The sequence below is a fragment of the Cetorhinus maximus genome, chromosome 9 (genome assembly GCF_964194155.1).
Source record: "Cetorhinus maximus chromosome 9, sCetMax3.hap1.1, whole genome shotgun sequence".
In the NCBI taxonomy this organism is placed as follows: Eukaryota; Metazoa; Chordata; class Chondrichthyes; order Lamniformes; family Cetorhinidae; genus Cetorhinus; species Cetorhinus maximus.
This window is the reverse complement of record NC_135887.1, coordinates 76,661,745-76,950,102: the sequence shown is the minus strand read 5'-3', so window position 1 is coordinate 76,950,102 and position 288,358 is coordinate 76,661,745. Positions and strand designations below refer to the sequence as shown.

At 44.1% G+C, this 288,358-nt stretch overlaps 1 protein-coding gene across 3 annotated transcripts; it reads left to right on the top strand.

Moving 5' to 3' along the window:
• Positions 1-70,038: 70,038 nt before the first annotated feature.
• Positions 70,039-282,531, top strand: LOC144684736 (dual specificity protein phosphatase 8-like). 3 transcript variants are annotated; one of them, XM_078548904.1, is made up of 9 exons: positions 70,039-70,276; positions 83,766-83,810; positions 103,131-103,516; positions 170,448-170,586; positions 270,277-270,443; positions 272,859-273,018; positions 273,504-273,627; positions 275,808-280,238; positions 280,330-282,531. In XM_078548904.1, exons 3-8 carry the CDS (start codon positions 103,286-103,288, stop codon positions 276,994-276,996), a joined length of 2,010 nt encoding a protein of 669 aa, XP_078405030.1. In that variant the 5' UTR covers positions 70,039-70,276; positions 83,766-83,810; positions 103,131-103,285; the 3' UTR covers positions 276,997-280,238; positions 280,330-282,531. The 3 variants fall into 3 exon arrangements, with proteins under 3 accessions (XP_078405030.1, XP_078405029.1, XP_078405031.1); XM_078548903.1 differs by lacking the exon at positions 83,766-83,810; XM_078548905.1 differs by lacking the exons at positions 70,039-70,276; positions 83,766-83,810; positions 103,131-103,516; positions 170,448-170,586 and adding an exon at positions 257,902-258,160.
• Positions 282,532-288,358: the final 5,827 nt, after the last annotated feature.

Sequence of the window (288,358 nt, the reverse complement as noted above, 5' to 3'; positions counted from 1 at the left end):
GGCTGTCGAATAGGAACCAAGAGCAAGAATTAATACATTAATACATGATAAGACACATGGCACAGAAACAGGCCATTCAGTCCAATCAGTCCATGCTGCTGTTATACTCCACTCAAGTGTGCTACCATCTTTTATCACCCAAACCTACCATCATAACCATCTAGTCCCTTCCTCCTCAAATGCTTGTCTAGCTTCCCCTTAAATTCATCTATACTATTCATCTGTGGTTAAAATTCGGTTCACGTGGGAATTCGGTGTGTGGGGAAGGAAGTGCTTTAAGTAAGGTTCATTGCAACTAGTAAACTATATTAAGTTAGTAAGATTTATCAGTACTAGTAAGGTTTATCAATAGTTGTAAGGTTTATTGAGTTAAGGCCGAGTAAAATTAATATAAGTAGACCAAAGTAAAATAAAATTAACATAAGTGAAGTAAAGTTAGGACATGGCAGGGAAGCTTGGTCACGTGGAATGTGTGTCCTGTAGTATGTGGGAAATCATGGACGTTATGAGTGACCTAGATGCCCACGTGCAGGAAGTGTTACCAGCTGCAGAAACTTGAGCTCCAGGTTGTGGAGCTCGAGCAGTGGCTGGAGTCATTGTGGCACAATCACGAAGCTGAGAACTGCTTGGATAGCATGATCAGAGAGGTGGTCACACTGCAGGCTAGGAAGCATGGAGACAGAAGGGGAACGGGTGACCACCAGGCAATCCAAGAGAATCAGGCAGGTACTGCAGGAGTCCCCAGAGGTCCCGCTCACTAAATGGTTTTCCATTTTTGATGCTGGCGAGGGCATTGGTTTCTCGAAGGAGTGGAGTCAGAACCAAGTTCGGAGCACCACAGATGGCTCAGCTGTACGGGAGGGGAGGAAGAAACAGGAAAGAGCTGTAGTGATAGGAGATTTGTTAGTTAGAGGAACAGATAGGCGCTTCTGTGGTCACAGATGTGATTCCAGGATGGTATGTTGCCCCCCTGGTGCCAGGGTCATGGATATCACCGAACAGTTACGGAGCATTCTGGAGGGTGAGGATGCATAGCCAGAGGTCGTGGTCCATATTGATACCAACAATATAGGTAGAAAAAGGGATGAGGTCCTGCAGGCTGAGTTTAGGGAATTAGGAAAGATTAGCGAGCAGGACCTCAAAGGTAGTAATCTCCAGCTTACTCCCAACACCACATGCTAGTGAGTATAGAAATAGGAGAATACACCAGATGAATGCATGGCTGGAGAAATAGTACAGGAGGGAGGGCTTCAGATTTCTTGGGCATTGGGACCGGTTCTGGGTAAGGAGGGACCTGTAAAAGGCAGGGTCTACACCTGAATCGGATCTGGACAAATGTCCTTGCAGGGAGATTTGCTAATGTTGTTGGGGAGGGTTTAAACTAGATTGGCAGGTGGATGGGAACCTAAGGGCAGATTCGGATAGGACAAATTCAGAGGAGGGAGCAGGAAACAGAAAAATAGTGAGTGACTCTGAAAGACAGAAGAAGCAAAGGCTAAAAAGTCCACAGCACAGGAATTTGGCAGAGTTAAAAGGCATATATTTAGTTGCAAGGAGTATAGCAAACAAAGCCAATGAGCTGAGGACACAGATAGACACATAGCAACATGATGTCATTGCTGTAATGGAACCTTGGCTTGAAGAGGGGCAAAACTGGCAGCTCAACATTCCTGAATAAAGGGTGTTCAGGCAGGATAGAGAGGGGGCTGAAAAAGGTGGCGGTGTAGCCACGCGTTCGTCTGGTGTATTCTCCATTATTGGGTAAAGGGTCAATTACAGCTGTGAGGAGAGAAATGAATCATCGAATGAGGATATATGAGTTGAGCTCAGAAATAAAAAAGGGGCAGCGACACTGCTAGGAGTGTACTATAGACAGCCAAATAGTGAGAGGGACAAAGAAGATATATGTAGGCAAATTTCTGAGTGCAAAAACAATAGGGTAGTAATAGTTGGGATCTTCAACTACCCCAATATCAACTGGGATACAAACAGTGTGAAGGGCACAGAGAGCACATAATTCCTAAACTGCATTCAAGGGAACTTTTTTAGCCAGCACATAACAAGCCCAATGAGAGGGGGTGCAATTCTAGATTTAGGCTTAGGAAATGAAGCTGGGCAAGTGGATAAAGTAGCAGTGGGTGACCATTTTGGAGATAGTGACCATAATACAGTTAGATTATGGAAAAGGATAAAGATAGGAGTATAAGTTCTAAATTAGGGAAAGGCAAATTTTACAAAGTTGAGAGGTGATCTGGCGAAAATGGACTGGTTGCAACTACTTGAAGGGAAATCAGTGCCAGACCAGTGGGAGGCATTCAAAAGTGAGATTCTATGGGCACAGTGTAGGCATATCCACACTAATAAAAAGGGCGATACTGCTAAATCTAGAGCCCCTTGGTTATCTAGAAGCATACAGGGTTAGATAAAGCAGAAAAAGAAAGCTTATGACAGTCACAAAAAAATTAATACATTAGAAAACCTGGAAGAATATAGAAAATATAGGGGTGAAGTAAAAAATGAAATCAGAAAAGCTAAGGGAGGATATGAAAGAATGTTGGCAGGCAAAATCAAGAAAAGCCCAATGATGTTTTATCAGTACATTAAGAGCAGGAGAATAACTAAGGAAAGGGTAGGGCCTGTCAGGGATGTACAAGGTAACATGCACATTGATGCAGAAGATGTAGGCAGGGTTCTCAATGAGTACTTTGTCTCTGCCTTCACTAATGAGAGGGATGATGCAGACATTCTAGTTAATGAGGAGGAGTGTGAAATATTAGGTATAATAAGCATCGTGAGAGAGGAATTACTGGAGGGATTGATATCCTTGAAGGTGAATAAATCACCAGGGCTGGATAGATTGTATCCCAGGTTGTTAAAGGAAGCGAGGGAGGAAATAGCAGATGCCTTAAGAATCATTTTTCAATCCTCACTAGATACAGGCGAGGTACCAGACGTTTGGAGGTCTGTGAACATTGTACCATTGTTTAAAAAGGGTTCAAGGGATCAGCCAGAAAATTATAGGCCGGTCAGTCTGACTTCATAGGTGGACAAATTATTAGAATCAATTCTGAGGACCAGGATAAACTGTCACTTAGAAAGGAACAGAATAATCAGGGATAGTCAGCATGGTTTTGTTAAGGTAAAGTCTTGCTTTACTAACTTAGTTGAACTTTTTGAACAAATAACAAGGAGGATTGATGAGGGTAGTTCAGTGGATGTGGTCCACGTGGATTTTAGTAAAGCGTTTGACAAGGTCCCACATGGCAGACTGGTCAGAAAAGTAAAAGTCCATGGGTACATGGAACATTGTGGGTTGGATCCACAATTGGCTCAGTGACAGGAAACAAAGGATAATGATTGATGTTTTTACAAATAGAAAGCGGTTTCCAGTGGTGTTCCGCAGGGCTCAGTGTTTGGTCCTCTGTTGTTTGTGGTCCATATGAATGATTTGGACTTAAATGTGGGAGGCGTGATTTAGAAATTTGCAGATGACACAAAAATTGGCAATGTAATTTATAGTGAAGAGGATAGCTGTTGTCTCCAGAATTATATCAATAGTTTGGTTGAGTGGGCAAAAAAGTGGCAAACGAAATTCAATCCAGAGAAGTGTGAGGTTATGCATTTTGGGAGGGCAAACAAAGGAAGGGAATACTCAATAAACAGGAGGATATTGAGAGGGGCAGACAAAGTGAGAGACATTGGAGTGCATGTCCACAGGTCCTTGAAAGAGGCAGGGACAGGTAAATAAGGTGGTAAGACATGGAATGCGTTCCTTTATTGCACGAGATATAGAATACAAAAGCAGGGATGCAATGCTGGACCTGATCAGGCCACAGCTGAAGTTTTCCTACAGTTCTGGTCACCATATTACAGGAAGGACATAATTGCTCTGGAGAGAGTACAGAAGAGATTTACAAGGATGTTGCCAGGGCTGGAAAATTACAGCTATGAGGAAAGATTAGGTAGGCTGGGGTTATTTCCCTTAGAACAGAGGAGGCTGAGGGGTGATTTGATTGAAGTGTACAAGATTATGAGAGGCTTAGATAGAGAGGGAAGACCTATTTACCCTAGCAGAGATGTCAATTACCAGGGGGCACAGATTTAAGGTGATTGGTAGAAGGGTTAAAGGGGATATTAGGAAAAACTTTTTCACCCAGAGTAGGGTAGGTGTCTGGAATTCACTGCCCAGGTTGGTGGTGGAGGCAGAAACCCTCAACTCATTTAAAAGGTACCTGGATCTACACCTAATGTGCTGTAACCTGCAAGGCTACAGACCAAGTGCTGAAAGGTGGGATTAGAATGGGTGGCTAAGTTTTTCAGCTAGCATAGACATGATGGGCTGAATAGCCTCTTTCTGTGCCGTAACTTTTCTATGGTTCTATCTCCACATTCTCACCACTCTTTGTTTGAAGAAGTTTCTCCTGAATTCCCCATTGGATTTCTTGGTGACTATCTTATGTTGATGGCCTCCAGTTATGCTCTTCCCCACAAGAAGAAACATTCTCTCTGTATCCACTCCATCAAAACCTTCCATAATCTTAAAGACCCCTATTAGGTCACCCCTCAGGAAACAGAATAATACTCCAATAGTTTCATGGTTACCATTACTGATGTTAGATTTTTATTCCAGGTTTAATTCAATTGAAATTTCCATCAGTTACCATGGTGGGATTTGAGCACACACCCCAAAGCATTAGTGCAGGCCACTCATCTAGTAACATCACCATTGTGCTACAACTCCCAGCCTCCCGAGCCTGCAAACTGAACCACTGAGAAGGGCAGTAGATGAATGGGAACACCACCACCTGCAAATTCCCTTCCAAGCCACACACCATCCTGACTTGGAAATATATTGCCGTAACTTCACTGTCGCTGCGTCAAAATCCTGGAGCTCCCTCCCTATCAGCACTGTGGGTGTACCTACACCACATGGACTGCAGCGGTTCAAGAAGGCAGCTCACCACCACCTTCTCAAGGGCAATTAGGGATTGGCAATAAATGCTGACCTAGCCAATGATGCTCACATCCTGTGAAAGTATTAAAAACAAATGTAGTGGTTAGGTAAGGAGCAACCAGAGGGGAATCTCAATAGGTGAAGGAGGGAGATAAACTGATGCCAATGAGGCAGACAGTAGCCCTCACTCTGCTATCCCACGCCACCCACTAAATCTCCTGCAGTTTCTGCTGTTATTCCACCTGATTCCAGGCTGGATACCAAAGGAACATTCAGCCCTTACTGAGAGGCTGGGAGACAATAACTCATTTCTCACACTCCTAAATCGACACCTACACTCCTATCTCCTATCCATTCTTAATTTTTTTTTCCCTGTGACAACATTATTTGTTTGTGAGAAGAATTATACTTCTTTATATTCAACCATGTTACTGATAAGCATTATTACTGGGTAAATGCACTAAATGAGTGAAATATTAAGAACTGCTTATCAGGAGCTCTAAAGTACAATTAACAGTTTCTGTTGCCCTGAGCTTTAAGTGATGGGTGGGGATGGGTTGTACGCTACTACAACCATCATGGATGCTTCATGTTAGGGTTGAGGGGGTGGGGGGAGGGGTGTGCGTAGGGAGGGCGGGGTTCAGCTGTTATGTTCCTGATTACAATTCAGATAAGTTGTGATTTCCTCCACAGTCAAATAACCAACTGGCACTCACTGTCTGGGTTTGCAAGCAAGGAATGGGCACTCGGATGCAAGACAAAAGGGTTGCAGGTGTCTGTGGAACTGGACCCCAAAAGAGAATGACTGGCTTCAGGGCAGTTGGGGAGGAGATTGGAAAAATTATATCTGCCCTGTCAGAGTCTGTTCAAATTCTAATCACCCCCTCTGGGAGTCTGCATGGTTTGCAGCTGCTGGCCTCATTTAAATGTCATTAGCATGCAATTATAATATTCCCACACCCCAATCACCAGAGGCACTCATGTAGTCTGATTTACAAAAGCCCACACCCTATATTGAACTGAGTCAATTAAACATCAGCACCACCTGAGCACCATTTACTTGAAGCTGCTTGGGGGCTCAGTGGTTTCTTTAAAGCATTTGAAGTGTCAAAATTTGAAGTGAAGATTTTCTCTCCTGCTCAGTCTTTTCAAATACTTTCTGTTTTGTTTCTTTGCCAATGTCTTCCACTCCGTCTCTTTTCTTATCTTCTCTCCTGCCCTTATCACTCTTCTTCTCCTCTCTTCTCTATCCCATTCTCTCCTCTTTTCTCATCTCATCTCCCCTCCCCTCTTCTCTTCTTTCTGCTAATCGTGGGTAAAATGGGTGGCAGGGGGTGTTGAACAAAAGGCTGCAGTAAGAGGCATAGAGGATTTGGAGGGAATTATAGGGCTGAGGAACCTTACAGAGAAAGGAAGGGGTGAGACCAGGGAAGGATTTAAAGACAAGAACAGAAAGTGAAAACTTTTGATGTTAGGGAACAGGGAATCATTGTTGGTTAATGGGAACTGAGGTGATGGATGAAGAAGACCTATTGCATGATAGCATGCAGGCATCGGTGTTGGATGAGCTGAAGTTTAAAGAGGGAGGAGGTTAGGATGCCATTTGAGATAATATTGGAGCAGTTGTGTCTGTGGTGACTAAAGCATAGGTAATGGGTTGAATGGCAGTCAGGCTGAGACATGGACAGTGGCAGGCGAAAATGCAGAGTCCGGTCTTTCTAATGATGTGAGGTTGGAAATCCAGTTTGTCATAAAATAGAACACCAAGGTTGGAACACAACACAACACTTTGTCACATTGACTTGATTTCAACAATGAGTGCAATATAAATGGTCAATTCAACATGCTCACCTTGCCAGTACTGATTCATAGTATTTCTGTCTGCCAGAACCTTCACATGTACAGCAGGAGCCCAGGGTCAATGAAATTGAAGGAGCTGATTCTCCTGAGGGTGCACCGTCACACAACTATTGCTTATCATACATCAGGGCAGATACTCATACTTCAGTGGAACCGGTTAGACCGATAGTTGGGTTTTCACTGGCTGTTGCAAACTTCACAAGTTGACAAGAGCAATGGCAGTGGCAGGGACAGCAATGTAGAGTCTGTATTGGAGGGCGCTGGCCTCTCTTAAGCTCAGCTGAACACAGATGCTGTAACCTGGGGGCCATTGATTAAAGAATAATCATTGAGTGTCCGCCTCAAGCATGAGCTTTGCAGGACATGGCAACTATGTCCTCTTGCATGAATAGAGTTGCCAACTATGTGGAACATCAAATGCAGCGATGAAATGAGTTCATGCAGGCTTTGACCACAGCCGTCCAGTCTCTCTGGATGCAAACATATCTGCTGCCTTAAATAGGATAACAGGTATCTGAGTGTTGGCCTTACAGGGCTCCACTGCCCTGCACCAAAGTGCTCTCCATCAGAGTGGCAGCAGTGAAGTGCAGCTGGTCCATGAGAGGGATGATGGTGAAAAGGGACATGGAAACGAGTGATCGGTTCAAAGCACTTCCACTTCTCACCAGCTGAACCCACCCTCCACACCACCCTCTAACCTACCCCAACCTGCCCCCCACCCCTAGTCAGTAGCCGACATGCTACTTTGTGTCCCAAGTCTGTCCCACCTGCATAGGTGCAGGTGGAGCAGTCTTTGGCATGGCCCTCCAGGCTTTCAAAGCAGAGGTCATTGGCCATGAATATGTCAGCAGTCAGAGCAGAGATCTGAGCAGCCTCTACCTCTGTTGACACCACATAGGTCGCTCCTGGTAGGGGTGATAGGGAAAGGAAGAATAAAGCTCTGTGGATACAGATGGTTGTGCATGAAGGACTATGAGAAAATGTTTGTTGTGAAGTTTCCATTCTTTAGTGGAATTACATAAATGTTATTAATTTGCACCTCTTTGTGTCTTGCTCATCCCTGGTTACTGGGTAGAAAGTTACCTTTTAACTTACTTAATAATGAATGGGAAAATATGATTTTTACAGGAAACATAGGACAGCAGGAAGAGTGGCTGTAGCATGTGGTTCTAGCATTGCTCCAATGGTGTTACCTAAGTGAACTTGATATTCATAGAGGCATCCTTGGCAGCAATGTGAACAGCTGGTGCTGCAATACACTCATCACCTTCCTCCTCCTCTTGCAGGTCTAAACCTCCTTGCTGCACAATGTTGCGCAGAGAACAGCATATCATGACCATTGTGGACACCCTAGCTGATACATACTGAACAATGACTCCAGATCTGCCTCAGCGCTTGGAGTGCTTGTTGATGGCTTGTTTAATGACACATATTTAGTGATCATATGGCATTCAATCCAACGCTTCACTGGTTGGATTGCTGATGGGTGTCATCAGCCCAGTTTGAAGTGGATACTTCTCTTGTCTTCAAGCAGCCATTCCTTAAGTCTGCATTTAAGTCTAAGGATATAGAAACATAGAAAAATAGAAATATAGAGGCCCAGATCATCCAGTCTCCGGATTGTCAGAGACTGGACGCACTCGGAAGATGCTGTCCGGCCCTCAGAAGTCCCAATACACTGACTCCATGGGAATTGCCCAGGAAGTTTGAACTTCCCGAATGGCAATTCCTTTGCTCCCCAGGAACATCTGAAAAAGCCTAAAACTCTGGCTAGAATTTTCTGTCCCTGTTGATGTCGGGCATCTTGGCAGGCGTGAGCGGACAATATGGAGGGAAGGCCAAAAATCAGTTTCACGACATCGTGAAAAAAGTTTGCAATCATCGCTCTGCCAGTCAATGGCTGTCGCACATCAGGATTGTCAGTTTAAAATATTTGCACATATTTATATGCCCTGCTCACCAGGATTATCTCCCCATGCTGGATAATTGGGCACGTCAGCAGAAAGCACGCTGGGCCAGACCATGTCTTGACAAGTGCAGAAGTCGGGGCTTACTGTCAGGGCCTTGCTGACATCCGGACACCCAAGAAGCAAAAGATACTGGAGCCCTACCACTACCAACCCTGGAGGGACACTTGCACCACACGCTGGGTGGATTCTCATGGACACGGCTCCACCGCGAAACAGTTCAAGGATAGTGGAAGGTCTCTGTTGATGTCTCGGGTCTGCTTCGGGACATCAGGGTCTTGGCCATGAGCTGCTATAGATGACCATCGAGGGGTTGGAGATGAAGGTCTAGGATTGACTGGGAGAGGAATGTGTACCAGGCGGGTGAGTTTGGGGGGGCGGGTGGTGGAATGATTATGTCGGGGGAGTGAGGTTGGGAGGGGGAGGAGGGAATAGGGAGGGGAGGATGTAACAAGGAGAATGTGGCAACTGAGGAGATGGGTGTAAGGAAGGGACTTTGGAGGGGGGAAGAGTTCAGATGGAGGGGCAGGACTTCGGGGAAGGAAGGAGTCCAGGGGGAGAAAGGAGACCGGGGGGTGGCGGGAGTTCGGAGGGGGGGAAGGAATCCGGGGGAGGAAGGAGTTTGAGGAGAGGAAGGATTAAGGATGGAGGAAAGAGTAAACAGGGGGGATTGTCTAGGTGAATATGCAAGGGAGGTGTCTGTGGAATCAATGACTGCCTCCTGGGGAGAGAACTGAAGGTGGGTGTGGTGGGAGGGAATGGTGAGTATAACAGAGAGCAGAGCGAGCCGGTAGGTTGGGAGCGTGAGGATGCGACGGTAGAGGTAGAAGGGACGGTGAGGGTAGTTGGTGCGGACTCGATGACAGACACGGACCCTGGGGTGCAAAGGAGGAGCTTAGGGAGATCAATATGGATGGGGGTAGGATTCTCTGGAATATAGGGAACTTGCACATTCACCTGGACATCCTGGAAAGAAAAGGGTTCTGGCTAGTAGGTGACGGTGGGGACATGGAAGGCGATGCTGGTGGGGGGTAGTGGGGGTGCGTCAACAGTGAAGGGGGAAAGGACATGGATGACTCGGGGAGAGGAAAGGACGGGGGAGCTGAAAACATTCTTTACAACCACCATGCTTCTGAAACCAAAAGTGAGCGGTGCCTCATGTTGGATGGGCACAGGTGCTGCATGGGAGTGTGGTCAGTGGGTGAGCGGAGATGCAGATCAGCTCAGGTGGACAACTGAAAGAGAACCCCAGCAGGCAGCATTGAAAATGCTCAGGACAGTAAGGTGAGTGTGATGGAGGAAGGCTCTGTATGCGTGGGAGAGTGCTAACACGAGGCTCCAAAAGGCCCTGCCCCACGCACACTTCTCCCTCCAGAATCTCTCCGGGTCCAGCTGTGTGCAGCTGAACTGATAGTGGTGGGGATGCAGGGGGAGGATACATGAAGCCTGTAAATGAAGCTTAAAGACACCATTACACATTAATCAGTGAAAGTGAACACATTTTCAGATTATAGAGTGACAAAATATGTTCACCTGTGCAACTACTTGTGATCAGAAATTCTTAACTTTTCTAGGTCTACCAGTTCTTCTAGGTGCTGCCCTGACATCCGCAGCAGGGGTGCAGACAGTCTGCGCAATGGTTGCCCTGTTACCTCTGATGACTTCGGCATGGACCCTATGGAGAGCCAAGGCCTTGAGGGCCCCAGCTTGCTTTGGCTGTCCTCCAGTGGGCCAGCTGCTCCCTCTGCAATGACAGATGAGGTTGAGGGGATCACAGGCAAAGGGGACTCGGAGGGAGAGGACAGCCTCTGAGATTCCTGTGTGGATGACCCAGGGGTGTCCAGCTGCTGCTCCTCTTCTCCTTGGGTGCCCGAGGGCCCTAGCCTGACTCCTTGAGGAATAGGAGCACCTGGAGGGAAGTCGAGGTGCCCCATTTCCCTCTAGTGTTGCCACTGCAGGAACTCACCCATGGCTGATGCGATGGAATGCAGGTCTACGCGTATCTCTGCGTTCTGCTGGACCAGGGTCTCCATGGCATCTGTCATCCTCCCCATGGAGACCTCCATATGCACACATGTGGGCATCATTTCATCAGAGAGCAGGCGGACACACTCCTCCGACTCTCGTGCCACTCTGTTGTGGGCTTCCAACAGCTCTGCGTGAAGTTCCCCCATCTTCTGCTGACTCTCCATGGTGAGTTGGAAGGCCGAAACCAGAGTCTCGACATCTGACTCAGACCTCAGAGATGCCTCTTCCTCAGCAGTCCTCTGAGTGCCGGAGAGCTCAGCTGAACCTGCCTCCTCCTGCCGTGGACACATGTCCGTGCGGTGACCACCAGATTGTGAACCCAAGTCTGCTCTAGATCTAGGTCCCACTGAGGTGTGTGTCTCTGGCTGGTGGAGGGTGTGGGTGAGCGCTGTGACAGGTCTTCCAGGCTGCTTATTTCCAGCTCTTCAATGAAAGAGGTGTCGTTTTGGCTGGAAGTGGCACCTGGATGGAACTGAGGGACTGGCTGGCTGAAGGTGTGGGTCGCTTGGCAGAACTCCCTGTGAACCAAAGTAGAGATAATTAGTGCATGGCAGCAGAGTCAAAAGCAGGAGAGCGAGAACTCACTGATACTCATTGAGAGAAGGTTGATGTGGTGCAGGATCCTCACGTGGGTGTTTGCCGCCGACCTCACTGTCACCGCAGGCACGGTCCACGTCCTCACCAGTCAGTGCGATGGCACACTCCTCAAAGTGAGTGAGGGGTCTAATGTGGGCCACTCCACCCCGGTCTGGGACCTCTCCCTGCTGTTGTGAGCCAGCTTCTCTTGCATGAAAACACAAGGAGAGAGTGTCAGTAGGACGCATGGCACTGCATGGAATATTTGTGTGGTGAGTGGAGTCATAGGAACATAGGAACAGGAGAAGGCCATTCAGCCTGTCGAGCCTGCTCTGCCATTCAATACGATCATGGCTGATTGAACACTTCAATGCCTTATACCTACACTATCCCCATAACCCTTTACGTTATTGTTAATCAGAAATCTATCAATCTCTACCTTAAACATACTCAATGACTGAGCTTCCACGGCCCTATGGGGTAGAGAATTCTAAAGATTCACCATCCTCTGAGTAAAGAAATTTCTCCTCATCTCGGTACTAAGTGGCTTCCCTCTTATTTTGAAATTGTGTCCCCTGGTTCTAGACTCCCCAACCAGGGGAAACATCTTACCTGCATCTACCCTGTCAATTCCTTTAAGTATTTTGTAGGTTTCAGTGAGGTCACCCTTCATTTTTCGAAACTCTAGAGAATACAGGCCCAGTTTGCCCAATCTCCCTTCATAGGACAGTCCCTCCATCCCCGGAACAAGTCTGGTGAACCTTTGTTGCTCTCCCTTTATGGCAATAATATCCTTTCTGAGGCGAGGGGACCAAAACTGCACACAGTACTCCAGGTGCAGTCTAACCAAGCTTCTATACAATTGAAGCAAGACTTCACTACTCATGTACTCAAATCCTCTTGCGATAAAGACTAACATCCCATTAGCCTTCCTAATAGCTTGCAGTACCTGCATGTTATCTTTTAGTGACTTAAGGACAAGGACACCCAGGTCCCTTTGTACCTCTACACTTTCTAATCTCTTACCATTTAGGAAATACTCTGCACATCTTTTCCTTCTACCAAAGTGGATAAGCTCTCATTTTTCCACATTATATTCCATCTGCCATGTTCTTGCCCATTCACCAAGTCTGTCCAAATCCTCCTGTAGCCGCTTTACCTCTTCCTCACAACACACATTCCTGCCTAGCTTTGTATCATCCGCAAACTTGAAAATATTACATTTAGCCCCCACATCCAACAGCTGGGGCCCAAGTTCTGATCCTTGTGGTACCCCACCAGTCACAGCCTACCAGTGCAAAAATGACCCATTTATTCCTACTCTGTTTTCTGTTTGTTAGTCAATCCTTAATCTGTGCCAGTATATTGCCTCCTATCCCATGTGCTTTTATTTTGCTAATCAACCTCCTGTGGGGGACTTTATCAAAAGCCTTCTGAAAATCCAAGTATACCACGTCCATCGACTCCCCTTTATCAATTGTTAGCAACATCCTCAAAAAACTCCAAGTTCGTCAAACATGAATTCCCATTTGCAAATCCATGCTGACTATGCCCAATCAGGTCATGGTTATCCAAATATCCATTTATCACATCCTTTATAACAGATTCTAGTATTTTCCCTACTACTGATGTAGGCTAAGAGGTCTGTAGTTCCCTGTTTTTTTCTCTCCCTCCATTAAATAGTAGTGGTGCTACCTTCCAATCTTCAGCAACAATTCCATAATGTATAGAATTCTGGAAAATGATCACCAATGCATCCACTATCTCTATTGCAACCTCTTTCAACACTCTGGGATGCAGAATATCAGGTCCCGGGGACTTGTCAACTTTCAGTCCCATTAATTTCTCCAAAACAACCTTCATACTTATACTAATTTCCTTCAACTCCTCATTCTCCCTAATCCCTTGGATCTCTAAATCTGGGAGATTTCCTGCATCTTCCTCAGTGAAAACAGACACAGAGTAATCATTTCGCTTCTCTACCATTTCTCTATTCTCCATTATGAATTCTCCTGACTCTGCCTGTAATTGACCCACATTTGTCTTAGCCAAACGCTTCCTTTTTACATACCTATAGAAGCTTTTGCAGTCCGTTTTTATGTTTTTTGCATGATTGCATTCATATTCTATTTTCCCTTTCTTCACCAGTTTCTTGGTCCTCTTTTGCTGTATTCTAAAAACCTCCCAATCCTCAGGTTTACTACTATTTCTGGCAACTTTATGTGCCTTTTCTTTTAATCTTATACAACCCTTAACGTCCTTTGTCAGCCACGGTTGACTGACTTTTTTGGGTTTGAGCACCTGGAAGGAATGTATAGGTGCTGTAAGCTATATAATAGTTCTGTGAAGACTATCTATTGCCTATGTACAGTCATATCTTTTAATGTATTTTCCCAATCCACCTCAGCCAATTATCCCTCATGCCTTCATAATTTTCTTTATTCAACCTTAACACTCTTGCTTCATAGTGAACTACCTCACTTTCAAACATAATGTAAAATTCTATCATATTGTGGTCACTCATCCCTAAAGGTTCTTTTACAACAAGATTATTAATTAGCCCTTTGTCATTACCTAATACTAGATCTAAAATAGCCTGTCCTCTAGTCAGCTCCTCAACATACTGCTCTAGAAAACCATCCTTAACAGGCTTCAGAAACTCATCTTCCATAGCATGAGTGCTCAATTAGTTTACGCAGTCTATATGCAGATTTAAGTCACCCATGATTACTGTATTGCCCATGCTACATGCTTCTCCCATCTCCTGATTAATACCATGCCCCACATTACCATTACTTTTCGGTAGCCTATAAACAACTCCAACCAATGTCTGCTGCCCTTTGATGTTCCTTAGCTCCACCCAGCAGATTCCACACACTGTTCTTCCAATCTGAGATCCTCCCTTACTAGTGCACTGATCCCATCCTTTGTTATCAGCACAACTCCACCTCCTTTCCCTTCTTGTCTGTCCATCCTAAACGTTGAGTATCCTTGAATATTCAGTTCCCAGTCTTGGTCACCATGCAGCCATGTTTCCGTAATGACAATTATATCATACCCATTTACCTCTATTTGTGCCTTTAGATCATCTATCTTATTGTGAATGCTGCACGCATTAAGATAGAGTGCCCTTAACTTTGTCTTTTTGACATCATTCCGCATTCAAAGCATTCTCGATGCTCTGCTTTGTTTCTCCTGCCTTCTAGTCTCACTACTACTTCCTGTTACCAACTTTACTTCCTTCCAAGTTCGCCACCCCTCAGGTTCCCACCCCCATGAAAAGCCATGGATGGTATGAGGACGTGGGCTACAGAGGTTAGGATCCTGATGGAAATGTGAGGGTATGTGTGAGAGTTAGTGGTGTTTTCCCTTGAGGTGTGAGATCCCTGTGGATGTGTGATGAGTTTGTGAGTTGAGAGTGATGCGAAGAGTGACTTACCCCAATTGAATGGATGAGATCCCTAAAGGCTCTTTTACAATGAGATTATTAGTTTGCCCTTTCTTATTGCAGATCGAAAATAGCCCATTCTCTAGTTGGTTCCTCAACATACTGCTCTAGAAAACTATCTTGTCTACATTCCAGGAATTTGTCCTCCTCAGCATTAGCGCTAATTAGGTTTAGCCTGTCTCTATGTAAATTGAAGTATTCCATGATTACTGTATTACCCTTATTATATGCACCTCCAATATCCTAATTTATACCATGCCCTACATTACCACCACTGGTTGGTGGCCTTTAAACAACTCCCATCAATGTTTGCTGCTCCTTGCCATTTCTTAGCACCACCCAAACTGATTCGACATCTTGATCTTCCAACCTAAGATCCTCTCTCACTAATGGACTGATCTCATCTTTATTAACAGAGCGACACCTCCTTCTTTTCTTTTTTGCCTATCCTTCCTAAATGTCGAATACCCTTGAATATTCAGTTCTCATCCTTGATCACCCTGCAGCCAAGTCTCTGTAATGGCAATTAGATCTTACCTGTTTACTTCTATTTGTGCCACCAATTCATCTACCTCAGTGCAAATGCTGTGTTCATTCAGATAGAGTGCCTTTAATTTTGCCTTTTTTAAACAATTTTTCTGTATTTTGACCCTATTTGATGCTGGACTTTCTTTCTGCCGCCTTCCAATTTCACTTACTACTTTTCTTCCTTCTATTACCCGTTTTGTTTCTCTCCTACCCGAATTCCTTCTCTGGTTCCCACTCCCCCTGCCAAGTTAGTTTAAACTCTCTCTAAAATCACTAGCAAATCTACCTGCAAGCATATTGGTCCTGGCCCTGCTAATGTGTAACCTATCTTTCCTGTACAGTTCCCATCTGCCCTATAACTGGTCCCAGTGCCTCAGAATCTAAAACACTCTCTCCTGCAAAATTTCTCTAGTCATGTGTTCATTTGGTCTATCCTTTATTTCTGTACTCACTAGCACATGGAAATTACTGCCTTAGAAGTCTTACCCTTTAAGAGTTAAGTCTTTCTTAACTCTCTAAAATCTGCTTTCAGGGTCTCATCCCTCTTTCTACCTGTGTTGTTGGTGCTGATGTGGGACCATGATCTCTGGCTGTTCACCCTCCCCTGTAAGATTGTCCTGCAGCTGCTCAGTGACATTCTTGACCCTGGCACCAGGGACGAAACATACTGTACTAAACACTCCTCCCGGTCTTTTCACAATGATGCTGACCTGCTTCACACTCCTCCTGGTCTTTTCACAATGATGCTGACCTGCTTCACACTCCTCCTGGTCTCTTCACAATGACGCTGACCTGCTTCATACTCCTCCAGGTCTGCTTCACAATGATGCTGACCTGCTTCACACTCCTCCCGGTGTATTCACAATGATGCTGACCTGCTTCACACTCCTCCAGATCTGCTTCACAGTGATTCTGACCTACTTCACACTACTCCTGATGAACTGTTCAACTCTATGTGTCTTGATTTTCAGAAAGCCATTGAAAGGTGCCACACAAAAGGTTACTAAATCCCTGTGGAATTAGAGGATAGGTCTTAAATTGAATAAAGTTACATCCTCATTGACAGAAGATAGTTATTAATGGTACAATTTCTCTATCATGGACTGGTGGAGTCCTGCAGGGATTGGTGTTAGAGTCAATGCTCTTCACCATCTTTATCAATGATCTGAAAGAAAATGTTAAGGGAATTTTCAGCAAGTTGGCAGGTGATATATAGATGTGCACAACTGCAAGAAGTTTAGATGAAAAAAACAGAAGCAGGCAGAACAAGAAATGATGGGTGAATGGACATGTATGACAGATATCTTTCAATACAGATAATTATAGCATAATACACCTGGGCAAGCAGGGTTTCATGCAAAAGACTGCCAATTGGGAAAAGGACCTGAGTTTTATACTGCATGAGTTTATGAAGGTCCATGATCAGCGGCACAAGGCTATTGCAAATGGCCTGCATTGCCAGGAATATTAAATATAAAACTCTATACTGTCTCTGCACAAGGCTTTGGCCAGGCCTCATTTTGAAAACTGCCCAGTTTTGACCCTTTCACCTATGAGTGATATATAGGCCCTGGAAAAGGTTCAGTGGAGGCCCACTAGATTGATACCAATTTAAGGGCCCTCAGTCACCACAATAGGCTTAGAGGATTGGGGTTTTTTTTACTTTGGAAAATTGCAGACTTCAAAGGGATTTCATTGAGGTCCTTGAAAGATTGCAAGGGTTAGACTCAGTCTACATGGACAGGCTGTTCTCACTAGAAGGGTTAGGGAGGAACAGACAGAATAAGTTACATAAACATAGAACTAAGTGAATTGGTTATTATTGGCTCTTCCTCACTAGTAAGGATGCTTGCCTTCCATGAGTTCATAGCTGGCTGATGAGGCTGATTCTGGATCTGCAGACTTTATGGTAGGGCATTTGTTGTCATGTGGGATGTCTGGCCGTGTATTATCAGTTCAGGTCATGTCGCATTCTTTTTGCTTGTCCTCCTCATTTTGGGTTGTTGGATGATAAAATCCTGTGATCCTTCCCACAGTCTGTGCCACCATCTGGTTCAGTCCAAGGAGATGGTCTCCCATGAGCTGATGTCAATATTACATTTCTTCATGTTGGTTTTCAGCACATCCTTGAATTGCTTCTTCTATCCTCCTTTGGTGCATCTGCCCTGACTGAGCTGGGAGAATAAGACCTGTTTTGGGAGCCTGGTATCTGACATCCAAACTAAATGACCAGCCCAATGAAGCTGATGACAGATGATCATAGCTTCAATGCTTGCGAGAGGACACAGAAGTTGGTACATCTGTTCTCCCACTTAATATGTAAGGTCTTCCGCAGGCAGCGTTGATGGTATAACTCTAGAGCTTTGAGGTGCCTCCTATATGTTGTCCATGCTTCAGCCTCATATAGTGAGGAAGGGATCATGACCGCATGGTAGACCATGAGCTTGGTTTCAGTTTTGATGTTGTGATCTTCAAACACTCATTTCCTCAAGTGGCCAAAGGCTACACCAGCAGATTTCAAGTGATGCTGGATTTCTTCATCAATGTCAGCCTCCTGTGAAAGACAACTTCCAACGTACTGGAAGTGTTCCACATTTTCCAGATACTCATCATGAATCCTAATCAATGGGGCTGGGGTGTGTGCATTTGGGGCTTGCTGATGGACGAATTTGGTCTTCTGAATGTTGCGTGTAAGTCCCATCTTCTCATATGCCTCAGTAAATACATTGATGATTCTCTGAAGATCTATTTCGGACACAGCACTTACTGCAGCATCACCAGCATATTGGGGCTCAGTGACTAAGGCCGGGGTGGTCTTATTTTTTGAGTTGAGTCACCTGAGATTAAATAGGTTACAATCCATTCAATACATAAGCTGCACTCCAGCAGGGAGTTTGTCTCTAGTCAGACGGGGCATGGCAGCAAGGAAGAACAAAAAAAGAGTTGGAGTGCTGATACGGCCTTGTTTTAATCCTATTTTAACCTCGAAAGGGTCTGTAATGGATCTGTTGTTAAGGATAACCACTCGTATATCATCATGAAGCAGACAAAAGAGGTTAACCAATTTTGGAAAACATCCAAACTTCAGCAGAATTGCCCAGCGTGCCTCATGACTTACAGAGTCGAAGGCCTTTGTCAACTCAAAGAACACCATGCAGAGAGGTTGATATTGTTCACAACATTCTTTTTCTCGTTCGTGAGCTGTAAAAATCATGTTGACCATGCATCTTGATGGTCTAAACCTACAATAATACTCAGGGAGTAGCTCTTCAGCTAATGTAATAAATCAATTCAGAAGCGTTCTTTTTTTTCTTCTTTCATGGGATGTGGACGTCACTGCATTTGTTGCCCATTCCTAATTACCCTTGAACTGAATTGCTTGCTCAGCCATTTCAGAGGGCAGTTAAGAGTCAACCACATTGCCTGGGTCTGGAGTCACATGTAGCTATATAGAATAGAGGATGGAAGATTTCCTTCCCTAAAGGACATTAGTGAACTAGATGTGTTTTTACCATTACTGATGTAATATTTTCAATTCCAGATTTTTAAAAATTTATTGAATTTAAATTCCATCATGGGATTTGAAGCAATGCCCCCAGAGCATTAGCTGTGGCCTCTAGTGTGCTAGCTCAGTGATATTACCACTACACTACACCATCATCAGTCTCTCCCTTGTAATGATCTTTCTTGCAATGGAAAGCAGGGAGATGCCTCTGTAATTTCCACAGTTGCATTTGCCCCTTTCTTGAAGATTGTCACAATCATGGTGTCCTTGAAATCATTCCGGACTTCTTCTTCATTCCAGGCCTGTAGGGTATGGGCATGGAGATGTAATGTTAGTTCCTCGCCTAGATTTCAGTGGGATTCCATCACCTCCTGTTGCTTTGTTTCTCTTCATTTGTGCCATGCTGGCTTTCATCACCTTGATAGGCGTTGGCCAATCACCAACTTATTTGTTCAGTTATGTCCATCAAACTGGCTCCCAAACGATGGGTGCAACAGAAGAGATGCCCACGAAAGGTCAACGTCAAAGCTCTGAAAAATCCAATCAAAAGAGATAATTCCAACAAAGCCTCACGAGAAAACTTTCAAACTTCAATCAAGAACAGAAGAAGTGTCCACAGTGCTTGGCACGTCCTTAAGACCACTACCATCAATGCCTGCAAAGAGATACTTGGGTTTTCTACCAGAAAACATCCGGATAGGTTCGATGAAAATGACCAGAATATCAATGAATTGATTGATCACAAGTGCAAGACTTTCTGTTTCTGGCAGAATGACCTGAACACAAAGCAAAAGAAACTGGCTTACCAACAAATAAAGACAACAAATTAATGGTGCACCCACAACATGAAGAACATGAGGCAAGTGTAAAAGTGTATTGATAGGACTTGCTTCTTTTGCAGGAAGTCATCAGCCACTGAAGCAAGAAGGATAAAAGGTGTTTTTTGGAGGAAGGGTGATGCGGGAATTTTGAAAGGATGGAGAGCGGGTCTGAGGAACAGGAGCTATTTACAATATCAGCTAGCATGGGGTCCAAGAAAGAAAGTTGGTTGGTCAGGAGTTTAGTGAGAATACGATCAAGGAAGCGGGTGGTAGGTCTCATGGGCAAGATGTGCTTGGAGTCATCAGGGTAGGGTTGTCAAATGTGATTAAATGTATTCCTGGAAGTTTAATCACATGACTTGTCCCACATTCCAGCCATTAATTGGCCAACACATCCATCCTTGTGACATACTGCCTTCCTACGCCAATTGGAAAGCAAAAGGGGTCATTACCCAATTGGATGATGCTTGATAATCAGCTGTTTTTCTTTCATTTCCAATATTTTTATATCTGGTAAAGGGAAATGTTCAACGAAAATGACAAAAAATATATATTTTTTAATATCCTGGTGACTTTTCCAGTATCCAGGAGATTGATCTTCAATTCCTGGAGACTCCAGGCCAATCCGGTATGTTTGGCAACCCTACATGAGGGGGAGAAACAAGAAGGAGAGACAAGGTTTAAAGCTAAAGTGTGAATGAGACTGGTGAAAGGCTTGGGTTAGTGGACATTTGGAAGGCAAATAGCAGCAGAGGCAACTCAGTGGGTGGTATTTATGTTAGTCACCAAGAAATCCGTGAACTATCGATCCTTGCTGGAGGTGAAGGAGGAGGTGGAGGGAATGGAGGATTTAAGAGGGCATTTTGGAGGAGCAAAAAGAAGACGGGAGTTACCTTTGCCTTCTCGGATGATCCTGAAGTAGCGGACAGTTTTGGCAACGGCGAGTAAGGCCTAATTGAACTTGATCTGGTCAAGTAAGATCTGATGATTAACACACACATAGCACCTCCATGAAATGTGTGCATTAAGTGCTGAACCAGCATTACAGCTTCAGTCTCAGCATTGTGTGGCATCAGACTGGAGCAGGGAGTGTGTCCAGCACCTTTCAAACCCATGACCTCCATCATCTAGGAGGACAAGGGTAACCAATGCATGGGGACACCGTCACTTCAAGTCACACACCAACCGGATGTGAACATATATTGCTGTTCCTTCATCATCACAGAGCCAAAATCTACTGAACCGCACTGTGGGAATATTTTCACCACACATACTCGGGCACTCAAGAAAACGGCTCACCTTCACCCTCTTAAGGGCAAGTAGGGGTGGGCAATAAATGTTTGCCTTACCAGTAACTTTCATATCACAAGAATGAATCTTAAAAATACCACAATCACTCTGAGTGTCAGTACAAACTCAGTATTAGTGAGTGTTATGGCTGATACTGATCGATGTTCCTTTATATTTTTAAAGCTAAATTGTTAACGTTTCTTTATTTCTTACCTCACAAAGATGTAGACGGAGAGAAAGAAATGAGTTTTCAGGGCCACCTGGTTTGTAACTTATTGTGTTACGCCTTGTTTTCACTTCCAGATCCTGTCTACTTTGTATATTACAGTATCAGGGTGCTGATCAAAGAGCTGAGGCCCCTGGAGCGGGGAGAGGAGGCACCAACATTACATCACCTCTTACATGACTTCATACCAATCTCAGTAATAGAACTAGAATCAGGAGCAGAGACGCCAAGGGGAGGCCCATGGTAGCAAAGTGAGTTATAATTACACAAAGGACAGACAGATTGCAAACCCATTTAAAACATTTCCGGAGTACTTTGTTAATTTTCAAGTGAGATGTATTGAAATAGGTCATTTTGTTTAAACATTTTTTATAACTGATGTATATGTAATTCTTAATGCAAGTGAGTCTGTCTTGACAGGTTTCCAACAGGGAAATGGGGGTCACCATGAGGTTAAGTAATCTCAGGTGGACATTCAGTCTAGTCTCCAGAGAAGGGCCTCTGTTAGAACCATTTGGTTCAATTATCAATGGGGAAAGTAAGCTTACTTCAATGTGTGCTGTCACCAGAAGCCTAAGCAAGTAAACTCCCTTAGGTTCAAGGTTCAACTCTTCATTAAAAAAAGAACAGATGTGTTATAGTATCAAAAGGAATTTTACAAAATGATTTGATTCTCTACCAGTGAGATACTGAGGAGAATATTAATAGCAAAGAGCACATAGGTTTAGGTTCAGTAGGATTGTGAAAATCAGCAAAAATGTAACCCCCCACTGTCCAGAGAGGCAGTACTTAAATGGGGTAATTTGAACAAGATTTTTATTGGGATTTAAATTTGCCATGACATGCATGGATTTTCCAGGCTTCCTGAAACAAAGGCGAGAAGACTAAATGGCAATTCATAAGGTTCATTAAAAGCCAGGCATTGGCACCAATAAATACTTAGTGCTCACAGCTTCTTCCTTAACTCTCACTGGGAAAGGGTTTGTTGAGAGTTCTAAATTGTACCCTATGGAGGTATTGAAACTTAGAATCAGGATGAGTGGCACCATGGATGCCTTCGATTGGACCTCAGATGAGGAGAAAGATGGTCATCAGCCTGCAGTGGAGTGACCCATAGGGGGTCAGCAGAGAGGCAAGGGTCAGAGGGGTCAAGTTTGCAAGAGACAGTGATGACAGTTTAAAGAGCGAGATTGAGACGGAGCAGTGAGACAGTGACGAGAGTTTAAAAAGTGTGCCTGGGAGGGAGCAGTGAGGCAGCAACAAGATTTGAAAAGCGGGCCTGTGAGGGAACAGTGAGACAGGGTGAGAGTTTAAAGAGCTAGCAGGTGAGTCTGCGGGTTCAGAGGAACTATCTACACTCTAAAGAAAATCAAAATCTGACGCAACAGGAAAGAAGGTAAGTAATTGGTGAGTATTTTCTTCTTTTGTCTCTCTCTAAACTACGGTATTCGTTCAAATTAGGAGCTGAGAAATTTTAAATACTTGAAACTTAATTAGTTAAATAAGACATAATAAGTATGGCAGAGCAGATGACGTGCTGCAGCTGTAGCATGTGGGTGCTTGTGGACACCTGTGTGATCCACAGCAATCACAGCTGCAGTGAGTGTCTGTAGCTCGCCGAACTTTGACCCAGAGTTGATGAGCTGGAGTCTGAACTTGGGACACTGCGATGCATCAAATAGGGGGAAAGTTACCTGGATGTTTTGTTTCAGGAGGCAGTCACACCCCTTAGGCTAGGATCTTCAGATTTGGTCCATGGTCACAGACAGGTTGGTGTGACTGCAAGTGAGATAGGTATGGGAATCGAGAAGGTTGAAGTGGAGGAGCCTCAGCCCTTGCAACCATCAAGCAGGTTCAAGGTCCTTGCAGTTTGTGTGGATGACAGCAGAGGTTTCAGGGTGGATGAGCGAACTGACTATGGCACCATGGGGGGAGTGAAATTGAATGTAGTCGTAGTGGAGGACAGCATAGGTGGGGGATAGACATTCTTCTCTGCAGCCAAGAGCGTGAGTCCCGAATGTCGTGTTGTCCCGCCCAGTGCCAGAGTTTGGGAACATTTGCTCAGTGCTGGAGATGAACTTGAAGTAGGAGGGGAAGGATCCAGTTGTTGTAGTCCACCTGAATACCTACGAGATAGATAGGACTGGGGAAGAGGTTTTGCTTATGGATTATAAGCAAATAGGGACTAAATTAAAGAGCAGAACCACAAAGGTAATAATCTCTGGATCACTAGCTAAACCATGAGCAAATTGGCATAGCGTAAATAAGACCAGAGAGTTGATTGACTGGCTCAAAGATTGGTGTGGGAGAAATGGGTTTCGATTCATGGGGCACTGGCAACTGTACTTGGAAAGAGAGAACTGAACCATTAGAATGGTCTTCACCTGAACTGCATTGGGACACTGAATTGCACTGTCCTGGTGAATCATATAACTAAGGCTGTTGGAAGAGCTTTAAACTGAATAGTTGGGGGTTGGGGATCATATGAGGGGAGATTTGGACAGGGCAATAGATAGAATAGGTAGCAGTACAGGCAATGATAATCAGAATGTGACAGTAAAGGACAGTGCATACAGACTTAAGAGTGGACCAGCAAATAAGGTAAGAGTGTGGAAGAAAAGTAAAAAGGCAGAATTAAGGCCCTATATCTGGATGCACGCAGCATTCATAAAAAAATGGATGAATTGATAGCACAAATAGAAATAAGTATCATTTGGTAGCCATTACAGAGATCAAGGGTATTTGACATTTCATAAGGACAGAAGAAAGGGAAAAGATGATGGTGTAGCTCTGTTATTAAGGGATGAGATTAGTACAGTAGTGAGCGATGACCTTGATTCAGAAGAGCAAGATGTAGAATCATTTTGGGTGGAGATAAGAAACAGCAAAGGAAAGAGGTCACTTGTATGAATTGTTTATAGACTCCCCAAATAGTAGCTACACTGCAGGACAGGGTATACATGAAGAAATAATGCGGGCTTGTAAGAAAGGTACAGCAATAATAATGGGCAATTTTAATCTTCATATGGATTGGATGAATCAAATTGGCAAAGGTAACCTGGAGGATGAGTTTATAGAGGTGTATTCAGGATAATTTCTTAGAGAAATACATTTTACAGCCAACCAGGAAAGAGGCTATTTTAGACCTGGTAATGTGCAATAAGACAGGATTAATTAATGACCTCATAGTAAAGGAGCCTCTGGGCAACAGTGATCATAACATGACAGAATTTCACATTCAGTTTGAAAGTGAGAAACATGGGTCTAAGACTAATGTCTTAAGCATAAATACAGGCAATTACAAGGGTGTGAATTCAATTCATAAAATCTGGAATTGAAAGCTGGTCTCAATAATGGTGCCATGAAACTATTGTTGATTGTCATAAAAACCCATCTGGCTCATTAATATCCTTAAGGGAAGAGAATCTGCCATCCTTACCTGGTCTGGCCTACATGTGACTCCAACACACAACAACATGGTTGATTCTGAAACGGTCTATAGCAAGCCATTCAGTTCAAGGGCAATTAGGGATGGGCAACAAACGCTGGCCTTGCCATTGATGCCCACATTCCATCAAATAGTAATTTAAAAAGTGAAGGCAGAGTTGGCTAAAGTGGACAGGGAAAATGGGTTGAAAGGTAGAACAGTAGAGAAGCAGTTGCAGACATTTAAGGAGATATTTCATAACTTTCAAATATTTCACTGCGAAAGAAAGACTGTATGAGATGGATGTATCATCTGTGGCTAACTAAAGAAGTTAAAGAAGGCATCAAATTGAACAAAAATTGCACTGTCCTGGTGAATCATATAACTAAGGCTGTTGGAAGGGCTTTAAACTGAATAGTTGTGAAGATTAGTGGTAGGAAGTAACAAGCAGGATGGAAAGAGGGAGCCAGTAGCTGCGGTATGATTTCCAAAAGGCAATAGAGGGTAAGTAACTGAGAAGGAGCTTCAACATGGATGTGCCCTCTCACCAGCTTTTTAAAAAGTTTAGCAGCCAGGCCACCACTGTGGAGGGTGGGAGAACCTGTTTATAGGTGGACCTTTAGCTGATCAAGCACACAGGCAGGTAGGGAGAGCCTCTGGGCTTACTGCTGGGTACCTGCCAAGCAGCTAAACTGCTCCCATTGCATCCGGAAATTGGAAATGCCCAGTCTGCCTCCTGTGTCCTTAACAAGGCTCTTAATGAGCCTAATTGGCTGCCCATCTCGTGGTGGTCTCGAATCCACCTCAGCAAAAATGACCAGTGCTGGGAACAGGATCAGGATACCGGCATGCAGGCTGGCGGCAGTTACATTTGTCTCCATTCCCAACATTTGTCGCCATTCCCAACATCAGAGGGGCTTGAAAATCCTGCCCCAAGCATATTGAAGAAAATAGTGAAGCGTATGGCTCGATGTTTGACACTGTGTGCTGTTCATTCACCTGTTTTATTTAAATAAACTTTCTTGTTAATTTAAAGCCTGAGTCTCAGTCTGATAGAGAATATATTCAACCTGCTTTTCAAGGAGAATCTCGTAGCAGCACGGGATACATTACACTAGCTGATTTATGGAGTAAGGATACTCTGCTTCGATTCCTGGGTCTCATTTTCCTTTACCTAGATATTGACAATCATGAGGTGCTGTGGGCTAGTGGTAAGTGATGCTGAACTCAAGAACGTAGCTAGTTTAGAAAAACAAATACATGACAGTGACCAATGTATAGAATGGGCCCCAAATAGGGTAGTGTAGGCTAAACCCTGGAATCATTTAACAAGCAATGGGATGATGTAATAGGAAGACTGGAGGGTCTTTCTGGTTGACTGATTTACCATGGGTCAGATGGCCTTCCTCATCTGTATTTACTTTGTGCAGTCATTTCACATTCCAGTTTTTATTTATGGCCTCACTAAATTACCCAATTTTTGGTCAAAATTTTTGGTGAACCCACATTCACTGTGAACTTGGGTGAGGTTGCGCAAACTCCTGTTACCTTAACACAGCAGAAAGTAGAAATGGTCATTCAATCAGTCTAGGCTAAGTTTACAACCAAGACCTGTGCGACAACCCACTGTACAACAAGACTGTTGTAACTCACTGTTGGCTTCATCACTCCTTTGTTATGAACATTCAGCAATGTTTATGAAAATAAAAATCATAGTTTTTGATTCACCAGCTTTTATAATATTGTTGCTGGAGTTAATTAATTCAACCTCATGCTCACTGAGCCCACACTGGACATGATCTGTAGCGTTGCTGCAATCTTACAGCTGCACACAACAGCAAATGCTTCATCATTCACCCAGTAATTCACAGGCAGGTACACATCTGGTGACAGAATTGGTAAAGAATGCAACATAAGTTACACAAGCATAACTAAGGACGTTCACTCCTTAAAGTAAAATACCAGCAGAATATTTTGGAAAGTTTGGAAGATTTGTAACAGGACATGAGAAGCTGATTCAAAGCAAAATGTTGCAAAGAAAATTATTAAGAGTGATTTCAAATGTGTGCATGTGACTGCACATTAATAAATATATTTAGAATATACATGTGTATAGGGGGCCAGTTAGCTTTGTTGGCTAGATGGCTGCGATCCAATTGATTGAAATAAATTGAAGTGATCCAAAGACATGCTGCACAATTCTGCACAAATCAGTATGGAAATTACACAAGTGTCACATCCCTGATCGAAGATTTAGAATGGGAATTACTACAGTAAAGGAGGGAGAAAAATAGACTGACCATTTTCTATAGAATATAGAATGGACTGGTGGGAATTGATAAAAACAAGTACCTGTTGCCCTCCAACAATGGCAAAACACGAGTGTAATGGTTTGACAGAGTGGGCCGCTTTCAACAAGACACAGATACATTTTATTACAGAGAGCTTTTCAGGTGCTACATGTTCAGTCAGGACCCTCGCCAGGAAGCCCCATCCTCCAGATAGTCCACACATAGCGCTTATTGTTTGGAGCTTCATGTGACCCCTGATCGACAGCAGGAGAGGCTATACCCAAAGTTACTACATTTCCTCCCCCTTTAGTTTTTTTTTACAATTTCTATTTACAGGGAAACACTGAATATCCAACAACATATAGATATATACAACTTCAGGTGATTAAAGATCAAGTTTCTGATGTGCTCTCCTTATATGGCTAGAGCAGCATAGCTCTACCACTTGAGGTTCCTCAACAGGATCTGGAACTGCAGCATGAGTCACATCATTAGAACGTGGCAGTTCTGGGTTTGGTAACTCTACAGAGACATCGGGCATGTCTATTCTAGGTCGATCTGTCACCTCAGGAATTAACGTTTCGACGTAAATCAAAGGTGGAATAGCTGGTTGTTGGAATGTCTCTCTAACACAAACATGACCTACGTGTTTACAAACAATTCAATCTTCCACTTGTACTTAAAGATAATGGACCAGTCTCTGAGACAATGGTTCCAGGAACCCAATAAGATCCAATTCCAAAGTTTTACATGAATACTGTATCACCTACACTGAAATGTGTGAGTTTTGAATGTACAGTGTTGAACCCGTAGTTGAATGTGGTGTTGTATGATAACTGAGAAGGAAGCGGGAAAGTCGAGATTCTGAGTACCTTCTGATAACCAGACTTGAAAGTTTGAACAGCTCTCTCGGTTAAACCATTCGATGAGGGAAGTTAAGGGGCTGTTTTAATATGTCTAATTCCATTCAGATTCATGAATTTCTGAAACTCTGCTGGTAAAGGCTGTACTGCTATCAGAAACAACGATTTTAGGTAGGTCATGTATGCTAAAACAGTGACACAGCTTCTCGATAGTTGCACTCGATGTCGGCGATTTGACTTCGTACACATCCATCCATTTAGAGTGTGCATCTACAATCAACAAAAACATGGTACCTAAGAATAGTCCTACGTAATTGACATGTAGTCTAACCCAGGGTCGATCAGGCCACTCTCACAGACGCGGAGGAGCTAAAACAGGCAACTTCTGTTGTTGCTGACAATGGAGACAGTGCTTGACCATTCTTTTAATGTCATTGTCAATGCCTGGCCATCAGACATGGCTTCGCGCAAGCATTTTCAGCTTTGATATGCCTGGATGCGCACTGTGAAGTTCTGTCAAGAGTGGGTTCTCTACTTTGTGATGGGACGACAACTCTTGATCCCCATAACAAAATTCCAGCTTGACAGCTTAACTCTGTGTTTCTGGCACAGAATGGTCTCAAATCTTCAGATACAGGCGAATTTGACCATCCTTGCAAAACAAATTCTCTGACTTTTGACAATATTGGATCTCTGTTCGTCCAATTTCTAATTTATTTCGCACACATAGGTGAAGAATTCTGGAAATTCAGTAATAACAGAACTTCTTGTGGAACAGGAGCATGTACAATGCTATCTGGTAATAGGAGATGACTGAGTGTGTCCGCATTTACAATGTGTAAGCCAGGGTGGGACATAAAAGTATACTCATATGCAGATAATATCAGAGCCAAATGTTGTATTCTTGCTGAGGCTATTGGCAGAATGGCCTTCTCCTCACTGAATAAACCCATTAATGGTTTACATCCGACACTATCGTGAAATGTTGTCCATGCAGGTACAGGTGGAATTTCTTCACTCCGAATATCACCGATAAACCTTCCTTTTCTAGCTGGGAATAACCCTTCTTGGCTGTGGAGAGGGTTCTCGAGACATAGCCAATGGACCGTTCTGACCCATCTTCCATCCTATGTGATAACACAGCTCCCACGCTATAAGGAGAGGCATCACATGTTAATACCAACTCTTTCGATGGGTCGTAGTGTATCAATAAACACGACGAATGCAACAATTTCTTTACTTTCGCAAAGGCTTCTTCCTGTTGTGAATTCCACGACCAATGGTGATTCTTTTTTAACAACAAGTATAATGATGCCAACACAGTTGGTAAGTTAGGCAAGAAACGACTATAGTAGTTGATCATACCAAGGAAAGACTTAAGTTCGGTTACATTGGATGGTGAGGACGCATCTTTTATTCCACAAACTTTCTCTTCTACCAGATGCAAACCCATGGCATCCACCCTGTGACCCAGGTAAATATTTCTGGTGCTTGAAATGTGTATTTTTCCTTCTTTAACTGTACACTGGCTTCCATGAACCTTCTTAGCACCTCCTCCAGGTTGGCCAAGTGTTTGGTCTTGATCGACTCTGTGATCAGAACATCATCTAGGTACATCGCCACTCAGGGAAGTCCTTGCAAAAGACTTTCCATTGTTCTCTGGAAGATAGCGCATGTGGACAAAACTCCAAAGGGTAGACAAGTGTACAGATAAAGACCCTTGTGTGTGTTAATAGTCATGTATTCTCTCGACGTGCTATCCGGTTCTAATTATTGGTAGGTGTGGCTCATTTCCAATTTTGTATTGGACTTGCCTCCAGCCAGCTTTGCATATAAGTTATCTATCCTTGGAGTGTGGTACTTATCCAGTTTTGCTGCCTTATTCATGATCAGTTTATAGTCCTCACGAATGTGTATGGTTTGGTCAGGCTTAACCACTGGAACTATGGGTGCTGCCTATTTCAAGAATTGGACAGATTGGATGATGCCTAGCTTTTCTAACTGGCACAGTTCTGCATCCACCTTCTCCTTCAATGCATAAGGCACAGTTCTGGCCTTAAACAAACATGGTGTTGCCTGAGGATCCACATATATCTTGGCCTGCAGGCCTTTTAACTTCCCTAATTTGTCCTGAAATATCATGTCATATTTCCTTAGCAGTTCAGGAAATCCTCCTTTTTTCAGATGAAATGTCTCAGACAAGTTAAGCTTGATTCTCTGTAACCAGTCTCGGCCTAAAAGACTCAGTCCTTCTCCTTTCACTATTATCACAGGCAGCTGGGCTGTCTGTTGCCTGTAGGACACTGGTACTGTGGCAATGCCCTTTACCTGAATAGATTCTCCAGTGATGTCTTTGATTTAGTGGCTGTCCGCTGCAGGCTTACTGGCTTTCTACCTTCGTTAAGGTATTTGAAAGTGTGCTCTCCCATCACTGTAGCTGAGGCTCCCGCATCCATCTCCATTATTAGTGGCTTCTCATTAACTTGGATTGTGACAGTGATAGGTATGGTTTTTCAGCGGTTACATTATACAGGGAATAAATGTCGGTGTCGGCCACTTCAGGCCCCGCTGTATTTTTTAATTCAATCATGTTGGTTTGCTGCTTTACAGGCTGTTTCGATTTTGCCCTGCATTGCCTTACTACCTGACCTTTCTTATAGCAGTAATGGCAATCTACCTCCTTAAATTTACAGGTGTCTGGTTTGTGGTCACCTCCACATCTATAACAGCTTACTCTTGGAGTCACTGCTGAAATGTTTCTACTTGGCCTTCTCATGTGTCTACCAGCAGGCATTGCATCTCTCTTCGATGCTGTGGGTCTGGTTTTTGCACCACGCCCGGCGGTAGGTTCCTGCCCAACATGAAGAATGGCGCCATGTTCTATGTGTTGCAAAGCCTGTGAGTCTCTCACAGCACTTTCCGTGGTGATGGAGATTCCTAGGGCATGTTTAAAATCGATGTCGACCTCGGCAAGTAAACAACAGTTTTTGGCATCGTCCTGAACTCCACAAACTAATCGATCCTGCAGCAAATCATTTAATATGTCCTTGAAGTTGCTGTGTTCTGTCAACTGCTTTAGGTTCGTTACATAGGTTGTGATAGACTCTCCCGGGTCCCTAACTCTGGAATTAAATTTAAAACACTTCATTATTACGGATGGCTTCGGCTGGTAATGCGTTGTCATGAGGTCCACCAATTCATTCTAGGGCTTATAATTGGGCACACTCGGTGCCCTCAGTGGGATTGTATGTTTTACTGCCACATACATACACTCAAAAGGATGGATTTCTGCTTTTCCTTCATGGTAATTTTGTTCGCTACAAAATAAAACTTGAGGTGCTCTACATACTGGCTCAAGTCTTCCATAGTTGCATCATAAGGATCAATTCTGCCAAAGAGTGGCATGACTGGTGAGTGGTCTTTTCTTTTTCTTAAGATTTGATGTACTCGCAGTAACCAGGTGAGGTGCAGTGTTGGAGATTTCCCATCCTCATCGCCAAAGGTAATGACTTGATGGAGCGGACAAGTTTCAACAAGAAACAGATAAACTTTATTACAGAGAGCTCAATCAGGACTCTCGTCAGGAAGCCCCACCCTCCGGATCGCCTGCACTCATTATCAGGACTACCATTTCAACAGGTCATACCTGACTTAGCTAGCGCTACACATATAAATGTTGGTGGGATACAGTTATTAGTCTGTGACACTGACACAACCAAAGCAAAATCTGAAGAAGCAGAAGAGGCAAGCACCCAGTTCAGAATAACGCCAACAGCGTGGGTTCAACTCCCATTCTGGCCGAGGTAGACCTGGCTCCTTGCCCTGCCCCTGACAGTGGAAGGCAATGGCATGGCACCACTGACAAAAACTAAGTATAAAACGCACACATTCTCACTAACACACACTCACATGCACTCATACTCCTTCATTCTGTTCCTTGTGGATGTGGATGTCTTGATTCAGGAGAGATACGAGAGGGAAGAACAACACATATGTGTCAAGATTTAACATAAACAGCAAGCCGATTTCATGGGGGAGTTTTCATCTGCCAATATACTGGGAGCGTGGTATGCAGTAAACCCAGAGATCTGGGTGTTGCTGCATGCTGTGCAGTTCTAACAGCATATGTATTTTGGTCCTGACAGGCTCCCACAGGACCAGATGGGTCCAATCCCAAACCCAGAAGTGGGAGTTAGGGTGGGGGGTCCAATCATCCAATCCCCTGAGGCGGTGGGGTGGGATCTGTCTCCCAGCCTTGGACGGTGGGGTGATCTAATCCCAGTTCCTGAACCTGTGGAAGTCTGACACTGAGGGTAGTCTGATCACTGACCTGACTCTGAGGCCATTAGGTTGCAGGTTCTTTGTGGGGGGCCAGGGAGGAAGCGCTCCTACTCATCCCACAAGCAGTGCTGCAAAGGCACTTGCCTTATCCCCGAGGCTGTCCTCACCTCTGTTTGATTTTCCTAGGCCGAGATTACCCAGCCGGCCATAGTTAAACCTGCAAAGCTCATTATACCTGAGACTTCCAGCCTCATTTACGTATTTAAAATACCAACACCTAGTCCTGGATTGACTGATCACCCCTAATCCTGTTCAATAAACCTGGAAGTCAGCAGGTTGGAGCTGGCTTCCAAATGCACTCAGGATCTTTGCCCATTTAACAACTCCACCACCCCTCCCCCCACCCTCCACCATCAGCTACACCCAATCCCACCTGTTCACATGTTAAAATTCTCCTCTTTACCTCACAAACCACATCAAGAATGTTTCATCTGGAATATTTTCTACTCAGCTGAATATATAGTTGACACTACAATTCCACTACTACTCCTTAAATAGTGCCACGGGTATTTTGCATCCACTTGAAAAGGCAGACAGTTTAACATCTCATGCAAACGACAGCAATGCCAACAGTGCAGCACCCACTCAGTATCACACTGGAGTGTCAGCCTAGAATTATGTGCTCAAGTCTCTGGAACAGGACATGAACCCACAATTTTCTGACTCGAGAGACACTGAGCCACAACTGACACTATAAAATGTAAATTTTAATTGAAAAGCCTACAGGGGAAACAAACTTTATGGAGCAATTTTATGAAAACTCACTCATGTGTAACTAGCAGCCAGCGACATACATTACATTGCCAATACTTTGCTATTGCCCTATAATTACACCACACACAGTAATAGTTACAATGACACATTAACAATTGATGTTGTGTATCTGTCTGGAGTCACTCAAGTTCTAGTCCTGTTGGAAATATCATCTGTGGAATGCAGTCAATCCATGTTGAATAATGTCAATTGTGATATTGCATTTGGAAGAAGAAAATTTGGATGGATGTATAACCTTAGGATGTAGACTGAGGAAGGTCTGAAGAAAGCCAGAGAAGAAGCAAAGTGATGCCAACATCCCCATTAAGGCCATGGTATAAAAGAATGAAGAAACAAACAAATGTTACATTCAAATCCTAGAGCCTTTGGTCATCTAACTTCAGGATCAGCGAAAATTTTCCTAGGGCTTTCTATTGCGTGTTTCCAGAGATTTTCTCATTTCCATCATAAGTGGGGATGAATCGATGACAATTCCCAGGTATATGGTCTGTTGACGGGAATGGGCTCAATTATTGAAATTACCTTTTCCCATTCCTTTTAGGTTCCTTAATCTTCTTACCAATCTCACTCTAGGTACCATCGTACAAATCATAGCCTTGGGCTGGTATAACAGCAGTGTGAATTTATATAGCATCTTTAACATCCCAAGATGCTTCACAGGAACGCAATCCAATAATAATTGGCATAGAGCTAAAAAAGAAGACATTAGTACATTTGACCAAAATGTTGGTCAAGGAGATAAGTTTTAAGGGCCATCTAAAAGGTTAAGAAAATTGAGTAGCACGGAGTGATTGCAGATCTGAATGCATCATTAACAGAGGGCTACAGTGGGGAAATTGGTGTAAGTGGGAATTTTAGTGCAGCGGGTAAGGAGGTGCTGTTTTTTATTTATTTTTCAACCTCCATTAGCTGTTTTTCATTTCAAATTTTAACTTTTTTAAAGTTAGTTAATAGCCTAATCAATAGAGGCATAGCTGGGCACCTCAGTCACCTGGAATACACATCCTGTTCCATGTGGGAAATCCAGGGCACTTTCTATATCCTGGACAACCACATGTGTAGGATGTGTCATCAGCTGGAGGATCTCGAGCTCTGGATTTCAGAGCTTGAGTAGTAGCTGATGTCATTGTGGTGCATCCACAAAGTTGAGAGCTATGTGGATAGCACATTTCTAAAGGTGTTCACCCCTCAGCTTCAGTGTGCAGGCCGAGAGGGAATGGGTGACCACCAGGCAATCAAGGAGGACCAAACAGGAGTCCTGTGCATGCATCCCCTTCACTAGCTGGTATTCAGTTCTGAATACTGATGGTTCCTTGGAGGGTGGAGGGGGGGCTGGTGGGGTTGGGGGGGTACTAGTGCAGCCAGAGCCAATTCCGCAGCACCATGATTGGCTCAGCTGCACAGGGGAGGGTGGGGTGTGGCAGGAGGAAAAAGGTCAGAAATGCAATAATGATAGGGGATTCAATAGTAAGGGAACTGAAAGGCTTTACTGTGGCCATAGACATTGCTCCAGGATGGCATGTTACCTCCCTGGACCCAGGGTCCAGGACATCACCTAGCAAATGCAGAACATTGCGAGCAGGGGAAAAGTGAACAGCCAGAGGTTATGGTCAATAATAGTACCAACAACACAGGTAGAAAAAAGAATGAGCTCCAGCAGACAGATTTTAGGGAGCTAGAAAAATATTAATAAACAGAACCCCAAAGGTAGTAATCTCTGGATTATTTCCAGTGTCCACATACCAGTGAGTGTAGAAATCGGAGTACTAAGCAGATGAATGCCTGTCTGAAGAGATGGTACAGGAGGAAAGGCTATAGATTTCTAGGACATTTGGACCAGTTCTGGGGGAGGTGGGACCTGCACAGGCAGCCCTTGGATGTCTTCTCTTGTGCTCATTATACAGACTAAATTTGAGGCTTGAGAGTGAATGCTAGTAGTTATTTGGTAGCAGGGAGCCCTGACACTACCCTCATCCAAATTCTCCACATGTCCACTCCAAACTAGGGCTATTGGATAGTGATAAAAAGTGTGGCTATCTGCTCTCCAACCCAGAGCACTGAAGTCATTTGAAGCAAACATGCACCAAACCAGCTATTAGCTATTTTTCTGCCCTCCTTTAAAAAAAAGTTGCCTGAATAGTTCCTGCAAGTTGTTTCCCAGGGGCTTTGCTGGAGACATGACCTTAGTCACATAACCTTCGTTTAGTGAGTGAGGTGTTCAAGCCTGGTGCCATGCTGTCTGGTTACCTCATTTTAAGCAGTATCTGAATGACTGAATCAAGTGTTTGGAATATCATGATGCACAGTAACTGCAGCCCAGTATGGTACCTCCAGCTACATTAATTAACAATATATCAGGACCATTTTACATCTTTATTACGGGCTAGTGGAAATTGCCATTGCGGCAAACAGTAAGCTACACTAAGTGATTGATTAAGATGCCTTTAGGGAGCTCTAGGAAGAAAAGCGAATTAAGGAACAAGTTAGTAAATTCGCAAACTAATTTTCCAATACTTAAAAATGAATCGCCAAGCTTTTCTTCATCTTTCCTGAAGCAGTAAATGATAACTGGCACAGAACTCCAAGAGGGCCAGTATTGCTCCTAACTGTGGTTTAGACAATGAGCATCAGTCCACCATTCAGCTATGTACAACATTACAGCCAAGCCAGAGCCTGTCTTTACCTGCTAACCACTCAGGCTAACATTGCAGCAGCAGTTCAGCGGTGTTGGGTGAATTCTTCCTCCTTAGCCGAGGGATACTGAAGCTAGTTGCAGCCATCAACCAGCTGAGATCAGTTACCTTATCACAAGAACTCAGTCCAGCTAGAAGTTAAAAGGGAAAATTAAAAACAGGCTCTTAGACTAGAGTGACTATTGAGGCATTGACGATAACCTAATTTAAAAAAGAGAACTGGATAAACATTTAGAAAGGAAGAATACACAAGGGTATGTAGAAAGGACAAAGAAATTTGATTAGTCGTAAAGATCATGCTGGGGAGTGGAGGGTGATTCTTTTCCCTATTTATCAACCATGCGCATTAACTAACTATTTTGGAAAATGCAAGCTCGAAATGAAACTAACTGGTTCAAAAAATAAATGTTGTTAAATACCTCCAAAACAATAACCAAAGCTTTGTGAATTTGGATAGCTTCCTCTTCGATTGAAAATCTCTCACTCAGACTGATTTCTGAACAGAATATTTACAGTGTGTTTATACTTGCATTGGTTTCTCCCATAAACTGCTCAGTGACCAACTGAACAATAATGCTAACAATGCATTGACTGAAGCTGGGACACGATTCCTGTGAGTCAAGCTGGCTTTTCACCTCTAACCAGAGCTGCTGCATCCAGCTGTGAATGGTGATGGACAAATAAATGAGTAAATGACAGAGCAGGCTCCACAATCAGCTCCATAAGGCCAGAAGCTCACTGATGATTGCAGTGTTTGTTTTCATTTTTAACTCTTACGATAATGACTAGTCCCGGTCCTCATACAGCAAGACCTGGACGAAATTTAGGCTTGTTCTGATAAGTGGCAAGTAACATTTGCACCACACAAGTGTCAGGTAATGACCCTGTGTAACAAGAGACCATTTAACCATCTCCCATTGGCATTCATTGGCATATCATTACCAAATCTCCCACCTTCAACAACCTGGGGGTCACCATTGACCAGAAGCTTAACTGGGCCAGCCACATAAATGCTGTGGCTGTAAGAGAAGGTTAGAGGTTGGATATTATCCAATGCAAACTTTCCACCACCTACAAGACACAAGTCAGGGGTATGATCAAATAATCCTCACTTTTCTGGATGAGTGTAGCTCCAACAATAATCAAGAAGTTTGATTCATCCAGAACAACACATACGCTCCTTAAACATTAATTCCCTCCAACACCACACTGTACCATCTACAACTACAAGATGCACTGCAGCAACTTGCCAAGGATCCTTTGACAGCAGCTTCCAAATCTGTAACCTCTACTGTCTGGAAGAATTGGGCAGCAGGTGCATAGAAGCACCACAACCTGCAAGCTCCCCTCCAAGTCACACACCATGGCAATATATTTCTGTTCTTTTGTCATTGCTAAATCAAACTCCTGGAACTCCCCACCTAATAGCACTGTGGATGTGCATTCACCACCCATGTTAATTGTATATCTTTGGCAGTCTCTTCCTGGCCTCCACTTATCACTGGCCCCCTATCGAGCTCTCCTGTTCCACCCCCTTCTACTAGCTTATATTTCATCTCATTTCTATACGTCTTAGTTCTGATGAAGGGTCATACGGACTCGAAACGTCAACTGTATCCCTCTTCGCAGATGCTGTCAGACTTGCTGAGTTTTTCCAGGTATTTTTGTTTTTGTTCTAGATTTCCAGCATCCACAGTATTTTGCTTTTATCTTAATTGTATATCAATTGGGTTTAATTGTAGGAAATTGTAGGGGCATTAACTGAGGATTCACCTGTGCTCCTATAAATAGATATTGACAAAAACTGTAGTAATTACATTAGGAGGTGCTTGTCTGTAATCTCTAACTGTGTAAATAATTGCTTATGAAACTGTGTAACGATTGGCTCCTGTTATACCCTTCATCAACTGGATTTCTGGAATATAACATGCTGATGGAGGATGAATACCTATAAATGAAGTTTGGAAGCTACCAGAATAAGTTTCAGACAGAAAGCTACTATTCTAGTTGATACTATGGAAAATGGAAGAAAGCAAGTGCAAATTGTCAGGGCCTGATAACCCTCCAGTGTTCTTGAAGTTGAATTATATTACAAGTGAAGAATGAAATGGATATGTGGACACAGGTTATGCCCCCACCTGAGAGGAACCAAGTTTTGGCCTTGGTGTTATCGCTTCCTACAGGAAGTTATATCAGAAGTGAAGTATTTTGTGATCTGGGTGCCTGTCATTAGGATATGATGTAGGTTTGGACCTTCTATTAGAGTTCTTAGTTGAAATTCACAAGAAAGATGATCTATTAAATGCTTATGAGGCCTGGCCAGTCTTTGGTAGATTTTGGAAAACAGATGGTCATTCCAAGGAAGAATATATCATGGACTTTAGCAGATTGTATAAAAGATTGACAAAATTCAATTTGGGGATTCTTGGATTGGTCCTGGTGTTTCAATTACTGGATTGTGCTCAGGTGGCTCACGTGGACGGGCTACTGGCTCTAACTGGTTTTTCATTCTTGGAGACATTTCTTCCGACAGGGTCTCCTTCTCTGAGAAAATTTCTGAGGAAACAATTATTTCCTGCAGCTGTTATGGAACAAATGGGACATTCTGTAGTGACACAGAGAATAGAAGACTCAATGAATTCCAGATTTCAAAATGATCCAGATACTGGACACAGGCATCAGTACGATGGAAAGAGTAAAGATAGGGAGAATGAGGATTTTAAAGTGCCTTTACCACATCTTCTATTACAGAACAAGACAGAATTAGAACATCAGTAATATGTGAATGAACCCAGGAATGCCCAAGGATCAGGTGCGACTTGAACTATCATTATGCAATAAACTGCCTAAAACTGAGAGGCAGGGTCTCAAAATGACACATGATGAAGAGAATTCTGAAGAAGAGGATAAAAGTAATGATGAATTGGAATGAATTATACTAGTGAGAAAGAGCTTTAGTCCTGTAATGAATGAGTTAATCATGGACTCTCCTAATCCTGCAATGCTGGATAGTACTGGACCTGATTGGTTAAAATGTTATCTTGATTCACTAAGTAGTGAGGATTGGCACAAGGTTACGTAATATTAAAGTTGGAGGATATAGCCCCTATCAATTAATCTGTGGGTGAAATTCCAAATTGTTTTCTGTACTTTGTGATACTCCTCCTGCTCTAGAAGGTACTACAGTTAGTGTCATTTTTTTCTGCACATTTGAATGTTTTTGCATGCAGAGGGGCCTGGTGAGTGGAGGAATGCAACAATCATGGGACATGCAGGAAAATCTCCTGGCAAGTTTAAATATTGATTGAGTGTTGGCCAAGAAATGAGGTCTATGGACTGGTAGAATGGGGTGAAAGTATGGAGAATCAGAAAGTGCAGTGCAAGTACTAATAGTGGGTCCAGAAGTGACTCCTGTGTCAGAAAACAATCATGTACTGGAGAATGAGCCTTCAACAGTGCAAGGGAGAGATCTCACAGTCGCAGTCCTAATAAACATATGAATGTAAGTAAAGGCCATAGCCTAATTAAATTAGACAATGAAATAAAGCCTAGAGAACCATCCCAGAACTGTAATGAAAGCAGAATTCCCCATGCTTATGAAGTTTTGGTGCCAATAAACGTGAGGGTAAACTAATAAGAGAGGCAAAACAAAAGGGAATTAGATTATTGGAGAGAGTTTGGAATTTATTCTGAGATGCCAGATAAGGGGCAACCAGATTTAACATCTTTTTTTATTCTTTCATGGGGTGTGGGCATCACTGGCTAGGCCAGCATTTATTGCCCATCCCCAACTGCCCTTGAGAAGGTGATGGTGAGCTGCCTTCTTTAACCACTACACTGAACATCAGTGAACAGGTTATTGCTGAGTAAGTGCCGCTTTATAGTGCTGTGGACAATAACTTCCATAGCTTTGCTGATCATCGAGAGTAGACTGATGGGGCAGTAATTGGCCGGGTTGGATTTGTTCTGCTTCTTGTGTAGAGGACATACCTGGGCAATTTTCCACACTGCCGGATAGATGTCAGTATTGTAACTGCACTGGAACAGCTTGGCTAGGGGCCAAGTCTTCAGTACTATTGCCAGGATGTTGTCAGGGCCCATAGCCTTTGCAGTATCCAGTGCCTTCAGCCATTTCTTGATATTATGTGGAGTAAATCAAATTGACTGAAGATTGGCATTGATTGCACATGCTTCAGCCTTGTCTTTTGCACTGATGTGCTGGGTTTACATGTGGAATCTCCCCCTCCTGTTAGAATGTGGCAGGGCTACAGAGCTTTGAATTGATCGATTGGTAGTGTGGGATTGCTTAGCTCTGTCTATGACATGCTGTTTCCATTGTTTGGCATGCAAATAGATCTTGTGTTGTAGCTTCACTAGGTTGACACCTCATTTTTAGATATGCCTGGTGTTGCTCCTGGAATATCCTCCTGCATTCTTCATTGAACCAGTGCCCATCCCTAACCCTTGGCTTGACAGTTATGGTTGAGTGAGGGGCATGCTGGGCCATCAGGTTACTGATTGTATTGATTCCTACTCTCTGCTTCCTGTCAGCTAACCAAGCCTCTATATGATAAAATGTTTACCCCTACACCATGAGCTCTTATTTTGTGTAGTAATGTTTGATGTGGCACCTTACAGAATACCTTTTGGAAATCCAAGTACACCACATCTACAGGTTCCCCTTTATCCACATTGCTTGTTACTTCCTCAAACAACTCTAATAAATTAGTCAAACACAGTTTCCCTACCACAAAACCATGTTGAATCTGCATGGAGGTGAGGAATTCACCTCCTGACTCCCCAAAGCCTGTCCACCATTTGCAAGGCATATGTCAGAAGTGTGATGGAATACTCTCCACTTGCCCAGATGTTTGCAGCTCCAACAACACTCAAGAACACTTCAGGACAAAGCAACCTGCTTGATTGGCACCCCATCCACAAACATTCACTCCCTCCACCACTGACGCACAGTGTAGCAGTGTGCACCATCTGCAAGATGCACTGCAGAAACTCACCAAACCTCCTTAGACAGCACCTTCCAAACCCACAACCGCTACCATCTAGAAGGTCAAGGGCAGCAGAACATGGGAACACTTCCGCCTGGAAGTTCCCCTCCAAGTCACTCACCAGCCTCACTTGGAAATATATCGCCATTCCTTCACTGTCACTGGGTCAAAATCCTGGAACTCCCTCCTTAACAGCACTGTAGGTGTACCTACATCACATGGACTGCAGTGGTTCAAGGAGGCAGCTCACCACCACCTTATGGGCAATTAGGGATGGGCACTAAATGCTGGACCAGCCAGCGATGCCCACATCCCATGAATGAATTTTTTAAAATCCCGATTAAAGGTTTGCTTAGTGTAAAGAGGGGACTTTGTCTTCACAAGGACTGTGTGATGTTCACTTCTAACTATACTGTCATGGACAGATGCATTTGTGACCAATAACTTGTTGGTTTCCTCACCACCTGCCGCAGGCCCAGTCTGGCAGCTATGTCCTTCAGGACTCAACCAGCTTGGTCAGTGATGGTGTTACTGAGCCACTCTTGCTGAAGGATATTGAAGTGCCCCATCCAGGATATTTTTTCTGTCCCTAACTCTCTCAGTGCTTCCTCCAAGTTGTGCTCAACACCACTGATACTGATTCATTAGCTGAGAGAGGGCAGTAGGTGGTAATCAGTGGGAGGTTTCCTTGCTGACGTTTGACCTGATGCCATGAAACTTTATGGAGTCAATGTAAAGGGGTCTTTGCGACAATCATCAAAAGTTTAATGGCAACAATACTGAGATTATCTTTCAATTCCAGGTTTTTAAAAATTAATCATTTAAATTAATATTGCACCAGCTGTTGTGGTGGGATTTGAACCCATGTCCCTAGGGTATTAGCCTGGACCTCTAAAATCACTAATCCTGTGACATTACCATTACGTTGGTGGATTTGTACAGAAAAAGTTACTGCAGATGCAGTTTATAAGGCTAAAGTGATGTTAGTTGGTAGGGGTTTTGAAGCATGACTGTATGATACAGATGTTGCAGTGGGCTCGCCCACAACTGGAAAGGTAATCTCGAAAATCTTTTTAGCGCTTTTGGCCATATATTCAAGGGAGAGTAAATCAATCGGCATAGAAGCTGTATTTCTATGGGGTGATACTTTTCAGAGAGAAGTGTTTCTGAAAGTGCCCAAAGAGGCAGCAGATGCAGGACGGAAACCATGGAAACTAAATAAATGCATCTATGGCCTGAATGACATCACTAGGCTTTTCCGTGAGGTTTGTTTGGCTGCAAATAGATGGCGTTCAAATAAAGCAAATCCTGTACTATTTCACTGGTACCATAAAGGAAAACTCTCCGGCATCTTCATGATGCACATTGATTTCTTACAGTACTGCAACATTTGAGAAATGTGTTGTTAATCCGATTATAGTCGAAATTAACTTTGAGAGTCAAGTTTACAGGGCTTTTAAATAGATCAGTTTCACAATTAGATTAGGGCTGGAATGATTTTAAATCAACTATCCCATTTAGAGAGTATTACTCCCATCCTGATTAATCCTACTAGGTCATCACAGAAAGATGATGTTATATCAAAAGAAGAGACAGAGTAATTGCAAAGCTTGATTAGCCAGTTGAATTGGTTGGGTAAATCTTTGCCTAGCTCTCCATGATCTTGTCCCACCTTGTCATCTTTATTTATTTCTTTATCATTTCATGGGATGTGGAGCACCCTGGCAGCACACTGGCAAGGCCAGCATTTGTTGCCTATCCCTAAATTGCCCTTAAACTGAGTAGCTTGCTAGGTCATTTCAGAGGGCAGCTAGGAATGAACCACATTGCTGTGGGTCTGGAGTCACATGCGGGTCAGACCAAGTAAGGATGGCAGATTTCCTTCCCTCAAGGGGCATTAGTGAACCAGATGGGTTTTTACAACAATCGACAATGGTTTCATGGTCACCATTACTGAGAGTAGCTTTTCAATTCCAGATTTATTAATTGAATTCAAATTCCACCCACTGCTGTGATAGAATTTGAACCCTTGCCCCCAGAACTTTAACCTGGGCCTCTGGATTACGAGCCTCTGGATTACTAGCCCAGTGACATTACCACTATGCCTCTGTCGTATTCCACCTTGTCACATCCTACTTATACAACTTACATCAACTTTCATCCTCATCTAATTCTGGCCTCAACCTTCCCAGTACTCCACTATCAGTGGCATCATCATCAGACATCTCAATCCTTTCACTCTATTTTGTACAATATGAGTATATAATGTAGGCATACAATATAGTTTTGGGTGTTAGAATATATGTACACGAAATGAGTGTATAATACTGAGTACTTACATTTTTTTACCAGACCCGGAATGATATTTCACCATAATGAATACAAAGATGAAAATAGCAAACTGCCATGTTTGAATAAGGCCAGAGTTCTTCAGTGTCTGTATTACATATCAACCAAATAGCTCACTATACCCCGGCAACGATATATGGTTTGTTTCAGTAATTCTCCTAAGGTGGGGGGGGGGGGGGCGGGTGGGAACTGTTAATCACAGACCTCTCACTCTCGCTGAATAATCTGTGTATTTCTGCTGTCACTATGAGTTATTTTCTATTTCCCAATATCCTAGGGTAAACACACTGTTAAGTAAATGGAATGTGAATGGGAGTTTAATGCAGACCAAAGACAGGCCAGGTTGAGTCCCTGGAGAGTTTTCAGGATCATTTCTCTCCCTGGCATTTGTTCAAAGTGCACACTTCATGGAGGATGATATATTATCCAATGAAAGGCAGTACTAAACTGTGCAACAAATGTGGAGTGCCTTAGTGAATTCCCAAAGTCTGGGATCAGATCTTCCGCCCCCTGCTCACCTCCCTTTTCCTTGTTGACGAAATGCCATTCTCCTGAGAACACAGAAATCAGCGTATCCCTGTGCAGCGCTGCTGCCTTAGTCTCTTGGTTTAACTTACTTTTCCATTTTACTTTCTTTGGAGATCGAATGCAGTTCAATGCTGTTTCTAACTCAAAAATATACTGAAAGGAGGAATTAACTATCCCTGTACTACACATCAGTGGAGACTCAGCATCTCAGGGTAGGCAAAAGCTTTGTCATGTTCTTGGCTATCTGTCCAAAGCTACAAAACAAAGTAATTCTCAAATTTTGTTGCTGAGTTTCAGATAGCCCCAAGGACCATCCTGAAGAATTCTGTTAACTCAACAGACATGTCCATTAATGGTACCTGATACGTTGCATCAGGACTTCAAGATAATTGGAAAGATGAGTACCTCTTAGGAACAATAATAATGGATTGAACCAATGAGCACATTTTCATAAATTCTACATTTTCATTGTTCAAAGGACAGCAAATTAGTTTTTTTACAAACGTTGGCCCCCATAATGGGATGAGTATCACCACAATGCATTCTGTGATGACCTTTGATCTGAAAGTATTACAGTAATAATACAGTAAGGAAAATCTGTAATTTCTTTAAAAAAGGTCTGTGGAATCTATAATTTGTTTTTAAGAATGTTTTAAAAAAGCTTTTAAGAATCTGCAAGAGTTGTGAAAGAATCAATTTTCTTGGATGGTAAGAAATACTTGTCTATGTGACCTGATGACTCTTGACCTGGAAGCAGTGCCAACAGGAAAGAAGTTAAGAAAGAAATCAAGCGACTGGCAGACACACAGGAGAGCTGCAAACACAAAGGAGAGCTACAAGCAGAGGAGCTGGAAACTGAAAGCGATCAGTACACAGATGCAGACACAAGGAGAAAGCAGACAGAGACAGAAAGAAGAACACAGATAATTCTTGCGAGGAGAAGAAGCAAATCACTCTCAGGAAGAGGTCAATTTTTCTGTTTGGCTTGTATAAGTCACTAATTCGGCCTCAGCTGGAATATTGTGTCCAGTTCTGGGCATCACATTTTCAGTGGGATGTGAAGGCATTGAAGAAAAGATTCATAGGAATAGTTCCTGAGATGAGAAATCTCAGTTATGAAGATGGTTTGGAGAAGTTAGAACTGTTTTCCTTAGAGAAAAAAAGGCTAAGATGAGATTTGATAGAGGTATTTAAAATCATGATGGGTCTGGGCAGAGCAGATAGAGAGAAACTGTTTCCAATTGTGAAAGGATTGAGAACAAGAGGGCACAGATTTAAAGTAATTAGTAAAAGAAGCAATGGTGATATGAAGGAAAACTTTTTCATGCATCGAGTGGTTAGGGTCTGGAATGCACCGCCTGAGAGTATGGTGGAGGCAGGTTCAACGGGAGCATTCAAAAGGGAATTAGTCTGTTACTTGAAAAGAAAGGATGTGCAGATTTACAGGGAGAGGGCAGGAAGATGGAACTAGGTGAGTTGCTCATTCAAAGAGCTGGCGCAGACACTATGAGCCAAGTAGCCTCCTTCTGCACCATAACAATTCGGTGATTCTGTGAAAAGGAGACAGAGCTCTTGGAAGCACTGTATAAGCTGGTTAAAATGGTCTAAAACCTGGAAAGCTGTGTGAATAGCTCTGAGGTGCTAAAGAACTGGGTGGTTTCCAAGAAGTAGCCGGGGTACTATTGGTTGGTCATCTGGAAAGGAACTCTAGAAAACTACACCATCAAGACAAACATGACCCAAGGGAGAGAGGGCTTGCAGAGATGTGCCTTGCTGATGGTAACTGTACTCATGAAACCAGAAGGTGAAACCGATTGTCATATAGGACTCCTGACCTACCCTGCATATATAGAACAGCATATTGTGGAACTGTGTAGTTACATAGTGTCACGTTTGTGTGGGGAATTATGCGGGAGATTCTTGTTCCGTAAGACGTATCTTTGTTGAATCGAGTATTTAAAGTGCAATTTACCCTTTTAGTTGAAATACCATTTGCCCGTTAATTCATGTATAATTTGCTTTTTGGTAATGATTCATGCTAAAGTAAAAGCTACAAAGTTTGGAATCTTGTTGGTAATTTCTTCTCTGAGGGGTCATTTGGCAAATTTGGTTTTTTTGGTTTACGGTTCCGCCACAAGGGTTGTAACAATTGGAATATCACAGCATGGCAACATGGAGGCACAGGTTCAAACCCCGACCAGCTCACTGAGATGGAAGCCACGGGGACATTGAGTTGTGACCAGGAAAAATATCAGAGGAAGAGTCATTCCTGTGTATTCTTCTGTGTCCTCATACTCTTTCCGGTAGTCATTTTAAAAAACCTGATTTCTTTCATTATTCCTTTACTTTGCATTCAGACAGCTGCTATCCGACCATTCGCACCTCCTCTAAACACAACTTTTGTTTCTTTACTTTACCCATTACCAATCCCGTTGACTTTGTACCATGAAACTTTTTGTCATTTAATCTCTCCTGCCCTCCACCCAATTACAGACCTTTTGTCCTTCCTCCCCCCACTTTCACTTGCACAAAACTTATTACATTTTGATCTTTCCTCAGTCCTGATGAAGAATTGTGGACCCAAAACGTTAACTTTGTTTCTGTCCACAGATGTTGCCTTCCCTGCTGATTGAGTATTTCCAGTGTTTTCTGTTTGTATTTCAGATTGCCAGCATCTGCAGTATTTTGCTGTTGCTAAATAAAGAAAGCACTTGCGTTTATTTTCATGACCTCAGGATGTTCCAAAGCACTTTACAATCAGTATAGTTACTGTTGTAATGCAGGGATCACAACAGTCAATTTTCACACAACAAGCTCCAACACAATAGCAAACAAATTACCTGTTTTAGTCAATGTTTGTTGAGGGATAAAATGTTGACCAGGACTCAGAAACTCACCTGCTCTTTTTCAGATTAACGTTTTTACATCCATCTGAGAAGACATTTGCGGGAGTTACAGGCAAAGCAGTTGTCTTTTCATCCCTGTCGTTTCCCCAGGCTACTGCCTTCAAATGAGAAAAAAACATGCTGTGGGTGATATGAGTGGTTTGGGAGTTTTAGAAAACATGCACACAAATTGAACTGACAGTTGCTTACAAGTGGGCTGTAATATATATAATAGAAGAGAGGGATTCAAGGAAAGGGGGTCATAAACCATGGGAACAAAGTATTCTATATATGTTACAGGAATTTTGGAATCATAAGTATCTCCATTTGAATGTAGTGATAGTACAATGATTATCACCCTGCCTAGTGGCCACAAAAGCATTGGATTGATTCCAAATCACACACTGGCTGTAATGTGTTTTAGAAAATATTTTGGGATACAGTATCTGAGTAAATTGAGATAGAGCAGTACTATATAAATGCAAATCTTTCTTTAAACGTCAGAACTCTATGGCCTAGATTTTCATAAAGTTGAGGAGATTCCAAAATGATGCTGGGAACCCAGATCTGGAAGTCCTACCCCCATTTCCGATAGATCCTATTTTCACCAATAGGGGAATGGGGGCGAGGTGTGACTCCCAGATGTGGAAATCCCGAACTCAGTGAATTCAGTGCTGAGTTCAAACAGACCCCATTTTCACTAGAGCATAGGCCTTAGCCAGCAGAGTGAGTTATGAATTTTCAGAGTGGGCGTAAAAACTCACAAAGGATGGATAAGAAACATAGAAACATAGAAACAGAGAAAATAGGAGCAGAAGTAGGCCATTTGGCCCATTGAGCCTGTTCCGCCATTCATTATGATCACGGCTGATCATCCAACTCAATAGCCTGCTCCCACTTTCTCCCCATACCCTTTGATCCCTTTTGCCCCAAGAGATATATCTAACTCCTTCTTGAAAACATACAGGGCTGAATTTTATGGCTGATGTGCGGGTGGCGGAGCCCGCACGTCAGCGCTTAAAATGTCACGCGCTGACATCGGGTGAGCATCCCGACGTCAGCGCGCACCATCGTGATATTTAGGTGGGCGGGTGCACTATGAAGCGCGACGCGCACCCGCCATTAATTAAAGGCCTTGTTAAGGCCCTTAACTCGGCAATTGAAGCTGATTTTGAGGAGTCCGTGCAATCGTCGCCTCGGCGCAGGGGCCCAACAGGCAGGCGGGTAACTGATTTTTTAACAAACCTCATCCACGGGCGGGATATGTGGGCTCAGAGGGGTTGTTCATGTTTTGTCTGAAGTATTTATTGCAGAAAGTGTTTTAAACTTGCCAGTGTGATTGTTAGCAGCTCAAATCGATTTCCAACAGCTTTCTCTGTACTTTGAAGCTTCAGCTCAGCAGTCTGCAGACAGTAATCTTTATCGGGCCTGCAGCTTTCCGGAGGCCTCCATTTAGCCTGGGTATGGGTTCTGACATCTCCACTGGAGGCAGCTCCTCTGAGGAGGAAGGGAGGGATAGAATAAGGAGGAAGCCAGGAGTGAACAATCAGCCTCCAGGGGAGCCACCTTTGGGAGGCCAGGTGCAGGCACAAGGGGCGCAGGGCCAAGAGGTTGTCCAAAGTGCAAGGGGCCGCAGAAGACGCCACTATCCTGCTGCCAGGGTATACAGGCGGCGAAGCAGCTACCTCAATATGTCTGAGGTGCAGTGCCGAAGGAGGCTCTGACTGTCAAGGGGGACAGTGAACTACATCTGTCAGATGATTGGCCCTGAGATCTCCCCTAACTGTGTGGGCGGACACCCCATGCCAGCAGCTCTGAAGGTCACAGTTGCCCTCCACTTCTATGCATCTGGCTCCTTCCCGGGCTTGGTGGGTGATCTTTGCAGTGTCTCCCAGTCAGCTGTACACACTTGTGTCAAGCAGGTTACAGACGTACATTGACCTTCATCTATTTCCGCTGTGACCAGGCAAGTCAGGCGCAGCGAGCCAGAGGCTTCACGGCCATTGCTGGCTTCCCCCGCGTCCAGGGTGCAATAGATTGTACACATGTGGCCATCAAGGCGCCAGCAGGTGAGCCCAGTGCCTTCGAATACAGGAAGGGCTTCCACTCCATGAACGTGCAGATAGTGTGTGACCACAGGATGCTGATTCTGCAAGTCTGTGTAAGGTACCCGGGCAGCTCCCATGACACCTATATCCTCAGACACTCCAAGGTGCCGGGGATCTTCAGTGCTCCAGCTCGGCTGGATGGTTAGCTGCTGGGTGACAAGGGCTATCCCCTCAGAAGGTGGTTCATGACACCTCTCCGCCATCCAAGATCAGAAGCTGAGCAGCTCCACAAGGTGGAGAGAGCCATCGGTCTTCTCAAGATGCACTTCCGTTGCCTGGACCGCTCAGGGGGCGCACTCCAGCACCCCCCAGATCGCGTCTCTGTGATAGCGGTAGCATGCTGCACTCTGCACAATCTTGCGCTGGAAATGGGGGATGCAGTTGACGATGAAGACCTTGACACACTGGATGAGGCTGCACAGGATGAACCCAACAGTTGCTCAGAGGATGAGGAAGCACAGGGCAATGATGAGGGGCAGCACGTCGACCCGCTACTACACCAAAGAGGCAGGGACATCCGGGACACTTTAATCCAACGAGCCTTCAGCTGTCTCCACACACATGGATCAGCAGGACCAGCATCGCCTGGAACTTCCACACGTGGCACTTAGGTGCTACATCTTCCACCTCATCAGCTGCAACTAAGGGCTTAGTACAGAAACATCAATGTCCACTCAAACACTCATGATATGTCTGTGAAAGATACAAATGCAGCACAAAGGAAACACCCTCAGCCATGGTCAGAAATGTAGACTTTATTGCCACCAAAATAAACCACAAACGTCACTGTGATAATGAAACATTCCCTAATCTAGGGCCAGCGCAAAATCACCAGTGACAAACCTGTGGAGTGCCTAACGTGCCTTATGCTTATGTTTGCAGGTGCTACGTCTTGACACTGCCCATTCACTCGGAGTGACTTGTGAGACAGCCTGCTGACTCTGCTGTCCTGTTGACCTCGATGACCTTGGCGGCCGTCCTCTGGCCCGTGGAGCCTGTGATGGCCCCGCCTGGGAGGGAGTGGCCAGTTCCAGAACTGGCACCTCCCCAGTTGTCGCAGCCTCAACTGATGCAACGGTCACTGGCAGAGGGGCAGAGGAGCTGTTGCCCTCATCTGGAGCGCCCTGAGAGGAGCTCGCAGTGGCAACAGGCAGCTGCTGCGCTGACGTGAGGTCCCATTGGACCTCCCTGCTCACCGCAAATGGATGGGCACTGAGCGCTGACACTTGGTGCCCAGAACATCTCCCACATTGCGAATGGCCACCTGTGGCCATTAGCGCTGTGAGGGCTTGCAGGTCAGAGCGTAACCCAATCAGATGATTCTCAATCTGTTGGAAGCCCCTCTCCATGAGAGTCACCAATCTCTCAATGGAGGAAGCCTGAAGCTCTGTCCTGAGGTTCATGCCATCACTGACACTCTGCCTGGATTCCTCCACCACAGAGACCAAGTGAAGCACACCCTCATGCAACCCTGCCAGATGCTCCCGTGCACCTGGCCGCTTGTCCTGCAGCTGCTGCTTGGCTGACATCTCCAGAGGCACATCATCACTGCCAGACTCAGCATGTGCCTGGTCCCCTGCAGCCCTCCGGCTGCTGGCGCCATCGGCACTCTCTGTCCGTGCCATCTCCTACAGCGATTGTGAAGTGCCCTCTCCACTATGCCCCAGGACACTAGCCGATGTCATAATCCCCGCCGATGTGGTAGTCGCTGCGCTGGTGCCTGGCTCACTGAAATGATGTGACGCAAATTGCAAGTGATGCCCCTCAGGTGTGGAGGGGGGGTTTTGGACTTGTTTCTGGCGGCCTTGAGGTGGTGATGCTGAAATTAACAACAAGGACAGTGCATCAGTTAGCGTTCAGTCAGTAACACCATTCATCCCTTTCCCCCCCCCCACCGCCCCCAGGCTCATAAGGCGCTCAACCTTCAAGAACCTCAAGAACCTAAGGAGACGAACATTGGTGGGGTGGTAAATAGTCAAGAAGAGGCCCAAACATTACACGTGCATACAGACAGGCTGGTCAGATGGCCTAAGGAATGCCACATGGAACGTTATGTGGATAAGTGTGAGGTTAAGCACTTGGGCAAGACAAACAAGGTACGGGAATACATGAGTAATGGTAGGACCGTGGAAAGTCACGACGATTACAGGGACCTTGCTGGGCAGACCTGTTAAGGTAGCAGAACAGGAACATGAGGCGTTTAACAAGGTCAAATCCAGACTTACCTTTATTAGCCGAGGAATAGAATGTAGGAAAAGGGAGGTCATGTTGCAAGTGCAGAAAATGCTGTCGAGGCCACATCTACACTTCTGCGTTCAGTTGTGACCTACGCTTCATGGGAGGGATGGCATTGAAGTGGGGAGAGTGCAGAGGTTCCTGACCTGGATGCATGCTGGCCTGGAGAGTTGGAGTGATGAGGAAACATTGCAAACACTTGCGACATTTGCCGTGGATCACAGGAGATTGACAGGTCACATCATTGACCTTCATACCATTATGAGGGGCATAGAACTGTGGACAGAAGGCAACATTTCCCCTTGGCGCAGCGATGACTAACGTGGTGGCATTTATTTAAGTTGAGTGCCATGAGGTTGACAGGTGAGGTGCTGAGGACCTTTTGGACACAGTAATGTGGGATGCAGTGGCTGAAAGGGTGGTGGAGATATAAACCCTCCTAAGATGCAATAAGTATTTGGATGTGCAGCAGCGATGCCATGTCATGTTAGGCCATGGGGATAGTGGTCAGAAATGGGATAAGGCGACTTTGGAAGGTGCTAGAGACGCGCATCCTCAAGGGGCCAAGTGACCTTTATGTACGTCCCACATGTCTGACTGTATCAGTCTGTGAATGAGCAGTGTTGCTGCATTAACGATTGCAGCACCCACCAGTGCTTTGGATGGTGGGCAGACAGAATGGATGGGACTGTGGCCCTCAAATACCTGGCCGCTGCACCCCAGCCTCACTGACACCTGCTGACCTGGCCGCCTGCCTCCTCCCCAGCTCCATGGCCTGCTCCTCATATATGGTTAGGTGCTACAGCATGGCGTGCCCACCACCAGTCCGCAAACGCTCCCGGCTATTGTGCCCTGTTTTTGCCTGCAGAACAAAGAAGTGCATTTATTGGGGCTGATCGCTCCTGTGCTCTGCACGCACACGCCACACCCCAACCACAGTGACCCATCTGAGGCCTCCAGTGGCTCCTGTCCACACTACTGGTGATCAGTCACCAGAAGATAGTACAGCTGCTCCCAACCCCCTCCCCCAATGGCCACCTTGGACACATTTGGCATCCATCACTTTGAATAACACACGGGTCTTAGCGCCCATGGCACAACTAGGTGCGGCACTGAGGCCAGTAGATGGCTATTGGCCACGACACCTTGAGGTTCCCCTTCCACCATCTCATCACCATCAATAAGACATGTTTTGGAGTTCTGAGTATGTGTCTAGCTGCCTCCCCTGCAGGTTGCCCCCCAGACTACTCAAATGTGACAAACACCAACATATGCTGCAGGGAGAACCCATCTTCTCCTCAACCACTAAGGCTGGTGTAAGCGTGGTCACTATCTGTTTGCCCATCCAGCGTGCGCCAAATGCCAAATGCAGTAACGACACTAAGACGTTGGGGGGAGGAGGCCTCAAAGGCTAAGGCTACCTGCTGGGTAAAATGGCCAAGGCTGACATGGTACTCAACCTTCCAGAGCACAACAAATCATTGAAGCGCTTGCGGCACTGGGTCCCTGTGCATCGCACAGCATCTTCAGAGCTAACAGCCTCTGCCACCTCCTGCCACGCCTGCCTGGTCACCTGGGGGGCCCCTCCTCTTCCCATCCTCGGGAAAAAACACCTCCCGACGATGTGACACCTCTTCGAGGAGGGCAGCAAGGCAGGTATCGGAGAACCGAGGGGCACATTGACCCCCCGCTGACCTACCCTGCAGCCTGCCCCCCTCCTCCTCCTCTGCCCTGACTTCCTCTGGAGCTCGGTCGCTGGCCCTGGTGAACAGCCTAAAGGAGGCTGCCTGGCCTTTCTTTATACAGACTGCTGGTTCCCCATTGGAACCAGTGGTCTGTACATGCCTGCTGCACATTTGAATTTCCCGCTGTACACGGGAGTCTGAAACGCGCTGGGCAAGCCTTAATTGGCCCACCTGCGCAAAATGGCGGCGCAGCCTGTTTCGCCAGCGACGATCGGCTATGCGCCTGCCGCCAATTGGGTCGGGCCTGCCCAACAAACGTAAAATTCTGCCCACAATGTTTTGGCCTCAACTACTTTCTGTGGTAGTGAATTACACAGGCTCACCACTCTCTGGGTGAAGAAATTTCTCCTCACCTCAGTCCTAAATGGTCTACCACTTATCCTCAGACTGTAACCCCTGGTTCTGGACTCCCCCAGCATCAGGAACATCCTTCTTGCATCTACCCTGTCTAGTCCTGTTAGAATTTTATAGGTTTCTATGAGATCCCCCCTCATTATTCTGAACTCCAGCGAACATAATCCTAACCGACTCAATCTCTCCTCATATGTCAGTCCCGCCATCCCAGGAATCAGTCTGGTAAACCTTCACTGCACTCCCTCTATAGCAAGAACATCCTTCCTCAGATAAGGAGACCAAAACTGCACACAATATTACACATGTGGTCTCACCAAGGCCCTGTATAATTGCAGCAAGACATCCCTGCTCCTGTACTTGAATCCTCTCACTATGAGGGCCAACATACCATTTGCCTTCTTTACCACCTGCTGCACCTGCATGCTTACATTCAGCGACTGGTATGCGAGGACACCCAGGTCTCATTGCACATTCCCCTCTCTCAATTTATAGCCATTCAGATAATAATCTGCCTTCCTGTTTTTGCTACCAAAGTGGATAACCTCACATTTATCCACATTATACTGCATCTGCCATGCATTTCCCCACTCACTCATCTTGCCCAAATCACACTGAAGCATCTCTGCATCCTCCTCACAGTTCACCCTCCCACCCAGCTTTGTGTCATCTGCAAATTTGGAGACATTACATTTAGTGCCCTCATCTAAATCATTAATATATATTGTGAATAGCTGGGGTTCCAGCACCGATCCCTGCGGTACCCCATTAGTCACTGCCTGCCATTCGGAAAAAGACCCGTTTATTCCTATTTTTTGTTTCCTGTCTGCCAATCAGTTTTCTATTTATCTCAATACACTAACCCCAATCCCATGTGTTTTAATTTTACACGCTAATCTCTTATGTGGGACTTTTGTCGAAAGCCTTCTGAATGTCCAAATAAACCACAGCCACTGGCTCTCCCTCATCAACTCTACTAGTTACATTTTCAAAGAATTCCAGTAGATTTGTCAAGCATGATTTCTCTTTTGTAAATCCATGCTGACTTGGTCCGATTCTGCCACTGTTTTCCAAGTGCTCAGCTATTAAATCTTTTAAAATGGACTCTAGAATTTTCCCCACTACTGACGTCAGGCTGACTGGTCTATAATTCCCTGTTTTCTCTCTCCCTCCCTTTTTAAATAGTGGGGTTACATTAGCTACCCTCCAATCTTTAGGAATTGTTCCAGAGTCTATAGAATCTCAGAAGATGACCACCAATGCATCCATTATTTCTAGGGCCACTTCCTTAAGTGCTCTGAGATGTACATTATCAGGCCCTGGGGATTTATCGGCCTTCAATCCCAACAATTTCTCCAACACCATTTCCCTACTAATACTGATTTCTTTCAGTTCCTCCCTCTTACTAAACCCTGTGTTCCCCAACATTTCTGGTATGTTATTTGTGTCCTCCTTTGTCAAGACAGAACCAAAGTATGTATTTAGTTGGTCAGCCATTTCTTTGTTCCCCATTATAAATTCCCCTGTTTCTGACTGTAAGGGACCTACATTTGTCTTCACCAATCTTTTTCTCTTCACATACCTATAGAAACTTTTACAGTCAGTTTTTATGTTCCCTGCAAGCTTACTCTCATACTCTATTTTCTCCTTCTTAATCAATCCTTTGGTCCTCCTTTGCTGTCTTCTAAAGTGCTCCTAATCCTCAGGTCTGTTGTTTTTTCTGGCCAATTTGTCTGCCTCTTCCTTGGATCTAATACTATCTCTAATTCCCCTTGTAAGCCTTGGTTTGACCACTTTTCCTATTTTACTTTTGCGCCAGACAGGAATAAACAATTGTTGCAGTTCCCCCATGCACTCTTTGAACGTTTGCCATTGCCTATCCACCATCATCCCTTTAAGTAACATTTCCCAATCCATCATAGCCAACTCGCACCTCATGCCATCTTAGTTTCCTTTATTAAGATTCAGGACCCTAGCCTCAGAATCAATTACGTCACCCTCCATCTTGATGAAGAATTCTATCATATTATGGTCGCTCATCCCCAAGGGGCCTCGCACAACTAGGTTGCCAATTATTTCTTCTCATTACACAATACCCAGTCTAGGATGGCCTGTTCTCTAGTTAGTTCCTCAACGTTATTGGTTCAGAAAACCATCCCGTATGCACTCCAGGAATTCCTCCTCTACAGTATTGTTACTAATTTGATTTTCTCAATCTATATGCAGATTAAAGTCACCCATAATTACAGATATTCCTTTATTGCATGCGTCTCTAAATTCCTGTTTAATGCCATTCCCAACATCACCACTACAGTTTGGGGGTCTATATACAACCCCCACTTATGCTTTTTGCCCGGTAGCGTTTCTCAGCTCTACCCATACAGATTCCACATCGTCGGAGCTAATATCTTTCCTCACTATTGCGGTGATTTCCTCTTTAGCCAGCAATGCAAATCCACTGCCTTTTCCTTTTTGTCTGTCCTTCCTAAATACTGAATACCCCTGGATGTTCAGTTCGCATCTCTGGTCACCCTGCAGCCATGTCTCCGTAATCCCGACTATATCATACCTGTTAACATCTATTTGCGTGGTTAATTCATCCACTTTATTGTGAATGCTCCTCGCATTAAGGCACAGAGCCTTAAGGCTTGTCTTTTTAATATTACTTGTCTCATTCCCACTATTTTTCACTGAGGCCCTGTTTGATTCTTGCCCTTGATTTCTCTGCCTATCACTTTTCTTATTCCCCTTTCTGTCTTTTGTTCTTATCCTTGATTCCCCCTCCTCTGACTCCTTGCATAGGTTCCCATCCCCCTGCCATTTTAGTTTAAACCCTCCCTAGTCTGTGGAGCTGCCATGCTGTCTATTATTTAAATAGCCTATCCTATAAAATTTGAAAAAAAACCTGCATGTGTCTGAGTTGAAATAAAAACTACAGTTTCCATAGTTATTTGTTGACAAAGCCCTAAGTGCTATCATTATAGCATTATTACTGCTTGACTGCTTTCTACAACCTATCATTATCACAGTCTGGAGCTGTACGTTCACAATTTGACAATTCCAAGAAGCTATTAAAGGATTAGCTGTCTTTGATGTGGAGTTATGAATCTAAATGTTTGTTTTTTAAGGGATTTAGTGCTTGGGGGATTGAAATGTTTTGAATGGGCTTTCATGAATGAGTTTTTTAATATAGTGAAGTCTGTAATAGATGTTGAGAACTTTATTCATCTCAGCATGGCTCCTGAGTTCTAGCCATGGTCTGACATGGTGGATCCTGGGTGATTTGGCATGAGGAGGGTAAGGGCAAAGGGTGGGGTGTGGGGGGCAAGGGTTGGTATGAGTTAGCACTAAGTTGGAATAGGTGCTATAAAGGGCCATGGGGATGGGTGGGGGCATATGTTGGCATGAGTTGACATGTATGGGCATGAAGAGTGGGCAGAAGGCTGAGGGGGGTAAGGGGTGAAGTCTAGAGAACCTAATATTTAACAAAACAACTGGGACAAAGTCCCAGAGGACTGAGGCAGGCCTTTTAATCAGCCCACCTCACCACTCGGCAGACCCTGTGATCACCTCTGATCTGCATCTGGGGTCGGCATGGGGGGAGGGCAGTGAGCATGTAAGCACCCACCTGACTCCTCCCCCACAACCAACCACCTGGAATGAGTATCCCACCATTTGGGGCACTTTATCCTGAGGCAGATGCAGTGAGCCGGGAGAATTTGTGACTCTGAGCACCTGCCTTGGGAGAGAAAATCCAGGCCTATGTGTTTGGTTCTACTACCCTATTGAAAAATGAGACAAATGGGTGACTTACTGAAACACACATGCTTAGAATATAGTTTTAGCGGTAGTGTGAGCATATGGCTAATATCTGTGTTAAACCACCAGACCGAGGAATGCCATACAAACGCATTATGCATCGTCTGCTGTTACAGGCAACAGCCATTTCTAAATTATAAAGCTATAGCACTTTTCAATGAGTGAAACATGGGTTTGATTTCTCATTTGGAAAAAGACTTAAGAGATCTGCAAAAGCTAAGGTTTGGTAACGGGTTAACAGGCTCAAGAGGGAACCTGCCTGTGGGGCATTTCTATGCAGCCTCACTCTGCTGCGGGAGTGGAACTAAACTCCCGCAAACATATGCTACAACAGGTTACAGGTTAGCATCTGGAATTCACTATACAGTCAATTAGAGGCACTCAGCAGGTTGCCATGAAGGCCGGTGAGATTGGAGGGAAAGCCGTGCCTCTGCTGTGGCTCTTTGTAGTGAGCTTAAGAGCAGAATTAGCAACGGCCTACAATTAGGTCGACTGCTTGTGGTGTTGTCTGAGTTAATGATGGATAGGCCAGAGAGGAGCAATGGGGAGGCTATATTAAATAACTCACAGATATTTGAACAGATGGTTGATTCCTGGGATGAGAGGGTTGTACTATGAGAAGAGGAATGGGACTTTATTCTCTGAAGTTTAGAAGAATGAAAGATAACTTAATTGAAACATATAAAATTCTTACAGGGCTTTATATGGTAGATGATGAGAGGTCGTTTCCCCTACCTGGAAAGTCTAGAGCTCAGAGTCATAGAGCAGGATTTTTCTGGATGGGGTTTCCTGTGCCCCCCTCTCCCCCCTTCACCCAAAAAGGCAGCGGGGAACACATCCTGGCCGATATCATTTGACCCAAAACCATTTATGCTCCACTGAGTCTTGATTGGCTGGAGACTGGACTTCAGCGCCTCTCTTTGCCAGCTTTGAGAGGCCATAGGAGGAGGATTAGAGGGGGTATGACCTTGTGTGAGAAGTGCCTCAGTGGGCACTGGGCACCCCTAAAAGAAGTTCCCACCCCAGCTTGCCTGTTACCAGATGGGCCAGTAAAAGCTACTGGGCTGCCCACCTGGCATGAGTCTCCCCCTGCCATGGGTAAAATAGCAGTGGAAGCTGGATGAGGCACTTCATTGGCCACTAATTGACCCAAGGGTGGGCAGGCTGCCCAACACCTCCACCGCACCCCCCCCTCCTCCATCCCTGTAAAATGGGAGACAGGTCAGGGCTGGCAGGGAGGCGGCAGCAGGCCATAAAATGCATTTTACAAGCCCTCCAGCCAGTGGGGGAACTATAAAATTCCATCCATACTCTCAGGGCAAGGGACTAGTCATTCGGAGGGTTGAGGTATGAACCTTTGGAATTCTGTACCCTAGAGGACTTTGGCATCCAAATGATGAAGTATATTCAATTGAGATTGACGGGTTTTAGGAAACTAAGGGAATCAAAGGATATGAGCACAGGGCGGAAGAATAGAATTGATATATCAAAAGGACCATTCGGGGTGTGCAAACCAGACTCACCAGATCCATTCAGCAAACGGAGGACACAATGTGCACTATAGGCACAGTTTAAAGGGTTTTTCTCAAGAGATATTGTACAGTTAAAGAGAGCAGGTGCATGAACTTGTGGGCTCCACAAGTTTTGTCAAACTGTATTACAAGACAAAACATCGGCCTCTCCCATCTTGCATTAAATCAGACTGGTGGCAGGGTCAGGCGCTGATGGAACTGAGATCGGCTATGATTGTATTGAACAGTGGAGAAGGCCGGAGGGGCCGAATGGCCCGTTTCTTATATTCTTATGTTTTTTCATGTAATACAATTGTGACAAAACTTGTTGAGCCCACAGTTTCATAGTCCTGCTGTCTTTAACTGCACAATATCTCATGAGAAAAGTTCTTTAAACTGTGCTGATAGTGCACATTGAGTCCTCTGTTTGCTGAGTGGGTCTGGTGGGTCTGGTTGGCATATTCCCCCAATGGTTCTTTTGACATATGTGCAAATATGAGGGCCATCCAGTTTAGAAAGATTCCAGTACCTCACTTGTACTAAACTAGTTGACCACACCCAGGGCAGTAAATTAGTGATGCTATCACTGGCATAAATAGTCCTTGGCTATTAAGTATGGGATGTCTGAGATGGGGCTGTTTGGTGATGGGAAATTCAGCCAGGATTCTGGCCCTGATCATTATCCAGTGACACCTGCTGAAACTCTGTGGAATTCTTACCCATAGATCTTTACATCATAGAAGATGATTACTTTCCCCAAAGTGCTTTCACCAAGTGGCTCATCCAACTTTAATTTTTTGGGTTATGACCCTTTAATTAGTATGGGGTAGGACTTCCATCCGTCTCCAGGAGGTAGTCCTGCCTCATACAGCTGCTGGCCAATGGGAGGCTGGCAGCACTGCACATTAGCAGCGCCTGTGAGAGTAGTGGCCACAGCTGGTACTGCAGGTAGCCAAATAAGGTGGCATTCAGCAATGGATCCGGACATTCAAGTATGTCCGGACCTCACCAGGGCCAGGCTGACAGGCCCTGGTGAGGAGGGGTTGGGGTATGTGGGACAGGACAGGGGTGGATGGTGAACATGAAGAGGGAAATCTGGGGAGGTGCCTCCAATTGGCACTAGGGCCTGGCAAACGACGCCGTTCCACCCCCTTCTTTAACTGGTCAGCAGCCTGTGGGGTTAAACCTGCCAAGCTCCACACTGAGCACTGTCCTCTTCTGCCACACATTAAATAGAGCAGGGTCAGGGTCAGGCACTAACTGGGCATTAATTGCTCACTTAAGAACCTCAACCGGACCATAGGTGTGCAGCCTACCCAACGACTTCCCGCCACTCATAAAATCACAGTGGGCTGGCAGCAGGCATACCACCAATGATACAGCGCCTTAATTTATGAATCCACCCACCTGCTTTCCCACCCGAGGGTGGCTGTAAAATTCAACCCACGGTGTCATGAAGTGCTTTTAAGCTAGCAAATTACTTTTGAAGTTTAGTCATTGTTGAAATGCAGGAAACACTGCCATTAATTTGCCCAGAGCAAATTGCTCCCCAAATAACAATGAGGCAACAACCAGATTCTGTGTTTTACTGGTGTCATTTAAGGGACAAATACTGGCCAGGACGTATACTTCTTCGAGTAGTGCCATAGGATCTTTTATGTTCATCGGAGAAGGAAGAAGGGGTTGGGGTTTGACATCCCATCTGAAAGGCAGCGCCTCTGGTAGTGCAGCATCCCCTCAGTACAGGAGTGGGATTTCAACCAACAACCTTGTGATTCAGAGGCAAGAGTACTACCTCGAAGTCACAACCAACAGCTAAAGTTGGATGCTTTGACTAAGAGTGTTTATGTATTGGAGCAATTGCCTTCAATGGCCTAAATGTTTTTTTTCTCGTTCTTGACTTCTCTCCTGATCTTGTAGACATCTATTCTTCCTCATGCATCAAGGTGTGTTCTTGAATATACCCAGAACAGTTTTAACCTGTGGATATGCAATAGAAAGCATACTGTACATCATAAAATGCTTGTGTGCCTATTGTATTTTGTCAAAAGTAAAATGTTGAATAAGGAATCCAAAATGAAAAAAAACATGAAATAATGCAAATGCTGGAAATCTGAACCAAGAAAGAAAATGTTCATTACATCGAGCAAGTCAGGCAGCATCTGTAAAGACAGGAAAAACATTAACGTTTCAGATATAACCTTTTGTTAGAACTGGCAAAGGAGTACGCCTGAAACGTTAACTGTTCTCCTTCCTATGCAGTTGCTACCTGACCTGCTGAGTATTTCCAGTGTTTTCTGTTTTTGCTTCAGATTGCAATGGAAGTGGGTGCAGTGCATTCTTCTTCCTCCTAGTGGTGCTGCTAGGTATATTTTTATAATTGCTCAGCAATGCCACCTATACAGATCCAGTGGGGACTGTAACTTGGGAAGATAGGAACAGGAAGAAGCCATTTAGCCCCTTGAGCCCGATCCGTCATTCAACGTGATCATAGCTGATCTGTGGCTTAACTCCATATACTTACCTTTGTCCCATATCCCTTAATACATTTGGCTAATAGAAATCTATCAATCTCAGATTTAAAGTCAACAATTGACCCAACATCAACTACTGTTTGTGGAAGAGAGTTCCAAACTTCTATCACCCTTTGCATGTAGGAGAATTTCTTAACATCACCTGAAAAGCCTAGCTCTAAATTTTAGGCAATGTCCCCCAGTCCAAGATTTGCCAACCAGTGGAAATATTTTCTCTCTATCTACCATAGCTGTTACCCTTAATATCTTGAAAACTTCAATCAAACCATCCTTTAACCTTTATATTCCTTTTACACCTCTTATTACTTTCTTTGCATCAATTTGTCATTTTTTATTGCTCCCCCAGTCCACTGGCTTTCTACCTTTCCTTGTATTTGTGTAAATCTGTGTATTAGTCTGATGCTGCCTATTACTTCATTTGTTGATGCTGGTTGCTTAACTACATAAGTGGAACCTTTTGATATATGAAGACAAGAAGTTTGACTCAAAGGTCAGCAGCACATGAGACTGCCATAACTCAAGCTACAGATATAGCCTTATGACGTTAATCATTTCTATTGTAGTTTACAGCCAACAACAATAGCAGTAGACTTAATTACAGGCCATTGCTAATTCTGCCCTTAAGATCACTACAAGGAGTCACGCGAGAGTCCTAACTTTCCCTCCAACTTCATCGATCTGCACTGTGAAGTAACAACATCTGAGTGCCTCTAATTAACTGTCCAGAGAATCTCAGATGCTGACCTGTTGCCTATTGTGGCATGCATTTGCGGGAGTTCAGTCTCACTGCCCCAGTACAGTGAGGCTACAATAATATAGTCCACAGGCAGGTTTCCTCACAAGCATGTTAACCCCTTAGCCAAACTTTAGTTCCTGCATCTGTAATTCTATAAATTAGTGTTCTAAACCAGAGGTCAAACACGTCTAACCGTGTTTTACTCATTGAAAAATGCTATAGCTATTTGGAAATTACTGAAGGGAGAATGTGACTGGTGAATCATGAGATGTATTTTCTGGAGAAGAGTCTGAGGGCATCACCAACCACAACTGTGTGCATGCTGGTAATGATTTAGTGCACATTCTGGCAGTTTTGCATCCACCATTATTCTCAGCTTAAATCTCCAAGCAATTCCATTTCATGTCCAAATTTTGGCAATTCTGCAAGAGCAGGCTCACACATGAGCCAGATGGTATGCTGCACCAATGCAGATGAAGCCTTGTATCAGAAAGCATCATCAGATAGAAAGGCAAGAAAAGTGAGATGGCGTGTCTTGAAGTGAGAGCACATAGGTTTATGACCAAGATTCCCTACTCAGTTGAGACCAGATCTCAGCTATCAATAGAGACAATGCTAATCAGTGGGCAGGTACTTTTGCAATGTGAAGCAGTGATAAAATTAGAGGGATGGTTGCTTTCAGCTGCCCTCATACACCTCCTCCTGCTGAAAGAGACCTAGAGAAAGGTGTATGTATGGAACAGTGCATGCATACCTGCCAGATGAAAAGAGGGAGGGCACAAAAGTAATTAATAACTAGAAAAAAAATCTTTGCTCTTCAGAAGATTAATGTTAAAATTATGCCCTAGCAGAATTGCATATCTGCGAGTATAAATCTTATTAGGGTAACCAACTCTACTCTCCAGCTTTTCATGTGATGGTTTAAACAAAAATCCAGCCATCTCACAATGAAGTTATAATTTGAAATTCCATGAGGGGATATTAGCAGCCCTCTACTTTGGGAGTGATGCTCCTTTTTTCAAATTAGCTTCCCTTAATGTCCCAAAATCCTGGCAAAGGCAGAATTGCACTTGTAAAAAATGTTCTATGTATATCAACAGTTCACTTGAATGGGCTTTTCTGTGAACTGGAAATTTCTGTCGATGGAAATAACCAATTTGTGAATCTCTGTGCAGCCAGCATTGAATCCTCCATTAATCAAAACAAAAACAGCAAACATGAGAAATGGAGAAGTGTTAAACAAGGGGAGAAGTGTTGCTGTATGTAGAGAAATTATAAATCCATTTACAACAAATACATTTATCATGCCATAAATGTAGAAATCAGAGAAATGATTTCCATTTTTTCCACAAAAGTGATTTATTTTTTGGAATTTATCATGGTCTTCAAGTTAAATTGATGCTGGGCTAACTCTTCTTAGTATGCAACAAGCTAGGATTAGGTTATTGGGAAAGATTTTGAATTCTGGTCTGAAATTCTCTCCAATGGAATGAATGAGAAAGGTTTATTTCATCAAAATTCGTTACAATGAAAGTGAATTTGAAATGATTTGATTCAATAGAATTTTATGCATTGGCATTGAGTGAAATGCAGTTTCATCAATTGGAATTCAACAAATTTGTAGTGAATGATTTGGGATTTGATCCATTGGAATTCGACACAAAGATAGGGAATGGAGTGGGATTGATCCATTGTAATTTTGCTCAATGATGTGAATGTGAATGGTTTAGTCCACTAAAGATTTAGACAGTGAGAATGAATGGGGACACACAGTCCACTCTAATTCCTTCTTTTGACTGGAGAACATTGTGTGCTGTGAGAGGGTTCTAAGGATTGTTAGGATAATAACCCTTCACAAATAATATTGAAGCAAGAACAAGACAGTGACAGATTTTGCAATCACTGAGAAACTCAGATTACTTCTAGTCCTCTCCACCTCACTGCTAAGTCCATATCCCATTAGAGCCTATTCAATAAGTGTTCTTCTTGGGCATCTGCAGTTCTGCAGCTTCTGATTTCCCATCTGCTAACATTAATTCAGGGAAAATCACAGGCTTCCCACCTACAATTTCCCACAATGCACTCCCAACAAGTGGTGGCCTTCCTTCCTCTACCCTACATAAATTTATGTTCATCCTAAATGCTGCACCAACTCCTGTGCATCATCTCCTTTTGCTCATGGGACTACATTGGTTCTGACTTCAGCAACATCCCGATTTTAAATTTTTTTCATCCCTGTGTTCAAAACCGTCCATGGCCACAGCGCTCCCATCTCTGTTACTGCCTCCAGCCCTACAACATTCCGAGATCTCTGTGTTCCTCCAACTCTGGTCTTCTGTGCAACCCCCACTTTCTTCAACCCACCAGTGGAGACCATATCTTCCTGACCCTAAACTCTTTAGTTCCTTCCCTAAAACTCCTTCCCTCTCCACTTCTCATCTTCTTTAAGAAGATCCTTAAAACATACCTCTTTGCCCAAGTGCATGTTCACTGAGCTCCTTAAGGTTCAGTGTCAATTTTTGTTTAATTATGCCTCTGTAAATTGTCTCAACCATTGTATAATTTCAATTACAGCTCCACTCTCAGAATACCAGATTGTAGAAACACACCTTCATGATATCCACTGTTTTATCTTCATTCACCAACTCAGTTACATCTTAGTCATGACCTTTCTTTCATAATCTGACGATGGCTTAGATGCTGTTACAAAAGTTACTTCTTTTTATAATAGGCTCAAATATTTTTTTCCTTTAAGGTTGCCAAGTTAACCAATTAAATGTCAGCTCCAATGAGTTTGGTAGCACTTCAATCCTTGGTGTGTGCTTACATTCCAGGGGAGCCCTGGGGAAGTGCTGCATCATCCTTCAGTTAATACATTAAACCGAGGAGCTATATTTTTGTTCAAGCAGGTTAAAGATCATATGGCATTAAATGAACATTTATTTCTGTGCTTTCTATCAAATAGTTCCCAATCTTCCTATTTCCTGTTACATTTTAATAACATAAGATTTTTGCTATCGATGTGAAGTCATTGGAGAGTGTGCAGTTAAGATTCACAGGAATAGTTCCAAGGATTGAGGCGTCAGTTATATGGGTAAATTGATGAAGCTGGGGCTGTCCTCCTTAGAGAAGAGAAGGCTGAGAGGAGATTTAATAGAAGTATTCAAAATCATGTAGGGTCTGGACAGAGTTGACGGAGAGAAACTATTCCCATTGGCGGAAGAGTAAAGAACCAGAGGACACTGATTTAAGGTGAATGGTTAAAAAAATCAAAGGTAATAGTAGCAGTGAGTAGTTAGGATCTGGAGTGCACTGCCTGAGAGTGTGGTGGAGGCAGATTCAATCATCACTTTCAAAAGGGAATTGGATAATTACCTAGAGCGAAAATGCATTGCAAGCCTATGGGGAAAAGGTAGGGGAGTGCATCTAGCTGAGTAGCTTTACAGAGAGCTGGTTTGGGCATGACATGCCGAATGGCCTCCTTCTGTGCTGTAACCATTCAATGATTCTATGATTTTAATGTGCTTTATAAATGCCATTTAAAGGAAAAATAAAGATATCTTTATCCTTCTTGCTCAAAACATGAGTGTCTAGGTTTTCATAGTCTCCTCCCGCATCTATATCATTCCTAATTAATGCTTCAATATTCTCCATTTTGCTGGTATTGTTTTCCCCTCTCCCCCTCCCCCGCCTCATTATCTCCCTGCGCCTTTCCCGGTATTTTAAGTTGCCCACTCATGAAATCTGCTAATTCATTTTATTTCCCTTTGCTCTGGCTTGTTTCATGAGGGTCAGGTTTAATGACATTTTGATGACTGGTGCACAAAAGGTTTCCAACGTCCACCATCACAAGCTCACTGCTATTAGCTCAAAGGTTTTCTGGTCCCTTTACAACAGAGGCAGTCGTCCACTAAACCCCGAATTGTTCCTTTCGAAAAATCGTCACTGTCATTTTCGTTTAATTCCTAGGTAATTAAAATCGCCCATAATTAGTGCGTTCGTTTCCTCCTCGGCTTAATTAATTCCACATCAGTTTCTTCCTTTGTGCCTAGTGGGAGTGCCACAATTTCCAGTCATTAACATTGCACCCGTGTTGTCACAAATTTCCACCCAGATAGACTATAGCTTTCCCCTCATCTGAGATTTAATTGTCTCTTTTGACTATCAAATCCTCCCTCAGTAGCAACACTATCCTAACCTAATCGACTTTTCCATAGACGCACAAAAGCATTTAAAATCCTGTGATACAAAATCACAGGTGAATAGCCCAAACCAGATGCTATTCGCACCTGACAATTGCATATGCGAGGGTCAGGCAAAGGCACCCTGTTTGACCTTTCCCCTCTCTAAAACAAAACAACTTGCATTTATATAGCACCTTTAACATAGTGCTTCTCCAGAACTAGAGAATTGACACCAAACCAAAGGAGGCGATTTGAGAACAGGAAACCAAAATTGTGGTCAAAGATGAGGATAAAGAAGTAGAGTTGAGGAGAGAGTTAGGAAGGGAATTCTGGAGCTAAAGGCCTAAATGACCAAAAGAAGGGGTTCCACATTAGGGCAAAGGAAGAGGGAGATTAATAGGAAGCCAAGAATGGAGGGTGCAGAGTTCTTTAAGGAGCGTCAAAAAATCCTCATCAACCAGAGGAAGATGTCCATCACAAATGAAGAAATTCTTATCAGCAATGGGGAAAATATCCATCAAAAATAGGGAACTGTCCATTGCACAAGGGAAATTCTCCATCAACAATGGGGACAGTGTCCATCAATAATGGGACAGTGATCGTTGAACATGGAAAAATGCCTCTCACAGGAGGAGGGCAGGAGTGCATGGAAGAGGAGTTAAAACTCAGTTCAGATTGCAAACAGTCTAGTTCAGCCTGAGAGACTGGGCCTGAAGGGGGAAGGAGTCATTGACAAAGGAGCTGAGTCCACGATGGGGTAAACAATGATGGCTTCAGAGTTCCCATAACTGAGCTAGAGAAAATTGTAAAATCACTTAGGACTTGACATCTGATAAGCAGTGTGACAGCATAGAGGCAACCAGTAGGTTCAAGACAAATGATGGAGAGCTGTGGGTGGGTATCATCACATGAAAGTTAACCCATGCTTGCAGAAAATATCACTGAAGGATAGTATTTAGATAAGGTTGAGGGGAGGGCCTTGGTTGATGACAGTGTAGGGGAGGGAGATAATTCCATTACTAGAGAAATACTGGTTGTATTCAGAAAGTTGGGAATAAGACCCTACTTGGGCAGTCCCATGGAACTGTACAATGGAGAGGAATGTGTGGTTAACTGCATCAAATTATGCAGAAAGATCAAGGAAGGCTGAGAGGGATAGTATATAGTTATAGTTATCACAGTTATAAAGGATACCATATGTGATACCTTTGGCTATAAACCATAATTAGAGTTGGAATCTAAATGACAACTGCAACTGGAATTAAAGCTAATTATTGCATAGCAATAATATAAGTAATTGGTGGTTATGGCACAACATTTAAACATTTAGTAAATACGAAATGGAAATGGAATGTGTATTGCGTAAGCAGAATAGGAACTAACAATATAAAAATAATAATCGGATTGAAAGGAATGTAGCAGTTTTACAACCTAGATCTGGCATGATAAAATTATGTGTTTTCTAAAAGAGGACTAGTCCAGAACAACCACTGTAAGACTCAATCTGCTGCAGGTTCCAGTGCACGCAAATTCCACCCCTACCACATTCAGCTGAGAACTCCGTGCACCTCGAGTACTCCCAAACCACCAGTGACTGCTTCCAGACCACCCCAAGTCCTCAAACTCCAGCCCAAGCACTTCCTCAAGTAGTGCCAGACCCATCTCCCCGACAGTGTTCCCAGCTCCCAACCCATCCTAATGCTTCCAAGTTCCACTGCTCAGAACTGTAGACACTACCTCACCTAACTATCCCATGTCCCAGCCTCTGTCAGTTCCTGCCCCTCCCAATTTTAAATTCCTTCTACCAGCCCCACTCATACTTTCCCAGGCCTTAGGCCCACTGCTATCTGGCTCCTTCATACCAGCGCCAGGCTCCACTTCCCTCCAGCCCCAGTCCCTCGGCCTCTCCCCTCTGAACCTGCAGGCACTGCCCTCCAGTTTCTCTCTCGCCTGTGGGGGTATTCCAGCTGTACCCAGATAGCTCCTTCCCATTTGATCCTGATACCCTTAGACCACGCTGGATACCATCTTACCTTGTGACCGAGTTCTTCAGAAAAAGTAGAAGATAGGAAATTGAGTAAATCTCTAAAGGAACAAGAGTAACAGTGTGAATAAGAGACATAGGAAGAGGAAACAGAGAGAAGGAGACATTTGCACCAAGAGTGGGAGATAAAAGAGATATAAGGGAGAGATAGAATGGAAAAAATGAGAACCACACAGAGAGAGAAAGATGAGTGGGAAACAAACGGGTGGACACTGAAAGAATTGGTGTGGGAAAGAACAATAAACAGCTGCAGGAAGAGAGATTACTTTCCTCCATGAGAAATACCTTTGGAGATCAACTATTTACGAGGTTTAAAAATGTAAACACTTCTTGCCTACAAAACGTTACTTCCTGCTGTCACATTTTTGTGTCAAAATTCACCATCATAAATTCCTATGTTCATATTTGTAATGGGAACCAATGGGAACTGTCTCGGTAAACCTGTTAGCCTGTAATTACGCCCTCCTGCCAGTGGAGGTGCTACCTCCTCAACCTTAGATCTCAACTCGGCTGTACGAAAAAACACATCTGCTTGAACCAATTCTTTTGCCTGCGAAATTGCAGCAAGTTTTGCCATTTGCGACAACGCAACAGTAACCTCACTTTAAAAATGTGTAATTAATTGTGAAACACTTTGGGATGCCCTAAGGATGTGAAAGGCATTATATAATTCTGATTTTTTTTCTTTCCTTATTTCCTAACTACAAATAATAATGTAAAATCAAACTACAGAATAAAGAGACAATGTATGATCTTAAAATGGATACAGAATATGTATTTTATATTATACAACTTATTAAGACCTTATGGTCTGCGCCCTGGCCCAAATATGTTACACCATCCAACTCTATTTCACCTCAATATTAGACTTGGTCTTGACTCCTCAAATGCAACACCTTGGCAAATCATTAGTGCCCTATAATTGTGCATTAAAAGCAGTGACATAAAACCATTGACTACAATTCAAAAGGTCATTCATTAGATGGGAAGCATTTGAGTCTTCCTGAGAAGTGTGATAATGTGGTGCACAAATACAAGTTCTTCCGTCTTCATATACCGTTTAAAGTTTCTATCACTGAAAAGCAGCATATCCTTTAGCATACTATGAATGAGGACACAGGAAGTGCATTTGTATTAATAGCGACTAGAAAACCACCAAAGTTGCTCTATGTTGGCTTTATATCTTAACAGGCTCCTCTCTAGAGACCTAAAGATGATGCATTCTGGCGACATCAACCAAGGGGATCCCCCATAAGGCATTTATGTTCCACAGGCTGATTGGGGCAGGGTTGCTGTTCAGTCAGTGAATGTGACACAGAACTGATGCTAAAATCACCTGCTCTTTTTCTCTAACATGGGACATAGGAACGTAGGACCGAGGAGCAGGATGCAACATGCTGTATCGTTTGGCAGGAATCAGAACAGATCCAGCAATCAGGCAAGATCTTGGTCATGAAGTGAAGGAAATGTATCTGTATTTTGCAACAAGAATGAACAAGCAAGATTAACCCTGAGGAATAACCCAAAAGTAAAACATTTTTTCTCAGAGCAAGCATGTAGTAAAATGAGGAAATAACATTTCAAAATGTGGAACAATAAAATGTTTACTGTACTTTCCCCTTAAAAACTATATAGCGTTGGCACTTTTAAAATCCCCTGCAAGTGCCCGTTTATAAATACCTAGATAAATGCTGTCCTTATTAAAATACAAAAATAGCCTATACATTTAACAAACATAATGTTCCTATAAAGAATTGGATTTTCACAGAATTATAGGAAATATGATAACAACACAATTAAGTTTATTTTGCCTTTTTAATCAAAATGATTTGAGTAGATTAAACTTACTTGCTCGACATAAAGCACAAAAATTGTGACAGCCTTGCCAATTCCTTCCTAGAGCATGGCAGTGTATTGCTAACTCAGCCATCACAAGGTGGTGTGCCTTATATTTACATATCAACAAAAAAAACTTAAGGCTTTGATGACTTAGTTATGATGCCCTCCATAGTCAAATAGCCTCCTGAGACTTGCACATACTTATGTGGGCACGATGGTAAGATTTGCTCATGCCCTCGAAACCATGCCCCCAAAGAAGTGGCAGGAGCAAAGGCGGAGAAATGTTGGTTGAAGGTCTAATCAAATACTCAAGCTGGATGTTAACAATCTGTATTTTTGTAGGCATTTTGTGATTTATGCCGGCTCGGGTAACCAGCCTTGAGAATCAGTGTACAAAAGGGACCCTGTTGCTTTAAGAGTGTGGCAGTGCAGTGGAGACAGGCTCCCTTTAATCTGCACCCAGGGCTGGGGAGAAGAGCCTGACGTCACTCCAGCCACCAGAGGCTCCTCCTGATTGGTTGCCAATGACGCCATCCTGTATTTTTTTTAAAAAGAATGACTTCATCCCCAGTTCATTCCTGGTTATGTTGCACCTTCTGTTTTGCTATTCCTAATGGCCAACTCGCAGCCAGCCAATCCGACAGAATAGCAGTTTGCGGCAGGCTGGAATGTAATAACATTCATTTTGTATTTCTTTCATGATTAATTTCTTTGCAAAATCTAGGACCATCTCCCATTGATCGCACGGGTGAAATTGCAAGAAGGCTTGTCCATGGAAAATAAGAAGGGGAGTTCCCGGAAGTAAAGGAGGTGAGTCTTTTTTTAAATGAAAGGGCTCGCCCCAGAAATGTGTCTTTCACCCTCTCGGTCATTCAGCTGTGGCCGGTTGAGCCCGCAGCTTATCTGGGCTTTGCATCCCAAGTGTCCTGCTTCCGTTTGGAGGCTGGGCGATGTAATGCAATATTGCAGGATGGTGGTGCATCCTACAGCAATGCCAGTCTGCTCATCCTGGGAGGTGGGAAGGGCTGACCACCTCTCTCTCTCTCAATGACTGCAGGACGAGAGGCAGCAGAGATCGCGCAAGGGCTGGACGATCGCCATCCGTGCCTGGCGTTGCTGACAAAGTGAATGTCAGTGTAATGCAGTAAAGCTATTATTGTGCAATCGAGGACGATGTGTGTGTTTTAAAAATCTGCTTAATCGGTTGCTGCACACACGGCTGTCAAGTGACGCCCAGAATTGACCTGGTTGTGGGATACGGATGTTAAATTGGTGCAGAGGGGGTGAGGGTCCACCTTTGGGTACACAGAGACATTGAATCCCATCGCCTCTCTGTTTACATGCATGTGTTAATACCTGGTTTGCGAAGGGATAGCTTCAATGTAATGACTATTGCGCATTTGAATTAAGGGAGGTTGGGAAATGAAGAGCTGATCCTGTAACTTGACGTCTGCATTTTGCAGAATGCATCATTTAAAGCTTTGTCTAATTTTCTTTTTGAAGGCTTTCATTTATCTAATCCTTTAATCGCCTTGAATATGTCGCTTGTTGTTTCAAAGGGGATTCGGTTGGATAGGTAACCACCTCTCAATGCTCTCAAATTTAAAAAAAACTCCCTGTGTTTATTAAAAGGCTAGCGGCTTCAGAGGAAAACAAGTGTTCGGCAAAAGCATGTTAAAGCCACGTGCAATTAAATTGCATAGAGGTCAGCTTGCCAAACAGGTCTCCCAATTTCGGGACTTTGGGTTGCAGTGACGGAATAAGTGAAAATAATTTTCTTTACATGGGAGTCTCTCTTACTCCACCAATGTTTTTCTGTCAAAAAGGAAAACCAGGTTGGTTGGATGACAATAAATGAGAGGCTGCTTGTTTCTTAGGTTGGAAGAGGGAACTGGTTCTCATTAACTGATAAATACCATTTTTATTACACTGCCATCCTGTGATTCCATCAGTTTTTTCTGTTGAAAGCCAGTGGCCTTGGTTATTTTGCTTTTACTGCAGCCCCTGAATAGCACAACAGATAACAACAACCAAGGCAATCCAGCTGTTCCTCTCATTGCTGTCATCACACAGTCTGTTATTTCTGATTTCCACCTCTTTGCCATCATACTGGGAACTTAGAAAGCCTAGTGAGCACAAAACAAGCTGACATAACACTATGAAATATACCTGGGCTGGCAGTTGACAGCAATTTTTTATATATCTCTACACATACATGAAGAATAGTTTTAGAATTAAAATGTACACCACAAAGAGAACAGTTGCAAAATAAAGGCTGCTTGAGTTCTAAGGCAACCATTTAGCTGCAAATGCAGTTAACATCACCCCGACAGATCATGCTCCTCAGCAGAGCCCTGAGGTTGGATTAAATTCAGACATCCACCCTGGATGTAAGTAAACTTCTGAGCAGAGCTGCAAAAAGAATTCTTGGGGCACTGAGTGCCAAAAACATCCTTCTTCCCAACCTGCCCGCTCCCCCCAACCACCCCCTCACTCCTCCACGCAGCCCTCCCCTTGATCGGTTCAGCACCAGTGTCCACACTTGACAAACTGGCACCTTGAGGAGCAGTGTGATTTGTTGCCAAGCCTACCTTTATACTCTTGTCATTAGCCGTCATGTTCAAGGTTAAAGCATGAATTGTGAGCTATGACTGAGACACATGGTTGCCTGCCCTGACCCAAGGCTGTGACCGCAACATTCCCATAACTGGGAGCATGTGCTGGCCCATATATGGCTACAGGCCCAATCAGGTTCCTTATTACCAGGGCCTGGGAGGAATTTGAAGTTCTCATCTTTGTGTTTGGATCTCTCCATATTCTGCCCATTCCTATATCTGTCACCTCCTCCAGCCCAATACCTAAAAAAAATCATAGAAAGTTTATGGCACAGAAAGAGGCCATTTGGCCCATCATGTCTGTGCCGGCTGAAAAATGAGCCACCCAGCCGAATCCCACTTTCCAGCATTTGGTCCGTAGTCCTGCAGGTTATGGTACTTCAGGTGCATATCCAGACACCTATCTCTCTGAGAGATCTCTCTGAGATCTCTGCACTCCTACATCTTTGGCCTTCTATATCTCCCACTTCCTTTGTTCCACCATTGACAGTCATGCCTACAGTTGTCCAGGCCCTAAGCTCTAAAATATACTCGCTGAAATCCACCTTTCCATCTCCCCACCTCTCTCTCCCACTCCTTAAAACTGAGTTTATGGCAATCTGTCCGGATGAGGTATTAGAGAATGAGTGACACCCACAGAATCTGTCTCAGCAATGAGTAATAATATCTCCTTAAGTGGCCCAGTGTTAATTGTTTTCTGGTAATGTTTCTGTGAATCAGATTTGAATGTTTTACAACCTTAAAAAGGTGTTGAACAAATACAGGTTGTTGTTAATGAAGAGCTTTGAAGGCAGCCAATTGCTTCAGGTCGGCAAGACAATGATACTTGTTAAAAGTGCACAGTGATAAAGCATTCAGTAATTATTTCTCAACAACAAGCTGTATTTTTTCAAAAAAGGAATGCAGTTCTATAGTACCTGTCATGACCTCGGGATGTCCTGAAGCACATTACAACCAGTTAAGTACTTTTGAAGTGTAATCAAATGTAAAAGCAATGTGATAATGACCACTTAATCTATTTTAGGTGTTAGTTGAGGGGCAAATGTTGGCCAGGACAGAGGAGATAATACACCTCCCTTTCCTCAAATTGTGCCATGGGATCTTTTATGGCCGCCTGATACAGCAGATGGGGCCACGGTTTCTTGCCCCAAAGACGATTTAAGGGTGCGTGTGGACTACATTGCTGTGAAGTGATTCCACTTTGCACAGATACAGCCATTGCAATGTAAATGTATGGTAATCCACCCTGGAAGAAACAAGACCAAACAATGCTGTGAAAATCACCATGACCTTCAACGGCTCCCTCGTGACATCTACGGAATACTGAACTTCCCAGCCATCCATGAATTATAGTGCAGTAACCGGTCAGCAAATTTCTGCATGGGGAATATTCTCTTGCCGAAAGCAATTACCTTGCTTTAACATTTACATATTTTTTTGAAACAGTGTTAAAATCAGTGGAGATTTACAGGGGCAGCTCACCCAATGGCCTAGCTGGCAAAGCAATTGCTGCCCAGGTAGAAGAAAATGGCTCAAGAGTACAAAGAGAATGGGAGTGCTACCATTGTATAAACCTCTAGTTAGATCTCAGCTGGAGCACTGCGTTCAGTTCTGAGCATCACACCCCAGGAAGGAATAATTGGCCTTGGAGTGGGTACAGCAAATAGACCTGAATTATACCTGGGTCCATAGCGTTAAATTATAGGTTTGTATTGTCTTGAGCATAGATGATTAAGGGGCGATATAATTGAGGTGTTTAAGATGGCTAAAGGAGTTAATAGGGTAGATAGAGAGAAATTATTTCTTCTGGTGGGCAAGGCCAGAAAGTAATCTTAAAATTAGAGCTGGGTTGTTCAGGGTGATGTTAGGAAGCATTTATTCACCTGGGTGGTTGTGGAAATCTGGAATCATGTCCCCAAAAAGCTGTTGAGATTATGTCAATTGAAAATTTCAAAACTGTGATTAATAGATTTTTGTTCAGTAAAGATATTAAGGGTCATGGAGCCAGGGTGGTTAACTGGAGTTAAGGTACAGATCTGTGATTTAATTGAATGGCAGAACAGGCTGCAGAAGCTGAACAGCCTACTGCTGACTTAGGGACAGTAACAGTAGGCACTTGAGAGGGAGGGAGAAAATTGGGGTTGGAGGGAGATAGAAGACAATGGGTGGGGGAGGGGGGGGGGTGACATTGTGAGAGGAGGAGGCCAGGACCTAGGTTTAACCCCAAATCAGTGCTTAGTTAGCTGGTCCCACCTGGGGCAGCGGAGAATATAATACAGTTCACCTCAGCGTCCCCGGATTTACAAGGGGAAATTGGATAAGATTGCTGCTTCTGAATGTTTTTCTGTCAGCCCTGCTCCAAGTGCATGTGTCTGGATGTTTGTGAGGACTCTTTTATGATGGATAGTGATGTTTTCCATGATTTAATAGCCTGGCAAGACCTGTCTATGTCCTTGCACAATAATGGTTACTTGGATGAGGTATTAGAGTGACATCCCACGAATCTGTCTCAGCAAGGAGTCAGCAACTTTGAAACTGGGGAGAAGGGGAGGAGAGAGGAGAACATGGTGGAAGAAAAGGGAAAGCCTTGCCTCTGGTTTTATAGCGCTGCCCCAAAGCTTCAGTCAACCCCAACCCTAGTGTACAGCGCACTGGACAATGTTCAGGGAAGCCTGGGAAATATTCCTCAAGTGTAACAGAGTGCCCAAAATTGTAGTTATGTGGGAGGCCCTGGTGAACATTGGAATCTGACTAAACACCTACATTGAGTGCTTGGCATCCAACTCTTATCATAGGCACCGTGCAGCACCTCTCTCAACGTTTTATCCCCTCTTGATTTTTTTTTTGTCTTCTCTTTTCTCTTTCCCCTTCTTCCCTGAAAGTGTTAACTCCTTTCGAAGGTGTGCGTGCCTTCCAGCATCTTATACACGTGTGGTTCTTGATGGTGAGTGGTTGCAAGATATTTATCCTCAGATGGGTGTGTGGGTGGGGAGAGGGAATGCAACATCGCAGCCAAACCAGTCCTGTTCCTGTCCAGCATCCACCCTTGCACAGGCCCAAAACAGATCACTGGATAACAAACAGGAGTGAGTAGCCTGTTCATGCTCTTCCCTACATGACGACAGTGACTACACTTCAAAAGTACTTAATTATCTTTAAAGCACTTTAGAATATCCTGAGGTTGTGGAAAGACACTATATACATGCAAACTCTTCCTTTTCTTCTTTTGCCTTATTAACTTAAACGCTACTATCTGCACTGATGGAAATCCTATCTGTTGGTCTATGTGGCTTAGCTGTCCAAGTATTATCATTTATTATTAGTATTTAATCCAAACCTGTTGTCAGGAAATACCTGGTCAAAATGATTACAGGATTCAGTAAGGTGATATGGAGGAACTATGTCCTCGAGTGGGGAAAACCAAGATCGAGGAGGTATAATCTTAAAACTATTTGCTCAGGCTTTTCAGGAGCAAAATCCAGAAGCATTTTTTCTTGCAGAGGATGGTAGATCCTATAACTCTATACATCAAAAGGTGTGGCTGTGAGGACAATTGGAGCATTCAAAACTGAAATAGATTTTTATATGAGGCTCCTCAAGGAGAGGCTGTGTGGTGCAACCATAGCATCCCTGCCTTTGAGCTGGAAGCTCTGGGTTCAAATCCCTCTTTAGGACTTCATGGTCAAAGAAGGTGTATTTGTAATGTGGCCAAACAGATTGATTATCAACCTGTAAATCCTTCATTCAATAAGAATGGGCAAGTCTCTGAGTTAGCCATGCTTGATGCAAAGAGGTACCCTCACTTGGGTGGAAGTTCCACCTCAGAGAGCTGCCAGCCAATCAGATTGACCAGCAGCTCTGTAGTCCCAGTGGCAGCAGTGGCCAAGACTGGGACTACAAGCAGTCCCAGATTTTAATCCCGGAGTCCAGAACCTGGTAAGTAAGGTAGGTGGGTGGGGGTGGTGGGCCGCAAGATGGGGAGGTCCAGTGGGGTGAGGAGTGTGAATGTTGATGGAGATCCCATGGGTTGAAGGGAGCACCTGTAGGGGCAGAGGGGCCCTTGAGGGAGGTGCCCCCACCTTCCTGCCTGAGGCCTGAGCAGAGTGACCTTATCTCCCCCCAGCACCCCATCCCCTGCCCCTGAACTCTTCCTGCCAACCTCAAAATTGAGGCTGGGTAGGAAGCAGTCCTAAAGGCCTTAATTGGGGCAAGAGGTCCTAGGCCACGCCACCTCACATAAAATTGCATACAAGGCTGAGGTTGGGCTACAGGACAGCCACCTGGGCCTTACCTCCCCCTCCTGCCCCACAACCTGCCTGCAAACCTGCCACAGGAGACTGTAAAATTTATTATTTGAAGAGATCCATCTATTCTATCCTGTGTATCTTTGAGGTTTGTTATATATTTGTAAAATATTGTACATATAAAATTGCTATGCATACATATTAAACTGGTGATGTAATGTACCAGACAGAAAGTACAGTACATCAGCTTCTGTCTGCAGACATTATTTATACTTGCATAAATAATAATTATGCTCCATTTTATTATTTATAAAATATGAAAGAAGTACTAGAGCATTTTTAGTGGAATTATAGTAAATCTCCTTACAATAGCAGAACTACTTTCTAAAAGATTAATTGAATATTAATGCTATTTTTATTTCTGCCAATTCAGTATTTGAAAGGAGCCCAGAATAAAGACCACTGTGTTTCTAAAGGAATATACACTCCTTCCCTTCTTTTCTGGTGAATTTATGTGCCCATTTAGAGATATTATGTTTGTCCATGTTTGTCACCCTGTACCAAATATAGGCAGACCTGATGTAACATAAAATCCAGCACTATATCTAAACCCCCAACCTCAAGAAAACATGGTATTGTACAAATGTTTCCATTTAACACACCGGACATTTTTGTGGTCTATCTGAGTGAGATTGCTAATTTAGTGCCAGATTCTAGTTAGCTCTATGGTGTGGGCCAATAGTCTTAAGAGCTGTATTTGCTCCAATTCTGAGCCACAAGTACTGTCCAGCACCCCTCCACCCATCCCTAATAGTGAGTTTGCAGCCGTGTTTGTTCCTGGTGTTAAGCAGTAATTATATAGTGCCCTTAATGCAGAATAATAACACTGAGCTAAAGAAGGAGTGGGGTTTTAAGGAGGGTCTTAAAGGAGGAGAGGGAAGAGGAAGGGTTTTGGGAGAGCATTCCAGAGTGTTGGTCCATGGTTATGCTTGGCCGGGTACTGCAGTGGTTTGCCATTGCCTTCTGCAGGTTGCACTGCTCAATTAACAACAGCTTGAATCCGCTGCTGTTACAACAGTTAACTAGGTTTCTGCCAGTCAAGAAGATCTATCACCCTGCTTCCACAATGACTTCACCATAACCCTGGCATGGGACCCTTCCAGGGACTATCAGTGGGCAAAGAACAATCTTTCTAAAGAATCTTGTAAGCTGGATGAATGTACCACCAATGAAGATGATCCATGCCTCCAGAGCAAGATTAACATGGAGGTCCATAGTCACCAATGCCCTCTTAGGGCATGGCACCTGAAAAGAAAGAGAGATTCCAGAGTATGGAACCTGAAGGCATGGCCACCAATGGTAGGGTAAAGAGAAAGGTAGATGGCCAATAAAACATTAGTCAATGTAGATCAGCAAGGAGAATGATAATGAGTCAGCAGGACTTGGTAGCATTCAGACAGAAGGGTTTGGATGAGCTGAAGCTCATTGAGGTTGAAGGATGAGAGGCCAGCCAGTGGGATGCTCGAATAGTTGAATCTGAAGATGACAATGGCCAAGAAGAGGATGTTTGCATCAGATGGACTGAGGTAGAGGGTGAAATGGCTTTAGAGGAGGAGTCTGTGGAGTGACTGAGAAAGTGGAGCTGGCTGTTATCAGCATACACATGATAGTTGATCCTATGCCTGCTGATGGTGTCATCAAGGGGCAGCATAAGGAAGAGGAGATGGCCAACGATAGATCTTTGGTTGGGGTGGGGGAGTGGTCTTGAGGTAATGGTGCAGAAAAAAAAAGTGAAACCATTGCTGGAAATGCCCTGGTTCTGACTGAATGGTAAGAGAAGCCTCAGTCAGAGGGCAATCCTACACATTGGAGGAGGATGATGTGAACAGCTGTAGGCTGCAGCAGTTCATGTAGAGACAGTATTACAAGGTGGCTCATCCTGGACTGCTCACAACCATTGAAAAAGATCATGCAACTGGCCTGACCAGTCAACAAAACATAGCATGTGGAAACCTAAACAAAGGGAAGGAATAAAATCGTCAATTTTGTATGACTGTCGGAATCTGTGCTAAGAATGGTTAGCTGCTGGGACCAAGCTCGCCCACAGTACACTGAGCTAACGGCTGAATTTTGCAAGGTCAGCTCTTTTACATAATGAGCATAAACTCCAAGCACAACCTTGGCTTTGCATCAGCATCTAACCTAATGGGAATGTGCAAAATCTGCCCAATAATTCAAATTTAAAGAAGTGTTTTCACTTAAAAGTAAATGACTGCATGTTGGGGCAAGGATTGTTTCTGCCTTTTTAAGCTTCAAAATTAATTTTAAATATTTCAGCTTTTGCCAAGGGAGGGAGGGATGGCTGAAGCTATGCGCCAAGCAAAAATTAAGTGAAAGGTCATTCTCACGTTGCTATTAGTGGGAGCTTGCTGTGTGCAAATTGGCTGCTGCATTTCCCACATTACAACAATGACTACACTTCAAAAGTACTTCATTAGCTGTTAAGCATTTTGGGATGTCCTGTGGCAGCATTGCATTTTTTCTATTCCATGTTGGCACGATTCCACAGTACAAAACCATCTATAATTCCGAATAGATTCTGAGAGTCTTACTCTGAGAGGCCCCAGGTGTGGCAGGTGTATGAATTGGTACTGCTACAAGAGGTACAGCAGCAGGCACTGATCTGAGGTTGTCATGTAAGGGGCACAATATATGGAGCTTTATCTTGATTTTATTCATTATTCCAGGCTTGTTTGGTGCTGACTGTGTGCCAAGAGTGAAACAAGGGATTCATTCCCCAACATTGACGCCCTCGCCTCTATAAGTGCAAATATTGACTTATGTGACAAGGTTACCTGCATTGACAACAGGGAACAAGTTGTTAATGTTAGGACAGTGGGGTCTGACTCTATTGGCTGTGTGAGATAGCTAATAGTGCTAGGTCATTTTCAGCAAGTAGTAATCTTTGTCTGCAGCTTTCCTGTATTTACCTAATGAAAAAAAAATGACTGAATTGCTTGGAGCTCTGTCAGCTCTAGACGCTTGGTTGCTAGGTTGTGTCTCTTGAAACTATTACATTATTATGTCATCCACAATTTGGGTTGTAGCTTTGTCATGGGGAAGTGAGTTGAGGGCTCCTGTCAAAGACTTCAATGTCAAAGCTTCTGTTGGAGCTTGTGTTAGAACGAGGGGGAAAAATACAGCTAACCCACTCCATGCTGGACAGTGGTTCTAATTGCCAGTTAGGCATGGAGTTTAGCACTATTCTTTTAATGAATACGCTTGCCATGTCTTTGCAGGTTTCATTTCATGTCACAAGATGTGATGCCAAGTGTAATCCTTCATTTGCAAACTATTTCCTGGCTTCCTCCAGGGTATTTACACCAATACATTACCCCTATTATGAAATTTATTGCACTGTGGCTGCATTGTAATATATATATATTATATATATATATATATGATTTGAGTGAGATATCATACTGCAAGCTTCAACGTAATCTATTGGACATGCTCTGATCGAGGTGGGCAAGTTAATTAAGTACTTAAAGTTTGATATGCCGTTGTCTTGCAAACATGGTACAAATGCATTTGCCTGCTTGAGTACCACATTCAGCAGTTAATAAACCTGTCCCTGTGTGGTCCAGAGTAAGGCAGGCTCTGCATTTGCCAGATTGAATCTGGATCCACAGCTCTGATTTTTAGCAAACCACCACCTCCCCTGACAGGCAGGCTAATTGATCAGTATCGGGCAACCTGGCTCCATCCCCTCCCCTTTAACTTTTAAAGTGCAGAAATCAGAGCACAAACAAAGCTCCTGCAGAGAGGGATGAATGAACGTACCAAAGTCGCAGCCCGATAATATCAAGAACGTCACAACTTAAATTTAACAGTAAGAGCAAGGGAGGCCCAATAGCTGCTGGCCTCCCTGCCCCCAGCTGCCCATTGATATTGAAGCTGGGGTGTGTGTGTGTCTGATTTACACAGCTCGACCTGCAGTTCTCATCAGCTTGCTGCATCAGCTGCTACTGTGATTGCATCCTAAGGGGCTTAAACCACTGTCACACGATAATGACTTTGAAAAAGCTTCTACTTTGTGCCGTCAGTCTCGGGCATATTTCAGTTGCAGTGTTATAAAAAAATGTAAAACAGCTTTGCATATCATTTAAAATATATATATTTTTCTTTTAATATTTTATTTAGCAACTTTCCTATACAGTATAACTGCGGGTGATGACTGCACTAATCTCACTTCCCACAAGTAATTACATTTCAGTATTTTATAATGGGGCTTTTGAGAAAGTTGTCATTTCTCCTTCAAAACATTTAGCCAATATGTCAAGGAAGAGGATATCCTGTGTGGTCTGGGTTTCCTAAGTACCGCAGCCCTTTAACGCTGCCTTTCACGAATGCTGAATGACATTCATTCAAAGGGCTCCTGTGCTGGCTCATATCCCTTGGTAATAACATTGGACTGCAGCTGTCAACCCTTTTTTAGCTCCTTCTCCCCCTGCTCTTCCCCCTCACCACACACAAACAGCAAGCTATTATACAGTGATAGGTGTACACTCTAGGGGCCAGTCAGTCACACAGTGATGGATCTATACTAACATGAGCATATATATCCTTCATAGAATCAGATATCAAATTATATAGTCACTTACCTAACTGCTGTTTGTGGGACCTTGCTGTGCGCAAATTGGCTGCCAGGTTTTCCAATATTACTACGGTGACTACAGCTCAGTTGAAGTACTTAATTGGCTCATCATGCTGACTCTTCCGACATTTTTTCCTTTGCTCTTTCATGGGATGTGGGCGTCACTAGCAAAGCCAGCATTTGTTGCCCATCCCTAATTGCCCTTGAATGGACAGTTAAGAGTCAACCACTTGCTTTGGGTCTGGAGTCACGTGTAGGCCAGACTTGGGGAGATTTGAAAACCATGTACCCAGAGCATTAGCCTGGGCCTCCGGGTTACTAGTCCAGTGACATTACCACTTGCTCCCATCTGCCCATTGACCAGACAGGAGCCAGGGATTGCGGAAGGTGAATTCTGCCCTGGGTGCTGGAGGGGGTGAGCACTCTCCAGAGGGTGAGGGGGAAGAGTGAGCTAGGAGGGGGAGTGAACATTCCAGGGGTGGGAGTAAGCATTGATGCCGGGGAGGGGCGTGAGGGTTGGTGGTGAGGGAGGGGTCAGGGTGTGCTGAGCAGTGCCCTGGTGGGGGTGAACATTGTTGTGGTCACCGTTGTGCTTTGGCACCCCAGCTTGATTACACTGCTTCGCAGGCTTTATACCTGCTATGAAAAGCTCTAGGTAAACCCATGTAAATACCAGCGTAAATATGGGGCACACAACCCAAGCCTGCGAGGTTCTGACTACCCGATCCCACTGTCATAGGGAATCATGCAGCAATCCGGGAAGGGGAAATCCGGCAATCCGAAATTTGAACTTCACATGTAAATGCTGCCCATGTGCGCATGTTGGGACTTCCTCAGACCTAAGTTGGGATACTTGCCGCTTCCCAATATCAGAAGATTCAGGCCAATACTTTTTTCTCAGTCACTCATTGGCTTCCTGATTTTAATATTCTTATGGAGACGGATAGCACGACTCCCGCTTATACAGAATAGTCTTACTGATTCGCTGCACTGTATATTTTTCTAAAGGCTGTGAATAGAGGCTCTCCCCTTTTACTGCAGATTCACACCATCGGTTTCATGTCAAGTCACATGTGTTCAGAATTAACAGCCAACCTGCGTATTGATATAAAAACAAAAAACTGCGGATGCTGGAAATCCAAAACAAAAACAGAAAACCTGCGTATTGAACCTGATTAAGACATAAATCAAAGGGGTAGGCTGATAGTTGAACTGGTGTTTAATATTGCCTGATGTGAAAGTGAACAGGGGCCAGCAGCTCCTATGTTGATTGCCCCTGTCTGACATTTGCGCACCCACCCCCCACTGCCCTGCCCCCCCCCTTGCTCCCAAGTTTCTTCTGAATTAGTTGCTCACAGCCAGAGTAGAGATTGGTAGCTGTTCTTGGCCTCAGTCCCCTGAGAAAGGAAGGGCGGGGGGAACTCGGCCTCTGGTCATTTTGGATGGGTGGGGATGGGGTTGGGCTTGGCTGCGACGCCTTCCCATGTGAACAGCCTGACGACACTCATGACCCTGGCTCGGTGTGTGTTGGCTGGAGTGATGGTACTGGAGGGCACCCTTGGTACTGTGGCCCAGTAAGAGGTGGCATCATCAGGATAGGAAGATAAACCGGAGGAAGCCCACTCATAAACAGATCACTGGAGTAAAATACAAACCTTTGAGAATAGCACTAGCAAGCATTACAATGATACTGTTTATTTCAACAAGTACTTGGAGCTTGAAACTGCTATTTGGTCTGGTTTTTTAACACTGATATCAGCCAGATTTCCACTGTGTGACTGGAGAATTTTTTCCATTCTTGTCTGTTCTCTGGGAACTGTTGCCTGCATTGTGTAGGTGTAATTGCAGAATGCGACCTGGATCTTTGCAATGTACTGGACAACAATTCATAATGAACTGTGCTGTCTCAATCTGGCTGTTTAGCAAGTGTGCGCTGTTACCGGATTCTACTTCATAACTTCAATCCTACTTCAAATGTTGTTTTAATCCATGTGTTCAAACACTAATTCCCTATCATCCTCTGCTGAGGATTAAAAAGAAAGAAACGCAGGAAATTTGAAATACAGAAAATGCTTGAAATACACAGCAGGTCATAAAACTATAGCAGTTTAAAGCACAGAAGGGGGCCGTTGAATCCATGCCAACTCTTTCCTGGAGTAATCCTAAACTAATCCCACTTGCCTTGCTCTCTTCCCCCGAATTCTTCTCTGCTTTAAATATTTGGCATCACTTAAAGCTAGCTTCCACATTTTAGCTGCATTGTGGCTAGAGCAGGAAGTCACTCTGATTTGAGAAATTGAAGAATGGCACAATCTGGGAGAAAGTGGGCTCCAAGGTTTTCTGGCACTACCCTGGAGACCTGGGCGGAGGAGGTGGAAAGGAGGAGAGATATCCTGTATCCAATGGGGCCTGTAATTCTCAAAGCACATGCTCAAAAGGCAGTGGGAGCAGGTAGTCTTGGAGGTCAATGCCAGTACCCAGAGGACCTGGATGCAGTGTCGCAAGAAGTTGAATGATCTCGCACCAGTGGTCAAGGTCAGTGAATGTATCCTGCCAACTGAATCAGTGGCCTCGCACAGTGCCCTATTCCCCATCTAACATTAATCTCTATCAATCAGGACACATACCTGGCATTCATATGCTCCAGCGCACCTTTCCCACTTAGTACTGCTGCAAGCCTCACACCTGCATCTCGAACACACTGCCAGCAATTCAATCATGACAGCCACATCAGCCAAACAGATTGCGGGACCCTCACTGACACATTTCCCACACTCTTGCAGGATAAGGTGGCATACAACGGAAAGCAGCAGCAGCTAAACTGACAGGTATGTCTGAATCTCCTAAGCCCCAAGAAGGAGGCAGTGCTGGCCATTATTGGAATGGCCATTACTGAAGCTATGGCCAGCAATGGGGCTGAAACTATCACAGATGACAGTATCCTCATTCCGAATCCTCCTCCTTTATTCCCACTTCCCCTCATCATCTTCTGATTTACAAGCTACAGATGGCTTAAGCATGCAGCTCTAATTTTCCCCCTGCCCCACCCCAAAACCTTACCTTTGTGCCTTTCCCTTGTCTGCTATAAGGAAGAGACACAGTCACTTGATTTCACATGTACAGCTCAGATACTGACAGTGCATGTATCTTACAGGTTAACATCGAGGCAGGATCTGCACATGGTGAGACACTGGGCATGAGTGATCTGCAGGGGACAAGAGTAGCACAGTGCCAGTTTGCCAGAAGGCGAGGTCACACACGTGTTCAGCTATAGAGGACTCAACAAGCATTTTGATGGGGCTTGGAGCCCATCCTTTCCAGCATAGAAATAAATGGTGACCAACTCTATTCGCAGAATTGTGGACCCTGTAGATCAAAGGGTTAACTTTAATAATAGCTACTGAGCATGTGCATAAGGAGCTATGTCACAGTGATGTCACTCACTGAGAGAAGATGACTGAGAAGCATGTTAGAGAGTAGCTCCAGTTATGTCTTAGTCTTACTTGACCTTTGTAAATAGTTAGTATGTAAATAAATGAGCTTTCAACAAAAGACCATTGCCTCCAGCAAGTTCTCTTCTAGAGTAAGAAGCTTAACGAATCCTGAGATAAAACCACGATAACAGAGGCTCAACAATGATGTAGTGTTTGATGGCCAGTTTCCCAGCTCCCATTCAGCACAAGCACCACCGCCCACCATCTGAGTGCTGCAGTAGAAGCTTTGCCTGTTGTCATACAAGCTGAGACTGCTATCATTTTTATTGAGGATTACAGTATTCAAAGGGGCTTGCAAGGTGTCATAGCAGTCCAGCAATCTGCCCTCCAATAGGCGCCTAGGATTGCTGATGTACTGTCAGGAGGAAGCGGCAGTGGCTCCATAGAGCACCACCTCACTCAGGATGACAGCGTTCATCTTCCCACCGCTGCCACACTGCCAGTTTCCATGCTGTTGGCAGCTGGCCAGCCAGTCCAGACTGCTGCCGCTCATATTGAAATGGTGCAGGCCATAGCCGGGACTTCTAGGCCCAGAGCTGCTCACAGTCACCTTCCAAGACCATCTGCAATCTGCTTCACTGAAAGCCAGTGGCCTTCTACCTGCTATGCTGTACTGTGTAGGAAGCCCTAGGACAGGGAAAGGAATGTGGAAAAGAAGCACTAAGGGAGGGCACAAGGTTGATTAGTTGACCTTAGTATACAATATGGAATGATTTCAGTTAGAAATTTGGTTTGGAATGTGTATTTTGTTGTAGCTTTTATTTTTGCATTTTGATTGAATGGGCACTGGGATGCTCAGTGACAGAGGGAAGATAAGGTGTGGGACTGTTGGTGAATGGGGAATTGGGATTGCAGTTATGGGTATTGTATTTGGATAAGTTCTTCAAGGACAGCACAAGCAGAAAGGGGCTTTCTAGCTTACCTCCTCTCTTTCTCTTCCTCTTTCCCTCTTCCTCCTGTTCGTCTTCTTCAGCTTTTTTTTCTTTATTCTTTCATGGGATGTGGGCATCACTGGCCATGCCCATTTTATTGCCCATCTCCAATTGCTTTTGAGAAGCTGGTGGTGAGCTGCTTTCTTGAACTGCTGCAGTCAATGTGGTGTAGGTACATGCACGGTGCTGTTTGGGAGGGGCCCAGCTACAATGAAGGAATGGCAATATTGCTCCAAGTCAGGATGGAGTGTGGTTTAAAGGGGAACTTGCAGGTGGTGGTGTTTCCATGCATCTGTTGCCCTTGCCAGTCTAGGTGGTAGAGGTCATGGGTTTAGAAAGTGCTATCAAAGGAGACCTGGTGAGTTGCTGCCGTGCATCTGGGTAGATGGTACATCCCGCTGCTTCTGTGCGTCGGTGGTGGAGGAAGTGAATATTGAAGGTTGGGATGGGGTGCCAATCAAGCAGGCTGATTGTTGATGTTGAGCTGGGTGGTGTTGAGCTTCTTGAGTGTTGTTGGAGCTGCACTCATCCAAGCAAGAGGGGAGTATTCCATCACTCTCCTGACTTGTGCCTTGGAGATGGTGGGCGGGCTTTGGAGAGTCAGGAGGTGAGATAGTTGCCACAGAATTCATCGTATAGCTGGTGGCAAGTGTTGATCCTTCATGATTGAAGAGAGAGCCTCATGACTTGCCTTTGACAACAAACTGCAAGATGTTGCAAATACTTCGAGCTCCAGTCTGGAAGAAAGCCGATCTATAAAAGTTCATTGCCACAGTCACCTTCACAGCCACTGGTGATATTGCCCTTGCCCTACTTTGAGGTTGTAGTCCTGGCTGCAACAGGTGGAAGATGTCAGTGAGGATGCCATTACTGAAGTACAGATATCGCACACTGCTCCTCACTGAGGTTGAAGTAGGAGAATTGCTTTCTGAACATCTTCGGCCTCCTGTTGAGAGCCTTTCTCCCCGCCTTCTTCCTCCTCTCTCTTCCAGCAGCTTTTCCTACTCTACCCGACCTCTGTGCATTCTCATGCTGTATTCCAAAGGAATGCCTAATATTGCACCCATGCCTAAGAGCATGTCAGAAGCCTTAAATGCTGAACCAGGTCCTTCAACACCTGTCACTCCCTGTAGATTTTTGTAACTTCAAATAACCATAGAAAACACCAAACGTTTGTAGAATCAATGCAACAGCTGGAAAAAAAAACCAACCAACAACTATTTTGAAACTAGTTGGTCCCTATAAATACACTAGTGAAGGCCCTTCCTGCTGCTTAACACATGTTCAGCTGTGTGAGGTTAGCTGAAGTGTTGAGCTCCAATATGCCTGCGCTGGCCTCAAATCAGCATTCCATGATGCTTGATGTCATGATTTGCCTACTGTGCATGCCTACACCAACCATTTACTGCATGTGTGCTGACACCCTTAACAAATGCCGTTAGCACAGTATGTCCCAGAATTGTGCATGTGTGCTGTGGGTACCACTTGGATCTCTAAAGACACCCATAGCACCCATAATATGGGTGCAAATTCTCCCAATTTCTCACCTGCAATCTTCTCTGTCCCAACCACTTCCTGTGATGAAATGTTCCATATTCCAATAGCCGCCCTGCTGTAAATAAATTTCTTCTGACTGCCAGTGTCTCTTCCCTATAGCCCTTGTTTGCTTCCATGCATACCTTTCCGATCAAAACTTGAACACTTCCAGCAATGGCTTCACTTCCAGCACGTATTGGTATCTTCAGTGTCCTCAAGAATCTTTCTTTGCTCCCTGTACCATTTCCTCATCTACAAACTGTTCCTTGGAGATATCATCCACAGACATTTAAACTTAAACCTTGGCACAATTTTCTGGGGGTGTTTTTGTCCTTCGAGCATGGCCTCTCCTCTTTCTGCTACTTAAGGGGGTGACCGACTGCACTCAAGCCACCACATTGCCTTGCCTGGCAATAGCCAGCTTCCTCCATTCTAAACATTACGGCAATGGGACCAGGCCCCCTCCTGACCAACCCCTGATGGCCCACACTCTGTGGCAGGGAATCCAGCACAGCCAATCTTATCCTAGGTTATTTCATTTAGAAGCTCCCAGCTGAGGCCAGTCTGTCCAGTCTTCCTATTCAGTACCAACTATAGATTTCACACCAACATTTCTTCAAGTGAAAGCACTTTTGTTTTGCTTCCACCGTTGATTCAGTGAAAGACTATTTATTTTTTGGGCAGTAAAATGAAACCACCAAGCCATGTTTGAAGGAGCAGTGCTGCTTAATACATAAAAGAAGAACAAATTTGCATTCGTATATATATATAGCACTATTCATGACTTTAGAGTGTCTCAAAGTGCTTTATAGCCAGTAAAGTACTTTTTGAGGTGTAGCCGCTGTGGGAAATGCAGCATCCCATTTGCGCATAGCAAGATCCCACAAACAACAGTGAGGTAATGGCCAGATAATGTGTTTTAGCGATATTTGTTGAGGGATAAGTATTGGCTAGGATGCTGGGAGAAACACCCCTGCTTTTGTTCAAAATAGTGCCATGGGATCTACTGCAGAGAGGACAGAAGAGGCCACAATTTAACATCTCATCCAAAAGACAGCACCTCCAACCATGCAGCACTCCCTCAGTACTGCACTGGTGTCAGTGTCGGGAGGGTAATCACAGTCAATCATGAACTGTCCCATGAGTTTCTCAAAACAACTTCCTGAAATTTTATATTCCAGGTAGAAGTGAATTTTTTGATAAGTTAACAGAAAGGGTTGATGAGGATAATGCGGTTGATATGGTGCTGTACCTGGATTTCCAAAAGGTGTTTGATAAAGTGCAACATAACAGGTTTATCAGCAAAGTTGATGCCAATGGAATAAAAGGGACACTAGTAGCATGGATACGAAGTTGGCTGAGTGACAGGAAACAGAGAATAGTGCTGAATAGTTGTTTTTCTGGCTGGAGGAGGGTTTGCATGGGAATTCCTAGGATCAGTACTAAGACCACTGTTACTTGATATACATTAACGACCTAAACTTGGGTGAGCAGATACAATTTCAAAATTTGAAGATGATACAAAACTTGGAAGGATTGTAAATTTTGAGGAGGATAGTGGTAGACTTCTAGAGGGTGTAGATAAACTCGTGGATCGAGCGAACATGCGACGGATGAAATTTATGCTGGGAAATGTGAAGTGATACATTTTGGGTTGAATCACAGAATCAGAATCACAGAATCACACAGTGCAGAAGAGGCCCTTTGGCCCATCAAATCTGCACCAACACGTGAGAAACACCTGACCTACCTACCTAATCCCATTTACCAGCACTTGGCCCATAGCCTTGAATGTTATGACGTACCAAGTGCTCATCCAGGTATTTTTTAAAGGATGTGAGGCAACCCGCCTCCACCACCCTCCCAGGCAGTGCATTCCAGACCGTCACCACCCTCTGGGTAAAAATGTTTTTCCTCACATCCCCCCTAAACCTCCTGCCCCTCACCTTGAACTTATGTTCCCTTGTGACTGACCTTTCAGCTAAGGGGAAAAGATGCTCCCTATCCGCCCCTCATGATCTTGTACACCTCGATCAGGTCGCCCCTCAGTCTTCTCTACTCCAACGAAAACAACCCAAGTCTATCCAACCTCTCTTCATAACTTAAATGTTTCATCCCAGGCAACATCCTAGTAAATCTCCTCTGCACCCCCTCCAGTGCAATCACATCCTTCCTATAATATGGCGACCAGAGCTGCACATAATACTCCAGCTGTGGCCTCACCAAGGTTCTATACAACTCCAACATGACCTCCCTACTTTTGTAATCTATGCCTCGATTGATAAAGGCAAGTGTCCCATATGCCTTTTTCACCACCCCACTAACATGCCCCTCCGCCTTCATAGATCTATGGACACACACGCCAAGGTCCCCTTGTTCCTCAGAACTTCTTAGTGTCATGCCATTCATTGGATACTTCCTTCTCAAATTACTCCTTCCAAAGTGTATCACCTCACACTTTTCAGGGTTAAATTCCATCTGCCACTTATCTGCCCATTTGACCATCCCGTCTATATCTTCCTGTTGCCCAAATCTGAAGAATGAGAAAAGGCAATATAAAACAAAGGATACAATTCTAAAGAGGATGCAGGAACAGAGAGACCTGAGGGTGTATGTGCACTCATTGTTGAAGGTGGCAGGGCAGGTTTAGGAAGTGGTTAATAAAGCATTTGGGGTCTTGAGCTTTATAAATCAAGGCATAAAGTACAAACGCAAGGAAGTTCTGATGAACCTTTATAAAACACAGGTTTGGCCTCACCTGGAGCATTGTGTCCAATTTTGGACACCACCCTTTTAGGAAGGTGCTGAAGGCTTCAACTATGGTGCAGAAAAACATTCACAAGAATGGTTCCAGGGATGAGGGACTTCCCTGTGGATAGATTGGAGAAGCTGAGGTTGTTCTTAGAGCAGAGAAGGCTGAGAGGAGGTTTGATAGAGGTGTTCAAAACCATGAGGTGTCTGGGCAGAGTAGATGGAGAGAAACTGTTCCCATTGGCGGAAGAGTCAAGAACCAGAGGACACTGATTTAAGATGATTGGCAAAAGAACCAAAGATGATATGAGGAAACTTTTTTTTTGTATAGCGAACAGTCAGGGTCTGGAATACACTGCCTGAGAGGATGGTGGAAACAGATTCAATCATGGCTTTCAAAGGGAATTGGATAAGATATTAAAAAATTTGCTATCTGGAAAGTGCAAGGGAGTGAGATTAGCTGAAATGCTCTTGCAGAGAGCTGGTGCGGACATGTTGCGCCAAATGGCTGCCTTCTGTGCTGTAACCATTTTATGATTCAATGAAGTGAATGATTGGGGACAAATGACTCGTTCCAGCCCTATATCCTGCATGTTTCTCAAGAACCTTGTTGGAAATGAGAAGACATGCATAGATTTATAACAGAAAGTGAATTGTTTGCTCCAACCAATCATAAGAGAAAGTTACTGCTCACAGCAGGTCCATCCGGACAGGGCTGTGGCACAGCAAACAGTTACAGCCTGTGGCAGATGTTCTCAACATTCCTCCAAGTTCTCTTCCTAAATCTGTGCGGTAAACAGGGGAATGCTGTCCTTTAATAATACCTGAACAAGGCGGAAGGGAAATTAGAGTCAGTTAGAAGGGATCCAGGGGCAAGGAGGGAAGTATTCAGAGACGTTACCTGGTGCCAGATTGCATTCTTCAGTCAGCCTTTTGCATGGGGTCAGATGCCATTGGCTAACCGTTGGGTATTTCCTTTGATTCATCATTGGTGGTTGTGCCTTCAGCTGCCTAGGCCATAAGCTTTGGAACTCGCAGCCAAAACCTGTCTGCATCTCTCCCTCTTCCTCTTTTTAAGTCACTTGTTTAAACCTACCTGGCTGACCAAGCTTTTGGTCATTTTTCTGATTATCTCTTTATGTGACTGGGTGTCAGTTTTTATCTGACAACTCTCCTGTGAAGCGTCTTGAGACAATTGGGATGAAATTTTACGGCCCCTCCACAGGATATTCTTCCTGCCGAAGTCAATGGACTTAGGAATGGCTCACCGCGTTTTACAGCCCTGGCCCCGCTGCGATGGGGCAATAAAATTCCACCCTTGAGTATGTTTAAGGCTTTGTATAAATACAAGTTACTTAGCCTGAGCCAGCAAGAGCACAGTTGACAAAAACAGAAAATGCTTGAAAAACTCAGCAGGTCTAACAGCATCTATGGAGAGAAAAAAAAAGAATTAACATTTCGAGTCCTGATGACTCCTTTTCAGGGCACAGATGAGGCAGGATTGGATGGATGAATAGGGGATGATTCTAACCAGTAATCAAAAATCGCAAACTTGAGAATCATTTCTAAAAATTCAACCTGCTGTCAGAAGAACAGAAGCTGTAACTCCACTGTTTAGAACAGAATGACCCCAAGATCCTCTTAAAATCACTAAACTCGCTCCAATCATTGTAAGGATGGAGCTAATTCCCTGACCATATAGAGATGCAATAAACTGTAGTTTGAACAAGGCTGCCTTGTATGTAGATTTTGAAGGACACGTTCATCCCATTAATTTCAGTGATTTTTGTACAGTCAAGATAGCAGTTGAAAGTCAGTGTTTACACAAGGTATTCGGAGTGATTTTCAAAGAGCCCCTTTGGCCCTTTTTCCCTGCTGCCGATGTCCACTCAGCATTCCTTGATCAGTAAAGGACTCGGAGATTTGTGCATTTATTGAGTACTGTGGAAATTTAAGTGATGTTTTATAAGGAGCATACATGACCCGATAGCCTGTTTTGGGGATGTTAGTTGAGTAGATTTTCACAGAGCTCAGCAACCCTAGGTGTTCTCCATAAGAACTTGGAGCAGAAGTAATTGAATAGCCATAAACAGGTGCTTTCTGACTGTTAAAGGTAATTTATTGCATGAGGTGAATTATAGCTAAAAGATTCATCTTCCCTCCCACCTCCACTGAATATCTGGAAAACACTCTGTCGCCCTTGCTTCTCCCTACAATATAGTATTCCTGCATCCTTCTGTTTTACTTCAAAATTCTCTCGGAAAAGCAAGATGATCGAAGCACCTGAACACATTAGCAGAGACATTCTAGGAGCAGCTGGCTGGATTTTGTATTTGGAGAAAGCACCTGTCAATATTACCTCCCAGGTATAATGTCCCTGGGGGACTTTAGATAGAATACACAATGCTCTTTATAGCTCAGCAACTTGTTTCTAACTCAGTAATTTCATTAGGTATACAAGATACACTCTCACAGAGCCTAAGCACAACCCTCTGCTGCTAGCCATTCAATCAGTAAACAAAGGGAGTGTAGCTTGCCGTTGCAGAGCAGAGCACAGGGACACACTTTATTTAATCGGAGGTTTAATTGAGGATAATAAGAAAACTGCCAGATACAAGCATTAAGCGGCAAGATTCATCATCCACCTCACGATGCAACCGAGAACGTGGAGACTCAGGAGGACCTGCAAGCCGCTATTATTAATCTAGAGAGGAGAGTGAAGAATGAGCCTTTGAGCTACATATATTAATCTAAAGTATTCACTATATAATCAATTCCTAGTGAATCAGTGCAGTGAATTAGTAATCGTGACAATGGCCCACCAGTGAGGTGCACGGCACACTTATTCATACCTGAGTGTTGCTTGGTGCTTTCTTCCTAAACCTACGTTTTTAACAGGGAAGCTGTCATCTTTAGTGCTATTCAAGATAGCAGTGCCTAAATGTGGTGAAGTAAGGATCAGTAAACTTTTGCCATGGGAACATAGGAACAGGAGTGAATCTTTTGCCCTCGAGCTTGCTCTGTCATTCAGTAAGATCAAGACCGATCTGTACGTCAACTCTATTTACTTAGCTCCAAATGGAAGAGAATGGTGCAGTTTTATGCATTAATACTGAACTGTATTGAATTTAGGGTAAAGTATGCTCTTGGCATTCTGCTTTGCAATTTATTTCAGAGCTGTTTCCAGCCCAGCTTTTTTTTCATGAAACTCTGATTCAAGTGACCCAGAGCCTTCATTATTGATGAATGAAATGATAACCAAGCTATTGGGGCATCTGAGCACTACACCACATGTTGGTAGTTCATATGTTTGCACCTTTCATTCTTCTCCAGGTTCTGTGGTAGAAAGAAAAGTTCAGTATTTGCAGCCAAGTCAGAAATGCACGCAATGAAGAGTGCATTTACTATTCCGCTACAAATAACATCAAAGGGATATTATCTCCTGTGAGCTTTACAATGTGATCATGTTCTTCTGGCAAAGGCGAGCCAGTTCTTCACTGGAAGGGAGAGAGGATTTGGAGGAACTGTCATCCCAGGCCATCCTTGCACACCTCCAGCTAAGCAGTTATAGATTGTTCCTGGTAAAATCCTAGGAGTTGGTTTTGGCCTGGCTTCAGAGATGGGGAATGCCTGCTCTGTGGGAGTGGCCAAGGAAACTAATATGCCTTGCTTCACTTGACAGCCTGACAGAATTTATTTTGTTGTTGATATGTTCCTCTTGCAGACACCTGAAAATAATAGTGGGGAGAGTTCAACAGACAGACATGGTGCATGATGTGAAGCTTTGCCATGTAGGCTTTCGGATTGATACAGAATATCAGATTCAGCTACAGTAGCTCCCATGTTCCTGATATAAATGTGGAATTTATTAGAATTCTTTGAGCAGGTAGCTAGCAGAATAGATAAAGTGGAACCAGTAGATGTAATATATTTGGATTTCCAAAAGGCGTTTGATAAGGTACCACACGTAAGGCTACTTAATAAGAGAAGAGCCCATGGTGTTGGGGGTAGTATATTAGCATCGATAGAGGATTGGCTAACTAATAGAAGACAGAGAGTTGGAGTAAGGGGGACATTTTTAGAGTGGCAACCTATAACTAGGTGGAGTGCCACAGGATCAGTACTGGGACCTCAATTATTTACAATATGTATGAATGACTTAGATGAGGGAAGTGAATGTACTATCACCAAATTCGTGGATGATACAAAAATAGGTGGGAAGGCAAGTGGTGAGGATGACACAAGGAATCTACAGAGGGATATAGACAGGTTAAGTGAGTGGGTAAAAAAGTGGCAGATGGAATGTAATGTGGGAAGATGTGAGGTTATGCACTTTGGCGGGAAGAATAGAAGAGCTGAATATTATTTAAATGGAGAAAGACTGCAGAAGGCTGCAGCACTGAGGGATTTGGGAGTCCTTGTGCATGAATCCCAAAAAGCTAACATACAAGTTCAACAGGTAATAGGGAAGGCAAATGGAATGTTGGCCTTTATTTTAAAGGGAATGGAGTATAAAAAGAGGGAAGTCTTGCTAAAGCTATACAAAGCACTAGTTGACCACATCTAGAATACTGTGCACAATTTTGGTTCCCTTATCTAAGGAAAGATATACTGGCATTGGAGGCAGTCCAGAGAAGGTTCACTAGGTTGATTCTGGGTATGGAGGGATTTTCCTATGAGGAGAGGTTGAGTAAGCTGGGCCTGTACTCATTGGAGCTTAGAAGAATGAGAGATGAGCTTATTGAACCATATAAGGTTCTTAGGGGGCTTGACAGGGTAGATGCTGAGAGGCTGTTTCCCCTTGTGGGAGAGTCTGAGACCAGAGGGCATAATCTCAGAGTAAGGGGTCGCCCATTTAAAACAGAGATGAGGAGGAATTTCTTCTCTCAGATGGTAGTCAATCTGTGGAATTTTTACCGCAGAGGGCTGGGTCATTAAGTATATTCAAGGCTGAGATAGACAGATTTTTAATCAGTAAGGGAATCAAGGGTTATGGGGAAAAGGCAGGAAAGTGGAGTTGAGGATTATCACATCAGCCATGATCTCATTGAATGGTGGAGCAGACTCGATGGGCCAAATGGCCTACTTCTGCTCCTATGTCTTATGATCTTATGGTCTAAAACAGACATAGCTGAAGCAGTAGTTCTTAGATAACTTGTTACCAATTAATCCTTAAAAAGCCTTGCACCTTGTCTGTAAAACATTTATTTTTAAGATTGGAGAGGAGTGGATGAAAATTTAACTGAATCAATGGTACTTTTTAATCTATTAAACCATTATATTATAAATATTGAATATTGTAAAAGACACACAAAATTTCATGGGGTTTGAGGGATTTTTTCCACCATGAATATTGCTGGGAGGCTGCTGGAAACTGAATCTGTCTAGCAAGACTTCACCTTCCTTCACAGGCAACCCTGGTCAGTCTGGTTTCATCATCTGACCTCCCTTTGCCAGCCACTCATCACCCTGCTCTCATCATTGGTTGCCACATGTATCTATCCTTGCGTAGCTCTGCCTTCTCTTGCCAATTGGGAAGTGAACACATCTCCATTACTTGATTTGATAATTCATGACTGTCCCATCTCCAATACTTTTAGAACAACTGTGTTCACGGAAAGTTTTTTTAAAAACTTGTTTTTAGTGTCCCTGTGATTTTTTTTTTCACCGGAGTTGCAGTAGTGGCCTGGAGGATAGTGTTTTAATTCCTGGAGAGTTGACAACCCTATGTGTACATACACAAGAAACCAAGTTTTCCCACTTTGTTGTAAGCCATGAGATGTTTATTATGTCATAAGGGAATCTATGTCACTGGCATGGGAAAGATGTGAAAACAAATGAGAACGTACCACTGTTATCTGCTTAACAATGTAACCTCTTAACTAACAAAGAAGGAAACCAAAATTAGAGCTCTTTTAGCTTCACATATATTTTCAAAGGCTCTTTTTATCTGCTGTGCTTCCTTCAGCCACATTTGTAGGCGGGTGCATCATCCTGAGCAGACCCCTCAGTTCATCAGGCCTGGCCTGATTATAATTAATGGGTGGTGACCATGGTCCTGCCAACATTCTGGTTGCTTGTTCACTGGATCCTGGGCCTGTCAGGGTCCGACCTGCTGGTTCATAGGGCCCAGTGCAGTCACAATCAATGCTTCTAGTTTGTAAGGCCTGGAGTTGGCATGATTCAAGCTGTTGGCTTATTGGCCTCAGCTTGTCAGTGTCTTATCTCTCCCAAAAAAGGAATGTATATTTTGTAAAAATCATTATCATTGTTCTAAAACTCTTTTTAAGGGAGCTGTTGATCCGTGAGAAATGGATGTAGCTAGAACTGAGAACAGAGCTTCCTTTACTACACTGTGTTTGCAATCAAGGTTAGGATTTTAAAAAATGGTCTCACAGGTCACTGGAGTTAGACAAATTCAACTCCTTGCTTATAAATGAACTGAGACTCACACCACACAAAGTATCCTTTCACCTATTTTACTCAATGTTGGTTCACTAAATGTAGATATTCTATTAAATGTTTGCACTGAGGGTGAAGTTAACGCTTCGACAGGTGAACTTGAATGTCTAACTGATCAGCCAATACACCATTGGTGTAGCAAGTGCCAGCAGAGACTCGTAAAGGATAAACTTGTCAGTGCTCCTTTTAATTGTTAGCTAGTTAGTAAGGAAGCATTCTATTACAAATTAGACCATGTTAGGTAAGTGGCATATGAAAGGAATACAGCCAACTAACAGCCTGAAAAACTCAAGCCTCTTCTAAAATGGGCAGCTAGTCAGAAGGATTGGAGCGGTACTGAGTCGAGTGGCACTGAGGAGTAGAATGGCACTGAGGAGTAGGGTGGCAGTGAGGCCAGATGGCACTGAGGAAGGTAGGGACTGTACTGAGAGTAGACGTTATTGAGATAATACAGCATTGTGGAGGAGAGGGAAAGGACTGAACATTAATGAGGCTAGGTGTAATATTGGAAAAGATAACCTAGGTGAACTTTGTGGGGAAACACCTTGGATCAAAAATATGTCCATCACATTCTAGATGTCGCACATCATGAGCTAAATTTACGCTCTCCTGGGAATGGGTTGGCAGCCAGGCCGGGTGGTGGGGGGCATGGGGGTGGGGGTGGTGGGTGAGTAAAATTAGGCAGTGGGTGCAGTTCCAGCTGCTCACCTGACTCTGCTGTAATTTTACACACAGTGGGGGAGGTGTCGGGTGCCTTGCCCACCTGTGGGCCAAATGGGCTCATTAATTGGCCACTTAAGGACCTCTTTCCACACTCACTGCAATTTTTCCTGCGCTTGTGCCAAGTAGGAAGCTTGGCAGCTTTCATTGCTTGGGCTGGTGGTGGGCACTGTTGGCGGGTATCTCTGTTATGGGCCCTTTGGCCACATCAGAGGCAAACCCCACCCATTTCCTCTTCTAACCCCAACCCTCAGCCTGCCCACCGTGACCCCCACCCCATTGCCTCTGCTCACCAGGGTCAGACTGTCAAGTGACAATCTCCAGTGATACCCACGTCCACCAACGCCACTTAACTCAGTATTCGGCTCCAGCGACAAGTGCTCTTGGGCACTAGATGCAATCCCAGCAATGGCCACTGCTCTTGGTGGCACTGCTGGGACCAGAGAGCTGCTGGTCATTTAATTGGCTGGCAGCTCTTGGAGGCGGGACGTCCTCACGAATGAGAGGCCACCTGGTAGCCTGCTGACCATTAAATGGCGGTGGGGCAAGACACCAGAGCGAAAGTGAACTCGCTCCTGACATATACGCCATGGTGGGGTGGCAGGTTGTAAAATTCCACCCTGTACATAATAGTTGATTGCAAAACAATCTGTATATAAAAAAAAAGAAATCCAGTCTTTGAACTGCAACCTGGAATTTCTCAGCAGTTACCAGTACCCTGAGTGGCCCTAGCAGCTCAGAGGTTATCTGGAATTTTCTGTTCAGGGCAAAGGCCTTAAAGCTCAGGCAAAGTTATGGCTAACCATTACAACTATGATCAAGACCAAGACAGACGTCAAGTGGGTGGGTTCAGGTCAGAGGCTGGATTTACACCCGGACAATTTTACCCCCCATTGAACTAATTTAGAGTAAAACTGGGATGGGGGAGGGAGGGCGTGGAGGGGGGTGTCATTGAGGGGGTGGTGGTGTAAAAGAGAAGACCAATATAAACCTATCTAGTGGCTTAGGGTAAAATCATCCCTTTATATTTGAGCAACTGCTCGGGGGATCCATGAGTTGATGAGAATAAAATCATCCTAAACATCCAGAAATGTCATTCAGTCATTATTTTAACAGGTGGAGTGAAATATTGGGGGTGGGTGAGGGTGTGATTTCTCCTGACTGTAGGAATGACAGCATTGGACAGCTTAATGAAACTGATGGAATAAGGGACAATCTGACTGCAGTATTACTTGAGTTAAAATTAGCTCCCTTTCTTTTTTCTCCCATACCAGGAAATGGGAGGAAAAGAGGCTATAATGAATAAAGGGTTTTAAACGCCAGTTGGCACTTAGCCACCAGCAAGTAAGCTGGCAAACAGGGAAGGGATGAGTGCAGTATTTGGAGTAAGATGTAGAACAAGGCAGTGTAACCCTTTGGTGTTTAATATGGTAAAGGCCGTGGGGAGAGTCTAGGCAGATGAAAGACTAAGTGAACACATTCATTAAAGGGACTTCCGTGAAAATATTCAATTGACTTGGGGCAAGGAGAACAGCCAGAAGTTATGGATTGCCATGAAGACACATTGACCAAAGCTGTTCAAAATAATGTCGCAACCAAATTCATCCCTCCTAAACATTTCACAGCCAACTGAAAAGTTGGCAGGAGGCATCAGGTAGAAAATCTCGGTTTTGAGAAGGGCACAGGGAAGGACAGAACCTGTGCCCATTTCTCTTGCCCCGCACATTGCCCCCTAACTTTGACACCCCCACATCCTAGTAGTTATACCAATGAATCTGACTGCTTTTCCTAACGGCCACAACATTAGATACAGCTGTTCAGTATATAATTTTATTTTCCCAAGTGAATGAATAACAAATGCAGAGCAGAATTCCACACATGAAGGTTGTGGCATTAAATGACAGTGCAAATTGTCAAACTAATGTGGATCATCTCACTTGAACTCTGCTGCCTAGTGGAATTTTGGAATTGCCTAGCTGTGTTTGGGAAGAAAGTGACATTCCTCACAGTTCAGGGAGGCCTAACAAGGCCTATCCTCTCTGGTAGTTAAACAGCTCTTTTTAGAAAAAGCCAGAAAATAGCAACAAAAAAATGCATTAAGAAAAAGCAAACAGGTATTTACACAGCACCTTACACAACCTCAGGGCATTCCAAAGCTCTTCACAGCCAGTGATGTACTTTTGAAGTGTAGTTACTATTGCAATGAAGAGAAATGCTACTCCATTTTGGATGTAACAAGGTCCCAGAAACAGTAGATTAGCTGATGTTTTAGTGATGTCGGTGGAGGGATAAAGATTGGCCAGCAGACCTGGGAGAACTCCCCTGCTCATCTTCCAGTAGTGCCATGGGATCTTTTATGTCCACCTGAGAGACCAGACAGCGTTCCAACAATGCAACATTCCCTCACTGGAGTGTCAGACGGGATCATGTGCTAAGATCTCTGGTGCGAGGCTTCAAACTGCAACCATCTAACTCCATGATGACGAGAGTGCTGCTGCTGAACCAGGGCTGAACATTAAAATAAAATCTACACAGGCTTGCGGGGGCGCGGAGGTTTGCAGGGTTTTATTACAGAGCTAACATGGCACAATTGATCACAGCGTGGCCAGAGAGATGCCTAGCATGGAAAGAAGAAAAGTTCACAGTGTTATAGTAAAAGTAATGCTGCTTCTCTGAGTTTGAGGTTAATGCCTGTTGTTGAGACAGAGCAGAGGGGGCTTTACTCTGCAACAAAGCTGTGTCATACCTGACGTAGGAGTGTCTGATGCTAACACCTAACTTAATACTAGTGGTCAGCCTTTTTTTTTGAACGTGATGGCTAATGAAGGAAAACTGTCCCATTTTAGGTAGGAAGAGACTGGACAAGGGGAGAAAAAATAGAGTTGAGATAGGAAGAAATAAGTTCAGTGGGGCAGAAACAGGCTGAAACAATGGGTCGACCAGGGCTGCCTTGTTTATTGGTTTTGGGAAGAAAGTAGAAGTGAGTTGTTCTGGGTTGAGGGACTGTGAGGTTGGAGGCTGCAGAGGGAAGACCTCCAGGGGGATGAGGTCAGTGGCAGTCCTGGATACGATGTCTTGATGTTTGGTAGTGGGGTCATGGCCCAAGAAAAGCTAGGAGGAGGCATTGGAGAGTTGGCATTCGAGCTCAGCTAGGTAGAGGTCAGTGCATCAGACAACAGCGCCCCCTCACCCCCCCTTGTCAGTGGGTTTGATGATGATGCCTGGGTTGGACCTGAGAGAATGGAGCACCATAAGTTCAGAAGGAGATAGGTTGGAGCGAGTGAAGGGAGCAGAGAAGACGACCAATGTCACACCAGCAGTTCGCAATGAAAAGATTAGGAGCAGGTAAGAGGCCAGAGGGAGGGGCGTGGGTGGTAGACAGATTTTTGTTGTCTCAGGGAATTAAGGTGATATGGGGAGTGGGCGGGAAAATGAGTTGAAGCCCAGTCATGATCGTATTGAGTGGCAAAGCAGGCTCGATGGGCCATGTGGTCTATTCCTGCTCCTATACCTTGTGTTCTTGTGGAGGGAGGATACTGGAGATGGATGAAAGGATCCATCAAGTGCAGGGAAGACTCCTGGTCAAAGAGGTGGGCATAGAGTTGGAGGCGACAGAAGAAGATCTCAAGGCCTTGACGAGCTCAAAATTCATTGAGTTGGGGATGTAACTGGATGAGGCTGGGGCCTTTGCTGAGGGCAGAGCATTCAGAATCAGAGAAGGAAGGGAAGGTCAGAAGATATTGTGAATACATGGTAAGGGGTGAGACTCGAGAAAGAGAGGGAGGGAAGGGGAGGGGAGAAAGGTTCTTCAGTTGTGTCAGTACCGACACCACTTAGTTGGTGAAACTTGTGATCCTTCACAGTAAAAAGTCTTTTGTTAAAGCGCCGAGTGAGGTGAAGGATGAAAGGATACTGTGGATCAGGACAGCTTTGAGATAGAGTGAGTCGGTATTGCTTAAGGGAGAGGTTGAGAGTGTGCATGGGGGAGCACATGGCATTGAGAATGCATCTTTGGATGTGGCAAGAACGGCAGTTCAAGGAATTCTAGATGTCTTGGAGATATCTGTAATTGAAACAGGAAGAATGGAATTTCAGTTGGAATCCCTGTGGAATAAGTTGAAGCTGGAGACAGTTGGTGAGGAAGGAAATGTGGCTGTGGAAGCAAGGTTTCTTTTAGGTACCTGTTCAAACACAAGGAAGGAAATAGAAAACAATGAAAGGGAACAAAGGAGAAGAGACAAATGGAAATCCTGTTGAAGAGAAGAGCAGAACTTCTTCAAGGTGTGCATTCCTGGAAGGAAAGTGGCAGTGAATTAAACACTAGTACTAAAGCAAAATACAGCAGATGCTGGGAATCTGAAAAAGAACAATAAGTGCTGGAACTGCTCAGCAGGTCAGGCAGCATCTGGGGAGAGAAACAAAGTTAACTTCTCAGTTTGATGACCTTTTGTCAGAACTGAAAATGGTTAGAGGTGTATAAGATTTTAAGCAAGTACAGGGGCAAAGACAGGGGCCTGAATTTTTCAGCCGACGAACGGGTTCAGTGGGAGTGGGTGGGGGCAGTCGCGGAGCTGATTGCCGCCCGCAATCGGCTCTGCGCCACCATTTTACACGGGCGGGCCAATTAAGGCCCACCCACTGTAAGATGTGAGCTGTAATGCTCAGCGCTACCTGTGCGGGTCGGGGGAGGAGAGAGAGTCGGGGCCAGCGCTCTTTCGCGCGGAGCTGCCTTAGGGATATTGAATCGCTATTGAAATTATTAAATAAATAGATTATAAATTTATTTAAACATGTCCCCTCATGTGTCACATGAGGTGGGACATGTTTTTATATTTCGGAAATTTTTGAAATTTAATTAATAAAAGCTTTAGGAAACCTCATCCCGCTCGTGGATGAGGCTTCCTAAAAAACGTGAAGGCCATTTGGCCTTTTTGCCTGCCCGCCAACCTTAAGGTTGGACGGGCAGCGTTAACAATTTACATAAATCACTTCCTTAATGGCTTTAATAGGCCATTTAAATATCGGCGGGGGCACAGCCGACTCCAGTGCGTGCCTGCCAAATGAAACATCACGCGTCATTTTACGCGTTGGCGTGTCAGGCCCGCCCCTGCATGCCAACTGAAAAATTCAGGCCAGGGAAAAGGGAGGTGGGGAGGGATGAAAGGAAGGGTCTGTGATAGCATGGAAGGCAGGGGAAATTAAATAACAAAACGGATAATGGTGCAAGGCAAAAGGAGATGGTCATCGGACAAGTAAAGAAACAAAATATGGGTCCACAGAAGGTATAAATGGTTACCATCACCTGCTATCTGAGAAAATGGGAGTGGCAGTTATGATCTAAAGCTGTTGAACTCAATGCTGAGACTGGAACTCTGTAAAGTCCCCAATCAAAACACAAGGTGGTGTTCCTCCAGCTTCTGTAATTCACCTTCTGCATTCCTGGTAGTTGCATGATATGATGATAATGGAGTTGTGACTAAACATAGCAGTCAGTCTCTGTCAGATAGTCTGCAACTGAGCCAGAAATAATGTGATAAGAATCCCAGTGATGGAGAGCTTTGTGAATCATAGGTCCAAAGGCACCTTTTTCCTTCCAAGTATTGAACATGAAAGTGCCAATCGTGGCTGGTTCATAAAGTTATTTAAAGCCCATTCTCTCAGTTGGTAAATGGATTTCCCCTGATGTGGAGCTGAGCTACCCAGACCAGGAATTGTTGCATTTAATCTCTGATCCATGCTGAGTTAGCTGGCCTCAGCTGGAAGGTGACAGTCATGCTACAATTGGCCTCAGGACCTCTGAGCTAGGAAGGGAAAAGAATTGACTCCTGCCTGCTAACCGGAGAGGCTGTGGGCATCAGGTTTTATGCTATGAGTCCATGACCCCAAAAAGGACTGGGTTTGGGAGTGGGCAAGCTCCCTTCATGGGTCATCCTTGCCTTCCCCTGGCAATCGAATTGTTGCTCTATGGTCGCACATGCTGAATTTGGGAACTTTGAAAACGCCCTGGTGGCCATTGGCGCCCACGGGCATAATTTGCCACCTCTGGGAAAGAAACCAAAGTAAAATTGGAGTGGGGAAACAAGTTTGAATAACTTCTTAAAACGGCAAGGTTCAATCTGTACTCTTTGTTTATTTTTTTTCCGTGAAGTAAATTAATAACTGTAATCACTCTTGAATGCCCAGGGGCATGACGATTGACCCTGCAACCATTAATCTGCCAGACTGACAGGTAATTCATTTGTTTCCTTTGCAGGATGAGGCAGCTCGGAGCAATGAACAGGAGTATCTGGCTCTCGGCAGGGCAGTGATCTGGTCAATCGCCTTTCCTCCGCAAAGAGCCGCTCTCCTCTTTTGTTTTGGGGGCCCGGGAGGGAGGGAGCTCTTTCTTCTTCAAGACCTCAGCCAGCGATGGCAGGGGAGAAAGCCAGGCCCAAAGTGATCGATGCCCAGAAGCTCGCCAGCCTGCTGCAGAATGGTGTCGAGGGCACGCTGGTGATTGACAGCCGCTCATTTGTGGAGTACAACACCTCCCACGTGCTCAACTCGGTGAACATCTGCTGCTCAAAGCTGGTGAAGCGAAGGCTGCAGCAAGACAAGTTCTCCATCACCGAGCTCATTCAGCCTTCCTGCAAGATGAAGGTATTGTTGTCCCACTTCCTTTTTCTTGACCCTCGCCCATGTGGCACATGATGAGCGCAGTGACAGCAGCCGCCACACTGCTCCCTGTAGCGGCACAAAGCACAAACACAAGTTTACCCCTTTTCACCTATTCTTATCTAATTATGTGGGCTTATTTAGTTCCACTCTGTAGGCCTTGATGTATCTGATTGTGTCTCTTTCTCTCTTTACCTATCTCTTGTTTATCCTTCTCTCTTGGTCTCTCTTGATGTGTGTCACTCTTTCTTCTTTATCTCTCTTCATCCTTTTCTCTCGGGACTCTCTCTTTCTTCCTCCCTCCCTCGCCCCCACAAAGCAAAAGATTCAAATCCTTTTCAGGCTCTCAACAGCTTTTTCCTCTCTTCCCCCCTCCCCTCTGGTTTAACCTGTTCCCTCTCCTCTGCAAAGCCGATAAAATTACAAATAATGAAAGGCTGGATTAAGCCACAGTGCTCGGGGCCTGCTGCGATTGGCTGGCAATGACATCATTGCCCTGGCCCTGTGGAGCTAAATACTGTGGCAGATTGAGGGGACAACACGCGCAGCTTGCTGCCTGGCTGTGTGCCTGTGTGATTGATGCTGAGTGTTTATGTGCTGCTTGCAAGCTTAATTATAATTTTGCCATCTTGAGCTGTTGAATATTTATTAGGCAGTGCCCAGGCCCTTCTTCCCCACAACCACCACCGCCGCCCTCCCCCCACCACCCCCCTCAACCCCATGTCCCCTGACTAAATCTCTGCTCATGTGTTCAGTGCTTTTGTCTAATTCTGGATGTAGAATAGCAAGCCACCAGCGAACCCCCCCCCCCCCCCCCCCACCCCCCAAACTTCCATTAGCCAAAGAATCCACAATTCCAAATGTTAGTCTCCTTTTCTTCTCTGATCCCTTGATTCATCCCCGCACTTGTTAATTAGTTTATGGGAGCTCTGAATTCATTTTCCCTCAATAGTTGAGAGAAAGAGAGAGAGAGAGACCAACAGCAGCTGAACTGCAACAAAGGTACTTCCTATTGGAAAAGGTTCACTTAAAGATTTGTTTAAAAATAACCACCGGGGGCTCGCCTGATAGCTCAGCTGCTGAAGGCCCTGAGAAGTTGAGTCATACAAGTCAGGGAGGTCCAAGGTCTATTTCCCAATCTGTGCTGAGTTAAGGACCTTTTAATATTAAATATATATGGACAAACTCCTGGGAGAGCAGTGCTGAAATGAAGAGCTGTGACCTTTGTGTGTTGGCACTCCTTAAAACTATCTTTCTGTGCATGGGTCTCTGATGAGGTAATGTCTCCAGAGCTTGGCAGCTTTATACTAGAGGGTCCTCAATGGAGTGAGAGGCGCACCTGCTCCACCGTTGACTGAGAGAGAACCCAAGGATTTACCATCAACTTGAGAAGTCGGATGTCTAGTATCAATTGAAAGAGAACCATGTTTGTCTGATATTATCTAATTGCTGCAGAGTGAATATGTTCACCGCTCACATATACAGCAGTTGGGAAGGGGAAGGGACAGAACAAGACAATCTAATAAGGCTTAAATCCCTCCCCTACCATCCACATTGTTGTTATCAATGCGTCACTTCTGCTAAGTACTGATCTATAGCATTCCACAGCAGGATCCTTTCCAGGATGGTAATTCAGCGCAGATGTAATTATCTTAAAAATTAACACCATGGCAGACTTAAGGAAACAATAGCTTGCGTTGAATCTACATCTGTCTCCCTCACCTCCATCGCCCCAGAAATATCTTGAGCTCTCCCACCCGCCATGCAGAGTGGTGCAGTACAGCCTGAACTCAATACCCATAACCTGATATAATCAGACATTAAAGCTGCTGGGCGACATGGCGCTAGTGCAACTTAAGGGGCACAATAAATGCAGCCTTTTAGAACAATGGGTTTTTTCTCCATTTATCTTCAATATTTGTTAAAACGAAGCTTAAAGTATCAATGTGTAGTACCAAACTTGACAGTGTCCAACCACGTCATCATACCCTTCCTCGGCTTGGTACTGTAAAATATCTTCACTAGCTTGTTACTGTCTTTTCAAGCATCTTGGAAAATGGTTTTGATAAAGATTGTAGCTCACCAGCTGAGTGTACCTAGGGAAGGGGTCAATGCCTTGACAAGGTTGAAGGAAGGGCAAAAGCTTGGCAAGCGAAAGAAAAGATTTGCATAATGAAGTCCTCTTTCATTTCCAGAGCCCCTCAGTGAATGTTTAACAGCTTGTTAAGCAGATGAAGTGAGATGATGTCATGCAAGGATCCCTGTCTATGCCTTTGCCCACAAAATGTTTAATAGGCTGGCACAGAGTGATTAGCGGATGGTTTCTTTTTGAAGTGTCTAAACCGATAAGAACTGCGAAAAAAAGAAAAGCTCCCCCCTCAGCCAATGAACTGGATGAGTTAAAGTAGATTCCTGCCCCCTCGACTCATCCACAGCTGCCCACTATCTTGTTGATGTCATTGTACAGCTCTCTGTCCTCACAAGCAGCTCCAGCAGCTTCTGTTTACAGGGATCAACGGAGGAGGCTCGGGAAAGAGAATGAAAATAAAAACAAATGATGCGAAGCGAGGGAGGAGCTCACTGAGAACAGTACTACTCAGAGCCGACATATACCCACAGTGAGACCTAACCTTCATACTTTCTGCCCAGAAACTGGGTTTCCAACAGAGGCAAGCTTGCAGGCCTGCCAACAAAGACACCTCCAGAGGTCACACATTGATAACTGAGCTGCTAAACATGACATCACATCACATCTTTGCCAATGTGAACTTCAACAGGTTTCTATCTTAGTGCAAGTGGTGGTGGCAGTACTTGGAAATGTAGCAGCCAAAGCTCTTCCTATCCCCTACAATCAAATAATTATACAAAACAGAACGATGCCATTTGGCCCATCGTGCCAGTGCCAGAATTTTAAAAGAGCTATCCAATTAGACCTGCTAATGGGTAGAAAAGGGGTCAAACTCTAAGGAGTTTAGAAGAATTAGGTGAGCTTGTTGAATTGTTTAAAATTCTGAGAGGACCTGACAGGATAGATGCTGAGAGGCTGTTTCCCCCGGCTGGAGAGTCTAGAACGAGGGGACATACTTACAAAGATTCGCACCCTTTGAGTGAAAAACATTTCTCCTCATTTCAATCCTAAATGGCTGACCCCTTATGTTGAAAATGCATCCCGTCTTAGAGGGCTATGGATGCTCAGTCATTGAATATATTCAAGACTAGGAGGAAAAAGATTGTTGGATTATAAGGGAATCGAGAGATATGGGGAGCGGGTGGGAAGTGGAGTTGAGGTTGAGGATCAGCCAAGACCTTACTGAATGACAGAGCAGGCTTGAGGGGCCGAATAATCTATCTGCACCTATTTCTTATGTTCACTCCCATCCTCTTTCCCCTAGCCCTGCAGATATTTCCCTTTCAAGCAAAATTCCAGTTGGAAAGTTGCTATTGAAGCTGCTTCCATCACCCTTTCGGGCAGCGCGTTCCGGCTCACTGTGTAAAGAACGTCACCTCATACCCACACCCCACCACCCCGGTCCTTTTCTCAATTCTCTTAAACTTGCTATCAAGTGGGATTAATTTTACCCAATGGGCAACATTTTCCCCCCGTCGGGGGGGATGTGCGGGAGGAGGCGCAAGTGGGCTGGGGGCGCACCGCCATTTTACGTGGGCGGTCCAATTAAGGGCCGCCCAGCGTGATGTCCGCTTGGAAGCGCAGTGTACTCCCTGTGCTGGTGGAGGGCGGGTTGGGGGGATTCCCTGAGCCGGGAGTGCGCGCTTTCATGCATGAGCGCGAAAGAGCTCACCGATCTCCCTGAGGCAGATTGGCTCAAATGTGAAAAGCAGTTGAAAGAATAGAAAAAATTTTACTGACATGTCCCCTCATGTGACACTGTCACATGACTTGGGACATGTCCATAACTTATATTTTCAAATATTCTGAAATTTTTAAATCCCTCATGAAACCTCATCGCGCCAGTGGATGAGGTTTCATGTTTTTTCAGAAGCTCGCCTGGGGCTCCCGGCCTGCCTGCCAACCTTAAGGTTGGACGGGCAGGTCCATTAATTGGCTTAATTAGTTTTCCAAGGCCTTAAGTGGCCATTGACAGTTCAGTGGACGCACAGCTGACTCGGCTGCACGCCCGCTAAACTGAAAATCTAAATGATGCGGGGTGACGTCAGGATGTACGCACGACGTCACTCCGTGTCATTTTATGCTTCCCCCACCCCCCCGCTCGCCGACCAGGAAATGCAGCCCTATGTTCCTCCACCAAAACCCTTCACATTTTTGAACACCCCTAACAAATCTCTCCTTAACCTTGTATTCTCTAAGAAGACAATCAGTCCCAGCTTCTGTACTCTCTCCGCACATAGTAAAGTTCCCCATTCCTGGTGCCATTCTGGTAAAATAAAGACAGAAAATGCTGGAAATGCACAGCAGGTCTGGAAGCATCCATGGAAAGAGAAAAACAGAGTTAACATTTCAGATCAGAACTGATGAAAGTTTAGAACCTGAAATGTTAACTCTTGTTGCTCTCCCACAGATGCTGCTAGACCTCAGAGTATTTCCAGCATTTTCTATTTTTATATCAGATTTCCAACATCCACAATATGTTGCTTTTGGATTACCATTCTAGTAAATCTCCTCGCCATCCTCGCCAAGACCTTGACTATAATCAGAGGATTATGCCTTATTTTAATAGAAACTCTAAGTGTAAGGATATCCCTCCATCAGTTTTGCAGACAGTAATCTCCAGAACATGCCTGTAAAATGCGCAGCCCATACGTGAAAGATGAAATTTCCATGTGCTGCCTTAGAAACAATTCATAGAGCTGCTTAAGTTCTCGAAATTAAATATTGGGAAGAGTGAAGCCATTGTTTTCAGTCCCCACAACAAAATCCATTCCCTAGCTACTGGCTCCATTTTCTCTCCCTGACAACAATCTGAGACTAAACCAGCTTGTTCGCAACCTTCATGTTGTATTTGACAGAACTGAGCTTCCGATCATACATTTGCACCATCACTAAGACCGCCTGTTGTTATCTCTGCAACATCAGCTGACCATACCCCATCTTGGCTCATCTGCTGAAACTCTCATTCATGCCTTTGCTATCTTCAGACTTGACTATTCTAATGCTGGTCTCCCAGACTCAACCCTCCATAAACTTGAGGTCATCCAAAACTCTGCTGCCCATGTCCTACCTTGCGCAAGTCCTATTTCCCTATCACCCCTGCACTCGCTGACTTACATTGGTGCCCAGTCAAGAAACTTCTTGATTTTAAAACCATCCCCCAATTAAGGCCTCTCAAGCATTCCTGATTTTAATTGCTGCACCATTGGTGGCCGTGCCTTCAGCTGCCTCTGCCTCAAACTCTGGAATTAATTCCCTGCAGCTCTCTGCCTCTCTACCTCACTTTCCTCCTTTAAGACACTTCTTAAAACCTACCTCTTTGATCTAACTGTTGATTGTCTGACCTATAATATCTCTTTATGTGGCTCGGTGTCATGTTTTGTAATGCTCCTGTGAAGTACCTAGGGTAATTTTCTTGCAGTAAAGGCACTATATAAATATAAATTGTTTTTGTTGTTGAGACTGTCAACCTCAGTCCCACTATTTGAACATACGGTGTGAAAATGATGGGCAGGAAAAGACCAGGTGGCTTACCCAGCCTGCCTCACATTCATGATGCCAGACATGATGAGGCATCATAACTTGTTGCTCCCCATTCCTCCCACAACCATGTCATCTCCTGGGAGTCAATAAAGTAGAACTTTTGCAAACAGCCACAGACCATACCAACATCTTTCTGTTTTCCATCCTTTTTGCCTTTGATGTTATTTAGAAATGTCAAGTTCAAACTTGCATGAATGTATATACGTCATAAGGATGTCCAAAAACACATTACTTTTGAAGGACAGTAACAGTTGTTTTGGTGTTTAGGCAAATGCCACAATCCCAAACTCATGGCAAAGTTTTTTGATGGAATATCAGCTCTTCTTCAAACTGTGCCTCAGTGGAGGCAATTTAACATTTTCAGCAATTCCCATGTAGCATTTAATATGTATCACACTGAAGTGTCGGCCGTGATTAGATCCTCAAGTCTTGGACTGGGGCTTGAGCTCACAACCTTATGACACAGAAGCCAATCTGATACTTGAAAGGAGCAGCTGAGCCTGATGCTGTTTGGGAGGCTGTATCAACAGCTGTTCAGATGCCAGCTATGTGCCCACAGTGTTTCAGCTATACATGTGGCAGTTTAGCTTCTTATGCTCTCACTCACTCACATTTCCAGAACCGCTTCATCCAATTCAGGGTCGTGGGGAATCAGAGCCTATCCCGATAGGCAGTGGGCCCTCGGCAGGGTACACCCAGGACGGGACACCAGTCCATCACAGGGCACACACACTCTAAGGGGCAATTTACTGTTGCCAATCCACCTAACCAGCACGTCTTTAGATGGTAGGAGGAAACTGGAGCATCCGGAGGAAGCCCACGGGGACATGGGGAGAATATGCAAACCCCACACAGGCAGACACCCAAGGTCAGGATCGAGCCCAGGTCCCTGGAGCTGTGAGGCAGCAGCACTAACTACTGCGCCATCGTGCCACCCCACTTCTCATGCTGTAGGCTCCAATTACTTCCTAACCATGTCTCTCAATCATAATCATCAGCATTCATCACCTGAACCGAACATCAGAAAGAGATGTAGATTTGCTCGCTGGGAGGACAAACAGCTGGAGCGCAGCACAACATCAGTGAACCAATGGCATTATGTGCAGGCAGTGCAGTAACTCACATCAATGCAAATTGCTTCATCACATCATTTGGCAAATATAAATAAAAAAGAAGTTTGGAAAACTCATTTTCAGCAAAGATATTGTGGGATAAAAATTCTTTTTAAGCAGTATCTCATCGGCTGGCTGGTATACACTGATAATCAATTCACTTGCAGTTAGTGGAACTGAATCGAGTGCATTGTACATTGACCAATGGATGTGGTACTATCTGCTTTGCTGTGCTTCCTGAGGTAAATTTCTACCCATGCTCCTTTAAAGTCAGTGAGATACTTAGTGAGCCTCACTCCTTCAATTGAGAAATCTGTGCTCTGACAGTCACTTAAGAACATAAGAAATAGGAGCAGGAGGAGGCCATTTAGCCCCTCGAGCCTGCTCCACCATTCAGTAAGATCATGGCTGGTCTGACTGTGGCCTTAACGCTTCACTTTACTGCCTGCACCTCCCCTCACCCACCCCCCACCCAGATAACCTTTAACTCCCATGTAGATCTCCTGCAGTGACTCCAGAGTTATGGAAAATAAGTCAATTGCTTACAAGTTATAGCTGAGCTTCACTAATGATCTATTTGATTCCAGGCTCCCAACAAGGCAACACTTGAAACTAAATAGAAAATGAAAAATTAGTCGTCAGCTGTCAGGGGAGGTGCAAGGCAATGGCTAGTTACGTGCTCTCAGTCACCATGAACGAACTCTGCAGCTCTTCTGAAGTAATGACCCATCTTTACCACCGGTTTTGAGGGGAGGGGAGCATGGTTTGACACCTTTTCAGGGCAGCCCAATCATGGGGACATTTTACAAGCCCCTGCAATGGTGGGAAGTCTAACACGCTGACAATTTAAACCAGAAATTTGGGCAAATAGCGGCCGCCATTTCTTAACTGTCAAGACAAACGGATTTAAAAATGGCGGGCCACGCATGGCTAAATTTCCGTGTCGACTGCCACCGACTTCCAGCCGGTGGTGCAGCCTCATTAAAAACCCCGAGAAGACCACCTCCACCTTGCTCTGTAATTGGGTAACAATACACACGTGAGCAGAGCTCGGGGGCACGAGTTTAAGTTGCAAAAAGCCTATTGTCTTGATAGTCCTTGACTAACATGAAATATGTAAAGGCTGCCCAGGGAGCCAGCTGGCACTCCTTTTTGCACTTGATGTTAGAGATAGCCTCAAACCATTCACCAAGATTACACAGCTGCCGACGTCGCTCCCTTGTTCCATAGCACTTTTTGTGTCTAAGCGCTGCCAGAACGGCAATATAACAGGCCCAGAGAGACCATCCAATTTGTTTTATGTACTAAACCCTGGGATTCATTGGCTGGAACCTTATCTATGATACATCTTACTGCTAAGCAGAGTTTCTACACTGTCTTCCTTTGAGGAACAATATAAAACAGGCTGATAAACAGTCTGAGAGGCCATAATGTGAACACTCCTTTCATGGCTGCAATCATCTTTATACCAGCCAATAGGTGGGGTAAGGCCAATACCATAAGACGGTTTAATGGTCTCCCACCAACCTTACAATGTGGGGGAAAGCTACACCCATCAGAGAAGAATATCCCGCTGGATCTTACCTCAGAATTATGAGCCGGAGCTCCAGGCTCCACTCAGCAGGATTGTCTGGGGCAGGGCTCAAATCTTGCGCCTTCTGACTGTGGATGTCACTGCTCAGTCAACAGCTCACTGCTGTACAGAGGTCAGCGATAACGAAAGAAAATGAACAGAAGAGAGTCAGTGGGGCTCAGGTAGTCTTCACAGGACATACGGTGTGAGGTGTCCCTTCCTGCTCTGTAAATTCCGGGGAACTTGTAGCTATGAACTGTTCATGTAGATGTGTACGGTGTTGTTTGAGACAAGATGGAAGGAGATGAGAATATGGGCTGGGATCAAACTGACTTTGTGTTCTGCAGCTGAGACAGTCAGCCTGTGCTTGAGCTCACAATGAGCAGATGCCTCTCTGACAGAAAACTGGAGCTTCTAAGCATGCAGACGATTACGTACACGCGGATACACATACAAACAGGTTTACATATGTATGATTGTGTATGCACAGTCCACATGTGCAGACAAGCACGCATACACACATACATGTGCATTCAAACACACAGGTGTACAGACAAACGTGCTTACGTCCCCAGATAGACAGGTGTTGCACACAAACATTGTCATGCCCGCACACGTAGATTTCTCTTTTTAAACACGCTCTGCCCAGGTCCATTGTTCAGAGATGACAAAAGAGCTCAGTGGGATGAGGAGGGCTGCAGACGTGGGATTGTAAGCCCCTGTAGGGGCCATCTGAAGTCTGCACAGATATCCCAGGGTAAGAAGAATACCCTGTTTGCTGAGTGAATGATGTCACTGCTGGGACCATCTGCTCCTGTAGGTAAAGCTGGACAGTCAGAGCTGGAGATCAAGTGGAGCAGAGCAGTGACTCTGGGCTCTGCTAAAAGCATCTGTGCTACAGGCAGTGTCTGGCACAGAACAGCAGCAGGGGAGAAAAATATCCAGTCTTATTTTGTAGCCCATTGGAGAATTAACCTTGTGAGGTGAAATTTCTGCACCAAAATCAAAAATGAGATAGTTATATTTTCCCAGGGAGCCAGAAAATCTGTCATTTTTAACGATTCATTCTTGGGATGTGAGCATCACTGACGCTGCCGTCATTTGTTGCCCATTTGGATACACTGGATAGAACTCAGTGACTTGCTGGGCTGTAAACATCAAGCATGTTAGTGTGGAACTGGACTCACATATACGGTAGACTGGGACGGCAGGCAGGCAGCTAAGCATTTATTGAAAAATCATGGTGGCAGGTGTCAAATTGTGATGATGATACAAATAAAACAAGTAATCATAATTTATAACATTGTTACGGACAATCATGAAAATAAAAATAAAGTGTAAAATAAAAAGGATTGCACAAATACAATCATTTCAGAATACAGATAATTACAATACATTGAAAAATTAGGTTTCCTTAATTTAGAGAATAGAAATAGAAGGTTTACTCCAGTCTGCATTTTGCACGCCCTTCCCTAAAATACATTAGCAAAGTTGTGTTTTTACAACAATGGTCACTCCTTTAGATGCCAGTTTTTTTTTCCAGACTTTTGTTTGAAACTGAATTCAAATTCTCAACCTGCCTTGTTGGGACTTGATCTCAATGGAGTCCCTAACTGAATGTGCTCTCAAAGGGTGTGAGGTCTTTTATTAAATCTTTTTTTTCCAGTAAATTTTTACCACAGGCTTTTATTGTTACTTTTTGTTGGTAAATTTATTTAAAAATACAAATTTTTGTGAAAAACATAATTGGGACATTATTTTTGCCCAAATCCAACATTTCATAGTTGAAGTGGTGAAAGAAGATCCCCAAGATGGAACCTAGTACAAACTGCCCGCACCTATTATTATACCAACAACCATATGTGTACATTTACCTAACGATGGATGTGAAAACTGGTTCCATACACTCCAGGTTAGCACAATAATCTATGTAATCTGCTGCTGATCTGTATCACGTGGCACTGCCCATGACAATTAAGGTCACCTCCCCCTCCTTCCTTTCATTCTCGGGGTGTGGGCAAGGTCAACGTTTATTGCCCACCTCTAATTGCCCTGAGAAGGTGATGGTGAGCTGCAGGCAATTTCCTTCCAATCTGTAGGGTTTTGTACATTTTACCTTTCCAGCTTATTTTTTGCCCCCCAATTTGTTCTAGACTCCAGCACCAACCCAATGACTGCTTTCCTCATTTTCTTTTGCCTCTTTTCAGCCCCTTCCCAATACAATTGGGGTGTGTTGGGGTAGGGTCAGGGGCAGTTTACAAAGCCTGTATACCCTCCTGTTCAGGCATCAAATGCTGGTCCTGCAGAATGCTGCCTTCCAAGGCTGATATGCCATAACATTGAGGGAAGCAATACCTATTGCTGCAAACTGCTCCTTGGTTAATACAATGTTTAAGAAGTGTGGCGTTCCCCTGTAACAGCCGTCAAATCAATTTGAATACAGCTGCTCCTCAAGTCACATGGTAGGCTTATTCCCAAGGCCTTTTGGGGAACAGAACATTGAGAGATCATTGTGTTTCTGCATGTATATTATAAAGAATAATTAACACCTCCGGAATGTGTTCCAAAGCAGTAACACTTACAGTGACACCTCAGCTTTGGAATAAAATTAATACCTTTTTTTCAGAAAAAAAAGTATTAGCTTTCCTACCCCTTGCCAATTTTCTCCCTTCCTTTCATGAAAGACATTATCTCTTTGTGTTTGTCTAATTACCACCTGTGTGAAGTGCCTCGAGCCATTCTATATGATAACAACAACTTATACTTATATAACACCTTTAACAACGTAAAATGTCTCAAAGTGCTTCACAAGGGCATTATCAAACAGTATTTGACACCAAGACACAAAAGGGGATATTAGGTAAGATGGTCAAAAACTTCACCAAAGCATCCTAAAGGAGGAGAGAGGTCCGAGGTGGCTTAGGGATGGAATTCGAAAGCTTGATATCTAGACATGGCCACCAAGGGAGGGGCGAGGGTAATCGGCGATGCACTGTTCTAGAGAAGATTACAGAGATAGGGAAGACCGAGGCTGTGGAGAAATTTGGACACATAGGTGAGAATTTAAAATTTAGGATGTTGCAGGATTGGGAACCAGTGTCGGCCAGCCAGCACAGAAATGATGGATGAACGGGACTTGGATCTGTCCTAATATCTCTTTATGTGCCTCTTGTCTTGTGGCCTATAGTTCAATTGTATACCAGTGAAACTTAATTAAGTGTTTTCAAGCTTTATTTGTTAAAAACGTACCTCTTTTTTACTCTTATTCAGTGGTTTCTTCATATTTTCTGCTGGGATATATAATGGATTCCTGGAACTGCTGATTATTTTTAGAGAGCTTGGGGTAGATCTTGGCTTTGTGCAATAGTGTAAAGCATGGGGTAATAAGTCAGCAACATGTCTTGCATCTCTTCCAGTTTTAAATTCCACTGACTGTATCGGACTCATTATGACAAATCTATTATCTACTTATTTGAAGACCCATGGAAGAAGGTGACAAGCCCATTACAACACTGCACTCTGAATCAGATTTAAGGGCTCACTTAGAATGGGTCTGGTCCCAGTTTGGAGCCTCACTCACTGTGAACATGGGTCAGAGATAGAGCAAGAACACTGAAGGCCTTACATTTATACAATGTCTCTCATGATTTCATGACACCCCAAAGTTTTTTACTGCTATTTAAGTACTTTTGAAGTGTAATCCTTCAACAGCACCTTCCAAACCTTCAAATCTTCCAGTACCTTCCAAACCTCTACCATCTAGAGGAGAAGGGCAGCAGGTGCATGAGAACACCACCACCTGCAAAGTTCCTCTCCAAGTCATGCACCATCCTGACTTGGAACTATATCACCGTTCTTTCACTGTCACTGGATCAAAATCCTGAAACTCCCTCCCTAACAGCACTTCGGAGCTACCTACATGAATGGACTGCAGCGGCTCAAGAAGGCAGCTCACCATACATTCTCAAGGGCAATTAGGGATGGGCAATAAATGCTGCTCTAGCCAATGACCCCCACATCCCGTGTACAAATAAAAAAAATCACTGTTACAATGTAGTAAATGTGACAGCCAATTTGTGAACACTAAAGTTCCATAACCAGCAATATGATAATGACCAGGGCATCTGTTTTAGTGATGTTGATGGGAGGATCAATATTGGCCTTGACAACATTTAAGGAGGCAGGGGGGTATCAGAAAATAGAAAGGAGACTTTTCCTGCTCTCCTGCCACTTGGTTCCAATTGGCTGCATTAGAGTGTCACTGGTCACTTACGATTCTCTTTGGCTATGGATAGTGTGTAGTGAAGGGATACCTGGAGAGAGGCAAGCACACAGAATCTTATTCTTATACTCAAAGTAAGTGGAAATGCATGGAGTCTGCATTTGCACAGCTGGAGTTGACCTTTTGCAAACTTGGTGGCCAATTTCTGTTACAGCAGGGGCATTGGGACAATGTGTGGTGCACCTTGGGACAGGCATTTTGATTTGTCTGGGGCCAGATCTTGTTCCAATTCTCAGCTGTTTCACAGAGCCCCTTTTTCTTTATTAAGCTTGCATAAAATCAGCAGAAAGTTTCATAGCTCTCAACTCCACAGTGGCCACTCACAGCCTGTAACTTAGTGTTTCTGGTACAGACCTTTCTGCCCCTCTCAGCTCTGCCCTGTTATGAGTACTTTATTCATGAGGAAGGGCAGATGGTGGGAGTACAACGGGCACTAAAACAGAGGGCAGATATGTAACTTCTGATCGGCGAGATGTTTCGAAGAACAGAGCTTAAAAAAAACGGCCAGTACTCATAGGCAGCAATATTAGAGCTTAATCAGTGGGATGTTGCATTACCAGGGATCAATTAAGAGAGCTGTCTCCACTATGATGGGAGCAATAGTCAAATGCCCTGAGACAGAGAGAAAACTCTCAGTTCTCTCTGCGTCAGAAGGGGATTTTCAATGTTTGAGCAAATCAAATGTGACCTGAACATTCCTGAAAAGGTACACAGGACCAAAATCTCTCTCGGATCTGGAAGATCAATAGATCCCTTTGACCAAGATCTGCCAAGAGACTGAATTGAGCTTTCCCACTTGTTTCATAATGACTTCTCAAACAGTGGAAGGTTTAAGGTCTCCCGTAACTCTCTTTTGAAATGGGAACTGTCACAGAATTGGAGCCTTTGGTGCATTAGGTTTCCTACCATTGACTGCAGAGAAAATGCTGCAGAAATTCAACACCAGAGGCCACCAGGGTAAGAGGTGCCCACCATCCAGGATTGTCCTGGTCCCTTCAGGAATTAAAAATAGTGGGTTTTTTTAACCGTTTTGTTTGAACACTTTTGTGGCAAATTTAAAGAGTGAATTCATAATTTGCAATGATTAAACATTTTCTTAAGGAATACATACCCACGGGAAAAGTGGTCCAACCACAGCCAGCGAGCGAAGTTACAGGGAGTATTAGATTAAAGGAAGAGGCTTATACAGCTGCAAAAAAAATTGGCCTGAGGATTGGGAGGATTATTAAATTCAGCAAAGGGTGACATTCCTACATTACAACGGTATCTACACTTCAAAAGTACTTTATGGCTGTAAAGCACTTTGGGATGTCCTGTGGTCGTGAAAGGCACTATATAAATGCAAGTCTTCTTTAAGAAGACAGAGAAAATAGGATATTAGAATAAAGCAGCTTGAGACATAGAAACTGACAGCAAATGTTTCAATAGGTACGTAAAACAGAATAGATTAGTGAGACTAAATATGAATTTCTTAAAGCCAGGGACAGGAGAAATTATAAGAGTGGATAAGGAAAGTGCCATTAAACAAATACTTTGGCTGGAATTTTCTGGCCCCATTGGCATAGGGTGTCATGGTGGTTGGAGAGGGGGGGACGAATTCAGTGTGAGGGGCAGAAATCGGTTTCATGCTGGTGTGACTGCACAGTGGGATCATCCACTATGGCAGAATACGAATCACGCTGGAGGTCGGCCTGAGCCTGATCTGCATGTCGATAATAAGAATCATCCCCCCACCCCCTCGCATGCCAGATTTTCCAATATGCCAGCAGGAAAACACACTGGCCCAGATCAGACCTGGACAAGTGTGACGTGCAGAAGTTGGGGCTTATCGTCAAGGCCTCGCTCAGATCGCGGACATCCGAGGAGAAGAAGGTGCTGGAGCCCTACAGCTAACAGGCCCTGGAGGAACACGTGCATCGTATGCTGGGGTGATTCTCATGGACATGGCTCCACCGCAAAGCAGCTCACAGAAGGCGGTCGGTCTCTGTTGATGTCTTGGGTCTGCTTTGGAACATCGCAGTCTTGGCCATGAGCTGCTACAGATGATCAACAAGGGGGGGAGAGGAGGTCCAGCTGTGAGTGGGAGAGGAAGGTGTACCGGGTGCGGGGGAGGTCGAGGGGGGTGGTGGCGGGTGAGGGAGGCAGGCCTAGGTTTGACTGGGAGAGGATGGTGTACCGGGGGGAAGGTGATGTTGGGAGAGGGGAGAACGAAGGCGTCAGGAGTGGGTGAGGTTGGGAGGGCTGAGGTTGCATGGGAAAGTGCTTCCACGAGGCTCTGAAAGGCCCTGCCACACACACACACTTCTCCCTCTAGAATCACTCATGGTCCAGCTGCGTACAGCTGAACTGCTAGTGTGGGGGAATGTAGTTGGAGGACATGCAAAGTCTGTCAATGAAGCTGAAAGACAACATTACATATTATTCAGTGAAAGTGAATATATTTTCAGATTATAAAGTGACAAAATGTGTTCACCCATGCAACCACCGCCTCCCAGGCTGGATTAGTGGCTTTGGTGGACTTCCTGCGGCCAGAGCGGGGTAGAGGACATCGCAGTGGCCTTCCACTATGTCCAGCAGGAGCCCCAGAGTGGTGTCACTAAATTTGAGAGCTGCCATCTTCTTTGCTTTCAGGGCCATCTGTCGCCTGCGGCAGTCCTAGTCTGGAGATATGAAGTAGGCTGCACTCTGGTTTGCTTTAAATATGGCACCCGGAGTGAGGAAACGCTGAGGTCATGGCGTGGCGGGCAAATCCGAGCCTGCCCTCCAGCAATCTGCAGTGTTTCCCGTGAATGCATTATTAATGAGACAGGACGCGTCGGGAAGGGGATGATACAATGCGAAAACCTGCTTTTGTGGCTGGTGGGTAAAACAACCTTTTTTAACGCCCGCTATCACACGTAGAGCAAATCTAGGACAATTCCATCCTTTGTATCTGGTTTCATGATAGAAGACACAAAAAACCCTCCAGAAATAATGTGGAACCGAGTGAAAATTATGAACTTAAAGATATTGGTATTAGTAAGGAAATAGTACTGGAAAAATTAATGGGACAAAAAGCTGACAAATCCCCTGCATCTGATAACCCACACCCTAGGATTTTAAAAGAGGTGACTACAGAGATATTGAATGCATTGGTTTGATCTTCCAAAATTTCCTAGATTCTAGAACCAACCCTGTGGATTGGATGATAGCAAACATAATCCTGCTATTCAAGAAAGGAGAGAAAGGAAACCACAACCTACAGGGCAGTTAGCCTGACATCAGCGGTAGGCAAATGCTAGAATCTATTATTAGGCACATGTTAAAAGGCACTTAGAGAATCATAATATGATTGGACCCAGTCAACACAGGTTTATGAAAGTGAAAACCATGTTTGACACATCCATTATAGAGGTTTTTGAAGTTGTACATAGTAGAGTGGATAAGGAGGCACCAGTGGATAAATTATATTTAGATTCTCAAAAAGCATTCGATAAGATGCCACACAAGAAGTCATTACACAAAATTAGGGTTCGTGGAATAGGAGTAATATCATGGATTGAGGATTGGTTAACGGATAGAAAACATTGTAGGAATAAATGGATCATTTTCGGGTTGGCACTTTGTAACTAGTGGGGTACTACAAGGATCAGTGCTCGAGCCTCAGCTATTTACAATCCATATTAATGACTTAGGTAAGGAAACCAAATGTAATGTATCCAGGTTTGCAGATGATACAAAGTTAGCTAGGAAAGTAAGCTGTGAGGATGCAAAGAGGCTACAAAAGGATTTAGATAGGTTAGGTAAGAGGGTAAGAAAGTGGCAGGTGAAATATGATGTGGTGAAAAGCAGAATATTCTTTCAATGTTGAAAGACTGGGAAGTTTGTTTTCAGAGGGATCTGGGTGTCCTTGTACATGAATCACAGGAAGTTAACATGTAGATACAGAAATTAGGAAAGCACAAGTTGTGTTAGCCTTTACTGCAAAGGAAATGGAATAAAAGACTAAAGAAGTCTTACTGCAATTGAATATTGCCTTGCTGAGATCACACCTGGAGTACTGTGTACTGTTTTGATATCCTTATCAAAGGACATACTTGTCCTAGTGGGTGTGCAATAAAGTTTCATAAACTGATTCCTTGAATGGATGGGTTATGAGGAGAGATTGAATAGACTAGGCCTATATTCCCTGGAGTTCAGCAGAATGAGATGTGATCTCATTGAATCATTTAAATTCTTAAGGGGATTGACAGGGTAGAGGCTGGTTGGATGTTACATTGTTATGCTTTGTTTATTAATTCTAAAAAAAAGTGGAGATGGAGGGAGGTGGGGGAAAAGATTGTTTGACTGTTTGACCGGGAGACAGAGGGAGGTGGTTGGAGGTGGAACGTGATGACACCTCCAGGAATACATACAGTTAATGTTGGCAACCCCATGCCAGAGGTCGTACCTGCACACTAGCATGTGTCAGCCTGGAATATCATCCTCTCTCCTTTCATTTTAGTCTTTGCTAAAGAGTTAACATTTGAAATGATAAATCGGGGGTGGTCATACATGGCCTCTTACACACCGACACCGTCGTTGTACTAATTGATTCATACTACCTATTTTTCAATTTGCAAAGTTCTATCTTTTGCCTTTTCTCGCACCTCGGGTCCAAAGTCCAACACGATCCGGTGCCAGACTGCACCGTCCCCTTTTGGAAGGCTCCATGCATATTAGAAGGTGTTCAAGAGGAATCATCTGATTTTTAATTCCCTTTACAGCTCCTGGACTCTGTTCTGTTATTTTTCCTCTCCCAGGATATTAGCTGGCCATGGTGGGGATGGGGAGGGGCTTCAGGCGCAGGGTGGATGTAGGTTAGGGCAGTTGTTCTCGTACTCATTTGGTTGAAAGATCCCTTTTCAAATGGATGAATAATTACAGACCCCCCTCCCCCCATCTGAATTATAATAATATACAATGCACATAATATGAAAATGCTGCATGTAAAGGGTGTTTTAATAATGTTTTTAAGAAAATGGGTTTTTACTTACAGATGCCAATGGGGTTGGGCTGCCTGTTTCTCACCACAGAATTTGTCTATTCTTGTACACTTCCCTCCTAAGTGAGAGAGCCAACCCATTCTGCATTGCACATGTGGTGGCTGCATTCTGCTCCTGCCTCCTGGCTCGCATTTCACATCATTTCATGGATCTCCTGGAATGTCTGTACAGACCCCCAGGTGCCTGCAGACCCTAGTTTGAGAACCATTTAGTTAGGGATATTCATGCTGCTGAAGGGCTTACGGGTGATCGTGTAATGGACAAACTGATCTTTTCCTGTCCGTCATCATTTTGAACGAGAAGGGGGTTGGAGAAAAAGTCTTGTAAATATTTATTCCATTTTCTCTTTCCTTTCTCACCACCACCAGCCTGCCACTGTGTGATTATCAGTTTCCAAAGTACCTCTTCATCCCCGCTGTAGGCTCCGTAGGCTTACCCAATCTGTTTGGTGCTGAGTCACATGATCCTCGGTCAGGTTGCTGCACTTGGCCTCAGCGTCCTTGGGGTACAAAGGCAAACATCAGTTGGTAACTCCTGCTGACATGGATAGATGCTGGGTGTGGACAGTATTGTTTAGCGCCAATCACCTATGTTGTAAAATACCATGGAAACACTCATTGCCAAGGGTCACAATTAAGTCAAGCACCAGAAGACATACCATAAATGCAAAACTGTAAGGAGTCAACTCTTTATAGGAGTTGAAAGGGAGGGTTTCATCAACCTCGAATTTCCTGTCATTCATTTGGCTGTTGCTTTCTGGAATGCTGGTACTTCAAAAGGAAAATAATTCTGAAGATTGTCCCTGGCCAGTCAGCTCCCCAGTGAGCTCCTCACTGTGCACATCTATACTTGGCGATCTGCTGTCATCCTTTGCCCTTACTTACCCAATTTACTCTCTTCCACTATTAATTGGCCACTTCAGGGCTTCAATTGGCCACAGGGCCTCCCGCCATGGACTTAATCGGGGTGGAGGCAAGAAGGCAGCGGGGTCCCTACCTGCCACACTTCTGCCTGATTAAATGCCCCCCACCACCAAACCAGCCATGGAAGAGGGCATTAAATCCCGCCCTGAGAGCTTGGGCCTGAACCTTGGCTTGGACATTGCAGCAGGCATATGGCTGGAGGGTCAGTAATGAGGGGGTTTGGGGGAGCCATTTTTACCTATGAAGGCACATACTACTTATGAAAAAAATGTAACTTTCGGTTCATTTTAAAAGAGTAGTGTAGTTCTGTAATTGTGCTACTCAAGCTTAAATGCTTCTAAAGCAGGTCTCAAGTAAAGTAACAAAAACTGAGCAGCTCTGAAGTGAAAAATAACCAGCAGGACTTTGACAAGTGATTACACACGTTGGGCAACTCTGGGAACTTAATCTCAGTTGCCAGGATACACTTCTGCCTTTACACCAACAGTAGCACATATAGTTCAGCCTCACATTATTCTTTCAGCGTTTTCTAAATCGGTGCCATGAAACCTTAGAGAGAGAAAAACTCCTGGAGACAGCTTGCTCACAGAAGTGCTTAAGTTCAACCAGAATACAGCACATTCCCAACCACTTCCCTGCTTGTGGGAGAAAGAGTAAGCACAGAAGACAAGGTCTGGGGTCTGGAGACTTGGCTATGGTGGGATAGCTAAGGAGGAAGGTCCCACACTGGCTGCCACTCAAGTTTGGGTGGCTGGGAAGATGCCAGGTTAGATTCCTTTCAGTCAGTTAGGGTGGATTCAGGGTAAACAGTTGGAGAGAAGCCAGGTCAGATAGGAAGGCTGAATGTACTAGGTACCTTGTAGAGTCACCAGTCCTCCAAAGTTGTCCTTGGAATCTCTGGGCTTTAAAGATTAATCTCATGAATGCCACTCTGAGCAACTGGGAGGGGGAAAAAAATCACAGAGGAGTTAAAGTGTTTTTTTTTCATTTTGTTTGAGCACTTTTGGTTATTATAGGAATATTGGAGATGGGCAGGGTAGTTGGAGGAGAAATATCATGAGATGAAAGGTCCAAGAATATACCCAATCAAAGAGCTGGTAACCCAAGGTCTTTGGGGTATGTTTGTGCTCAGTGCGTGTGGAGGTGGGCGGTGGTGGAGAGGGCTCTCGGCTCACGCCAAGCAGGAAGATTGCATGAGCAAGACAAAGGGAAAGTAATTTTAAAATTAGAAAGCTCAGTGTAAAAATAGAACATTTAAAAAACAGCTGGCTCGTGGGCATCTGAGTGGTCATAGTGTCACTTGCTTAGATGGGCCAATGTTGGGATCTGAGTATTTGTTTCCAGCCATGTTTCCCTTTAAAGATATAGGTTCATGATAATGTCAGGTGTCATACATGAAGTGTCAGCCTTGGCCTAGTGGCAATGCTCTTGCTTGAGTTGGAAGGTTGCAGGTTCAAGTTCCACTCCAAAGACTTGAAAATATAATCTAGGCTGATATCCCAGTGTAATACTGAGAGAGTGCTGCACTGTTGTGCCTTCTCATGTGAATTTAAAAGATCACATTTAACTATTTTGAAGAAGAGCCATGGGTGTTCACCCTGATCTCATGGCCAATATTTAGCCTTTAAACAACACCACTATAAACAGGTTATCTGGTCATGATCACACTCCTGTTTGTGGGATCTTGCTCTGTGCAAATTGTTCACCATGTTTTCTTGCATTGCAACAGTGATGATACTTCACGTACTTAATTGGCGTAAAGCACTTTGGGACGCCTTGTGGTCATGAAAGGAGCTATATGAATGCTGAATGGCCTTTTCTGTGTTGTAATTCTATGTAGGTTCTTTCTGTCACATACAAACACACATGCATTCCTGCACCCTGAACACATACATCATATACAAGGAAGTTTTAATAAATTAGAAGTCCAGAAAGCCTGCTGCTATAGTGCACCAGTACTCCATGTTAAAAGTGACAGGAGTACTGAACACAGTGTTTTGTAGAACATTCTTGAGGAGTGATGTATTCCAAACCTGTTCTCACTATGTTATAGCCCCTGGCACATGAAAGAAAACACGCGAATGACTCAGATCCTAAAATGTAAATGACAAAATGTGGTTTGCAGCTGACTTGGCTGGGTTCCGGCATATGTGTCTTTGAATCTGATAGGAACAGTGAGAGAGGGGAGTAGGAACAGTATGTTACAATCTGCGATGTTTTCATTTGTACACACACAGCTTCGACAAGCAATTACTGCATTGATCTGGTATGAAACAGTTGCCTGTACTAGTTACTCACAGGAGAAGGTTGGAATGCACGGCCCTCAGCTGGATGGAGATTCTCCTGTGTATTCAACTCTATTTGGAGCGTAAACAACAAGGAAGCTGTATCTCTAAGCCATTGTGGCATTGCTTAACGGGATGTGGTTGGCACAAAACATGATTTGCCTAAAAGCCCCACCAGTCTGCCAGACTTTCTAGCATTGCTTTGATCCAGTTACTCAGATTGCCAACTTTGGTTTGACATATCCCAGGAGGTTAAGTCACATGACCTTCCACCTGCATCCCCCTTCCCCCTACCCTGCTCATGCTCCCCTATTGGTTGCCCAGAAGGTCCACATACATTCCCAGACCAATTGGAAAGCCAAAACTCTTCATTATTTGATTGATTCTTGAGGGTCAATCAAACAACCTTTGCTCCCATCACAGATATTTTTATAACTCATGAACAAATGTTTTCACAGAAAATGCGCAAGAAAACACAGTTCTTTCAATGCCCCTATGATTTTTTTTTGTCAGGTTACTCATGGCAAGAGAGACTAAACTTTGATACATAGAAATAGGAGTAGGCCATGTAGCCCCCTTGAACCTGTTTGCCATTCACTGCGATCAAGGCTCATCTGTGACCTAATTCCACTGCAATCCTGGAAGCTTGTCAACCCCTGCTACACTTGGCCTGTTGCTTCTTTGAGAGGCGATGATGCTAGTGTGGAAAGCTTTCTGCTATTTGTTATATGCAGCAAAAGTTTTTGTACAAAATTTCAGTATTTTGTATTCAGTAAAATATTCAGTTTGACGATCGCTATCGAACAGTGGAAACCGTCTCCTCCCCACTCCCGCCATGTTTTAACTTCTAAGCCAAGATTGCAGTTGCCCACAATGTCATCCTGTCCCCCACACATTGAATTTAAAATCCTTGCCTTTGGTTTCAAAACACCAGTATAAACTCACGCCACCCAGTGTCTGCAACCTCCCGCAGACTTTCATCCCTCCTCTACCCTTCAGTCTTCTGACTCTGGCCTTCAGTACACTCTCCTTCCCTCCCATTCTCCAGTGAAGTACTGGGCGAGTGCAGCACTGTCAAAAGTGCTGTCTTTCAGATGAGAGGTTAAATCGAGGCCCCACCTGCCCTTTCAGGTGGATGTAAATGTTCCCATGGCACTATTTTGAAGAAGAGGAGGGGAGTTTTCCCTGGTGTCCTGGACAATATTTATCCCTTAATCAGCATCACAAAACAGATCATCTGGTCATTATCACCTTGATGTTTATGGGGGCTTGCTGTGCACAAATTGGCTGAATGCAGTTCCTACATTATGACTACACTTCAGAAGTACCTCAATGGCTATAAAATACTTTGGGACATCCTGAGATTGTGAAAGGCTCAATATAAATTCAAATAATTTTTCCCTTTATTTATCAATGTTTTCCCTTCTTTAAAAGGTACTTATGACACATTCTATGTTAAACTAACTTGCTCTTACTTTGTTCGCTTGCTAGAGTGAGTTTTCAAATTGTTCTAGATTGATTTTGACCCGGCTGTAGTGAACAAAATGCTGTTTCTTTTTTATCTCTCCCAAAGGCATCACCAGGCACTAGGGGACATTTCCAATGGGTACAGTGCTAGCTTCACTCTGCTACTTTACCTCAGAGGCAGAATAGTATATATGAGATGTCTATATGACGCATTCCTGCTCTACCCAATTCCTATCCACATATCTACACTTCCAGCAGGGGTCACCGGAGAGTGAATAGAAATAAGAACAGTGACTGATTTATTTCTCTCTCCCCCTTGCGTAGAGTGGCGAACTCTGGCTGGATGTATTCCTGGTGGTTTTATCACATGACTTCTTACCGCCAACCACCCCAGCCCTACACTCCCGCCATTGGTTGGCCAACACCTCCTATGATCATGGGACATCACCTTCCCTACCAAACGGGAAGCAAACAGATTCTTCATTATCTGATTGGATGATTCCTGACTGTCAGACAAACAGTCTTTTTCTAAAAGCAAAAGCAAAGTCTTTTTATCTGCATTGTCCAATATTTTTATAATAAGCAGAAGATTTCGGAGAAAATGAACTAAATGGATTTTTAAAATATAATTCCAGTTCTGAAGAAGAGTCATACAGACTCGAAACGTTAACTCTGTTTCTCTCTCCACAGATGTTGCCAGACCTGCTGAGTTTTTCCAGCAGTTTCTGTTTTTATTTCAGGTCTCTAGCATCCTGAGTGTTTTGCTTTTACGTTTTCTCTTGTATCCCTGTTGACTTTTTCTCCAGGATTGCTCACAGAAGCTCCTGGAGATTAATCTTCCCCTGGAGATTCCTAGCCATTCTTGGAGGGTTAGCGATTCCAGCCACATCCAGGATTCTGAAGCCATGGAGTGCTCCCCAACTGCACCTCAGCCAACATCCACTAACACGATGGATAACAGAGACTAAACCTGGGATCCTCTGCACTGTGTGGTTACTCTTTCACTGGACAGTGCCTTCAACCACTGCACCACTGGTCGGCCGATCTTTGAGCCATATTTGCATTTAGAGGCTGTGGGCTCCCCTGCTGCGTGTAACATTTTACCTAATTGGGACTCCGCATCTTATCAGCTTTCATTTAAAAATCACCAGGTTTTACAAATCCACCTTTACTGGATAATGACCAGAAAAGGAAGTTGTAGCCGGTGTTTCTCTGCCCCTCCCTCAACATCATCTCCGCACCCGCCCCACCCCCACCCCGCCACTGCCTAGTTCAACATGATTGCAGCTTACTTCAATGCTGTGACTGCGATCAGCTGGCTTTGTAGGGACTACAACCAACAGCCTCCTGGTATTAATGGGACGGTACCATATTGGGCAGTGCATGTACCAACTGAGCTCTGGGGTGCAGGGTTGGGATCATCCATTTTCTGACCCTATGGGCAGAATTTTCCGCCTGTCGGGCGGGCGGGCCTGACCCAATCTCCAGCGGGCAGGGAGACAATCCCCGGAGAAGCGGGCCCCACCGCCATTTTACGTGGGCGGGCCAATTAAGGCCCACCCAGCATGACGTCCGGCGGGAAGCGCTATGCACTTCCTGTGCAAGCGGGGGGCAGGATTCCCCAAAAGCGAGAGTGCCACTCTTTCGCGCATGCGCACAAAAGAGCACACATCTCCCTGAGAATAAGTACTGCCTCAGGGGGATCGCTTACACTCTGAAAAATGTTAAAAATAGAAAAAAAAAATTCCCTAACATGTCCCCCTTATGTGACAATGTCACATAAGATGGGACATGTTCATAATATACATACTAACTTTATTAAAATGTTTAAAACCCTGCATGAAACCTCATCCCGCTGGTGGATGAGGTTTCATGATTTTTCTATTTGCCGCCGGGGCTCCTTTAATTGTTTTAATGATCCTGTCAATGGCCTCAATTGGCCATTGACAGGTCGGCGGGCACGCAGCTGATTTGGCTGTGCCTTCGCCTTCCTGAAAATTTAAATGGGGCGGGATGACGTCGGGGGTTCCTCCCGATGTCATCCCGCATCATTTTACGCGTCAGCAAGCGGGCCCCGCCCCCTGCTCACCAACGGCAAAATTCTGCCCGTAATTATTATCAAAATAAGGCAAGTTCTGAACCCTTTGACACGAATCCTTCAGTTCCTGGGGAATTCCACTCCCTCAGGGTGGTCATTTATTCCTGGCTTTCCAGTGGCAACACAGTACAATGCTGAAACAATATTGCATTAATAAATTGATGTCACTGTTAGGGAAGGCTTTATTACTAATAATGTTAATCCTTTCAATTTAAGTGAACACAAATACGATTTTTAATAAATATAAATTTCAAACACTCCTGCTCAACCTATTCTGCTCTTCATCCTCTCCCTATCCTCTCATTTCCATTCTTTCTCTTGTTTTTATTATTTTAACTGTGATTTTTTTCTGTCTCTCTAACTGCTTTGGACAAAGAAGTCCTGCAGCCTGAGTATCTCTCCTCAGCCATTTTGAACTCAGCCACCCTTGTGGGACTAGATAAAACCAGTCACAAAGCCCTAGTTTTGTTGTGTAAAAGTCCTGCCCAATAGAAACAACAATAACAACAACAACTTTAATTTATATAGCATCTTTAAGGTAGGAAAAATGATTGGCACATATACAAATCATTGGTAACTTTATACAGAGAATTATACTAGCATGGTGCACAGGATGCATTAGGCCCTTAGATCCCTATATTTAGAGTCCAATAAACTGGAGATCCTGTTTGCAACTAAGGGTTTACTGTGTTAGGGGACAGTAAAGTAGGTCGCTGCATAACTCCTTGCTGTGTTCTTGATTGGAGTGGTTATTCTGTGATGTAAAAGATTCTTGTAGAATCTTCTGTAATTAAATCCAAATGGATTGGGTGGAGTGGAGATGGAGGGCAGGAATTGATGCTTGGAAGCCATCTAAGGGACTGAATCATTTTCACAGAGAAGCAAATGGTGAGGTGTTCGGCAGGGGGAGCCACTCTGGGCAGGTTTGCCACTTGGTAGAAGGCTTCCCGTTTTCTCCCTGGGCTGGACTTTCTTTCTCCAACCCTGTCGTGGTCCAGGACCTCATGGTGTCAGGACTGTTAGACCCTCGACATCCAGCATACACAGTAGCATTCTCTGCAGGGGCGCCTGGACTGGGCTGACCTCAAACATCTTCAGCTTCGTGCTAGGGTTTCAAATTGTTATTAACTCAAGCCAAATTGACACAACCCATAATTTAAAGTGCCTCTGTTCAGCACCCAGGTGACCCATCGTTAAGGATTAAGATTGCTTGGGTGTCGGCAATGCAATGCTGCATTGACTAACTGGCTTGCCATAGTCATGTGATTCTGCCATGAGGCACTCTGCCTTTGGGGGCAGACATCTTAAGGTCAGTTCAATAAAGACCTCTCACAGACACACACTAAAGAAGACTGCTGTCCTTATATTTGAAACATGGTGCACAGAAGTGAAGAAAAAATAATTTTTTTAATCCTGCAAAAGGAGCAGAGAAGACACTGAGAACCTTTAATAGGTGGGATGCAATATCTATTCAGTTCAGCTGGATCAAGTCTAAAGCTTGGGCTGGTAACCCCGAATGTGCCAACAGGGAAAGGGCAGAAAAAGACCCCAGAGAGAGGGAAACAAAAGACTCCCGAGAGAAGGAGACAGAAGATCCCAGAGAGAGGGAGACAATATTCAAGTAAACCACAAGAAGGTTATCGACTATGTCAGTGCAATGAGCCAAAGATAAATGTTCTACAGGAAAATGTTCACATTAGAGCTTAACTGGAAGAGTTGAAAGGCAAGATTTCAGCTGAGTCTATGCCTTTGAAAACACACAATAAACTGAAGTCTTCAATGAACCAAACTGAGCGAGATCTGACCAAACAAATTTCAGGGACGTAAAAAAGGCACCAGGAGGAAAGAATGACCCACAATTCTACAGTTGGCAACTCACAACAGGAGTTGGAAAAACTCAACCAGATACACAGGCGCAACCACAGACATATATGCTCAACTAGTGAAGCTGCTGCTCTGCCACAATTGGCCGGTCAGAGAGAAGGGACCTCAGCTGTACTGAGTACGGAACTGCCATCAATACCATAGGTCTATGAGTCCCCAACAGCAACAGTCACCAAGGCAACAAGTGCCATGGGAATGACACTCTCCTGACAAGGAACATCACCCAGACGAACAGCCAATGTCAACGCGCATGCATTCTATTAAGAGACCTGCATGATTTAAAGACAATGTGTGCAATGCATGTGCAGAGACTGAATAGTAGACCAAACAGTTGTCAATGCATGAGAACAGTGGGTATATAGTGGGTAACTTGGGCAACTCACAGTCACACAGGATTGTACATGAAAATGTGTCTTTTGTTCACTGGGAAAAGGGGCATGTTTTGTATCTTTTTTATATGAAAAAGTGGATGTTTGGGTTTTGGAAATGCAACGCTGTACTGACTAACTGGCTTGCCATAGTCATGTGACTCTGCCATGAGGCACTTTGCCTCTGGAGGCAGATATCTTGAAATCAGTTCAATAAAGACCTCTCACAGACACATACTAAAGAAGATTGCTGTCCTTATACTTGAAACAAAGATGAGGGCTACTTTGGCTCTAAACTACCTGGAAGGTGGTGGTTCACTCTGAGTCACAAAGTTGCAGGTTCAAAGCCCACTCTGGAGATCTGAACACAGATTCTGGGCTGACACTCCAGCACACTAACCAGAAAGAGCTGTACTGTCAGAGGTGCTGTCTTTCAGACCTCAGCAAATGTTCTCATAAAAGATCCCACAGCACTATTCCAAGGAGAGAAGCAACAGTTCACCCTGGTGTCCTAGCCAATATTTATCCTTCAGCCAACGTCACAAAAACATTACCTGATCATTATCACACTGCTGCTTGCAGGGCCTCTCAGGGCACATATTGGTTGCCATGTCTCCCACATTACAAAAGTGACTACACTTCAAAAGTACTTAATTGGTTGTAAGGTGTTTCGCAGTGTCCTGAGATCATGAAAGATGCAAGTCTTAAAATAGATTTCCTGTGCTTTAAATTCATCAAATAGAACAGTTAATATTGTCAGAATTAACTTTCACACACAAGATTGAAGCCATTTGCGTTAATACAGTGGAACAATGCAAGTAACACAGAAACCCCAGTCTGCACAACAAAATATGGACAGGGACACAATGATTGCATCAACAGATAATTTGGTGTGAATTCTGTCAAGGTGCTTGTATGACAGTTAAATGACAAACCAAGGCCAGAATTTTTCGCTCGTCGGCCAGGCGTGGGGCCAACCTGAAAGAGCATAAAATGACGCGCGATGACGTCAGGCGAGCGTCCTGACATCATTACGCACTCGCGCGATATTTCAGTCGGTGGGTGCATGCAGGAGTCGGCAGTGCGCCCGCCGACAATTAACAGGCCTGTTAGGTATTAAAGCACCAATTAAATGAAATTTTTCACAGGCGAAAAGGCCAAGCAGCCTTTGGATTTTTTAGGAAACCTCATCCATGGGAGGGATGAAGTTTCCAACAGCAATTAAAAATTAATTTAAAAATTTAACATTCCATTAATAACATGTCCCTGTTCATGTGACAGAGTCACATGAGGGGACATGTTCCTAACATTTTAAAATTCTTTATTTTTCATTTTTAAATCTTCAGCTCCCTGAGGCAACTCTGTGCCTCAGGGAGCTTCCATTGCGTGGTCACTGCCTGATCACGGGCAGCGATCAGCTTCCCGACCACTCCCGCTCACCCCCGCCAAGCCCGCCCAACAAAGCCATGCCATTACAGTCCTCACTCAAGATGCATCTAGACAAACTTGAGATATAATGAACATAAGAACACCACTCGAGCCTGTAATTAGAGCATGGCTGATCTGCAACTCAATTTTTGCATCTTTGTTTCATTTCCCTCGATACCCTTACCCAAGAAAGTTAGGAAGAGGAGTAATTAAAGGGAGGCAATTATCTTGGAAAGGGTTGATGAAAGACATTAATGTACTGCAGGTTACTTAATGGAGACAACCAAAGTAGTTTATCTTCGTACAATGGTTGATATTTACTTTGGATTCAATAGCACCATATAAGCTATTAGACCTCAAGATATTAGTCAGGATATTTTGGATGGCGGAATTTCCCTTCCCGCCATCCGAGGAGTCAGTGGCAAACACATCCCTGTCTGCACCGGCTGCCCCACAGCCATTTCACGCCTCAATGAGTGTTAATTGGCTGGAGGCGGGAATTCTGCCCCTCAGTCAGGAGGATATCCCACCTCAGAGAGCTGCAGGACAATCTCTAATCCCCGCAGCGCCAGAAGCTGCAGTGGAGAGCAGTGGGACTGCAAGTAGTCCCCAGAGCATGAGTCCCAGGAGTCCAGGACCAGGTAAGTTTTGGGGGTCTCAGGGCGGGGAGGGTAGGTGAGGCCTCAGGTGGGGTGGACAGTATGGGTTTGGGTGTCGGTGGGGAAGCCAGGGGGTTGGTGGGGAGGGTGGGGGGTGGTGCCCCCACAGGGGTCAGACCTTTTTGGGGGGGTGCTGGATGTTAAAAGGAGGCTGTTCAGGAGGTGCCTCCTCCACCCTGCCTTTCCACCTATGGGGTTTCCCCCTGTCCCTGAACCCCTCCCGCCAGCCTGAAAGTCAAAGCTGGGTGGAAAACAGCCTTTAAGTGGTCAATAATTAATCACTTAAGGACCTTAATTGAGGCAAGGGCCAGCCGGCCGGCCTAGGCCTCACCTGACCTAGTGTAAAATTGCAGAGAGGTCAGGGCAGTGGGAACCCGGTAGGAAGGCCCTCTGAAAATCTTTACAGTCATGCCCACAGCCTGCAAACCCGCTGGTGGGGGAAGGTATAATTCTGCCCATTGTAAAGTTACTTCATTTGAGGAGATATTTAAATCCATGACCTTAAAATTATTCCATCTGGCAAAGGTTTGGATTGAATTGTTCAAACCGTGCTAATCTGAATTACTTTGGTTCTCTACCTCTCTATTTTTTGTAGTTTTGATCTTCTACCATCTCTGAGTGACAGAAAATGGATTACACAACAATTTTGAGTTATTAAACCGAGGCACTAGACCTTTCGTTGATGTTTTTTGCAATTCTAAATGCTCCAAATTGGGGACATTTTTTTCTTGTGTTTTCTCTAACTCTTCAGGTTGAATGTGTAGTACCACCTCTACCTCAGAGTAGGGTGTGTGTGGGAAGTTAAAGCATTTACATATTACCTGTAGCTGAAATATAATTGACTCCATTGGGAGAGACTTAAACCAGAAGTAGATCTTATATTTTAGGTCACAAAAACAAAAATAACTGGAAAAACTCAGCAGGTCTGACAGCATCTGTGGAGTGGAAGGCAGAGTTAACGTTTCAAATCCGTATGACTCTTCATCAGAACTGATGAACTTATATTTTAGCTGGTGGCCAGCAGAAGCAAAGAGGCTGGAGCCATTTTCTTATCATTCATTAATCCACTTGCCTGGGTGAGTGCAGCTCCAACAACAATCAAAGAAACTCAACATCATTCAGGACAAAGATGCCCACTTGACTGGCACCGCATCCACAAACATTCACTCCTTCCACCCCTGCACAGTAGCAGCAGTGTGTACCACCTACAAGATACACTGCTGCAACTCACCAAGACTCCTTAGACAGCACCTTCCAAGCCCACAACCTCTACCACCTAGAAGGACAAAGGCAGCAGGTGCATTGGAACTCCACCACCATTGTGGTCAAAACAGTCTTCACTTTTAATAGAGGGTGAGAATCTTCACAGGTGGATATTCATCTTCTACAATCCCTGATATTGACATTTTTTTAAATCCATGCAAGAGCTCAAGACCATAGCTTCATTGCAGCATTCAGACGCTTAATAACAGAGCATGCATAGCTGCAGATAATCTCTGTTGTTGCCAGGTTAAAGGACTCAGATGCACAAAATATAATTTCTAAATTGCCTGTCATATAAGAAAAATAGAAATAAAAACAAAAACAAAAAACTGCGGATGCTGGAAATCCAAAACAAAAACAGAAATACCTGGAAAAACTCAGCAGGTCTGGCAGCATCGGCGGAGAAGAACAAAGTTGACGTTTCGAGTCCTCATGACCCTTCAACAGAACTAAGTAGAAATAGGAAAGGGGTGAAATATAAGCTGGTTTAAGGGTGGGGGGGGAGAAAGAAGGGGTGGGGGGGGCGGGGTTGTTGGGACAAGCAAGCAGTGATAGGAGCAGATAACCAAAAGATGTCACAGACAAAAGAACAAAGAGGTGTTGAAGGTGGTGATATTATCTAAAAGAATGTGCTAATTAAGAATGGAGATCAGGACAAGCAAGGTAGCTCTAGTGGGGGTGGGGTAAAATAAGCCATGGGTGGAATACATTTAAAATTAATGGAAATAGGTGGGAAAAGAAAAATCTATATAAATTATTAGAAAAAACAAAAGGGAGGGGGAAGAAACGGAAAGGGGGTGGGGATGGAGGAGGGAGTTCAAGATCTAAAGTTGTTGAACTCAATGATAAAAACAAAAAACTGCGGATGCTGGAAATCCAAAACAAAAACAGAAATACCTGGAAAAACTCAGCAGGTCTGGCAGCATCGGCGGAGAAGAGTACAGTTGACGTTTTGAGTCCTCATGACCCTTCAAGGGTCATGAGGACTCGAAACGTCAACTGTACTCTTCTCCGCCGATGCTGCCAGACCTGCTGTGTTTTTCCAGGTATTTTTTATTTTTTGTTGAACTCAATATTCAGTCCGGAAGGCTGTAAAGTGCCTAGTCGGAAGATGAGGTGCTGTTCCTCCAGTTTGCGTTGAGCTTCACTGGAACATTGCAGCAAGCCAAGGACAGACATGTGGGCAAGAGAGCAGGGTGGTGTGTTAAAATGGCAAGCGACAGGGAGGTCTGGGTTATCCTTGCAGACAGACCAAAGGTGTTCTGCAAAGCGGTCACCCAGTCTGCGTTTGGTCTCTCCAATGTAGAGGAAACCGCATTGGGAGCAACGAATGCAATAGACTAAGTTGGAAAAAATGCAAGTGAAATGCTGTTTCACTTGAAAGGAGTGTTTGGGCCCTTGGACGGTGAGGAGAGAGGAAGTGAAGGGGCAGGTGTTGCATATTTTGCGTTTGCATGGGGAGGTGCCGTAGGTGGGGGTTGAGGAGTAGGGGGTGATGGAGGAGTGGACCAGGATGTCACGGAGGGAACGATCCCTACAGAATGCCGCCGGGGGGGTGAAGGGAAGATGTGTTTGGTGGTGGCATCATGCTGGAGTTGGTGGAAATGGCGGAGGATGATCCTTTGAATGCGGAGGCTGGTGGGGTGATAAGTGAGGACAAGGGGGGCCCTATCATGTTTCTGGGAGGGAGGAGAAGGCATGAGGGCGGATGCGCGGGAGTTGGGCCGGACACGGTTGAGGGCCCTGTCAACTACCGTGGGTGGAAAACCTCAGTTAAGGAAGAAGGAGGACATGTCAGAGGAACTGTTTTTGAAGGTAGCATCATCAAAACAGATGCGACGGAGGCGAAGGAACTGAGAGAATGGGATGGAGTCCTTACAGGAAGCGGGGTGTGAGGAGCTGTAGTCGAGGTAGCTGTGGGAGCCGGTAGGCTTGTAATGGATATTGGTGGACAGAAAAATAGAAAACCTGCCAGTTCCCCTCTAAGCCACACACCATTATGACTTGGAACTATGTCACTGTTCCTTCACTGTTATTGGGTCAAAATCCTGGAACTCTCTTCTTAAAAGCACTGTGGGTGTACCTACACCACATGGACTGCAGCGGTTCAGGAAGGCGGCTCACCACCATCGTCTCACGGGCAATTAGTAATAGCCAATAAATACTAGCCTTGTCAGCGATGCTGCATCCCAAAAAGGAATTTTTAAAAACCCAATCTAATTGTGACAAAGCTGACAAAATTTTAGTCTCAACCACAACCCTGGAAGTGAATCCACAGCCTTACAACTCTCAGTTTAAAAAAGTTTCTCTTGCCCTCAATTCTAAATCTCTGACATTTAACCTTGTTTCCCCTCACCTCAGACCCTTCACACCTGGAAACAAGCCTGTTTCTATCAACTCAGGTGATTCTGTACCTGGACTGCACTGCTGGCAATTCAAGAACTCGAAAGAGAGAGAGAGAGAGAGAGACTTGTAGACTCTAATAATGCCAAAATGGTGCTTGATGCACGTATTTGGACAGCCAACTTTTGGGCTTATCATACATTGTAAATGCAAAGAACAGGACTCTCTATTCCAAAACAAAAACAGAATTACCTGGAAAAACTCAGCAGGTCCGGCAGCATCGGCGGAGAATAAAAGAGCCAACCTTTCGAGTCCTCATGGCCCTTCCTGCCGGACCTGCTGAGTTTTTCCAGGTAATTCTGTTTTTGTTTTGGATTTTCAGCATCCGCAGTAGTTTTTTGTTTTTTTCCTCTCTATTCCAATGTTATATTTGAGGGTCAAAACAATCTTCAATTTTAACTAGGGTGAGTATCTTCACAGATGGATATTCATCTTCTACAATCCCTGAGATTGACATTTTAAAAAAAAAATCCATGCAAGAGCTCACAACCACAGCTAGCATTCAGTGCTTAATAACAGAGCAGGCATAGCTGCAGGTAATCTCTGCTGTTGCCAGGTTAAAGGTCTCAGATACACAAAATATAATTTCTATCTAAATTGCCTGTTATATAAGAGAAAATAGAGTTTATTCTTGTAGAAAATTAAGTAGTGTTCCTGAGGCAGGTAGATTAGATAGTGCAATCGATTAAAATCCTAAATTCATATGACTGAGAACTATAGAAGTGAAATTCCCCTTCCCTATTTGAAAATTCTCCTGTGAGAACACCATCTTGATTACAACCCTGCTGTGTGGTTTTATCTCAATTATTTATCTGATCTGTTGGAGCCAAATGTCCAACATCTGAAGATTAGAGAGATGATGGATCCACTCACAATAGATACAATGAGAGATAATGCTGTACAACGGGGTTAATGAGGGACCTGCTGCTAAACTATTTCAAGCCCTGGCAGTACTTCTGTATGACTGTTTGCTAGAAGCAAGGTAAGATTGCCCTTGATTAACTTAACATCCCATTTTCTCCTCCATTTCTGTGTGTTATTGTGTATCTTTGCCATCCCAGGCCAGGATTGAGTCATTGAAAAATTGTAGGCGTGGACTTTCTTTCTATGTTCTCATGGCACTGTGTAGATATATAATTAAATTATGCCATCATGTTGATGAAACTATTTAAAAATCTCTAGATCACATAACTACGGATGAGGAGAGCTATTCAGAGCCACATTAAAAAAAGTCTTCCAAAACTCAAGACTGTGGGGTTAGCAGAAGCTCGAGTGACTAGTCCAATTTTACCAGTCTACACTGACTTCGAGAAGTAAAATAGTTGTCTCTTAGCACATATGATTGGAAATCCTTTTCTGCTCTCTATATCAGACAGATTATGCTTTTTTGCTATGAAGTGCTGGGGGGCTAAATTAACTTGGCATCAAGAACTGCTCCAAAATCTGGGATCAGTTCTGTTTATTCCCTCTCTGCTGTAGTGAGTTTGGCAGTGCTGCAGGGTTAAATGAGGGTCTGCAGCAGATCAGATTCCAGGTGCGTGAGTGCATATGGGGAGAGCAACAGGAAGGAATGATTCAAACAGTGGAGCCCATTCAAAAAGCACACTTCACAGAGAGTTATGGGGCAATTTTAAGCTGGGGTAACAGTGTAAAATGGATGATATCAAATTGCTGGCAACGATGAGAAGGAAAATCAGTCAAGCATTTAACAAGAAGCTAATTATGTCATTGTTCATTTTACTCCATTGCCCAAAGTTAAAGTTACCCCCATAAACTGAAGGAAGGGCTCAGGAGCCTTGAGGGAGCAATAGTGGTGCAGCAAGATATGAAATATTCAACAATGATGGCTTGTATTTACATAGCCCATTTCGTGTAGTAAGATGCCCCAAGGCACTTAAAAGGAGCCAAATGAGACAAAGACAATTGACAATGAGCCAAAGAAGGAGACAATAGCACAAGTAAAATATTAGTCAAAGGGGTAAATTTTTAAAAGTGCCTTAAAGGAGGTAAGAGAGGTGGAGGCGCTTAGGGAAGATTCCCAGAGCTTAGGGCCTAGACAATGAAGGCATGGCTCACAAGGGTGAGGCAAAGAAAGCTATGGTTGCACAAGAAGCCAGAATTGGAGGAATGGAAAGCTCTTGGAGTATTGTGGGGCTGGAGGAAGTAACTGAGATGGGGAAAGGAGAAATAGTAGGAAAGATTTGTACAGGTTTTCTCAGAACAGATAGAGATGGGGGTATGACATTATCAGTGTAAGCCCTTCTAATTCAAACTCACTACTTGGCTCTTTCTTACATTGTTGTTAAGGAACCTTTTCTAATGTGGGCTTGCTGTCTCTTAAATAATGCCAGATGTAACATATCTAACTAACTAATATCTAACTGTATCTAACTTATGCACAAGAGAGAAATCAAACCTCCCAAAGCATTATGAAAGCTATTTCAATGCTAACATTGTCTGACTTTTATCCAGTTAGTAACTGAGCCACATAAAGCAGCATTATCATAGGTTCACCCTCCAGCCTGGACTGAATGAGTTGATTCAGTTGGCCCCAGAGAGGGAAATAGGCCAAGGTTCCTACTCCTGATTATGATACTATGATTTGGACAAGGAACTGGAGGGCAACTGAATCACATGGATCTATTCCTTAGCAACAAGTCAGCCCCTGCTAGAAAGGAAGAAATGGGTGAAGTTTAGGAAAAGAAAGAAGGATGTTACGCTTAGAGGGAAGCATTACGTTCTTTTTTTTGATAAGATTTCACTTCCTACATTGCTGGCTATCAATTGTTCCTCATTAAAAGGGGAGACCAATCATTACTTTACCCATTCACAAAACTTCTAGCTTGGATAATTTCATCAATCACTCATTATAATGATCCATTTTTTTATACAAGGTTAATTTGAGAAGATTAGGAAATCGGGTGGCAAATACCAAGTTACCATGGCACCTTCAGCTGTCATTAACACTGAAGCTTTGATTAGAATTTAAGAGTTCAATTTTAAAACTCCTAGTTAGGCATGGACTAAACAGCAGTGGGTCAACTGCCTGCTTTACATGTGCCAGATTGTCCATTCCATTGAGTTTAGCACCAGTTAAAATTGATCCCTAAACAGCCAGGATGATGTGAACTGAGCTTTAGGAGACCTTTCTTTTAAAATGCTGCTGAAGAGGTCTCCCTTGTCCATCTATAGGGAAAGTACAGGGAAGTGGGACTAATGGATGGCTCTCTTAAAGGGCTGAAACAAACACAATGTCCTTTTTGTGCTATAAGAGTCTATGATTCTTTGCTTATGTGAATTAGTGCTTTTATTTTAAAGTGTTTCATCAATGTGAAGGTGTAAGTTAATTTTTTTCTTTCCAACCATCTACCCTCCCCTCTTGAAGTTATTGCCTTTAAGAGTAGCCAACGGCAATACATGGAGGAGGGTGATAAACAAAGTAATTTAAGGTTGAAGTACATATGTCATTAGAAGATAACTCGCAAGTACGATCTAAGGGCCAATGAGGTCTGGGCTTCATCGCAAAAATTTCTGAATATAAAGGCAAGGAAATACTACTGGAAATTTACAAAGTGCTGGGAATATTGTCACCAGTGTTGGGAACTCCACCTTAGAAAGAATATCTTTATCTTAGAATGAAGGGACAAAGTTATAACAATAGGCTGATAAATTTGGGTTATAGTCCAGGAGGTTAATAGTAAAAATGAAAGGAATTGATGGGGTTAAAAAAAAACTCTTCTCCCTAAACAGGGAGTCCAGGGCAAGGATTAGATTTACACCTTCACAGGGCCAGTATTCTTGCAGAGTGAATTTCCCACCGGTTATTGCACTCGCCTGATTTTCATTCAGGTGGTTTCTATAAAAGGTGGATGATTCCCTCCACCAGGTTATTGTCAAGGACGTGAAGACCAAAGTTCAGACCAGAATCTTTAACTGAGCTGGTTAAAGAGAATGTAGGACACACTATTCATGTGATGGGTTGTGATAATGGAGAATGCATTGACCCTGAATGTATTGGGGAATTTAAAAGGGAGATATTTTCTTAGGGATTAAGGGTATTAGAAGAATTGGAGGAAGAGTGATGAATTGGAATTGGAAAGATAAAGCTAACTCAATGATAGAACTAGCTTAACAGGCTGAATGGCCTAGTCCTCCATCACTGGCATATGATTCTGTCATGTCAGCCATATCTCCAGTACCTCACCCAAGTGATCATTACTCAACTGCAAACTTATATAGCGGGTGTTGTCAGACTGTGGAGAGAAGGGAAGCTTCCACACATGCTTATTTCCAGCAGGATTTTCTGTATAACAGTAAGATGTAGGATGACAAGCTTCCCACTATCCCATGGACACTGTGTCCAGTTGTAACATTATGCCCTGCCTGATATCAACTGCCTGACTGTTAAACCAAGGATCTTCTGGTGTGGAGGTTGTGCTTAGGCCTCTAAGCCACTGGGACAGCTGAGAATCATTTCTGTAGGGAACTCCAAAAATCCTAGCAGGATGCACCAGGCTTTCTATAACATCAAATATTCTTAGTCATTCAATTGCTCAGTTAACAGGTCATCACTGTCATGGAGTAGTCATCACATGATTATAGGCTGTTGCAGGATCGATCAGCTCCATAGCAATTACAATCACCAGGAGCCCCTATTCTCCTCTGCCATTGAAATGATTGTTACAGTCAACAGCTCAACCAAGGCTAGAACATTGTTATAGAATGAATACAATAAGCCGTCCCTTTGTTGGTGTCTATGATACTGATTATCTCATAGGTTATTAACTACCTCCCTGGGTCTAAGAGGAAGTGCCTTTATTTTCATTGTCATATCTGATTAACTGAGCTGACTAATCCTTTAGAGTCAAACAGTGCAGAGGAAAATTAAATTGCTCAAAGTTGACGATTAACATGACTTCGTCCAGATAATAAATGGTCATCGTGGGCGTAGGTAACTTCACCTCAATTTGCATAACTTTTTTTTAAATCAAAGTTCGAAACAGAGAAAAATATTCAGTAGGTGAGGGCAATTGTTCATTGTGCAACTGAACAATTCAGATCAAAAGAAACCAGATTCTGCTAATTACCCGAATCTCTGCAGGAGTGGGTGGCATTTTGAGCATAACACGTGTCTCGTCATCTCGGGACTAAGAGAGGGGAAAGGCAGTCAGTGCCCTCATTCTGTGTTTCCAGAAGGTTCGTGTGTGTGGACATCAGATCAGATCAGGATCAGGCTTGCTTGTGAGGCCTGCCACTGCCAAATAGCCTGTCACTGTCTAATCTCACAGCCAAAGGTTTGGATATTAAACATGCTGTATCAGTGTAAAGCCAGCGCTGCTGATTGGTCGCCCATCATAGAAAGCGGCCCATTTCCATTTCCATTTGTTTCAATAGAAATAAAAGCCAGGCAGTTTCCACAGTAGGTATCTTGATCTGCAACACCAAGTTTACTCCTGGGTGGAAAGCAGAAAATCTACCCTGAAATGTAGCCGTTTTGTTGTGGCTACATTACAGCTCTAGGCTGCTTCCTCAGTTGAGCACTCTGAGTGATTGCAGAGAGTGTGGGTCAGGAGAACCATGGAAGAAACTATGGACTACAGCTCCGTAATTTCCCCAGATCATGCTCCACTCTTCACTGGGAGCACCTTAGCCAGGAGCGCTTGAGTCTCAGTGTGAGTCAGTGACCTGCAGATAGGAGGAGGGAAATAGAAATTACAGTAATTGTTAAGTGGGGGAACGGCACTGACTTCCAAATGGGAATGTGCCCAACCAAACTTTACAGGGATGGTAACGTCATAGGCAAGCACCATGACGATGGTTTGGCCAGAATTACTCACAGCCTAGGGCTGGTCCTCTTTAGGGAATTATCTTTTCTAACAGTTTAGTCCTTCAGTAAGTTGGTGGAGGTGCTACCCTTTTTGCCGATGGTTGTTAATTTTAAAGGGCACCAATGTGTGAGTGATGGGGGCCAAAGGTCACTGCAGCTTTCAATGAATAGTTAAGGCCAGTCTCAATGCTGGAAGACATAAAGCACTTTACACACATTGGTCAAGTAACAGCTTGAGCTGCACCCTCTATTCCAATGCTGGCTTCATTTCGACCTTTTAAACTGTTGTGATGTCAAAATAAGCTCTGCTTCTACTTTGCCAGGGTTCCGGAAAGGTGGCATCCATGAAGCATCTTCCAGTGTTTACACTGGGAAATCCAGGCTCTCTCACCCCACTTAAATGTACCTTACCTGGTTTTCACAAAAAATAAAAGAATTTGTATTTGTATATAGCCCGTCTCACAACCTTAGGACATCCCAAAGCTCTGTACAGACAAATGTTGAAGTGCAGTCCATGCTGTAAGGTAGGAACCCATCAGCCAAGTTGTAAACAAGGTCTCACAAATAGCAGGTGATAATGACCTGATAATCTTTCATAATGAGGTTGACCAGGACACCTTGGATAACTCGTCTGCTCTTCTTCAAAATAGTGTCATGGGATCCTAAGAGGACAGACAGAGCCTCAGTTTAATGTTTCATTGTAAAGGCAACAGCACTCCCTCAGTATAACACTGGAATGTCAGTCTGCAAGATGTGCTTGAGTCCTTGAAAGGGAGTTTGAACCTGCAACCCTCTTGCAGGTGAGAGTGCTACCACTGAGCTGCTATGTCTCTCATTCTGTTGCCAGTTCAGGCATATTAAATATCAGGAGCCTGCTCATGGATGCTGTCTCACAGAACGACGTCTAAACAAGTGTCAGTGCGGAAGCAACAATGAGCAGTGCCAGATCCCAAACACCGTTCAAAGCTCTGCTTCCACAGTGGAGATCACCCATGAAAGTGAACAGAATTGCTCTTAATTTGAGCTGGAAGTACTTGTAAAGTAGAGAATTCCACCATTTCAGTTCATGCTGAATGCAATGTTTGGAGCCATGCTGGAGCTGTCCGAAATGTAATATAAGTAGATTTCCTTCCAGCCAACCCAGTTTTCTCCATGTCTTCCAGGAAGCACTAGCACAAATCTGGGACTTGATTCTATAGGAATTAGCAACTCTCCGCCATATGTGTATGAGCCTAGATAGTGAGTGTTGGAAAAATGTCCAACAATGGAGGGAAGGGAGGGAGGGTAAAAGCAAACATCATAGTGACACAGACACACACCTCCCAGTAGGCGTCCTGGCTGATTCTTGTGTCTCTCCTGGGTGTGGCAGACTGAGGTCAATTGTAGGACACCCATTGTAACCCCATACCAGATTAGCCAACTCAGTGTAACACTATTGTTTTTTCACATAAAATACCCAAATGTTAATTGCTCAGTGGGGGGGTAATATTTAAATGAAATTGTTGTCATTCTGTAATCTAATCCTTGAGGATTGTCCTATTGTAGATGTAATATGATGAATAAGAGTCTCTGTGAGTAATGTGACCAATGCGTGTTTTAAGATGAGTGTTTGTAATCAAAAGCTGCCTCAGATAAGTCCTAACTTGCCTCCTATTTACATTCTTAGTGTTTGGTGAGTGTTCAAAGTAACAAAATCACTAACTCTGCAATTTATCTTCGTGTCACACTGATTCTAATCCCCTGCTTCCAGGCCTCTGGCACTGCAGTAACTGAAGGACAGATTGAGGCCCAACAAACAAAGACCCTCAGAATAATCCAGCACTGTGATGGAGGGGGGCCACAGGCTCTTAAATATCTTCTTTGTGAGTGCACTCCAGGTTAAATGGTTTCTTCCATCTCAGCACTCTGATCCCAAAAGCTGGAAGTGCCCCAATAAAGTGCAAGATGGCTTCCACTGTCCTCCTGGGTTTTGATAGTTTTATTATTTGATACTTCTCCCAAACGTTTGCGGACAGGTAGGGTGGTATTTAACCCAGGCAATGGTGGCCTTGTCTGCCGGCTAGAGAGCCAGCAAGAACCCCCCTCCCCCAGGCGCCTCCTTTGAGAAAGGCCTGCTGTATCAAGTGGCAGGCACGCATTTAAGTTGTCAGTGGTGGGCCTTCGCTGGGATCAAGGACGTCGTGGCGGGAATCCCACCCCCAAGAGATGCCGGCCAATCAGGGGCCGGCAACTGTCCATTGTAGGCCGTGTCAGTGGGAGAAGTGGTAGCTGCCGGCAGTGCACTTGCCTGAGGTCCAGGATCAGCAAGGGGCCCAGGCCACAGTTGAATGTGGGCAGGATGGGGGTTGTGGGAGGGGGGGAGGGGGTTGCAGCAAGGGCAGTCGTTGGTTGGGGGTGCTCTCAGCAGACTCGATGCTGGGTCTCTCGATCAGGCATTGAGTGCTTTTGAACCAGGGACCTCACCCCTCCCCCAACCACCAGGAACTCACAAGCAAACCCAACAAGACTTGCTTCTCGGTCTACCCACATGGCGGCTGCCCCACCAGCCACTGGCTGGATACCAGCGAGGGCCTCAATTGGTGGTGGGGCAGGAAGGCCATCCATGAGCTTCCTACCCCGGACTTAATTGGGGCAGAGGGGAGAAGGCGGCAGGGTGATACTGTGCAGTACTAAGATAGTGTTACACTGTCATAGGTGCCGTCTTTTCATTGAGAGGTTAAATTGAGGCCTTGTTCTTAGCTGGATGTGAAAGATCCCATGGCACTATTGGAAAAAAAAGGAGGGGAGTTATCCCCAGTGTTCTGGCCAGTGATAATTCCTCAACTAACATCGCATAAGCAGTTTAACTGACCATTTATCCAATTGCTATTTTTGTGATCTTGCTGTGCAAAAATTGGCTGCTATGTTTCAACAGTAAAAGAAACATGTCAAAAATAATTTATTGGCAGTGAAGAATTTAGGGACGTCCTGTGGTGGTGAGCGATGTTGTATAAATTAAAGTTATTTTCTTTTTTGCCAACAGCCCTGTAATGTATCATCTCCAAGTGACTTTTTTTCATCAAATATCCCCCTTCACTCCTAAGGGTGACATATCTATATTGCACAATTCACAGCTTCAGGGAAAAGGCTTCAATTATTTTTCAAATTGTAGTTCTGTTATTACTTACTTTTCTACAGTGCTCATTCCATGTCTCTGAGCTCCTTATAGAGCAGTGGGTGACACGAGGGAACACCATGCTGGAGCAGGCCAAGAAAACACAGGAGTTGGGGGAGGGGGAGGCATTAGGGATGCGGACAAAGGCACCATCAAAGGAAAGGGTCTTTGATGGACTTTGAAAGCAGAAAGGAAGTTGGTGAGGCAGAGGCGTCATGGAAGGGAAGGGGCATTAGAGGAGCAGTAGGTGGGCACAAGGATGCTTGACCAATTGTAATGCTTACCTTGCTCCTTTGGCAGAGATCAGCTAATTCCAAACAGGCTGAAGATCAAACCTGGGACCTTGCTGGTCCATAGGGATAAATGTTTTCAACCACCATTAGAACCAATGGTTGGGCTTACTTTTTATAAGATCTTAGACAATAAGCCCTGAATGACAATTTGATTACTGGTGGCAAACATGATCCCATCTCAACTAACAACATTCCATTGCCACTGCATTGCAATCAGGACCAGGATTATTATTTTTGCCACATCCCTTCCTTTGCCAGGGGATAGTGAGACATATTGCACTGGCTTAAATCTGCTACCAGATAAAGGATTGAACCTGGTGCTTTCTTGGGCTGTGGTCATTGAATTTTAAATTGTGCTGAACCACTGCAAGTTGAGATGGTTTGATTGATTTGTATCTATTTCAGTCTGCAGAGTCATCTCATTTTGTGGGTTTCATTCCAAGGTGAGATCGTGTTAGTGTAATTTAAGATGACTTCCTGGGCCATGTTGTTCTTAATGTCACCTAAGCACCTCCAGAAATCTCTAACAGATTTGCACTGAGTGCATTGCGGAAGCAGATGTTGGCAAGCCCTACTGCCAAAGATGACTGTTGCAACTCGAACACAGGGACATGGGATGATTTTGACTTTCAATCAGGAGTGATGTAAAACGGGATGGAGACTCATTATCATTCATTAACACAATCGCACAAAGTCAAATCTACCCAAATTTTTTGCCCGCATCAAGTATCAATGGATGAAAGATGTTTGTTAAGGCAGGACACTTGGTAGATCTGAGTTCAGCTGACAAGACTGTTAACCTTCGGGAAATAAAACCTCGTTTCTAAGTAAATGATATTATCATAAAAATGCCACTCTACATCAAACACGTTTACTAATAACATGATATGCAGAGCTGTTAATTTCTGTTTAGCTTGTATTAAAATGGCTGTTTAAATATTTACACCTTTGCAAACTGCTTCATGCTGGTTGTGACTTTTTAAATTAAGGAGCCTAAGTAAAGGCCTGAGGCTATAATAAAGGACACCACCAGGGTTGAAAAGTGTAGGAGAGAAGATTACGTAAATCTGGCAGTCATGATACAGTAATGTCATAGCTATAAGTTGTAGGAAGGTGGAAAGAGAGATATAAGAAATTCTTGAGTTTAGAGATCCTGGGTGTTAGGTGACACAGGGAAACAGAGTAGGATTGCAAGAAGGTACAATGAGTTTTGAATTGAACACATTGAACACTCAAGGAGGAAGTGTTCACTTGACTCATTCCTGGGCTGAGGGGTTTATCTTATGAAGAAAGGTTGAACAGGTTGGGCCTATACCCACTGGAGTTTAGAAGAATGAGAGGTGATCTTATTGAAACATGTAAGATCCTGAGGGAATTTGATAGGGTGGATATGGAAGGATGTTTCCACTTGTGGGAGAGACCAAAACCAGGGGACATAGTTTAAGAATAAGCGGTCTACTGTTTAAAACAGAGATGAGGAGAAATTTTTCCTCTCAAAGGGTCATTAGTATGTGGAATTCTCTTCCCCAGAAAGCAATGGAGGCTGGGTCATTGAATATATTTAAAGCTGAGATAAACAGATTTTTGATAGTCAAGGGAGTCGAGAGTTATGGGAGGCGCAGACAGCAAAGTGGAGTTGAGACCACAACCAGATCAGCCATGATCTTATTGAATGGTCAAGCAGGATCAAAGGGCTGAATTGCCTAGTCCTGCTCCTAAGTCCTATGTTCCTATGTTCCAAAGTAGGACAATGTGCTTCAAGCTTAAGAGGAACAAAAGAAGCAAGTGCAAGGGGAAATCTGGCCAAATCTGATCAGAAAGCATAAACGTCTGCTATTCGATGCACGGCTAAATAAATAAAACAGACAAATGCATAAACGTCAGTTCAGATTTGCAGTCGTTTGAGACTCGAGGCTCCCAGCTCCTCTCACTGCTCAGCTGCACATTCGGGCTGACCACACCAGGATTCATGTTCGTAGGGATTTTTCATTTACTCAACATGTGTACAAATGTTGGTATCATGCAATTAACTGCACTCAGGAAGTCCATTAGGACGCCCTTAATTGTTTACAGAGATTATCGTTGCTAAGACCTATAAATAACTAAAACATTCTATCGTTGCTCAGCCCTATAAATAACTAGAACATTCTATCACTGAGGGAAATAATTGACCAGTCTTTGATAGAACAGCTACTGGTGTATTAATGAACCTCATTGAAAATGATATAATGTGCCATGTGTTAGAGTTACTTTGGGCAGAATTTTTCGCTGAGCAGGCGCACCCGACCCGCTCGAGCGTAAAATAGCGCGTGATGACGTCGGGCGAGTGTTCCGACTTCATCACGCACTCGCGCACTATTTCAGTCGACGGGCATGCGCAGGAGTTGGAGCCACGCCCACCAACAATTACTAGGTCAGTTAAGACCATTAAAAAGGCAATTCAGCTAGATTTTATGTTGCCCATGCGAGTTCGCACTCGTCACACGGGCAAAACGGGCAGGCAACAATTTGCTAAACCTCACCCAAGGGCAGGATAAAAAGGGTCAGCAGCATTGCCCGTGTGAGTAGTGAGGAGTTTGGTAGATAGTTTGCTGCTGGTGGCTTATCAGTACTTGGCAGCTCCATCTCTGTTTGGGGCTTCATTCTTAGCATTTCCAGGCTTCATTTCAGGTGTCTCCAAGGCCCCCAGAGGATTCAGACTGTGCGGGCCCTTCCAGGTATCAGACAGCTTTCTGTTACCTGGTAATGGGGATTGTGGTCTCCACTGGTGGCACCTCCTCTGAGGAGAAAGAGGGGCAGAAGGGAGAGGAGACCAGGTGTCCCTATGCAGCTTCCAGCAGAGGGACCTGTGGGAGGAGAGGCACAGGCACAAGGGGCACAGGGCCAGCAGGAAGTCCAAGGTGGAAGGGGCCGCCGAAGACGCCACTATCCTGCTGCCAGTGTTTACAGGCAGCGATGCAGTTACCTCAATATGTCCAAGGTGCAATGCTGAAGGAGGCTCCGCCTCTCAAGGGAGACGGTGATCTCCATTTGTCACATGATTGGGCCTGAGATCAGCTCCGACTGCATGGGTGGACACCCCATGCCAGTGGCTCTGAAGGTTACAGTGGCCCTCAACTTCAAGGCCTCCAGCTCTTTCCAAGGGTCAGTGGCGGATCTGTGTGGAGTCTCAGAATCAGCTGTCCACAGAAGCTCTGTTCAGGCAGGTGCTGACATTTATTCTTTACCGTACAGATGAGGCTAGCTGGGGTGAGTGAGCCAGAGGCTTTGCAGTGATTGCTGACTTCCCCCGCGTCCAGGGTGCCATCGAATGCACACATGTGGCCATCAAGGCACCAGCGGGTCAGTTGGGCGCCTTCGTCAACAGGAAGGGATTCCACTCCATGATCGTGCAGATAGTGTGTGACCACAGGATTCAGATTCTGCAAGTCTGTGCAAGGTACCCTGGCAGCTCCTATGACGCTTACATCCTGAGGCACTCCCAGGTGCCAAGGCTCTTCAGTGCTCCAGCCCGACTGGATGGATGGCTGCTGGGTGACAAGGGCTATCCATTGAAAAGGTGGCTTAAGATGTCTCTCCACCACCCAAGAACAGAGGCAGAGCAGCATTATAATTGGAGTCAAGCTTCCACAAGGGCGGTGGTAGAGAGGGCCATAGGTCTTCTGAAGATGTGCTTCCGATGCCTGGACCGTTCAGGGGGTGCACTACAATACCCCTCAGAGTGGGTGTCACTGATAGTGGTCGCATGCTGCACTTTCCACAATCTGGCACTGGCAAAGGGGGACCCATTGGAGGAAGAGGATCTCGACGCAGCTGCACAGGCCACAGAGGATGAATCCAGTAGTGAGTCAGAAGAGGAGCACAGTGAGGAGAATGCTGAGGGCGTGGAGGCAGACCTCTGTAACCTTCATGGAGGCAGGGACACCAGGGACGCCTTGATCCAACACTCCTTCAGCTAGTCTGCCAAAGATCAGTTTCCACCTCATGCCAGGGCTGCCGCCTCCATCCTCAATGTCTGAAATGACCCTTTCATTTGAACCCAAAGTCCGCTCAATGCCTGTGCAATAAAGTATCGAGCCACTCACATCCAGCATTACATACCAGCGTACCCTACACCAGAAAACAAAGGTGAAGCATTCTCAGGCCATCAGAACAAAAGTAAATTTATTGTTATTGTTACGTTGAATGCATAATGACATTACCATTACTGGTTTTGATGTCCACACCAGCAGACATATAAACCAAACATAAATGAAGAGAAAATCACCTGTGAACTGTTCCTTTTGTGCTCATGGTGCCTTACGTTTCCGAGTGCTACATCTTGGTGCCCCCCCCCCCCCCCCCCCCACTCACTGGCACCGGCATTGGAGACAGCTGCTGACTATGCTGTCTTGTTGGCCTTGATGACCTTGGCAGACGTCCTCTGGCCAGTGGAGCCTGTGCTGGCCCCGTCTGGGAGGGAGCGGCCAGTGCCATGGCTGGCATCTCCCCAGTCATCGCAGCCTCATCAGATGCCACATTAACTGGCGAAGGAGCAACTGCCATAATCCGGAACGCCTGGAAAGCAGCCCGCAGACACGACAAGCAGCACATGCGCCAATGTGACCTCGCCGCTCTGGACCTCCCTGCTCAATATTGATGGACAGGCACCTAGCTGGGATACTGAGGTTATTGCCAGTGCGAGGGCTTTCAGGTCCGAGCGCAACCGCAGGAACCCCTGATTCTGTTCCTGGAGCTGCCTCTCTATGAGAGCTGCCACTCTGTCAATGGGGCAAGCATTGAGTTCAGCCATGAGGGTCAATGCAATGCTCATGCTCTGCATGAACTCCTCCATAACAGAGACCATGGCACGCCGACCCTCATGGATCTCCGCCAGATCCTCCCGCACATCTCGCTGGACATCCAGCATCTGCCACCTAATGGACGACTCCAGATGCTCATCATCATCAGCCTTCAACTCAGTATCGTCCTGATCTCCAGCAGTCCTCCGACTGCCGGCGCCCTGGGCACTCTCTGCCTCCGCCTGTACCTCAAGTGAGTGTGAAGTGCCCTCACCAATGTGCATCAACATTCTCACCACTGATCTAATGCTCACCGAGGTGCAGGTATCTGCTCTGGTACCTGGTTAAGAGAGTGGGTGTGACACAGGTGCAAATGAAGCCCGATGGTCCTCTGGCATCAGGGGTGGCCCTTCAGCGTCCAGAGAGCGAGTGCATGCTGGCGAATCTAAGGGAGAACAAGGACATGTCATTAGTTAAAGTCACCACTCTGTCACTGTGCATGTCAGGGACCCTGGTGAGACAATGGAGATCTGCATCATGGTGTCATCGTCTTTCAATGATCAATGTGGACTCCAGGTTAGACACTCCCATCAATGAGGAGACTACACAAGAATGGTTGCACAATCTGAAAATCTCACCTCTGGGCATTGCACTCTTACCTTCGTCTGGCACCCCCGCCTCTCCACGCCCAGTTGCACACGGAGCGTGCTGGCTCTCTAGCTGCAGGGTGTCCCGCTGGAATCTGGTGAACAGGAGAGGTTGGGCAGACCTCTCTGATTGGTTATGGCTCCTCTTCTCCTGAAGGACAGATGAGCATTGATTAGTCCACTCTGTACCTGCAGCACCATTGCAGCCCGGCCAACCCCAGCTGAGGAACATCTTGCAGGGCACATCCAAGTCGCGGCCCTCGAACTGCAAGGCACTCAGTCCAAGCAGCCAGGGCTCACCCCCTTGGCCAGCTCCGGCATCATTGACAGCTGGCATTCAGACTCTAGCACCCCTGAGGTCCACAGTGGGATGGCCACACCTTAACACTTTTGCACACTAACCCATGCCAACACAGTACTCACCCTTCTTGGACGCAGCAGGCCATTGAACCTCTTCTGGCACTGCACCCATGTGTGCCGCACCACGTCATGGCTGCTCACCTGCGCTGCAACGTCCTCCCATGCCCTCTTGGTTAGGTGCGGTGGCCTCCTCCTCCCATTTCTGGGGACAAGGGTGTCCCTCCTGGCAGCCACTCTCTCCGAAAAGCGAGGGCTGAGTGCCCATCCGATCTGCCCTCTCGCCTGGCGTCCCCAGCCCCACCCGACTCCATCATGTTAGGTAACTAGAGACAGAAGGGACATTCTTCCGTGGCAACCTTCAAGGGGCTGCCTGTGCCGTTTTTAAACCAGCTGCCGAGTCGCCATTGGGGACTGATCACAGGCGGCCCATTTCCCGGCCGGTCCCAGGCCCGCCAACTGCGCCTGACCACCAAACTGAAAATTCTGCCCATTGTTTACATTGTAATATGTTTATACATTTGTTTAAGCATTTTGCGCTGTAGGTTTCTGTTTGTCACTTTTAATTTGCTCAAAATGTTTAAACATTCAACGTCTTACTCATGACATGCATAACTTTTTGATATGATGCTGTTTATAACTGTGACAGAATCATGCACACCGTCACGAAAACTACTTTGCAGAGTAATATTTTTTTAAGGCCTGCAGTGCTTCGAAATTAGGAGATTGGCATGTCTGAACAAAGAAGAAAGCCTGATATATAAACAATCCGCTTATTATGAGGATTCCTCTACTTGGTGTGATTGCTATTCACTGCCCTTTGCTTTAGCAGCTCCATTCTTTTCAATAGTGTTGTTCAGATGGAGAGTCACAGGAGAAAGAGAGGTAGAGCTGCACTTCCAAATGCTCGTCACTTTGGTGGTGTTTATTTACAGCCTAAGTAACTGTAAAAGCTAGGAGAGCTGCTCTTTGAACATTAATCTATCAGCCACTATCTGGGCTCTTTCAGGGCATTACCTCTTCACTAAGGTGCAGTTCTGTGGGAACTGAACATGTCTTGTCTGAGTGACCATTCACATGAATGCCTAGGCCTCAACTGCCGACAGGCTCGCAGTTGAGTCCTTGCCTGACATCCACATATACATTTGCACTAAAGGCCACTGGATAGTGAACCTGTGCAGGAACTCAGGCTGTTTCTCCATTTCTCTAACCCAAGGGCAAAGGCTATCATCCCTAGCTGTTGAGATCAGCTAATGCACCACAGACTGGAGATTGAACCTAACCCGTTCTGGGCTGTATGGCTCTAGCACTTATTGGATAAAATGTTTAAATATTGGGGAAGCTTGTAGGTGATGAAGCCTCTGATAATAATCTTTACTCAACATGATTCATACATACGATCATACGAATTAGAAGCAGGAGCAGACCATTTGGCCCCTCGAGCCTGCTCTGCCATTTGACAAGGTCATGGCTGATATGATTGTGGCTTCAACTCCACTTTCCTGTCTACCTCCTATAACCTTTAACTCCCTAGCTCTAGTCTCTCCCATAAGGGGAAACATCCTTTCCGCATCCACCCTGTCAAGTCCTCTCAGGATCTTATCTGTTTCAATAAGATCATCTCTCGTTCTTCTAAACTCCAATGGATACAGGCCCAACCTGTCCAACCTTGTCTTATATGATTCATCCCAGGAATCAGCTGAGTGAACCTTCACTGAACTGCTTCGAATGCAATTATACACTTTCTTAAATAAGGAGACCAAAACTATGCATGGTACTCCAGATGTGTTCTCACCAATGCTCTGTACAATTGTAGCAAAACTTCCCTACTTTTATATTCCATTCCTCTTGCAATAAAGAACAACATTCCATTTGCCTCCCTAATTACTTGCTGTGCCTTGTTATGACCCTTGGCCAGACCCCAGGTCGTGGGGGGAAGATCTGGTTAGGGACCAATAACGTTTTGTTTAAAGTAGATAAAGTTTTAGACTCAAGACGCTTAGTAAGTGAATAAAGCCACAAAATTCCACAGGTCTTGAACACACAGAAATAAATTTTACTATATAAATTCAGAAAGATAAAGCAATTTACAATATCTGTCTTATACTCTAACATTCAGGGTAAGTATAAATTAACAGGGGAACTGTGATCAGACACAACCACACAGCAGACGACAGATGCAACCAAAACAGATTCAATGGATTTCCCAACAAGCCACCCAGACATTTGTCACATTGTGAGCCAGCCAATCTCACTGAAACTTTGTCTTTCTCATGAGGGTTTCCAATCTCCACATTTGAAGATCTCGCCTTGGAATTCTCTCCCAAACCTTTCCGAGATTTCTTTCTCCTGGATTTCCGAGCACACTCAAGCTTCACCTTCCAAGCACAATTTCAGATCTACAGCTGTGTTAAGCAGAACACCACTGCTCCATGGGGGTACTTTGTCCCAAAGGCCCACTTTGCTTAAAGTTTGCTCCCTGTAGCTTTCTTTACTTCAGAGCCTATTTCTCTGCTCCTTTCTTTTGCCTTAAATTAACAGGACCTATTTCCGACCCCTGTCTTTGTCCCATACCTGGGACTTCATTTTTGGACCTCTCCCTGTCCCCCAGCATGGGGCTGAATTTTACGCTGACCAGGCGTGAAATCATGCGAGATGACATTGAGCGAGCGTCCCGACGTCATCCCGTGCTTGCTTGATATTTCAGTCAGTGGGCGCGTACATAGGTCGGAAACACGCCCGCGGACAATTAAGGGGGCAATTAAGTCCATTAATGACACAATTGTCTGTCATTTTACGTAGCCCATCCAACCTTACGGTTGGCGGACGGGCGAATTGGCCAGGCAGCCTTTCATTTTTCAACAAACCTCATCCACGGGCGGGATGAGATTTCCGTGATGAAATAAAATATAAATAAATTTCTGTGGACAGCGTTTTCATAAGCTAAATTTTCAGCTGGCTGATTATGATGCATGGACACTTTTTTAAAGCTTTTGAAACCTTTATTTTTGCTGTTCCAGGTCATCAGCTCCCTGAAGCAGCTCTCTGCCTTCTGTCAGCGCTGACCCACGCCCGGGTTGACACCATCGCTCACCATCTCCCCACCCCCACCCCAGCAGCACTAAGCTTTTCAGTGTGCGTTTCACACTGGCTGGCCGTTAATTAGCCAGCCAGCATGAAATCGCGGTCAGGGGTCGATTGCAGTTGGCGGTCCGTTTCCCCACCGCCCCCGGGCCCACTGATAGTGCCCGCCCACTGAGCTGAAAATTCAGGCCCTGGCTTGGGACCTCTCCCTGTCTCCCTCACGTATCCTGCTCCCTGGGACACTCACTTGATAATGGTGCCCTGTATCAGGTCATATGACCTGCATTTTCATACTGTTCTTTTTTCTTCCTTCTGCGCCGGCACACATAACCGGTTCTTGGCTGGAAGAATGTTAAAAGGTAAAACTGCTAATGTACCAGTTCCCAGCCAGTGCATGCACAAAAGGTCCAAAGATCATCAGGGATCAGAGTTCCTGACCTCCGAACTGAAGAAGGTGAATTTAGGTTTCATCACAACCTGCATATTTATTTTTTGTGCTTCATATACCAGGACATCCAGATCCCTCTGTACCGGAAAGTTCTGCAGTCTCTCACTATTTAAATAATATGCTGCTTGCCTATTTTTCATGCCAAAGTGGACAAGTTCACATTTTCCCATATTAAACTCCATCTGCCAAATTTTTGCCCTATCGCTTAACCTATATATATCCCTTTGTAGACTCTTTATGTCTTCTACACAGCTTACTTTTCTATCTACTTTTGTGTCATCAGCCAATTTAGCTACCATATATTCAGTCCCTCCATCCAAGTCATTCATATAGATTGTAAATAGTTGAGACGCCAGCACTGATCCCTGTGGCATTCCAGTGGCTACAGCTAGCTAACCCTAAAATTCCCCATTTATCCCTACTCTCTGCCTCCTTTAGCTAACCAATCCGCCACCTGTGCTAATATGAGGTCTTATTTTGTGTAGTAACCTTTGATGTGGCACCTTATCAAATGCCTTTTGGCTATCCAAGTACACCACATCTACAGATTCCCCTTCACCCATGTTACTTGCTACTTCCTCAAAGAACTCTAGTAAATTAGTCTAACATGATTTCCCTTTCATGTTGTCAAAACCATGTTGACTCTGCCTGGATGCAATAAGAGTTTCTAAGTGCACTGCCATAACTTCTTTAATAATAGATTCTAGCGTTTCTCTTATGACAGATGTTAGGCTAACTGGCCTGTAATTTCCTGCTTTCTGTCACCCTCCTTTCTTGAATAGAGGAGTTACACTCACTATTTTCCAATCTGATAAATCCTTTCCAGAATCTAGTGCATTTTGGAAAATTACAACCAATGCAGCTACTATCTCAGCAGCTACTTCTAAGACCCTAGGATGTAGGCCACCAGGTCCTGGGGACTTACCAGCCTTTAATTCTAATAGTTTTCTCAGTACCATACTCAGGGTGATTGTAATAGTTTTAAATTTCCCCCCACCCCTTTCACCTCTTGACTTACAAGCATTTCTGGGATGTTATTTGCATCTTATACACTGAAGACAGACATAAAACATCTGTTCAGCTCTTCTGCCATTTCCTTATTACCCATTATAAATTCCCCAACCTCATTCTCTAGAGGACTAACACTAACTTTACTAACTCTTTTCCTTTTTTAAATAGTTGTAGTTTTATATTTCTAGCTAGCTTTTTCTCTTGCTCTAATTTCTCCCTCACTTTTTTTTAGTCATTTGCTGTTTTTAATTTCTGTCCAATCTTCTGACCTACCACTAATCTTCGCAGAATTGCATACCTTTTCTTTCAATTTAATTCTATCTTTAGTTTCCTTAGTTAGCCATGAATGGTACATCCTTCTCATAGAGTCTTTCTTTCTCACCGCAATGTATCTTTGCTGAGAGCTATGATATATCTCCTCAAATGTCTGCCACTGCATCTTTTTTTAAAATTCATTCACGGGACTTGAGCTTCGCTGGCTGGGCCAGCAATTATTGCCCATCCCTAGTTGCCCTTGAGAAGGCAGTGGAGAGCTGCCTTCTTGAACCGCTGCAGTCCATATGGTGTAGGTACACCCACAGTGCTGTTAGGAAGGGAGTTCCAGGATTTTGACCCAGCGACGGTGAAGGAACGGCAATATATTTCGAAGTCAGGATGGCGTGTGGCCTGTAGGAGAACTTCCAAGTGGTGGTGTTCCCATCTATCTGCTGCCCTTGTCCTTCAAAGTGGTAGTGGCCGTGGGGTTGGGAGGTGCTGTCTAAGGAGCCTTGGTGAATTCTTGCAGTGCATCTTGTAGATGGTACACACTGCTGCTACTATGCGTCAGTGGTGGAGGGAGTGAATGTTTGTGGGTGTGGTGCCAGTCAAGCAACTGCTTTACCCTGGACAGTGTCCAGCTTCTTCGGTGTTGTAGGAACTGCACTCATCCAGGCAAGTGGGAAGTATTCCATCACATTCCTGACTTGTATCTTGTAGATGGTGGACTGGCTTTGGGGAGTCAGGAGGTGAGTTACACACCGCAGGATGCCTAGCCTCTGATCTGCTCTTGTAGCCACAGTATTTATATGGCTAGTCCAGTTCAGTTTCTGGTCAATGGTAACCCCCAGGATGTTGATAGTGAGGAATTCAGTGATGGTAATTCCATTGAACATCAAGGGGTGATGGTTAGACTCTCTCTTGTTGGTGATGGTCATTGCCTGACACTTGTGTGGCACGAACGTTACTTGCCACTTGACATCCTGGATATTGTCCAGGTCTTGCTGCATTTGGACATGGACTGCTTCAGTATCTGAGGAGTCGTGAATGGTGCTGAACATTGTGCAATCATCAGCAAACATCCTACTTCTGACCTTATGATGGTAGGAAGGTCATTGATGAAGCAGCTGAAGGTGGTTGGGCCTAGGACACCACCCTGAGGAACTCCTGCAGTGATGTCCTGCAGCTGAGATGACTGACCTCCAACAACCGCAACCATCTTCCTTTGTGCTAGGTATGACTCCAACCAGCGGAGAGGTTTCCCCCTGATTCCCATTGACTCCAGTTTTGCTAGGGCTCCTTGATGCCACACTCGGTCAAATGCTGCCTTGGTGTCAAGGGCAGTCACTCTCACCTCACCTCGGGAGTTCAGATCTTTGGTCCGTGTTTGAACCAAGGCTATAATGAGGTCAGGAGCTGAGTTGCCCTGGTGGAACCCAAGCTGGACATCAGTGAGCAGGTTATTGCTAAGCAAATGCTACTTGATAGCACTGTTGATGACTCCTTCCATTACTTTACTGTTGTGTACAGGACATACCTGGGAAATTTTCCACATAGCCGGGTAGATGCCAGTGTTGTAGCTGTATTGGAACAGCTTAGCTAGGGGTGCGGCAAGTTCTGGAGCGCAAGACTTCAGTACTATTGCCAGAATGTTGTCAGGGCCCATAGCCTTTGCAGTATCCAGTGCCTTCAGTCATTTCTTGATATCAGGTGGAGTGAATCGAATTGGCTGAAGACTGGCATCTGTGATGCTGGGGACCTCCGGAGGAGGCCGAGATGGATCATCCACTCGGCACTTCTGGCTGAAGGTTATTACGAATGCTTCAGTCTTATCTTTTGCACTTCTGTGCTGGGCATCTCTACTGTCCTACCCTTTAACCTAATTTCCCAGTTCACTTTAGCCAGCTCTATCTTCATGACCTTGTAATTGCCTTTCTTAAGTTCAAAACACTAGTCTTGGACCCACACTTCTCACCCTCAAACTGAATGTGAAATTCAGCCATGTTATGTTTCCTGCTACCTAGAGGCTTCTTTAATATGAGGTCATTAATTAACCCTGTCTCTTTGAACAATTAATCCTGTCTCATTAGTATCATGATGTTGCATCAGCCCATTGACATCAGTAGCTTCACAATGGCACACATTCAGCGACTTAGGGCATATGCACGGATGCACCACTCTGTGCCACTCTAGTTGACACATGGTGTGCAGGTTGCACAGAAAGTGGCCAGTGGTGCCTCCAGTGATACAACTCTGCAGGTAGGCATGCGTAATACCACTTTGCAAATGAACCTTGTGCCTTTTGAGTACACAGTTTGCCACTTTTGGATAGAGGGATTGAATTAAATTTTGATTAACATAGCACATACTAGCATACCTACTGCACATACCATAGGTTCACTTACCAGAGCGCATCCCAGCAAAAGGACTATTCTGGTTCACAGGTATGAATGGTGATATTTTGCTGGTGGTGCATCAGGATCATGTATTAGCCCAAGAGCAAGTTCCTCCTCACATGGTTGAGCAGATGAGGGCAGTGAACCAGCATTCTCCCCATTGTTGGTAAATACAAAGTATGACAGGCCGGGAAAAACCCTTTGGTTCATTCAGCATGTCCCACACAATTGTGATATAGTGCATCACAATATACACACTCCTCACCCCACCCAGAAATCATATAATCTCATGGGAGACGCAATAAAGCAGATAATAATCCAGGCCATTGAGTGGGGAATAATGTGGAAAATTCCCCTTGGACTACCTAGCCCCCCCCTTCACCTTCGGCAATCAAAACTAGCCCAGGGGATCACACTGGTCCTGATTAATATTACCGGTGCTGAGTACCAGCTGAGTATCAGTCTTCCGATGCCTTGTGGCCTTGTTGGTATCCCCTCTGCCTTCCCCACGTCAAGCCTCATTTCTTGCCCATTAAGAGGTTTGGTAAGTAACATGTTCCGTGAACTTAGTCTGAGGGGGAGGCGATGAGTTGGGATTGTGAAGGGAAATATGCAGCATATTTGGAAACTTTGAATGTTGAACAGGAAATTAAAGAAGACATGCAAAAAAATTACACAAAGAATACACAATTAAAATAAGTTACATTTCTTAATGAATAAAAACACAAGTTATACCAGGTAGTGAGACGTTGGACACAATGCAACAGTCTCGGTGGCTACTCGCAGCAGCAAAACAATATGCAATGGCAGCAAGTGAAGCCTCCCCACAACCCAACCTCCTCCCCCCGGAAGCCACAACTCCTCAATCCTGCCATGTCGCTCGCTGTGTTCCTAATTTTAATGGGAATGGTAAGCCGGCAATGATGTCACCTCCTGTTTCAACTGAGCCAACATGTAGTATCTCTTGCCGAGCACATCGAGCTGTGTCCCTGGGGAAATTCTCACTGACCTGCAACTTGCAGTATCATGCTGCAGCTACATAGTTTCTTCAAGAAGACAGCATAGGTTTCCATAAATAAGTGCACGCCAATAGATATATGTGTACATATGTATTTTTATAAAATTATGTATATGTAAAAATATGCAGACACACACTCATATAAATTCAGAAATATAAATATACATTCATATATTTATATTTAAAAATATCCATTCATATATAATACCTGGCACTGACATCCTGGAGTCCTGCCCACTTTAGAGAGGAAATTGGAGCCCTGGAACAGGACAGAGGAAGACATTGTGCTAGGCCTGCTTCTTTCAAAAGAAAAGTCAATTGTTCATTCATTTTATTTTTACAAACTGCTGACACACAAGTACATACTGAGTTACAGTCTGCAGGAGGGCAGGGCTGGTGAATTCAGTCTCCATTGATAAGTAGCACGTTTCAGGGGCAGAGCGAGGCAGGACCTCGCCAAAAAGATGCTGTGTATCTTGTTTGGAGTCACTTCTGAAGGTCATGTTTCAAAAGGAGCGGGCCTCTCTGTCAGACCTGCCCTGTCTTTTTATCCTGTGCTCTTACAGTTTTATTCTTCTTTTTATTTTTTCCACTCCTGGGTGGACTGCATTTCCACAGGTCACACACAGTGCCCTCCCTTCCACCAGTACCTCCTGTCAATGACCGTTCTTCATCTGTGAGCCTTGGGCAATGTCAGCAGCTTCTTTGACCTTTGACCTTGCGGGAGGAAGGTGATATAGCAAAGTTCCTATTCTGGCCTCACCTGAGGGTATGCCAGTCAACGTTGCAGCAACCTTGGCTGGCTTTTGACCTCTGCAACACTGATTGGCACCTTACCATTAACTCCTGGCTGAAATCATCTCACATTAGGATCAGTTCTACATCAGGCAGCAATATGCTGGTGATACATCAGTTTTCTGACAAGTGCTGTATTGACAATGCAAAAATAAAATTCATTTTGACATTGCGATCTTCAATTTGCCCGCTGACTTAAAGGAAAAATGAGTCTTTGCACGATGCACAGGTCATGTGTATTCAAATATACTAAACAGCGGCGTGGCAATGATTGGTTACTACCTCCTCCAATACAGGAGCCATTTTTTTTTTAACCAGGTGTCATAATAACGCTGATCAGGATAGCCAAGTCACAGGTTATCAATTTGGCTTTGCTCGATAGTGTTGGTCATTCCTAAAATATCAGAAATGGTGATCCAGTGGCATTGATTGTTAATATATTGTGGAAGAATAAGAGTTGCATGGGGTTGATGTGACTCCAGTTTGTACCAGATTGTCTGTATTTAGATGTGTGACTGGGGAGGAATAAAGCAGATAGTAACTGTTAGATTATCTTTGGCTAATGAGTTACATGCATGCCAAAATGGGTCAGCGTGAGCACCATTTTTCTGCCTCCATCTTCGTGTACAAGGGCATCGAGACCATTTTGCATATGTGTACAGCTGTTTCGAGGGGCAATGTCCATCCCGGTTTATACCAAGCAGAAAGTGATTGGGTTAGATGCTGACTAAGTGCAATGGTGTAAAAGGAGCTGTTAGTGGAAATAAATCTTGGGAAAGATGTAAAATTGGCTGCCAATTTGCAATCACCTGTTTTATGCTAACACACTAAGACAGAGTTACTGCCATTGATTGGGGATGAAGGTTATAGTAACATAATAAAACCTAGATTTTCTCAGTAGCCATTCATTGCACCTACAGAAAAACATACACCAGGCCATTGCTCCCAGGACGGGATCTGCTGAGAGAAGACTTGGTTGGATTGGCCATTGACAGGATCAATTAAACAATTAAAGGACCTGCCCATCCAACCTTAAGGTTAGCGGGCAGGCCAGGAGCCCCGGCGGCAACTAGAAAAAATATAAAACCTCATCCACCGGCGGGATGAGGTTTCATGTAGGGTTTTAAAAATTTTAATAAAGTTGTTATGGAAATTATGAACATGTCCCAACTCATGTGACATTGTTACATGAGGGGACATGTAAGGGAATTTTTTTTGTCTATTTTTAATATTGTTGAAAGTCGAGCCGATCTCCCTGAGGCAGCACTTTGCCTCAGGGAGATGAGTGTTCTCTTTCGTGCGCAAGCGCAAAAGAGCGCACTCTCAATTTTAGGGATTCCCCCCCGCCCGCACAAGAAGCGCATAGCGCTTCCCTGAAGACGTCACGCTGGGCGGGCCTTAATTGACTCACCCACGCAAAATGACGGCGCAGCCCGCGATTAGGTCAGCTCCGCCCACCCGACAAACGGAAAATTCAGGCCCATGAGTGGCAGTCCTTGTAAGCTTGAACTCACTCAAAACTCTGCCACCTGAATCCTGACTTGCACCAAGTCCCGTTCACCCATCATCCCTGTGCTTGATAACCTACATTGGCTCCTGGTCAGTCAATACCTTGATATTAAAATCTACCTCCATGGCCTAACCTCTCTCTATCTCTGTAGCCTTCCCCAGCTTTGTAACACTCTGAGATATCTGCATTCCTCCAATTCTGGCCTCCTGCAAAACCATGATTCTTATTTTTCCACCATTGGTGGCCAAGCCTTCAGCTGCCTGAACCTTAACTGTGAAAATCTCCCTAAACCTCTTTGCCTCTCTATCTCTTTCCTCCTTTAAAACACTCCTTAGAACTCATCTCTTTGACCAAGCTTTTGACCATCTGTTCTGTCCTAATATTTCCTTATGTGGTTCAGTGTCAAATTTAGTTTGATCATTGTTCCCGTGAATTGACTTATTACATTGATAAAATGCCATTAAAATGAAAGTTATGCAGAAGATGTTTTCATTAAGGTGGTGTCTGAGAACCCTCTGCAACTGCTGGTTTTTGTTTGAACTAGCAAAATTTCAGCAGATGTACAATTGCCTGATTTACAAGGCCTGCTTTCGATCTTGTGGGTCCAAAAGGAAAAACGTTATCAAAAGAAATTAGAAAAAAAGGAAGAGAAGTTGGCAATTCAGTCCCTCAAGCCTGTTCCACCATTCAGTTGGATCAAGGCAGGTAGTACAACACAGTTCAGCCATGATCTCATTGAATGCAGTGGATGAGCTTGAGGACTGAATAGCTTACTCCTGTTCCAATTTTCCTGCGAAAAGAGTCAAAAAGATTGTCATTCTAGCCATGATGGTAGAAAGACAATTTTCGATATGATTTACCTGGTTTCAGACTTTTCTGTGAGGCATTCTTTTGCTTTTGGGATCATTGTAGAGGTCACCAGTGTTCTCTTTTGAGGGTACTTATTTTTGAATGTAATTACAGGCAATAAAGAAATAGAATTGACTTGACGTTTGGAAACACAGTTCTCTGACTCTGTGACCGAGACAGCTCACATCCAATGTTAGTGCTGACAAATGAGCCAAAGAACATTAGACTGATGGATATGTGGGGTGTGTCAGAGAGTGTCACAGTGAGAAACATGGGACATTGGAGAGTGACAGTGAGGGAATGGGGCATAACTGAGAGTGCTAGACTGAGGGATGGATATGTGGTGCATTGGAGAGTGTTACAATGAGGGATCTGTGGTATATCAGAGAGTATTATATTGAAGTAACAGTGAGGAAGTAACAGACTCTATAAGGATATAGACAGACTGCTGAAATGGGTAGATATATGATTGATGGAATTTAATGTAGTGAAGGAAGAATAAGGAGAGGCAGTATAAACTAAATAGTATAATTTTGAAGAGGTGCACGACTAGAGACAAGTTGGATGTACTCAAGCCTTTGAAGATGATGAGACAAGTTGAGAAGTCTGCTAAAATGGTATTGGCGATCCTTGACTTTATGAATAGAGGCCTCAGCTGGAATCTTACACCAAACCCCATGAGCCAGCTGGCAGGCAGTGGCGCAGAGATAAAATTGGGTGGCATGTCAGAGGGGCGCCATGCCCATCACCTATCTGACTCCACAGGGAGTTTACGAGTGACGGGATTGTTGACCCACCCGCAAATCTTTCTTTCCCAGACTAGTTTGGCATTGGAGAGCTTTTCACTGCCCTGATTGGTTTGCCTATCAGTGGTCTGATTGGCCATTCGGTCAGAAAGCTCCGATCGAACACGCCTCCCCCTTTCCCACTCTGTCTTTCTCACTCTCCCCACTTTAACGCCTATAAATTATCCCACATGCCAAAAAATTAACCTGTGTGACCTCCAAAAATTTCCACTACTAGCACCATTACCCCTGATTCCTTCACAAACATTTTGCATTCAAATCAAAGTCACTGATTTTCTTGTTCAGACTGATTTTCATACCGCTCACTAAGGCAATTTCTTTTTAACCACGTACATTCTTCTAAACAGGAAACTCCAATCCTCTGCACACACGAATGTGTGCTCAAACTGAGCAAACTGAAATCCCTGATTAGCCTATTCTGACTGAATGGCCAATCAGGGCACTGAAAGGCAAACCAATCAGGGAAACGAAAAGCTCTTCAATGCCAAACTGGTCTGGGAAAGAAAAATTTACGACCCGCTCACCCTTGGGCCAATTGAGACATTAAGTGGCCAATTAATGGTCCCTTAAGGGCCTCCACCCATCACTGCTGATATTTTACCAGCAGCAAGGTGTGCACATGCCACATTGTGAGGGTGACAGGTAGCTCCTGAATGACAGTGGCAAAGCCGCTCCAATTATCCATGCACCACACCCCCCCTCACCCCAATCATTGTTGCTTATTGGAGACTGACTGCAGTCCCAGCAGTAGCCACTGTTCCCGATGGCATTGCTGGGGACAGGAGAGCTGCCAGCCGTCTGATTGGCCAACAGGTCTTGAAGGCAGGACATCATCCCACATGGGGGCGAAAGCCACAGCCTTAGGCATTTAACTGCCTGACGACCATAAAATCTGGCCATAACTTCCTGGGTCAGTGGGTTTGTTCCTGACTTTTTAGCCAGTGAGAGGGGCCACCGCCTCTGGGAAAAATTCCAGTGCTCAAGTACAAAAGCAAACAACCTTTATAAAAGACTGAATTGACCCCATTTGGAGCACTGCAGCCATTTTTGGACATCCCTCTTTAGGAAAGATATCTCAGTGTTAGAGGGGGTGCAAAGTAGATTTACTAGAATGGTATCAGAGCTGAAAGACTTAATTACTCGGAGAGACTACAGAAACTCTTCTTGTTCTCGTTAGAGCAGAGGATAGGGATAGAAGTGTTGATAGAAGTGTTCAAAGTTGTGAATGGTTTTGATAGAGGAAATAGGAGAAATTGTGCCCAGTGGTAGAAGGATCAGTAACCAGAGGGCACAGATTTAAGGTAATTGGCAAAAGAATTAGAGGCAAGATGAGGAAAAAAGAATACACAATTAATTGTCATGATCTGCGATGCATTGTCTGAAAGGGAATTGGAAGCAGATTGAGTAATAACTTCCAAAAGGAATTGAATAAATACTTGAAGTGGGAAAATTTACAAGGTGATGGAAAAAGGGCAGGGAAGTAAAGCAATGGCTAAATGGATAATTCTTTCAAAGAGCCAGGACAGGCATGATGGACTGAATTACCTCCTTCTGTGCTGTATCATCTGTGATTCTGTGTTATATTGGAGAGTGTTACTGTGTATGGAGAGAATTACAGTGAGGTGTGCAATATATCACAGGTTTTCAGAATAAGGTGTGTATAATATATTAGATAGTGTCAGAATGAAGCTAGTGTTATATCAAAGCGCATGGAAGAGATCTAGATGTGACAAGCACCACCACACTGGGAGAGAACTGGAAAATGTAAGCCCAAATGAATGTAGAGTGGACTAATTGGCAAATGTGTGGAAGGAGAGGGTTGATTGATGACAGGAGTGCTGATCTAGAAAAGAAATAGGGCAGAAGAGAAGGCAGAGCCTGAGCAAAATCCTGAGTTAATGAGAAAAGAGTCAGAGGATGAGCCATCGATTAGAGAAGGATATAGATACCAAGGTGTCAGCCATGGCTCAGTTGTAGCATTTGCGCCTCTGAGTAAAAGTTTTCTCTTGAAGTCCCTTTCTAGAAACTCCTGCACTACCGAAGGCATCATCCTTCAGGTGAGATGCAAAAACTGAGGCCCCATCTGCCCTCTCAGGTGGACATAATAGATGTCATGGCACTATTTGAAGAGATCTCCCAAGCATCTTGATCGATGATTAAATGCTGGCTCCCAGCCTATGAAGCCCACATCCCTCGAATGAATAAAATAAAATGATATGTGGTAATTTTCCCATTGGTGTTTGTGGGCACAAAGCGACTTCTGCAGCTCTTACATTACAACAGTGCGACACTTCAAAATTACTTGATTGACTGCAAAGCTCTTTGGGATGTCCTGTTATTATGAAACGTATATATCATATATCCTATATCAATGCAAATTCTCAGAGCTCTGGGAGAAGGATGTATAATGGTAGCATGTTTAGAAGTTTGCAGTGTCAAACAGTGGGAAAGTGGGAACATTTTGTGCTTGGATCAGGGTTTGGTATTCGAATTGTTATATTTGAATGAAGAATTCCATGCAACCTAGAGAACAGGAAGTGGTCTGTCAGGCTGGAATTCTGTGCTTTGTGTTTTTCTAGAATTAGCTATTTACATATCATAATTTTGGAACTTTGCTTCAGCAAGAGGAAGAAAGGTGGCCAAAGCCACACTTGCTGCTGGTGGGTGAATAAAAAATGCACGTCTGCCACTTATTAAAAATAAAATAATTTACTCATTTAAAACCCTTTCTCCCCTTTCCCGCTGATCAAGATCTCCGACATGGTGTGGCACCCCCTGAGTGAAGGGACAAGCAGATGCCTGGTCTACTCCAGGTCTACACTTGACCGTGCACCATCAGTGGGTCACCAGTTTAGCAGTAGAATGTGCACGTGAGTGGTAAGGAAGGGGTGATCTCTCCCATGTGTCTTCTCCCCTACTTGCCCAGTTCCTGTATGGCAGTTCTGTCAACAGCTTGGCATGGGCATGACACCACAACTTAACACATTGAGGTACATTGATGTTCCAAGTATCACAGTGTTGATATATTTAGAGGAATGTAGTCTTGTTGAGGATAACGTTGTGTTTCAGACAGCCCTGTGGTTACTCTTTCATGGGCATGTGGAGCAAGGTTGATGGACTAGCTAGGATATAGAGGCTGGGGAGAAGGGGCAATACAAAATTTACATGATGGCACCAGTGCTGAGAAGTTACATGTATTAGTAAAGTTGGACCATGCTCGGTTCTTTTTTTCAAGAAGACTGAGAGGTGACCTGATAGAGATCTTTAAAATTATGAAGTGGCTTGATAGGATAGGTATAGTGGAGATGTTTTCACTTGCGGTGAATCCAAAATTAGAGGCTATAAATATAATAAATGCAAGAAGGAGTTCAGGTAAAATGTCTCCAACCAGAAAGTGGTGAAAATATGGAATTCGTGACCACATGGTGTAGTTGAGGCAAATAACATTGACACATTTAAGGAAAAGCTAGGTAAGTAGATGAGCGAGAAAGAAACAGAAGGGTACGTTGATAGCATGAGATGAAGTGAGGTGGGTGGAGGTGTATGAACACCAGCATAGGCCAGTTTCTGTGCTGTAAATATGTAATTTTCCTGCCTCTCATTTTCATATGTTTGTTCTGTAAAGCAGCTTTGGCACAGCTTGTAGGTTGTGAATACTGTTGTATTATACAGGGATTAGCTCAGCCACCTTTCAATGCCATTTTATCCATCAAGAGTCCCCCTTCCCACCTCCAGGCGCTCAACAGCCTCCCCCAACCACCGCCCCACCAAAGCAGTTAGTATTCTTCAGTATTCTTCAGAGATCAAGTTACTTAACCACTGCCCTGTACTTAGTGTCATTACAGCAGCAGGTTTCAATACCTGCATCTACCTTAAGAGGTGTGAAGGACAGTCTCAGGATCTCCAATGATAGTCAACCAATGACCATGTAGGGTAAAGAAAATTTACATGGCCATAAATTATTACTCAATAGCCAGCTTCAAAGCTCTGAAAAAAGAAATTTCTATAGCGCCTGCATGATCTCAAGATGGCCCAGCGTCCTGTACAGCCAATGGAAGTACATTAAAAGTGCAGTCACTTGGAATGTAGGAAACATAACAGCGAATTTGCAAACAGGAAGCTCTCACAAACATTAATGATATATTGCCCAGATAATTTCTGTGTTTTTCTAGAATTAGCTCTCTACATATCATAACTTTGGATCATTGCTCAGCAACAAGATTAATGGCAGCCCGATTCACGCACTACTGCTGGTGGGTGGCTTTAGGTAGAATAGAAAATGCACTCCTGACATCTAGATCTCCTACATATGCTCTGATATTACTTAAGGGCATATTATCTTCATTATGACAATATCTAATATATTATACACACCCCATTCTAACAACCTATGATATAGTTTTGGTCTCTGTATTTAAGGAAGGCTACACTTGCATTAGGGGTGGTACAGTGAAGGTCCCCTAGACTGGTTCCTGGAATAAGGGCATTGTCTGGTGATGACAGGCTGAGTAAGTTGGGCCAATACTTAGGAGAATGAGAGGTGATCTCATCAAAACCCACAAGATTCTGAAGGGATTTGACAGAGAGGAGTCTCAGGATAAGGGGTCAATGATTTAGGACTGGGACGAGGAGAAGCTTGCAAATCAGGAAATGGAAGGGAGGAAGGAACTCGGGAAAATTACAATCACCAGGGAAGTGGTAATGAGCAAATTGTTGGAGCTGCGAACTGACAAATCCCCAGGTCTGGATGGACTTTACCCTAAGGTCTCGAAAAAAGTGGCTAGTGAGATAGTTGATGCATTGTTTTTAATTTTCCAAAATTCCCTAGATTCAGGGAAGGTTCCATTAGATTGGAAAATAGCAAATGTAACTCCTTTATTCAAAGGGGGATGGAGACAGAAAACAGGGAACTACAGGCCAGCAAGCTTAATATCTGTCTTAGGGAAAATGTTAGAAGCTATTATTAAAGATATTATAGCAGGGCACTTAGAAAAATACAAGGTAATCAGATAGAGTCACGTGGTTTTGTGAAAGGGAAATCGTGTTCGTTGGAGTTCTTTGTAGGAGTCACATGTGCTGTGGATAAAGGGGAAACAGCATATGTACTGTACTTAGATTTCCAGAAGACATTTGATAAGATGCCACATCAAAGGTTATTGTGAAAAATAAAAGCTCATGGTGTAGGGGGTAATATATTAGCATGAATAGAAGATTGGCTAGCTAACAGGAAGCAGAGAGTTGGCATAAATGGGTCTTTTTCTGGTTGACAGGATGTGATTAGTGGTGTGCCACAGGGATCAGTGCTGGGGCCTCAACTTTTTACAATTTATATAAATAACCTGGATGAAGGGACCAAAGGCACAGTTTCTAAATTTGCTGATGACACAAAGATAGATAGGAAAGTAAATTGTGAAGAGGACATAAGGAGACTACAAAAGGATATAGATAGGTTGTGAGTGGGCAAAGATCTGGCAAATAGAGTATAATGTGGGAAAATGTGAAATTCTCCATTTTGGTAGGAAGAATAAAAAGAAGCTTCTTATCTAAATAATGAGAGATTGCAAAGCTCTGAGATTCAGAGGAATCACAAAAGGCTAGTTTGCAGGTATAGCAAGTAATTAGCTAATAGAATGTTGTCATTTATTGTGAGGGGAATTGATTACAAAAGTAGGGAGGTTATGCTTCAGTTGTACAGAACACTGGTGAGACCACATCAGGAGAACTGTGTACAGTACTGGTCTCCTTATTTAAAGAAAGATGTAAATACATTAGAAGCAATTCAGAAACGATTTATTAGACTAATACCAGGAATAGGCGGGTTGCCTTTTGAGAAAAGGTTGGACAGGTTAGGCTTGTATCCACTGGAGTTTAGAAGAGTAATAGGTGACGTAATTGAAACCTTTAAGATCCTGAGGGGCCTTGACAGGGTGGATGTGGAGAGGATGTTTCCTCTTGTGGGAGAATCTAGAACTAGGGGTCAAGGTTTAAAAATAAGGGGTCGCTTATTTAAGACAGAGATGAGGAGAAATTATTTTCTCTCAGAGGGTCGTGAGTCTTGGAACCCTCTTCCTCAAAAGGCAGTGGAAGCAGAGTCTTTGAGTATTTTTAAGGCAGAGCTAGATAGATTCTTGATTAACAAGGGGGTGAAAGGTTATCGGGGGTAGGCAGGAATATGGGGTTGAGGTTACAATCAGATCAGCCATGATCTTATTGAATGGTGGAGCAGGCTTGAGGGGCCAAGTGGCCTACTCCTGCTCCTAATTCGTATGTTTATATGTAAGCTTCTTCACCCAAAGGTCTGTGAATCTTTGGAATTCTCTAACCCAGAGGCTTGTGGATGCTCCATCGTTGAGTATATTTAAAGCTGAGATGGACAGATTTTTGGTCTCTTGGAGAATCCAAGCATATGGGAAGAAGGTGGGACAATGGAGTTGAGGCAGAAGATTAGCCATGATTGTATTGAATGGTGAATGGCTCCTATTTCTTATGTTCTTCTTATGTTCTTATAGTACACACCTCACTGTAATTCTCTCCAGGATGCTACACAAATAAAACTACAATGCTTTCCAATACAACGCAGGATCTTAGGTTGATACAGCACAGAAGGAGGTAATCTGGCCCTCATGCCTGTCCTAGATTTTTGCTGGGAATGAGGTGAGATATTTTCACTAATGAATATCAAACTCACCCTGCTCCGCATCTTCCCTGCAGTAACACTGGCCCTTTAACTGGCCCTCAACATGTCAGACAAAGTGTTTTGCAGGTTACCAGACAGAACCCTCATCTGCTGAGGCTTGATTGCTAAAATGTCAACAAGTAACATCCACTTGGCTAAATATCTGTGAACATTCGTTCAAAGCAAATGCAAAAATCAGGTCAAGTTGCACCACCTGACCATCATATTGGTGTACCAGTGGACAGCTTGACAAATGGAAACTAATGAAATGGGGCATTTTGAACAATTTCCCTGCACAGCCTCTTTAAACACATCCCTGTAATTCATCTTGGTGTACTGGAGAGTGCACTGAAACAAACCCTCCAGCGAGGAAGTCCTTGTTAGAAATGATGTGATTTTCCAGACTTTTCCTCAGTTTCCCCACCACCTCTCCAAACCACTTCAGTCAGGCAATAAATCCTAGTGCTTGGAAAAATCCTATGCTGTTTATACAAAGAGCAGTCTGCTGTGTCCCTCCTGCTGTGTCCCACCCTAACGCTCTCCTTATGTCTCCTTTTCTAACTTTATAGATTGATGTAGAGGGGAAGCAGGAAGTGGTTCTTTACGACCAGTGCACGCGAGACCCGGGCAAGCTGGCGTCGGACAGCTTCACCTCTGTACTCCTTGGCAAGCTGGAGGGCTGCTTCCACTACGTCTCTCTACTGGCAGGTACGGTTTCAACCACTTTTCACTCTGGCTGTTAATGCCTATAATTCCCTTCTTTATTTTAAAAAGAAAAATTACAACTTCCCTGTTGCAGAGTGCTCAGCGTTGTTTGAGATCTGCTTAAGGGTCGTGTTGGGTTACATCCTTTTCTTTAGAAGATCTTGTGGACGTTCAGGGTACAATTCAAAGTATTTCTTTGTGACATGTTTGTCAGGGCTCACCGAAGGATGAAGGGCCAAATGGCCTACCCCTGCTCCTATTTCCTATGTTCCTATGTCTGCTGGCTAAGCGAATTTATTCAGTGAATTGATCCATACCGAACGGGAAGGTCGTAAGTTGAATCCCAGATCTGTGCTGAGTTAGTTGTCCTGAGGAGGGGTGAGAATTCTCCAACTCGCCCTTGGTGACTCAGGGGAAAATTAGCTGGAGCTTCTGCTCTTGATGTCTAGCCAGTGACGTGGTGCTGGGAGTCTGCATGCATGGATGCCAATTGAGGAGAAGGGTTTGGTTTTGATAGCCACTGTGGGCGAAAGTCCTGCCAGTACATGGCTCACACACGAGGAATGGTCGTCTGAGCAAGCTGATGGAGGGCATAGAGCACCCCTGAAGCTAGGCCTCAAAAGGAGGCCGCCATCTTCGAGGGAGAAGAAAGCAAGAGCTGAGGGCAAAAAAAGAGGTGCTTTTCTTTTCGAAAGGAAGTTAATTATGTAAAAATTGCTCCTTGGCTTGGGCAGTGTGATGACACATGTTACAATTGCAGATGGTCTTGTGGCGATTATGTTACTGAATTTGTAATCCCAAGGCCTGGCCCAACAATCTGGAAGGTTGAGTTCGAATCCCACCTTGGTACTTGGAGAATTTCAGTTCAGTTTAAAAAAAAGTCTGCAAAACAAAAAAAATGCCACCAGGTAAAAGTGGGGCAAGTTTCCATTAACCCACCCCATTTATTTTGTCAGAGTCTTTTCAACAATTTTACTGTATCTGAAGGTGATGAAATTGTGTCGGAGCAATGCCAAAGAGGACTGGTAACCACAGGAGGGGCGTAGGCTGCAATGTGCCTGTCATAAGACGCATAGTCTCCTGGAGTCAAGTCTGTGCAGATTATTCACTCCCGAGAATGACAACAGCAACAAGGAACATTAATCGTGGCCACGTCTAAATACTTCCCCTCACCACCCCACTTCAAACTGAGCTTCAATTTGGTCATCAGGTGAGGTGATATCGGTGACAGATCACATCCTGAGTTCAGACTGTGGTTAAACCAGAAATTGAAGACACTCTGGAAGCAGAAATCAAACTTGTGTGGCTAATTGCTCAAAAAGAAAGGGTTTTTCCAGAGCTGTCAATTAGTGGCTGGCATGGAGAACACTTATTGTAGGCTTGGAAAGGCAAAGGCAAGTTCTAAATTTGTTGTAATGACAGGGTATGATGTTCCCCTTTTTTTGTGGGGTACGTGTTTATATCTTTCTGGTAATGCCTGGTGAATGGGTCACAGAGAGCATTGGGATGAGGATAACAATACGTGTCTGCTGATGTCCTTCAGTTGTGGGAGTACCGAGCTGATGGCCTGACGCAACTTGAAAGCAATGCTAGGAACTGGGTTGGGTCTTCTGTAGAACTCTGCCTTAAGACATCAGAACATAAGAACAGGAGTAGACCAATCAAACTGCCTCAAACCTGCTCACTTAGATCACAGTTGAACTGTATCTTAATTTGGTTCTGTAACCCTTAATAACCTTACTACACAAAAACCTAATAATCTCAATTTTGAAATTTTCAATTAACCTAGCTTCAACAGTTTTTTGAGGGTAGGGAGTTCCAGACTTACACTACCCTTTATGCAAAGCAGCATTTTCTGACATCCCCCTGAATGGTCACTTCTAATTTTACAGTTATCCCCCTCGACCTAGACCCCCCCCACCAGAGGAAGTAGTTTATCTCCATCTACTCTATCAACTCCTTTAATCATCACTTTGTTACCTTGTCCCTCACTCCTATTTGACAGATCTTCACTACTTAAGTTCTGCCACAACTCTGTAGCGATCAAAGTGAAAAGTGACACCAGTAGAGCAAGTCTTTAGATTCCACCACCGACGCACAGTGGCAGCAGTGTGTACCATCTACAAGATGCACTGCAGAAACTTACCAAGGCTCCTTTGACAGCACCTCCCAAACCCACGACCACTACCATCTAGAAGGACAAGAGCAGCAGACACATGGGGACACCACCACCTGGAAGTTCCCCTCCAAGTCACTCACCATCCTGACTTGGAAATATGTCACCGTTCCATCACAGTCGTTGAGTCAAAATCCTGGAACTTCCCCCCTAACAGCACTATGGGTGTCCCTACACCACATGGACTGCAGTGGTTCAAGAAGGCAGCTCACCGCCACCTTCTTAAGGGCAACTAGGGATAGGCAATAAATGCTGGCCTAGCCAGTGACACCCATGAATGAATAAAGAAAAATGGGTGGGATTTTATGCCAGCAGGCTTTTACAGTTCCACTGAAGTCAATGGACTTCTGAATGGCTTGCTGCATTTTACGGCCCTGCCCCCACTGTGACTAGGTCTTAAAATTCCACCCACTGGTAACATTCTTCATCTCTAAATCAAAAGGTGCAGTGTTTGAACCGAATGCGAGGCAGCTCTGGTGAGTAGTAACTGGAGCTCCATTCCCTGAATTCTGCAATGATGTCCTGTGGGATACAGGTGGTTCTGGGTGGCCAAGCCATATCTTTTGGATTGTGGGAGTCCATAAAATCATCCCATCATGTAGGACCAACCATCCCATTGGTTGGTAGAGGGATTGTTATGGCTATGGAGGCAGAGTTCATGACACAGCCTGTCAGACTGTTAATTAACCTGCAAGCCTTTCCACTGCTACACATTATTCACCCAAAGGAAGCGTGTGCAGATATGCTAAAAAACTGAAATACTGATGGAAATCCCAGCTGCCAGTCTTTCTACCTGTCAGACCCCTTTGACCCTGAGTAAGATATTGTCACCCAGGACTGCGTGCCTTGTATGTGTTTAAATACAGGGCTTTATGGAGTAAGGATTGTTTGAGCTCTTATTAGGCGGTGGGGGAGGATCTTGATGGCTTGACTATTGGTGTAATCTGTTCACACCTTTCCGTACTACTAGCAGCCACCAGGATCATTTTTATTTGACACCTTATCTTTGATGTAGACTACTCTGGATATGGTACTACCCAACTAACAATAACATGTGGAACTGTATGGGCCTGTGACAGGCCAGCGACACACTGTGCCGCAAGAATGGCGAGACAAAGGACACTCCTGTGCAATTATACAATATACAATTAAATATGTGGGATCAGTTCCAGCGTTCAAAAATGCTGAAGGAAGTTCTTTTCAACTATAGGAAACAGAAGGTTTGGGCAAGCGGGACAGAATTGGGTTGGCGAGGTTGGTGCGCAGGTCGGATGTGCTTGACTGCCTGCCAATCATAATTGTACTGAGAGAGCATTCAATCTGGCAGCAGGTGTGCTGGGGTAGTGAGAGGTCAGCACTAGATTCAAGTTGCCCTCTCCTCTACTTGCTCAGACATCATGTGGCCCAAGTTCTCTTGGCTGTGAGGTGACTCTTCAGATCCTGAATTGCAAGCTGTTCATTTGCATCATTTAATGGAGTCAGACTTTGTGGGGGTAGACCTTAACTTGGTGCACAGGTAAAAGCAAGTCGGCGGCTCATTTTATACAACTCTCACAATATTTATTTCCCATTAACTTCATTGGGAGAGATGCATAAAACACCGTACTGGTTGGCTGTCACCTGTTTTACACTATTGAACAAAGTCGAGATGAACCAAGCTGTGTGGTACTCAATCAGCACTGTGTGCACATTTGGAACAGAACAACTGCACAACCACCACCACTGCTCATGTAGAAAGGAGCCTCACAAATTGTAAATTTGTCTTTTGTTCACAGGTTAGCAAGCTTGTGTTCAAGGGAAGTTTATTTTCTGCTAACACTTTGTTTTTTTAGAAATGTTGTCTTCAGGTGTTAAAACTGCCTTCTGAAAAGATTATCATTGCTTGTTTCTGTTAGCTTATTAGCAAGTTCTGCAAAAATGTTTGCTACTTCTTTCAGGTTTGTGATTTGCGAGAATTAAATGTTTCTGCGACTGTCTATCTGCGTGGGAAGGTTTTGCTTGAATCAAGAGCTGCTCCATATCTTTGTTACATGTACAAAGACAAATGCAGAGGGTAGAGGTCGAGACAAGTTTGACTCCAGTTCGCTGACCTTCAAGGTGTTTTTGCATGCAGTGCTTCTGTACTTAAGGTCATAGGACAATGCCTTCCATGCGTTTACATTAACAGCTTCCTCTCTCAATGACAGAATCATAAACTTTAACGATATAGCCCTCTGATTCTCTTGTTAGGATAATGGAGGCATTTAGATCAGTATGAACACGGGAGCTAACATGTGGATATCGCTCTCCTGAGAATCTTAATACAGATATACTGGTCCAAAAATATTTACAAGAACAATGATCCCCCCAATGAGTTACTGGTCTCTTCAGCGTGGTACTGGTCTCCCCAGTGAAGCACTAGTCTCCCCATGAGGTATTGCTCTCCCCAGTCTGATACTAGTCTCTTCAGTGAGATACTGGTCTCTCCAGTGTGGTACAGTTCTTTCTGGTGTGGTACATGTCTCCCTGGTGGGGTACAGGCCTCCCCACCATATTACTGATCCTGCCAACGTAGTACAGGTCTCCCCAGCGTGGTCTTTTATATTGTTTCATGGGGTGTGGGCATGGCTGGCTAGTCCAGCATTTGTTGCCCATCCCTAGTTGCCCTTGAAAAGGTGGTGGTGAGCCGCCTTCTTGCTTAGTTATGCCACTTTGATAGGCATCAGGATTTGCTGAATCATAGGAAAGTTTAACTTGGGTAAATTGTAGTTTTTATGCATGCCAGTCCCCCAGGTCGAACAACCATCGAGCTTGGGAAACTCCTGACCTTTGCTCAGTGCTGTACCAAGTGGTGCAGTCATACATTGAGCTGACTGGAAACCCAGGCTAGTACTTTTCTGTCAAAGAAATTTGGAGATTCTTGAACTGCTGCAGACCATCTGGTGTAGGTACACACCCACAGTGCTGTTCAGGAGCAAATTCTAGGATTTTGACCCAGCAACAATGAAAGAACGGTGATATATTTCCAAGTCAGGATCATGTGTGGCTCAGAGGGGAACTGTGATGTTCCCATGTGTCTTCTGCCCTTGTCCTTCTAGGTGGTAGAGGTCGAAGGTTTGGGGGGTGATGTTGAAGGAGCCTTGGCGAGTTGCTGCAATGCACCTTGTAGATGGTACACACTGATAATACTGTGTGTCAATGGTGGAGGGAGTGAATCTTCAAGTTGGTGGATGGAGTGCTGATCAAGCGGTTGCTTTGCCCTGGATGATGTCGAGCTTCTTGAGTGTTGTTGGAGCTGCACTCACCCAGGCAAATGGAGACTATTCCATCACACTCCTGAGTGAGCCTTGTAGATGGTGTACAGGCTTTGGGGAGTCAGGAGGTGAGTTACTCACTGCAAAATTTGACCTGCCCTTGTAGCCACAGTATTTATATGGCTAGTCCAGTTCAGTTTCTGGTCTATGGTAACCCCTGGATGTTGATGGTGGGAGATTCAGCGATGGTAATGCCATGGAATGTCAAGGGAAGATTTTTAGATTTCGGCTTCTTGGAGATGGTCTTTGCCTGGCACTCGTGTAGTGTGAATATTACTTATCAACCCAAGCCTGAATGTTGTCCAGGTCTTGCTGCTAATGGATACGAACTGCTGCAGTGTCTAAGGATACATTATGCAAATTACATTAGGCAAGTAATCCTGTGCTGTAGTTAAACCAGGTTAACACCTAATTTTTAGGAATTAGGTCCTGTTCTTGGCATGCCCTCCTGAACCAGCATTGATCCCTTGGCTTGATGGTAATGGCAGAGTGAGAGATATGCTGGGCCATGAGGTTACAGATTGTGGTTCAGTTCTGCTGCTGCTGTTGGCCCACACCACCTCATGAATGCCCAGTTTTGAGTTGCTGGATTTGTTTTGAATATATCCCATTTGGCACGGTGGTAGTACCATACAACACAATGGAGGGTATGCTCAGTGTGAGGACAAGACTTCGACTCCACAAGGACTGTGGGGTGGTCACCCTTACCTATACTGTCATGAGCAGATGCATCTGCGACAGCTAGATTGGTGAGGACAAGGTCTAGGAGGTTTTTCTACGAGGTGTTGTTGGTTCTCTCACCACCTGCTGTAAACCCAGTCTAGCAGCTATGTCTTTTAGGAATTGTCCAGCTCTGTCAGTAGTGCTGCTACTGAGCCACTCTTGGTGATAGGTACTGAAGGCTCCCCACCCAGAATATATTATGTGCCCTTGTCACCTTCAGTGTTTCGTCCAAGTGGTGTTCTATATGGAAGAGTACTGATTCATCAGCTGAGGGATTGCAGTAAGTGGTAATCAGTTGGAGGTTTTCTTGACCATGTTTGACCTGATGCCATGAGACCTCATGAGGTTCTGAGTCAATGTTGAGGATCCCAGGGCAATCCCCTCCCACTATGCCACCACCTCTGCTGTCCTATTGACAGATCCAAGGATGGTGATAGTGGTGTCTGGGACATTAGTTGTAACGTCTTGGTGAGTCTAAATCAGTGAGTCAGGCAGTCGCTTGACTAGTCTGTGGAACAGCTCTCCCAATTTTGGCTCAAGCCAGTAAGGAGGACATTGCAGGGTCATCAGGACTGGTTGTGCTGTTGTTGTTTCTGGCGTCTGAGTCAAGTCAGATGGTCTATCCAGTTTTATTCCTTATTATCTTTTCTGTAGCAGTCTGAAACAACTGAGTGCCTTGCTAGGCTATTCCAGAGGGCATTTAAGAGTCAACCACATTGCTGTGGGTCTGGAGTCATATGTAGGCCAGACCAGGTAAGGACAACAGGTTTCCTTCCCTAAAGGACATTAGTGAACCAGATGGGTTTTTACAACAATCATGACAGCATTACAGAGACTAGCTTTCAATTCCAGCATTTTTTTATTAATCAATTGAATTAATTGAATTCCATAGAACCAGGCATTAGCCTGGGCTTCTGGATTACTTATCCAGTTACATTAACACTATGCCACTATCTCCCTGCAGTGTTACAGGTCTCCCTGATGAGGTGCATTTCTCCCAATGCGGTGCGATTCTAACTGATGCAATGTTGGTCTCCTCATGCAGTTCAATGGGTGAAATCTGCAATTGAAACCGTAAAGTTATCCTGAGTGTCAACAATTCTGAGGATGTTACTTAAGCTCCATTGACAGCTGTAGAAGCAACAACACTGCCAGCTTTAGTGTAATAATATATTGTGTGCTATATTAATACTAACTCCTAATTTAGGCATCACCATTCTGTGACACATTGTCACACCTGCAGTGGTGGACTTCTATTAAATGCCGCTTTGGAAGCTATGGAAGCACACTTTAGACACGCTCGCTGCCAATTTTTAATGCTCTAGCCAGAAAACGGCCAGGGACTGTGGGAGGGGCCCCGATGCTGGAATGCCAACGGGAGGTCCTCCAGCAATCAGAGGTCAGCAGCCCAATAACCAAGGTACCCAAGTGAGCGCTGGTGACCTGAGGGCCCTGACAGCAAGTGACAAGGGCAGGTAAGTTACTTCTCACTTTTAAAATGCCACAGCTGTCTGACCATGATCCTGGGGTCAACTGCTCTAGTGGATGGCCAGCAACAGTAGCTGTGGCCTGGCAGCCATTATGAGTCTGGGGGTGTAGGTCATTCACTTGATCTATTGTCACCCACCTCCTTTTCACCCTGAGCCCATCGCTGGAAATCCCAGTTGGCGTGGGAACAGGCAACCTTAATAGGCCCCTTAATTAAATTTAATTGGTCTCGATTGGCTACCTGCCACTTGCCAGCGGGCAGCCAATCCAACCCCAAGCTGGCCTTTTTCAAAATGAACTGGCATGGAGGCCAGGAATGCCGAATTGCACATTCACCAGCCTCGGATCTGGGCCCCAACATGTTTTTAACATCCACCCCACATGTCTTGATCACTTCACCTACGGCATCACTAATTCATTCTGAGGGAAATCCGAGTGGTATTGACTTTCCTGGGCAATGCCAGGCAGGATCCACCATCTTCTTGGAATATGTAATTAATTTGGCCAGATGCTCATGTGTAGATTAGGGCTGGACGCACAATGTTTTAATTAGGGGCTAAATTTTCCCTAGTTGGAAAAAAAACAGGAGAGGGGACCATTCGGGTACCCGATGCCACTCACCACTATAGCGCAGCCACCTGCTTAATTTTCCAGAAGGCGACAGCCGCCTCCATGTTCACTGTCCAAATTGGGGTGGCAGGCAGCTTAAGAAAGTGGGGGGATTAGTCAGAGCACACTGAAAGTGAAGGGTGGCCGGCAGTCCCGCTGTGAAGGTTGGGTGTTGATGGAGTAGGAGAGACCACAAAACATGGAGGTGCCATATTGCTAATGGTACTGGCCCTCACACCCAGCACTGTTCATCTCTAGGTGAAACAAATACATTTGCAAGCTTTTGCAGGTGGATGTCCTGATGATTGCCAATTTGGTGAACACCACGAATGCATCTCATGGCGCACTGACCTCCTGCTGTGCCTTCACCTCCTGTGAGTAGGTGAGCTGCAGATAAAATAGGGGTCCCGAGCAATGCAGGCAACATTGCAGTCCATTTGGGAAATTCCCATTAATTGCCTCAACAATCGTCTTAACTGTCTTTCTGCCACTTCCAGGCGGGTTGCACACCCGCCTCCAGGGGTGGAATTTTACACTGGGGGATTTTACGTTCGCACCAAAGTCAATGGAGTTTAGAACAGTTCACCGCGTTTTACAGCCCCGTCCCCACCACGACGGGAACGTAAAATTCCAGCCCAGGAAAAGTGCGAAGGAGGCTTGATCACGTCGAGAAACCGGCCTGACACTTTATTCTAAATTTTCCAGCCTCCACCTCCAAAGTCACCACCCACAGAGCTGGGAAAGTTCTGCCATTGGAATGGAGTGTTGTGCTGATATATGAATGGGATACCATCCACAATGAGAAAAATGTGGAGATGCGACATTGGAATATTGTACTAAGACTGTGTTTCAAGATAAAATAGATTCCACATACAGTGGCAGCAATTATGGGCAGTACATTCAGTGATTTATACTTGTTTAAGATAAGCATTTCTTCAAATCCTGAAGACTTTCTCTGCAATTATATAGTAACGGACAAGAAGCTTAGCTCCATTTTCTTGTGGGATTGTTGGCAAGATCAGACTAATTTAATTGCTACTGTAATAATACCAAAGCCAGGTTTATGCTTTGATGTAATATTTTTGAGAGTGTGATATTCAAAAATAAATCCAGGTATCTAAACATGCACAATTGTATTTAGATGCATTAGATGAGGAATGGACAATTTTTCTCAACTTCTCCCACAGAGCCCAGAGAGTACAGAGAGCATTGGAACTGTCTATTTGGAATGACAGCGTCTTGTCAGGTGATCTTAGCCTGTCACGTGAGAGGCTGCAAAGGAGGACAGTCGAGCAGCTGACACAGTTTGCTCACCATCTGGCTGCCAGCGCTCAAGCAGAAAGAGAAAGAAAAAGAACATTCCCTTTGTGATCCTGTGAACTCTTCACTTCCTAATTAGGCCATCAGTGAACTTATGGTGGGGGGTAGTCAAGGTCATTGTATATAAAATGGTTGTCCATTGTTGCTCGCCACAACAAATAAGAACAGGGATTTTCCCGCAAACCAGTGCCTATATAACAAAATGCGCCCATAGGAATACAAGGAGGTGGGAAGAGAATAATATTTTGCTGAGGTTGCTGTGAAAGAAAATGGGAATCAAAGCTGTGAATAATCCCCTTAATTATTTATTTTCCATGTGGGCCCTTCAGAGTGAAGGTTGGTAGCTCTGTAGTGTAGGACGCTGCTCATGAGACATTCGGGGATAAATTCTACCAAGCAGCAGTCCCAGTGCATTGCTTCAGGCAATGGGGAGCACATTTTGGGGTATTCAGGATAAAAGGCTGGACTGTTCCCACTGTTCAGAGTTTTTCATTGGTAGCCCCGAGTGACAACAACTTGCATTTATATAGCACCCGTAACATGGTAAAAAATGTCCAAGGTGCATTGCAGAAGCATAACACATACAAGAAGTTGACAGCTAACCAAAGAAGGAGATATTAGGACAGGTGACCTAAAGACTTGGTCAAAGAGCTAAGTTTTAAGAACCCTTAAAGGAGGGGGAGAAAAGTGGAGAGACAGAGAGGGTTAAGGGGGGATTTTTTTAGGGAGCTTGGGCCCTAGACATCTGAAGGCATGACCGTCAATGGTGGGACAAAGGAAGCTGGAGATGTACAACAACAACTTGTACCATGATCTTAGACCAATACAGATTGATGCTTGACTGCCCTGATGACATTTCATGTACAAATCTTACATCCGATAGAGATGGAAGATCCAGGCTCGACTTCTTGAACCTAGGTCATCTTTTGTACACCCAGCTCTACCTCACCACCAGTTCTCTCCACTCTTCCACTGTTATCAGGACTGCTTATCCGACATCAAGTAATAGAGGAGCAGGAATTTCCTCCAATTAGATATTGGGAAGACTAAGCCATTGTTTTCAGTTACCGCTCTGAACTCTGTTCCCTAACTATACCTCTCCCTGGCAACAGTCTGAGATTAAACCAGCCTGTTCACAACACTGGTGTCACTTTTGATCCTGAGACGAGCTTCCAATCTCATATTAGTGCCATCTCTAAAACTGCCTATGTGCACCTCTGTAACATTTCTCGTCTCAGTTCATCTGCTACTGAAACCATCATCCATGCCTTCATTACCTCTAAACTGGACTATTCTAACACACTCCTGGCTGGTGTCCCACACTCTACCCTCTGTAAACTTGAGGCCATCTAAATCTCTGCTGCTCGTGTCTTAACTCACACCAAGTCCCGTTCTCCTATCAGCCCTGACATACACTGGCTCCCGACCAGGCAACATCTTGATTTTAAAAATCTCATCTTTCTTTTCAAATTCCTCCAGGGCCTTGCCCCTCCCTATCTCTGTAATCTCCTCCAGCCCCACAACCCCCTGAGATATCTGCCCTCCTCTAATCCTGACCTCTCGTGCATTCCAAATCATAATTGCTGCATCATTGGTAGCCATGCCTTCATTTGCCTTGGCCCCAGGCTCTAGAGTTCTGCTCCCTGCACCTCTCTGCCTTTCTACCCCACTTTCCCCCTTAAAGACACTTCTTAAAGCCTCCCTCTTAGACCAAGCTTTTGATCATTTGACCTTTAATATCCATATGTGGCTCGGTGTCATACTTTGTTTTACAATGCTGTAAATGTAAATTGTTGTTGTTGTAGGACTATGACTCTCTGAAAGGAGGGATGAGTAGAGCATGTCTTCTGGGGAGAAGGTCTGAATCTGAATAAACCTAAAATCCCCATTCCCCTCAATCCAACAATCACTGACAAAATCTCCTCATAAAGAAACAGCAGACCAAACCTTCATCCTTCCATCTAGGAAAGATGATAGACACGTAGATATCTCGGAGGGCTATGGGGTTGGAGGAGATTACGGAGATAGGGAGGAGCAAGGCCCTAGGGGGATTTGAAAACAAGGATGAGAATTTTAAAATCAAGATATTGCCTGATCAGGAGCCAGTGTAGGTCAGGAGTGATAGGAGAACGGGACTTGCTATGAGCTAAGACATGAGCAGTAGAGGTATAGATGGCCTCAAGTTTACAGAGGGTAGAATGTGGGAGACCAGCTAGGAGTGTGTTGGAATAGTCGAGTTTAGAGGTAATGATGGCATAGACAATGGTTTCAGCAGCAGGGATAAGTTCATATTGCTCCCCTTTGCTGATGGCTGAAGAGGCCAATCCTCGAGAGGCAGGTTCCATCACATGAAACTACCAAGTGTCATTGTGGATTGTTGTTTTCAGCATTGGAATCTGTTGCCAAGCCCCTTTAGCCACTGGCCATCGTGGTGGTGCACACCAGCCCACAGGAGATGTCACCATTTCATCCGCTAGTGACTCCCAGGTTTGATAATCGATGTTTAGGGCCTTCACATCACACTCAAAAGCATCCTTGATAAGGAACTTTGGGTGTCTTTCTGGCCATCTGGCTCCGGCCAGCTCACCATAAAGAAAGTCCTTGGGTTTGCGACCATTTTCCATCCTGCGGACATGCCAGAGTTAACAAAGCCACCTCTGTTTGATGAGTGCTAACAAACTTGGAAGCTCAGCCTCCGAAAGGACTGCCACATTCATGGTTTGGTCCTGCCAGGACATACCTATAATGCGGCACAGACAGTGAAGATGGAAATTGTTTAGTTTCCTTTCTTGATAGCTGTAGGTCAGCCATGTTTCACAGCCATACAACAAGGCACTGAGAACACAGGCCTTATAAACCATCAGCTTGGTCCTAAGGGTCAGCAAGATGCCATTCCATGTGTGTATCGTGAGTCGCCCAAAGGTGGTAGCTGCTTTCCCTGTGTGTGTATCAAGTTCTGCATCAAGGGACAGATTGTCTGTCACCGTGGACCCAAGGGTGTTATTTATTGTCTATAGGGATGGAAATGTAACGTCTTGTCACATGATGTTTATAGTCAGGGAGAACAAGTTACAGGCATTGGAGAGACAACCCTTGAGTCTTTGTAGCTAAGTTTCCATGTGGGTTCCTATAGTGCAGCATCAGAGTGAAGAATAAAGTGCAACAGGGTTCTGTCCTAGCGCACCACCCCCACGCCCCCCGCTGTTAGGCATCTTCTCCGTGCTCCCAATCTTTGCCTGTCTACTTGCTTACTAGGTCAGACTGCAAGCTCTACTCTACAATCTATGAAGACTGAAAGTGAAGACAAAAACATATTGCATTCTGATCAGAGAACTCCTCATGAACAGATACAAAACTTGCAATTATGTAACGCCTTTCACAATCTGATGATGTCCAAAGCACTTTACAGAAAACAAAGTGTTCTTGAAGTGTTGTCATATAGGAAATACAGCAGTCAGTTTGCGCAGAGCAATGTCCCACAGACAACAATGAGATAATGACCAGGAAATCTGTTTTAGTGATGCTAGTTGAGAGGTAACTATCAGCCAGGATACTAAGCAGAACTATTCTTCACAATAGTTCTACAGGATCTTTTACACCCATTGAGTGCTCAGCCAGTTTAATGCTTCAACCAAAGAACAGCACCTCTGACAGTGTAGTGCTCCCTCAGTACTGCACTGAAGTGTGAGCATAGATTTTGTTCAGTAGTTTGTGTCCATGATCTTCCAATTCAGAGATAAAAGTGCTGCCAACTGAGTCATGTCTGACACAAGTTCTTTTTGATAGAGGAAAAACTTCAAGCTCTGATTCAATTTATCTTTCAGCGGCAGGAATTGAGTTTGCAGCTGGTTCAATTTTGGACACAGAGTTGGAGATAGAAAACTGAAACTACAAAGTATATACCGCCAATAGGCAGTAGGTAGGGATCTTATCCCAAATGCTGTATGTATGTGTGCATGTGCTTGTATGTGTGTGGTCATTCTATGTATACAATGAAACCTGAATAAGCCCGTTCAATTCAATACAATCCCAAAGTTATTGAGTTTTCCCATTTTGATTGCTACTGGGCAAAGCACAGTTGAAATCTGATAAACACATAAGTCATTCGCCAAGGAATGTTTTGCTTGGATCCAAGTTCCTATAAACATTTGATAAAAATAGCCTGTTTGCAAATTTTTGTGCCACAGCCCATTTAATCATTCATTCAGCAATCCAGTTTAACGATAAACAACCAAAAACACTCAACAAAATGATTGGACTGTAAAAATATGCTGTTGTGCCTTCTGTTACATTTAGCTGTGGACTGATTTATCTAGTGAATGAGCATCGTAAAGTGGATAATTTGACAGAAATTTTATGTATGGCTCATGATTTTGAATTTAACTGTTGTGCTTAGTTAATACTTAGTTAATTGTATAGAGTGAGGTTGAATAGAAAGTATTGTAAAATGGGAAAGACTATAATGCATTGGATTTGAAGTGGGAGAGAATGGGAAGGAGATTATTTCACTGAGCTTCCATGTAATGGAAGTGAATGTGGTTTAGTTCTATATAATGGAAGTGAATGTGTTTTACTTCTGTATAATGGAAGTGACTGTGTTTTACTTCTGTATAATGGAAGTAAATGTGTTTTACTTCTGTATAATGGAAGTGAATGTGTTTAAGTTCTGTATAATGAAAGTGAGTGAGATATGGTCTCCAATGAGACCAATAACTTTCAAAATACAGTTGAATTTTTCAGCGACTGACGAAAAGGATCGTAAGGCAAGATTTTGTGTTTAAAGACTTTAACTGTAACAAATAAACCAAAATCAACATAGATCAAACACTACTTAACAGGCAACTAATACACCAACTTAAAGAAAATGTACTTATTCATTAACCAATTAATGCAATAGAAATATGCCATGAAATATGTTTTAACTTTACGCCACGCTTCTAGCAGATGGGGAGCAATATAAGATTAAGTCTCAAGGCACTCCCAGACTCTGGCAGGCTCTCTTCTCCCTGCCACACAAGGTTGAATCTTCCAATGTCCTTTGGAAATTGGTCCACTCAGACAAAGTAATCCAGAACAGACTGCCACCAGCAAGGCCCATGTCAGCCACTTCTGGTTCCTTAAACCTCAAAGTCCTGTCAGTCCTGTTCCCTTCCTTTTGAACAGAAAACCAACTTTTACAAGCATTCTGCTTAGCTGTTAACACAAAAATAATCTTTTCCTCTGCTCTTCACAGCAGCAACACTTTCTGCCTCTCTATCACCCTCCATGCCTCGGTATCTCTGTGTTTCAGGTGTGAAACCTGTCATTTGATTTTCAATACATTTCAGTTACAGATCATATGGGGCTGTCTCCAGGCAGCATTAGTATCATCACCACCCACTACTATCCATCCAGGATATTTCATTTTCACCTTAAATTACAGAAGACATTTTAAAACATAACTGTCTCATAAAGTCTTGTATTTGTATCTATGGTGTTTAGTCCATTGAGGTTCAGTATAATGAAAGTGCATGGGTTTAGCCCAGTGAGGTTCTATACAGGGTGAGAGTGAATGGAAAGTGGTTATGCGCATTGACTAATAACCAGTGGGAGTGAATGGAATATGTTTGGATGAATTACACTTGGACCAATTTCTCACTGATCTTGAGCCAATTACAGTGAATATTCTTGTGCTGGGTTTGTGTTTGGAAGAAGACATTAGACTGCTGGTGAGGATTCGGTGCTGACTACAGCTGGATTTGACTCTTCTTAGAAGTGTTAACATTCAGTGCATTTTCTAAATGCATCGTTGTTCACTGAAAGCATATCACATGATTGTCCAACTGAAAATTTGCGTAATGACTTCTGTTTTGTTCTTTGCTTTAATGGGTTCATTAAGTATAATTCGAGCGTCAGTAATGAAGAGGAATCAGATTGTGCAGAACTGGGTTAAATGCTTGATCTGATGACACTACAAATGGTAGGTTGTCTGGGTTGAATAATGAAACATGAGCTTTTCTAATTATATCTATAAATTATAATGTAATGACATTTTTGCCTCCCCTAAGAAATAAAATGATACTTACAAAATAAAAACTTCCACAGAATGACAACATTTTAATGCACACACAGTTTCTTATGACACATCCGTTTGCCGTTGAATGCAGTGGAGGATTACATACACACACACACACACACACCATATTCCACCCCCCCAAATGCAGTTAACTAAATCACATTTGTCCCATGACTGAAGCATGGTCCACAAGTAAGAATCCAGATGCAACTAATTGCATTTCTGATTAGTGAATAAAAAGCAAGCAATAGACACTGTAGTTGAGCACATGACTTCAAAACTCATGTCACACCACGATTACATGAACTTTAAGCTTTTGTGCATTTACTGGTAAAATGTTGAGTTGAAAAGCAGAGTTGTGAGAGTGCTTTTTGTTTGCTGTGAGTGCTCTGCTTGTTTTGATGAATGGCTGTCAATGTTTAAGTAAATTTACATATGAAGTACATTTACCTGTATTGTTTGAGTGTATGTAGGGGGATTTTCACTGAAATTAGTGCATGTGGTGAAAACAATGTTGCCTCAGAAGCAACAGTGGCTAGTTGGTAATTCCTATTGAACAACAACAACACTGAGGCCTCCAAAAGCACCATGGCCCACCTAAAAAGGTGGTTTTCTCCAGTGCCTCAGGTGGTTTTTGGGAGGGTGTTGGCTACAGAACAGTGTCTCTTAAAGGAGTCTTCATAGTCTTCAGTAGGTTAGCAGTGAGTCTTTATTGACTACTTATAACTATATACATATATACAGTGAAGGGTACAGGCAAGGAGCTGTCTCCATGTCTCTGCTCAACACCACACTGTCTGAGTTATGTGCCTTTTTACATCACTGTGTGGACGGTACTGTGCTCTGTTCCACATTAACCCTGTTTGTGCCAGACCCTTATACTTCACCTCCCCCCAAGTCTTTATGCAATGTATATGAAGTTACACTAGTTTACTTCATTCTTACATTATCAGTCTCATGTATTTATATTATTGTTACCACATTATTGATATTCATACACTATCACCACTACAATATTCTCGCTACCACATACCCCTCTTCAAATCCTTGAATTTTAAAGTTCAGGCTGTCTAGAGGTCTTATAACCCTTCCATATTTCGTTCACCATTCCGTCAGAGGAGTGGTAAGCTCTGTTGATTCTAGTTTTTGCTGTTGGCTTGGAGGTTGGACTGGCATTCGGGTATGGTTTCATTCTTTTCTTCCATTCCTTCGTGTTGAACCTTAGTTGGCTGGCTCAGCTGTTGTGTTGATCAGTGGTTGCTGCTATTGTAAATCATTTCTTGCAGGGTGGATGAACATTGTATTCATCTCCTTGGAGCTTCTTTCTCTTCCTTTTCCTCCATTTAGGCAGTCTTGATGTGCTATGCGGGTGAAGAAGAGCATTCCTGTGGCGAGAAGCAGGTTTAGTGGTATGCTTACCTCTGTTTGTTGTTGTCAGTGGTGGGAGACTGCTACCAGGTTCCAGCATCTCTTGTGGTCGTAGCACGCTGGCTGGAAGTGTGTGCATGGTGGTTGCTGTGTTGACTAGTATCTTTGTTGTAGTTAGAGGTAGAGGCTTCCCAGAGTGATCACTCTGTTATACCACTTCCACTGGAAGCATCACGGTTATCTTGTGGACAGTGGGCTGGTCCAACCACTGGGGGTTTTCTGGGACCTGCAATGAGAATGAACAAAACTGTTCCGTAAAGAAAGAAGAGTTCAGAGCTGAAGTCCGAGTGTGAATACCTTTAGCATTTGAGTACTCAGGACCATGCTGTTCTGGTTGGCTAACAACAGCGGTTGTCTTGACATCCTCTGCCGTCTGGGGAAGATCCAAGGCTATGCAGGCATCCCCGCAGGCAATCCTGCTCAGGAGAGAAAAAGGCTGGTGATGGATGACATACATCAGCTCAGAGATCCTTTTGTCGCCATACCTCAGTGGTTCTAGGATCATGAAGGAAGTTGGTTTCCTTCTGCTCTGTAAAGTGGAGTGTCCATTGTTCAAAGCCAGAGATCTTTGAGCCATGGTTCCTTGTCTGATAGGACTGTAATGCTGGCAATTGAATCTAACATAAGTTTTACTAAATGGCCATGGACAAAGATGTCTGCATTCCAAAATGAAGAACCACAATCCTTGACCTCACCCAGGAAGCATGGCAGGAAGCATTCAGGGTTTCTGGTCTCAAACTTGTGGATTACTTTTGTGCCTTCTATGCATTTCTGATGTTTTGACTTGCACAGTTTACCAAAGTGCCCCTGTGTGTTACAGTGGAAGCATTGGGCCGTACTCCCAGGACACTGATCTTTTCAGTGAGGGCGCTTCGCATCACAGCACTGGCAAGGTCGCTCTGCTGGGCATTTCAGGAATTGCTTTCCCTGACTTTGGTTGTCTCTGTGCCTTTGTGACCTGATAAACTGGACTGAGGGTTGGCTTCTGTTCGATGTTTTATTTCGTCTCCGTAAGATCATCCTGTGTTGCTGGCATAGCTCAGACAGTCTAACTATCCAGGATTAGGTCATCTTTGGCTTGTAGGAGGTCAGAGAGTGACTCCTCTGTGACACCCACAATGATTCTGTCTCGGATGAGCTCGGACTTTAAATCTCCATATTCACACCTCCCTGCCATCCCGTAGAGATCATTTATGAAGGAATCGATAGGTTCCCCTGGCAGTTGGGCTCTCTTATTGAATCTGGCTCTCCCTAATATTTTGTTGTTTGCAAGTTGAAATAAATGTCAAAAGATTTAAAAACCTCCTCAAATTTGGCGGATGATTCATTAATAACCTGTCTTGCAATGTCATCTGTAATTGGCCTTATAGAGTGAAGAAGCATGTTCACTTGCTCTTCTTCTAACTTTTTGTTTAAACCAGAAGCAGTGCTGTATCTTAAAAATCCTTTCCTCCAAATACACCAATTTTTTGACTGGTCTGGGCCTTGGGTTAGTCCAAACTGAATTATGATCCATGTTAAAGATTTTTAAAATGTGGGTGCAGCTTTAAGAACTTACAGGCTTTCAAGATGGTGTCACCATTCACTGCGATATGAAGGATTTCTCACACTTGCTGGTTTTGGCGGGCTCCACAAAATGGTGATGGCACGCTTCTAGAAGGCAAATTTTTAACAATGGCTGCCTGGGTCAGCTGTGTGCCGATATATCTTGTTCAGCGGCTTGTTTTTCCGAGTCACGAGGCATTCAAATTTAAACATAAGCTTGCCGTTTCTCGAGTTGGACAGTCATGACGTTCCCGAGAGGTTTACTTATTTTTTTTCTTTTACAAGCTCAGAAGCCACGTGCTGAGGCTCCGAGTCGGGGATTGGATTTAAGCGATGGGTTTTGTTCAAACAGTGCTTCTGACACTGGATTAGTGAAGGGTTCTTGGGACTTGCTGCAGCCTGGAACTTTAAAAGATTTAGCTCACCCTTGCAGGCTCAATGGACTCTGCGCTCTGAAGCTGGACTTCCAAGGGAGATTCTGCTGCAGTAAAATCTCTGCCTTCAGCTTCCAGGCTCTTTTCTCTGGGATGTTTTCTGGTGAAATTTCTCAGTGTTTCCAGCTTCTGTTGGGAGCTTCTCTCAGATCAGAATGTCAGTTGAAGTTATTGCTTTTTCTTAGTCTTTCAGCGTTTTAGTGAGGTTGAGGGCTTTTGATCCAGAGCTGCCACCATGTTGGGAGGGTATTGGTTACAAAAGTGTCTCTTAAAGAAGTCTTTGTGGTCTTCAGTACGTTTACAGCTTGTAACTATTTTCATATATAGATTAAAGAGTACAAACAAGGAGCTATCTCCATGTCTAGGTCTTCACACGTCTCTGCTCAACACCACACTGACCCAAGGTCTGTGTCAAGTGCCTTCTTACATCACTGTGTGGAAGGTACAGTACTCAGTCTCACATTAACCTTGTATGTGCCAGGCCCTTATTCTACAGAGGTAACACTATCCCAATGGTAGACATAAATTCTGAGAAGCTTTTTTGAGCCATGGGTGGGCTGAGCCTTCATATCCCACACTCCTTCACCTCGCCAGTCAGCAACGCAGCTTGCAGCTCAGTGCCCTATGTGGGCATTCACCAGTACTGCATGTGCACCCCTGTTCTGCCCTGTGGAATCTGCCCTCCATTACCAAAGAAGTGGATTTCACAGTGACTCAGACAGTCTCAGACTTTCATGAGGCATTTCTGGCTGACAAAAAGGACATTCTGCTCACACACATACACACCAATCGGTGGGTGATGCCTTGTATCTTGGACTCTGAGCAGACAGCAGAGGTCGAGAACCCAATGCTAATCCTGCATAAAGCAATTAGTGTGCCAACATCTGCCTGCCAATGCAATATTCATCATCCAAGGGACAAACAATTCCACAGCTGCCATTTCACACCAAAATATTGACCCTCATGCATAAGTATGTTAGAATGATTTTCATGTATTTACATCTAAACCATCTGCATGCCTACAAAAGACATTTTGAAGTGTTTTCTTTCGATTGATGGAATTGGCAGTTAGATCTCTGGAAGCAGTTGAAGAGGGCATGCGAGGTTTGAGAGAAATAAGGTAGTGCTGTATTGTCAGAGGTGTTGTTTTCCAGGTGAAAAGTTAAATCAAGGCTCCGTCAGGAGAATGCAAAATGGCTCATGGGGCTATTTTGAAGAAGAGCAGCGGTTCAAGAAGGGAGCTCACCACCACCTTTTCAAGGCCAATTAGGGATGGGCAAAAGGTGCTGGCCTAGTCAGCGACGCCCACATCCCAAAGTGAGTGGGCTAGTGAGCTAGCTACCCATCATCTTTTATTTGGCTTCCCTGCTGAAAGTTGCCTGGCGGTGGGGCAACATCATTAAGAGCAGATGATCTGGTTATTATCTAATTGCTGTTTTTGATGCTCACATTGGCTTCCAGGTTTCCTTACATTGCAACAGTGACTATATTTCATTGGCTGTAGAATGCTTTGTGATGTCTGAGATTGTGGAAGGCCCTTTAGTTTCTACAGCAGCATTTATTCTTTGGAGGGCTGATGGTGGGAAGGGATAAAGAGATTATAAAGGAAGAATCTGTTACATTTGTGTTGCATTAAATTTAGAATCGGACATTCCATTTTAGTTGCTCCCAGCAACCAACAGTGAACTAGTTGCGGTCGACATGAGTTTAACACATTTACACATCGTTTTCTCTCTCCATCACTTAATGGGCGTGTTAACCCATTTAAAACAAAAAAGATAACACACAAGTTCAAATAGCAGGCAAAGACGTGCCACATGAGCGTGTTAAACCTTCGTCCACTGATGTAGGCACCACAAATTTCAGCCTTGTGAAGTCAAAGAGACAAATTTCAATTGTAGATTATCTCAGAAATGTAAAATAGATTTCAGTCTTTTAAGCATTTGTTTTGGCAGCAATTAGTTTCCTCCTCACTCAAGGTTTTGTCCACTGCAACATGACATTCTTTCACTGAGGAGGCAGTGCATGCTGGGTTGGAGGGGCGGTGAGCTTCCTGTGGGTTGTTGCCATCACCCAAGTGTGTGGTGAACAGCTGAAGCCATGTTTACAGTGCAGCAAAATGAAGCTCAGGGGCTTTCTGCTTAGAAAATGAAGCATCGGATCATCTTTCTATATGAAAGGCACTAGATAAATGCAAGTTGTTATGCCATAGGTGTTAAAAAATAATCACTAACTCAGCCGTGTGGTCGAGTTGGCTGGCCTGTAGTTTTGTACAGATAATCACTGTAATATGGTGGATCCACTTATGTGAGACATCCTCCTATACAGATGTGGGCTAAAGTTTCTGTGTTGTGCTGGGACAGTCTCCCAATGCAGCATTTATCCAATTAGGTTCACCAATTCTGCTATGCCCACAGTGGAATAAAGTGTTCGATTTGATGATCAGGCCTTCAATCAAAAGAAACTCAATTTTTGAGAACCTATACAATAATTCCAACAGCCCCAGTTACCAGCAAATCATTCAATACCAAAGCCTACCAGACATTAACAAAATGGCTCTTTGGGGCACAATATTTCATTTTGATAGGCAAATTTATCCATTATCTTAAACTCTGGCATATTGTTTACCTTAGGCATTGGTGTGGGTGTGCAGCTGATGCCTCTTCATCCCAGCAAATGTAAAGTAGTTGTCATATAATGCAAATTTCATTTTGTAGTAAAGACTATTTTAGAAGTGCCAGTAACAAAGTTGATCCATCACCCCTGCAGGACCATTAATTAATGAATCTGTGCTCAAAGATTTCCACTAAATCCTGTTTTTGAACCCTGAGGTATTCTGAGTTAAGTTGGCTAAGTCAAACTAGCATCAGACCTTCAGTGTGCCTTGTACCTACAAGAAACATTGGCAGAAACTTGGAAGCTTATGTAGGGGTATGGTGGCGTAGTGGTCATGTAGAGTTACTGAGCTAGCAATCCAGCGGCATGAACTAAAAGTCCAGAGCGTGTGAACCTACAGAGAATTGGAACTCAGTCGGCAAGGTATGTTGATATCAGTCAAAGTAACCATGAAGCTGTCACATTACTGTAAAAACTTGACTGGTCCATTAATACCCTTTATCCTTAGCCAGTCTGACCCATAACTCTAGTCCCACACCAGCGTAGTTGACACCAACTGCTCTATGAAATGGTCTAACAAGCCACTAAATTGCACCAAAGCTGCTATCAGAAGTTCAAAAAGAAGGCCAAAGAATATCTCCTCAGGGGATTGGAGATTGGGGATGGACAATAAGTACAAGCCTTGCTGGTGACACTCACAATCAATTATGAATATTTTTTTTCTCTTCTAAGCGTGTATGATTGCAACTTTATATTTCATGGTGGCAGATTGCCCCTGATATTGGGGCTGGGGGAGGGTGGGGTGGGTTGGGGTGGTGCTGTGCAATCCGTAAAAGCCAGCAGACTAATGGGTAAGCTGAAGGTTTGGCTTGTTCACAGGCCAAAGAAAATGACAGCTAAATTTCTCCAACGTTGCCATCACTGTCTACTTACTTTTGCACCCAGAGGCACCCCCCTTAAGCTGCACCATAGAAACATGTCCCTTGGGCCAGAATCTTGTGGAGGTGATGGAGGTCTCAGCTGCTGGCTACCTCCTTCCAGAAAGACACACCTCATCTTTTTCCACTCAGATACTTGACAGACCAGCAGCGAGCCTTCTCCCAGGATCAAGGACCCCATGGCAGAGGTCCTGCCTGCTGAGAGCTGCTGGCCAATCAGAGGCCAGCAACTATATTGCTTGACAGTGCCACCAGGGAGCCAGTGGCTGCTGCCAATACGATCATCCAAGGATCATCGCTGGATCCCAGGTCACAGGCGCATGATGACGGCGGGGGTTCGCGGACTGGAGATCGCAGGAGGGGGATCAGCAGCAAGAGCAGGGGAGTGGCTCTTGGTGGGTGTCCACTCCCCCTTCCCAATGCTGGATCCTTCAAACAGGCATTGAGTACCTTTGAATGAGGGACTTTCCTGCCTGCACCCTGGGAGCCCACAAGTAGCCTCACATGGGTTTGTTTGTCATGTTCCCTGCATGGCGAGCCCTTCACCAGCCACTGGGTTAATTGCCCACTTGGCAGCAGGGTGGGAAAGACATCCACGGGTCTTCCTGCCACAAATGTAATCGGTGTGGATATGGGAAGGTGGCAGGGCCCCTACCCGACACCTTCCTGCCTGATTAAATGCCCCTCTGCCACCAAACTTGCCATGGGGGTGGGCATTAAGTTCCACCCTTGCGGTGAAATGTGGTGCCTCCAGATGCACACGCCCGGCTTCATTTATATTAAAAGGCTGCTGAGGGTAACACTGTCATGTACAAAGGATATAAGCCTGGGTGACATAGGTGCCAGCCTCGGCTCAGTGGTGCTACTCTTGACTCCGAATTCAAGCTCAGTCCAGAGAAGCACATTTTTCAGATAGGTCATCAAACTGAGGTCCTCCCTGCCCTCTCGGGTGAACATATAAGATCCCATGACACGATTTTGAAGAAGAGCAGTGGAGTATTCCCCTGAGTTCTGCCAATGTTTATCCCTTAACCAACAATGCTAAAACAGATTATCTGGCCATGACATCATTGCTATTTGTGGGGGTTGCTGTACACAAAAATTGGCTGCTTCATTTCCCACATTATAACAGCAATGATACTGCAAAAGTACTTCATTGGCTGTAAAGCACTTTGGGGATGTTCTGTGATGGTGAAAGACGCTACAGAAATACATGTTCTCACTCTATCTTTTGTGTCATTAACATGTATCGGTTGTCTGGGTTAATTTTTTTTTAATGGCTGGGGGAAGGCAAATCAGTCCTTAGCGGATTGGTGCCCCACTGTGTCTCCCTGAAAAATGTGCTCCGACTGTCATTTATACCAGCGACTGTCTCCCAACTTATCCTTGTTTGAATTCTTTCAATTAAAGGTTCTTGTAACCATCAAGTTGTAAGCCAAGGGGTGGAGAAAGCAGGAAAATAGATGCTTTTTTTTTTCCCCCATGCTGGCAGATAGTTCTTTCTAAAGCACAATGAGGGATTGAGCATGAGGACTCGCAGCTGGCTCCAGCCACACTCTTTGTCTGAGAAAGACTGAATCATCTTTCCAGCTGATCGCAATGTGTCACAACGTCCTGAATTTGCGGCAGATTAACATAATCACAGCTTGCTAGGGGAGGGCATAGTGTGACAGGGTTGTGTGGTGATATTGTTCTGCAAGGTGACGACTCCATTATGAAGCAAATTCTCATAACACGATCATTATATAGTCAGTATTGGCCCCCCCAACAGATCTTTTGTTTTCAGTGGGATGTAAACAATGTTTTCTGCGCGCTGCTTCTTAAACGTGCTGCTTAATTTGCACACCTCGACGCATCAGCAATTTTTAGGCAATAATAATTGATTAGTAGAAGATTATAAAATGAACTCTTTCACATTTGATTCTGCAGACTTCCTGCCACACACTGTAATAGGGTGGATACTTGCAGGCTGGTTTTCCCCTCTGGGGGTGGAAAACAGTGGTCGGAAACTGATTCCGGGCCCTGAACCCATCCCTGGGTAGAAGCAGTCACTCTTTGGGACTTTCATGGGGACATCCCCTTAATCGGCAGGAGACAGGTTCCCTGTCCAACTAAGGACAGCAGGCGGGCTCTTGAAGCTGAAGGGCCAAACAGAGGCCTTCCAGCTTGAGAGGAATAGCAGGCTGCAAGGCCAGGATAGTAACAGAGAGGGTGTTTCAAGATGGAGGCTCACCCTCTCCAACATTTTTAAAACTTTAAGAAATAGATTCAGCAGCCAGGCCACTAGAGTGGTGTGAATAGGGGTATCCTCTCCAGGGTATCCTTTGTCTACTCCTGCATCCATTCAGGCAGAGTGGGCCTCTAGTCCTGCCTGGAGTGCTGGCGCCTCGGCCTGTTACCATGCAGGTCCTTGCCTTCAAGTACCTACACTGGCCAGCACAGAAACCTGCAGGAGAAAACTTCCAGTGAGCCTCCATTAATTGGCCTGAATTAGGCTCTTAATGAGCCTGATTGGCTACCCACTGTTTGTGGGTGGATAGCCTAGCCGCCAACCCCGATCCTGCCTCCACAAAAATAGCCTGGAGGCAGAACTAATTTTGGCCCTACCCACATCTGAATCAAGTCCTATATGGCTTTATAATTCACTACCCAGGTAAAGTCAGCTTCATTTAGGGCTTAGGCCTAGGATTGAAGCTTGGGCCGAAGGTTAGCGCTGGGCTTTAGTGTGAGGGTTAGGGCCAATGTGATTTTTATTTTAGCGGGATTTTGTTTCATTGCAGGGAGCTGTTCATTGTGACTGGGAAGTAGATTAACCCTGTTCCGAAATACACACTAAGGCACACGTGCAAGACATTTTGAATGGGTGGAATGGAATATATGTGTGAGAGTGTATTATAATAATAGGCTAGTGAGTCAACAGGTGGGTGCTGATGTTTATGCAGAAAATTATAAATGTTCAGTTCTCATTGTACATGTGCCAATGGCTATCAGAGATTCTTCCCCCCCACCCCACCCTACCCCCCCCGCACCCCCCACACCCCCCACCAAAACAATCTGTGCTCTCAGTTTTACAAAATGATCACATTTCACCTTGATCACTCCATGGAGCAGTTTGATAGTGCGGTACGTGTTTTTGAGTTGACTAATATATTGCTCACAATCCCTAACCCCTGTATCATTATCTGTTTCCTTTATTCTCCTGCTTCTGCTCTGGAAATAGGAAGGCTACTTTCCTTCTGTCTGTTTTTGCTCCCTCTTCACTTTGCTATCATCTATTTCTGCACTGGGCCCAATTAAGCTGGGCCCTTCTTTACCTGGCATAGCATACTTCCAGCAGTGGTTGCTGGGTACCTGGCACCCTCCTGATCAGCTGTACACAAAGAGAAACCTGCTGAACTATCAGGGTCATGGACACCTGAATTCAGACTCTGTCCACTTGCCGTCTAATTCATATGCAGTCCGTGACCCTTTTCAAAATAGTGCCGGGGCATCTTTTATGTTCACATGAGAGGATGACACTTTGGCTTGCCATCTCATCAGGCAGTCCGGCACTCCCTCAGAGCTGCACTGGAGTGACAGCCTAGATTATGTGCGAAGTCTCTGGAGTGGGATTTGAACCCACAACCTCCTGAATCAGAGGTGAGCCGCAAGTAACCTCTAGGAATGCAAAGTAGCTTTACAGTGGATGGCCAACATGTATGCCTTTCCAACTTACATGAAATGCACAACTAATAATGTGCACAAGCCGGTTGTATCACCGAGATCAGGCGCACTGGACAGACTGAACAAGTGGAAGGTTTATGTTACTGCTGGCCTTGTATCTCAAAACTGCAACCACTTGGACTAGAGGCATGGAGACCAACACCTACATCTCCAAGTCACCTTTAGACTGAGTAAGAAGCTATATCTCTTGTCTGGTTCAATAGTGTGCACCATTTATACTTTTGGTTATTTGTCACATCTGACCTGAATTCACCATATGGTCTAAGCCTTGAACCAGGAGACCCACCTACATTATCTCCATTAACAAGTCAAAGTCAGCTTGAATTACATGAAGCACTGAGACTCAAAACCAAGACCATCGGATTTTGGTGAAAGTTGCTGCCAATGACAATCCTGACAGATGTATCTTAACACCAGCCCCCTGCTGACTTTGTGGGGCTGGTGGATTGTGGGAGGATGTTTCAAAGGAATTGACCACAGCATTACTAAACCACACAGACTAGAAGGCCCCAAGTTCAGTCACCAGTGTCTATTAGGTTAGCTGATCTCATTCTGGAAAACAGCGGGGATGGGAAAATTGGTCTTGATGCCCATTGGTAGAGAGGAGACAACAGGCATTGCCCCTGCTTCAGAATGGAAAAAGCACAGGGTAGAAATTTGTCTTGAGGGACAGCACAAAAAGGATGTTAACAAGCCCATATGTTATCATCACCGGCTGCATGTTATACTCACTGACCACCTGTTATACACATAGACTGCCTGTTATGCACACCGACCACCTGTTATACACATAGACCGCCTGTTATACTCAACAGCCACCTGTTATACACACTGGCCACCAGTTATACACACCAACTGCCTTTTATACACATCAACCACCTGTTATACTCACTGGTCACCTGTTATACATACTGGCCATCTGTTATACACACTGACCACCTGTTATACATGCCGGCCACCTGTTATACACACCAACTGCCTGTTATACTCACCAGCTGCCTATTATACATACCGGTTGCCTGTTGCACACACTAGCCACCAGTTATACTCACCGGCTGCCTGTTATACACACTGGCCACCAGTTATGCATGCCAATGGCCTGTCATACACTCCGACTGCCTGTTATACATGCCAACTCCCTGTTATAAGCACCGGCTGCTGTTATACACATTGGCCTGTTATACACAGCGGCTGTTGTTATACATAGCGCCCACCAGTTATACTCACTGACTGCCTGTTATACACATTGGCCGCCTGTTATACACTCCAGCCACCTGTTATACATACCAGCCGCATGTTATACACACCGGCTGCCTGTTGTACACATCAGCCACCAGTTGTACACACTGGCCGCTTGTTATACACACTGATCGCCTGTTATACATACCGGCCACCGGTTGTATGCACTGGCCGGCTGTTGTACACATCGGCTGCCAAGTATACACACCAACCACCTGTTATACTCACTGACCACCTGCTATACTCACTGGTTTCCTGTTACACTCACTAGTTTCCTGTTATACTCACTGGCAAATATTTAATTACATTACACTTATGGTAGAATTTATACCTGCAAGGTATCTGGAAATTGAACAAGAACAGAATCATTTGTAATTCATTCCATTGTCAAATAGCTTATCACCACTAACTATGAAACCTTGCATATGAACATTGAGCACTTGGGATAGTTTCTGGGGGTCAATTGACATTGATCAAACCATACCCCAAGTTAAATTGGCACCTTCAGGAGGGAAGGGGTAAATATCAGAAAGACAGTCAGAAAGACAGCCTGAAGGGTTAATCCCACCTTTGCCCATGTTAGGTAATCAATTGCCACAGTACAGAGCAAGTAACGCTCCATGGTTCCCTTGAAGCCTCAGGGTGATGGTGAAATGTTAGTGGTGCTGGTGATGATGACAAGGCCCAGTCAGGAACCCGTGAGCCTCTCCTGGTCAGCACAGCTGCAGGGCAAAATCCAACCGTTCATTCTTGGTGCAGAGACACTGCACAAACACAGGGCATTATGAAGATGATGTCATGCCTAACGGGTGGTGGAAACAGAGGGTCAGGGATTGTTTGCTGTTCGCACATTGGTACGCAGTAGAACAATGTAGGTAACAGCAGGTAGGTGTGTGCCTGGCACTCCCGCCTCCTGATTAAAGTCCATTAACCTATTGTGGAAACAGGCTGATGTCATAGGGATTAAGGCCAAAGCCTCTGTATTTAGTCTCAGTCCCTGTATAATAGGCAATGCAAGTTCGAGGGATTTACTTGCACATACAGGGAGTTGTTGTAGAAGCAGCACCATTCATCTCCCTGAATAGAAACGTTAGGGAGCAACTAAAAAGCCAGCTAGATCATGCTGACTTTCCTGACAATCAAACAGAGGGCTTTGTTGTAGCAGAAAATGGACTCTGCTATGGCTGTTACGCTAAGGGGACCGACAAACTGAGGGTGTGTATGTGTGCGTGAAACATAATGTGCTATTATTAAAAATATTTTTTTGAAAGGGCTGTTTGGTTTGGATGGAACGGACACTGTGCCCTAGTCTGCATCTCATTAGTGACAGATGATCCTCATCAACGATGAAGTCATCTTCTCCTTTCTGCTCCAAGCCACAACGCTGGGAGGCAGGAGGCCATTAGTGACAGGACTGCTGCTGTTACAGGGAGCAGGCTGAGCTGCTGTCTGAAAGAGCTTGTTCAGTGTAGTCCCACACTCACTTTCCATGCACACACACTCAAGGCCCAGGCAGCTTCAAGTGCAACAACGACCCATATTTTGCTGCACACTTGGGGTTTTAAAATGTTTTGCCCACAAAGTTGTTGGAAGTACAAGCTGATAATGGCCTGGTGAAGGCAATAGTGGGTGGAATTTTATCCTTGGAGGTGAGGGGATGGTTGCACGTTGGGGGTTGGCTCCCTGCTGTCCTGCCTCCGGGCGAGTTTCCCAGGCTGGGCTACCCACCCTACAGAGGCAGGCAGCCAATTAGGTTGACTAAGGCCCCAATTATAGGTTATTTTCCAAACTCACTGGCATTTCCCCAGCATTGGACTGACCTCACCACTGAGTCCGGAGGCCAGCAGCTACTTGGAGGAGGCATCCCAGCAGCAGGACAGAGGGCCATCGGACCCTCCTCTCAATGTCTCAATGAAGGAGCCGCAAGGATGAAAAGGCCACAGCCATAACCACAATCAGTCCTCTGAAGGGTTCCCCCTCCATACCGATGGTCTGTGGGCCTGCTTTATTTTAAAATTTTCTGCAGGCTTCCATTTTGCAGGCTTTCTATTGCAATCCTCTTTCATCCTCAGCAGTGTCCACCTCTCCTGGTGATACTGCCAGCTGGTCAGGGCTGTGGCCCTCTGATTGAGCTTCCCACCTCAGGAGCCCACCTGTCATCCTTAATTTATGGTGAATGAGGAGGTGGCGTCTTAATTGGCCATCTCCCAATAGGTTGTGCTGGAGAGAACACTGCAGAAGCAAGGACAGGATCTGCAATTGCTCCCAACCCCTGAAAATTTTTTAAACTGGTAAGATTCCACCCAGAGTACCTGGTACCTTGCTGAGCAACAGGTCAAACTGTTGTTGTGCCCCAGAGAGCTAATTGGTGAAACAATCTGGAGCCAATCTTTATACACTTTTATAGGCATTTATTTACAGCGCAATACATTACAAACATATACCTCCAAGCCCAACAATCAGAGTTCCAGTTTGTGCCTGTTTATGGGACACAAGTGAATCCCCAGTTAATGCCCAACAACTGCATACATTTAATATACAATTAACAAGTGTATCCCCTTTATCAATGGGGTCCAAGGATTGAGAGGTAAAGGGCAGAATCCTATCAGCAAGCGAAGGCAGCTTTGTAGGAGGGGAAATTTTGAAATGTGCTTGTCAGGTCTTTTACTCATGTTCCTATCTGAGTGATCCTGCCAGAGTTGGGCCAACACTGGTTACTCACCCACTAGCGGCGGCTGGTTATCAGCAAATAGGTCTCCACTTAGGAGCAAATTGGCTGCACTACAGGGACCTTACGGATGATGGATGCAACCTCCTGGCAGCAGGCTGCAGGCCCAGTGAGGCCACCTTGAATTCTAGCTACCCTCCCAGATCCACAAGCATCAAGGAACACAGCTGCAACCACAGGCCACCCCCTCTACATTAATGGCCTGGTAGCTGTGGGCACAGTTTATTTTTAAGCAATTAGGAATCTTCAGAGGGTACCTCCATCTTGAGGTGCCCTCTCAGTTCCACCACCAACAGCAGCAGCACCCTGTGCTCTCCTGGTGGGGCTGCTGGCTACCCACAGTTCCGGCACTCCCATATGGCTTTTCCACCATCTTTAATTGGGTGGGTCTCTGGAGGTAGCCTGTTGATTGTCCACCTCTGGGAGATTGTGCAATCAGACGAACCTCAGAATCCATCAGGGTTGGGACTTGGAAATGATTCCGGCCTGCATTTAAAAACGAAGGCTGTAAGATTCCACCCAAAGAGAGGAAGAACTGAAATGGAGGGCGAATTAGAGTGAGTGAATTCAATGCCAAATCAGCTAAAGAAAGAGGAAAAAAAGAGTCAGAAAGGAAACGTAAGGAAAAAATAGTATTAAGATTTTACATTTTTAAAAATGCCTAAAACGAGTCTTACTTATTGTTTATTTTTTCAACATTAACAATTATGACATCAAAGGTACTGACAATGTTAATTACTAGATTTAACCTTCTGTGGCAAGTTTAATGGGCAATTAATGTGCAGATGCAGCAACTTCATAGAAATCACGGGGAGGAAAAGCGCAAGATGCTGTTTTCACAAAGCTAGATGGAGCGGCAAAAATTGTCCTGCAGCTGTGGTGATTTGCAATTCCCGGAATATCTCTTCCTCGTTACATGTTGCTGGCCATTTTGCACATTATTAATGGTGTGCGCCATTCACAAGCAAAATCTAACCCAACGACTTTTTCTAAATATATATGTATTTTAACTAGTTGTCCGACAGGTTTTAGACATCTTCGACTCTTCATTTATGTAGTCATAAACTGTGCTGACCTGTTTACCAGGACTATAGGAAACAGCTGGTTTGTAAAAGATGTCCCGGTTACTGGTGTGAAGAACCATTGCTTTTACTTGGATTGTCCTGAATTTGGCAGTGCCTGCTCAGTAGTTTTGATCATTGAAAGGCAGCCCTATTTCCATCGGTCATGAAAGTCTGAGTCACAAGACAATGGGCTCCCATCCTATTCCAGAGACTTGAGCATGTAATCTAGATTGACACTTCAGAGCAATATCGAAGGAGTGCTGCACTGTTGGCCATGTTGTCTTCCAGGTGAGACATTAAAGCAAGACCCCTTTCTGCCCTCCCAGGCGCATGTAAAGGATTCAATGGCACTACTTTTGAAGAACAGCAGGGAATTCTTCCCAGTGACTTGGCTAATATTTATGCCTCAACCAACCTTACAAAAATTGGCTGTCAAATTTCATACAATGCAACAATACTTCAAAAGTATGACCCCGAGTACTGCACTGTGCAACTGAGCCACAGCAAGTGGGCCCTAACTTGTTCAGATTTATCCTACTTTTAGTATATTGTACCATGAATTCAGATCCAATTTGTCTAATAGGTTCCAGATAGAGATGTGTACTGATATATATTCATGTGTATGTTTAGAATTCTCTCTTTCCTTTGTCTTTTTAATTAATAGTTCCTTTCACATCACCTAAAGGAAACACATCTGTTTTAAGGTGTGTGCACAGAAATAATTCATTCTATTTTAGCCCAGTTAGTTGCAGGACTCTGTAATTTATGCACAATGCTGGGTAATTACTATACCAGCGTAGCTCCAATTGTATTGTCCTGTCCAAAAGTCCTCACATTTTCATTGTGCAAAAGAGCATGAAGCCTTAATTATCTAGGACAGCTGCTTGGGCACTTGTTCTGGTGCAAGGCATTATGATACCCAAGTCCCAAAACAGGATTTGAATTAGAAGGATAATGACTTCAACCCTAGCGTATTTAATAAAGGCAGCCATTTGTCATCACAAGTCAAGTGTAGAGTTTGGGAGATACAGGAGTAGTCCACTGCCTAGGTTCGGAGTATAACTAAATATGTAACAGATTCTCAACACAAACAATCAAATGTACCCAATTTTCTCACATCCCCTGCCAAAGACGTTTGATGTAATACAGTCACACAAGGCTGGTTGCTTTCTGGTGCCGCACTGACATGGCCATTCCTTTATTATATTTAAATAATAAGAGCAAGACTAGGCCACTAGGCCCCTAAAGCCTACTTTACCATTCAATAAGATCATGGCTGATCTGATTGTGGACTTTACTTTCCTGCCTGTCCCCCATAGCCCTTGACTCCTTTGTAGATCAAAAATCAGTCTAACCTGTTAATGTTGCAATCCTGTCACAATGAAGTGCATGCTTTAGTTTGTAAGTGAGAGCTGCTGTTACTAATTGTGGCAAGATTAGGGATTTATTCTTAAGTGTATAAGAACTGGTTTATACCAGTGTAGTGGGAGGAAAAAGGGATTCTGTGCCTGTGCTCTGCGATTTTGTGAATAAACCTGTGTTAAGGAAAAGACTGGCTCTAGGTTCATCCTTTTCTCAATGTATGAATAATGGCTGGAACATAAACCAGCCATGAATATATTCAATGACCCATCCTCCACTGCTCACTGGGGATGAGAATTCCAAACAATAATGACCTTCTGGGAGAAAAAAATCCTCCTGGCCTGTGTTTTAAATGGGAGATCCTTATTTTTAAACTGAGCCCCCTGGTTCTAGATTTCCTCACAATTAAGGGAAAGCATCCTCTCAGCATCTACCCTGTCAAGCCCCCCTCACAATCTTATATGGTTCAATAGAATCATCTCTCATTCTTGTAATCTCCAATGAGTATAGGCCCAGCCTGTCAAACCTTTCCTTATAAGACAAACGCCTTATCCTAGGAATAAGCTGAGTGAACCTTCTCTGAACTGCTTCCAATGGAAGCATGTCCCTCCTTAAGTAAGCTGACCAAAACTGTACAAACTACCCTCAGTGTGGTCTCACCAATGTCCTGTACTTCACTATTTTTATACTCCACCCCACTTGCAGTGAAGGCCAACATTCTATTAGCCTTCCTAATTGCTTGCTTTATCTGCATATTGACTTTTTATGATTGATGTACATGGACACCCAGATTCCTCCATACCACAACATTATGCCATCTTTCTCCATTTAAATAACATTCTGCTTTTCTATCCTTCCTGCCAAAGAGGACAACCTCAAATTTTCCCACATTATACTCCATCTTCCAAATTTTTGCCACTCACTTAACCTATCTATATCCCTTTGTAGACTCTTAGTATCCTTTTCACAACTTGCTTTCCTACCTATCTTTATATCATCAGTAAATTTGGCTCCAATACAGTTCATCCCATCATCCGAGTCATTAATATATATTGTAAATAGTTGAGGTCCCAGCACTGGTCCCTGTGCACTCCACTAATTACAGTTAGCCATCCTGAAAATGACCCTTTTATCCAGACTCTCTGTTTACTGTTAGTCAGCCAGTCCTCTATTAATGCCCCTTCTTCCCGAACTTCATAAGCTCTTATCCTGTGTAGTGAGTGACCTTTTATCTGGCACCATATCGAATGCCTTTTGGAAATGCAAATACACTACACCTACTAGTTTGTCGTTATTCACCCTGCTTGTTACATCCACCAAGAACTCTAATTTGTTCTTGGGTTGTGGGTAGCACTGGCAAGGCCATATATATAACCCATCCCTAGTTGCCCATCAGTGTGTAGGCTAGGCCAAGTAGGAGTGACAAGCTTGCTTCCCTTATTGGAACAATTGGGATTTTATGACAATCTGGAAGCTCAGTTAATTTTCCCAGCACAGAATCACATTTACTGAATTCAGTCTCACAATCTGCCTTGGTAAACTTTGAATGCACAACCTCTAGGTTTAGTTCATCCTGTACCTCAGCCATTAGATGACTATAGCCCAACAGCCTTGATTGTGATAAGTGCCATCAGGGTTTTTGACCATAGTCAAGGGCGATCCAATCCTTACTGATGTCCACATGCAGTGCACTTTTAGTTTGTGAGTGAATGATGCTGATAATTTAAGGTTGCCTGGGGTCATGAGGGCCACTGGAATTCAGCTTGCTGTATATGAATTAATATTTTTGAATTGCCTCCCTTGAAGGTACTGAGAATGGCCACCAATTTTCACACTGCTAGCTTCAACCAAACAACAATGAAATAAATGACCAGATAATCTGTTTTATGATGTTGGTTGAAGGATAAATATTGGGCTGGACAGTGTGGAGAACTTCTTCGCTCTTCTTTGAAATAGGGCAATGGGATCTTTTATGTCCACCTAAGAGGGCAGACATGCCCTCAGTTTAAGGTCTCATTCTGGGCAATAGGCAGGATGAGACCAAGGAATGTTCTGTTATGGGACAGTCCACCTTGTCAGTCCTGTCTCCTTCTGACCTCGGATGTCATATTTGAGTGAAGGTCCAAGTTCCACCTGATCCAGGCCCTTGAGCAAATTGGGAGGCAACAGCCTTCCAGATAGGGATCAAGTGTTGCTTGGCCCTTCCCAAATCTTTGGAATTCACCTCAATTCCACTGGAAATGCATTTTTTGGTCTGAGACCCAGGTTCAGTTACGCTAAAGGTGTAGTCAGGTGTTGGTTCCCCATAACCAGATAGACACAATATCCCATCATTTATATAATGGAAGATTGTTGCAATCGTTGTGGACAATTGCCCTCATTACTTGCAATGTAAGGGCAATTATTGTGGGTATTTATTGGTAGTGTTGTCCTGTGCAGACATGAAGATATTACATTATATTTTTAAAACTGTATTCCTTTTTAAATGGATTGGATGAACTGTAAGATGGCTGCTGAGGGTTCACCTGACTTTTGCAACTTCAGCAGCCTAGGAAGCTTTCTGGAAAGTTCCAAATTGGCTTATAATAGGAAGGGTTCTCCCTTGAATGGACATGCCTAAACAGCATTCTTCTGTGGAATTGCATACCTGCTATTATCAAGGCTTACTCCACAACAGAGGGATGATAAACTCCCAGACTCTCTGCCTCTGGGTCTGCCATGTAACAAAGGAGGGATATTGAGATTGAGTATCAGCAATGAAGCACTAAAGACCACCATCTACTTTCTATTGTAGATCAATAGCTTTTGATCATGTGACTGAAACTCCTTCACTATGAAATACCATCATTTGCCTTCTATTGTGTATCAATGGCTATTCATCATGTGATTGAAACTGTCCCCTGATTTTAACATCCTTTTATTCAAAAACTGAGGGTGACTGTGCAGTCTGCAGAACACCAGCAACAGGATCACAGCATCACAGCAAAAGAAAGGCTGTGTCATCTTGACTTTTCAAGATCTGTGAGGCTTATAGTCTTTTAAAAGTCCCCTCAAAGCTGTTTCAAACAGCTCCAAGTTCGCCTGTAAGAAATTGAACCTCCAGTAACAACAACCATCAGGACCTGTCTACACAACCTGCTGAATAGGCTTTACTTCAAAGGAACCCTGCAGTTAATTCAGGTTTTACCCCCGCCATCAGGACTTGCCTGAGCTTCAATTCCAGAGTGGGAAAATCTCCCTCCTTCATTGGGCTCTCCAAGGCACATGAACTGCTAACAAATCTGTTTAGTTTCAATATTTGTAGAAGTGCGCTATCTTTAATTGTACTTTTCTTGGGTGTGTGTTGTGTGATAGACATAGTGATAGACCTTTCCGGGGTGAGTGTGTGAAATCTATTGTACTCCTTGTTTAAATCCATGAAAGTCGGCTGCTGACTTTTAAACTGACCGCACATGAACGGTGGGTTTGGAAACACACATCAGTCTTCTCAAAATTAAACTACACTGATTACAGACAGAAGGGAAAGGGAATTGGGAGTTTCAGTCTATCTGGTTCCCCTGTCTATAACAACACCCTCACTGTATATCACCATTTCATATTTGCACTCTTCTCACCCCTCTAAGTTCACCTTACTACCTACCCCTACCAACCCACCCATTCTTTACTGCCATTTCCAACAGGTACCTAATGTACCTACTGCTCTATGAGAAAGAATTTGGCTGTATATCTTGGGCGTGGAATCTTAACCTTGCAAAATTATTGTGAGTGTTTACCCCTCCCATGATTAAATCATTGTAATGACATTTACTCATCCCATTCTCATATTCTTTCAACCTCGTTTCCTCTTCCACCTATCCAATTTAGTCTGATTTTGACATAGTTTCTGTCTAACCACTAACCCACAGTCACACAAATTTCCATGTAAAATAGTTTCTCCTGCTTACTGTTCCGCACCTGTCACATTTAACCTTGTGTCTATGGACAGTCAACTTTTGGAAACAGTCTGCTTCAATCTACTCTGTCCCCATTCTGTCATAATTTTAACCACCTCTGACATATTGTCTTGTAATCTGTGTTGTTCTAATGAGATAAAGAACACAGCTTTTCAAGTTGGTCATTGGATTTATATTTTCTCATTATAGGAAGCACACTAAATATTAGGAAGACTGAAGCCATTGTCTTTGGTCCAGCCACAAACTCCATTCCCTCACCACTGACTTCATCCCTCTCCCTGGCAACTGTCTGAACTGAACCAGACTGTTTGCAACCTTGGAATCATATTTAATCCCAATCAACTTCTGACCACATATCTGCACCATCTCTGAGACTGCCTATTTTTACATTCATAGCATTGCCTGACTCCTTCCCTCCTCAGCCCATCTGCTGCTGAAATTCTCGTCCCTTTGTTACCTTTAGATTTGACTATTGCAGTGTATTCCTGGCTGTTCTCCCAACTTGCACCTTCTGTAAACTTGAGGTGATCCGAAACTCTGCTGCCCAGGTCCTTACTCACACCAAATCTTACTCACTCCTGTGCTGGCTGACCTTCACTGTTCACTGGTTAAGCAACACCTCAGTTTTAAAATCCTTATTCTTGTTTTCAAATCCCTCCATAGCCTTGCCACTTCCTATCTCTGTGGTCTCGTTCAGTCCTAAAATCCTCTGAGGTGCCTGTGCTGCTCCAGTTCTGGCCTCTTGAACATTCCCGATTATTAATCACTCCACTCTTGGCGGTCGTGCATTCAGCTCCTAAGGGCCTAAGTTCTGGAATTCATTCCCTAAACCTCACTACCTCTCTTTCTTCCTTTTAGATGCTCCTTAAAATGTACCTCTTTGACCAAGCGTTTTGTCACATGCCCTCATTACTGTTTCTGGGAAGTGTTTAGTACAGAGTAGCTGTTGCATTCCAAAGGTATCCACAATGGGGCGTGATCTAAGACATTTGATGATGCAATGTAGCATTATATAAATGCAAGCATTATTATGGGACTGTGGGTATTGTGGGAACAATGCCCTGTAAAACTACCCAAAGAGATTGTCTTTGACTTTCCGAGCACCTCTTTTGCACTTCACTAAGTGATTTCCCCTATATGCTTAAAAACAGTTGACAAATGGCCTGGAACTCTGTAGGATGACTCTGATTAAATATATTGCGGCTCTGCTGATTGCTGCACATAGCAAGGTGTGGGATGGTCAATCCATGAGACCCTCTTCGCTTTACTCAGAACCAAAACCAATGACCAGAACAAGGAGAGACCTTTCCTGTCTAGGGTTGCTAACTGTGATTAAATGTATTCCTGGACGTTTCATCACATGACTTGCCCCCACACTCCAGCCTTTATTCGGCCAACACATCCATCCTTGTGATGCATCGCCTTCCTACACCAAATAGAAAGTAAAAAGACTCATTACCCAATTGGATGATGCCTGACTGTCAGCTAAACAGCCATTTTTCCCATTTTCAATATGTTTATATCTGACACAGAGAAACATTCAAAGAAAATTACAAAGGAAAGCAATCTATTTTAATGTCCCAATGATTTTTTGCCAGGGTTGCACACAGCAGTGTCCTGAAGATTGCTCTTCGATTCCTGGAGACTGGAGGGCAATCCTAGAGGGTTGGCAACCCTAACAGGGAGCAGGATTATAATGCAAGGATATTTTGCTTCGGAAGAAAAACCAGAATAGTGAATTGCAAAAGAGGTGCTGGGAAAGTCAAAGGTAATGCATTTGGGTAGTTTTACATGGCATTTTTCCCACAATACCCACAGTCCCATAATAATGTTTGCATTTATATAATGCTGCATTGCATCATCAAATGTCTTAGGTCACGCCCCATTGTGGATACCTTTGGAATTCAACAACCACTCTGTACTAAACATTTCCCAGAAACAGTAATGAAGGCATGTGACAAAACGCTTGGTCAAAGAGGTAGGTTTTAATATTGGAATATTGGAGTCAGGAATATGATGAGGGTTAAACTTGGACACAAATGAAATTCGTCACAGTAAATGTGATGAGGGTGTGTCAGTGGATGGGTCAATGCAGCAGGGAGGCAATTAATGCTTATTTTGTTTTAGATACCCATGAGCAGTCTTTTATCAGTCAATACCTCAATAGCTGTAAGCACTACAATGCGTCCCCCACAGCCAAATGTGTGATTACAGTCATGCTGCCTTTGTGGACCCACATTGTCTCAATGGGTGAACCCGTTTGCCTTACCTTTCACCTGCACTCAGCAATGAGGAGTATAAGAACAGGAGAATATAACAAGTAAAAACATTCGTGCTTTCTATGTTGAACAAGGTGAATGCAGCTGGCAAACCCTTTCCCCGAATAGGAAAGACACATAAATAGACAGAGTCAGTGGTAAGGTGTTTTGTGGAGACTGCCATCATATCATAGGAATACATAGAATTACATATTCATATTACATACAACTGGTCTTATGCCAGTGTTTATACTCCATGCAAGCCTCCTCCCACCCCACCTTCATCTAACCCAATCAGTATAACTTTCTATTCCTTTCTCCCACATGTGCTTACCTCGTTACCAGTAAATACACCTTTGCTTTTTGCCTCAACTACTCCTCGTGATAGCAAGTTTCACATTCTAACCACTCTCTGGGTGAAGAGTTTTCTTCTGAATTCTCTATTGCATGTATTAGTGACTATCATATTTAGTTTTGGTCTCTTCTCCATGTCTACCCTATCAAACTCTTTCATAATTTTAAAGACCTCTGTCAGGTGATCCGTCAGTTTTCCCTGTTCTTGCGATAAAGAGCCTTGGCCTGTTGCAGCTTTCCTGATAAGAATATCCCTGTAAATCTTTCTTTGCACCTTTTCCAGTGTCCCTATATCCTTCATCATCTGTCATTTATATGCATCACTGAAAGGTACATTTCAAAAGCCATGTTAAAACAAGCAGCTTGTATTTTAATGAGAAATATCTGACTGGTCAGGCCAGATAATAGAATGTCATGACTCTTTCAGGACCTTACATTGGAGAGCTAGATTGCTGCACTTTCAGTACTTGTCCAAATCTCCCACAGTCCTGTCTCCTGCTATCTACATTCAGTAATAAAGGAAAAAGAAAGACATGTATTTATGTAGGGCCTTTCATGACCCCAGGACGTCCCAAAGCACTTTGCAGCCAATGAAGTACTTTTGAAATGTGGTATTAGTCGCTGTTGTGAGAAATGCTGCAACCAATTTGCACATAGAAAGGTCCCAAAAACAGCAACAAAATAAATAATTGTTTTTTGATGGTGTTGGTTGAAAGATAAATATTAGCCAAGTGGCAAGTAACATTCACACCACACAAGTGCCAGGCAATGACCATCTCATAAGAACATAAGATATAGGAGCAGGAGTAGGCCATTTGACCCCTCAAGCCTGCCCCGCCATTCAATAAAATCATGGCTGATCTGCCCCAGGCCTCAACTCCTCTTTTGTGCCAGCTCCTCATAGCCCTCAACTCCCTGATATTTCAAAAATCTGTCTACCTCCTTTTTAAATACTTTCGTGACCTAGCTTCCTCAACTCTCTGAGGTAGAGAATTCCAGACATTCACAACCCTCTGAGAGAAGAAATTCCTTCACATCTCAGTTTTAAATGAGTGTCCCCTTATTCTGTAACTATGTCCCCTAGTTTGAGATTCCCCCACTAGTGGAAACATCTTCTCAACATCTACACTGTCAAGCCCCTCAGAATCTTGTACGACTCAATAAGATCACCCCTTATTCTTCTAAATTTTTAATGAATAAAGGCTTACAACAAGAAAGAATCTAAACATTGCCCTTTGACATTCAACAGCATTACCATCGCTAAATCTCCCATTGTCTACATCCTGGAGGTTACCATTGACCAGAAACTGAACTGGACTAGCCATATAAATACTGTGGCTACAAGAGCAGGTCAGAGGCTAGGAATCCTGCAGCGAGTAATTCATCTCCTGACTCCCAAAAGTCTGTCCACCATCTACAAGGCACAAGTCAGGAGTGTGATGGAATACTCCCCACTTGCCTGGATGAGTGCAGCTCCCACAACACTTAAGAAGCTTGACACCATCCAGGACAAAGCAGCCTGCTTGACTGGCATCCTATCCACTAACATTCACACCCTCCACCACTGATGCACAGTAGCAGCAGTATGTACCATCTACAAGATGCACTGCAGGAACTCACCAAGGCGCCTTCCAAACCCACGACCACGACCATCTAGAAGGACAAAGGCACCTGGAAGTTCCCCTCCAAGCCACTCACCATCCTGACTTGGAAATATATTGTAGTTCCTTCATGGTCTCTGGATCAAAATCCTGGAACTCCCTCCCTAACAGCACTGTGGGTGTACCTACACCACATGGACTGCAGTGGTTCAAGAAGGCAGCTCACCACCACCTTCTCAAGGGCAATTAGGGATGGGCTATAAATGCTGGCCTAGCCAGCAATGCCCACATCCCATGAATAAATTAAAAAAAGACACAATTAAACTCCCCTGCTCTGCAGATAATGCTGTACGTTCTTTTATGTAAATCCCAGAAGGAAAATTGGGCCTTGGTTTAACATTTCATTAGCAAGAGCTGGGGCAAAATTTTGCCCTTGATGGGCGGGTGGGCCCGACCGACTTGGTGGCGCGCAGGCAGCCGATCGCCGCCGCCGAAACGGGCCCCGCTGCCATTTTACATGGGTGGGCCAATTAAGGCCCGCCCAGCGTGTCGCGTGACAGGAAGCGCTATGCGCTCCCTGTGCGGGCGGGGGGGGATTACCCAATTGCGAGAGCGTGCTCTTTCGTGCATGCGTGTGAAAGAGCACACATCTCCCTGAGGCTAAGTGCTGCCTCAGAGAGAGCGCTGAAAGGCAGTGAAACATTAAAAATAGAAAAATAAAAAAATCATTAACATTTCCCCCTCATGTGAAAATGTCACACAAGATGGGATGTGTTAATAAAGTACACAAAAACTTTATTAAACTTTTTAAAATCCGATATCAAACCTCATCCCGCCACTGGACGAGGTTTGTAAAAAAATCGCTTACCCGCCTGCCCGTTGGGCCCGTGCGCCGAGCCGAAGTTCGCACGGGCCCCTCAAAATCCTGGTCAATTGGTGAGTTAATGGCCTTAACAAGGCCTTTAATTAATGGCGGGAGCGCGTCGCGCTGCATAGCGCCCCCGCCGACCTAACCATCGCGATGCCGCGCGCTGATGTCAGGGCGCTCGCGCGACATCAGCATGCGACATTTTAAGCACTGGAGTGTGGGCTCTGCCACCCGCACACCAGCCAGAAGATTCAGCCCAATATCTTTGACACTTGTATTTATGCCACTGGGGCCCGGTAATCAGCTTCAAACTATTCCAGGGTCTACTTGAGACTCCATTATCATGGAGCATAGCATGGAAATAAGCAGCCAATCCGAATAGAAGAGCCAAGGGCTAATTAGGAGTGCTTCATCCAAAACTCTGAAGCCCATATCCTAACTTGCATAAAGTCCCATTCAGTCGTCACCCTTGCATTTGCTGACCTACATTGTCTCCCGATACAGCAATTTCTCAATTTTTAAATTTCTCATCCTCCATGGCCTCACCACTCCCTATGTCTGTAATTTCCTCCAGCCCTATAACTCTCCAAGATCTTTGCGCTTTACTGATTCTGACCTCTCTGATTTTAATCCCTGTGCCATTGATGCCCTTGACTTCAGCTGCCTGACCCCTAAGCTCTGAAATTTCCTCTCTAAACCTCTCTACCTCTCTTTTCTCCTCTAAGAGGTCCTCTAAACCTACCTTTCTGATCAAGCTTTTAGTCACCTGTCCTATCCCTTTTATGAGGCTCGAAGTCAAATTTTGTGAAGTGGCGTAGGACATTTTAGAACGCTTGGTATTGTTGTTTATCATAGCAATACCATTAAAATAGTCACTTTGGTAGGTAAGTATGGACGCATAGGACCGTTTTTTCACCATCAATTGTGAAGTTCGAGTCAGGATATTTCCTGAGTTGAACCCTTTAAAAGGTCCCCATGCCACCATATTTTCCTTCCAGGGAGGCAGGGTCAGGATGGAGTCGGGCCCAGAGATGGCCATGAAGGCAGATGAGTGCCAAGGTGGGCTGGTTAAAAGGCCCGCCTCAGTTCTCTGAGACTTCGTCCCATTTGTATAAAAGATTGCGAGACCCTCTAACCTTCATGCCTCAACCCCAACCCACCTCCTTGCCCCCTCATATCTCGATGACGCTCCCATGTCCCCTCATAGCATCTCAAGGCATCTCCCCTAACAGCAGTTATACTGTAGGACAGAGAATAACTCAGGAGATAATGAGGGCACGTAAAAAATGCAGTACATTAATCATGGGTGACTTTACTCTTCAAGTAGACTGGGAAGATCAAATTGGCAGAGGTAGCCACAAGCAAGAATTCATAGAGTGTATTCGGGACAGTTTCCTAGAACAATATGTTGTGGATCCAATCAGGGATCAGGCTATTTTGGATCTGGTAATGTGTAATGAGATAGGTTTAATAAATGATCTCAGAGTAAAGGATCCACTAGGAAACAGTGACTTGGGAGAATTTAGCATTCAATTTGAGAGTGAGAAACTTGGGTCGGAAACAACTGTGCTAAACTTAAATAAGGGTAATTACAATGGAATGAGGGTAGAGTTGGCTGGAGTGGACGGGAAAGCAGTTCAGCAGAAAAAACGGTTGATGAACAATGGCAGATGTTTAAGAAAATAGATCATGACTCTAAACAAAGATATATCTCAATGAGAAAGAAGGATTCTAGGAAGGGGATAAACCAGCCATGGTTAACCAATGAAGTTAAGGGTAGTATCAAATTGAAAGAAAAAACATACAATATGGTAAAGATTAGTGGCAAACCAGAGGATTGGGAAAGTTTTAAAAACCAACAAAAGCTGACTAAAAAAATAATAAAAAGAGAGAAAATAAACTTTGAGGGTAAACTAGCAAGTAATATAAAAACGGACATTAAGAGCTTCTTTAAATATATAAAAAGGAAGAGAGGGGCCAAAATGAACATAGGACCCTTAGAGAATGAGGCTGGGGAAATAATGGGGAACTGGGAAATGGCAGAGAAGTTGGATAAATACTTTGTATCAGTCTTCATGGTAAAAGACACTAATAACATCCAAAAATATTAAATAATCAAGGGGATAAAGGGATGGAGGAAATAAATACAAAAACTATCACTAGAGAAAAAGTACCAGGGAAACTAATAGGGCGAAAGGCCGATAGGTCCCCTGGACCTGATGTGTTGCGTCCTAGGATATTAAAGGAAGTAGCTACAGAGATAGTGGATGCATTGGTAGTAATCTTCCAAGATTCCTTAGATTCTGGAAAAGTCCCAGAGGATTGGAAAACTGCCAATGTAACACACTTATTCAAAAAGGGAGGGAGACAAAAAACAGGTAACTATAGGCCAGTTAGCTTAACATCCGTTATTGGGAAAATGTTGAAGTCTATTATAAAGGATGTAACAGCAGAGCATTTAGAAATGCATAATATAATCAAGCAGAGTCAGCATGGCCTCATGAAGGGGAAATCATGCCTGACAAATTTATTAGAATTCTTTAAGGAGGTAACAAGCAGGATAGATAAAGGGGAACCATTAGATGTAATATATTTGGATTTCCAAAAGGCATTCAATAAGGTACCGCAGATAAGGCTACTTAATAAGGTAAGGGCCAATGGTGTATATTAGCATGGATAGAAGATTGGCTAACTAATAGAAGACAGACATTTGGAATAAGAGGGGCATTTTCAGGATGGCAACTTGTAACTAGTGGAGTGCCACAGGGATCAGTGCTGGGGCCACAATTATTTACAACATATATTAATGACTTGAATGAGGGAAGTGAATGTACTATCACCAAGTTTGCAGATGATACAAAATAGGTGGGGAGGCACTTGGTGAGGATGACACAAGAAGTCTACAGGGGAATATAGGTAGGTTAAGTGAGTGGGATAAAAACTTGGCAGATGGAATATAATGTGAGAAAATGTGAGGTTAAGCACTTTGGCAGGATGAATAGAGGAGCTGAATATTATTTAAATGGAGAAAGGCTGCAGCAGAGAGGGATTTGCGAGTCCTTGTGCATGAATCCCAAAAAGCTAACATACAAGCTCAATAGGGAAGGCAGATGGAATGTTGGCCTTTATTTCAAAGGGAGTGGAGTATAGAAGTAGGGAAGTCTTTGCTAAAACTATACAAGGCACTAGTTAGAACACACCTTGAATGCTGTGAACAGCTTTGGTCCCCTTAGGAAAGCTATACTGGCATTGGAGGCAGTCCAGAGAAAGTTCACTAGGTTGATCCTGGGTAGGGAGGGATTTTCTTATGAGGAGAGGTTAAGTAGGTTAGGCCTGTACTCATTGGAGTTTAGAAGAATGAAAGGCGACCTTATTGAAACTTATAAGATTCTTAGGAGGCTAGATGCTAAGAGGTTGCTCCCCCTTGTGGGAGCATCTAGGACCAAAGGGCATAATCTCAGAGTAAGGAGTCACCCATTTAAGACAGAGATGAGGGGGAATTTCTTCTCTCAGAGGGTAGTCAATCTGTGGAATTCTTTACCGCAGAGGGCTGTAGAGGTTGGGTCATTAAGTATATTCAAGGCTGAGATAGACAGATTTTTAATTAATAAGGGAATCAAGGGTAAAGGGAAAAAGGCAGGAAAGTGGAGTTGATGATTATCAGATCAGCCATGATCTCATTGAATGCTGGAGCAGACTCGATGGGCCGAATGGCCTACTTCTGCTCCTACTTATGGTCTTATGGTCATACCTCCTTACCTCCATACCCCCATATCCCCATGCCACCTCCATGCCCCCTCATAGCCACTCATACCTCCATGCCCCGATACCTCCATGCCACCTCCATGCCCCACATAGCCCCTCATCCAGTATCCACTGTGGACAGGCCACAGGAATCTTGTGAAGATAAAAGAAAATTAAACTTCTAACAATCTAAGAGAGCTCTCACTCATACACACTTGATACTGAAAAGCTCTAATTCATGAGACCCATTCAAAAATTTTAAATTCCTTCAAGTGGTCAATCTGTTGTAAAAACAAACTTCTATTCACTAACCACATCAAAGACAGTTCACCCTTTAATCGCTTCTTAAAACTGTCAATCAAAATGTGAACCCAGCTCCCCTTCTGAGATAAGTGGTTTTGGAGATATTGAAACTCAGTCAAACATTCATAAAGGGCTCAGCTGTAATAACGACCCTTGGCAAATGTCAAGTGAAGTCCATTCAAACTGCAAGAATAGATGGCTAACATTTTTTTCTAAGCTATGCCAGATAGCCTGTCAATCAATGCACTCCAGCAGCAGGTATCTTTTTGTACTCCAGCTAAAAACTGCAGCCTGTTTTTCTTTTTCATTTTTAAAGTGCTGGGGATTTAAATAATTTCAGGTCATGACACTTAAACAGACCTTATCCATACTTTAAGAGCATTTACACCTCCTCATAAATTTGTGACTCCAACACAGTAGTTTATGGCTCTTGGAATAGCCAAATGGGGGGCTGTTTGAACTCAGCAGGCCCATTTGAAATTGGTGCTGAGTTTGTGTTTCCTGCCTGTGTGAGTCACAGGGAAATGGGGGCAGGATTTCTGCATCCAGGTCCCGCCCAGCATTTTTAAAGGCCTTCAGAGTCAGCCCAGGTCCACAAAAATCTGGCCCATAAAGTCAGTGTCTTGGCTAGTGGTATCCTTTTTAGTGCTAATAAAAGAGACATGCTGTCAAAGCTTTTCATTTTGCAAAGAAGACCAAATTTCAGAGGGAACAACAATTTATACACATGAGAAAAAGGGTGCTGATTGGTTGGCAAGTGGACTCTGATTGATCGAAGTGTTGCCATGGAGAATATACCAGGGAACAATTAAGCCTTTGTTTAAATTCAAAGAAGGCAAGTCGGCTCTGATTGCTTGAGGCATTGCCATGGGGAATGCCAGGTATGTAGACCCTATGTCTCAACAACTAATGGATCATATTAAACAGCACGTCCCTTCAACTCTTGGGATTAGGCAGAGTACTGGCCGTACTCAACCAGCCTGTGCATGCAACACTCAGAACATAATGTCAATGTTAAGTGTGATTGCGCTGTTGGAAGGTACTTTCTGAACAATCTTGAGTGTGCTAAAAATTACACTAACAACCAATTTATGATTATCAACTGGGCTCACAATGTGGCTCACTTACACTTGCTAGAAGCTACATCTATTGATAAGCAGTCCTCTGCAAACAGAAGAAATATGTCCAGGAATTTCACCTTTTTCAATTAAACAAAAGCTTGGGGGAAAGCTGTTCCCTGGTGCATTCCCTATGGCAATGCCTTGACCAATCAGGCTGCACTTGCCAACCAATCAGCAGCCTTTTTAATATGCAGTATAAATTGTTGTTCCCTTTGAAATTTGGTATTCTTGCATCTGTCCCGATGAGTGCAAGACAAAAAGCTTTAGAAGCATCTCTTTTCCCAGAAATACTCAAATCCTGTGCTACCAAGGGACTATTTTTTCCTTTTTAGTTGAAGAACCTTGCCTACTGTTACTGGAGTATGACATGAGCTTAATTAATAGCAATTGACTGGGTGATGCTAAAGTATATGTAAACGTTTTGCTGTTCTGTGTTGTGCAATGTTTCATTGGGTTCAAAGGATGCAGGACAATAGATCTGATATTTATATCTGCTACTGTCCAATTCTGCTCATTCCTCGGGCCAGTGTGTCCGTCCGGGAGAGTACACCAGCCAAACTTCTCTATAGATAAATTGAACATTGAACCTTGGGCAGCCCTAGATGTAATTATCCAGCAATTAACCTGTAAAGCCTGCATGATCCATTTAAATGCTACTGGCCTTGGGGAGCTTGGTGACCCATTTAAAGGCTGCTGGCCAGAGTGGTTTCATTGGGCAAAATAAGTGGCAAATAGAATTCAATGTCAGTAAATGGGAGGTGGGAATGTTAATGATCATACTATGAATGAGGGAATGCTAGTTGGTGTGCAGAGGAACTTGGGAGTTTTGAATTTGCAAGTTCAGATTCACAAGAAAGTAAGAGCAGCACCATAAGTGGATCGGGAGATATTCGGTTTAAAGGCAAGAAGTTATTGAGTGCAAAACTCAAGAGAAATCGTGAATCTGTATAAAACCTTGGTAAGAACACAGTTGGAGTATTTTGTGCAGTTTTGGACTCATAGGATTAGGACTGGTACTCATGTCAGGGATGAACAACAATGCAGTCTGGTTGGGCCGTGTGGCCTGTTTCCATGTTGTCGTTCTATGAGAGGTCTTGAGTTGGAGTCCTTAAGCTAGCAAATAGGCTGGACATGATGATAATGGTACCACCACTAGCCTCCATTCCATAGCTTCTGGAGATGAAAATCTAGCTAATATTCCCATTCCTGATCTCCATCCACCATCTTCACTAGGACAGGGTTCGGGCTCATATGAGATGCCTCCCATATATCAAATATCACCACCCACCCTCATGTATGAATCATTATGCATAGCTATTTGATGTGTGTACTGTATTCCAGCATTAGGCAGTACCTCAAGCCTGGGAAGAGGAGAACAATGCAGAAGAGGGCAGTCAAATAGAATTACTCAGTTTATCATGCAGACTCCCCAGATATATTTAAAACTGCAGAATTTTACATTAACCAGAATACATATTGCCACAGGGCCTTTCAGCAGCTATGAATACAAATTTTACAAAATGGAATTTTAGAAAATGCACAGAAGCAGCTGAAAATAATCACACTGTTCTAAAGTGGGCGAAGAGAATTAGCGTGCTTTTTGCTTTTTGTGTACTAGTTTGCTTCCCATTTTCAACCTACACTGCTGGCTAGCAGCAAAGCAAAAAAAGAGAGCCAAATGTGTGAGTCTCTCACTGCCAGTACTCCATCGGCATGTGCTCTGCTGTGCCTCCTGATGGCAACATACGGGAACTGGGTCCCTTACCGCTCCAGGCTAAAGCTTCTAAGGAATTTAGAACTGATTTGACCCCAGGATAAGCAGCGTGCAGGCCCACTCAACCCAACTCCCAGCAATGGGCAAATAGATCCACTGCCTTGTGACTACCAAGCCGGTCCCAAACATAGTGCTCTACATTCCTACTAGGGAAACCAAGGGGTGGGACCTGACATTTGGAAAGCCCAGGATCTGAAATATGGAGAGGACACTCCAGTTTCGCTGAACATTGAATTGACCATCAAGGCGCAAACCATCGCCTCACGAGACAGATGGCTGCCAAAGAGATTTATAGATATAATTTTCAGGAAAAGAATATGACTTGATTTTGTGGAGGAGTGCTATAGCAGCCCTCAAATCTTTAAACCCCAGAGGTGCTGTGAAATCAGACACACGGGCTCCTTCTTTATCCGAATTGCCTGGGACTTAGACAATTTCAGCAATCTCTTGTACAAAACCATAACAAAAATACAAAAACAGAAAATAGTCACAGAATACAATAAAAGCCTAAGCACACCATTTCGAAACAATTCTTAATGGTTCGCATTCCCTGATGAAGCCAAGATTCCAGCAATTTTAGATTCTATTACAAAGCCTCCCACATGATTATGCTGAGTTACAGTATCAAGCCGAACAGAACTTTCCAAGTCTTATTATATTGCTGGCCTTGACAGCCACTCAATGCGTCAGTTTTATGAAGTGAGTGCTTCTGTGATGGGGAGAGGGAAGGTTGTTCTCCAAGCACCAAAGGCTAATGTTACTTTTTAATTTTCTCTTTGCGTCAGTATGTTGCAACCTTTCATTTTCATTGTATGCATGAATTGTCACATGGGAGTACTCCGCTGCCAATATCCTCACACCAGGTAGGTACTAATGGTGCTGTGGTGGACTTTGTAGCTGTAATTTTCCATTAGTAAAATAAATCAGTGAAAAGCTAAATCCAAGCATGTTCACAGTACAGTCTGGGACTCACACATATGTTGTGTTATAAAGAGCCAGGCACTTGGCAATGATACAGTTGTGACTCTCTGGAGCCATGGAAATTAAGTTCCTTTGACTAATGTGTCTTTGGGATCACTGCATCTCACAAGGCATTACAGCCTTTGAATAAAAAAAGGAGCTTTTCTCTCCCTTCTATTTTTAACACTTCTGAAAACAGCCCCTTCTCCGTGTAGTACTGTGAGCACACAAGTACGAAATGAACTCTGAATTGTGCCAAGACTTGGCTTGAATCCTTACCCAGTGCAAGATTTATAAAGTGGGTTAGTTGCAGATTAATGTCCCTTCTATCCTCTCTTAACAGCCACTCAAGAACAGGTGCAGCATGGTTAGCTGTAGAATATTGCTCCCTCTGTATTATCCCTTGAATGCTATGATGGTGTCCTCCCAACTTGCTCAAGATGTCTTCCAACTTAATCCTATCCTGTTGCATCTGCAATCTCCACTCGGAAATGATTGTGAGCGAATAAAGCATAAGGTGCAGCTCACCAGCTGTTTGGCTGGCCAACACTGTGGATCTGAGAACGCTAAGTACAGTGGAGGGTAAAACAAACCTGCATTTACAGGCAGTTTATGAAATGGCAAAACTCCAAAAATAAAATTTAAGAAAACAAGCTTTAATCAAACAGCCTGGCCCAGATATGACCTAAATAGTCTTTAAATACAAAAATTGAGTCCCTGTCTCCAGACGTTTTAATGAATACTCTCAGGACTAATAAGGAAGTTTTGCTTTTAATTAAAGAGGAAGTCCCACCATTCAGACCCTTTTTGTAAAGAATTATGGTTGATGTCTTTTTTTAATTTTTAATTTTAGTTTTCTCTCCTGTATTTGCCTAGGCGGATTGACTTTTTGGTGAATGGGCTGTAGATGGGCCGACACTTTACCCAAGAGTACAGCCTTCAAATATCAATGCAGACAATGAAGGAGTACCAGATCCATGCTGGCCTTTACTGTTCCCAATAGGGCTTGCTGAGAAATGAGTAGGAGTGGCCGCTGTCTCTCCTCCCTATCAATAGGCACTGAGGTAAATTGTAGAGCCCATAGAACTGCCCCAACACAGCCAGCTCGGCTCACTTCAGGGGCTGAAACTAGGAACTTTCTGGGCAGTATTGCTCACTGGGTCAATTTGCTGAACCTTTGCCTCTCCTTGGCTCTGGCTGAGAGGTGACTTGCTGACAACATCTACCCCTAAACTTAACACTCAGATTGTTGAAAATGGCGCAAGGATAATCCTCTCTCACTTATTTTCTCCTCTTCCCTGTGCCTAATGGTGTGCCATAGTGGCATGGCTAGAGGACCGGAACTCAGCAACATGGGGTATCTTGGCTGTGGGCTCATGAACCATCAATTGGTTATGTTATAGTTTGCTTTTTAATTAATTCCCTGGGTATAGACGTGGCTGGAAAGGCCAGAAATTGTTGTCCTTCCTTAATTCCCCTGAGAATGTGATGGCGGGCTTTCTTCTTAGCTGCTGAAAAGGTTTGACACAACTGTGTGGCTCACTAGGCCACTTCAGAGGGTAGTGAAGAATTAACCATGTTGGTGTGGGACTGGAGTCACACATAAACCAAGCCAGGTGAGGAGGTCAAATTCCTGGACGCAAGTGAACCAGTTCGGTTATTACAAGAATCCTACAGCTTTATTTCCAGATTTTTGTAAACAATCAATTCTCAAACTGTTGGGCTTTGGGACTTGTTTGTTCACACTGAAATGCAATGACATAATTTGAGGCACCGGCTTGACTCAGCCAATAGTATCAAGGAGATGACTTAACTGTAGAAACAGTCATTAATCAAAGAGTGATTCAACACCAACTGTATGTTAATTCTATCCTGCACATTATCAGGTTGAGTAACTTCTCTAAGCCAGTACCTCCCAATGATGTCATTCCCATTCAATGTTTAAACAAAAAATACTCAACACATTGACGGTGAAAAAAAACTAAGAAATCTTTGAGTCCATCACCGTTCTTTGTAACAATTTCTCTCCCTCCCAGGACTTTTGCCTGATCCCTCCTCTCCTGAAGGTGATGACCTTAGCTTGGGATCCAGTTTCATGTGCACCCTTGAACGCATCCAAGTGACCATTCATTTGTTGCGTAAGCAGGCAGTTTCATCATTACCTTTTGAAAGGTGATAGTAATCGCAATGTTACAATTGGCCCCCATGTCCTTGGGCTAAGGTGGGGTAGAAGTAGGGCTCACCTTCCTAAATGCTATCTTGGGACTCCTGCCACAAAAAAAACTGCATGTAAACTCTGGACCAGGACTGGATCAGGATAAAATACAATACCCCACTAACCCCAGCTTAGAAAATTAGTCTTCTAAGACTAATAGTCCAGCAAAGAGAATGGCTTTTGAATGAGTTATTTGAGGGCACCCAACAATAACTTGCATTTATATAGCACCTTTAATGTAGTAAAATATCTCAAAGTGCTTCACAGGAGCACAATAAGACAACCAAACCTAGATCGAATTACATTCCACAAGCTACCTAATTGACAAGCTGGAGGCCTTTTTGAATTGAAGCCTGCTTCACAAGGCCAAAGCTTAGGAGAGCAGACATTGGGGGAGTAGGAGAGATTGGAGGGGAGGGGGTCCGGATCACAAGTGTGGGGGGGGTCCTGATCGCAGTGGGGCGTCCTGATAGAGAGGATTTTGCACTCAGTGTCAAAAGGAACAGCGCTCACTGTTCATTCTGACAGCTGCCCACTCTTATTGTGAGCCTTTGAGTGGCAACTCAGGACTATGAGAGATGGTTCTCAGCATGACACCCTCAATAGGGGATCTGTGCCATGTGTGAGCAAGGCGTGCAATAACATGATCCTTCACCCAATCAGATTGAAGAATCCGCATTAAGACACAGGGACCAAAGTGGCAATCTGTTTGAGGAGCTGGAAGATGTAGGTGAGGTTTTAAATGAGTACTTTGCATCTGTATTCACTAAAGAGAAGGACAACGTAGGTATAGAAATCAGCGAGGGGGATTGTGATATACTTGAACAAATTAGCATTGAGTGGGAGAAGGTATTAGCAATTTTAGCAGGCTTAAAAGTGGATAAATCCCCAGACCCAGATGAGACGTATCCCAGGCTGCGATGGGAGGCAAGGGAGGAGATTGTAGGGGCCCTGACATTAATCATTAGGAGAGGTGCCAGAGGACTGGATGACAGCTAATGTGGTACCATTTTTCAAGAAGGGTGATAGGGATAAACCAGGGAACTACAGGCCAGTGAGTATAACATCAGTGGTAGGGAAACTTTTGGAAAAAATTCTGAGGGACAGAATTAATCTCCACTTGGAGATGCAGGGATTAATCAAGGATAGTCAGCATGGCTTTGTCAGGGGAGATCATGTCTAACAAACTTGATTGAATTTTTCAAAGAGGTGACTAGGTGTGTAGATGAGGGTAGTGTAGTTGATGTAGTCTACACGGGCATCAGTAAGGCTTTTGACACAGCCTCACATGGGAGACTGGTCAGGAAGGTAAGAACCCGTGGGATCCAGGGCAATTTGGCAAACTGGATCCAAAATTGGCTTAGTGCCAGGAGGCAGAGGGTGATGGCCGAAGGTTATTTTTGTGACTAGAAGCCTGTGTCAAGTGGCGTATCGCAGGGTTCGGTGCTAGATCCCTTGCTGTTTGTAGTGTACATTAATGATCTAGACATGAATGTAGGAGGTATATTCAGTAAGTTCACAGATGACACAAAAATTGGTGGTGTGGTAAATAGCGAGGAGGAAAGCCTTAGGCTACAGGATGATGTAGTCGGGCTCGTCAGATGGGCAGAACAGTGGCAAATGGAATTTAATCATGAAAAGTGTGAGGTGATGCATTTTGGGAGGACTGACAAGGCAAGGGAGTACACAATGGATGGTAGGACCCTAGGAAGTACAAAGGATCAGATGGGCCTTGATATGCATGTCCATAGATACTTGAAGGCAGCGGGACAGGTAAATAAGGTGGTAAAGAAGGCATATGGAATTCTTGCCTTTATTAGTCAAGGCATTGAACACAAGAGCAGGGAGGTTATGATGGAGCTGTATAAAGCATTAGTTAGGCCACATCTGGAGTACTGTGTGTAGTTCTGGTCGCCACACTATGGGAAGGATGTGATTGCACTGGAGAGGGTACAGAAGAGATTCAGCAGGATGTTGCCTGGGCTGGAGTGTTTAAGCTATGAAAAGAGACTATATAGGCTGGGGTTGTTTTCCTTAGAGCAGAGAAGGCTGAGGGGGACCAGATTGAGGTAGACAAAATTATGAGGGGCATAGATAGGGTAGATAGAAAGAAACTTTGCCCCTTAGTGGAGGGATCAATAACCAGGGGGCATTGATTTAGGGTAAGGGCAGGAGGTTTAGAGGGGATGTGAGGAAAACACTTTTCACCCAGAGGGTGATGGGAATCTGGAACTCACTGTCTGAAAGGGTGGTAGAGGCCGGAACCCTCACAACATTTAAAAAGTATTTAGATGAACACTTGAAATGCCATAGCACAGAAGGCTACGGGCCAAGTGATAGAAAATGGGGTTAGAGTGGATAGGGGCTTGATGACTGTCGCGGATGTGATGGGCTGAAGGGCCTCTTTCTGTGGTGTAAAACTCTATGACACCCAGCCGCTTCCCCTCCAATCACCATTGGACTCCTTCCATAATGAGGCCATGATCCGGATTCCTCACCTGTGATATGCGCCCCCCCCCACCCCCACCTCAAGATTTCTCTCACGCCCCAGATTTGCCCTTATAGCCTTTGGCCTTGTGAAGCAAAAAAGGCCTGCAGCCTGTCAATAAGACTGACTGCAGGCAGGGCTCCCAATCTCAACACCGGGCCCTGCACAGATTTCACTTCCAGGCTACAGAGACTAAAGCAAGAAGTATAAATTAGAGTGTTTAATTCAATCTAAAACTATACAGAAAGTAAAATAAAGTGAGGAAAAGAAAGCTGTGATTAAGAGAGAGGCAATAAGGAACAGGAAAAAAGTTAATTTAAAAATACATTTTTTTATTATAAATCTCCAACATTAGCTAAAACCTGAAGGAATGAGACTCCACTCTTCTAAAAGTAAATTGCGGTTCCAGAGCGATTGTTTGGCAGTAGTTAAGATTTATCACAGCATTAAAACTTCACCTACGCCTGAATGCACCACCCCTAACTTTTTTTGTTGTGTTTATTGGGTAACTGGTAAGACCAGAACTTCACACCCTTCATGTATTTTAATGCCCAATCTTAACGAGGTATCAGTGTATCAGGAAATTCAGTCCAACTGGTCTGATCCTGTGTTTATGCCCCACACGAGCCTCCCCTCACCTTACTCCATCTAACTCAATATGCATACCTCATATTCATTTCTCCCTCATGTCTTTATCAAACTTCCCTTTAAGTGTACTTCTTCTATTTTGCCTAAACTGCTACTTGTGATAGCAAGTTCCACCTTCTCACCACTGCCTGAAATCCCTATATTTATATTTATGGTTCCAGGTTTTGAACTCCCCCACAAGTATATCTGTATATCAGCAAGAAAGAGCGCTTATGGAGGTGAGGGGTGAAGGGGTAAATTTGTAAAGGGAGCACTCTAAATTCTGCCCAGAGCCTTTGAACGGTTATCTTCCACTGCCCTCTCTCTCCAGAAAATACAGATTGATATCATCTTGGAACCATTTCCCATCCCATTCAAAACAGTGGGAACTGCAACCTCATGATACACAATGGGCATTACCAGCCCTCAGTAGTCACATTTTTTTATATAGCTAACAGGATGGCCTCAGTCTAAAAGCATCCAAACCAAATAAGCCCTTGGCTATGATCTTATCATAATCAGGTTATTCAAGTATGCCGGGCTGTGTGTTGGGTTACTCATCTCTGCCGTGTCAAATGTCACCTCTTCATAGCACACTCACGTGCCAAGATTTAAATATTTTACAAGAATCAAATATTTAATGATTTTGCAACTCCCTCCCCCAGCCCACACAGGTCCCGGTAATCTCAGTTATCTGAAACCTCTTCATTCTTTTCATCAACTTGAGCGACAGAACCGTTTGCAAGGAGTGTTTCATTTCTCCAAGATGCAGAGAAAGATTACGTATCTCCTGTCAATCTACCCAGAGAATGTATTATCATCATTTTCCCCATCTATGTTTAGATAGTGCTGGGCTGGTTACAACCTGTTCTTGCAGGGTATGGACTTTGCACTGCTCAACAACACTGAAACAAGTCCACAAGAGAAAAACCTAGATTGCACTATTTCTTCAGAGTGGAGGTAGGGATGGTTTGGACATGACCCAAACACCTTACATCTGTTGGGACACCAACAAACAACAATTGCTTGCATTTATTTGATGCCGTTGACGTAGAAAAATGTCCCAAGGCGCTATCAAACAAAATTTGATATCAAGCCACATTGGTTCAGCTGACTAAGCTTGGTCAAAGGAGTAGATTTAAGTAGTGTCTTAAAGGAGGAAAGCAAAGTAGAGAGGTGAAGAGGTTTAGGGAGGGAATCCTAGAGCATGGCATCCAGACAGCTAATGGTAGGTCCACCAATGATGGAATGATGAAAATTAAGGATGCCAGAATTGGACTAGAGATTTCTGGGACAGACTGAGCCTGCATACAGAGTCTGCATATGGAGCCAGCAGCTCCATACTCCACAGGCATCAGGTGTGATTTCAATCAGGGAGTGCCATTTTACATCCTGAAACTGTACTAGCCAATCCAGGAAAGGAGATACATGAAGCATGAGTACTGGATCCTGAGCACTTCCAGACTCCGGCATTGGGTGACAATGGCATTGCAGGGCTATAGTGCCCAGACTCCTGTGCCCAACATTAAATTTGCACCTCAGCATTTAGTAGCGTATAACAGAGTAGGCCCAGATAAAGAAGCAGTAAGCCCTAATTATAGCCAACAGAGATGTATCCCAGGCTGCTGTGGGAGGCAAGGGAGGAGATTGGAAGGGCCCTGACATTAATCACCAGGGGAGGTGCCAGAAGACTGGATGACAGCTAATGCGGTACCATTATTCAAGAAAGGTGGTAGGGATAAACCAGGGAACTATAGGCCAGTGAGTCTAACATCAGTGGTAGGGAAACTTTTGGAAAAAAATTCTGAGGGACAGAATTAATCTCCATTTGGAAAGGCAACGATTAATCAAGGATAGTCAGCATGGCTTTGTCGGGGGGGGACCATGTCTAACAAATTTGATTGAGCTTTTCAAGGAGATGACTAGGTGTGTAGATGAGGGTAGAGTGGTTGATGTAGTTTATATGGACTTCAGTAAGGCTTTTGACAAGGTCTCGCATGGGAGACTGGTCAGGAAGGTAAGAGCCCATGGGATCCACAGCAATTTGGCAAATTGGATCCAAAATTGGCTTAGTGGCAGGAGGCAGAGGGTGATGATCGAAGGTTGTTTTTGTGACTGGGGTTCGCTGCTGGGTCGCTTGCTGTTTGTAGTGTACATTAATGATCTAGACATGAATGTAGGAGGTATGATCAGTATGATCAGTAAGTTCACAGATGCCACGAAAATTGGTGGTGTGGCAAATAGCGAGGAGGAAAGCCTTTGACTACAGGACGATATAGTTGCTGGTCAGATGGGCAGAGCATTGGCAAATGGAATTTAATCATGATAAGTGTGAGGCGATGCATTTTGGGAGGACTAACAAGGCAAGGGAGTACGCAATGAATGGTAGGACCCTAGGAAGTATAGAGGATCAGAGGGACCTTGGTGTAAATGTCCATAGATACTTGAAGGCAGCAGAACAGGTAGATAAGGTGGAGAAGAAGGCATATGGGATACTTGCCTTTATTTGTCAAGGCATAGAATATAAGAGCAGGGAGGTTATGATGGAGCTGTATAAAACATTAGTTAGGCACATCTGGAGTACTGCGTGCAGTTCTGGTCGCCACATTATAGGAAAGATGTGATTGCACGGGAGAGGGTACAGAGGAGATTCAGCAGGATGTTGCCTGGGCTGGAGCATTTCAGCTATGAAAAGAGACTATATAGGCTGGGGTTGTTTTCCTTAGAGCAGAGAAGGCTGAGGGGGACCAGATTGAGGTAGACAAAATTATGAGGGGCATAGATAGGGTAGATAGAAAGAAACTTTGCCCCTTAGTGGAGGGGTCAATAACCAGGGGGCATTGATTTAGGGTAAGGGCAGGAGGTTTAAAGGGGATTTGAGGAAAACACTTTTCACCCAGAGGGTGATGGGAATCTGGAACTCAGTGCCTGAAAGGGTGGTAGAGGCAGGAACCCTCACAACATTTAAAAATATTTAGATGAACACCTGAAATACCATAGCATAGAAGGCTACGGGCCAAGTGATGGAAAATGAGATTAGAGTAGATAGGGGCTTGACGACTGACACGGACAGGATGGGCCGAAGGGCCTCTTTCCTTGCTGTAAAACTCTAGGGCAGGATTTTTCAGTTGTAGGGCAGGCACAGCGGGCGGCCCGGGAGCGGCCAAGAAACCATCTGCCGCCCGCAATCGGCCCTCGACCACAGTTTCACGCTGGCTGGCCAATTAACGGGCAGCCAGTGTGAAAGGCACGCTGAAAGGCTTAGAGCTGCCGGGGTAGGGGCAGGAGGCGTGTGAGCACAAAGGTTAGCGCAGGCGTGGGGGAGTGCGCGCTGAAAGCTCTCCGAAGGCAAAGAGCTGTCTCAGAGAGCTGAAGAATTGTACAAACAAAAAGAAAGATTTTAAAAATTTAAAAACATGTCCCGACATAGAACTCAGTAACAATAGCAAAAACATAATAAAAATTGTCTAAAAATCTCTATTTTTAAAAAAATTACTGTTAGAACCTCATCCCGCCCATGGATGAAGTTTCCTAAAAAAACCCAAAGGCTGCCTGGCCAATTTGCCTGCCCGCCAACCGTAAGGTTGGGCATGCAGCGAAAAATTTCGTTTAATTAATAAGCCTCTTAATTGTCGGCAGACGTGCTGCCAACTCTCGTGTGGGCCCGTCAACCGAAGTATCGCACAAGTGCACGATGACATCAGGACACTCGCCCGACGTCACAACACGCTATTTTACACCTGATTGAGTCAGGCTCGCGCCACCCCACAGGGCATAAAATCCTGCCCTATGATATAGTCCCTCTGTTTAATTGCCTTTGCTGTAATGTGCCCTCACAGTCCTGCCAGCCATGTGTGTCCCAACCAAGAAGCCATTCTGAAACGAAAGCCCAAACAGCAGTGGTTGGTGGGACTGTTCAGCCACAGGGACCTTGGGACAAAGCCTGAGTCTGTTCTAAGATAATTTCTACAGGAGTCCCTGGATCAGGAGTAGGAACAATCAAGTGGCACCACATACACTGGCCCCTGACTCAGATTATTATCAGTTTAAGTCTCATTCCAGAGACTTGAGCACAACATGTGGGCTGGCGCCCCAGTGCAGTACTGAAGCAGTGCCACATTGTCAGAGATGCCCTCTTTAGGGTGAGATATTAAACCGAGTACAAAAACAGAATTACCTGGAAAAACTCAGCAGGTCTGGCAGCATCGGCGGAGAAGAAAAGAGTTGACGTTTCGAGTCCTCATGACCCTTCAACAGAACTGAGTAATATTAGGAGAGGGGTGAAATATTTCATTATTTCATTATTTCTTATTTCGCCCCTCTCCTAATATTACTCAGTTCTGTTGAAGGGTCATGAGGACTCGAAACGTCAACTCTTTTCTTCTCCGCCGATGCTGCCAGACCTGCTGAGTTTTTCCAGGTAATTCTGTTTTTGTTTTGGATTTCCAGCATCCACAGTAGTTTTTTGTTATTAAACCGAGTACCCCATTTGCCATCTCAGGTGCACATAAAAGATTCCATGGCATTATTTTGAAGAAAAGCAGGGGAGCTCTCCCCTGTGGCCTGACCATTGTTTATCTTTTAACTAACATTATTAAAACAGATTATCTGGTCATTATCACATTGCTGTTTGTGGGAGCTTTCTGTTCACAAATTAGCTGCTGCATTTCTTATATTACAACAGCAACAACACTTCAAAAGTAATTCATTGGCTGTAAAGTATTTTTGGGAGATACTGAGTCTGTGAAAGGCGCTATATAAATGCAACCCTTTCTTTTGTTCTTTCTTCCTTTAAATGTCAACTCTCTAAACTGTGTTGCATGCCTTGGTGCAGTCTGAACTACCTACAGGATGGAGCAGATTACATCTTTTTGAGCTTGGGACTAACTAATCACCCGAGAGGACTGCACAAAGCAAATGCAGGCAAGGAGGATTGCATGTTTTAACATAGCCTGGCCCATTTTCTGTTCTTTTAAAGGAATCAGATGAAAGTTGGCCATGCTTCCTCACCTGCCTGCGACCAGTTTTGCTCCATGTGTTCCACTCTGGTGACTCTTCATGCTTACACACAAAAGGGGAATATTTGCCCTGTAACCCTGGTCCTCGGGGCATGCTGCAGTACTGGCAGCTTATTTTGGCCAGCAAGTTACAGAGAAATCCACTATGCTAACAGGGCTTCTGCACCACATCCTGCTTAATAAATATTCAGTGTGTGTGTGTGTGTGTGTGTGTGTGTGTTTGTGGTGGGGAAGAACTCCATCTGCACTGACAAATCAGTGTGTGAGGAGGGAGGTGTAGTCGTGGAGGGGGATGTGGGGAATGGGGAAGCAACTTAATTTGAAGCTATGAAATGTAAAGTGAGGAGTTGGGAAGGCCTTTTTAATTCCAATTTATTTGGGCTTTTCAAGTCTGGATAAGGTCAGAGCTTGGCTCTTATGCTTCCTGTTCCAGATGCGTACAGTTTCTCACCTTTTATTTTCTAAGCACTATAGGGCTGACATTTAAAGCAAAAGATTAAAAAATAAGATGATGCCATGCATTGGAGCAACATGGTATGCTGTCCCTTCAGATTCCACTTTAAGGAGGCACTGGGAGGCACTAATTCGAGGAACATCTAAGCACCAGAGCATTCTCAGCAACACCAATGGTCATCCTCCAGTGTTCTGGAATTAAGTGGCAGCCTCAGGAGATGTGTGCCTCAATAATAGGGCGAGGGGATGAGAGCACTATACCCAACATGGATCTTGGCAGAAATCTCAAATCCAAAAAATAGTGTTACAAATCAAAGTTTTATTCCTGAGACTCAGGTAAGCACAGGATTGTGTGAAGTGATTGACACTAAAAGGGTCGAACACATCCAACACATGCCATCACCTGGATTGGCAAATAGAAATTGATGAAGTTTCTTTGGTAATTGAGGCTATGTGTTTTTGTGCTAAAACTCAGTCTTTAGTCCTTAGTTTAGTTTTAGTTTATTTAGCAGTCTTAGCAGGTGCAAGGTATAAGTGCAGGCAAAGAAAAAAATTAATGAAAGGTTGGAGATGAAGACCATAAATTTCCTTGGATTTTCTGGCCCTGCTATGCTGTAACTTTGTTGCTTGCCAGTGATGGCATATTTCATGAGGGTGCGTAGTGCAAGAGGAACTGTACTCAGCAAGAGCCTGTATTTTGAGGGGAGAAATTGGGAAAAGACCATGGGAGTGGAACTAATTGGATGTACCTTACAAAGAGCCTGCATGAAGACCATGGGCTGATTGGCCTCCTTCAGTGCTATATCATTCTCGATAATTCTATTACCTGCTGCACCAGGATAACTTGGTTGCACTTTGGAGTTCCTGGTGACTCAGCTGCTCAGTGTGCTGTGTGGTTGTTGCATTGAGTCACACAGACCAGAAAGGGCCATGTTTTATTTCCTAGTCTGCGTGGAGCTAGCTCAGCCAAGCTGGAAGTTGACTGGAGTGCTCCAACTGCCCTTTGTACTCTGACATAGGGAGGGAAAATCAGCCAGTGTTTCCATTCTTTAATCAATTCTCAGTGACCTGAGCTGGAACATGCACTCAGAAGGGATTGGACATGATGATGAATGCCAGCTCATTGGCGATGAACCTGCCAACACTAGGTGGAAGGATGAACTTTTGGCTGTGGAATGGTACTTTAAAGACCAGAGGGGGAGAACACTAGCAAATTTGGCTAACTGATTGGCAAGGCAGCTCACCAGTTTTGAGAGTAACACTGCTCAGGGCCTAGCTCCAGATTTAATTCCTGCCATTTGCCATTTTCTGTTTGAGTCAGCTCCTTCCTGAGCTTTTACAGCTCCTTACCCAAACCACCACCCTGCTCACTTTGTTCCCTTTGACATTAAAGATTAAATTGCCTCATCAAATGGGATTATGTTTCTCAAATTATACATTCTGGTTACTGAAACATTCATTTGCCGGATTACAAACAAAGGAGAACCACGTCAAATTAGTCGTGGCTAGCAAGAAATGTTTACCATGGATTGCAAAAGCTTCAACAAGGGGTCTTTGTTGGTGTACAGGTGGCAAATTCGTTCAGAGCAAATGAGCACCTCATCAGCGATGAATCGGTGTTGCATATTTAAGTGGCCCTCTCCTGGTAGAACAGTCAAACTACATGCATGAGATTGGGTTGCTGTACAGAGCAAAGCAGGAAAACTAAAGCCAAGAGTGTACCAAGTCCCCTCTATAATGTCCAGTGAGTGCAGGTTCATGTCCAGTGTCGCAGTGAATACTCTCCACTTGCCTGGGTGAGTGCAGCTCCAATAACACTCAAGAAGCCTGACAAAGCAGCCCACTTGATTGGCACCCCATCCAGAAACATTCACTCCCTCCACCACTGATGCACAGTGGCAGAAGTGTGCACCATCTACAAGATGTACTGCAGGAATTCACCAAGGTTCCTTAGACAGCACCTTCCGAACCCACGACCACTACCATCTAAAAAGACAAGAGGAGCAGACACATGGGAACACCACCACCTAGAAGTTCCCCTCTAAGATACTCACCACCCTGATGTGGAAATATATCACCGTTCCTTCACTGTCGCTAGGTCAAAATCCTGGAACTCCCTCCTTAACAGCACTGTGGGTGTACCTACAAAACAAGGACTGCAGCAGTTCAAGAAGGCAGCTCATCACCACCTTCTCAAGGGCAATTAGGGATGGGCAATAAACGCTGGCCCAGCCAGAGAAGCCCACACCCCATAAATGAATAAAAATATGTTTGTGTCCAGTGCCCCAATGAGTACATATAAATGTTCGGTGTTCCAATGCCTCTTACCTGCTCTTGATCTTTTCATTGAGAACTGTCAGCGTGACATTGGCCATCTTAATTTCTCTGCTCCTCTCACCCATTCCAACCTGTCTCCTTCTGAACTTGCTGCACTCTGTTCCCTCAGGTCCAACCCTGACTTTGTTATCAAACCTGCCGACAAGGGTGGTGCTGCTGTTGTCTGGCGTACTGACCTCTACCTCGCAAAGGCTGAGCACCAACTCTCAGATACTTTCTCCTACCTCCCCCCTGAACCATGATCCCACCACCGAGCATCAAGCCATTGTTTCCAGGACCGTCACTGACCTCATCTTCTCTGGAGATCTTCCCTCCACAGCTTCCGAGCTCATAGTCTCCCAAGCACAGACAGTCCGCTTCTACCTCCTCCCTAAAATCCACAAACAGGACTGTCCTGGCAAACCCATCCTATCAGCCTGTTCCTGTCCCACGGAACTCATTTCTTCCTATCTTGACTCCGTTCCCTCTTACCTTGTCCAGTCTCTTCCCACCTACATTCGCGATTCCTCTGATGCCCTACAACATATTAACAATTTCCAGTTTCCTGGCCCTAACCGCCTCCTCTTCACCATGGACGTCCAATCGCTCTACACCTCCATCCCCCACCAGGATGGTCTGAGGGCTCTCCGCTTCTTCCTCGAACAGGGGCACGAACAATCACCATCCACTACCACTCTCCCCGTCTGGCAGAACTTGTTCTCTCACTGAACCATTTCTACTTTAACTTGCCTCACTTCTTCCAAATAAAAGGTGTGGCTATGGATAACCGCAGTTATGCCTGTCCTTTTGCGGGGTGTGTGGCACACTCCTTGCTCCAGTCCTACTCAGGCTCCCTCCCGCAACTCTTTTTTTGGTACATTGATGACTGTATCAGTGCCGCTTCATGCTCTCGCCTGGACCTGGAAAAATTTATCAATTTGGCTTCCAATTTCCACCCTCTTAAAACCTTCACATGCTCCATCTCTGACATTTCCCCTCCCTTCCTTGACCTCTCTGTCTCCATTTCTGGTGATAGACTGTCCACCAATATTCATTACAACCCCACCAACTCCCACAGCTACCTCGACGACAGCTCCTCCCATCCTGCTTCCTGTAAGGACTCCATCCCATTCTCCCAGTTCCTTCGCCTCTGTTGCATCTGTTTCAATGATGCTACCTTCCAAAATGGCACTTCTGACATGTCTTCCCTTTTCCTTAACCAAGGGATTCCCTCCACTGTGTTGACAGGGCCCTCAACTTCATCTGACTTGACCTGGTACCTCTGCCCTCACCCCTTGCCCTCCCTTCCAAAATCATGATAGGCTCCCTCTTATCCTCACTTTTCAACCCACCAGCCTCTGCATTCAAAGGATGGTCCTCCGCCATTTCCGCTAACTCCAGCATGATGCCACCATCATCTTCCCCTCACCTCCCCCCCGTCAACATTCCATAGGGACCATTCCCTCCATGACACCCTGGTCCGCTCCTCCATCAATTCCAACTCCTCATCCCTTTCCCACAGCACAATTCTGTTGCAGAAGGTGCAACACCTGCCTCTTTACCTCTTCCCTCCTCACCGGCCAAGGCCCCAAACACTCCTTTCGGCAGACTGGGTGACCGCTTTGTGGAACGTCTTTGCTTAGTCCACAAGGGTGACCCAGACTTCCCTGTCACTTGCCTTTTCAACATCCCATCCTGCTCCCATGCTCACCTTTTTGTCCTTGGCCTGCTGCAATGTTCCAGTGAAGCCCAACCCAAACTGGAGGAACAGCACCTCATCTTCCAACTAGGCACTTTACAGCCTTCCGGACTTAACATTGAGTTTAACAATTTCAGACCATGAACTCTCTCTTCCATCTTTACCCCTTTTTTAATCCCATTTTAAAACTTTTTTATTTGTTTATGTTTTTACTCTTTTTCCCCAACACCTGTCCACCCGCTCCCCCACCTCCCCCCGCACCCCCCACCCCCCAAACACACACAGGGCCATTTGTCACTTGTTTTTATGTTGTGCTTTCACAGATATCGTGCAAGTAACACATTCTGCTATCTTACCTTTATGCCACAATCAGCACCTTCTTTAGCCTTTAACACTACCATTAACGCTCCCTTTGTCCCATGTCCACGGCATCTTTGTCAAATCTCTCCTGAGCTCCCACCTATCCCTGACCTTCTCCTTTGCTCCACCTTATCCACCCCCTCTTAAACAGTATAAAATCCATCACATTTCTACTTCGCTTTAGCTCTGAAGAAGATTCATACGGACTCGAAACGTTAACTCTGTATCTCTCTCCACAGATGCTGCCAGACCTGCTGATTTTTTCCGGCATTTTCTATGTTATTCCAATGAGTACATGTTCAGTCCAGTATCGTAGTGTGTACATATTCAGGTCCAGTGCCCCAGTGAGTACATATAAATGCCTAGAGTCCCAGTGAATACACATCGATGTGCAGTGTCCCAGTGAGTACAATTTCTGTGCAGTGCCCCAGTGAATACATACTAGTGTGTAGTTTCCCTGTCAGTGCACACTTATGCCCACTTTCCAAATGTGTGTGTATTAATCACTTCATTGTTAAGTTAACAGGATAAAGAGAGAGATGTTGTCAGGCTTCTATTGGCCTTCAATTTCATGTGTTCTTCCTGGCTGACTGGAACCAAGTTCAAACTGTAAACTGAACCATCAGCTCTCTGCCAGTTCCTGAAACATAAGCAAAGACAGAGCCATGTCAAGGTGAAGATTTTCAATGCTGGCTCATGGATACTTTTGGTGCCTGTCAGCAAGCACTATCAAATGAGGTATAGGGCAACCAGCAGCAGAATAAATCTCCTCTCGCCGCAACCACCTAACTTAATCAAAAGGTAAAGCTTAACACCGCCTTCTGTATCAGTGTGATACTGCTACTCGTAGGTCATCCAGCTTACTGAGTGAGGTTGTCAAGTGGAACGTATTGCTGGAAGTTTGCACTGTGGACTTGTACCCACTGGGTTGAGACTGTGCAAACTTATCCCTGAATAGAAACCTTGCAGGCAGCATAGATAGGAGCCTTCCATCCTGCTAGGGATTTAAACTTACCCCACTGAAGGGAGAGGCCAGTCTGATAACACACTGCAACACCATGATTCCCCAGTGTGAATCTTTTTCCTATCCCTTGAGTCTTATCCCAGGGTTTCTGTGTTGCCATAATTGTTACAGTGATTCTAACACTTCAGATTTTAATCTCCATCAGATTCATTCCTAGACAGTGTACAGTTACCGAGTTACGGAGAGGGCAGGTGGGGGATGGTGGTGGTGATGGTTGGGGGGTGGTGGATGTGGTGAAGGGAAATAGCTAACTTGTTGCCTAAGAATATGGCAGCTCTTGTCTCCAAGCAGGGTTAGAACATATTTCTGGAGGTTTTTTTTTAATGCCACTGTGAATTTCTCCCTGTGTTACTCACAATATTGTTCAGGAGATTGAACATGAATTCCTGGAAGTTCCTGACAATCCTGGATGGTTGGCAAGTCTATCTCTAAGGCATCCATATGAGCCTTTAACCCAGCTTCCTGGATTTTTCTGGGCTGGTTGATAATAGTTTGTTGATTAATGTTGTTAAAGATACATAGGTGGTGGGCATTGTTTGTTAAAGGATTGGGTCTACTTATAAAGAGATTCAACTGGGGCAATGGGTTGGTAATTAGGAGGCAGAGATCTGTAATGCTGTGACCTGTGAATAAACCTACTAGCAAGGAAAACATCTGAGTCTTGTTTTGTGCTTCACCATCTGGCTTGGATCCATTTATCACTGGTGGTCACATAATGAAAGAACTTTTGCCAGTTATGTACTTTTCAAAAGCACAATGTCTCCTGTTCCTTGTGTGTACCAAGATGCACCTATGTCACATTGCATTTTTTTTATTATTCATTCATGGGATGTGGGTGTCGCTGGTTAGGCCAGCATTTATTGCCCATCCCTAATCGCCCTTGAGAAGGTGGTGGTGAGCTGCCTTGTTGAACCGCTGCAGTCCATGTGGTATAGGTACACCCACAGTGCTGTTAGGATTTTGACCCAATGACAGTGAAGGAACGATGATATATTTCCAAGTCAAGATGGTGAGTGTCTTGGAGGGGAACTTCCAGGTGGTGGTGTTCCCATGTATCTGCTGCCCTTGTCCTTCTAGATGGTAGTGGTCATGGGTTTGGAAGGTGCTGTCTGAGAAGGCTTGACATCATTGAGAATAACCTGTATTTATATAGTGCCTTTCATGGCTTCAGGATGTTCCAAACAGCTTCACAGCCAATGAAGTACATTCAAAGTGGAGTCACTGTTGTAATGTAGGAAACATAGCAGCCAATTTGTGCACAGCAAGCTCCCACAAACAACAGTATGATAATGACGGGATCATCAGTTTTTGGTTGTAATGGTTGAGGAATAAATATTGGCTGGGGTACTGCAGAAAAATTCCCTTGCTCTTCTTCAAAATAGTGCCAAGGGATATTTTATGTCTTCATCAGAGGGCAGACGCGGCCTCGGTTTAACATCCCAACTGTGTGGCATGATGCCATTAACACAATACACGAGCATTCTGGGATCAACTTCCAGTGCCAAGTTCTGGAGTTGAAGCCAACTTAGATAAAGTCACTAGCTGATGTTGCTCAAAGCCTATTTGACAAACATGCCTCTATCACTGTTGATGCTGGGGTAAAGCAGCTGAGGGCAGAAGTAAATTGTCCTTGAGGTCATGGCCAGCTGAAGTGTGACGGGGTGAAGAAATTTATAACTTGGAAGGACAGACAATATAAAGAGGCGGAGCAAATGACTTTAAAAACTGGACTTTTAGAAATGCCATTAAGGACCATAAAAGTGGCGTCAGTGAACTGTGTAAACAATCGTGCTTTGTCATTTTGCTTCTCTGTAACTTGTTAATTTCTTGTCTTCTTTGAGGTTTACAGTGATTTTCTCCAAATTGATCTTTTTTTTGGCGGTGGCGGGGGTGGGGGGGGGGTGGCGTGGTGTGGTGGGAGGCCACAACTTTTTTTATCCTAAATTTCTTACGTTGTTAAATGCAAAAACTGAAAAACATCCAGACATTTAAACTTTCACTGACTTCAAAGAGGACCTTTGACACCTTTAACATCTGGCACTTGACAGTGAAGTGTCGGTACTTCTGTGTCTGTGATTTTATAGACAGGTTTCTCTTGTTTTATTCTGCACTGCTCTCACTTTCACTGGTCTGCAATTCATATAACTATTTTTTGGCGGGGGGGGGGGGATGATGGAGAGGTGCAAGTAACCTTTTCTTTCAAAGACCTTGTCTTCTCCCCAAAGTTCCCTGCAAGTGTCCCTCGGCCAACCAGGTGACATTGTGATCTCTTGATTCTTTCAGTCATTGTCCATGGAGGAGCCTATGGGAGCAGATGGACCCTTCCTAGTGATACACATCTGCAAGTATGAACTCCCCAAACAGACCCTGAATTCAAGGTGTTGGTCTTGTCTCACGTGGGGCCAAAAGGTTGTGGGTGTGAGCTCCAATTCAGAATGTGGGCACATAATCTAGGCCAATACTCCAGTCATACCAATGGAATGCAGTATTGTTAGAGATGCCAACTTTTGCATGAGATATTAAACCAAGGCTTTGTCTGCCCATGCAGCTGAATATAAAATGCATTTGAAGAAGAGCCAGGGAGCTCTCTCTAGTGTTGTGGCCAATAGTTACCTTCAATCAACATCATTAAAACATGTTATCTGGGCTTTTATCTCATTGCTGTTTATGGGACCTTGCTACATACAAATTGGCTGCCACGATTCCTACATTGCAACAGTGATGACACTTCAAGGGTCCCTCATTGGTTGTAAAGCACTTTTGGGTGTCCTAACATCATGAAATGTGCTATATAAATGCATGTTCTTTCTGTCATAACTTTGCATGGTACAATACCATGCTAGTCCAACTTGAGAACATACCAGTCACTAGTTGGTACTATGGATCTGATTGTTTTATTGGCAGGAAGTAGGCCAATCATTGCAGGCAAGCAAAATTTGGCATGGGTGACCTCTGAGGGAATGCATGGCTGACTGCTTGGAAAGATGACTAAATCCTCACTTATAACCATGCAGCCAGCCAAGTGAGCCGCAGGAGTTGCGAAGGTTGTTGCACAGAAGCGAAAGAGATCTGAAGTGTTGCAGAAGGGTTGAACACACACATTTGGTTCTGCTTGTGAGCCATGGCTCTTTTGGTAGTTGCGAACCTTCCAAACCACCTCCTATGCATGACACATCCTATGGGTAACTGGAAATTAAACCTTCAGATGTTGCAAAAAAGAGGTGTCTGCCACCTTTCTTGAAGAGTTTTTAGACAAATTGAGAAGAAACAAATCTGATCCTATACTGAGTTGCATACGACAGAAGGATAAATATTTGTCCCGTATAGTTCCTCGGACTGCCTGGTCAAGGATACGTTTCCTTCCTTAAGCTGTGGGTTTTCTTGTATCTCAATACAGTGTTGCACAAAGTTGAAGGTTGTAGACACACCGTGAGTCAATCTACAGCGCCAGTAAAATTGAGCTTTTAAGTTTTTTATCCCACCTTAGTTTAGAAAACAAAACTTGTATTTATATAGCACCCTTTCACATCCTCAGGATGTCCCAAAGCGCTTTATAGCTAATTAAGTATTTTGAAGTTGTAATGTAAAAGTGCAGCAGCCAATCTTGTACACAGCAAGGTCCCACGTAAGCAATGAGATATGAGCAGATAATCTGTTTCAGATGTTGGTTGAGGGAGAAGCATTGGCCAGGACACCTTTCTTCAAAATAGCGCTGATTTAACGTCTCATCTGAAAGGGAGCACCTCCAACAGTTCAGCCATCCCTCAGTACTGCACTGGCTGCCAACCTGGATGATGTGATCAATCAAGACCCTGGCCTGGACCTTGAACCTATGACCTTCTGACTAGGATTGCCAATCCTCCAGGATTGTCCTGGAGTCTCCAGGAATTAAAGACAGATTGTCAGAGCACTGTTGGAAAAAAATCATAGGGACAATAAAAAAAAGTTGATTTTTAATTTCTTCAAGCACTTTTGTTTATCAGTTATAAAAATATTTGAAATGGGGAATAGAGGCCCTTAACTTACAGTGAAGAAATATCCAATTGTGTATCGTAGAGTTGATTCATTTTCTGTTTGGTGTAGGAAGGCACCATGGACATGCCCGCTGACCAATTGTGAGTGGGGCAGTTGGAGGCAACAGGTCATGAGATGACCCTTCCAGGAGTACGTTCAACCAGAGCTGACAATCCTTCTTTGATGCCAGCAATGAAAATGTTACCACTGAGCCAAGGCTGACCCTTGCTCCCTTTCTCTTCTGCAAACACTGACTCATTCTGGTGCATGACTGACTCTGGACAGTGAGCATCGGTGGGCTGTTCAGTATTGGAAGGTATCACAGTTAAACCCCAATCTTATCCACACCCATGTGGGGCTTAGTCTAATATATGAAGAATGAAGCCTGATCTGAGGTAACAAAGGATGACTGAGATAACAGAGGGCACCCAAAATCCATTGAACTGTACACCCAGCAAGGTCAGTGGCATCGGTAAAAAAAAGGAAGAGAAAATAAAGCATCAAGTTTTTGCACTTCAAACAGGTTAGATGCCTATTTAAAGCATCTTTCAGGATCTTAGGATGTGACTCAGTTGGTAACACGCTCACCTCCACATCCGAAGGTTGTGGTTTTAAGCCCCACTCCAGAGTCTGCAGTTCAAAATCTAGGCCCTCTCAGGTGGACATACAATCCTTTGAAGAAAGGGAGTTCTCCCACTGTCCAGGTCAATATTTATCCTTCAACCAACATTACTGAAACAGATTACCATGTCATTATCATATTTTTGTTATGGGACCTTGCTGTGCACAATTTGTTACTGCCTTTCCTCCATTATAACAGTGACTGCACTTCAAAAATACTTAGTTGGTTATAAAAGACTCTGGGGATTCCTGAGGTGGTGAAAGGTGCAGTATAAAGGCAAGTTCTTTCTATTTTTAAAAAGTTGCCGGGAAAAGCAATTAGGCAGTCAGTGCTCACAGGGTTAATTCAGAAGGCACATTATGTGTTTAACAACTCGGTCGAACTGCTTTTTAATGGTGAACTATCTGTGACTCCTAAGATGAGGTTTTGCTTTCAGAGACCAGATGAGGACAGTATGTAATTAGTCTCATGGGCAGCAACCAGATTCCAGAGATCTTAACCTCTTGCCTTTTGATTGCTCTCTTTGATAAGATGCCTGGTTTATCTTCTATGAGTGTTTTCCCTTATTTTATTGTTACAGCTGAATCCTGATAAACACTGAAGTATTCTGCCAAGAATTGTTACACATGGATCAGGATTATACTTGGACTGAGGCTTGTGTGAACTCTAGATAAAAATAACTAGTTTGTACCACAGGCATTTAGTTCTTCATTCAACAATTCAATTCAACAAAACCACTCAACAAAAACCTGTATTTTATACAGAAGTGACTAGACGTCTAAAGAGCGTTGCTCCGGGGTAGAAGTGGCATTCATAGGTCAACTATATTTAGTCAGCTGAGCATTAAAACCCAGATAATCAGGTACCATGTTAAATAGTGTCTCATGTTTTATGTTTAGGTGTTATTTTTAGATCAGAACTTTGACATAACAGAATTGAATGGGAAGCAGTTCAGTCCTGTGCAGTTCGATATAATGTGACTTAGTGGGCATTGATTTGGTGCACTGGAATTCTATACAATGACTGTAATGGGAAAGAAGTTTGATGCATTGTAATTCCTTACTAGTATAGTGAGAGTGAAGGAGTTTAGTCTATTGAATTCTACACAACGAGAGAGATTGGAAATGAATTTAGTATATTGGGAGTCTATACAATAGGAGAGATTGGGAAGGAGTTTAGTGTACGGAATTCTCCACAATGAGTGTACAGGTAATTGGAAAGGAGGTTGGTAAATTAAATTTCTCTTCTGTGTGTTACGGACAGGAGGGGTTTAATTTAGAACAGCCTTGATTTCTCCACTCACTACCTGCCCGTAAACAGAAAGGTGTATTTTTTTTGATTTCCCCCTTTTATAAGTGGTGGTGGATGTTCCTCAACCCTTTGGTTTGGAGTGATCCAATCTTCTATTAATAACCCCACAACAAACTCAAGATAAGCTAAAATAAGAGGGCTGGTTTATACACACACACACACGCGGACGCACGCATGCACGCACGCAACGCAGGAAAGGGGTTTCTCAATGTCCACCCCTTTTTGCATTTGTACAATAAAGGAGGGATAAGGGAAAGAAAGGGGTTCACAGCAAAGACCACGATACATATAAGAAATATGATTTTACGTGAGTCCAGAGTCCAGAATCAAATTCCAATGAGGAATTCATTTGCTGAGTTCGGTTGGCTGAGGACTGGTTGTGTAAGATTTGCTTTTCTGATGGTGTTGATGTCCCAAGATGAAGTAGGCACACAGAGATTGAACTAGTTCTGGAGGCAATTGTACAAAATCTTCCCAGTTGAGCCAGGTTAGATGGGGCTAGTTGTCCAAACTGGCCAGAGCTTGCTTCTGTATGGCCTGCTTGTCAGATGTTAAACGGCATACTGAAGATGGAATCCGAAAGCTGTATAATTAATACAATTCAAACAGCTCAAGTCTCAGTCATGTGACAGGGTGATTTTGGGGCAAGCTATTCAGCTAACAAGGCTCCCCTGGTTAAAACCCGTTGTGTTTTGAGCAGGTAACCGTGGAACCATTAGCACAATGTTGGAGATGAGGAGTCACAAATAGCTCTGTCTTTGTCCACGGCTGGCTGGTGCAGATGTTTCGTCTAAGAACAAAAGAACATAAGAAATTGGAACAAGAGTAGACCATTCGGCTCCTCGAGCCTGCTCCGCCATTCAATAAGATAATGGCTGATATTCTTGTGTTTCGATTTCCACATTCCCATCTAACCCCAATAACCTTTGATTCCCTTGCCTAATAAGAATCTATCTACCTCTACCTTAAAAATATTCAATGACCATGCCTCCACCACCTTCAGAGGCAGAGAATTCCAATGTTGCACAATCCTCTGAGAGAAAAAATTTCTCCTCATCTCTGTCCTAAAAGGGCGACCCCTAATTTTAAAACAGTGCCCCCCTAGTTCTGGACTCACCCACAAGAGGAAATATCCTTTCAACGTCCATCTTGTCAAGGCCATTCAGGATCTTGGTGGCCTTTGTATTGGCTTGGCCGAATTGTTTATACAATGCAAGGAGTGTTACACTCCAGGGGTTTGATGTGTTAGCCATTGTCCACTTTTAAACTGCTCAGAAACTTCCAGAGCTATCATCATCTGGTCAGCGGTGGCCATTTTATCAGTCCAGCTATTGTCCATTTTGAAAGAAAAATAATAATTTTATAATGTAGCCAAGGTGACGTAGATATAGATATATATTTTCCTTCATGTCTTCAATGAGAGAGATTGGAATTGAATTTAGTATATTGGGAGTCTAAACAATAGGAGTGAGTGGGAAGGAGTTTAGTGTATTGAATTCTCCACAATGAGTGTACAGGTAATTGGAAAGGATGTTGGTGTATTGGCTTTCTATACTATTCAAGTGATTGGATGATTGAATTTAGTGTTTTAGTCTTCTACACGATGAGAGTAATTGGGGAGGAGTTTGGTGTACTGGAAGTCTATACAATAATAATGATTGTTAAGCGGTTTGGTGTACTGCAATTCTGTAAAACAGAAAGGAATTAGTTATTAAGAAGGAATTTGACCTATTAGAATGCTGTACATAGGATTGACTGGTAAATTAATGATGCCTTGTGTTAAAATCAGGAAGGTATGCACATCCTGGGTATTTTTGTCAGCGCAGTTTAGTGGTAGCACTCTTGGCTCTGAATCAAAAGAACACGTATTCAAGGCCCATTCTAGAAACCTACCACATAATTCAAGTTGACAGTTCAGTGCAGTACAGAGGGAGTGTTGTATGGTTGGAGGTTCCATCTTCCAGATAAGATGTTAAACTGAGACCCCATCTGCCTTCTCAGGTGGACATTATTGGAACATGCAACATGTGTTGTTGAAGCTGCACTCATTCAGGTAAGTGGATATGATTCCATCACACTCCTGACTTGTGCCTTGTGGACAGGCTTTGGGGAATCAGGAGATGAACCTTTCACAACCACATTCCCAATTCCTTTTTGAAAGTTACAATTGAATCTGTTTCCACCACCATTTCAGGCAGTTTTTTTTCCAGATCAAAACAACTGGCTGGGTAAAAAAAAATTCTCCCCACTTGCTTCTGGCTCTTCTGCCAATTGTCCTAAATCTGTGTCCCCTGCTTATTGACTTTCCTGATGGTGGAAACAGTTTATTCTTACTTACCGCATCAAAACCTTTTATGACTTTGAACACAAAGATCCATGTATTATTTTGGGCATGATAATGTCACTCACAGCTGCCTTAATGCATTTCAACATAGTTATGTCAAACAAACAAAAAAGGTTTGCCTAAAACTTTCTCCATGAAGGCAGTGGCCCTTTAAAGTTTAATTATTTCAGCCTGTGTTCCTATTGGAAGTAATAGAATCATGTTCTTTTTAGAGTTTGTGTTTCATAGACACTGTTAAAATAAACCCAGTCACTGTAAACCGGGCAAGCAGGAGTTCGTTTTCTTTGTAATTATTGTGTATGCCTACAGATTTGTCACTCAGTGCCTGGGTGGTATAGGGAGTTAAAATATTTTCCTGCTAAGAAAAAATAGGAATAACTGTCATTTCTGTGTGAGTGGACCACATATGAGAGGACCACAGCGATTGTACTAATTTGTGAGCCAGCACTGGAGTTTATTTTTAACAATTCACACTGCACAGTGTGGTACTGAGGCTCAGAGACCAGGAAAGTCCTGAATTCAATCCCATGTTGTGTTAGTCAATCGCTGTGGGGATTACAAAATAAGGGGCTTAATGTTCAATATCTGGGGCTGGGAAGCAGATGCCCAGATCATTTCCAGGCCCTAGCCTACGCTGCATCTGTGATGCTAACACAATGCTATCTTCAGATGCAGATCACCTAACTAGGCTGGAGGTGATCTCGGTGCCCAATTAGTGGCACTGAGCGCTGAGAGGCAGTGAGAATTGACTCCTGGGTACAATCCTCAAAGGCAGATGGCAGCCCTGATTGGTCTTGCCGCTACCTTGCAGAATGGGGGAGGCAGGAGATCAGAAGGCCAGCAGCCTCACGGTGCAGAGAAGTGGACAACAGTAAATGAAAAGGTCCTGCAGTTGCTGTGACAGAATTATCCCTTTTGTCAAATAAGATTTCTTCAGCATTAACATGACTTGATGGTTCCCGCAATACACCTTACAACTGTGCACTAACGTGCACCAGGCTGTTTGGGTTTGCCAATCTGCGATTTGAAAATCGCCTTCTGACCCTCCCCAGGCCATTAGCAAGCTTCTCAAGGAGCTTAACTGCAGTTATTTGGAGGCGAGTGGGTTCCTGGCTCCACTCGCCTTGCCCTCACTTTGAAAACAGTTGCACATACTGGAGGCATTGGGACTCTGACATGCCAACCAAGAGTGCCGTTTTCAAAGTGCACCCATGCCAATCTTGCCCCCCACCCCACCCCACAGGCAAGTGAAAATTAAGCCAAAGGTCACTACAATTGCTTTCTGCAGCTCTTATACAGGAGAAACTTAGCTGAAGTTCTTGCTCCTGATCACTGTCCAGTGACTCTCACTACAAAGTGTAAGTTGTGCTTAGGATCAGTTTTGGCTGCAACGTCCCCTTTCCTGCAGAGCATTGCTTCCACATCGGTGCCTTCAGGCTTTCAGCATTCCTCAGTTCCAACTTTCCCTGGATTTTAGCTATTTTGGATGCATATGAATGGCACATGTCACAACAATGAACAAGATCACCTCATAAAATCTTATTGGGTTTACAAGTTTGAAAAGCAAAACTGAAGTGAGTTTAAGAGTGGATGTGTTCTGTATTGAAGTAATGCTTCCTTTTTAAAAGCAGTAATACATTTAATTATCGTGAAGAAGTCAAGGACTCCAACTGGATTATTTAGAGTTAAAAGAATAAAAAGTCTTTCTATTCATATTGCTCTGTTTGCCCAGTAAATATTGAAAGCATTTGCTGTTTCAATCTGAAAATTATATTTGTGGTCAGAACAGTGGGAAATAAGTTTGCTGAATTCTGTTTTTCAGGGTGTTAAGTCCTTTTGGAGTTATTTTTGGTGTGTGAGTTAATTCACTTCTGAGAAGTCGTTAGCCTTTCTTGAAATCCAATCATTGGTTGCATGGAGAGGAGGTGAATTGTTTTACAATCTGATATCATCTAAAGTTTTGTGGGGCTGCCTAGCCATGGCGGCTTGCATTGACGTATGAGAAACGGGATGAGGAGATTGTTGATGCTGCCTGACCCTCTACAGAAGTGCACAACAGGAAGTAGCTAACATTCACACTGGACTAGCAGACTACAGAGCAGTGAAGGGTGCCAGGAATAGTCAGCAGTGCAGGCGGTTCCATCACAAGGACAGTAACTGCAAGAAGGCAGAATTGGTCACTGGCCTCCTGGTTACCCCTGTCCATTTTAGGAACGCCTTGCAAGCCTCACTTCCTCTCTTTGAGAGACTGTTTCATAAGGCTTTTTTGGCGGACTTACACTATCCCAATAAATTGTTCTCATCTTTTGGTGTTCTGTTTTTGTGAATGTGACTTTTCTTTAAATGAGAAGGAAACATTAATTTACTTCCTGTTATGCAGGACTGACATGAGGTATTAACTGTTTCATTCCACATAGAATGCATTGACTTCAAAAAAAAATGATCTGTACAAACATCATTTTTTCTTTTTTTTAAAGATATAGTCCTTTTTTAATCCAGGGGTGCAAATTAATGCATTTTCATCTCTTGTGTGGATTGACGCAAAGGGTCTTAGCCAAGGGCCACAGTGCTGGTGGCTAGTGGATGGAAGAAGTAGTGTGGAATAGGATGTCATTATATCTTAGAAGATCAGTTACATAAAGGTGAGAGAAACAGAATCTCCAAAAGGCTGGCTGGCAGCTCATTCTACCTGCAGAACCTGTGATCAGCTATAAGATTCTGCTGTGGAAAAATAATGCCAAAAAATGTAGACTTTGTGCAGTGATTGCTATTCTGTTAGTTTGTGGCTTGTTCACCCTATTTTCTCCCTACAGACAGACCGAATTGGTCTGGAGCCACTGTCTACGCCAAACATGCCACGGGCTTGCATGTGGCGACAGGTCAGATCAGGCAATTGATTTTATTTTCTGGTATTATTCCTCTTAAAGGGGTTCTTTTTGTGCTGGAGATTAAGGCTAGATATAGCATGCACCCAGGACTCAATTTAAGCATGCTGCATTTGAAAATGAAAACCTGCTTTGATTTGGAAATTTATTATATCCTCAGGATGTGCTTCACAAACCAGTAAATACTTGTTTGAAGTGTTGTTTTGTAGACAACATGGCAGAATAGTGGAGGCTGTACTAATATTCCAGAGAATACTAGTTCAATTGCCACCATGGCAGTTTGAGAATTTGAATTCAATTTTAAAAATCTGGAAATGAAGAGCTGGTAGAAGTGCCCATGAAGCTGTCTGATTGTCATAAAAGCCCTGCCGGTTCATGAATGTGTTTCAGGGAAGGAAACTTGCTCTCTTTCTGTGGCCTGGCCTATCTGTGACTCCAGTGCCACAGCAATGTGGTTGAATCTTAACTGCCCTCTGAGCAAGCCACTCAGATGAATAGGGCAACTAGAAATAGATTCTAAAAGCCAGTCTTTCCAGAGTTGCCAATATCCTGCAATTGTATGAAAGAAAAGGCAAGATCCCACAAAAAGCTAATGAGATGAATGCTCAGTTCATCTGCTTTTGGCGTTGGTTGAGGGATAAATGATGGTCAGACCACTGGGAGAACTCCCATCTCACTTCTGAATATTCCTTTGGGTGGAATTTGATGCCCTCACCTGTGGCGAATTTGGTGGGAGCGAGGGGCATTTACTCAGGCGGGAGGGTAGTGGATGGGAACTCTGTCATCTTCTTGCCTCCATCCCATTAAGTCTGTGGTGGGAAGGCCTTCCTGCCCCACTACCAATTGAGGTCTTTAAGTGGACAGTTAATGACCATTTAAGGGCCTAGTCCCAACCCCATTGGTATTCATCCAGCGGCAGACGTGGGGCTCACCATGCAGGGAGCATGAAAAGCAAACCCGTGCATAGTTGCTTGAGGAGTCTTGGGGGGGGAGTCCCTCATTCAAAGGCACTCATGCTTGACCTAAGGACCCATCATTGGGAAGGAGGGTGGCTCTGAGAGCCACCCCCTGCCCTTGCTGCTGACCTACTGTTCCCCCCTCTCCAGTGACCCGGACCCCGCGACTGCCCTTCCACAACCACTCACTTCTATCTGGGATCCAGCAGCGATACTAGGCTTTGGGTGGGTGTCATACCGGCAGCAGCCACTCCCTCCCCAGTGGCCCTGCTATTCAATAGAGCCACCAGCATCTGATTGGCCGGCAGCTCTCAGTAGGTGGGACTGCCACCTCAGTGGCCCTTGATTCTAGGGAAGGCCTACTGCTGTCCAGTTAAGTGCCTGAATGGCTCTGTGTCTTCCCTAAAAGGGGCGATGCAGGGCTCCTGCCAGCTCTCCACCCGCTAGGTGACACCCCTGTAGCCTCCATTAAATCCTGTTTATTGGCTCTTTTACATCGTTTCCTTAAGCAGATGTGGTGATGGTTTAACATCTTATCCAAAAATGACGCCTACGACAATGCAGCACTCCCTCAGTATTATACTGAAGTGTCACCATATGTGCTGAACTCTTTGGTCAACCTTGAATCCACAACTCCTGACTGTGGAATAACAGTGCTACCAACTGAACAAAGATGAATTACAAGTTAATCTGATATCTCAAGAGTTGGCCATGCTCCCTAACAGGCAAATTAATTATCTAAAGCAGGATGTTGTAGCATATGGTGACTTTTTTTAAATTCCTCCAGCCTCTGTCTCATAAATGTTCATATTCATTCACTTTGATGCTGGCATCCACATGGTATCACCATGGCAGTGAACTTTTGTCTGGGATGACATTACTCTTTTATGAGCTGTAGCTCTGCCTATTTTGGCTGCACAAATTCAACTTGTTACATTGCGATAAGGCAAAGCTGTTCCCTCTCATTTTAAGGCCAGCTCAGGTCACTAATACTCCAGCATTGCCTTGGACTCTAAGAATTGAAAATTAATGCTACAAGCAACCTGGCAAAAAAATTATCGTGGGCATTCTGTTGCCTTTTTTGCATTTCCTCTGAACATTTCATGAATTAATTCCTGAAATTTGAAGTTGAGAAACACAAATATTGGACTGACAGTCAAGAATCATCCAACTGAATAACAGGGTGTGTTCACTTTCTAAATGGCGTGGAAAATTGGAATGCTGTGATCACTAATACGGCATCTCAGGGGCTGTACCTTGGCATTAATCGCCAGCTTCAGGAAAAGCGGGGAGTGGATCTATATAGAGAGAAAATTAGGTTGCGACAAAACGTAATTTTTCACCTCCTTCAGTGTAACACTCCCCAAGTGCTACACTGGATTGCACGCTTAAGTTTCTCAGGCAGATCGCAAACCCATGACTTTCTGACTCAGAGGTGAAAATGGTACACCTGAGCCAAAGCCCATGCCAGCTGGTATGGATTAGGGTTAAGGTGTGGATTCCCCTCTCTTTCTTCAACACTGACCAGCCACCTCCCCCACCGCCGCACCGCCCCCCACATCCCAGCCATGTAATCTCACCTTTATTGCTGACTAATTAAGGCCTTTGAAGGATTTGCAATGAAAACCACCCCCAGAAAGGATGCAAAACATGCTAGAACATTATTCAGTCGCCATGTAAAAACAATTCCACTATTATTTTTGGCTACACATCCCCAATAGGTCACTCTAGTTATAGTCCACACACAGGTGACACTAGTCACACAGTTCATTTACAGGAAGAGTACACTGTGATTCATCAGCGAAAAAGCAATGAATCATTGCTTGTAATGTATGGAGCCGGAGGGCATGAAGCCAAAGACGTACTCCCAGTGTGTCACTCGAGAGAGGACAATACCACTCCGACCATCAGCTTCATTCTGGTTGCTAATTTTTATTTATAGCCTCTCAGTTGAAATGTTGAGGCAGAAACCTCGAAGTTCTGACCTTCATGACATCCATCACCGTGTTTGGGAAATGAGGCCTGATCACCTGAACTCCACTCAAAGCATTTCTGTTCCTCACACTGACAATGCTGGAGGCATTAATGGCAGGATTGAGTCAATCTCTCACTGATGTGGGCCAGAAACAACGTCGCTTTGCCCAGAGCTAGGCGGATTATGGAAAGATGAAACTTATTCTTGCAGATTCTGGGTTAATAAAGGTCAGATGGAAACATGATTGAATTCTATAAATACCACAGATGTAAAAAGAAAACTTGCATTTATATAGTGCCAAAGAGCTTGACAGCCAATGAAGTACTTTTGGAATATAAGCACTGTTGTAACGTAAGAATGCTAGACTCAGAGTTCTATTGTGGGACACAATAGGAAGCATGGAGGGCAGTGGAATACAAATACAGAAAAATGCATTGATTTTGGGGAAGTTGACCAATGTGCGCTCATACCAGATTTGTAATTTCTGAATTGATCTCCTCAAACAAATCTACAGGAGAGTGGAGCCACACAACAGTTCCAATAGTATCTTCAAAGCAAGAAATCTTTCCCCTCCCTGTACTGGATTAAAAGAAATTGACTTGGAGTTGGTCCCATGCAAGAGAATGCTTGCGTCACAATCCAAAATATTGTGATGTCACAAAGCAGTGGTGCACTGACCACAGCAATACACTGGTACACTGACTACAGAGGTACACTGACCACAATGATACACTGGTACACTGACTACAGTGGTGCACAGACCGCAGTGATACACTGACCAGAGTGGTACACTGACCACAGTGAGACTCTGGCACACTGATCACAGTGGTAGACTGGCCACCATGGTACACTGGTACACTGATCCCAGCTCTCACTGGTACTCTGACCCCAGCTCTCACCAGTACACAGATCCCAGCTGTTATTGGTAGATTGACCACAGTGGTACACTGGTACATTAACCCCAGCTCTCACTGGTACACTGATTCCAACCCTGGCTGGCATACTGAGCTCAGCTCTCTCTAGTACACTGATCCCAACTCTCACTGGTACACTGACCTCAGCTCTCACTATTACACTGACCCCAGCTCTCACTGGTACACTGAGCTCAGTTCTCATTGGTATACTGATCCCAGCTCTCACTGATCACTGATCTCAGCTCTCGCTGGTACACTGATTCCAGCTCTCACTGGTATACTGACCCCAATTCTCACTGGTATACTGACCCCAGTTCTCACTGGTACACTGATTCCAGCTCTCACTGATACACTGATCCTGGCTCTCACTGGTACACTGATCCCAGCTCTCACTAGTACACTGACCCTAGCTCTCAGTGGTATACTGACCCCAGCTCTCACTGGTACACTGATTCCGACCCTGGCTGGCATACTGAGCTCAGCTCTCTCTAGTACACTGATCCTAACTCTCACTGGTACACTGACCTCAGCTCTCACTATTACACTGACCCCAGCTCTCACTGGTACATTGAGCTCAGTTCTCACTGGTATACTGATCCCAGCTCTCCCTGATCACTGATCTCAGCTCTCGCTGGTACACTGATTCCAGCTCTCACTGGTATACTGACTCCAATTCTCACTGGTATACTGACCCCAGTTCTCACTGGTACACTGATTCCAGCTCTCACTGGTACACTGATCCTAGCTCTCACTGGTACACTGATCCCAGCTCTCACTAGTACACTGACCCTAGCTCTCAGTGGTATACTGACCCCAGCTCTCACTGGTACACTGATTCCGACCCTGGCTGGCATACTGAGCTTAGCTCTCTCTAGTACACTGATCCTAACTCTCACTGGTACACTGACCTCAGCTCTCACTATTACACTGACCCCAGCTCTCACTGGTACATTGAGCTCAGTTCTCACTGGTATACTGATCCCAGCTCTCCCTGATCACTGATCTCAGCACTCGCTGGTACACTGATTCCAACTCTCACTGGTATACTGACCCCAATTCTCACTGGTACACTGATCCCAGCTCTCACTAGTACACTGACCCTAGCTCTCACTTGTGCACTAAGCCCACCTCTCCTTTTTACATTGAGCCCAGTTCTCACTTGTACACTGATCCCATGAAGCTCTCACTAGTTCACTGCTTTTCTGAGAGGCTGATTTTCAGAGTTCCAGTATCTACAGTATTTTGTTTGCTGTTCTATGTTGACAGATAGTGAGAGTGGATCAGATCCTGACATCCTTAATCCTTCTACTTTAAGGAAGAATGAGTGTGCAGCCAAGCTGCTTGTCCCATCAAAACCATCTTTCCTGTTGATGTAAGGCCTAGCGAATTTTAGAAAGCTGAGAGCTTCATCCATTCCAGTTCAGGTGGGTTCACAAACCGTGGTCATCACATGTTTTACAGACACTGATTACAATATTATCATTTGGTTGGGAAGATTTCCTTTGCTATTGTGGGGACTATTTCTGCTTATATTGAGCTTTCTTTAGTTTGTTTGGACTAAGTTTCCTTTCACTCAGTGGTAATACACTCAGAATGTCTGGGTTCAGGTCCATCTTGACAATCCTGTGCAGTACTGAGGAGGTGCTGCACAGTCAGAGGTACGTCTGTCAGATGAGATATTAAAGCGAGGCTCCATCTGCCCTCCATGTGGATGTAAATAAAATCCCACCAGATGATTTGAAGTAGAGCGCGCAGGGGGGTGGGGGGGATGTTGGTGTCCTGGTCTGTATTTATTACTCAACCAATATTACTAAAAAATATCATCTGGCCATAATCACGGTTTTTTGTGAGATCTTGCTGTGTACAAATTGGCTGCCACATTTCCTACATTCCAACAGTAACTACACTTCAAAGGGTGGTGAAAGGTGCTGTATAAATGCAAGTTCTTTCTTTGTATTTCTGGTGTCCTAATGCAGTACGTATTTTGCTGTTTCTTGTTTGGTAACACTTGAATCAACCTTATTGCTGCAACAAAATAGGCCCAGTGCACAAGGCAGGATCCATCTCCCACAGCTGAAGCAGGCTGTGAGGAGAGGATGGGGGAAAGGGGGCGGGGGTCTTTATAGCTCCCAAAGTTAAAAAGGAAAAATTTAAACGGAAACATATTGAACGTTTTAATTAAGCCGCTATTAAATGCTGTCAGATAAGCTTCATTTTAACAACTTTACTGGGCTAACCTTAAACAGCCTTCAGCTGCTGCAGTGACCCATTTTAGCATTTTTATCTCCTGGCGATTAACTGGGTTCTTGCATAACCATGAGGTCACCACATTATAAGTACACATTTCCAAGACGATGACTGAGTTTTTTCCCTTTCGACACGATTCTAAATTTGGCCAGCCAGCTCTCTCACAAAAATGCAAGGAAAGAAAAAAAAAATCCCGAAATGTCGTCAATGAATGTTCCCACCCAGACTGGGGCGGGCGATTGGGACAGGGTACTGGCTGGAGTCCCAGAACACTTACGTTGCAGCAGGCCTGGAAAGGCTTTGAAAAATCTTGACAAGGAGCAAATTTATAAGGAAGTGGAGAGAAACTATGCTGGAATGCTGGCTGGGCTCGCAGCTAACTTCTGGATCTTGCTTTCTGGGAGAAGGGGAGGGAAATGATGATGAGGATGATGTCTGTGGTGGTTGCAAAACATGAAAAGCAGAAAAGAACACATTTCCTTCTGAGGGCAATATGTGTTTCAAGTGGAGGTGACGAAATGCTGATAAAATGTGTGAGTTAGTCTGGGAAGGAAATGTGTTTAGTGGTGGTCACATTGGAAATGACACTCCTGGGGCTTCTGTGGAAGTGGGAGGGGGGGGAGTGGGGTGTCAGGGAAAGCTATTGCTTTGCAAACAGTGTTTTGAGGAGTGCCAAGCTTATCCTAAAATGCAACCATTTTAACACCACCTGGATGTTGTTTCCTACACAGATGTACAACTTCAGGTGGTCAATGAAACGAGAGAGCTTTAAATAAACATGTTCTATTTTTAGTCTGCTTTTCAGTTTTCTTCCCCACCCCTCACCCCTTTACCCCTCCCCACCCCTGCCCTGAAGCCAGTAAATCCTCACTAGCAGAGTAAGTTTGACAAGCACTTAATGTACTCTGATTACTTTATCCAGTGCCCATTATGCACACATAAATTCTTGGCAGTCAAGATCAGCAAGCAATTTGACTATTGGGGCATCACAGTTGAGCCTGACCATGCCTCAGTGTGCACCTGCACACTTCATTCTAGCAGGAATTAATGGATAATATTGTGGAGCAGGAACCCTAACTGATTCCTGACTCCTCTTCGTCCAAGTGAATGCTAACTCTAACGGTCCCACCATTATCTCATTGTGCAACCAGATACCGCAGGAGAAATTAAGGTTTAAACCTTTGATCTTTCTGGCCTCAGAGGCTCAGCTTCACACCCAGAGTTGAATGTCTGCTTTGCCATCGGCTGAGCCAACATGTTGACTGGTGATGTGGAAATCCCAGTGGTTGTTGAATATTAGCACAATGATCAGAATCTCATACCTCTGTAAAGAAAACAGACACCGAATTTTCCTGACTTGCCTCATCAACCCAATGGCTGTGTTCATGAAATACTCCATTTGAATCAATGATCAAAAAGTTGGCTGCTCGCATTTTGACTTCTCCTGAGCTCCCATAACTGGCTTCACTAGATCAAAGTAAATCCATGAAACCTAATTAATATTAGCACACCCTAATAAAACTAACACTCTAATTGATGACATGTAACTTCAAATCAACAGAGAGTGTATCATCCAACAATCAAGAATGTGACGACACAGAAGGAGGCCATTCAGTCCATAGTGCCTGTGTCAGCTCTTTGAAAAAACTATTCGGTTAGTCCTACTCACCCATTCTCTACTCATAGCCCTGCATTTATTTTGCCTTTGCAACTATATATCTAATTCCCTTTTGAAAATTGCTACTGAATCAGCTTCCATCATCCTTCAGGCAGTGCATTTCAGATGTTGACAACTCACTGCATTAAAAAAAATACTCTCCTCAACTCTCTTTTTTTGCCAGTTATCTATTTTGGGGGAGCCAAATTGAACAAAAAGAATGAACAGTGGGATTCACTGCAAACACAGCAGACACACCTTAGAAAGTAATCATTTTTCAGGGGGCTCTCTGTGGTACTGAGTGTGCAGCCTGAAATATTCCTTTCAATGGAGTTAGATGGAAAGGAATGCAATAAATTCAGCCTGCAACAGCCAAGTTAACAATTACAGTAACAAAAACAGAAAATGCTGGAAAAACTCAACAGGTCTGACAGCATCTGTGGAGAGAAACAGAGTTGATGTTTCGAGTCCGTATGACTCTTCTTCAGAGCCTTTTTAACAATTTCAGTGTCTGTTCTGAAGGAAGAACAAGGCAAAAACTATGAATCATTATTAGTCACACAGCGATTGGAATTCTCTCTGTTGACACAGACACATTTCAATAAAGTGACTGTAAATTTGGGGGTCTGGATGAAAACTTTCCAACATTTTGGAAATAGTATTACTAATGTCGATTCTGTAGGACTTCAGGGCAGCACAACTGAAATAATTGTGTTCAGAAATTTGAGGATCACTGGGCATCTTCACCACTGAGTATCTGAGGTAGGTGGAGGCTCCCTATTCTGAATAATCCAGACATGTGCTTGTGACATCCTCTTGAGTGTCCGCCATATCGGTGGCAGGGGGAGAAGGCAGCGTTCACAACTGATCATCTTTACACTGACAGCCCCGGCACTGGCAGCAGTTTTTAAAGGGCTTATCAGCTCCCTTTACAAAGAGGTCTCTTTCTCGCCTAGATTCTCACTTTTGTTCAGGGCTCCAGGCGAAGCAGGTCTGAATCCGCAAATAGGCCCCAATCCCTCTGGCCAGGAGATTGGCATGCCTGGGCTTTCCGAATACAGTATATATCGGCTGCCTGGTTGATTCCAGGCCTGGCAGTTAAACCAGTAGTGTAGGTGGGCAGACAGAAGACAAAATTTGTACTGTGGCTCCCAAGCAACCACAGGTGCAAAGTTCTGTGCTGCACCCGGAGCTCCTGGGATCGGCTGTGTGGCAGATCCCACCGCAACGGGAGCTGGGGATTTAACCAGTAGGAAAAGTTGGAAATTAAGTGAATGGTCAGAGATACTGAGAGCCATTGGGACCTCATTTACCCTTTCCTGTGTTACAACAGTGACTCCACTTGGAAAGTTGTAAAACATTTTGAGGCATCCTGAGATGGTGAGAGAAGTTATATCAATGAAATGAATGCCTTCCTTCCGATCTTAGTTCCTCCTGCCCGCTAATTATAGCAACATTATAAACGCCTTCTTTATCCAGGGGCTTATAATTTTTGCTAGAAATAGTTTGCTTATATGAGCGAGATATCTCCAAGTTAAACTATTATTAAACTGACGGTAGTGCAGGTCGAACAGCTTGTGCTTTCATATTGGGGCTTGCAGTGTGTCTGAGTGCTGCTGTCCTAGGGACCTGTGAGCGGATCTCCGCTTCATCAGAGCCCCTAAAGACAACAAAGGGGCAGGTCCTGGCACCACTTGGTAGTTCAAAACTGACCTTAGCATGGTAGCGAAGCCCAGATTTAAATCGCAGCTTCGCTACACACACACTGGATGCTCCCTGTAGTGCAAAAAGAGCGCACAGACCTGCTCTATAAACTCCACACAAGTACAAAGGGTTAAGGGTCATTGAAGTGAAACTGCTCCTCTTTTGTACTGAGCGGGGGGCACCGCCTCGCACCACTTGAAGCGTTAAAGTGTTTAACAAGTGTCCTTCTGCTGTGTGTCCCTTTCATTCCTGGGACACAATGCATAATGCCCCACATTTAACAGCAGTCTGCATGTGTTGCACTGCTCGCCTGCCTTATGCTGTTAAATGCTGCAGATCATCCCGCTGTTTGCGTGAAAGAATGGTAGTCACTGCAGCTCGTAGTAAACAAGATTTTTTTTTTAAAAACTCATTATTTAGCTATGGAAAATTTTGCAAATTGCAGAAAGGAAAAGAGCGATTATCTGACTGCCAAATATGCTGAAAAGTTGAAATGAAAGCGGGGGGGGGTGGGGGTGAATTGGCACTGGATCACCCCAACAGGAAATCTTAACTGGAGTCTCACAGAAACTGCACCTTTTCCTTCCGACCGCGTGTAACCCACCCCCCAACAAGCAAAAAAAAAAATTACAAATCACTTTTCGAAGACACATTGCCTGCAGGCTGAGGCTGAAAGGTAGCCGCATATTTACGCGGTGACTCAGGAGTACCGAGCTCCACACGCCTCACTCATGGGTTGGGAAGGCTGTCAGATCTGTGTGTTGTATTGTAGCCTGCTTCAGTACAGCCGGCAGTCTGCAGTCACAAAGGAGGAGGGCAGCACAGCACAGACACACAGGAGAGAGAGACACACACACACACTCTCACATCCGAAGATCCGCTGAGACCTCCTGCAATAACGGACTAGATTTTGGTCGCCGTTCCCCCACCCGCCCCCCCCACCAACCCCACCGGATTATTTTTTTATTCTTTTGACATTAAAAACCCTGATCGCTGCTTTGAAGATGTACGAAACGGAGATGAAGCTGAAGATCAGAGTGAGACGGATAAAAGAGGGAAGGGAAATCCGAGGTGTGTATACGAAGCGCTTATTTTTGTATTTTAAACAGTAGGCAAACTTTTCAGCTTCAGTTGCAATACAGAAGCGAGAGCCGGTATATTATTGCAGCGCTTGTATATTTTTTGCACCATATGTTAGCTTTATGAGTCCCTGCTGCTGGAACCTGTGTGATATCGGTTGTAGAAAGCGGTATTGGTGAAGGAGGGAGACTACCTTGAGATGAGGGCTTTAATGGTCAGTGATCTTGTGTTGGGATCACTGGGAGGAGAATGGAAGGCCAGCTTGCGGTGGGCAGGGAGCCCTATACCACTGACCTATACAAGGCTAGAGCTCCGGACCCTTGTCCCCAACTGTTTACAGCCTGAGGCATCCTTATTTATCGTAACTGCAATTCGCAGGCAGGAATGAGCAGATAACACACTTGGCAAGGCAGATGGATGGTCTCAGCGAGTGAAGGGTTAATGGAGAAATAAGAAATGTTTTAACAAGGAATCCAGCTCATCGGAGTTAACGTGATCCTGTCCATAATGTACAGTGTGACAGCTGAGAGAGAATGCTTTGTGAATTATGTAATGACTGTGCACACCCTGCAGAGGACACTCGGTGCTCTCTGACTAATGCCATGTTTAAGCAATAATGATCACACATTCCGTCTTTGTACTTTTTGCTGATGGGAACAAAGGGCGAGAAAAGAGGTTTTTTTTCTGAATGTGTATGTTGAACCTTAAATATCCCACACGCAGTGTAAATCAGCACAGGCCTGTGATCCTTGTATCTGCCTCTCCAGGGCATATTCTGGTACAGCACAGATCGACTGATGTCATGCCTCAGGAATGGTATTAGCATCCCAAAGGCTTGCTATCTAATCGAGCCAAAACCCGCTCCAGATGAAATGATTTATTGGAACAGTTCCATGGCAACACATCTCCTGGACTGATGTCAAAGAACTGGACAAGTGTTGGGATGTTAAGGGGTGGAGGGTAGGGGGTGGAAGATCTACAACTGGGAAGCTTTGTCTGATGGAACATAACAAGTGGTTGAGCTGTCGAGTGAGAGAGGTAAAGAAGCACACTGTTCTCCTGAGAGTGATAGACATAGATGGGGCCTACTGCAGCATGATGTCATCCATCTGGCTCAGAGCAGCCAGAAGGCTTTGAACCAGCTAAAACCAAGTGCTATTGTTAAGGTGCACCCCCACCCCCTCCCCAGCAGCACGCAAGCTTGTGAGGCAAGTTTCATGTTACTTAACACAAAGTGATACTTGATTTAGGTAGCGTCTCATCAACTCATTGTAACATCTCATAACACTGCTCACTTTTTGATGGGTAGTGAGTTTTAAATAGCCAGTCCACATAGCCATTCAATGCCAACAGCTCACCACAGCGAAATAAGTGCCTGAGTTACATATTTTTCTTTGATTAGTATAAAAGTCATAGAATCATGGTTTCATACTGCACAGAAGGAGGCCATTTGGCCCATCATTCTGGTGCTGGCTCAAAAAGATACTAATTCATCCCGCTTCCCTGCTCTTTCTCCGCAGCCCTGCAAATGCCGTCTCTTCCAGTATAAATCCAATTCCCTTTTGAAAGTTTCTCTTGAATCTGCTTCCATTAGCTTTTCAGGCAGTGTATTGCAGGTCTCAACAACACTCTGCATAAAAACAATTCTCATCATCCCTCTTGTTCTTTAGCCAATTATTTTAAATGTTTGTGGTTTCTTTTTTGCAACTCTGCAATTGGATTGCATTCATTTTGAGGCTACCTGAAGAATGCACACTTATTGAGGGTCTTAATGTGTGTGCTGCCCACTTAGTGTTAATTTGTTTTAGATTTACAGTCACTAGGTACAGAAACTGGAAAGACTGCTGTTTGTCAAGTGCTGAGATTCACTATGCAGTATCCCATTTTCCAGGATCATTTGTGAGCTAAGATTAAAGCCTTCCAACCTGCTGATCATGTTAGTTAAAAGCATTTTTGTAAAATTTTCTTTGTAGAAGTGAACTGGGGCATAGGCCACGCTTCCTGTATTTAAGAAATTTATGCATACCCATCCATATTTTGGCAGGACAATACACAATGTATGCTGTTCATATAATAAAACATTGTTCAAACAGCAAGGCTTGTTACAATTTAGTTTTTCTTTTTCAATAGATTTAGTTTGCACCTGAATTTAGATCCATCCTGCATTTGAACAGTTAAACTAGCTGAAACATCAGGCATCATTATTCAGGGACCGGTGGATAAGCATCAAGGTCAGATAATGTTCGTGTGGTCATGTTTTTCCATATAAACTTCTGTATCATGTGCAGAGTTAACTGACCTGAAGATAGTGTAGGGGGTGCTACATTTGGCCTCAGCACCCCTATATTAAGCGGGGGCGGGATGGGAGGGCATTCTCCACATTTTGCTTCCTTAAAAGGGAAGATTGATGCGTTTATATAATACTTTCATAACCTCAGGATGCCCTAACACACTTCACAGCAAATGCAGTAGTTTTTGAAGCGTAGTCACTGTATTCGTTATCCCACATTTTGCATGGACAGTCTGTTGTTGGCATTGGTTGTGATGTCACCCGATAATGGAATATCTTGCCAACAATCACTCTCAATACTCATGTGAAGAATGTGCCCTAAAGGTATGAGACATTTGGAATCATTTCCCCCAGCAAGGAGTTATCACTTTAAAATAAATCTAGTTAGTGACAAACAAAACATTAATCATAGCTTAAAACTGTGAGCTCTGATTTGATAATGTATATTGGTGTGAATTCTGATACTGATGAGAAGGGCAGACCAAGGCTGGTCTGTGACTGTAGTGTTGTTTTGTTGTGATGTTTGTGAGCCAGTTGTTCCGTTCTGCTTTACATTATTGAGCTTTTAATCTGGCTGGTGCAGTTGATCCTGTTTCTGCACCCATATCTGCCCAAAGCCCTTTAAATTCAGAATTAATTAAACAAACATTGAATGTTTACAACTTGCTGCTGACTATTCATGCTTGCGTAGCTCTCGATCCCAAGCCCCCAACTGTGGAACACTGCTGAAAACAGTGGATGTCTAGCCGAAAAGAAAAAGCAACAAACTCCTTTAATTTGTAACCTATCAGGTTACCACCTCCAGGTTAACTGAACACCAGGATATAATTTAATAGGCTGCTGTCTGGCCAATTCAGTCATCCGTGTATTATGTGGGAGCAGCAGAGCTTTCCAATTAAGGAGCCGAGCTGATTTTCAGCCCCAGAATGTACCCTGACCCAACAGCCAAATGATTTATTGCTGGCTTTCGGAGCAAGGGCATTGACCTGCACCTGTGCTTTGCTTCATTCGTGATGTGATGTAATTGTCAAATCAAGGAGGTGATGTAATGCAACTAAAAGAGCAGATTGGAGCTGTGGGGGGAGGGGGGAGAACTGAAACATTACACTGGGTGTGGATTCAGGCTGTGTAATGTTTCTGTTAATGCAGCACACTGTACAGTTCAAATGTGTTATGTTTCTGTGAACATCCACTCACCTCCCCTTCCCTTGAATGACCATGAATCCCCAATCTTGCTAAGCAAGTACCAATCCCTGAGATTGAATATTCTGATATTTAAAAACCATTGTACTGAAATTTGAACTTGATGTTGCAAGTCCAATATTGCTTCTGCTCATTTCACTGATTGTTTAAGATCAATTTTATTGTTATGTGTGGGCTGTACTGAGCTCATTGAATGTCGTGGAAGCCAAGAAAGTGAAATTGGAAGTAGGGACAATTTTTAAAAAGCTCAGGAAATGGGTGTCTATGGCAAGGCCAGGATTTATTGCACTTCCCTAGTTGCACTTGAGAAGGTGGTGGTTCTTGAACTGCTGCAGCCCATGTGATGAAGGTGCTGCCAGAGTGAGCGAGGGAGCTCCAGGATTTTGACCCAGTGCTGATGAAGGAACGGCAATATATTTCCAGCCAGGATGGCATGTGATTTGGAAGGAGAATTTGAGGTGGTGGTGTTCCCATGCAGCTTCTGCCCTTGTCCTTCCAGAGGCTGGGTGTTTGGAAGGTTCTGTCAAAGAAGCCATGGTGCATTGCTGCAGTGGATCTTGTGGATGGTACACAACTGATGCTAGGGTGTGCCAGTGGGGGAAGGAGTGAATCTTTATGATGATCAATAGGTGATCAAGTGGGCTGCTTTGTCCTGGATGGTGCCGAGCTTCCTGAGTGTTGTTGGAGCTGCATTCATCCAGCAAGTGGAGAGTATTCCATCACACTCCTGACTTGTGCGTTGCAGATGGTGGACAGGGTTTAGGAAGCCAGGCAGTGAGCCACTTATTGCAGAATATTCAATGTTCAACCTTCTCTGGTAGCCACAGAATTTACGTAGTTGTTCCAATTTAGTTTCTGGTCAATCGTGACGCCACCACCCACCTTCCCATAAGGATGTTGACCTGGTAGATTTGGTGATAGTAATGTCATTGAATGTGAAGGGGAGGTAGTTAAGCTTCCTCTTGTTGGAGATGTTCATTGCCAGGCACTTGTGTGGTGTGAATATTACTTGCTGCTTCTCAGCCCAAGCCTCGATAGCCTCCTCATTCCCCTACCCTCTCCCCACCCCATGCAGTTACACAGTTTTACGGTGAGTAATTTGGCACCTCTGTGCCATTCTATCCGTCATGTGATCAATAAACTTCCACTTGCTTCCATGTTGTCAATGCCCTGGCATTTGAAATTTTTGGGAATGTGATGATACCGTCGGAGTTTATTGAGTGGGTCATTGTTTCATTCCGATGTGCAGTAGCACTTTGGGCAGGAACTGGGAGAGTGAAAGTAAAACCCCTTAGCTGAATTTCCTCTAGCCCAAGGTCACTGATGGAAACTCTTGTGTAACTCAGTGATCTGGGAAGATGTTTTCATGCATGGCAGTGTCCTTGTCTCTGTCTTTTCCACCAATTTTGCTCCTTTCTCAACTTTCACTTAATGATGACTTTTGAGCACATTTGATTTGTATGTAAATGGTTTGTGTTCGCCCTCTGCAGTATTTTATGTTTGTGTACACATGGGTTTAAGGCCTGCTTTTTAGTTGGACAGCTTGTGCTGAGTGTAGAAAATGATGGTGGCTTTGGTGTGAATTAACTGTAGCAGAAAGAGGTGAGGGGAAGGCTTGTTTTCCTTTTTAAAATAGATGGTACAAGACTTATAGCAAAGAGCTAGAGAGGCACTGCACTCAGGAGGGCTGGCCTTAATAATTAGCCTCTGTCATGATGTAAAGGATCTTTTTTCAGAGTGGGTAAGGGGAAACTGCTGAGGCGACAGCTGTTAAGATCAGAGTAATTTTCCGCATCATCTCTCATAAGGCCTTTGAGGGCGTATTATGAGCCTACATAGTGTGCCAGCACTGGGTAATAATCATATGGCAAACTGACAGACTGTGGGGGGATAATAAATGACTGACTGGCAAGCATTTATGAAGCCTACAGGGCGCTAAAAGGATCCTCGTTTTTATTTTGGTTTCTTAAGCAGGAAACTGGCCAGTTTCTTCCCGTTTTTTTTATTTTCTGCAAAAATTGATGGCCAGTTTTGCACAGAAATTATGAATTTGAATTCCATGGGGCTTGAGCTCATCCAGAACTCTAGCTGTATCCTAACCTGTATCAAGTCCCGTTCACCTGTCACCCCTGTGCTATCCGAGCAACCTTGGTTCCCGGTCATCCAATGTCTGGATTTTAAAATTCTCATCTGTCCATTCAAATCCCTCCCCTCTATCTGTGTAACCTCATCCAGCCCAAAACCCTCCAATAACTCTGTGTTCCTCCAACTTTGGCCTCCCCTCCAACCCCCACTTTCTATGTTCTGTCCATTGGCAGCCTTACCTTCAACTGCCTAAGCCTTGAACTCTGGAGCACCTCCGTGTGCTGCTGTGCCTCTGTTCTCCTTTAAGACAGTCCTTAAAACCTCTCCACCTCCTCAGCTTTCTCTCCTCATTTAAGATGCTGTTTAAAACCTACCTCTTTGACCCAGCTTTTAGTCACCTGACTTAATATAGCCTTATGAGGCTTAGATGTAAAGTTTTGTCTGATAATGCTGCTGTGAAGCGCCTTGGGACCTTTTACAATGTTAAAGTTGTTATGTAAATGCTAAGTTGTTGTTTGCTGTTGTGTATTTAGCCTACTGAAGTCTACCTTTGCTCTAGATTTCTCCCAGTCACACAGCTCAAGAGCAAATCTCCCTATTCATACATTATGAAAATGTCATGTCTTCTTAATGGATGGACTTTTTATTCTGATCCATTTTGGCTCAGCTCCTAGTACCCTTGCCTCTGAGTCAGAAGGTTAAGGCTGACACTCCAATGCACTACTGAGAGAGTGCTGCACTGTCAGAGTTTTGGATGAGATGTGAAACCAATGCCCTGTTTGCCACCTCAGATGGATGTAAAAGATCCCAAGCACTACCTCAAAGATCAGGGGGGTTATCCCTGTGGTGACCAATATTTATCCCTTAACTAACATCACAAAGAAAACATTATCTAGTCACCATCACATTACTGTTTGTGGGAGCTTGCTCTGCACAAATTTGGCTACCAATTTTCCTACATTACAACAGTGACTTACACTTCAAAAATATTTAATTGGCTGTAAAATGCCTTGAAATGTCCAGTGGTTACAGGCACTATATAAATGAAACTCCTTCTTTCTTTACTCTGCACCAGCTTTGGCTGTTGGATGCTACAGTAAAGGAACAAATAGAAAATACTGCTGATTGTGCAGTAGGTCAGTGGTGACATTCTCACCTCTTGGGCCAAAAGGCTGTGGGTTTGTAGCTGCACCTCCAAGATGTGAGCATGTGATGCAGTGCAGTGCAGCGAGTGTTCCACTGTAAGACCTTTGCTGGATGTTAAACTGAGACACGATCTGTCATCCAGTAGATGTAGGATACCTGGATTTTGAAAAGGCATTTGATAACTCATGGGCCAGAATTTTCCCTCGTCGGGTGGGCTCGGTGGGAGTGGGTGTGGGCGGCCAGGAAGCCAACCGCCGCCCGCGATTGGCTCTGCACTGCCAGTTCACACAGGTGGGCCAATTAAGGCCCACCCTGCATGGATTGCGAGCGGCAGCGCTGAGCACTGCCTGTGCAGGGGGGGTGGGGGGTGGGGGAGGAGAGTGGGCCTTGCGCGCAGTTCGTGCATGCGCGTGATAGAGCACTTCAATCTCCCTGACGCACGGAACTGCCTCAGGGAGATTGAAGTGTTTTTTAAGAAAATTAATAAAGACAAAAATTTAATAAAACATGTCCCCTCATGTGACTATATCACATGAGATGGGACATGTTTTTAATTTCAGAATTATTTTTTATTTAATGGGTATTAGCTTTAGGAAACCTCATCCTGCTCGTGGATGAGGTTTCCTAAAAACTGTAAAGGCCATTTGGTCTTTTCGCCTGCCCGCCAACCATTAGGTTGGATGGGCAGCGTAAATTTCAAGTTAATTAGCTTGTTAATGGCATTAATAGGCCTTTTCATTATCGGCAGGTGCTCAGCCAACTCTGGTGCGCCCACATCGCACGTCATTTCACGCTTGGGTGTGTCGCGCACGTGCCCACATGCCCAGCGTAATATTCTGGCCATGAAGTTGGTGATAGCTTATTAGCATGGATAGAGGATTGGTTAATGGATATAGAACACAGAGTGAGCATAAACAGAGCTTTTTCAAGCTGGCTGGCAGTGAATAGTGGGGTACTGTAAGGATCAGTGCTGGGGCCTCAGCTACTTACAACCATATTAATGACTTAGATGACGAGATAGAGAGTAATGTATCTAAATTTACTGATGATACCAAACTAGGTGGGAAGGTAAGCTGTGGGGAGGACACAGAGAGGGCTGCAAAGAGATTTAGACAGGTTAGGTGAGTGGGCAACAAGATGGCAGATGGAGTATACTATGGGGAAATGTGAAGTTATTCACTTTGGCCGTAAGAATAGAAAAGCAGAATATTTTTTAAAAGGCGTGAATCTTTAAAGTATTGATGTTCAAAGAGACTTGGTGTGCTCTTGTTGGTCTTTATTGCAAAGGGATTGGAGTACAAGAATAAAGAAATCTTGCTCCAATTGTACAGGGTTTTGGTGAGACCACACCTGGATTGCAGCTGGAATACTGTGTGCAGTTTTGTTCCCCACATTTAAGAAAGGATATACTTGAACTGCAGGCAGCACAGTGAAGATTCACTAAATTGGTCCCTGGGATGAGGGGGTTGTCCTGTGATGAGGGGCTGAGTAAATTGGGCTTACATCCTCTGGAGTTTAGAAGAATTAGAAGGTATCTCGTTAAAATGTACAAGATTCTGAAGGGGCTTGATAGGGTGGATGCTGAGTCATTTTTTCCACTGTCTGAGGGATCTAAAACATTGAGGCAGTCTCAGGATAAGGGGCTGATCATTTAGGACTGAGGTGAGGAGAAATTGCTTCACTCAAAAGGTTGTGAATCTTTGGAATTCTCTACCCCAAAGGGTTGTGGATGTTCCATTGTTAAATACATTTAAGGCTGGGATAGACAGATTTTTGGTCTCTTGGTGAATTAAGGGATATGGGGAGCGGGTGGGAAGGTAGAGTTGAAGCCCAAGATTAGCCATGATCATATTGAATGGCAGAGCAGGCTCGATGGGCCGTGTGGTCTACCCCTGCTTTCCCTGGCACTCTTTAAAGTTCTCTCAGTGTTTCAGCTTACATTGCCCCCTCAGTCACCACCAATAACAATATTATCTGGCCATTGTTTGTAGGACATAACTGTTTACAAATTTCCCTACATTACAACAGTGACTACACTTTGAAAAGGACTTCATTTTCATGCCAAGCATTTGGAGACTTCCTCAGCAGGTGAAAGGTGCTACAGAAACACAAGTTCTCGCTTTTCCTTTCATGTTGCACCATTGTTGCCGGGAAACAGTTAGTGCAGCCAACTGGAAACCAATAGGGATGAACCACTTGGGTTCACCAAATCTAGCAGCCCAGAAGGCTTAGTAAAAGGAGATTTCCTGGCCACTGAAGTGTTTTACAGTTGGATTGCAGCTGGCTGTGGAACACCTGCTCTTCAGGAACCAGCAGCACTTTGTGCAGGTCCCACACAGAACAGAAGTGCCTGTTGAGCATCTGAGAGACAAGTTTTGGCCGGGACTATGACCTGGACTCTTCTGTTGACATATCCCACCCTTTCAATGTATTTCAGGCGCTGACTACATGTTTCCGGCAATTTCCATTTTCACGTGAAAGATTCCACGTACATTGCTCTGTTTTGCTTTTATCTTTATGGTTTATTGTAAAAGGACCTGTAGTCAATTTAATTTACTGTTAAGTACCATTAACTGCCGGTGATCTCACAGCAATGAAGTTATTTATCTTCTGAAGGTAAATATGATAAAAGGGAGAGTTAGTGATCGTTTCCTGTCAGAGCTTTTCCCCGCTGTGCACTACTTTCACAAATGCTTAGGACATCCTGTTTATTGGTTAATACCTTTCAACCTTTCTCTGCCTGGTTGTCCAGTTTTCCTAATGTCTAGGTGCAAAAAAGAACTTGAATTTATAAAGTGTCTTTCAGGACCTCAGAGCTTTCCAGCTAACTGTGCACTTTCGAATTGTAGTCACTGCTGTAATGTAGAAAATGTGCAGCATAGGAAGCTATCACAAGCAGCACTGAAATGATGACCAGATCAACTGTTTTTCTATGATGTTGATCGAGGGTTAAATATTGGCCAGGACACTGGGAATAACTCCCCTGCTCATCGTCAAAATAGTGTCGTGAGATCTTTTACGTCCGCCTGAAAGGGCAGACTGGGCCTTGGTTTAATGTCTCATCCAAAAGACAGCACCTCTGGCAGTGCCGCATTCCCTCAGTGGTGCACTGGCATCACTCTAGATAATGTGCTTAAGTCTCTGCAGCGGGACTTGAGCCCACAATTGTTTGTCTCTTACAGTCAAGAGTGCTACTGCTGAACCAAAGTTTAAGTAAGTCAATGTGACATGATGTTACCAACCCGCCAGGTCCACTATGGTATGAGTGCCTGGTTGAGATTCAGTTTGCCAGTCTTTCCACTCTTTTGCTGACCAATAAAATATGCAGTTCAGATCAGGGGCAGAAAACTATCATCATATCAGATAAGCTTACAATAAGAGTTTGATATAATGGATTAAAGAGACTTAATTCATGGCTGGTACCAGAGGTTACTCTGAGATACAGCTTTGATCTTTAAACCCTGGTAAGTAAACATTTTATACTCCTCTTTATCATGTGTGATACTGGGTGCTCTTTGTTTTGGTAATTTTACATTTTTATATAAAATCAGCTCCGTATTTGCATTAGGCAACACAGCAGGTCCAATTGAGGGCAGTTTGAATCTTAAGTAAGCTGCACTCTCTAAACTGAAAAAAAATGGTTTGGATCGCAGATGTTTAAAGGTGATTCAGACATAAAAACAAATGCTGGTCTTAACCTCAATTGCAGACTTCCTTTGCAAGTACTTATCTTCTCACATAGCTGTACTAATATTTCAGTGACCTTTTGACTTTGGAGATTAATAATACTGAAAATTGTAAAATGACTGGGTTCCACTTCAGCACATGATCCTGGCATTAGTTTTTGTCGATTCAGTTTCATCAACTCATTTGACTACAGCAGAAGCAGTTCTCAAGTGCCGGTTATCAACATAATGAAAGTGTTTCTGTTGAGGTGGGTGTTGGAAGTTCTGCGGTCTGTTTGAACGGTTCTCATCAGTCATTAAGAGTTGTGTAAATTTATACAGTGTAGCAGGAAAGATTGAATCATTCTTAAGTGAAGCTGTGGTCATGTGGGCTCAGCTGCCAGTTTTTGCATAACGTCATTTGGCTGTGCACACCTGAGAGAGGCTGTCTCTCTCTCTCTCTCTTTCTCTCACACACACACCACACACACTGTGTGCCTCCCTCCAGCATTTTCTGCTCGGTTACAATGCAGTGCTTTCTCCCTCTGGAAGTGGAGACAGGTAGGAACCCTATTCTGGGGGCTGGAAGGCTGCATTCGCCTCCAGCTACCAAACAGTGTCATGTCAGCTTGTCTCACTAGCATTCGGTTCTTTACTTTCATTGCTTCACCACCATCGATATCTTCCTGGGAGAAGTTTAAGCTGCAGTTGTTATGTTTTAAGAAATATTTCCCCAGCATTTTTTCATGATTAGCTGAAGCACAAAGACCTGGAAGACCCCAGATCTGATTCTTGGTCCATGATCTCAGCTTGGAGGGTAGTGAGGGTGGTGAGGGTGGTGCAGTTGGCCTCAGTGCCCTTGGCTGAGGAAGAGGTGGGAATATGTGAAATTAGCTGACACTAGTGCTGCTAATTGCTATCTAATGAGTAGTGTAAGAAAGTGTGTGTGTCTGTGTGTAGTGAAGGTGGTGGTAACTGGTGTTGGGGACGTTGGTTGGGGGGAAGTGGTTGGACATTCGATATGGAGCTTAAGATCATGTTTGGGTTGTGAGATCCCCTCATGGTTATATGGCCTGTCTCTACATGCACATGAGGGAGGTCCACTTCCCTTAGTAAGAAAGCGATAGCCTGTTCCTGTGGAAATACATTTCAGTGTTCATCAGGGCTTTGTGGGGCTCTGTGAAGTGCACAATGTGCCATACCTCCACAGTGCAGCTTAGTGACCAAAGGTGCTTTGGGATGAACAATGTTCTAAGTCATTGTGGGGGATGGGGGTGGGGGGAGCGGCACAGGGTTTGAAGGGCACAGCTGAGAAGGCAAACCCCCATCCTTTGCCCCTTGCTGCATGCCATAGTCTTTCAGATGTGGTTATACAAATATATCTCAACATCTTTCCGAGTGACTTTAAGTTATTGCACAATGAGGAGATTAGTGTTCATTCAAAGTTTTGCAATCTATAAAGCAATAGCTCACAGAACCAGGTTTGATGTGAATTGGCAGGACTCCTGGAGCTGAGAATTTCTGTCACAAAAAAATGTGAATTGCAGGAAGGCCTTTTTGCTGCTTTTCACTTGTCAGACCTGGTTCCAGCCTAAGTTTGGTTAAACTGGTTGAGTTTTGGATCTGTGCCTGTTGAGGATTATGGTGAAGCAGACAAAGTCAGGTAGTTTGAGTTAACAATGCAATCATGTTTGTTTTCCTTTTTTTGTTTCTTGCAGGGGGATTTGCTGCATTTTCCTCCTGTTTCCCAGGCCTATGTGAGGGCAAGCCCACCACTATCCTGCCAATGAGCATCTCCCAGCCGTGCCTACCTGTCGCCAACATCGGTCCTACTCGAATCCTCCCACATTTGTACTTGGGGTCGCAGAAAGACGTGCTAAATAAGGTACATTTACATTTTTAACAACAGGGACGAATGGGACTTTCAGGCAAGTCGTCTGCAAATTCTGAAATTACCACCCTATACTTCTCAATCCTCCTCGAAGACACTCCTTAAATCTGATCTCTTTGACCAAGTTTTTGGTCACCTGTCCTAATATCTCCCTATGTGTCACCGTGTAAAATTTTGTCTGGTAATGTGCCTGTGAACGGGCCTTGAGAATCTTATAAAACAGCAGGAGACCATTTGGCCTAATGGGCCTGTGTCAGCTCTTTGTAAGAGCTATCCAATTGGTCCCATTCCTGTTTTCTCATGATGGCAGTTGGAGGTAAAGGCAAAATACTGCGGATGCTGGGAATCTGAAACAAAAACAAAAAAATGTTGGAAAATCTCAGCAGGTCTGACAGCATCAAAAAGAAGCCCTAAAGAAGAGTCATACAGACTCGAAACGTTAACTCTGTCTTTCTCTCCACAGATGCTGTCAGACCTGCTGAGTTTTTCCAGCATTTGTTGTTTTTGTTTTTGTTATGTCAGCAGGAGAGTTGATCAAAATCAGTGCCATGTACCATTGTCAATGTAAATTGACTGAATTCTGTGCTCTGTGAGCCCAGGGTTAGTACAGAGGTCATGTTACATCCTCTGCAGATCTGATTTCAGCCAACATTTAGTTTGCTTCAAGCTGTTTTTCAGTAAGAGTGGGTGTAAATCACCTCAGCAGCTCTTTTTAGTACCTGATAACCTTGTTTTAACACACCATACAATGATTTATCTTCCTTTTGTATACTTGGAAATGATTTAAGTGCCTGATAATTATGGCCATCACTTTGCTAGTACCTGGTCATTAATTCACTTGTGCATCCATGCAGTGTGTTACTGGTCATTATGGCTTTTTCACACCTTAGACTTTATGCTGGAGATTGTTTCCTGCCCTTGTGCACCCACAGAGTGTGAAAGAGTGTGCTGATACTAGCTCCAAATTGAGGTATAAACCTGGCCACTTCGCATATTTCTATGGAATGTAGGTCGTCAAATGTAGGTTTGCCCGTGTGATTTCACTGAATTTCAGGAAGCAAGCCGAGGTACTTCTCCCACTTTGAGGGAGAATAGTGTTGCCAACTGTGGTTGAACGAATTCCTGGAGGTTTCATCACATGGCCTCCAACCGCCTCACCCAGTTAAACTTTTTTTTTATCCTTCTCCAATATTTTGGATTAAAACAAAGGAAACATATACACTTTCCTTTAATGCCCTATGGTTTTTCTCCCAGGTTGCATGCAGTTATGAGCAGGAAATTAATCCTTAATTTCTGGAGGCTCCAAGGCAATCTGGGAGAGTTGACAGCCCTAGGAGGGGGAGAAGATCATGGTGGACCTAGTGATTTATTAATCGAGGCGGCTTAATGTCCACTTGTAGAATTATAGTTAACAGAGGTTTAGGGGTAAGCTATGGTGCATACTGTGGGGAGAGCTTGCAGGGGGAATGGCAGAAGGAAAACAAATATGTTACAAAACCTAAAGAAGCATCTGATTTTAAATGCAAACTACAAATGCTGGAAATCAGTGATAAAAATGAAAAAGTTGACAACCAGCAAGCCAGTCAGCATCTGCAAAGGGAAGAAGGTATTTTGGGGGCGGGGATGTTTCCTCAGGACAAGCAACAAGGAGGCTGGGTGTTTTATTATAAGATTCCAATTTTGGGATTGCACAAAATCAAGTCATTCTCTGACCAGAGGAATTACAACTCAGTGGGTTTGCAATGGAGCGGAGTGGGAGTGGCAATTCACCCAGCTTTTAAACTGACAGGCTGGTTTCAGTGTTGGCCACCAAGTAACTTTCACAATCACAAAAGCACAGCAGCCTTGTTCTTAGTTGCTACATTTAAGGAAAAAATATAGGTCAGAATCTACATTTTAGAAAAGTGGCAGAATTTAACTTGAAGCAGCTTTCACTCTGCCGCATTACAGAGGGCCTATAACACAGGAATAGGCCATAAGGCTCAGCTGGTTATATTATACTCCACACGCTAATTATCTCTTCCCATCCTGCTCACCCACCCTCTACCACTCTATTCCCTCCCTCCTCATGGATGCATCAAGCTTCCTTTATCCGTTTCAGTCACTCCATGTGGCAGTGTGTTCCACAGCCTCAGCCTTCTCTGCATTTAAAGAAATTCTTCCTAGATTCTGTATTTGATCAGACCATGTGTGTGTATATATGTGAGAGCAGACCAGTATCTCAGATAAACATACAGGGCTTTTAGATGCCTCACCCCTCTGGTTTTACCCTAGTGCAGAGATTGGGTAATGACATTCAAAAGATTACTTATAAAATATTGTTGCCAGAAGAATTCTAGAAATGGGATTTGAGAAATATGTTTTGATATAATATGTGTATATTAATCTGTAATCATTTTTCTGTTGCAGGACTTAATGGTACAGAATGGAATCACATATGTTCTTAATGCCAGCAACTCTTGCCCCAAGCCCGACTTCATCTCAGAGAGTCACTTCATGCGCATTCCAGTCAACGACAACTACTGTGAGAAGCTTCTGCCCTGGTTGGATGAATCTGTTGTTTTCATCGGTAATATATGTGGCGTGCTTTTAACATAAGTTAGGTGCCGTAAAGGGTTGTGGCAGTGGTGAGTCCTCCAAATCCCAGCACAATGCAGAGGAAAGTACCCTAATGTGAATCACTGCCTTTATAAAATGAGGGAGTGAAAATAGAACAATAAATTGTGTGTGTATATACAATCAGCTCATGGTGTTCACACATTCTTAAATGCCTGTTCCAGTCTCCAATGGTGGTGCACCTACTGATTCTGTTCCCATGTGACAGGTAGCGCCAAAGCTGGGAGTCAGCAGAGTAGTATTAGTGTAGCTGCAATCTGCTGCCTTGGCTTTTTCTAAGGCTTCAATTCCGGTGCTGTGAGAGAAGTGCGTTATGGAATAATTTGCCTTTTGATTCAGGCTGTTTCTAGTTCCACGTGGTATAAGATAGAATAGTCATATCGCGTGTTGGAAGGACACTGACACATTTCACTCAAACAGTTCTCTGCTTCTCCCTAGACAAAGCAAAGGTCTCCAACTGCCGAGTGCTTGTTCACTGTTTGGCTGGGATCTCTCGATCGGCTACAGTCGCCATTGCCTACATTATGAAGACCATGGGCCTGTCCTCAGATGATGCTTACAGGTAAATTTAATACCAGACCTGAGCTGGAGTCAGTCAAGTGATTTTGACCTCTGCCATGTTGCATTCATTATGTGCTTCTTTTTCCTCCCCACCGCGCCCCCATCCTTTGGTGGTACTTGAGAGAAGCATTTCAGCTCATTCCAACCACTGCACTATATGAGCCCACCAAAATGGTGTTCAGTTACAAGCCATTCAGTCTGACTGCAGGAGAGGCAATTGCATTGGTAGAGGAATTTACCCTTACAACTTGCTCATTGCAGTTTGGATGAAACAGCTTGACAAAATAAAATGCACAACACAACCAACTGTGTTTATGAGTGTAAATAGGGCCTGGCTGTGGCACATGATCCTACTGGTGAGATTGTATTGCCAGTATCAAGGCTGTTTTCAGCAGCACTGACTCCATGTGTGTCTATGTCAAGCTGTTTTTATATTGTGTAAAGAACTTGTTTTTTTCTTTATTCTTTCATGGAATGTGGGTGTCACTGGCAAGGCCAGCAATTAACTGAGTAACTTGCTAGGCCATTTCAAAGGGCAGTTAAGAATCAACCACATTGCTGTGGGTCTGGAGTCACATGTTGGCCAGACCAGGTAAGGATGGCAGATTTCCTTTTCTAAAGGGCATTAGTGAACCAGATGGATTTTTACAACAATTGATGATAGTTGGAAGGGTCACCATTACTGAGACTAGCTTTATATTCTAAATTTATTAATTGAATTTAAACTCTACCAGCTGCAATGGGATTTGAACCCATGTCCCCCAGAACGTTAGCCTGGGCCTCTAGATTACTAGGCTAGTGACATTACCACTAAGCCACCATCACCCTACAAACTATTCTAGTCACACCTGGGTTTTGTTCAATTTGTTACAACTTGACAGTAAACTTGCAGGGATGTCCTATATCCAATATTTACTTTCAGGCTGTGGCTGTTAGTGCAATACTTGTATGTAGGAAGCATAAGTCCAGTGCAATATAAAACAGCTAGAGAGAGAAGTTTTAACTGTATGATAGTGTAAAACATTTGATAATGAATCAGTGCTCCGTTTAATATCTCTCAGTTTATATTGCCATTGAAGTCATTTTACACTATAGCGCAAAACCAAAGTTACCCACAGACCAGGTTGGCTACAGCACTGATGCATGTGCGCCAGTATTAAGTAAGATACAGCAGTTCAGACTGGGTGTGAGAGATGAGGCTGGTTGTACCATTGGTGCATGTGAGTGCAAGTTCTGACTAGCTGCTCACTTTGCTGTTGTATTGGTGAGGAGGAAGTGCTACAGCACTACACTACAAATGTACATACAGCCCAGATTACATGGCCATATGTCATACTTGCTACCTTTCGGCAACCCCCCCCCCACCCCCTCTACCCCTCTAGTGACTATTTTATGATAGATCTTGGAGAAGTGGGAGAAGGTGGAGGCAAAAAATTTACTTGGTGATGCATTCTGCCACGAGCTCAGTCACTCACCCGTATGTTAGCCATGAGCAAATGAGGGAAGAGCAGCCTCGGGGGCCTTTCCTGCCATTGGCACTGTAGGAACACTAGGTGTAGGACCATCCCATCAGCTTACAGGTGTTCAGTGTTCAGAGGCTGGTTGTGGGGCCTTTGGGCACAAAGATACTTGGGCCCCACACTTTGACCACAGCAGTATCCCATTACCCAGAAAGAATGTATTCAATGGAACAAAGATGTCTTTTAGCAGGTTGTAGTCATCTTCTCCAGATTTCTGCTGAAGCTGCAAGTCTCTTCCCCCGCAGGACTGGCGCAGCACATTGGCAGGGAATAGAGTGCCCACCTCTTTGCCCTGAGCCAGACCTGCAACTGAGGCATCTCTGGCATGGGCCTCTCTGTGGCAGGGATACACCCAAATCAAAAGGAGGGAAATCCTCAATTATTGACTAAATTACTATAAATTTTTAGTGATAGCCAAGTGTTCTTCAATTGCAGGGAACAGGATGGGAGGAGCTACTTTGAAATGTTTCATTGCATGCACAGAAGTGATTAGAAATACAAGGAAAAGATTATTCAATGAATGGGAACTAGCTGTGTTGCTTATTGTTGCCGATTATTCTGAAGGCTCTGGATGATAGCTTTGCTCAGTCCAGTTTCTATGCTAAACACACTAATGCTTGACTGGAAATAGCAACTTAGCATCCTTGTGTTCTTGTTAAAGGTTTGTCAAGGATCGAAGGCCATCGATATCTCCCAATTTCAACTTCATGGGGCAGCTGCTGGAGTATGAGAAGAGCCTAAAGCTTCTGAAGGTCCGGTCCCTCAGCTCCCTGAAGCCTCAGGCAGACAGACTGGAGGAGGATGTCGACAAAGAGGTGACTGACGCCTGCAGGGGCATCTTGGAAAGGACGTGTCCCGTCTTCCCTACCTCCGAGACTACAGGACAAGCTGCACAGAAGGATGCGAACCAGCAGTGCAGTGATTCAGAGAGCAGTGGAACTGATTGTAAGAATGCATCACACATCACCTTGCAGCAGGGCCTCAATGGCCTACATCTATCCACGGAGCGGATTCAGGACACCAACCGCCTCAAACGCTCTTTCTCACTGGACGTCAAGTCTTCCTACTCGCCAAGTGCCAGCTTCAATTCCAGCAAGGCCGCCACACCAATGGATTCTGATGACATCCCAAAGCTTTGCAAACTCGAGGTCAAAATGGCCAGCCCCGGCTTTGAGCAGTACTCTCCAAGCCTGGACAGCCCAGATAAGCCCACGGGGTCGGACTTCGGTGCCGAATCGAAAGCTCGGCAGAGGCGCAAGCCGAAGTACATTGGCAGTCTCTCAAACCCGTCCAGCTCACCCGTGCATCCCTTAAGTTTAAACTTAAACAGGACCGGCATGCCCTGCCCAATCCACAAGGTCAACAATGTGGAGGACAACCTGAAACAGGCGCTGCTGCTGAATATTCCTAGCGCCCAGCAGCTTCCTTTGGGGAATAACGGCATTAACCGGTGGGGGAAGCATTCAGAACTGGTACAATCCCCGGCTTCAACAAGCCCCTCCGTCAACACTCCGTGGTACTTTAGCACAGACTCCCAATCCAGTCACATGACAGGAAGCACCAACCTCTTCAGTGGTGGCACCCCCTCGTACTCCTCCTTTGGCTGCAATACTACACCAAACGGCTGTGAACAGTACGGGGGGGTCCGGCTGCGCGAGAAGCAGCCTGAGCCAAGGGACACGAGGCGGAGCTGGCACGAGGAGGGAGCCATTGAGAAACAGTTCAAGAGGCGGAGCTGCCAGATGGAGTTTGAGGACGGCATGTCAGAGAGCAGGTCGAGGGAAGACCTGGGGAAAATAGGGAAACAGTCCAGCTTTTCTGGCAGTATGGAGATCATTGAGGTGTCGTGACACCGTTGGGATTGGGCTATTTTCACTGGGTGAAAGGGAGGAACTGTGGTTATTTATCGTCTGAAAAGTAGACAATGTGGAAGCTGTGGACTTCATTTTTTTTTAAAAACCGAAAGCGCAGTAAATGTTTTTCTTTCTTATGATACAGAAAGTGGGTTGACTCTTCACTTGAGACTTGTCTTGAACATTTTTAGAAAGCTAATTTATTTCTCCACACACATTCTGGCAATGGTGAAAGATGAGGGAACTGGCCACCCCATTTAAAGTTGTACAGTGCGGTATTTAAGTACTTCAAGCAATACTCAAAGAAAGTCTGGTTTTATCTTATTAATTATATATTTTTTGTGTTTTATGTTTCCTTTGTTTTTGCATCATACCCTGGTCTGCACAGGACTGCTACCTGAGAAGGCCATTTATTGCACTTTGTCCTTCCTTGTATGTGACTGAGCCAGTTGAAATGTAGACTGCTACACTAAAGGCTGGAAAAGTACCTTCTATGAGATAATCTGTATGAACTGATTGTGAATGGATGCAGACGTTAATATAATGTAAATAGTGGTGTATCTATTATTATGGCTGATTTAAATGTTTTTGAATAGTTTAAAGATATCCTGGCTGCTTGATGCAAATACCTCAGGTTTGAATAAACATAATAATTAAAAAAGGCTTTTTCTTTCCCCCCCCTCCCCTCCACAACCGCCACCCCCCCCCCCCCCCCCCCCACCCCCTTTATGAAATGTATTCGAGCTGCAACAACAATATAAAAAGAAAACAAAAAAAAAAATCATCTCAGGTTGATTTATGGGGATTCTCGTGATTTCGGGCAGGGGAATACGTCTTGGAGAGCCTCAAAGCGCTCATTCTTACTGGGCATCGAGTCTGCTTAATCGCCGAATGCCAGTTGCGCATTCCCATTGGTGGAAATGCAGCAATGTCACAGTGACACATGCCAATCACCATGCATCGGAGGGCCATGCTGCAGGCCTCCCAACAGCAACGCTGTCCCTTTGAGAGCTGCATGTTATATTTTTTTCTTCTCTCTGCCACGTTGCTTGTCCCCCACCTACCTAACTACCTTAGCATCTGGATGAGGAAGAGCTTATTGTGAACACACAACGAAACAGATCATTTCTGGTCCAGCCTGGTTGCAGGAGGGAGCTGTGGACTCTTCGGTGTGATTTGTTTCTAACTGAGCAATGCTGGTCAGATGCTTGGTGACTGCATTGCTGATGGATTAAAGACTTCACTCAGAGAAAAACGTTTGTGGTATTTTTATCTGGCTTGGCCGCCTCGCTGCAAAATAAAAAGCATCAAAGATATTTATATTTCAGATTTTGCTGTTTTGAAAACTCAGTTAGCTGTCTTTTCATTTTAAATTTGCTCTCAGGATGGTGGCGTCACTGACAAGGCCGGCATCCATAGTTCACTCCTGAGGAGGTGATGGTGAGCCACCATCTTGAACTGCTGCATTGTAGCAGTTTTGATACAGCCAAGTGGTTTACCAGACAGCTTCAGAGGGCAGTTAAGAGACAGCCACATTGTGTAGGACTGGAGTTAGGAATGACCAGGCAAAAAAAGGCAGGTTCCTTCTCTAAAGGACATTAAGTAAACCAATTAGATTTATACGGCAGCTACGTGGTCACTTTTTACTGTTTCCCCCAGTTTTTAATTTCCAGGTTTTTTACAACTGAGTTCCATTTGTCAAACAACCAAGATGGAATTTGTACTCAAGTCCTCCGAAACCTCCTCCCTCAACATCTCTGCCTCACCACCTCCCCTTTTGTCCACAAAACCCGTCAAAGACCTTTATCTTTGATGGTGCCTTTGTGTCTTCTGAGTCCTCTCTTTCCCTGTCTACTCGTGGCTCTGTTCCCTCTTTTCGCCCACTGCCCAGTAATGTTCGCAGAGACATTGGTTGAGTAACAATACCATGGCAGGCCTGTTGGCCAATTAAACAATCAGGAAAATGATTGCCAGTTTTTGGCTTGTTATTGTGGGGGGATGGGGTTGTATTGTAACTTAATCCTCCTTTCATTGGCATGGTTTGAGCAGTGGATTTTTCCACAGATGCTGCCAGTGTTACCTCAACTGTCATCCCGCCAGGTAGTTTCAATCAAGTTGTGAAGGGACTTTCTCCCATCCAAAGAATTTTCCACACATCCTCCAACTTCCCCACAGGGAAACCTGTGCAGGGATATCAGACAAATCTGGGAACTGAGCTCTGCCGTTCCCATGTAGGACCTTCTTGCTCTAGCAGTTTGCCAATAACTGCAGTTTTGATTTTTAAAGCGATTTCACAATGCTGCCTGCAATCAGAGGGAATGCAATTGCAGTTCATGAGCACCATTTTTTTGCTGACTTGATGTTGCAATATTAACATAAAAGGTTTATTTAGGAAATTGGTGGGAGTGGGGGGGAAGGTACGATGGTACCATGGTACTGTGGAGTGGGCACTGACACAGGCCCAAGTCCTACTCTGCTTAGCTCTCAATTTGAGTGGCACTAAGTGGTAAAATAACCTAGAGAAGTGATGGTATCTCCTTGCATGGAGGAAGAGTCACACCTGAGTAGCCTCGGGCACTTCCTGCTGGCCAGCTGTAGGAACACTGAGGGCACTCCTAGGAGCAGAATTTTCACCTGTTTTCTCAGGCAACCGGGCAAGGAAGACAGGGAGAAATACCGTCATTAAAAATGCTGAAAGAAAAGGATTCTTAACACCCCTTTAGTTGACACGTCTAGCAGGAGTCAATACAAGTTTCCTACAGTTAAAAACCATAGATAAGGTAATCAGATTTGAGTTAGTAAGAGGTTTTCTGATAACACACTGCATTAATTGAGTCAATGGGCTTATTGTGGAACATGTTGACATTGTACTACTGACGTTTGGCTCCCTTATTGAATCAAATACGTGACATCACTAGTGATGGCACAACTCTTTAATCCCATTTTTATACTATTAAATTAGGGTATCATCACACATCTGGAATAATCATGGGTGCTGTTGAGTAAACAATGCAACATGCCTTGTTTTATCCACCTGACTTTACAATTATTTTCTTTTTGCTTCTTATCAGAAATAATGGCACCAACCCAAGCAAAGTCTTAAAAGAAAACATTGATTTCTGTGCCCCTTTTTGTTGATTTACTGAAGGTATTCGGGGCAAGTAGGAACGTGAGTAGGCCATTCAGCCCCTCAAACCTATTCCAGCATTCAATTAGATCCTGGCTGCTCTCAGTTCAGGGTTGTGGGTTCACGTCCCACTCCTGGAAAACCAAGAACTGTGATTGTACTCGAAAGAGTTGCAATCCGTGACTGTTGATAACTCGAAAGAGTTTGTTTAATTTTACCAATGGGTTGTAGGTTGTTTGTTTTCTAAGTTTCCAGGGCTAATGTTTTGCACTTTTCACCACCCCTCCCCCACCACCCTCCCCCATCCCCCCACCCCACTTCACTTGGTGTGCGAATAACAAAGTGCAAAATGTCCCGAACCCTCCTGCAATTCTGGGATCAGGTCAGGTGATTGGGTCCAAAACAGGCATGCTCCCTTGCCGGGATCGCAGGCCTAGAATCAGGATGGGAAACCAGTTTGTGCTTTAGGCCTGACAGGCTACTGGCTATGGGGCCTTCTGACTACTATCCAAAATCAGAAATTAGAAGGCATCCAGCACTGCAGATATTTAGTGCAAAAAGAAGTTATTAACCTGTTGCTAGGCTCCTTCTAGCTGCCTGGCCCTTGTCATCCTCAATCGCAGGTAAATGTGGCTGCGGCACTGGTCAGCAATGATTTAACTGAGTGGTGGAATAGGCTTGAGGAGCTGAATGGCCTACTCCTGTTCCTATATTCTAATTTTAGCACGCCCAAGGCTTACTTCTTCCAAGGCTCTTGCTAATGGGAACCCATTGGCATTGGAGGAGGAAAATGAGCTGGAACGTATCATTGCATCATTGTCTCTTCAGATATTTGAAAGCCTAGAAATCCCTGGGCAATGCAAAATGGGCAAGGACCACAGTAGCAGGAGCTCAGTTCCATTTCTTTTCTCTGTTGTGTACCCAGGAACTGAATGATCTCTAGTTCAAAGCAGAAGATAATCATCCCTATTCTCTCAAAGTACTCTTTTATCTGCACATAGAGCATTAAAGGACAGTTATCCTAATTTTTAAAAATATTGACAGAACTCAAAATGATAGCTTGAAAGGGTGAATAGGGAATTTGCTCAGTGAATTGATGATGGGGCTTATTTTATCATTAATATAAGTATAAAGGAGGAGTTTGGAAGAATATTTTCACTTAAAGGTTCAGTAGAATATGGAATTTGTCATCACAAGTGAATAACGAAGGAGACAATCACAGTGGTTAAGAAAGAATTGGATAAACCCATGAAAAAGAAAAATATCAAATGGCTTAGACATGTTAGGTGGGATGAGATTGGGTATCTGTGATGGCGAATTAGGTGCTGCTGATCCCTTTTCATGCTGAAAGTTGTATGATGATGTTTTGCAGGGGGGTGGGGGGGAAAGAACCACATGTCATTGTTTTGTCATAGTGACCCAACATCCTGATGACATGATGGTACGTTTGAGCACAGATAATAAGAAGGGAAATCATTCTCTTTTAAAGGAGCTGCAGCTCCTTTACTTTTGAGATTGTGTATCTTTATTGCCGATCTAGGCAGCGTGCAGCCTTTTATAAATAATAACATAAGAATGATCCTGAGAGATTCTCTCTCTCTATTTGATATTTATTTTTTTGCCTGGCCTGCGTGAGTTCTGCTTTGGAGTAAAACATTCATGGAGTTCTGGATTGGAACACTCAGTTCCAGTCAATGACTTTCAAACCATCAGTGTAAAGCCATTTCTCTGTGCAGTTTTCTGCCCTCTTCACCTTGGCCATCCTCGTCCATCTTGGGAGTGAGAAGTATTGTTGAAAAGGGCGTCAGTCAAATTCATCAACCAAATTATTTGCCATGATGGAGTTGCTTTGAGAAACTGTTAAAAACTCCTCTTGTTATTGGGGAACAAAGTAACAAATGTTATATTGCTGTCCTCAATTTGAAGCCTTGCCCTCTCCCACTCACCCCGCTCCACTCCAGTTTAGAAATACCCTGAACACTTGTGTGTCCCTTCAACATTTTCTTCCAACCATAACTGGCTTGACTTTGAGAAGTACTTCAATTTCCTGTCGTAATAACCTATGACAAGAGATACAAATCAGAAAAACAAATAGTGTAGATTAAATATTTATTATAATGACATTTGATGCTTTTCCTTTGATTGTCCCTTTTTGTTTCAATCTTGTTTCAACCCAAGCTTTTTATTATATCCTTTTTTCAGTCTGTTGTGTATTGTAGCCTTTATCCTGTGTGATTGATGCATCATTTTTGCTGGTCTTTTACATTGTGAAGTATTTGATATTGTTACCAAGTGTAATGAAGAAACTCCAATTTCTGTTACTAGCTCTATTTATTGAATGCTGTATTATGGTGCTTTTTTGTATTTGAACAGTGGTGTAATAAATAAATGGATAGACATTTTAACTTTGGGTCCTTTCATCTCTAATATGTCAGTCTCTGGATAACTATCTCTGCTGGGATCTATTCAAAGGCAATAGCTAGGAGCAGAATAGTTCAGCTGCTTGCTGAGGGGCTGGGCTTTCTTTTATTCTAATAATCTTGTTCTTCCACTTTTGAGATCTAGGGGCTAATGTCATCAGTTTGACCTCTGGGATTTAGGGATTTATGTTGTAATTATAATCTTTTGGGGATTCAGGAGCTATTGTAGTACCAGTGTGATGGAGGGATGGGGGGTGGTTTTTTTAGGTCTCTTTTCTCTGATTGTGATTGAATGGTGCATTGTGTTAGAATACGGGGCCTTATACCTTCTGGTTGATTTACATCCAGGCAAGATGTAAATCGCTTTCAGACTCATGTGATTACAACTGCTGTAATGCAAAGTTTTAACACAGTTGCTATGAAATAATAACATAATCTTTAAATTTAACACTAAATAATTTAAGGCCATAACAGCAGATCTTACACAGTTTTCAGCTATCTAAAGACATATGGCATTACTCGACATCTTTTCAATCTGCATTTGTATATGCAGGTTGTTTCTTTTTAACACTTGTCCCAAAGTTAATTTATTTTCAAAGTCTTACCTTCTGTAGTTGCAACCATTACCATCCTTATTTTTCTATGCCGTACCCGATAGCAGAGGTATATGACAGAAGGAAGCAATATAAAATAAGAGGTACAATTCTTAAGGGGGTGCAGAAGCAGAGGGACCTGGGTGTATATGTGCATAGATCATTGAAGGTGGCAGGACAGGCGGGGTGAGCAGTTAATAAAGCATAGAGTATCCTGGGCTTTATCAATAAGGGCACAGAGACACAGGGGCATGGAGGTTATGCTGAGCTTATATAAGACACTAGTTGGACCTCAGCTGGAGTTTTGTGTATGGTTCTAGACACCACACTATAGGAAGGCTGTGAACGCATTGGAAAGAGTGCAGATGAGGTTTACAAGAATGGTTCCAGGGATGAGAAGCTTCAGTTATGAAGACAGATTGGAGAGGTTGGTACTGTTCTCCTTGGAGAGAAGAAGGATGAGAGGAGATAAAAGCAAAATACTGCAGATGCTGGAAATCTGAAACAAAAACAGAAAATGCTGGAAAAACTGTTAGACCTGCTGAGTTTTTCCAGCATTTTCTGTTTTTGTTTAAGGCTAAGAGGAGATTTGATAGAGGTGTTCAAAATCATGAGGGGGCTGGATAGAGTAGATAGGGAGAAACTGTTCCTGCTCATAAAAGGATTGAGAATGAGAGGGCACAGATTTAAAATGATTTTACAAAAGAAGTAAATGTGACATGAGAAAAAACTTTTTCACTCAGTGTGTGGTTCAAGTCTGGAATGCACTGTCTGGAAGTGTAGTGGACACAGGTTCGATCGAGGCATTCAAGAGGGCATTGGATGATTATTTGAATAGAAGCAATGTGCAGGGTTACGGGGAAAAGGCAAAAGAATAGCACTAAGTCATAATGCTCATTTGGAGAGCTGGTGCAGACAAGATGGGCTGAATGGCCTCCTTCTGCACTGTAACAATTCTGTGATTCTGTGAAGCCATTCTGCCTGTTTCAGCTCTTTGAAAGTGCTATATCCAAAAGTGCTGGTTTAATGCCTTACTAAGGAAAACTTACCAGTCTAACTCTCCTTTATATACTGGAAATCATATTTTTGAAAAATGTGATCATGTAGTAACTTTAAAAATGTATTTTTTTAATTGCCTGGCACAAACAATTCTAATAGGCTTTCACTAAATAACAGCAATGGTGAGAAGAAGCCAAGAATGTCAGCAGACCTCCATAAATTAAAAAATTAAAAGCTTGAAAAGATGGGAGGATATTTCCATTTGTGTGATTTCAATTGAAATACACAAACCATTCAAACTGCGATCCCAGGTTTGCTGATGTCACCTGATCTTTTTACTGTCTTGTAACTCCCTTCTTATTGAATGCGGTTCAGCAGATCATTTTCATCAATTAAAAAGTAACAAAGGGACAGGAACACTCCAGTACTTATCAAAATAAACAAATTCATTGTGACCGGTGATCTCTCCCAGGCTGTGCAATAAGAACACAACAATTTTAGGATTAGGAAGATTCCATTAAGCACATCAAGTATGTTCCTTTCTGATTAATCCACCCTCACCATATTCTATAATCTCCTCTCACTAGAAAGAAAGGACTTGAATCGATTATAGAGCCTCTCAGAACCAAAGGACCTCTCATAATGTTTTATAGCCAGTGAAGTATTTTTGAAGTGTTGTCACTTGCTGTAATGAAGGAAACATGGCAACCAAAATGCACACAGCAATATTCCACAAACAGCATTGAATTAAATGACCAGGATATTTGTTTTATAGATGTTGTTTGAGGGGGAAACATTTATCAGTATTCCAGGAGAACTCCCCTGCTCTTCTTCAAGCAGTGCTGTGAGATCCTTTAAGTTCACCTGAGAGGACAGTCAGGATATTAGTTTAGTGTCACCTCTGACAGAGCAGCACTCCCTCAGTACAGCACTGGTGTCAGCATAGATTATGTGCATAATTTCAGGAGTGAATCTGTGAACCTGCAACCTTCTGACCCGGAGTTAAGTGCTACCAATGAGCCAAGATTGACACCTAAATATTTCAACATAGAATAGCTCAATCATGTTTCTTCCCTTTAGCCAAGAAAGCGACCTCATTCAGGCAAAATGTGCATTTTAGACAAATGGACCAATTTACAGGCCCGAATGTCCATGCATTCTGTAAACCCAGTCCTTTGGGTGGATACAAAAGATCCCTTAGTAATATTATCGAAGGAGAGCAGGGGAGGATTCCCTTGTATCCTGGCCACAACAACCAACATTATTAAACAATGGATTATCTGGTCATTGTCTTATTGCGGTTTGTGGGACCTTGTTGTACATAGTTTGGTTGCCATGCTTCTTACAACAGTAGAAAACAATACTTCATCGCCTGTAAAATGCTTTGGGACACCCTGAGATTGTGAAAGGTGCTCTATGAATGTAAGCTCACTCTTTCTTTATATTTCTTCTAATATATCTTTAGTCAGCAGCATCGAAGAGCAATATTAATCAATTATTTGTTGATGCATCTTGAACTAAATCTGTGTCGAGGATGGAAGTTACTTGTTGCCATATGTTTGTGGTTGAAAGCATGATAAATCCTAATTGTAGGTTTGCAGGATGAATCATGCTGGCTGATGACACCATTACCTATTACTCACGTCTGGGTGGACCATAATGCCTCTTAAATTGCAAAAAAGAACCTGTGAGCCCCAGGCCACAAAGAATTCATTATCTCCCTGTGAATGTCCTACCACTCTCTTCACACCGGCTTAAAAGCACACAGACGGGCATGAGCAATGTAGCATTGGCTGCCATGTCCAACATGAGGTCATTCCACTCAGTTCAAGGTTGTGCCTCTGTCGGACTGAATCATGTCCTGATACAAGTCCAAAATACGAGGGAAGGGTTACACCAGCAGTGAGTGCTGTGTGCACAATGTTGGAAAACAGTGAAACACTAGTTGTAATCAGCAGAATGCTATACCAGAAACGTGCTCTGCTATTTAAAAGAGAGATTTTAAAGCAATTTGTACACTGGTAATGAACAGAATAATGTCAAGGCCAGTGAGACCTGACTGACTTCACAGAAATGGCTTTTCAATATTTGGTCATGTTCTATCAAGATCACGCAACTGATTGTTAGCAAGATCCCCAATGTAACAACATTTATTTTGGTTTCTATTCTGTTTCCTTCAATATGGCCACATACAATAGTTGCTGTGTAGTGAGAATAATTTCAAAATGGTCAGAAGGAATTCCTCAATTTATTTTAATCAGCTCCAGAAGTTAACATTTTTTTAAACCCGTGAGACAAGGATGACATTAGTTGCAATATGATGTCACGTGCATTTAGTATCAGTTATGACTCAGTTGTGGCTCCCCTGCTTCTGAGTCAACAAGGTTGTAGGTTCAAGTCCAATTGAGAGACTTGAAAATGTAATCTAGGCTAACAGAGCAGCAGTGAGGAAGGTGCTGTCTTTCAGATAAGATGTTAAATCAAGGCTACACTGCCCTCTCAGATGTGTGTAAAATATCCCATGGTGCTATTTTGAAGAACAGGAAAGGAGTTTTCCCGGGTGTCTTGGCCAATATTTATCCCTCAATCAACAACACTGAAGCACATTATCTGATCATGTATCTCATTGCTGTTTATGGGACCTTGCTGTGCACAAATTGGTTGCTGTGTTTCCTACATTACGACAGTGACTCCACTTCAGAAGTACTTCATTGTAAAATGCCTTTGGGCATCTTGAGGTGATGAAAAGTGCTTTATAAATGGAAGGCCTGCAGGGACTGGAGTGCATTATCTAACAAAAAATGAACCATTTTTGAAAGCTCAAGGTGAATTTTTTCCCACTAACTTTAGGAAACAAAATCTGTCCCCTTGTCATATCTGTAACTCCGAAAAAGTGCCTTTGATGAGGATGTTTTATGTGGACATTTGAGTCTTATTGGTGTTGCAGTGGGAGGGGAGAGACCCATGGTCAGAAGTTTTCACTTCAACTCTGCTGGTGGAAGTTGGGAGCATACATTGGTGAACTTAACAGTTTTCTGTCCACTTCTTTTAATAGTCAGGCAATTACAGGGAGAGGTGCCAAACTTCCTCATAACATACTCCTGGTTGATACTATGGGCACTGAAGAACAAAATCCAAAACTGAACCTGACTGCTCGTGTGTGATATTAAATTGAGAACAAAATAAAAACAGAATTACCTGGAAAAACTCAGCAAGTCTGGCAGCATCGGCGGAGAAGAAATCAGTCAACGTTTCGAGCCCTCATGGCCCTTCAGCAGAACTGAAGCATAGTTTCAACAAGGGAGAAATATAAATTGGTTTAAGGTGGGTGGGGGGGGAAGAGACACATTGAGGGTGTGGTGTGAGCAGATAATCAAAAGATGTCAGAGACAAAAGGGTCAAAGAGGTGTTGAAGGTGGTGGTCTTTGTCTGAGAAAAGTGCTAATTAAGAATGCAAGACAGGATATTCAAAGTACAGCTCTAGTGGGGGTGGGGTGGAAAGACTAAAGGTTTTAGTTTTAGATTTAAAAATAATGGAAATAGGTGGGGAAAGAAGAATCTATATAGATTATTGAAAAAAAAGGCGGGTGGGGGGGGGAAAGAAACGGGGTGGGGATGGGGGGAGGGGGAGTTTAAGATCTAAAGTTGTTGAATTCAATATTCAGCCCAGAAGGCTGTAAAGTGCCTAGTCGGAAGATGAGGTGCTGTTCCTCCAGTTTGCGTTGGGCTTCACTGGAACAATGCAGCAAGCCAAGGACAGACATGTGGGCAAGAGAACAGGGTGGAGTGTTAAAATGGCAAGCGACAGGGAGGTTTGGGTCTTTCTGCATCTCTCTCCAGACTTTCTTTGCAAAGGCACAATCCACAAGGAGGTGAACAACGGTCTCTTCCCCACCACAGCCACCTCGAGGGCATCGTGCAGAGGGGGTGAGACTCCTGGCGTGTAGGAAGGATCTGACGGGGAGGGCCTTTCTCACCACCAGCCAAGCTACGTCTTGGTGCTTGTTGGAAAGTTCTGGCGATGAGGCATTCTGCCAAATGACTTTGACAGTCTGCTCGGGGAACCATCCCACAGGGTCCACCCTCTCCTTATCCCTCAGGGCCTCTAGGACGTTACGTGCTGACCACTGCCTGATGGACTTGTGGTCAAAGGTGTTTTTCTGCATAAATTTTTCCACCAGGGACAGGTGGTACGGCACGGTCCAACTACTTGGAGCGTT

Excerpts from the sequence above, each read along its gene's own strand:
- LOC144684736 (XM_078548903.1), top strand. The coding sequence starts at position 103,286 with ATGGCAGGGGAGAAAGCCAGGCCCAAAGTGATCGATGCCCAGAAGCTC. Across the intron at positions 273,019-273,503 it reads TGAATCTGTTGTTTTCATCG|ACAAAGCAAAGGTCTCCAAC; the intron begins GTAATATATGTG and ends GCTTCTCCCTAG. Across the intron at positions 273,628-275,807 it reads TCCTCAGATGATGCTTACAG|GTTTGTCAAGGATCGAAGGC; the intron begins GTAAATTTAATA and ends TTCTTGTTAAAG.